Genomic DNA, 287,661 nt, shown 5'->3' on the forward strand with positions numbered 1-287,661 from the left:
GGGTGGGTCGGGGTTATTGTTATGGGGCAGGGGGGGACTGTTAGCCGGGGTGGGTCAGGGTTATTGTTATGGGGCGGGGGGGATTGTTAGCCAGGGGGGGTCAGGGTTATTGTTATGGGGCAGGGGGGATTGTTAGCCAGGGGGGGTCGGGGTTATTGTTATGGGGCAGGGGGGATTGTTGGTCGGGGTTATTGTTATGGGGCAGGGGGGACTGTTAGCCGGGGTGGGTCGGGGCTACTGTTATGGGGCAGGGGGGATTGCCTGAATCGCCTCTGCCCCATCAAGGCCGAGGGTCCTAGGGCCTAGCAGAGGCAGCACCCGAGGCCCTGGTGGAGATTCTGCTATCACCTCAAAGAGAAAGTTGGCATAATTTCCTTGCTTCTGAAGGGTCACTCATGCATCTAAGTCACAGCGGGACCTAGGGCAGCTGACTCAGGCTGCAGGGCTTTAAACTAGATTTATGGGGAAGAAACCAAAGCCCTGAGGGAAGTGGGGAAGTAGGATACAGGGAGGAAGCAGGAGAGCGCAAGAGAGGAATCCTGCCTCACACTGAGAAAGCAGGACGATCAGCGAGTTATCTTAAGTGCCTATACACAAATGCAAGAAGCCTGGGAAACAAGCAGGGAGAACTGGAAGTCCTGGCACAATCAAGGAATTATGATGTGATTGGAATAACAGAGACTTGATGCGATAACTCACATGATTGGAGTATGGTCATGGATGGATATAAACGGTTCAGGAAGGACAGGCAGGGCAGAAAAGGTTGGGGAGTTGCATTGTATGTAAGAGAGCAGTATCACTGCTCAGAGCTCCGGTAGAAAACTGCAGAAAAACCTGGGAGTCTCTGGATTAAGTTTAGAAGTGTGAGCAACAAGGGTGATGTCGTGGTGGGAATCTACTATAGACCACCAGACCAGGGGGATGAGGGGGACGAGGCTTTTTTCAGGCAACTAACAGAAGTTACTAGATCACAGGTCCTGGTTCTCATGGGGGACTTCAATCACCCCGATATCTGCTGGGAGAGCAATACAGCAGTGCACAGACAATCCAGGAAGTTTTTGGAAAGTGTAGGGGACAATTTCCTGGTGCAAGTGCTGGAGAAAACAACTAGGGGCAGAGCTCTTCCTGACCTGCTGCTCACAAACAGGGAAGAATTAGTAGGGGAAACAAGAGTGGATGGTAACCTGGGAGGCAGTGATCATGAGATGGTCGAGTTCAGGATCCTGACACGCGGAAGAAAGGAGAGCAGCAGAATACGGACCCTGGACTTCAGAAAAGCAGACTTTGACTCCCTTAGGGAACTGATGGGCAGGAGCCCCTGGGAGAATAACATGAGGGGGAAAGGAGTCCAGGAGAGCTGGCTGTATTTTAAAGAATCCTTATTGAGGTTACAGGAACAAACCATCCCGATGTGTAGAAAGAATAGTAAATATGGCAGGCGACCAGCTTGGCTTAACAGTGAAATCCTTGCTGATCTTAAACACAAAAAAGAAGATTAGTGGAAGATTGGATAAATGACTAGGGAGGAGTATAAAAATATTGCTCAGGCATGCAGGAGTGAAATCAGGAAGGCCAAATCGCACTCGGAGTTGCAGCTAGCAAGGGATGTTAAGAGTAACAAGAAGGGTTTCTTCAGGTATGATAGCAACAAGAAGATGGTCAGGGAAAGTGTGGGCCCCTTACTGAATGAGGGAGGCAACCTAGTGACAGAGGATGTGGAAAAAGCTAATGTACTCAATGCTTTTTTTGCCTCTGTCTTCACGAACAAGGTCAGCTCCCAGACTACTGCATTGGGCAGCACAGTATGGGGAGGAGGTGACCAGCCCTCTGTGGAGAAAGAAGTGGTTCAGGACTATTTAGAAAAGCTGGACGAGCACAAGTCCATGGGGCCGGATGCGCTGCATCCGAGGATGCTAAAGGAGTTGGCGGCTGTGATTGCAGAGCCATTGGCCATTATCTTTGAAAACTCATGGCGATCGGGCAAGCTTCTGGATGACTGGAAAAAGGCTAATGTAGTGCCCGTCTTTAAAAAAGGGAAGGAGGAGGATCCGGGGAACTACAGGCCAGTCAGCCTCACCTCAGTCCCTGGAAAATCATGGAGCAGGTCCTCAAGGAATCCATTTTGAAGCACTTAGAGGAGAGGAAAGAGATCAGGAACAGTCAGCATGGATTCACCAAGGGCAAGTCATGCCTGACTAACCTAATTGCCTTCTATGACGAGATAACTGGCTCTGTGGATGAGGGGAAAGCAGTGGATGTGTTATTCCTTGACTTTAGCAAAGCTTTTGATACGGTCTCCCACAGTATTCTTGCCAGCAAGTTAAAGAAGTATGGGCTGGATGAATGGACTATAAGGTGGATAGAAAGCTGGCTAGATCATCGGCCTTAACAGGTAGTGATCAAAAGCTCCAAGCGGAGTGCCCCAAGGGTCGGTCCTGGGGCCGATTTTGTTCAATATCTTCATTAATGATCTGGAGGATGGCGTGGATTGCACCCTCAGCAAGTTTGCAGATGACACTAAACTGGGAGGAGTGGTAGATACGCTGGAGGGTAGGGATAGGATACAGATGGACCTAGACAAATTAGAGGATTGGGCCAAAAGAAATCTGATGAGGTTCAACAAGGACAAGTGCAGAGTCCTGCACTTAGGACAGAAGAATCCCATGCACTGCTACAGACTAGGGACTGAGTGGCTAGGCAGCAGTTCCGCAGAAAAGGACCTAGGGGTTACGGTGGATGAGAAGCTGGATATGAGTCAACTGTGTGCCCTTGTTGCCAAGAAGGCTAACGGCATTTTGGGCTGTAGAAGTAGGGGCATTGCCAGCAGATCGAGGGACGTGATCATTCCCCTCTATTCGGCATTGGTGAGGCCTCATGTGGAGTACTGTGTCCAGTTTTGGGCCCCACACTACAAGAAGGATGTGGACAAATTGGAAAGAGTCCAGCGGAGGGCAACAAAAATGATCAGGGGGCTGGAGCACATGACTTATGAGGAGAGGCTGAAGGAACTGGGATTATTTAGTCTGCAGAAGAGAAGAATGAGGGGGGATTTGATAAACTGCTTTCAACTACCTGCAAGGGTTTCCAAAGAGGATGGATCTAGACTGTTCTCAGTGGTACCAGATGACAGAACAAGGAGCAATGGTCTCAAGTTGCAATGGGGGAGGTTTAGGTTGGATATTGGGGGGGGGGGGGGGAATCACTAGGAGGGTGGTGAGGCACTGGAATGGGTTACTTAGGGAGGTGGTGGAATCTCTTTCCTTAGAGGTTTTTAAGGTCAGGCTTGACAGAGCCCTGGCTGGGATGATTTAATTGGGGATTAGGTCTTGCTTTGAGCAGGGACCGCCTAAGGTCCCTTCCAACTCTAAGATTCTAAAACTCTATTGTGGACACTCAGGTGCAGGGTGGAGCCTGCGCTCTGGCACTCTCCCCACCCCCTGGGAACTGACAGCCCAAGCTTCAGTCCAAGCCCAAATGTCTACACTGCAATGTTATAGCCCTGCATTGCTGACCTGGGCCAGCCACAGGTCTTTTATTGCAGTGTAGACATACCTATAGGATTTGGCTGAACTAAAGAGAGTGGTCTCCGGGTTAGCCACCATGTTTTCTACCTTGACCTAACCCTGAGACAGTCTCTGCTGCAGCCCCATCTTAACACCTTTTGTCTTGATTTCGCTGGTCAAGGGATTAGCTAAATCAAGGTAAAAAGTGTTAATTTGCAGCTTCACTAAGAAAAAGGAAAGGCAACCTAACACGTGTGTTAGCCCCAACCTAACTTTGTCCTCTCTTCCTAATCTAGGCAAACCAAGCCACTGCTCTGAAACAAAAGCCTTTTGCCTGTGGTTGGGCATATTCCACTGCCTCTTCCAAATAGCACCTCCACAGCCCCTAACTCTGCTCTCTTCAGTTGCCAGCAGATGGAAAGCAAGCAGGGTGCGGAAACACTGAGTGGTAAGTTATTGTGCGAGCCTGGCTGCGTTGCTGGAGAATGAGGGGCAGATAAAGTTCAGAGCTATTTACAGTCACCTCTGCAGCTCCCTCTCCTCTCTGTCATTTGAGAACATTACTGTGGTAACTCCAGCAGGGGCCACAGTAGGAAAGCTGTGAATTTGCTGCTGGGCGGAAGTAGGACAGACAGATTGATGATCCCTGGGGAACAGGAGCAGGTGTGCTGTGGACCAAGAGAGATGCACCAAGGGGGCACAGGGTGAATCCTGTTGGAGAGCTCCGGAAGCCGCTTCAAGGACAAGCACTGTCGCAGCTCCTGTCTTCCTGTGGCAGGTGTGAGCCCCAGGGCTCTCCGCTGCCTGCTCTGTTTGGGGGCCAGGAAGGCACCAGGAGACTCCTGCTGCACTAGGAATGGAAGGAAACAGGGCTATTTTCTCAAAGAATAGCAAAGGGAGCAGGATGAGTGGCACTTAAACCATCTCTTCCTCTTGCTGTAATGGGCTGCCCCCTCCCAGTAAAACAGAAGCAGTGGATCCTCTGCCTTTAACAGCTTCCACCACTTTTAGATCCTTTCCAGTCACAAGCATAAACATTTATCACCCCCTCACACTAAAGCTTGGGTGCCTGGCCCTCACTAATACAAAACCTACTTTCAGACCCAAACAGGCCCCGTCTTCCTTGAACTGGGCTAGCAGGGAATGTGGTGGTCTCAGGTACATGCATTACTCCAATCTCTTTCCAACTGGGCAACTGCTATAGAGAACAGGGGAGGCAGCAATGGTGCAAGTCTTCACTTACTGCTTCTGGTTGGGTCAAGGATACCCGGGTAAGTGCTCTGCATTTTGACAGATCAGTCTAAGGAAGACACTGGGCCTGAAATTCATGACAACAGCCTGGCTTGGAGGGGTCGGATTTGCTCTTGGAGGAGGGGAAGCATTCTATTTAGATTGAGCGTTTCAGGGCCTGTGTTCAACAACAACTGTGCTGCAGTCTCGGGGTGAAGGATGGATAAAGAACCCCACACAAGTACTGTGGTGCAGATCAGTACAAATAAGGAGAAATGGTGAGGTGAAAGGTTAGTGGGGGACAGACTGCTTCACAAGTTGAGAGAGGTTTGAGCCTTTTTTAAAAGAAAAAAATGCTGCGGCGAATCATGTTACTTCAAACTTTCCCTTGGATAGGACCATTGCCAGAGACGCTGTATTTCACCCAAATACAGTATCTTTAGATGAAGGAGTGAAAAGCTTTCCTTGGGTCAAAGTCAAATAAATCCTTCACATGAGGTCAGTTTGGGGCTCCTGTCAGCCAACCAAAGCAGAGCACAGCTTAGTGCTTTCCCAAGTAAGCTCCCTCTCCCTGTCCATGATGGGACCAGACAGCACCCTTCATCCTAAAGTACGTTTATAGCCACACCCAAGGTTATAGCATTGCACTTTGGCTGCACTGTCACACCAAAGGCAGCCTCAATTCTAGTCACTCTTTTGGGACCAACTGGAGATTGGATAATGTGAGTCCGCGGCTGAACAATTGTCAAATGAGCACAGATTAACAGGACCCCCTCCCCAAATCATAAGACCCATCGCTGTTAAGGTGGCACGTGAAAGCTGGTAGATGTGAGAAATAATGGAACAGTGTCCTTTGGAGGAAGCTCACACAGACCATGCAGTCTGAAAGCAGCTACCGGTCGTTGCAAATAGGATTCGGGAGGAGAAGTCACATCTAACGCAGTTAGGGAGATCCAAGATCTTTGGTAACAAGAACTTCAGCCTGTACGATGTCATTGTGGTGAGGAGTCTAAACTTCCCTTAAGAGTGGGCTAAGCACCATAACCCAATAAACGCCGCTTGCCAGCACTGCACTGGTGTGAGCGGCGAGGAGGTCTGCATCCCCTCTAGCAGCTGAGTTGGTAGGTTGAGATATTTCACACCCAATGGCGGGAATGTTCCAGTAAAGCTGAGCTCTTCTCAACTCTTCCCCGGTCTAGTTTTCCCAGTGTTAGGACCCAGCCCTAATCTAGTCTCTGGTTTCTTGGCTTGAGCCCAAGCAAGCAACATTTGTTAAAGAAAACCTTTATTGATTAACACATTGGTCACAGGTACAATCATAACCCGCCATCATCATACAGTAGAGCGTATACTGAATGTATAGTCTTACTCCACACAACTCTTCACCCGACTTAAATTGACCCACAAGGCTATTGCTTTACATAGGCTGCACCCTACAATTTTCAAGACGTTTTCCTCTGTAAGCACATAGATTTCCGGCCATGAAGCATTTTGTAAGTTCTGTATCATTCAATGACTGGAGCAGGTTTTTTCCATTTTCTTCTGATAAGTCAGATAACTGCTGGTGGCACATTTTCATGTTTACATCTAGTGGACAGAAAACTCACGACCCAGAGGTATTCCAAGGAGGGTCACATTTGGAGCAATGTTAGAGCATCAAGAGATAAAGAGGTCACCCTATTTCTGTAGTGAGCAGCGCAATGGTCTTCCAGTCCATTCACAAGAGAGCAGCTCTGGCATAATAGCGAATACAGAGCTAGGTGGTCAAACATCCAACACTGCTTATTGCACACAACTGAAGATGTTTAAAGTCTGTGGTGCAGACTAGCTTAGAAATTCTTCCCCTCCAATTTGAGTTAGGGTTAGAACCCATTTTTTTCAGCCAAGACAATTCTAGATAGCCGTCCAAGGCAGCTACAACTGCAGTACATATGTGCCACCAAGGGGAAGGTTCTTAACTATAAAGTCAGTTATTCCAGGGTTGGAGGCAGATGTTCAAAACAAGTTATTCAGTGCGAACAGAAGCCAGTCATTCCCTTCTTAGGGACAAGGAAGATGCTTTTCCTTTTCCCACCTTCTAGTCAACATGTGATGTTCCATAAGGACAAGATGGGTTGTCTGTAAGAATCACATTTGGGGAATTTTCTTAAGGCATCTTTTTAATATGGCTATTAACACTGCTAATATTAAGGCCAACATGACATTCCAGCTAAGCATGGTACCATGAGAGGATCCCAAAAGTCTCATCCAGGGTGAGCAGGGCAAGACAGACTTTTTGGAATGAGAATCTTGGGTTTATAGAATGCATCCTTCTCCCCCCCTAGAGTAGTTAAGAGTGGCAGCAACATCCCCTCTCCTCCTCCCTCCAGGCAGTGCCCTACATTTGTACGGGGCTATTTCAGAATTCACTCCAACACTTGCAGTGAGATATGGGCAGCAGTGCAGGAGCTTCCATGCAACAGTTTACGATGGAATAAATGGCTTCTTTAAAGCAGTCCTTGAGCTGAAGTAGTAACTAAGAGACAGCAAGTGTCTTCCCCCTTATCCTGGGCACAGTGAATGAGCTGCAGCCTCTCAGAAGCATTTTATGTAGCATTGGCTTCTACGGGAAGTAGAACTGACACTTGTGTCTTCTCTAGATAGGAAGCCAGGGCTGAACGACCAAGGGGAAGAAACTTATAGGCAAGAAACCTCCTCGGGCAGCCGATTGCTCCCTTCTCTGAATGTCAGGTCTGTTAAGAGTAAGAGGGGAGTTTGTGAAATAATGGTCAGACTCAGATTGATAGGAAGCATCACTCCTTTAGCCTAGTAATTAAGTAGCTCGCTTGCAAGAGCAAGTTATAGAGTTGGATGCTGAGGGGTCTGTGGGTTTAGTGGGCAGGATCTTTCTACAGAACAGATTCGATTAGAGTCAACTCTATTAGAGCCAGCCTCCTTTCTCTTTCTAATTTGAGAATGGACTGGAAGAAGATGGGTCTAAGGTCTAATAGCAGAGGGGAGGGATTCCTATCCTGAGGTCAAAAAGCAATAGCTTTGCTTGATAGCAGTAGCCCCTGACCATGAAGAATGGCCCTTTTGTATACAAGGGTCTTTCTGCTAAGGACTAATCCTTCTATTACAGGATTAACAGAACATTGTGATGCTATTTCTAGAGCAGAGAAGCAGTAATAGGAAATTAACAGTCTGTTACTTCTATTCCTTGTTGCCCATTTAAAATTGAGGTGAACAGCAAGTTAGAGTGGAACAAAGACAGTGCGGTTAGCACGTCAATGAGAGAGCCCAAGGACTGTTTTCAGGAGAGCTCAACTCCCATTTAGGGACCAAAATACGTGACCAGATCTTCAAGAGAGCTGAGCACACTGGGTACTGAGCTCTCTTGGAAACCTGGCCATAAGTGTCACAATAGGAGCAGCTGAGTTCTGTGCACTTTTGAAAATCTGGACCCATCAGGTTAGTCAGCCGTAAGTGACGTGAATGATGCAATCTATTTAATGTGGCATCTTTTACTATGAAAAATCTAGAAATACTTGAATATAGGAATCCCTTCCCTAATGAAAAGCGGCCCCCTCTGGGGTGGCATGCGGCAGCTGACTGCATATCAACAAGAACACTACATACTGGTTTAGAACAGAGTTTGAATGCATACCCAATTCAAACCACAGGGGAAGTTTAGAGGCTGAATGTAGTTACTAGAGTGGGAATTTGGCTAGGACATTGGAATTAAATGCAATTTTGAGAAGAGGGGGACATGCAAAAAAACAAAGTTCTATAGGCAATTCAGAAAGCTGGAGGCTACATTTCCCAGAGCAGTAGAACACAGAGGAAATACAGTTGGCATATTTAGCTGGAAGGACTTAGCGATGACTGACACCATAGCAAGTGTTATGACAGACATGTAACTAATACATATTGCCATGATTGTCAACTTTGTGCATTACCTTCTGTCTGTTCTCCATAAAGTAAAGACTAAGAAAAAGCTTAAACAACTGAAGTCTGACTTTTTACAGAGCACATGAAAATATGAGCCACAAGCCTCCACCTTTGGCTGCTGAAGGGGGAGGGAGAGAGGAAGAGATCTATGGCCAAGGCATATTTGGACCGATGTTCAGCTGCAAGAGACGTGATGCGAGTGTACAGCTAAAACTAAAGGGTTAGGTGGGTTTTCAGGTTTGTAAGTGTTTGCTCAGCCAGGTAGACACAGGAAATCCAAAGAACTGACTAAGACTTTATGCTTATGCACTCAACATCCAAGTCATTAAAACAATTTAAACTGTTAAGAAAATCTCATGGTTTTATTATTGTATAATGTAGCATTGAGACATCTGAACAAATCAGTATCTGGGCTGTACAGGCTGCTGTTCTTTCCTTTTCGTTTCTTTGGGTTACTAGAGCAACTGGTCAGTACATAAAGACACAACCTTTTGCATTATGGATTCTTTCCAAGGCATGCTGGTACAACACACATTTCTCTTGTCAAATGCAGCTAAGTCTAACTTCCAAACATCATGCACAAGAAACTCATCTAGTGACACAACGTAAACTTGGCAGAAGGGCAGGTCATGGATCTTGCTCGCTCGCTCACTGCAGTGTTGCAGGTTTGTGTATGATATTTGGAATGTTCCGTGAGTGTGAATATATCAGTAAAGGAGAGGAGAAAGAGAAAGCACAGGTGCCTTGGGGGTACCAGCTCAGCCGTAGTTGTGCAGTGCTAGCCTGAACATGTCATTGGTGCAAACCCAGGCATCATTGATGTTCTTTAATATAAATATCTGGTGGAATCCTATGATAGGATCTTCGTCAGCCTATGGAGAGAGGGGGGAAAAAAAGATTTTAAAAAGATCTTCACTATGCCAAATATATTCAAACACACGTGGAAACAAGATTCACCAGCTGATGCCAACAGTGATGTCATGCTCTACAATGTACCTTACACCTCCCAAAAATACCATTCACCTTTAAGATAGCCAGGGATTTCTCCTCTTAGATGTTCACACCATATTTTCAATTCAGTGATGTAGGATTTCCTCAGTGCAGCTTACCTAAAGCCAGAGTTTCTCTAAAGCCACTGGAGATTTAGCACAGATTTATTATTGTTACAGAAGCACTTGCCTCCTACAGATAAAGATGCAACTGCACTCACACAAACTGGTGGTTTCAGCAGTTCTATTTATTCTGGCCCCAAAAGAATAGCCCAGCAACAAACTGAAAGTCATTTGGTTAAGTGTAAAAAAGCCATATGAAAGTCAATGAAGTAATGCATTATGTTAAAATAAACCACAATCTGGTAAGAAGTTAGTTTGTGATGTAACTGCTGTGCTGAGGGCTGGCCTCAGAAGGGAGTTTCCATGGAAGTCAGCAGCAGTAACATGGCCTAAAGATGTAGCACCATGGTGGTTTAGGGAGAAGGTTCCAGAGGGTGGACCACGCGGAGCTGACTGGTTACAAGTTACTAACTCTTCTCTTTGTTTCCAGTTGCTAGTCTACATTAAGAAAAGCTAAATACGTGAAGTACCATCATAATGTTACTTTTCCATGTAAGCAATTGCTGGAGTTGCCATGGGATGTCCTGGGATGACGAATGAGGTGTTAAGTATCCATGAGGATCTTTATAAGATGTGGTTTACATTAAAATGTTTCAAAAACCCAGATTTGGGGTATTTAATGCCAGGTTATAAATAATCAGTAACTGAAACTGTTAGTTTGGAAGGCACTACGCTCAGCCTACACACATAATACTCTGCCCACCACAACCTCAAGAACTTTGGCTAAGTCTTGCAGTCACGTATACCTGTCTTCAGCAGCACTGCTCCTGACCAGGTTGATGGGTCACTTCAAGGTGACCCAAGACCCAACCCAGGGCCAAGTGAAGAACCAAACTAGACTCTCCAACTCAAAGCCCATACCACATGCTTTAAGAACTATGTGTTTGTTAGTATGAGATATCTTTGGAACAGAAACATGCAAGTATTCTTCAGAAAGTGACTTAATACAGCTTTAACCAGACAGGCCAATGGTTCCCTAAGAATCTATTCCCATCTCACAAGAGATGGAACATTCTGTGGCCTCGTACGAGTGATTTTCATCTCTTCTCCAAAGGTTTATAGATATATTTTAGAGCTGCCACAAACAAAAGTTGACACCACTGCTCCATTCTTCAAGTTATAAGAGTCTGCATCTTCCCCAACCAATAGCCATGGATCGAGAGCATCAGATTAAATTGCTTTGGCAGGTCTGCAACTCAATATTAAAATCAAGTATTTTCTATTCTCTTCTTTTTGAGCATAAATAAGCAAGTAAATCTAAAGGGAATTCCACTGGGAATAGCACTGTAGTAGCTCTGAAGTTCTGAATAGAGACTTCATGGCATCAGCACAGTGTGAACACAGAAACTGCCAAACCAGATTAGACCAATGGTCCAGCTAGTCCCATTATTCTGCCTCTGACAATGGCCAGCACCCGATGTTGCAGAGGAAAATGCTAGAAGCCTACAATAATGGAATAATCCGCCCTTATGGGAAGCATCTCACCTCATTTAGAGATTGGTTTATGCCCTGAAACATGAGGATTTATATCACTCCTAGATTTAACCTATCAAATATAACTATGGATTTTCTCATAATTCATACAAATATCTAAACCTTTTATGAATCCTAAACTCTTGCTAGTGCTTGATATTTTGTGGCAAAGACTTCCACAGATCTGTTGTGTTCAGTACATAGAGGAGTATTTCTTTAACAGTTTAAAATGCATGCCTTCCAATGTCCTTTGACCATTCCCTATGTCTTTGGGAGAGAACCTCACAAAGGGCAATGAATGAAGCTAAGTGATTACACAATAAGCGGTAAATTCCATCACTGATAAGAGCTTGTTTATTGGCTTAATTTGGGCTGGGTTTCCATTTCCTGATGGATACTGTTTAGCTGGGATCACTTCTTACCACAGCCATCAACAGCCATTTAAGCACACTCTTTTGCTTGCCTTCCGGCTTCCCTTGTTTAGTCTGTTGTGCCTTTATTACTGGCTGCATGCTACGCCATGGATTTTAACTGCAGGGTTGGACTAGGTTCTCTTTTTGTGATTCCCCTTTCCAATGGGAAGTGTCACTACGCTGGATTTTGGTACCTTTTCTCTTTGAGGATATTGAGCATAGTTATACTGCAGTCACTATTATTTAATGATTCAACTAGAGCTCTGATCAACTCCTTCAGAACTAGCTGTTTCAAAAAAATGTAAATTGCTTCTTTAAACCTTTGCTGACCAGACTGACCATAGGAACGGCCATATGGGTCAGACCAATGGTCCATCTAGCCCAGTATCCCCTCTTCCAACAGTGGTGAATGTCACATGCTTCAAAGGGAATGAAAGAACAGGAAAATCATCAAGTGAGCCATCCCGTTGTCCAGTCCCGCAACTTATCTAATTCTTTTTTGAACCCAGTCATAGTTTTGGCCTTCACAATATTCCCAGGCTGACTGTGTGTTGTGTGAAATCTGCTGCCTATTAATTTCATTGGGAGACCCTGGTTCGTGTGTTATGTGAAGGGGTAAATAACACTTCTTTATTCACTTTCTCCACACCTTTCATGGTTTTAGTAATCTCTTTTCCAAACTGAATGGTCCCAGTCTTTAATCTCTCCTCATATGGAAGCTGTTCCCTTAATCATTTTTGTTGCCCTTCTCTGTACTTTTTCCATTTCTAATATATCTTTTTTGAGATGGGGCGACCAGAACTACATGCAGTATTCCAGGTGTCAGTGTACCACTGATTTATATAGTGACATTATGATATTTTCTGTCTTATTATCTATCCCTTTCCTAACGGTTCCTAACATTCTATTAGCTTTTTGACCAGTTTATAGAATGAAGTCACCCATTATTACTGCTTTATTTGATTTTTGTTGCCTCCACATTGTACACAGTATTTTTTCCTGACCCAGAGGCCATTAGTACACAACTCTACTAGCATATTTGTGTAACTTGTCATTTGCATCTCTGCAGACTTGACTGAATGGGCCTCTTCACTCAAATTCTGTCTCATGTTTTAGGGAGTCTCCTTAGGTACAGTGCTACTCCCACCACCTCTGCATATGTTCCAGGGACTCTCAAGGTACAGTACTACTCCCAGCAGCATTGCAGACTAATCTGCCCTTCCTTTTTAGCTGGTTACTAGGTATCACCGTGTCCCACTGATTTTTGGAGACCAACCATGTTTCAGTAATACCATTCAGGTCAGGCTCCTCTTCCACTGCCAGGCATTCCACTTCATCCCGTCTGCTTTTTACGCTTCTTGTACACAGACAGACATTTATCTTTGGTTTTGGCCCCCATGCCTATTTTACAGCTTAGCTCTGGCACCCAATTACTGTTCTGGAATGTCTCTCGGATCTCATGGCAAAGAATTAAGCTACGTCTACACTACTGACCTTACAGTGGCACAGCTGTACTGCTGTGTAGCTGCTCTATGTAAGGGGGAGGGAGCTCTGCCGCTGGCATAATTAAACCACCCCCAACAAGCGGCAGTAGCTTTGTTGGCAGGAGACACTCTCCCACCGACATAAAAGCACCGGTGTGGACAGCACCGTCAGTAAAACTTACATCGGTCAGGGGTGTGTTTTTTCACACCCCTGACTGACAAAAGTTCTACCGACAAAAATGCTAGTGTAGACATAGCCTTAATGTCACAGGTTCTTTCAGATTTTCATCATGTCTTATCTGGCAAGTTTCAAACAATGCTCTAAGTGTTTACCATGCATCACAAACATCCAAGTTTCCCAAGTGATACAAGCTGCATATTCCCTTTTTCAATTGGACACTTTACATACAGAATTAGTTATTCTAAATTCATTCTGTAGTAATCACTTCTAAAACCACACCCCATAAAGGAGCATTTGGAGAACCACAGGTTTGCCATATTGCTTTGAAAATGCACAAGCAACAGCCATGCTACTCAGACACTACAAGATCAATCAAGGTGTAAGAGCAAGCAGAGAGCATGCCTTACTCAGGAAGGAGGGTGAAGACCACCAGAGATGGAGAGAGGGCAGAGGTTAAACGTTGTGGAGGGCTAGCCTGAAGACTTCATTGGTGCACACCCAAGCACCTTGAAAACTTTTCAATAAAAAGGTTTGGTGGAAACCTAGAACTTGGTCATCGTCTGCCTGAGCAGGAGAAAAAAAAGACACGTAACTAGACAGAAACAAGCTCCAAGAACACAGGGTGCCATAGTCATTGCTGGATTTGGCTGAAGCAGGTAGAAACTATGGGCCTCAAACGCTGTCTCCTCTTCCTGTCTGAACAAACAAATGCTCATCAGGGAAGAGAGAAGCAGCAAGAAGTGATGGGAACAAAATTAGGATACATGGGAGAATTTAGTTTATCCTTCCACACTAATTCTAGATGTGTAAAGTAATGACAAAATACTAGCCCAGCTACAAAATCTGCTTGCTCATCCTGACCATCGTGATTATTAAAAACCACCCCTGCCCCCAAGATGAGTTTTGAGAGGCTAGTTTAATATCTGTTTAAGTTTTGCCAATGAAAGCGTGACTGATGTACTGTTTCTGCTCAGACACAGTAAGAATCTAGAGACCCATCACACAATCCTTCTCACACCAGCGCACTGTCCCTTGAGAATGGGAAGTAAAAAGCATTCTTACAGACCACTTTGCTGGTCCATCCTCTTCTGTCTCGTATTCAACGAGATCTAAGGATGTGAGCCTAGGTCCATTAAAGGACACAGCCTCAGAAGCACATGGACAGAAAGTGGAACATCTTATTACTTTTCTAAAGCACTCCGAGGATAACATGTATTCAACAAAATGGAGGTTTTGGGGCTGAAGGATGAGACTTTGAAGCATGCCTAAGGTAGTTAGGAGCACAAGTCCCACTGACATTACTTGGAACCTGTGTTCCTAGGTCATCTGGACACATCTGAAGAGTCCACCCAAAGCCCACAGCAAGCGTGTCTGCTTTTTTAGTCAGCATGTAGCAAACATCTTTCCTTTTGCCCTTCCTGACATTTCAAATGCTTTGTGCCTCACTCAGGTTACTTCAGTGCAGTCCGTGTTTTGGAATGTTTACTAGCAAATGTCTGCACAAAATCGAATTAAAATTGAGAGTTTAAAATCGAATAACAGGTTTGGAAATTTTTGCACTAGTCTCCATGGTGCTTGTAAGTATTTGGCATTATGGTCCTATGTACTAGATTAGGAGCCAGGAGAACTGGGTTCTTTTGCTGGCTCTGTCGCTGATCCGTTCTATGACTTTAGCAAAGTCACTTACGTTCTGTGCTTCAGCTTCTCCCTCTGTAAAGTGGAAAGCGTGATATTTTTCCTCGCTGTAGCATGCTTTGAGATCTACGGATCAGTGCTGTTTAGGAGCTGAATGTTTTTCAGAAGTTAAAGATTACATCTAAATAACTGGATGCTTGCAGCCCTCTGGCTTTGTTACTGCTGTTTTGGTAAGATCTGAGTATCAATAAGGCCACTATTAAATGCACAGACTGATTCCAGTCGACTGTGTCTATTTTTCAGGACTAACACAAGGATATTACAGTGCATCAGTTTCAAATGTGTGCGTATTCATAAGTCTTCTGTCCACATGTGACAGCTAACCTGACGGATGGACAGGACAATGGATATTTTATGCATCTGCTTTACTAGGAGAGTCAATTTGCTAAGCTTCAGTGTAACAAGCACTGAGGAGGATTTTCCTTCACGCTAAGCAGAGGCAAATGGAATTCCAGTGACACACAGCACATACAAGGAAGAAGCCAAGGCCAGCCGTCACTGTGTCCATTCAGATCGTGGGTCCAACTGTAACATCTGGTGCCAACATGAGCCCCAAAATGCTAAACCAGGCACGTTTAAACATAGGAGCCCAAGTCTCAAGACTAAGCTGTCTGCCTCCTGCTTCTGTAACCAACATGAACAGAAATGGAGGAAAGGTGCAGACCCTTTGCTACAAGCTACATTAATGGTTTGACTCACTTCACAGGTAAGGGAAAAAAAGACGATTCAGTGCTACACCACATGGTGACAGACAGCTGGCAAATGCTTTGTATACGTAAGCAGTGTATATCTGTTAAATATCCACATGCACTGTCCCGTGATCCCTGCAATACTTTGCCTTGACTTGCCAAGTTGTACTTTTCATAGAAGGATAAAGAAGTTAAAGATAAGTTGGATCTATGGCAGGGGTAGTTAACAGGCAGCCCATGGGCCAAATCTGGACAGCCAGATGCTTTTGAACTGACCGTGACATCTTTTTATTTACTTCTTATCATCATTATTGTTTTTGTATGATTTTCTCTGGAGTCTGCATTTTGAAAATACCTCGACCAAGAAATATGGACCTTGACAAACAATAATTGCTTACCCCAATCTATAGCATCAAAAAGTGGTGTACGGGATAGGTCCCTAGACTGCATTGTCCATGGTGAGGTCCATCCTACTGCAGAACTAGAAACCTAACAGTTTACAGAGCCTGTTCCTTAAGAAGATTAAGGGCAGGACCCTACAGCCACAGGATTTACCCACAAATACATCCCTGGCTGCAGAATTGTGTTCCACTCAAAAGACAATCCTACCCTTTATGGTGATGAAGATAAACTTGAAAACATGAGCGGTGTAACTACTGCAGCTTCATCTGCCCGAGATGGCAGAGAACCTGAAAGTGCCTCAGATATGAACGGCCCCCAGTCACCTCAACCAGGGCCCCATGCTAAGACTCAGATTGTCAAATTTAGTATTCCCCCTTCACCACCACCTCCCCCGCCCAAAAAGAGAGACATGGAATTCAGCATTTTTGCCATGGAATAGTTATTTGCTGCAGCCAGGTGCCTGACATCTCGCTCTGCAGTTTTCCTCACTGGGGTTAAGTTCATTATTTATACTGCATGTTCGCAGCTCTGTTCCATGGAAGCAAGCTGCAGAGGCTAGTGGACCAGAGCTGGAGTCCAGCTTGCAGCTAGGGACCCAGAAGTATAGGTTGGCCAGCTGGGCTGCCTGTAGAACAGTGCAGCAGCCAAGGCTTGGGAAGCCAGAGAGATGAACTTCTGAGGTCAGCTCCATGTTCACCTCCCACCCCTATTCCCAGCCCCACATGAGAGGGAAGCGGTTCCGAACAGGACTGCCTGGGCAGTTGCAGAAGCAAAGGCCTAGGCTACCTGGAGAACGCAGTGAAAAGCACACCCTTGAAAATAATCAATCAATGAGAATTTTCACTGATGAGCCACAGCTTGGGGGAGGGAGAAGAGGGGGCATGGTGGGAACAGGAGGGACAGGGGGACCCAAACGCAAAGGGTAATTTGTGATGGTACAATGTAGTTGTTGCTGCCATTTACTATCTGGGCTCCAATTATAGGGTAATTCTCGGTCTTCACTAAAAGAGGAAGACCTGTAGTTTTAGGTTTCAATAATGTCCAGAAGCAGGAGGTGTGAGGCCAAAAGCTGCCCTTCCCCACTACCCAACATGAGCAAGTGGGGCAGATCAGCTCCTTTGGGGGCTCCAGGGGATTTAAATAACTCCGATCCAGCCTGACGCTTTAGTCCATCCCAGATTCTGCTGGAGGTTTGATGACAAGAACACGCTGTTTCCAGAGCCAATTGGAGGAGTAAACGTTGACAGTATTCCGTGAAGGAAACTGGAGCATGCTAGCCAGAAGCTGGATGGGCTGGGGATTCTGTTGTGGCAGCATGCACTTTCACAGGACCCAACGTGCTTCTGGCACACCTCACTGAGTGTTAAGGCAAGTTTAAGATTTCCCAGTAAAGGGCAAGTCCTGGCTTTGGCTAGTTTCTTTAAGGAACTTTGTGGCCTCAAGGACAAGACAGCTCTTATTCTAAACAAGAAACCCAACAAATCCTCTCAATCTATGGTCTTCAGGCCTTTGGAAGCACAGCTGTTCCCCCAGAGAGGCGGAGGGCCAAAATGAGGTTGATTTAGTTCACCAGCACAGCAGAGGTGACAATGTATACATTGTGTGTTCAGGGCAAACTGAAGCCATGTGGGTAAAAATAATCTGGAGTAGCGTTCCCTCTAATTTTTCCCACTCATGTGCGGAATGAATTTTGTTATGTGCACCAATATGGAGGTGATGTGTGACAAATCACCTCCATATTGGTGCACAGAATAAAATTAATTGGGGGTGGGGCACGAGAGGACTCCCCCCCCCCCCCCCCAGCCCTTTCCCCGCCGGCAGCACACAGAGCTCCAGAGGAGGGGCCCCCCTCTCCCCGCCGGCAGCAATGAGCGAGCTCCCGGAGCCAGGGGAGAGGCCCGCGGCAGCCCTGCACTCCCCAACTTGCTCCCCTCCCCAGTCCCAGCCCACCCCCTACCTCTCTCCTCTCCAGGCCCCTGCTGCAAGGCCCTTTACAGCCTGCCGCGCAGCCACGCAGCTTAGAGGGAACTTAGATCTGGAGTAGCTTCAAGAGAAGGGACCTCTTCAATGCTAGATGGCATGAGCTCACTCAGACGATATTACCATTCCTGAATCAGTTTTGGCCAGAAAGAGGCAGAATAGGATTGCAGTAACTCAGATGCAATCCCTGGGGATTTGACCCAAGTGCCGTATCAGTCAGCCCTACTCTTCCCATACTGCGGCTGACTAACCTTAACCCAGCTGCCTGCACAGAAATGGAACAGCCAGGCTCCATTATAAGGACTGTCAACTAATATGAAGGACTACTGGACTGTCCTTGCACTTCCATGGACCAGCTGCACCAGAGGGCAGATGGAGGCATCACAGCCTGCATTGCTAAACTGTATGAACAAGGTAACCAAATTTACACCTTCCTGAAGAATTATGAACCAAGCTGCCATTAAACAGAAACTGCATCAGTTAAGACAGTGGTTCTCAACCCTCGGTATTGGATGCGGCCCACAGTGGTAACTAGGTTGAGAACCACTGAGTTAAGACCTTTACTGCAGCCATGACCTCAGTGTGAACAAGAACAGCAGTACATCTAAAAGGCCAAACCAAAGAAGTGATGCTTCACATGACATTGCTGAGGTGCAGTGGTTTTACGAAGGGCTTTTAATCTAGCACGGCAAGCAGTCTCTCTTGGAAATGTTCTACACCAGAAGCATGACACCCCAATGTAGGCATTAACAGGTGCCTCCAAGGTACATAAGCTGTTTTACAAACATCAGATGATTAAGTATCCTGAAGAAAACTTTAGGACATTAGCATTTGTTTCCCTGTAATGGAAAGGAGAGTTTACCTTAAGTTGTCCCACAACCATACTGAGTATACAACTGTCAGGCGTGGGCTGGTGGTCTTGTGACGTGATGCTGTGCTGTATTTTTTGAAAAGGAAGGCTCTACAATGAGAAGGAAAAGAAGAGGGTGAGCAGATAGGAATATATTATACAATACACATGTCATGTAGGAAATCAGTTAAGTGCAGTGGTATAAGAAGCTGAACTAGTTTGGAAATAGACACAAGTTTACATCCTCAGTGCCACAGAAAGATGCAGGTGGTCAGCAGAAAAACACAGGTACTCAGCTGAAGACTTTCTACTAAAGAACAAAATTAATTTTGCAGAGAAACAAATACTCCATAAGCCCCATCTCAAAGTGCAAGTCAGATTTAGCAGCTACCCTTTTAACGAAAAACACTGTCCCTCTGGCGTGACAACCTGGACTTGTTCCTTCCAGCCCTGTGAAATGCTGCAAGAAATCTTCACCAGAGAGGCCCTTATAATTATGTTGTTGTAGGTTCTCATCTCAGAGTCCCCATTCTCTTCTCCCTTTCTTTCCTTTCTGTATTCCACTTTCTAGCATCTTCACTCCTCTTATCTGTTCTCCTCAGTTATTTCAGACACACGGATATGATGGCAACTGAATACTGCCAAGCTAAATTCAGCTAGGTTGACCACAATCAGCTAACCCATTTTTAAAGGTGTTGAACCTGGTCTCCACCAGCTGCTAAGGAGTGCTTAAAAAGCACTCCCCTTTTTTCTTAATCTAACTAGACAGCGCTGTATGTTCGCTTTATAAATGAAGTGAAGCTCTGTTCAATATGAACTTTCATACTCGTAAGAGCTGTATTTGAAACAAAAGCTGTGCTAGTATCACTGAGGCAGGTGGCATGCAATTTGAGATCCAATACCCATAGCTCTCTGCCAGTAAAGACCACAAACTTTTGCTTTCTCATCAGTATAGTGGCTGCCAGCAGAGGGCTCAGAAATGTCAAGTTTAGTCAAATGTACCTGTAGGGAGAGCGTCTTGGTTTCTACATGGGAGGAAATGCTTCCCTTATACTTTGGAAACTGGTGCTTTCTTTTAATATAGTCTGGTTCAGTAAGCACCTCACATGTGAACAGCTGATGAGCACTGGATTTGAGAGAAAAGTTGGGCATGACAATTATATTGTTGGTCTGCAGAAGGGAATACTCTATCTATAGCTAATACAGCAGGTTTATTAAGTTCAGCATCATACACAGAACATCTTTGAGGGCACAACAAAAAGCAGCATTTAGTAGCAGGTCAACGAACGCCCATGTTGGTGGCAGTGAATTTGTGCACCCAACGCATGGCAGAGACTCTAGAGAGCAGATGTTTGCCGTATTGGTGATAATGTGGCTGCCTGACACCAAGTGCCATGGTTAGGTTAGACCAGGACATTCATTCAAATCCCCTTGCCCATTTTCCTCTGAGCCTCACTTTCTGATACATTTCCCCAGGCTGAATCGCTGAGATTTTAGCAGAACCCTGCTTGCTTTGCGATGTCCCATAGCTCCTCACCTGGCCCAACAGACCTAGTGGCTGCTAAGAACATTTGCAGGAGGTGGATTGAAGGGGTTTCACTGTAAGATGCCATCTGAGTTTATTTTGGTTGCTGGTCCCCTTATATGTGCTGCTGTCTTTTTAGCATAAGTGATCCTATGTATGGTTATGTGCTTTTCACTTACAAAAATAAAGATTTTAAATCCCAAAAAACCTTCTTCAGAAATGCAAGAGAAGAATCATATAAGATTATTCTGTTAGTTAAGGCAATAGACGAGGATTCAGGAGATCTGCATTCAGTTCTTAGCTCTGCCAGACTTCCTGTGACACCCTGGGCAAGTCCCTTAATCTCTGTGCCTGGGGCTATGGCTTCACGGTCTTATTTAGAGTTAGCCATCTCCATGTAAAAAAACACTCCTTTTTTGCAATGAAGATACAGCCTTCACTCCTGAGCTGTAAAATGGGGATAACACTACTTCTCTTCTACCACCTTGTTTTTATTTAAATTGCAAACTATTTGTAGCAGGCACGGTCTCTCACTGTGCGTCTGCCACTGGGGCCCTGATCCTGGGCGGCGCCTCTAGGAGCTACAGATAAAAGCATCACAATTAATAATAAAGGTTTTGCAGACCTAATGACATCTGTGCTACCCTGTTGCCTTTAGTGGATTTGCACCAGTGTAATGGATTGGAACTAAGTAAACAATTCAGTTGATGCACAAGAACTACAGGCCAGGTCCCTCTCAGCTGCGTTGGCTCTGCAGGGCTAACGGGAGCATTCACAAAAGAAATGGAGCATAGAGCGAAGATGCTCGGCACTATCTGCACTCCGCAGGCCCTTTCAGAACACAGGCGTTTAATTCCCAAAACTCAAAATGCTGGAAAACCAGGATAAGGAATTACAGTGACACTTGGCACAGAACACAGACAGTCTTCACCATCCCCTTCCCTAGTGAGTCCTTCTAGGGAAATTACAGGATCTGGTATGTCCCTCAGACTCTGCCAACCAGCAGCAAGTGCTCCCTGAAGTACAGTGAGAGTCTGCTGGCCTGTATGGATAGCAGGGCTGATTGGGAGCTGAGAAGGGCCAAGAGAAAGTGGCAGGGAGAAATAGGGTACTGGTCTGTTCCCAGGTCCTAGAGACATCTCCGCATGGGACAGAGTTAAGGCTGTTTGGGGATATGTTTCTACTCTATATAGAATCTTATCCTGCCCTCATCACCGGAGTATCTGAGTGCCTTCCAGCAGTGGGAGAGAACTGTATGTGCTTAGTTCCTGTGGGAGTTTGTTTCACATTCTTGCACTGGCCCTCAAGAAAACTCCATCTCCTGCACAAACAAGCTTTTCAGTTCTGTGTGGGACATGTCACCTTAATTCAACATTTCCTGACTCTCCCCCACTCGTGTTTTTCCCCATACTGCTAGCCTTCTCGTAAAGGGAACTTTAACTCCACATATCCTGGTGTGCCACCATTCCAGTGCTGGGAATTAAACTCTCCAGGGACACAGCCCAGTGATTGCTGGCAGACACTGCCTATATCGTTTTAGGCTGGGTCCAGGGGAATCAGCCAAGGAAGGATCTGCGCTCACAGCTGTTGAAATCTCAGTCAGCACCACTTTCCGTAACTCGCCTGCTAAATGGTGTGTTGAGGGGGGCGGGGGGAGAGGTTAAATCACTGAGCCTCTGATTCACTGAGCTCTTCCTTGAGAAGCCAAGCCCAACTTCCCCCTCTCCCTCACGGATCAGGCAGGGAAACTCCCCTGCAATGATGCTCACAAGAAACCTGAGGCAGGTGATGTCTCTACATTTTCATATGCAAGAAAGGTCAGTCAACGGGCCCAGGTTTTAAATGCCAATTGTTTGAGTGTCTGGTGATCACGGTCACTTGTCTGGCCTGAGGATGCCTCCTAGACTGGTCTTCCTGCTCCTACCTGGGGAGCCATCCTGCCTTTCCTTTCCAGTCAGGAACAAGGGAACACCAGGTAAACAGAGGCAGTTTTGTTCTGAATTGGAGAGTCCAAATAGTATAGGATAGAACTGACATGAATACTTCCCAGATTGAGATTTAGTGTTTGAACAACACTCATCAGCATGGTCAAGTTCAATTTAACACAAATCCAAGAGAGAACTCCAGAGCCACCCTTTGAAAAATGGCATGTCTATAAAAGCACTGCTGCGGGCCCACCAGGGTCTGTTGAGCTATCATACAGCAAAGCCATCTAAGGTGAGAGATTTGGGCTGGAGGTGGAATTGTCAGCTCCGATACCTGCTGAAGTTCACCTTGTTTTCCCAAGAGACGCTTTTCTAGAGCAACCCACAGCAATAAAACCCCACCCAAATCCCAGCCATTGGAAAACCTCCTCAAGCTTCTGCTGCTCAGAACAGAATCAGTCGACCAAGCCTGGATTCCCATGGATGCAGACAAATGCTAGGTCCTGTTCAGAGAAGCTCTTTGGGAGAAGGGATTTTTAATCCAGGAACTCCTAAAGCTTGAAACTGGGCTGCCTTCCCCATCTCTATTTCCTGTACATTCAAGTACAAATATCCTTCATGTGCGCTTCCAACTCCATCACAGGAGGTCAACAACCAAAGACTATGTCTTGAAGAAATGTCTTCCTTTCTAGAGGATCACTTTGCAGAGTCTTCTGGAGAGTTGTGGAGTAAAGAGAGTCCCACAATAGCAGGACTGTGCAGCACAATCTCTAGAGGAACAGGAGTTTGTGCACTTATAGGCCTTGTATGTGCTAAATTAACTGCATGAGCCACCTTGCAAAACAGAAATTAAGAGATTATGGGGAGTGTAGCAGGGTGGTCACCCACTCCTGCCTGGGAAGGGTTAAAGCCAGCCCTGCAGAGGGCTGGGGCTGTGGAAGGAAAGACCTGGGCTGATTGGGAGAAGCAGCTGCAGCTGGCCCTATAAAGGCTTGAGCCAGGAGCAAGGCGACACTCTCTCTCTGCATTCAGAGAGAGAAGGGCCTGGCTGCAGGAGCTAGAGACAGGGTACCTGAGGGGAGCAGGGCTGGGGAAAGGCAGAGGAGCTGGGGAGCTCCAGCCTGGAAAGCCCCAGGCTGTGGCCTAGCATTGGGCCAACAGGTTCTGGGGGTTGCAGAGGGCAGCCCAGGGGTAGGCAAAGGCAGCAGGTCCAAACCCAACCTGGCCTGCGATGAGTGGCGTATACTGCAGTCTGCCCCAGGGAGTGGGGCTAGATGGGGACTGGCAGTAGCCTTACACTGAGGTGAGGTGGGGTTAGTGGGTGGGGGTTCCCCTGGGAGGGGAGACCCAGAGTGGGTGGGTACTGCCAGAGGGCAGCACCCAGAGAAAGGGGCACCGGGGTCCAGGGAGGGACACGGGGGCCAAGCGGTAGTGGATCAGCAGCCTGCAGAGGGCGCTCCGGGCTGGAAATCTAGCTAATTCCCGGAAGAGACCAGCAGAAGGCACCGCAGGGGTGAGTCCGCACCCTTACAGGGAGAATTAACAGCCCACTCTCTGCAGTAAGAAACTGGGATTTTTAGGATTTCAAAGCACTATTTTCTGGAGTAAATGAAATCCAGAAACTGACAAAACTGGGAGACTGCAAACTTTAGAGATGTACTAGGGAACTTGGTTTTCACTTGACAAGAGAATTGCATGTTATCTGTTAGCAGCAGCAGGTACACCTCTACCCCGATATAACGCTGTCCTCGGGAGCCAAAAAATCTTACCACGTTATAGGTGAAACCACGTTATATCAAACTTGCTTTGATCCGCCGGAGTGCGCAGCCCCCCCCCCCCCCCCCCCCAGAGTACTGCTTTACTGCGTTATATCCAAATTCATGTTATAGTGGGTCACGTTATATCGGGGTAGAGGTGTACTTTCATGCCAAACATGGATGTTTAGCATTGATTCTGCATCCCTGCAGGCCCTTGATTCACTAGAAGCAAGCAGTGTCCCCAAGGGACAGCAGAGTGTCTCTAGAGTTGTGAGTTGCAAAGGACCCTGGAAATCTAAGTCCCATAAAAGCAATATTTGAACACTGAGTCATCACCTCTGAGTAAGCAACAGCTACAGAACTAGCAGAATCTTGTCCCATTAATAATGTCCCAGCCAGCCCAAGAAGCGAATATCTCAATGCTGCGAGTCTCAACTAGTGGACTGCACTGTGTTTTCTAACAACGTGCATCACAGGAAGAACCAAGGAAAGAATACATTCAGTGAGGTGAATACCCCATACAGCCCAATGAGAGAGAATCCTGTGACAGAAGAGAAATTTGAACCTGTCTTACGCAATAGCTCAGAAGTGGAAAGGTTTCCCTACACAGAGTGCTAGGGAATATGTTCTAAAGTTCCTAAGTGACTCAGGAGCCTAAGACCCATTTTCAAAGTTTAGGTTCTCAGTCACTTCTGAACATGTGATTTAGACACTTTTGAAAATGTTACCTTCCGTGTGAGAAGCAAAACAATTTAGATCTTTAGAGCAGTTTCCCAAAACATTTTGTTTAGAAAAAAAACATTGCATAGACTTACGGAGAGTTTTTCAACTATAGCTGTTTTGCCCTGGCATTGCTGTCCTTCCCAGGTAAGGCATGATGCATCAATCTGAAACAGTCAAAACAAATTTGGTCACAGCCTGCTTGGGAAAGTAAATAAACTAATTCTCTTCAATAACGCCAGCAAGGGAAGACTTACCAATGCTATGCATGCACACAGATTTATCAGAGCTCAAACTGGCTACACTCAGCTTCCCTAGGAAAAGTGAGGCATGTAACTGTTTGCATGGTTCTCTACAGAGCAATTAATTATGTTATGTCAATTACACACTTCACTGCCTCCTGTAGCTAACTCAATGGATTGCCAGTACTGTTAATAAGGGTAGGAGTCACTACTGGCTGCCAAGGGTACAAGGTAAGGAAATTAGTTACCTAAAGGGAGAGGGGGAAAAACAAATGCAGACGGAGCAATACAAGTAGTAATTGGTTTTTCCTGGTGGTCTGTGGGATTGGGTAATGACGACACTTCATAATCAGAATATATCGGTCAAAAAAGCTGCTTCAATTGTGTCAGAGCAGGTGGTGTTTTTTTCTGGAAACTAAAGGAGGACAGGAAGAGAAGTAAAGGACATCAGACACACCCAGAACAGATGAAGAGCATGAAGAATTTATGCTAACAAATCACAGAAATTTAGAGATTAGAAATAGACATGTCCTATCAGGGCCCCCAGATCATTTCAGGAAAGGCAGAAAACTTTCTAGAGAACCATTCTAAAACTTCATCCAGTGTGGTTTTCAAGTGATTCAGACAGCTTCCATTTCTGAGCCCTTTTAGGCTGTAAGAGGCAAGAAGCCTGCCCTCTCAGTGGTCCACTAAAGCTGCTTCTTATGAGCACCAGAACAAATGGCCACTAGAAGTTAGTTTCAGAGGTTGCAGTCAGATCAATCTCTTGTCAGACCAAGGCTATGGCTACACTAGGAGCTTACAGCGGCGCAGCTGAGCTGCTGTAAGCTCTCTAGTGTAGCCACTCTAAGCCAACAGGAGAGAGCTCTCCCGTCGACTTAATTAATCCACCCCCAATGAGCGACGATAGCTATGTCGGCGGGAGAAGCTCTTCCTCTGACATGGCACTGTCCACACCGGCACTTAGGTCAGTGTAATTTACATCGCTCAGAGGGTGGCTTATTCACACCCCTGAGTGACATAAGTTATACCAACATAAGTAGTAGTGTAGACATGGCCCAATAAGCTGGATTCTCTGAAGCATGAGCATTAAAAAAATCACACAATCTTCCTTTTTAAAATAAATAAATATATAAATCAATCAATCGTGATTTAACTGAGCTTTACGAAGCCAAAACCTAATTGAAAAATTTGCACTATTGCAATTTTTATTTTTATAATCAACTGAATTATAAGTGCAATTTTTTAAAGCAGTTTTCAGTGTCATTAATGGTAGGATTTCTTATCTGAAGCCCACAAGAAACTGGAACATTAAAACTATATTTATTCAAAACTTCTTATAAATCCATAATAGTACAATATCAGTGTGTCTACAAAAAGCTTGCAATTTCAACACAGAAAAATTGTTTAGCATTTCAAAACAAAGTTCAAATTTGTGAAAACTTTCTGTGAACACACACACACACACACAGTTTTATCATTATTAATTTCATAATGCAACATTTTAAAATTACAATCCAGGATCCAAAATTGTTATTTAGTTACCTTAGAGTCCCATTATTCAAACTGACTGAAGGTGCTTTTAAGGCTTTCAGAATTTAAATGCTCAATAAGGAAATAAGGAAAGTCAGCTTTGAAGACCTATCTGTTCTCCAGCAAATATCTGATTGCACTAAGCTGAGTGATGAAAACAGGTAATTCAACACCAGTAGAAGAAACTGGAGCTGTTAACAGTTGCAACTCTTCTTTCAATGTCGTCTTTCTTTGTTTTCAGCCAGGCTCTTTACTTGAGATTTCCATCTCTGAACAGCTGTTACATTTTTCAGTATTTCACTGGAGAAAGTAACTTTCTGAAATAAAGACAACAGTAGCCTGCTACAGCAGATACTGTCAGCAGAAACCCATTAAGTGCCAATTGCCCTGTTGTGAGTGGAAACTGGCACATGCAGGTATCAATCATATTTTACAAAGTGACATGGCATTAATGCACCATCATAATGCTTTCAGAACATGCACCACAATTGTAGTCAGTAAATTTATTCAGTCTTCAGGACTTCAACAGTTTCAGCAATTGAACATGAATTCCTCGCTACAGAACGGAGGGCTACTGTTATTGACATCCACAACCAAAGCCAGGCCTCAGCACCCCTCTTCACACCAGTATTTGTCACCTTCTGGCAAAAACTCAACATCCTGTCTATACTGTTAGCAGATTTTCATTAACTGTCCACTTTGAAGAAGTGCTCCACCTTACTTCAGGAGGCATGACAAAGAAAGTGCACAGTCAATATGATCTGATATTCTCTCCTTCAAAGTCTCTTGACAGTAAATTTAGCATATGTGCAGATCTTATATCCGTGCAGACCTTTTGACTATCACTAGCGGCTGAAGTCAAATACTCATGCAAATGTGAATGAGCTGAGATATCAATGCTTGTCATACAAGTAAACAACTTGTGCCTCATCAATAATCATAATACACAATCAGTTCCTTGTAAACATTATATCTGAAAAGGATCTGGGGATGATAGTGGAGAACAAATTGAATATAGTCAACAATGTGATGCAATTGCAAAAAAGGCTAATATTCTGGGGTGTATTACTAGGAATGTCATATGTAAGACATGGGAGGTAATTGCCCTACTCTACTCAGCACTGGTGGGGCCTTAACTGGAATAGTGTGTCCAATTCTGAGTACCACACTTTAGGAAAGATGTGGATAAACTGGACAGAGTCCAGAGGAGAGCAACAAAAATGATAAAAGGTGACGTGACCTATGAGGAAAGGTTAAAACAACTGGGCCTGTTTAGTCTTGAAAAAAGAAGACTGAGCGGGGACCTGATAACAGTCTTCACATATGTTAAGAGCTGTTATAAAGAGGACTGATCAATTGTTCTCCATCTTCACTGAAGGTAGGATAAGAAGTAATGGGTTTAGTTTGCAGCAAGGGAGATTTAGGTTAGATATGAGGAAAAAATTTCGACCTGAAAGGGTAGCTGAGCTCTGGAACAGGCTTCCAAGGAAGGTTTTGGAATCCCCATCCCCGGAGGTTTTTAAGAACAGGTTGGACAAACATCTGTTAGAGATGGCCTATGTTTACTCAGTCCTGCCTCCGTGCAGGGAGCTGGACTTTATGTTCTCTCAATGTCCCTTTCAGCATCACATTTCTATGATTCTATTTGGACACTCACATGCTCAGTTTCTAAAACCTCAGTCTTCTCTTCAAACACTTCATCCACAAGACATCCAGTCACTGCAAACCCTGGTGGAGCAGCATTTCAACCTTTCTGACTTGTGACTGTTCAGTACATCAGAAGATGGTACTGCTTACAAGCACAGCACCATCTATTACCTTGTCAATTTTGTGTTCTAGTTTGTGGTGTTCTCAAAACAAAAGATGAGAAAGATGACCTGGGGGTGGTCTTTTTTGGTGCTGATGAACATTAAGTGTGAAACCTAACAGAAAACTCTGTGTAAAGTCAAATTCTACAGAATTGAGTACAGAATAGCCACTTCAGTTGTTTAAGACTAAAATGAGAAGAAAGTAACTTAAGTAAATGTAAATAAAAAATGGATGTAATTTTTTTGAAGATAATGATTTTATCTGACCTGCTGTACTCTGCACAGTATACTACATCACCTTGTTGCTTCCAAGCTGTTTATTCTAGTGGTTCATATTTAAGTTGGTGAAACATTTGTCCTTTCCCTTCAGTGTCATAATCACTATAACAAACTGCTTTCATATAACTAAGATCGGCAATATCCATTGGTACTTAAAACATGTCCTGTACCTTGTTGAGCTGCCACTTAGGACTAATTCAGTCAGGACCAAGCAGCTCACACTGGCCTCAGAGGGCTTATGCTCAAACAAGACTATTTTTTATCATTCTTTCAAAATATGGCCAACACCACACTAGCCACCCAATTGTCCGGGTGATGAAGTGATCGCCTGTTAAGTGCTTCAGGGGATGACCTGTACATCCATTGTCCCATGCCCCCATCAAGTTACTATAGTTTAGGCTTGAAATTAGACAAAGGTTTCTAATAATCAAAGGAGTGAAGTTCTGGAACAGCCTGCCAAGGGAAACAGTGGGGGCAAAAAACTTAACTGGCTTAAAGACTGAGCTTGATAAGTTTATGGAGGGGATGGTATGATAAAACTGCCTACAATGGCATGTGGCCGATCTGTGACTGCTAGCAGCAAATATCTCCGATGGCTGGTAACGGGACACTAGATGGGGAGGGCTCTGAGTTACTACAGAGAATTCTTTCCCAGGTGTCTGGCTGCTGGGTCTTGTCCAAATGCTCAGGGTCTAACTGATCGCCATATTTAGGGTCAGGAAGGAATTTTCCCTTGGGTCAGATCGGCAGAGAGCCTGGGGGGGTTTCACCTTCCTCTGCAGCATGGGTCACAGGTCACTTGCAGGTTTAAACTAGTGTAAATGGCGGATTCTCTGTAACTTGGAAGTCCGTAAATCATAATGTGAGGACATCAGTAACTCGGGCAGAGGTTATGGATCTATTACAGGAGTGGGAGCGCGAGGTTCTGTGGCCTGCAATGTGCAGGAGGTCAGATTAGATGATCATAATGGTCCCTTCTGGCCTTAAAGTCTATAGCACACACTTTGTTCAAAAGTTCAGTGAAGAATTTTTTTTAAATGCGCACGCACACACACACACAAAAAATGAGCCGAGTGGCTCTGTTGTGTGTGAACCAGACTTCAAGCAGACTAGAAGCAAAATGAAATCCGTTTCTAGCCGCAGATTCCTGATGCCCTTTGAGAGTCAGCATAGAGCTCAGATGATTCAGAATACCATCTCCTTCATTTTGGTTCCTGTCTGACCAAAGCCTCAGTCTACTTTTTTTAAACGCCTGTTGCTTTAAGTGGTCACAGGGCAGACTGACTCAGATGCCTTTCTGGTCTTTGCTTCATTTCTGGAGAAAGGAAAGAGTCTGGTTTTTTTGGCATGGTCTGAGGGCTCTGGGTATTTCCTGAGAAATACGTATTTGGGCTTGGTTCTTCTTTTGTCAGAGGACACATGAGAAGGACTTGTCATAGCAGTGCGTGCCCTGGCTGTGCAGAGCTGGTGGAGGAGCTGTTGAGCAATCCTCTAAGTGCTGAGCCCAGTTCAGGAGATCTGAGGAAGACAAACTATTGGCTACTGAAGATTCTGGCTGTCCTTGCTTGTGGAAAAAGGACCAAGCGTAAATGTTCGGCGATTAAGGGCCCATGTTCTGTAGGGATCCATAAGGAAGATGTAACTGCTGAAAAAGCTCTGCCTAAAGGTCCCTTGTGGACACTGTCTGTGAACATATCACTACAGGAAAAGTTGTGGTAAGGGGGTCCCTGCAGACAGTGGATATGGTAGCTGAAGTAGGGGACAGAGGAGCAGAGCAAGAAGCAGTGGTAGCTGGGACAGACTGCTGAATTCTCGTGCATCCTCTGGAAAAATAGATGCATCTTCTGTGGAACTGCTATACAGAGGATGCAGGAGCTGGGGCATCCACCATGCCTGCTGATACCTGCATTGTGAAGGGCATGGGGCAGGCACTGCTCATGGTGGAAGTGGTGCCCTCAAAGCCCTACCAGTGCCACCTCCATTGGGCCTGCTCTGAAATAGCCACTCTGGCCTGCTTGCAGGAGGAAGTTGCAACCTGGGTCCTGTTGCTGGGTGAAGGGGCTTCCACCAATGCACAGTTGAAGGGGGAGCACCAGAGCGTACACGTCCTAGTCTCGCTGCCTTTGTTACTTCAGTAGTTTTCTCCACCCTGCTAACGCTTTGGCTGAGGAGTGGCTATGGTGGAGATGGGAGCTGGACAGCTCCAGAGGGGTTTAATCTGGGGACCCCCACAAAATAATTTGGAGCAAGTCAGGAGTAAAATTTTCAATTCTTGTGCTCGGAAGCGAAATACAGCATGGGATGATTTAGTTGGGAATTGGTCCTGCTTTGAGCAGGGGGTTGGACTAGATGACCTCCTGAGGTCCCTTCCAACCCTGATAGTCTATGATTCTATGAAGCCTGAGAACCACATGCTGCAGCTACCAGGCACAGCTGGGACTTACCAAACTCCATCTGATTGCGAGGTCTAAGCCTGCTTCCTATGCACCCAGCAAAAGGAAAGCCCACAGTGGGAATGGAAAGCCTGGATGTGAGGTACAACAATCTCCCTATGCCACTGTTCACCACCTGGTGTACAGGGAGCTTCCCTGGCACCAGCCTATACGCAAAGAGAGTCACAGAAGGCAAAACAGAGTAGAGAGTAGCTAGACCTCAGACATGGCTCCACTCTGTGCTTGAATGGAAAATGAACATGGATAGGCTGTTCAGGCATAATTAGGGCCCTACCAAATTCACGGCCATGAAAATTGAATCACGGACCGTGAAATCTGGTCTCGTGTGCTTTTATCTATACTATACAGATTTCAAAGGGGAGACCAGCGTTTCTCAAATTGGGGGTCCTGACCCAAAAGGGAGTTGCAGGGAGGTTGCAAGGTTATTTTAGGGGGGGATGCAGTACTGCCACCATTACTTCTGCGCTGCTGCCTTCAGAGCTGGGTGGCCGGAGAGTGGTGGCTGCTGACTCAGGGCCCAGCTCAGCAACGCCCCACCAGAATCAGTGCAGAAGTAAGGGTGGCAATACCATCCCATGCCATCCTTACTTCTGCGTTACTGCTGGAGACGGCTCTGCCTTCAGAGCTGGGCTCCCAGCTAGTAGCCACTGCTCTCCAGCTGCCCAGCTCTTAAGGTAGCGCTGCCACCAGCAGCAGCACAGAAGTAAGGGTAGCTGTACTTCAAACTCCACCCACACCATAACCTTGCAATCCCCCCACAATTCCTTTTTGGGTCCCCTACAATTACAACACCGTGAAATTTTAGATTTAAATAGCTGAAATCATGACATTTACAATTTTTAAAATCATATGACCATGAAATTGACCAAAATGGACTGTGAATTCGGTAGGGCCCTAGGCATAATGCTGGCTGTGGCACAGTCTTGAGATCATGGAGTGCACATTTACCTTTCCCATAACAAAAACAGCTGCTGTCCTGCTCCCAGCATATTCTCGGGTTTATAGATGCTGACCCTGATATCCCCAGTTCAGTTCCATCTTTGAGTTCCCAAATGTACCTAATTCAGTTTACCCCACTAACTAGCAAAACAAAACAAAACAAGCATGTGGCTTTTACACAGAGGTTTCATCATGGGACAACCTATGGTGCTGTCACAACCTACCACCAGTTGGTGCTATTCTGAGCGCAGCTGCACGAAGCAGGCAGGCAATGCTAAGCAGAAGAGCTAGACACGAGAGGGGCAGGGAATAAATCATCCAGGAAGTGTGACTGAGATGACTAACATTTTGGATTTGGGGGGAAAAAAACATCAGCTTTTCCAGTGCAAGAGTTTAAGATAAACATCAATGAAATCTGATAAGGGTTATGAGAACCCTCCTCCCACAGGAGAGAGGCAGAGTTCAGAAGTGGTAGAGGGCCCTCACCCCCCTTCATTAGGTACTTACATACAGGGATCCTAACTGGGTCCTGTCTGTATCAAATATATGGTAGTAATGTTGTACAAAACTGGATCCAATCTGCTCCCAAATAGGCTTGTCTCCCATTCTGAATCCTCCGCCAGAGCCAGTGACTGTAAAAGAAAGTCAGAAAGAACAGTTCATAGATTCCAAGGCCAGAATGGACCATTGTGATCATCTAGACTGACCTCCTGGAGAGCACAAGCCAGAGACCTGACCCAAAGTAATTCCTTCAGCAGATCTTTTAGAAAACATCCCATCTTGATTTAAAAGTGGTCAGTGCTGAAGAATCCACCACGACCCTTGGTAAACTGTGTCAATGGTTAATTCTTCGCACCATTAAAAAGGTACACCTTATTTCCAGTCTGCATTTGTCTAGCTTCAACTTCCAGCCATTGGGTCATGTATGTTTGCTATAGCTTTCTCTCCTACACTGAAGCACCCATTATTAAATATTTGTTACCCATGTAGATACTTAAAGACTGTAGTCAAGTCGCCCCTTCTGACACGAAAGAGCAGCCAAACGCTGTGTTAATATGTAAATAACAGAGTTAAATCAGTCTTAGACTACAGCCTTACAGTGAACAGCCAGCCAAGAACATAACTCTCACGGGGCTTTTAGACTACCAGATCTATGCTGCTGCAATATAGCAGCCGTCTACAGCATGACTGCAGATGTCACACACAGCTGCATTTAGGGAGCTTCTGCACTTCTCTGGCACAGTGGCAATCATAGAATCATAGAATATCAGGGTTGGAAGGGACCTCAGGAGGTCATCTAGTCCAACCCCCTGCTCAAAGCAGGACCAATTCCCAACTAAATCATCCCAGCCAGGGCTTTGTCAAGCCGGGCCTTAAAAAACCTCCAAGGAAGGAGATTCCACCACCTTCCTAGGTAAAGCATTCCAGTGCTTCACCACCCTCCTAGTGAAATAGTGTTTCCTAATATCCAACCTAGACCTCCCCTGTCATCTGCCACCACTGAGAACAGCCGAGCTCCATCCTCTTTGGAACCCCCCCTCAGGTAGTTGAAAGCAGCTATCAAATCCCCCCTCATTCTTCTCTTCTGGAGACTAAACAATCCCAGTTCCCTCAGCCTCTCCTCAGAAGTCATGTGCTCCAGACCCCTAATCTTTTTTGTTGCCCTCCGCTGGACTCTTTCCAATATTTCCACATCCTTCTTGTAGTGTGGGGCCCAAAACTGGACACAGTACTCCAGATGAGGTCTCACCAATGTTGAATAAAGGGGAACGATCACGTTCCTCGATCTGCTGGCAATGCCCCTACTTATACAGCCCAAAATGCCGTTAGCCTTCTTGGCAACAAGAGCACACTGTTGACTCATATCCAGCTTCTCGTCCACTGTGACCCCTAGGTCCTTTTCTGCAGAACTGCTACCTAGCCATTCGGTCCCTAGTCTGTAGCTGTGCATAGGATTCTTCCGTCCTAAGTGCAGGACTCTGCACTTGTCCTTGTTGAACCTCATCAGGTTTTTTTTTGGCCCAATCCTCTAATTTGTCTAGGTCCCTCTGTATCTGATCCCTACCCTCCAGCGTATCTACCACGCCTCCCAGTTTAGTGTCATCTGCAAACTTGCTGAGAGTGCAGTCCACACCAACATCCAGATCATTAATAAAGATATTAAACAAAACTGGCCCCAAATGGAGAATGGAGCCTTTGATTGTGCCACTCGGTGATGGCCACTGGGGAATAAATTGCTTCCTCTGGTGTCCCAAAGAGCAAAGCTACAGTCACCCTCTCTGTAGCTACACCTCTACCAATAACCACAAGGCGGTGATCCCCAGTATTTCAGGGCAGCTGTTTTCTACATTAAATATCTCCTTTGGGCCAGTCAGTACCCACCACTTCCCATTCAACTAGGCAAACTAGCCCTCAGTGGAGTCTGGTCTGCTCTTGCAGTACCAGATTTGGACCAATCTAAACTCTGTTAGAGCATGCACAACTGAATGAGAGGAAGGAGGGCAGCAATTATGCACTGGGGCCCAGCACCAAAGCTCACTATTAAAAAATAGGGAGGAGAAACCTGAAGTTACAGCCATGACCTAGAAGTACTGGTAAGGATACCAGCAGGTGGTAGTCACTGCTTTATAGTTCTTATAACAGGGGAACTCTATTTTCCCCAGAAATTACCCCATCAGATGCAGTCTCCCAGGATGGATTAGGGCTGGTATCCCCGGCATACAGTATGGAGACTTATTAGTCAAAGGTGGGAGCAGAAACTTTTTTTTTGTGCCAGTTACAGAATCAATGAGTCTGCCATCTTGTTTTGGCAAGTTACAAACTGAGTATTAAGCTCAAGTGTACCTTCCAGATCTGTGAATAGAATGACAAAGGCTAGCCCCTGGAGCAGCTTCTTGTGGTGCCCACATACCTAGCCTTGATCACCGATCCTGGGTTCTCCATCCGTTAGCAAGTATAAGAAAAACTAGAATCCACAAAAGCAGCACCACTATGTTTGAGATCTCAACAGGGAGAGGTAGGCTCAGATAATCGCCTGTGAAAGTATTGGCAGAATGTTCTTTGGCTGTTCTAATGGAGGTAAACTTAAGAAAACGTTGCAGGGCACTACGGGATAGATAACCCATCTGACCTTACATGAGAGAGTAGTCCCAGATCTAGAATGCTCAGGACGGATCTAGCTGACATTTTCTGGCAATGAGCTGATGGGGTAAAACATTCATGTTAATTATGAATTAAGGCAAATGTAGATACACCTCTACCTCGATATAACGCTGTCCTCGGAAGCCAAAAAAATCTTACCGCGTTATAGGTGAAACCGCGTTATATCGAACTTGCTTTGATCCACTGGAATGCGCAGCCTCCCCCCCCCCCCCCCCGAGCGCTGCTTTACCGCGTTATATCCAAATTCATGTTCTATCGGGTCGCGTTATATCGGGGTAGCGGTGTAGTTATATCAAACTTGCTTTGATCCACAGGAGTGCGCAGCCCCACCCCCCCAGAGCACTGCTTTACCGCATTCTATCGGGTCGCGTTATATTGGGGTAGCGGTGTACTTTCTGAGTCTAAAAGGATGAAAAGTTTGTGGGTCCCTGCATGGAGGATTATTCTTAAATATTGCAAGGGTGTAGTAGTAGGATTTTGTGTTTGTATGTATGTAAAAGACCAGATGAGTCTTCTATCCTTCCTACAAGTCTCATTCATCATTAGTCCCCAAAAGAAAAAAAATAAGACTTTCTGAAAAAGTATTAAGTTGCTTTATTAGGGCTTAGGAATAGGCACATGTTCCATACTCTATGAATGTGTTGTTCCAATAAGTCATCTGAAAAGAGGAGAATGCAACTTCCTCATCTGATATAATGACAAATCACTGCACACTAAAAGTGAAGAGTTCTCTCCGAGCTTCTCTTTTCTAGCACCTCCTTGTTCCTCACAGGGGATGTGTGGGGGGGTGTCCCTTGTTAATTTTGCCTACCTCAAAGGATCAACATAGATTACCTTGAAATGTTTATCTTCAGGACAGTAACTTTTATGGTACAAAAATCTCTGAAATAATACAACTCTTTTCCTACTTGCCAGTGGGTCTTTACTCTCTACTTGGACAGCACCAGATATAGGCAAGGAGGAGCTCGAATCACTGTACAACCTAACTGCCCAATATCAATACTTGAACAGTTCTATTGTGGTAGCACCTAGAAGCCGATCACACGGTGAGCTCCATTGTGGATGGTGCGTTACAAATATACACGGCACAGTCTGAACTCCAGGCCTGGGTTCAAACCTGAACTCAACTTCTGGGCCCAGATATAGAAATGGTGCCCAGCTGGAGTACCTAATGAACTCTTATGTCAACAAGCTACCAGGCTAAACTCACTCAAGCAAGAGTTCTGAATATTCCCCAGGTGTGAGTTTTAGTGGTCTCAGTGGCACAGCATGAGAACCTTCCACGTCTACAATCCTGTTCAAATCTGCACCCAGATGTCCAGTCTTGGGTTTTCCTAAATACTCGGTGACCATTCACCCACATCATGAGACTCCTACACAATTCAGTGTGGCTACCGAAGTCTGCCCAGAGGTCCAGACCTGGAAGAGCAGGAGTCACTGCAGGGCAGCATTAAGGTGAACTACGAACCCTATGCAGGAAGTTTGCTCAGTAGCTGTCTGCTTCCTCACATTAGTGCCAGCAAGAGCCAGATGTAACAGTACCTCTGTCAAACACAAAGAACTCATTCACATTAACAACCCTCATCTTCTTTAAAGCTTCTTCCCCCCACGGACAGCCAGAAATCCCCCACTAATGCTGCCGTTTAATTCTGAGCCAGCGCATCACTATTGATCATTAATACCCTGATGGACACTGCTGACAACTAGAGAGAGCCCCTAGTTTAGCAACTAAAGAGTTTAAGAGAAAACTGCAGGGTAGGGAGAATCCAATTGCAGAGATGTGTATGCCTCTAAAAATGGAGGTATTAGATACAATAAAACAGGAAGCAGACATCTTGACAGTGAAGGTAGCTCTGGGTGTATATTAAGGGCAGCAGGCTCAGCTGTAGTAGGCAAATTCCAGTATCTAGTTAGCCACTGTTCAGTGTTCACACCTTCCACCTAGTCTTCAGAAACAAATGCTGTTCTTCATTTGCCAAGTGAAGGCTGTTTTCAATATATATCCTTAGATCTAAACAGTGTTTCAAATCCAACTTTTTTTGTAGAGTGAACCACATCCTAGAGATGGTCTCAAAGCCAACTATCCTTCCATTTGCAATCATACCGCATCCTTGTGGGAACTACACCAATTGCTTGCATACAAGAGTCACATTAGGAAAATCTAGATGTATTTTTCATCTGTCTTTAGTCCAGTAAGGTCTTGTCTACACACAGTTGCATCAGTTTAACTAAAACAGGTTTAAAAACCAATTTAGCTAAGTTAGTGCAAGATTTCTGCATGGATATCTATACTAAACTAAACCTGGCACAGAATGATTTAAATTAAATTATTGTATGCAGTGTACTGTAGCTGTGTCTGTCCCAGGACATTAGAGAGACAAGGTGGGTGAGGTAATATCTTTTATTGGACCAACTTCTGTTGGTTGGAGACACAAGCTTCTGAACTACACAGAGCTCTTCCTTAGGTCTGGGAAAAGTACTCTGAGTAGTACAGCTAAATACAAGATCAAACAGATAGTTTAGCATACAAGTTTAGCATAAGTAGCTGTTTGGTGAAGGCAGTTTTAAAGTATGATAAGGTGTATATCCCAGGCTTCCTCCTCAGAGCACATACTGTGGTTTCAGAGTATCTGGCTGTAGATAACAGCCGTCTTGGTGTGTTGGGGTGGTTACTGGATCTAAGAAGGTAGGTGCGGTGATCTGTGGGTTTCTTGTATATAGTTGTCTGTAGAGTTCCATTGTCAAAGCTGATTGTGGCGCCCAGGAAGTTGATGCCAGTGTGGGAGTGTTCCAGAGAGAATTCTGTTATCTAGGGGCCAGGCACTCAGATGCCACAGAATGTGCTCCAAGGAGAAAGTCCAGGATATACACCTTAACACACTTAAAACCTCCTTCACCAAACAAGGACACTCCACCAGAGAAGTAGATTGCATCATGGAACGGGCCACCCAAATACCCTGAAAGCATCTGCTTCAGTACAGAAATAAAGCTCCCTCTGACCATATACCCCTAGTTGTCACCTACCACTCCACACTAGAACCCATCGGGGTATCAGCAAACTACAACCCATGCTTGATGGGGACCCCATCCGGAAAGAAGTGTTTCGTGAAACCCCTCTTCTGGCTTTCAAACAACCTCCCAATCTCTCCAAGATCATCATCAGAAGCAAGCTTCTCACAGACCTGGACAGACCAACTCAAAGCAGCACCAGACCCTGCCAGAACAACAGATGCAAAACCTGCAGACGTATCTCTACTGCTAAAATGATCAACACCCCAACACACCTTTCAAGATCCATGGGTCCTACAGGTGCCCATCACAACGTGGGGTATACCTTACCCAGTGCATTAAATGCCCCAACAACAACTATGCAGGTGAAACCAGATAGACAATCACTATGTTTTTCAATGAACTCACAAAGGAAAATGATAAAAGACAAACACACCCTATCATTCTTGGGTGTAAACTTTTCACAAAGTGATCACTCTATATCTGACCTAACAGTAAAGCCCTGCGGGGATACAAAATTTGTATCCGCATCCGAGCCACAAACATGGTCAACGGATATCTGCATCTGTGGATGCAGATAGCTGCAGATTTGCGGGGCTCGACTGCTCAGTCCTCAGCCTCAAAGGCAACCTCCACAACACTTTCAAAAGATGAGCCTGGGAGCTTAAATTCATAACTTCACTAAACACTAAAAATCATGGTCTTAGTAAAGACACTGGATTTATGGTTTATTACAACAATCTGTAATCCATTAACTCCCTCTTTTTGTCATATGACTGCAGGGGCATTGACAGGCCACTTCTCCTTGAATGTCCTTTACAACAGTATTTCTCAATGACTAGTCTGTGGACCAGCGCCGGTCCCGGAGATCTCTCTGATACGGATTAGGAAGGCAGCAAGCCGGTCTCTGATATCAAAAAGGTTGAGAAACACTGCCTTAGAATATGTGCTAACTGCTTATGCTAAAGTATCTGTTTGACTTTGTATTTAGCTGTAACACTCAGAGTACCTTTCCCAGACCCAATGAGCTCCGTGTAGCTCAAAAGCTTGTCTTCTCTCACCAACAGAAGTTGGTCCAATAAAAGATATTACCTCAACCACCCTGTCTCTCTTAAATTAAATTGATTCCTTACTGAGTGACACTACATCAATGCAAGCCATTTTAAAATGGATTTAAGGGTGTCCACACAAGGGTTAAACTAAATCAAGTTAGTGTGTTAGTCAGCATCAAAATAGCATTCAATGTAGAGGTGCACGCAGCACAAGTCTGAAGTGAAGCACATTCCCAGAACAGTTTGCAGTTTTGGTTTACAAGGAGCAGAAGAAGGGTCCATTGTTATCTTCTTACTCTATTTGATGCTTTAGATTTGTTTGCTCTACTTACAATTTCTGATGTTGCAAGAAGTTCTCTCTCGAAAGGCAATTACTTTGGAATGAGTTGATCTCCTTATCAATCGATTTCCAGGACTCTGCTCCACAAAGGAGGACAGGCAGGAGGCTAGTGTTAAGTGTGTGTGTGTGTGTGTGTGCGCACGCGCCAATCATGCTACTTTTCCAAATCTTTTCAAATTTATGAAAGTTGTTTGCTGCTTTTGATATTCATAACTTGACATCTAGCATAGCGTCACTATTGTATCTCTCTCTTCCCGGATAGGTAACATGATTTACTTATTTAGCATTAGTTCGTCCAGTCTCATGGTTACTTTTGGAACATTGATAGCCATATATTTTGTCTTCCCCTTGTTGATGAACAAACCAATTTATTTTGCTGTATCTGCCAAAAGCTGTGTCTTGTTCTTCCATTAAGCAATATGTTTAAGCAAGACAATGTCATTAGCAAAAACAAGGTCATCCAATTGTGCTTTATAATTTGTCCATAAAATTTGTCAGTTGCCTTCTGTGGTTACCTTCCTCATGACATAGTCAATAACCGGTGCAAACAATAGTGGGGACATAGTACATCCTTGCCTTACTCCAGCTGTCACTGAAAACCATTGGCTGATGTCACCATCTGAATGCACATATGGCATTATCATGTAGATCCTTGACTATTCTAATTATTTTGCTGGTATTCCATAGAATGCCATAATTCTCCAAAGACTGCATCTCTGTACGCTGTCAAACACCTTCTGGAAATCTATAAATTTTATTACAAGAGGTGCTTGTTTCTCCATACGTTGTTCCATATTGTTCTCCGACATATCAATATGATCTGCACATGACCCCAATAGTTTAAAACCTGCTTGTTCCTCTCTAGGTTGAAGGTAAATTTGTTTCTTGATACTTTTCAGGATGCGGCACGTGATTTTCACAGGCACTGAGAGTAATGTGATTCCTCTTCAGTTACTGCTGTTGGCAATTTTACTATAAGGCCTCTCTTCCACCGAGTTGGATTCTTTTTCTTCATTCCAAGCAAAACCAAAGAAAGTCTGGAGGGCTATTTCATCACTTGCTCTAAGCATCTTTCCAGTAATATTATCCTTTCCATCTGCTTTCTCATTTTTGAGTTTACTGATGGCTTTTCAAACTTCTTCCACTGTAACATCTCCTAAATCAACATCAAGCTCTAGTGGTAGGTCTTCATCATGTATGTCTAGTAGTACTAGCAGGATGTGCTAACAGGAGTGTTGTAAGTAAGATACGGGAGGTAACTGTTCCACTCATAGGCCTGGTCTACACTACGACTTTAATTCGGATTTAGCTGCTTTAAATCGAATTAACGCTGGACCCGTCCACACAACGAAGCCATTTAATTCTAATTAAAGAGCCCTTTAATTCGATTTCTGTACTCCTCCTCGACGAGAGGAGTAGCGTCTAAATCGATTTTGTCAATCCGAATTAAGGTTAGTGTGGCCGCAATTCGATGTTATTGGCCTCCAGGAGCTATCCCACAGTGCACCATTGTGACCGCTCTGGACAGCAATCTGAACTCTGATGCACTGGCCAGGTGGACAGGAAAAGCCCCGGGAACATTTGAATTTCATTTCCTGTTTGCACAGCGTGGAGAGCACAGGTGACCACAGAGAGCTCATCAGCACAGGTAACCATGCAGGCTGATAATCGAAAAAGAGCACCAGCATGGACCGTACAGGAGGTACTGTATTTGATCGCTATATGGGGAGAGGATTCAGTGCTAGCAGAACTTCGTTCGAAAAGACGAAATGCCAAAACTTTTGAAAAAATTTCCAAGGGCATGATGGAGAGAGGCCACAATAGGGACTCAGATCAGTGCCACGTGAAAGTCAAGGAGCTCAGACAAGCCTATCAAAAAGCAAAGGAGGCAAACGGTCGCTCCGGGTCAGAGCCGCGGACATGCCGCTTCTATGCTGAGCTAAATGCATTTCTAGGGGGGGCCGCCACCACTACCCCACCTCTGACTGTGGATTCCGAGATGGGGATAATCTCATCAGGTACACCTGATGATTCCGCGGAAGGGGAAGAGGAGGAGGAGGAGGACGAGCTGGCAGAGAGCACCCAGCTCTCCGTTCTCCCCAACAGCCAGGATCTGTTTCTCACCCTGACTGAAGTACCCTCCCAAGCCTCCCAAGCCAGTACCCAAGACCATGACCCCATGGAAGGGACCTCAGGTGAGTTTACCTTTTAAAATATAAAACATGGTTTAAAAGCAAGCATTTTTAATGATTAATTTGCCCTGAGCACTTGGGATGCATTCGCAGCCAGTACAGCTACTGGAAAAGTCTGTTAACATGTCCCTGGAGGATTTCCGCTCCATCCCCAGACATCTCCATGAAGCTCTCCTGGAGGTACTCCAAAAGCCTTGCCACAAGGTTTCTGGGCAGTGCAGCCTTATTCCGTCCTCCATGGTAGGACACTTGACCATGCCATGCTAGTAGCAAGTAATCTGGTATCATTGCCTGACAAAGCCTGGCAGCGTATGGTCCCGGTGTTTGCTGGCATTCAAGCAACATCCGTTCTTTATCTTGCTGTGTAATCCTCAGGAGAGTGATATCGCTTAGGGTAACCTGGTTGAAATACAGGAATTTAATTAAGGGGACAGAGGTGGCCGTTCCTACTGGGCTGTTTGCCTGTGGCTGAAAAGAAATCCTTCCCTGCATTTAGCCAAGTGCAAAGCGGGGGGGGAGAGGATTGGCCCAGAGCTTTTCGCGTTTTGCTAGCAGGGATCTTCCCTGATACCAGCCACGCGGTGGGGGGAGGGATAAAGCACTCATCCCAGAGAATTGGATGGTGGGGGGGTGTTAACCTTCAGCAGCAGAAAACAAGCTAACAGGAAAACTGCAGCACAACGGGCTTTGCTTGGTATGTGGGAAAGCAGGGCGCAGAAGCCTAAAGACAGTGGCTTACCATGGCCGCATGCAAGCTGAATTCTGTTGCCCGGACCTGCGTCTGTGATCTCTAGCAGCAAAGCCACAGGCACTCAATATTAAGAGGCAAAATGCGACCTTGCACAGAAATCACATGTGCTATGTAATGTGAATAGTATTCACCGTGAAAGAGTATAAGCATTGTTCTGAAAAATGTATCTTTTTAAAAAATTCTCTCCTTTTTTCACTCCCTCCAGCAGCTGCAAATGTTTCAAGCCTCCCTCCTCCTTCCCGAAGGCTATCCCAGATAAGGCGTCGGAAAAAGAAGACGCGAGACGAGATGTTTGCCGAAATCATGCAATCCACCAGGAGTGAAAGAGCTCATCTGAATGAGTGGAAGGACACGGTTTGCAAGTATAGGAAAGAAGCCAGTGAACGTGAGGACAGGAGGGACCAACGTGAGGACATGAGGGACCAACGTGAGAAGAGGAGAGACGCTCGAGATGAGAGGTGGCGTCAGGAAGATCAGAGGAGGCAGGATGCAACGCTGGGGCTGCTGCGTGAGCAAACAGACATGCTCCGGCGTCTGGTGGAGCTTCAGGAACGGCTGCTGGAGAACAGAGTGCCGCTACATCCCCTGTATAACCCCCCTACCTCCTCACCATGTTCCATAGCCTCCTCACCCAGACGTGTAAGAACACGGGGGGGGAGGCTCCGTACACCCTCCCATTCCACCCCAGTGGACAGCCCAAGCAAAAGGCTGCCATTTTTTTAACCTTTTTTTAGTGGGCTTTTCCTTCCCGCTGATCCTCCTCCCAAACCCCACTCAGGTTCTCTCCCTCTTTTTATAATCAATTAATAAAGAATAAATGATTTTTAAACAATAGTGACTTTATTTCCTTTGAAAGCAAGCTGGGGGAAGGGGGAGGGTGGGTTCCTTACAGAGAATGAGTCAATAAAGGGGGCGGGTTTTCATGAAGAAACAGAAATTTCACACTGTAGCCTGGCCAGTCATGAAACTGGTTTTCAAAGCTTCCCTAATGCGCAGCGCTTCCTGGTGTGCTCTTCTAATCGCCCTGGGTCTGGCTGTGTGTAATCAGCAGCCAGGCGATTTGCCTCAGCCTCCCACCCTGCCATAAAGGTCTCCCCCTTGCTCTCACAGAGATTGTGGAGCACACAGCAAGCAGTAATAACAATGGGGATATTGGTTTGGCTGAGGTCTGAGCGAGTCAGTAAGGATCGCCAGCGACCTTTTAAACGGCCAAATGCACATTCTACCACCATTCTGCACTTGCTCAGCCTGTAGTTGAACAACTCCTGACTCCTGTCCAGGCTGCCTGTGTATGGCTTCATGAGCCATGGCATTAAGGGGTAGGCTGGGTCCCCAAGAATAACAATTGGCATTTCAACATCCCCAACGGTTATTTTCTGGTCCGGAAAGTAAGTCCCTTGCTGCAGCCGTTTAAACAGATTGGTGTTCCTGAAGACGCGAGCGTCATGAACCCTTCCCGGCCAGCCCACATGGATGTTGGTGAAACATCCCTTGTGATCCACAAGTGCTTGCAGCACCATTGAAAAGTACCCCTTGCGGTTTATGTAGTGGGTACCCTGGTGCTCCGGTGCCAAGATAGGAGTATGGGTTCCATCTATCGCCCCACTACAGTTAGGGAATCCCATTGCAGCAAAGCCATCCACTATGACCTGCACATTTCCCAGAGTCACTACCTTTCGTAGCAGCACCTCCGTGATTGCTTTGGCTACTTGCATCACAGCAGCCCCCACAGTAGATTTGCCCACTCCAAATTGATTACCGACTGACCAGTAGCTGTCTGGCGTTGCAAGCTTCCACAGGGCTATCGCCACTCGCTTCTCAACTGTGAGGGCTGCTCTCATCTTGGTATTCTGGTGCTTCAGGGCAGGGGAAAGCAATTCACAAAGTTCCATGAAAGTGCCCTTACGCATGCAAAAGTTTCTCAGCCACTGGGAATCGTCCCACACCTGCAACACTATGCGGTCCCACCAGTCTGTGCTTGTTTCCCGGGCCCAGATTCGGCGTTCCAAGCCTATAACCTGGCCCATTAACATCATAATCTCCAAAGCACCGGGGCCCGCGGTCTGAGAGAATTCACGGTCCATGTCCATGTCCTCATCACGCTTGTCGCTGCGCTGCAGTCGCCGCCTCCTCCTCCTCGCCTCTTTTTTCTGGTCCTGGGTAAGCATAAACTCCACGAGAACACGCGAGATGTTTACAATGTTCATGACTGCGTTCTGGAGCTGAGCGGGATCCATGCTTGCTGCGGTATGGAGTCTGCAGAGTTCACTCAGGAAAAAAGGCGCGAAATGGTTGTCTGCCGTTGCTTTCAGGGAGGGAGGGGGAGGCTGTACCCAGAACCACCTGCGACAATGTTTTTTGCCCCATCATGCACTGGAGTCTCAACCCAGAATTCCAAGGGGGGTGGAGACTGCGGGAACTATGGGATAGCTATGGGAAAGCTACCCACAATGCAACGCTCTGGAAATCGATGCTAGTACGGTAGCTTGGACGCACACCACCGAATTAATGTGCGTAGTGTGGCCGAATACATTCGAATTTATAAAATCGGTTTCCTAAATTCGAATTATATAAATTCGGATTAATCCCGTAGTGTAGACATACCCTAATTAGCACCGGTGAAGCCTCAAATGGAGTACGGCATCCAGTTTCAGCCACCATTCCTTAAGAAAGATGTTGACAAACTGGAGAGAGTCCAGAGGAGAGCAACAAAAATGAGGTTTACAAAACATGACCTATGAGGAAAGGTTGAAAGAATTGGGCATTTTTACTCAAATGAGCAGGTGGGGGGGGGGCACTAACAGTTTTAAAGTATGTAAAACATGGTTATAAAGAGGATGTTGATCAATTGTTCACCATGTATTCAAGGCCTGCAGTAGAGCCAAACTCCAAGCAACCTAACGAGTGCAGCTGGCCTAACTGGCTACGCCGCTTGATTGGTTGTAAGAGTCAGCAGACTGGGTCTTAGCCTACTAGTAGCAGCAGTTCATCATTCACCCATGGCTGTGATATCTCCTGGCCCTGCTTATTTCCAGCCTTGCTCCAAAGCCCTGCTCCTGCCTTGCCTCACTCGAGGTACCCTGGTTCTGAATCTCAGCTCCGATTCCTGACTTCAGCTCTGGCCTCTGACGATGGTTCTGACATGTGCTCCAACCACTCAGAATGATCACCCACATCCCAGTCCCTGACACCAACAATGTGCTATCCACCTACTGCCACCGTGCGCGCACCCTTTTGGAGGAATACCTGTTCATTTTGTGGTTTGACTGGATGCACAGAGATTCATTGCTGGGGGTAACAAGTGCCCACGCTAAACAGCTCTATGATGGGGTCAAAGCTCCACTCTCCCTGGCCAAGGCTCAGCCCGCTTCGCCAGTTTGTTTCAATGAAGAGCTTCCCCTCAACAGAAAAGACAGAGCAAGAGGAAGTTCTTCTCTGCCCAAGATAGGAGTCATCTGGTTTCTCTATGCAGAGACAAGACCTGATGCTGCTCTGCTTGTTCAAACAAGCCACTGAGAAATGTTTGTCATAGTCTGCATATGTCTGTGGAAGAATCAATCGTGGCAAAGTTTCCAGGCACTTCTGGATGACCTTGAGCTCTCGCTAAGTCTATGCTGTGTTCCACTGCCCACATGAGCAGAACCTCTTGACTGTCTCCTTCTTGCACTGGGCTCCCCACACAGTGTTCACTATTACGATCAACTTTGCCTGGCTTTGCTATCTAATATCCATGCAAAAACCTCACCGTTCAGTCACTGGGCTAGGGATTTGGGGGACGGGAGGTGTTTAATGTTGTTGTGCTCAGAGCTGCACAGAAAACCTTTCTAAAAATCACTAGATGAACAGAACACGACAAAAACTGCTTAAAATAACTAAAGCTTAAAAATACATATTTAAGGCACACTGCTAGAAAACTCAATATTTAAAAAAAAAAAAAAAAAAAAAAAGTTAACAGTGTCTTGTTCAGCCTAGTTCTTTGGCAGCATCCACAACACAGCCCCAGTTCACATGGTTTAGGAAAAGTGAAGGAGCATTTTCAGAAACAGGCCCAGGAGGTTTGTGAGGTGCATAAAGCTTAACATGCATCCATCCATGGAGTTAGAATTGATACCATTAAAGTAGTCATAGATTCATAGATTCTAGGACTGGAAGGGACCTCGAGAGGTCATCGAGTCCAGTCCCCTGCCCTCATGGCAGGACCAAATACTGTCTAGACCATCCCTGATAGACATTTATCTAACCTACTCTTAAATATCTCCAGAGATGGAGATTCCACAACCTCCCTAGGCAATTTATTCCAGTGTTTAACCACCCTGACAGTTAGGAACTTTTTCCTAATGTCCAACCTAAACCTCCCTTGCTGCAGTTTAAGCCCATTGCTTCTTGTTCTATCCTTAGAGGATAAGGTGAACAAGTTTTCTCCCTCCTCCTTATGACACCCTTTTAGATACCTGAAAACTGCTATCATGTCCCCTCTCAGTCTTCTCTTTTCCAAACTAAACAAACCCAATTCTTTCAGCCTTCCTTCATAGGTCATGTTCTCAAGACCTTTAGTCATTCTTGTTGCTCTTCTCTGGACCCTCTCCAATTTCTCCACATCTTTCCTGAAATGCGGTGCCCAGAACTGGACACAATACTCCAGTTGAGGTCTAACCAGCGCAGAATAGAGCGGAAGAATGACTTCTCGTGTCTTGCTCACAACACACCTGTTAATACATCCCAGAATCATGTTTGCTTTTTTTGCAACAGCATCACACTGTTGACTCATATTTAGCTTGTGGTCCACTATAACCCCTAGATCCCTTTCTGCCGTACTCCTTCCTAGACAGTCTCTTCCCATTCTGTATGTGTGAAACTGATTTTTCCTTCCTAAGTGGAGCACTTTGCATTTGTCTTTGTTAAACTTCATCCTGTTTACCTGAGACCATTTCTCCAATTTGTCCAGATCATTTTGAATTATGACCCTGTCCTCCAAAGCAGTTGCAATCCCTCCCAGTTTGGTATCATCTGCAAACTTAATAAGCGTACTTTCTATGCCAATATCTAAGTTGTTAATGAAGATATTGAACAGAGCCGGTCCCAAAACGGACCCCTGCGGAACCCCACTCATTATGCCTTTCCAGCAGAATTGGGAACCATTAATAACAACTCTCTGAGTCAAAGCTATGATCAAACTTTAAGCCAACCTTTTTGATGCAAGCAGATTCTCATTTCTTATTCTAATGACAGTCTAAAATTACGCTAGAACTCTGTTATACTCTAGAGACAATTTGGCTCATTTACTGCAGCATCTGGAAAATTTATCTTCAGTGCTATTTAAGCTGGAGGCCAAAATGTACATCAGTAACTGGGTTTGAAAGAGGAGAACCAGAGTGACAAACAAAAGAAGTTAAATGCATGAATAGTAGAAAAATCTTCAAACTGAATAGTAATTCTAAAATTCAAGTGACCTACTTCTCTCTTAGAGAGAGCTGAGGAACAAAACCTCTGAGAATCCCTCCCAAGAAGGAAAAGCTACATTTTCTTTTTCCTAAATTGAGAATGAGCTTTAGGGAATATCTACACAGTAATGTAAGCCCAGGGTTAGTGGAATTTGAGTCAGCTGACCTGTGTCCAGGAACTCTGGGCTTGAATGTCTACACTGCATTTTAACCCTAGGTTAAGGATTTTCTGATCCATGCTCAAACCCAGGACTCTAGTATCTACACTGCAGTGCACAGACCCAAGTCAAAGTAACCCTATCCCAGAGTGCTTAGTGCCTGTCCGTCCGTCCCCGGTTGACACTCTAGCCCAGGGGTCAGCAACCTGTGGCACGCAGGCTGATTTTTAGTGGCACGCTGCTGCCAGCCGGGGTCCTGGCTGCCAGCCCTGCTCAGCCCGCTGCCGGCCTGGATTACGGAACCCCAGACCAGCAGCGGGATGAGCGAAACCTTAAATTAATGGCACACCACTTCCCAAAGCTTGTCGACCCCTGCTCTAGCCCTACAAATGTGTTGCACTTTGGGAAAACTCTACTGCCCCCATTTCCTAATTGTGACGGTGCTACTGATAGGACTCAGGTGCCCATAAAGAACAGATGAGTACATAAACTGCATAATTAGCTCCTTTGGTGGCTATCCCAGTAGAATGATTGCCATGTGAGAAGGCTTTATACCGAACTACCATCTGAGAATTGGGCTCTCCACTTTTAGACTGAGGCACATTGGCAGGAAAATGCCCATGTGCACCTGTTCCGAGGATAATTAGGACATCAGTCTCCAGGGCTGTCAAGCTATTCAAATGAAACTTTGCAAGTCTTAATATTTAGAATGGGATGTTCAGTGAAGGCGTTTTTGTTTGGTTGGTTTTTTATTTATTTTTGTCTGTTTGTTTTGATATTTGACATAAAATGTAGGTTTCAGAGGAAGAACAGACACACTTCTGCCTGGCTGCTGCTAAGTGGTGAAATGCATCCCCAGCACTCCCCGGGGATCGCAGATCCCGTCCCACACTGCACCCAGGAGGCAGGAATAAGGGATCCCCAGGAGGCTGTGGGGAAGTTTGGGGGCTGGTTCCCACTCACTGCCCTGACAGTGCAGGCTGCTGCCCAGGTGTGTCTGCGCACACAGCCCCAGGGAGGGGAGGGGGGCCCAGAAGCAAGGGACAGAGAGAGGAGTGGGACCTGCCACATGAACCATAACTAGAGATCTAAGCTTTCAGTTGGCATATGAATTTGTATGATTCCCAAATAAGCCGACAGCTGCCTGTTTAAAATCACTGCAGTGTAAAGCTAGTAGCAGGTATTAACATTAAGAGATGCATTGGCACCTGGCACACATCCACTAGCACATTCTGCTGCAGCTAAAAAGGTTAGCTAATCTGAACATTGGCTATTTCTAAATTAAATCTTCTCTCATACGTCACATGCATTTCGCTTCAAGAATCCATTGCACCAGCAGTATCGATTTAAGGGCAAGCTATTTACAAACACTGCTGTAACCTCTTTTTGCTCCTAGCTAAGAAACTTGCAATCCCCACTCTCCCTGTGCACACATAGCCTCTTCCAACAGCTCCAGATGGACGCCATTGCTCTGGAAGTTTTACAAATCTTGGCTGGAAAGTCCCACCCCAAAAAGAAATGAAATGGTTTGTTTTTAATCTAGACTTAAAATGGGACAGTCCCTGCAACCTTTACTATGGAGAAGCTACTGTGACTATGGTGGGGACTGGACTTTACGCCTATACGCACGATACATACCTGAAACGGAACAGTGTGGTATATTGTTTTGTTACATTCTTTTTTAAACTTAGTACTTGAGCAACTCAAATTGTCAAATATTTGACATTATTTGTACTAATATTTGACCAACTACAGATGCACAAAAATATACACACAAAAAAGGTGAAATTGGTGAATATGTCATAAAATCATAGGAATGTAACACTGAAAGGAATCTTAAGAGGTCATCAAATCCAGTCCCTGAGCTGAGGCAGGATCAAGTAAACCTAGTTCATCCCTGACAGGTGTTTATCCAACCGGTTCTTTAAAACCTCCAATGATGGTGATTCCATAATCTCCCTTGAAAGCCTATCCCAGAACTTAACTATGTAGTTAGAAAATGTTTTCCTAGTATCTAACCTAAATCTCCCTTGCTGAAGATTAAACCCATCCCTTCTTGTCCTACCTAGAATGGACATGGAGAACAATTGATCACAGTCCTCTTTCTCACAGCCTTTAACATATTTAAAGACTTATCAAGTCTCCCCTCAGACGCTTTTCTCAAGACTAAATATACCCTTAAAAAAAAAAAAAAAAAAAAAAAAACCACACAAACCTTTCCTCATAGGTCAGGTTTTCTAAACCTTTTAATACTTGTGTTGCTCTCCTCCAGACTCTCTCCAATCTGTCCACATCTCTCCTAACATGTGGTGCCTTAACTGGACACAGTACTCCTGCTGTAACCTCACCAGAGCAGAGCAGAGCACAATTTCCTCCTGTGTCTTACATACTACATTCCTGTTAGTATATCCCAGAACAACATTAGCCCTTTCCACAACTGCATCACATTGACACACATTCAATCTGCAATCCACTACAACACCTAGATTAGGGCTGTCAAGCAATTAAAAAAATTAATCGTGCGATTAATTGTGTAGTTAAACAATAATGGAATATCATTTATTTTAATATTTTCAATGTTTTCTACATCTTCAAATATATTGATTTCAATTACAACACAGAATACAAAGTGTATAGTGCCCACTTTATATTTATTTTTGATTACAAATATTTGCACTGTAAAAAACAAAAGAAATCGTATTTCAATTCACCTCATACAAGTACTGTAGTGCAATCGCTATCATGAAAGTGCAACTTACAAATGTAGAATTATGTACAAAAAATAACTGCATTGAAAAATAAAACAAAGTAAAACTTTAGAGCCTACAAGTCCACTCAGTCCTACTTTCAGCCAATCACTCAGACAGACAAACTTGTTTACAATTTGCAGGAGATAATCCTGCCCGCTTCTTGTTTACAATGTCACCTGAAAGTGAGAACAGGCGTTTGCATGGCACTTTTGTAGCCGGCGTCGCAAGATATTTACATGCCAGATGTGTTAAAGATTCATATGTCCCTTCATCTTCAACCACCATTCCATAGGATATGCGTCCATTCTGATGATGGGTTCTGCTTGTGTGACGCATGGCTAGAAAGGGTTAAACATTCTGCAAAATAAAAAACCCTCAAAAGACACATGGGAAGATAATGTTTGTGTTTTTGTGTATTTACATATGTATGAGTCGGGTCGACAAAGTAGTCAACAGTCCCTGTCTATGCTATATTCTGATAATTCAGACGTCAAAAGAACATCCTATCATTTAAATGAATTGTAAATATGGGATATCTCGTATTCATCTCTCTTTGAAATGTACTGTGAATGGTGGAGGAACAAGCAAATAGCCTTATGTTAATCCGTATAGCTAAGTACCGGTGATGGACCTCCTTCAAAGTCATCCTAATGACCTTTTGTTCCCAGAGGAACTCCCAACTTGTCAAAGAGAACATGAAATTGTATAAAAGATCCTTGGGTCCTGATTCTGTCATCTCAGATCTGCTTAGACTTCATCAGGGGAATTTTGAGTCGCAAGACTTCGTACACCCTGAATATGCTGGTACGCCCTGAATGTGAGATTTGGACATTGGACTATGACCTATGATCTGAACTCTACAGGAACTCTTTGCAACTGCAAAGCTCTGCTGTGAATCTGAACCTCAACTAATTGATTTCATGTCTGTATGTATATTGAACTTTTAACCATACTCTCTCTCTTTTGTTTTTTAATAAATGTTAGTTTAGTTAATAAGAATTGGCTGTAGCGTGTATTTGGGTAAGATCTGAAACATGCATTAACCTGGGAGGTAATGTGTCCGATCCTTCGGGATTGGTAGAACCTTTTCTTGTATAGGATGAAATAAGATTTACAGAAATTTTCATCATATCTGACATGGGTATCTGGATGGAGGCCTGAGGCTGGATCACTTTAAGGCAGGGGTTCTCAAACTGGGGATCAGGACACCTCAGGGGGTTGTGAGGTTATTACATGGGGGGTCACAAGCTGTCAGCCTCCACCCCAAATCCTGCTTTGTATTCAGCATTTATAATGGTGTTATAAATTAAAAACACTTTTTTATATATTTAAGGCGGGGGGATCGCACTCAGAGGCTTGCTATGTGAAAGGGGTCACCAGTACAAAAGTTTGAGAACTACTGCTTTAAGGGAACTGTGGTGTTTGGACTTCTGAGTAACCAGTAAGGTATGAAAGAAGCTATTTTATGCTGGCTTTGTAAATCTAAGTATTAGTCAGATGCCACCAGCAGAAGGTTGATTTTCTTTTTTGATGGTTTGGGTTCTGTAGTTTCCGCATCTGAGTGTTGCTCTTTTAAGACAGCTGAAAGCATGCTCCACACCTCCTCCCTCTCAAATTTTGGAAGGCACTTCTGATTCTTAAACCTTGAGTCGAGTGCTGTATCTATTTTTAGATACATTGGTATCTTCTTTGCATTTTGTCAAATCTGCTGTGAAAGTGTTCTTAAAACAAACATGTGCTAGGTCATCATCCGAGACTGCTATAACATGAAATATATGGCAGAATGCGGGTAAAACAGAGAGAAAGACATACAGTTCTCCCCCAAGGAGTTCAGTCACAAATTTAATTAACTCATTATTTTTTAACGAGCATCATCAGCATGGAAGCATGTCCTCTGGAATGGTGGCTGAAGCATGAAGGGGCATCCGAATGTTTAGCATATCTGGCACGTAAATACCTTGCAACGCCGGCTACAAAAGTGTCATGTGAACACCTGTTCTCACGTTCAGGTGACATTGTAAACAAGAAGCAGGCAGCATTATCTCCTGTAAATGTAAACAAACTCGTCTGTCTTAGCAATTGGCTGAACAAGATGTAGGACTGAGTGGACTTGTAGGCTCTAAAGTTTTACATTGTTTTGTTTTTGAGAGCAGTTACGTTTAAAAAAAAAATCTACATTTATAAGTTGCACTTTCATGATAAAGAGATTGCACTACAGTACTTGTATGAGGTGAACTGAAAAAAACTTTTTGTTCATCATTTTTACAGTGCAAATTTGTAATCGAAAATAATAATATAAAGTGAGCACTGTACACTTTGTGTTCTGTGTTATAATAGAAATCAATATATTTGAATAGGTAGAAAAATATCCGAAAATACTTAATAAATTTCAATTGGAATTCTATTGTTTAACAGTGCGATTAATCGCGATTAATTTTTTTAATCATGATTAATTTTTTTGCCTTAATCGCAGTTAACTCACGTGATTAATTGACCGCCCTAACCCAGATCCTTTTCAGCAGTTCTACTGCCTAGCCACTTATTCCCCATTTTGTAGCTGTGTCTACACTACGGATCTTACAGCTGTACCACTGTAGCTACACCGCTGTAAGGTCTCCTGTATAGCTCCTCTATGTCGGAGGGAGAGAGCTCTCCCGCCAGCATAAATAAACCACCCCAACAAGAAGCAGTAGCTATGTCGGCAGGAGAGCATCTCCCACCAAAATAGTGCTGTCCACACCGGCATTTTTGGTCGGTGAAACTTATGTCGGTCAGGAGCATGTTTTTTTCAAAACCCTGACTGACAAAAATTTTGCCAACAAAAGTGCTAATGTAAGAAAAGTCTCAGTGTAGTACTTTGCACTTGTCTTTAAATTTATTTTTGTTGATTTCAGACCAATTCTCCAATTTGTCAGGTCATTCTGAATTCTAATCCTGTCCTCCAAAGTGCTTGCAACCCCAACCCATTTGGTGTCAACTGCAAATTTTATAAGCATACTCTCCACTCCATTATCCAAATTATAATGAAAATATTGACTAGTATTGGACCCAGGACAGACCCCTGTGAAACCCTAACTAGATATACCCTCCCAGTCTGACAGCAAACCATCTTTTTTATTAGTCTTTCAACCAGTTGTGCACCCACCTTATAGTATTTTAATCTAGACCACATTTCCCTAATTTGCTTACGAAAATGTCATGCGGGACTGCATCAAAAGCCTTACTAAAATCAAAATATACCACATCTATTGCTTCCCCCCCATCCACTAGGCCAGTAAACCTGCCAAAGGAGGAAATTAGGTTGGTTTGGCATGACTACTTCTTGAAAAAAAATCTATGCTTGGGGTCTCACAGGACACGTGACCATGTCACCTGGTACTGGAATCCATCTTAAAATGATGCCTTTCCATTTAGAACAGGGATCTCAAACACGTGGCCCGCGGGCTGTGCCCCCCCCCAAGTTATTTCCTACAGCTGCCAAGCTCCCCTCCCCCCCAGTGCGCCGAATCCCTGCTCCTCTGCCTACCTCCAGGTGCTTCCCGCCGCCAAACAGCTGTTTCGCTGCGCTTTTTAGGAGGGATGGGGGAGGAGCGGGGAGACGCGCACTCAGGGGAGGAGGCGGAGAAGAGGCAGGGCGGGGATTTGGGGAAGGGGTTGGGACAGGGAGGGGGCGGAGCTAGGGTGGGGACTTGGGGGAAGGGGCTGGAATGGGGGCAGGGAAGGGGTGGGAAGAGGCGGGGCCTCATGGAAGGAGTGGAGTGGGGGCGGGGGCGTCAGTGATGCTGCCCTCGGGCCAATGTACTAGTCCTCATGTGGCCCTCGTGGTCATTTGCGTTTGAGATCCCTGATTTAGAAGGAGGGGACCCAAAGAGAGAAAAGATTCCTGCCTTGTACCAAAGGTATATAAAGAGGTGGAACAGTACAAAGGGAGCTACAGTCATGAGAAATCCCCTAGCTACCACCTGAGCTAACAAGAACTGTACCGGGGAAAGGATTGGGCCCAGACTGTGAAAGAAGCTCATTGGAACATCTCCGAGGGTAAGATTTTATCTGTAATCAGTTTTCTACTGTATTAGGCTTAGACTTGCGTGTTTTTGTTTTATTTTGCTTGGTAATTTACTTTGTTCTGTCTGTTTTTACTTGGAACCACTTAAATCCTACTTTTTATACTTAATAAAATCACTTTTTGCTTATTAATTGACCCAGAGTCAGTAATTAATTCCTGGGGGACCAAACAGCTGTGCATCTCTCTCTCAGTGTTATAAAGGGTGAACAATTTATGAGTTTACCTTGTATAAGCTTTATACAGAGTAAAATGGATTTATTTGGGGTTTGGATCCCATTGGGAGCTGAGTGTCTGGGTGCTAGATCCAGGAGCACTTTTTCTAAGCTGTCTTCAGTTAAGTCTGCAGCTTTTGGGGGATGTGGTTCAGACCTGGGTCTGTGTTTGTAGCAGGCTAGCATGTCTGGCTCAACAAGACAGGGTACTGAAGTCTCAAGCTGCCAGGGAAAATGGGCTCAGAGGTAGTCTCAGCACATCAGATGGCAGTCTCAAGGGGGACTCTGTGATCCAACCCGTCACACCCCCCATCCACTAGGCCAGTGGCTCAAACTTTTTTACTGGTGACCCCTTTCACATAGCAAGCCTTTGAGTGCAACCCCCCCCCCTTATAAATTATAAACACTTTTTAATATATTTAACACCATTATAAATGCTGGATGCAAAGCGGGGTTTGGGGTGGAGGTTGATGGCTCGCGACCCCCCCATGTAATAAGCTCACGACCCCCAGTTTGAGAACCCCTGCACTAGGCCACTAAACCTGCTAAAGAAGGAAATTAGGTTGGTTTGGCATGACTTCTTGAAAAATCGATACCAGCTATTCCTTATAACGAAGGCTGCGAGTCTGTCACGGAGGTCATGGATTCCGTGACTTTCCATGATCTCCGTGACTTTTGCAGCGGCTGGTGCTGGCTCAGCGGCTGCCCAAGCCAGGCAGCCCCTGGGTCAGCAGCAGCAGTTTGGGTGTGTGGGAGGAGGCTAGTGCAGGGGGTTGGGGAGTGCGGGGGGGGGCTACCCGGCTCCCATTGGCCAGAGCCTATGCTTTGGATGCATGTCTTTCTCGGGTGGTGAAGGCCAAATACAGTGAGAAAAGCATTCCCAGCTGGCAGGGATTTTCAAACACCCCAAGGCTGGTTTGGGCATTATTTGTTCTGACCTGAGGATTCTCTTCTGTGGTGCTCTGCAGGTTAACAAGCATATGGAAACACTGGAAGGGCTAGGGAAGAGGCATGAGCAGTAGTGTTTTCAAAATGTCAATGACACCCAGCTCCCTCTTTCCTGCTGTCAAACATATCACCTAACATTTAGTAGACTGGGGCATGGCTGAGGGGTAGGTGGCTAATACTCAGTCTGGAGAACAGAGAGGGAACAGCAGAAGGTTGGAAGAAAAACACAAGAAGCGGCAAGGATTATCTGTCCTTTTGAACGAGGAGTACTTGTGGCACCTTAGAGACTAACAAATTTATTTGGGCATAAGCTTTTGTGAGCTAAAACCCACTTCTTCGGATTCATGCAGTGGAAAATACAGTAGGAAGATATATATACACACACACAGAGAACATGAAAAAATGTATTTTCCACTGCATCCATTTTCTACTGTATTTTCCACTCCATGCATCCGATGAAGGTGCCACAAGTACTCCTCGTTCTTTTTGCTGATACAGACTAACACAGCTACTGCTCTGAAACCTGTCCTTTTGAGGGTCTCAGCCTTTAGTAACTGGAGTCTGCAATCTAGGAGTACTATTTGACCTATGGCTGCTGTTGGGTACAGCTCCCCACCCCCATTGCTGTTCAGCCCAGAGTTCATTTCTTTCAGATGTAGACCTTGCTAACGTAATCCAAACTTTTATACCCTCAAAACTATGTGATAGTGCAGGGGTCGGCAACCTTTCAGAAGTGATGTGCCGAGTCTTCATTTATTCACTCTGATTTAAGGTTTCACGTGCCAGTAATACATTTTAATGTTTTTAGAAGGTCTCCTTCTATAAGTCTATAATATATAACTAAACTATTGTTGTATGAAAAGTAAATAAGGTTTTTAAAATGTTTAAGAAACTTCATTTCAAATTAAATTAAAATGCAGAGCTCCCAGGACCGGTGGCCAGGGCCCGGGCAGTATGAGTGCCACTGAAAATCAGCTCGCGTGCCGCCTTCGGCACGCGTGCCATAGGTTGCCTACCCCTGCGATAGTGTAATCTGCACAGGGCTACCCCTTTACTCTAGCCAGAAACTGCAGGCAGTGAAAAATACAGCAGCCCATTTGTAAACCGTCTCTCTCTGGGAGCAAAGCAGCAGTGCCCTGGGACCAGTTATCCATTTAGCTTCTGAACGAAGTTGAAGGTTTTGGATTTAACCTATAGAACTCTACATGGCTTGGGGACTCCCTGCCTGAGACCCCGCCTTCTCCATTTCCAACTGCCACAAAGCAGTCTGCAGTGCTCCCGTTGGAGCCCCAGCCATGTAGGAAAGCAGCAGCTGTCAGCAGAGCATTCTTTGAGAAGGACATGGCAGCTCTACAAGACTTTGCTTACAACAGCACAGGCAGGCGGGGTGTTAGGATATCTTAACTGGTCTCCTGCTGGACAGAACCTATACATTACATTTCTAGGATGTCAGGCTAGCTGTGGTATGTTCTCTTCCTGAAGCTAAGTGGTAGCTTCCAGCAAAGAAAGGGTCAGCACGAATAAAGACATTACCCTGAGCTCTTAAGAGAGCAGTAGCTCCTATTCTAGAAGGTTTCAGATAGAGGGCCCGAGGAACAGCTTTTCAGTCACACTGCCTCTTGTAACAAACAAAAAATCATGCAGCAGTCTCTCCTCTGGTAAATCCCCCAAACTTGAGTGACACATCTAGTCTCATTTACCATACATTGGTCCTAGCAACCAGCATGTTACATTATATACACTGAGCCCTTCTTTCTGCTCATGCAGTGTGACTAACGTATTCAGACGTGTCACTTGGGAAAAAGACAAAGTGGGTGAGGTAATATCTTTTATTGGACTAAACTTCTGATGGTGGAAGGTACAAGCTTTCAAGCTACACAGAGCTCTTCTTCGGGTTTGGGGAAGAAACAGATAAACATTCTCTTACATATGGGTAATTCCAGAGCCTGCAAGAGTTTAAGAGTTAGCATAAGGAGGAATCTTTGGGGTTTGGGGAGAGACTAGTTTGTACATTCTGACCAGTAACACTGTTTTACCTGCATACTGAAGCACACCCAAAACCAGACTCTACGGTCTCTTTCCTGCAGGAAATGTAGAGAACCTCAGAATATTTAATGGTTATTTTTAGCTTTTTAGAGTATGCTAGAGTAGCTCTTCAGCAATAAAAATCCTACAGTATTGTCTGTTTATATTTCAATGCTAGCTTTGCTTAGCATTTCAATGTGGAAGTACTTAACTTCAATTGTTAATGAATACCAGACCCTGTAAGAGCTTTAGAGTTGACCATTCAGATGGAATCCAGGGATAGTCAACTGCAAAACTTGCCCAGTGCAGAATCATCAAATTCAGTCACCAAAGCCACATGAAGTCATACATGTCAGAGCAAAATTTTAGTCAACCCTTTGATTGAGGAGGCCAATGAAGAGGAAATAGACAGCCTAAAATGGGATACTCTGGCTACTGCATTCTAAGTCACTACTACAAACCTGCTTATTAGGAGTAGCAGCAAGTGAAGAATTGAGAGAGGTAATTCCTAGAAAATTAGGCAGCACCATTTCCTCAGCAAGCTACACAGAGTTCTATTCACTGAACTGATTTAAGACAAGCCAGAGTAACCGCAGATGAAAACACTGCAACTAGGAAAGGACTATTTTAGGTTTTCTATATCTTGCCCCAAAGCAAACATTCTTTAAGAACGGAGGAACTTTCCATTATGCACACATACTTAACAAAATTACTTAAATAAAAATAGTACTAACTTCAACCTTAGCAGCACAGCATTCCAACAAAAATAACGTCCTGGAAGTTCTAAGGGTTAGCTGCAGGTATACCCCCTCTGCCTATTCAGGCCTTTCTATGGGCCTGGGAAAACCCGTATTCTATAAGGAAACCCCCTTTGATTGGTTCCTTTTTCCCCATTCCCCTGCCTCCTCAAGAAGGGCAACCAATCACAGTTGCTGAACAGGATTGTTTAGGTGTGCTGTAGCTGGCAGGAATGCAGGGTGATCCTGCTCTGATTCCCAAGCCTGCAGTGGGGAGGAAAGAAAAAAGGCAGTTCCCACAGGTACCAACCTCAACCCTTGGCCTGAAGAGCAAGGTGCAGGAACAAAAACCCACCAATACACACCCCCTATCCTATATCTATATATATATATAGATATAGGATAGGGGGTGTGTATTGGTGGGTTTGTGTGTGTGTGTGTGTGTGTGTGTATATATATACACACACACTGCTGCAGGAGTAAGTGGGAAAAGCCTTCTGAAAGTTAAGATGTCGAAAATTAAATGCTGAGGTTTGTTGTATGGGGGCAGCTGAGAATGAAATGCTCAGTTGGGGGCAGGATGTAAAATGGCAGCATTAGGAGGAAAGAGAATTAAGCACTTGGTTAGGGGAAGCCAAAAAATGAATTGAATGAAAAATTAGAAAGGGTTCAGAAGAGAGGTACAAGAATTATCTGAGGTCCAGAAAACCTACCTTATAGCAAGAAACTTTAGATATGCCATCTATTTAGTTTGTCCAGGAGAAGGTTAAGAGACGATTTGATCATAGTCTAAAAGTACACAGGGAGAAGATTTCTGATACTTTAGGGTTCTTTACTCCAGCAAAGACAATGAAATGCAGTGGCTGAAAGCTGAAGCTAGACAAATACAGAATAAAAATTGGATGAATATTTTAATAGGGAGGGTAAGGAACCACTGAAATAACTGACCTATGGACATGGTGGATTCTCTCTCACTTGTAGTCTTTAAACAGAGACTTATGTCTCTTTCGAAAAAATACGCTCAAGGTCAACCACAAGTAGTGGGCTTGATACAGAAATCAGTAGGTGACATTTTTTGCTTATGGACTACTGGCAGATACGTGGCTGCCAGTAAGCCACATGCATTAGAAGACAATATAGATAGGAGCTGCTAGCTGCAGTCTTGACACCGGCATAGAGAAAGTCTTCCTAGATCAGGGGTGGGCAAACTACGGCCCGCGGGCCGCATCCAGCCCGCCGGCCCGCCAGCCATTTTAATCCGGCCCTCGAGCTCCTGCTGGGGAGCGGGGTCTGGGGCTTGCCCTGCTCCAGCACTCCAGCCGGGGAGCAGGTTTGGGGGCCGCTCCGCACGGCTCCCGGAAGCAGCAGCATGGCCCCCGCCCGGCTCTTACGCATAGGGGCAGCTAGGGGGCTCCGCTCCACACGCTGCCCCCGTCCAAGTGCCACCCCCACAGCTCCATTGGTTGGGAACTGCACGCCCAATAGGAGCTGTGGGGGTGACACCTGCGGACGGGGCACCGTGCAGAGCCGCCAGGCCGCGCCTCAGCATAGGAGCCGGAGGGGGGACCATGCCGCTGCTTCCAGCAGCTGCTTGAGGTAAGCACTGCCTGGAGCCTGCACCCCTGACCACCCCCCCGCGCCCCAGCCCTGATCCCCCCCGCCCTCCAAACCCCTCAGTCCCAGCCCAGAGCCCCCTCCTGAACTCCAAACCCCTCATCCTCAGCCCCACTCCAGAGCCTGCACCCCCAGCCAGAGCCCTCACCCCTCCCATGTCCCAATCCCCTGCCCCAGCCTGGAGGCCCCTCCCAGCACCCTGAACTCCTCATTTCTGGCCCCACCCCGGAGCCTACACCCCCTGCCATAGCCCTCACCCCCTATTTCATGAGCATTCATGGCCCGCCATACAATTTCTATATCCAGATATGGTCCTCAGGCCAAAAAGTTTGCCCACCCCGTCCTAGATGCTTTTCCAACATATGGTCATGAGCAGCTAAGTGGCTTAGAAATGTTACTGTCTGTGGAAAGAGTGTGGCTACTTGCTCATTTTCAATGAGCCTTAGGCTATGTCTCACTACCGCGGTAAGTCGACCTATGCTACACAACTCCAGCTACGTGAATAATGTAGCTGAAGTCGACGTACCTTAGGTTGACTTACCGCGGGGTCTACACCGCGGGGGGTCGACGGGAGAAACTCTCCCATCGACTTACTTTACTCTTCTCGTCAGGGGTAGAGTACAGGGGTTGACTGGAGAGCGATCTGCTGTCGACTTGGCAGGTCTTCACTAGACCCGCTAAATCGACTGCCGGTGGATCGATCTCAGAGCATCGATCCTGGCTGTAGTATAGATGTAGCCTGAGCCACAAGGCTATATAGCTACTGTTTGACTTAAAAGCAGTTTAAAAAAATATAAATCATTTTCAAGGACCTATGGAGTTAACATTTGACCAGGAGGACCTCAGACTTGTCATCTTCAGGAAATTATGGAAGTTCTTCCTTCACTTCACAGACAAACTAAGAGATAACACGTTTAGATCCCCAAAAGATACTTAATATGGTGTATGTAGGCTTGGAAGGATTAGATTTATATTGGTAAAGCAAGTAAATATCAATTTCACACACAAACCGACAAAAATATTTCCATCAATACTACTCAAAATTTTCAGATGGGCGGAATAAGAAAAATGTTGCTTGAGAACTTAAGAGTTTAATTTAAAGATATTTACCTGGGATGTTAGCAATTTGTGTTTTAACAATTATAAAGCTTTAACTTTTTGAACCTCAATGTTTGTCACATTATTATTGTCTGACATCCCCATAATTTCCCACAATGTGAAAATGTAAATCGATAAATACAAAAAACACTTAAAAATAAGCATTGATCTTAGCTGTCAAAATTCTAAAAATATAAAGATTGAATTCTGCAAAGCCTAGGTATTTGTAATCAGTCTGTGCAATTCACTCTTGCAGAAGGTTGTCAAGACAAGTAGTATGATAGTTAAAAAGATGATTGGAAAACTAGTTATTAACATCTGTAACTATGGAAGCTAAGATGGATATGTAATTAATTCTTATACTTCAAGGTATAAACTGAGTACATGTAGAGACTTTTCTTCAGTGGACATGGAGAACAGCCCTTAAAATATTTGAAGATCTATCAGGTCCCGCCCTCAGTCTTCATGTCCTTCTCCTAGCCTCCTCCCCTGCCCCCCAAAATCATTACTAAACAGCCAGCTAGGCTTATTATTGGGTGAGGATTACTTTTATCCTTTCGAGGCTCAGCAATGTGTGGATAAAATCAGTCACTATTCATTTAAATTTTACTAAAAACAAGTATTTTCTTCATAGTTGTACAGTCTTGATGGCTACTACAAAAGATGTTAAAAAGGAAATCTGCCTAAAACACCAAATTCTCTCTCGACACTGGGAACTGCAGCTCAAGTTTAGCATTATTTAAAAAAAAAAAAAAAAGTTACATGTAAACTTATCCTATTATCTACTATTTAACTGAGCACTGTTAAAGCTAGTAGGCGGAGAAATTGACTTAGTAACTTCATTTTGGTTTGCAGCCATTGAATCCTGTCTTCATATGTTTTTGTGCAATACCTAGTAAGACAGGACCCGGATAATTATTCAGACCTCTGGGTGTTACCATAATATACATATATTGTGTTATAAACCCATCACTTTCACACCAGCACCACAGTACTTTCTCCAGAGATCCCAAGCTTAACGGTATACATGCTTTGCCATCACTGAAGCCTTCCTCATCGCACCTAACTAACGCTCGCTCCTCCACTATCCTTTGCTTACAAAATTGCACAATTTTTATTTTACACACAACGGTCCCACATTTCAGAAATTTAAGTGCAGAAGTATTCAAAAAATTTTTGTTTGCACAATTTGCATGCAGTTACTTCAACTGCCTGTTCAACTGCAGTATTTGAGGGCTTAAAACTGCTGAAAACAAAAATCACACTCACAATGCTGTTAGCAAAGTCGTTTAGCAAACATGTCAATTGTGGTAATACACACTGCAAAGTCCTAGTAAAAGCCTGCACTACAAACCATTACACTACCAAAGGAACCTACTAGCAGTATCACAGAAACACAACACATTCCAGCAGAGAGGACTGCAAATGTTAACCTTATTTTTATCACTTGTGTTTTTCCAAGGAAGTGAACAGATTTAATAGAACATTCAAAGTGCTCATCCTTTTAGGAGTGTATATTAAGGAATATTAACTGGGAGTCAGGTGAGAAATGAATTCCACATCCCAAGACTAACCATCTTAACTGTACCAAGTTTACTTCCATCAATGATACAGAGAATCATCGCCTTTCCTCACCTCCACCCCCTTAACTCCAATACGTCAAATTCCTTTTATGCTCCTCATTTTTAAGACTAAGTAAGTAAGTCTTTACAAAAAGAACACAAGGAATTGCTGCTGGAGAGTAACTCGTCCCAGAACTGGAGGAATCCAAGGTACATACTATCCCAGAAGGAGCAGGTTGTTGTAGTGATATATTTAACTTTCAAGTAGCAGTTCTGCAACCACTCTCTCTATTTCTTACCACATATGTAATTGTTTTGTTCCAACGGGATATTCCAATCTAATATGATATATATCCCACAAATCCACATGTATATCGCATAGAATTCAGCCATACATTATGGATTTGATGCAGGAGTGACTGGGTAAAATACTACAGCCAAAGTTATGCAGGAGGTCAGACCAGATTATCAGAATAGGTTAAGAGAATTTCTGCTCCATTTGAGAACATGCAAATACATTGCTCTTACCCTACGTTTTTTTGCAATTGTTTACAAAAGATAGCAACAGATATTGAAGTTCGCTACTTGTATCAGGGCAAGCAGCTTCCTTCTCAGATCACACTAGAAACGAAGAAAACGCAAGTGTGTGCGCACTATCTCAGTCAGTCAGAAAATACACATTTGGCCCTAGTTCAAGAAGACCTGAACCTGTTATTTCTGTCCATGATACAGGCATTCATCCAGCCTCAGCTAAATTACTCCAATCTCCATGGGTACAGGACCTCTGGTAAAACAGTGTAGCAGTAACTGGACTACGCAAATATTGCAACAATACCTGAAGTCTAAAAATGCCAGATTTTGCCTTGCTCTGAACTCCCCAAATATGAGGCTCTTGCCATTTTTGTCCCCAATTCTCTTATTCTCCACTCCCCTGGCTCCCAATGCTCAGCTCCTTTTGCCTTTTTTCTGTGACACAAACCAGATAGCCAATATGAGGCACAGGGCTCCATGATGCACACACATAAACTAACAGGAACCTTAGGTCTTATCTACACTTAAGATTTGCCGCTTTAACTGGGCTAGTGTAGTCCCCAGGGTGGATATAGTTATACCAATATAGCTTATTCTAGTTTGGCAAAACAAAATAAGCTATACTGGTATAACTGCGTCTACACTAGGGCTTTTACTGGCATAACTATGTCAACAACAAAAAACACAACTCACAGCTTACTAAAAGTTATGCCAGTAAATTTTTTTTTAAGTTTAGACCAGACCTACCAGATCATAGGGAGGGAGTAGAAGGTAGCATTGCTGAGTAGCATAGAAGGAAAACAATGTCAAATTCATAAGTAACTGAAAAGAAAGTAGAACTGGGAGAGAAATTAAAGTGATAAGCAGTTAGACCAGTGGTGCCCAAACTTTTCCTGTTGTGCCCCCCTTACCAGTAATGGAATCTGTCCGCACCCCCCTCCATTACAGCAGTTGGTTCAGCAGAGGAGCTTGGGCTGAAGGCGGAGCTGAGGGCAGAACTGAGAATGCCGGAGAAGCTGGGACTAGAGCCAGAGCCAGGCTCCACCGTGCCCCCTCCGAACATTCCTCCGTGCCCCTGGGAGGGGAACGTCCCACACCTTGGGGACCACTGAGTTAGACTAAACGACAAATAAGCAGGGTTCACGTGTAACTGATAAAATTGTATGCAGTCTTGAAGTGAGAACAATACACTATAGAAAAAACAGTATAAAGTAAAATTTATCACACTTCAAATATCAAAATTAGTCTGATGAAGCATGGTTTGTCTCATTAGAAATAAACATCAAATAGGACCTACTGGATTTAGTCATTTAAAAAACAAACGCTAATTATATATTCATAGACAAGAGTTGTAAGTGCACTGAAATTGCTCCCACATGTGCCTGTATATTGTTTTCAGCATGTGTATTGGTTTGAGAAAGCATCCTGTATGTGGATGAAAGCCACAACCTTACGTACAGTTTATAACTTTACTTTCTTGTATTTTTCTGCAAGTAACCTGCAGATTTTTCTTCATGCTCTAGCTAGACTACATATTTTAATCTGCTCCAGTAATCCAACCATTATGGAAAATGGTAAGAAATCTTGATTTACTAAGAACAAAAGAACAGCCATACTGGCTCAGACCAATGGTTCATCTAGCCCCGTATCCTGTCTGCTGACAGTGGCCAATGCCAAGTGCTTCAGAGGGAACGAACAGAACAGGCAATCGAATGATCCATCCCGTCGTCTACTCCAAGCTTCTGGCAATGGATGACAGTTCTCTAGTTCTCTCAGACTACCAACGATCAAGAAATAGTTTAGACTTTTACCACTTATGGACCTTTATATGGGCTTTTTTCAGCAGTTTCTCTTTTTAAGAGGAGATAGTTATCTCTGTGTGATTAAAGTATCAGTTTCTGCTCTGAAACACAAACGTGTAGTGCAGGGTTTCTCAAACATGGGTCACCGCTTGTGTAGGGAAAGCCCCTGGCGGGCAGGACCGGTTTGTTTACCTGCCCCGTCCGCACGTCCGGCCGATCGCGGCTCCCACTGGCCGCGGATCGCTGCTCCGGGCCAATGGAGGCTACTGCAAGCGACAGCCAGTAAGTCCTTCGCACCGCTTGCAGCAGCTCCCGTTGGCCTGGAGCAGCGATCCGCGGCCAGTGGGAGCCGCGATCGGCCGGACCTGCGGACGGGAGAGGTAAACAAACCGGCCCGGCCCGCCAGGGGCTTTCCTTACACAAGCGGCGACCCCTGTTTGAGAAACCCTGGTGTAGTGCACTAACATGTGGTGGTCCAATTAATATTTTATTTCTATTGAATTTTATTACTATTGAATCTAGTAATCCATAAAGCAATCTGTATACAAATAGGGAAAACTGACTCAGTTAAATCTGGTTAGGTACAGTGGATCTGATACACTGATGCAATATTTGGATATTACCAATATGTTTTAAAATATTAAATAGCTTCTCACAATTCAGTTCTTACAATTGCATAAGACTCCAATCCAGATTAAACTTCCAAAAGAGTGCAAGGAAAAACTTGTTTTAAAAAAGGCAGTTCTACCAAGAGCTGGTAAGCTACTTCTGAAAATGTTTCTCCTGACAATTTATAAATAAACTCAGTCAACTCGAAAATTTGAAAGTTTTTTGGTCTTTGTATCATAACCTGTCAGACAGGAATGGTCCCAAATCAGGGATACAGTAAAGTAGAAAGCCCAACAACTCACTTTCTAGGCCATGGATGCTGGCTCTCATCTAATCCTAAAAAGACAAAAGGTTCTGTTGCTATGGGCAGCTGGGAGGTAGCCTTGCATTCATGAACGAGGTTACAGTTACAATCTCCTCCTAAAGTGTTTGTTTCATCTCCAGTCCAGAGACAGCTCTCAGCTTAATGCACACTTACATCGTAAGATATGAATAGCCATCTGCCATGATAACATTTGAATCATTCATCTGTGAAACAGAGGAGAATATGGCTATGAAAGAGAATAAAACAAGGAACCAGCATTTACCTCCTTGGTTTGGAGAGTTGGCATTCACATTGAGTACTGAGTGCTCTCCGAGCTAGAATCTGTAGAGTCCTCTTGTCCACCAGCACTTGCTCTTATACTAGTCTTGAAGTTGGCCCCTTTTATTAAGTGTTAGTGGCCTTCTGACAAGCTGTAGGTTAGGCGTTATGAATTTCAGGTTCTTATTTTGTTTTTCAACAGAACAAACAATAGATGGCTTCTGATCACATAATATGGGTAACTTGAGATAAGCATCCAAGTAGAGAATATGCAAAAAAGTGTGTAAATTCAATTTACAGATCTGATAGCACTTAGTACTTTACGTTTGCAAAACACTATACCCATATCCTCACAACATAGATGTAGTGCAGGAGTGGGCAAACTTTTTGGCCCGAGGGCCACATCTGGGTGGGGAAATTGTACGCAGGGCCATGAATGTAGGGCTGGGGCAGGGTGTTGGGGTGCAGGAGGGGTGCAGGGTGCAGCAGGGGGCTCAGGGCAAGGATTCGGGCTCTAGCCTGGTGCCGCTTACTTCGAGCAGCTCTGGGGTGGCAGCGGCACACAGCAGAGCTAAGGCAGGCTCCCTGCCTACCCTGGCCACGCGCCGCTCCCAGAAGTGGCCAGCTTGTCCAGCAGGGATGCCTGGGGGGCGGGATGGGGCAGGCGGCATTGCCGCACGCTGCCCTTGCCTGTGGGTACCACCCCTGAAGCTCCCATTGGCTGCGGTTCCCAGCCAATGGGAGCTGCGGGGGGCAATACCTGCAGGCAAGGGCAGGGCAGAGCCCACTGCTCTCCCTCCCCCCCCCCCCATGGCCAAAGGGACGTGGTGCCGGCCGCTTCCGGGAGCGGCGTAGGGCGAGGGCAGGCCTGCCTTAGCCCCGCTGGGCCACGGGGCTGGCAATCCCACGGGCCAGATTGAAAGCCCTGATGGGCCGGAGTCAGCCCACTGGCTGTAGTTTGCCCTCCCTGACGTAGTGCAAACATTGTTCCCATCTTACACATGGGGAAAAAAAGAAATACAGAAAGTTACTTGCCCAAGATCTTACAAGTCAGTGACACTGATGGAATTAGAACTCAAGATTTCCTCACTTCCAACACTATGCACCACCTTTCAGATACAGACAAAAATGGAATGCAATACACTGGGAATACTGGAGACAATTATTATAAAGGCAGTTCAATACGGATAATGAATTATTGTGGTTCCAAACAGCAGCTCTCTGAAGAACTATACGTACAGCTGAGTGATTACAAGGACAGGACAGACTACAGTTAAAGCAGCAAGCATCCCTACATGGAAAGGATTCCAGAAATCTCAATGTAATGCTTTCCAATAGGAAGACTGTACAAATAACAATAGCTGTAACAGAATTTGATTTATGTTTTGAAATAAGATTTTAAAGTCACGTAAAGTTTTTAAATTCTGAAATGGACCTGTTTCGTATGGTTATTTTTGAGATACATTTTCCTAGTTACCTGGAAGGCTAGTGGCTAGAGCTGAATTGTGTGGAAGAGCTAGTGAGAAAACTAGGTAAGGGACCTTAAGGTGACAGGTTTTTTAAAAGATTATGACAGCCTATCAGAACACACATTGCTTTTTAAAAAGCAGTCAGACAAATTTCACCAACAAGTCCTTCAGAGACAGACAGCGAAGGTCGGGATGTGGTACCTGTTCAGACACTAGCAAAAGGGGTTATTATTTTAAGAACATAAAAATAACCATGATGGGGCAAACCAATGGTCCATCTAGCCTAGTAGCCCATCTTCGGACAGTGACCAGTACCAGATGCTTCAGAGGGAATGAACAGAACAGGGCAGTTTATCAAGTGACACAACCCGTTACCCAGTCCCAGCTTCTAGCAGTCAGAGCTTTAGGGATACCCAGAGCATCTTGGCTAATAGCCATTGACAGACCTATCCCCCATGAGCTTAGTTAATTCTTTTCTGAACCCAGTTATTTTTGGTGTTCACAACATCCCCTGGAAACAAGTTTCACAGGTTGACTATGCATTGTGTGAAAAAGTACTTCCTTATGTTTGTTTTAAACATGCTGTCTATTCATTTCATTGGATGACCCCTGGATCTTGTATGATATGAAAAGGTAAATAATACTTCCATATTCACTTTCTCCACAGTAGTCATGATTGTATAGTCCTTTATCAAACCCGCTCAGTCATCTCTCTCCCAAGCTGAACAGACTCTCTTCATGTCGAAGCTGTTCCATACCCCTATTCATTTGCTCTTACTATTTCCAATTCTAATATATCTTTTTAAGATGGGGTGACCAGAACTGCACACAGTATTCAAGGTGTGGTCATATCATGGATTTAGCTAGTGGCATTATGATATTTTCTGTCTTATTATTGATCCCTAGCCTAATAGTCCTTAATATTGTTAGGTTTTTGTTTTTGTTTTTTTTTTACTGCTGCTGCACATTGAACAGATGTTTTCAGAAAACTATCCACTATGATTCCAGGATGTCTTTCTTGAGTGATAAAAGCTAACTTTATATCATTTTATATGTATAGTTGGGTTTATGTTTCCCAATGTGCATTACTTTGCATTTATCAACACTGAATTTCATCTCCTGTTTTCTTGCCCAGTGACCCAGTTTTGTGAGTTCCCTTTGTAACTCTTCACAGTCCGCTTTGGACCTAATTATCTTGAGTACTTTTGTACTGTCCACAAACTTTGCCACTTCACAATTTACTCCTTTTTCCAAAGCATTTATAAATATGTTGAACAGCACTGCTACCAGTAAAGAGCCTTGGGATACCCCGCTATTTACTTCTCTCCGCTGCGAAAAGTGACCATCTATTCCTAACTTTTTCCCCCCTGTCTTTTTAGGAGTTACTGATTCATGAGAGGACCTTCTCTCTTATCCCAGGACTGCTTACATTGCTGAAGAATCTTTGGTGAGGGACCTCATCAAAGGCTTTATAAAATTCCAACTACGCTATATCCACTGGATCCCCCTTGTCCACATTTGTTGACCCCGCAAAGAATTGTACTAGATGGAGAAGCACAATTTCCCTTCACAAAAGCCATCTTGACTCCTCCCAAACAAATCCTGTTCCTGTATGGAACTGATCATTCTGTTCTATAGTTTAACCCAGTTTGCCCGGTCCTGCAGCCTTACCGGCCTGTAATTGCCAGGATCGCCGATGGACCCTTTTTAAAAGTGGGCGTTACCTTAGCTGTCCTCCCGCCCCGGTACAGAGGCGGATTTCAGCCGCAGGTTACATACCCCACTTAGTAGCTCTGCAGCTCCATAGCCTGGGCTCGCCCCCCAAATGCCTGCGGGGCTGCTGGCAGCGCCCATGCAGACTCCCGCCGCTCTATGCAGGGGCCCGGCCCCGAGAAGGGCAGCACCGCGCTGCCCGGGAGCCCCCGCCCCTCCTGTCAGGGCGCAGCGGGCGGGAGGGCGGGCGGCAGAGAACCGCCGGCTCCCGCTCCCACCAGCGGGCCGCGCCAAGGCCCGCGGAGCAGCCCTCTCGCCGCATCGCGATGCTGCCCGGGCCGGCTCCAGCCCGCAGCTCCGCACCCCCTGCCCAGCCCGCCTACTCACCGCGCGGCTCCCACGATGGCGGCGGCACCGAGCGCGGCCTGAACCCACTGAGCCGCCTTCCCCCGCGCTCCCCGCCCCGCCCGGACACGCCCACCACCCCGCGGCACGCCGGGAAAGCGGGTCCTGCCACAGCCAATAAACAGCCCCGGCGGGGAGCGCGCGGACTACCATTCCCGGCGTGCCACGCGCCGCTGCCGCCCACTGACTCCCAGCTTGAATGAAAGGCAACGAAACAGCATTCTGCTGTCGGCGTCCTTTAGCCGCAGAGCATTGTGGGATAGTGGCGGAGCGCGGCGCTGTTGGTTTCCTTTCTCTCAAAGCTCCGCCCTCGGCGCTTGGCGGGACTTGGCTTAGCCCGGCAGCGGCGGTTTTCCCGCGTGTGGCGGGGCCCTGCCGTGGCAGCTGCCTGGGGACAGCCCCTGGGGCTGCTGCTCTGCGTAGCGAGGGGGCCCCGGGGGAGGGCCGGGCCGCCCCGCCCCGCCCCGCCCCGCTCCGCTCTCCTACGGGCTGGGGCCCCGTTCAGCCTCCTGCCCCGCCTGGCCGGCAAAGCCCTCGGCCCCAGGGCCGGCCGTAACGGGAGCAGCCCCCATGGCGGGGGCGGGGACTAAGAACAGCCTGTCCCGGGGCTGTCGGCGACAGCGTCTAGTCCCGGGGCTGTTCTCCGCACCGCAGCTCCAATCCCCGTCCCCTCAGCACCCGGTGCGTGTGCACGCCCCCGGCATCGGCATCAAGCTCATCCTCTGCTTCGAAACCCGTGTAAACTCCCCCTCCTCAGCGAGGTCTCCCTGCCCTGCCCGTGCCCCTGTTCGCCCGCGCTCTTGTGTCTCTTTATTCTTGGCTTCACCCCTTCCCTCGTGCTGCCTTTCATTGGGAACATGCAGCCTCGAATGGGTCCTTCAGCTCTCCCCTTAACCCCGTCTTCTTCCAGGGGGAACAGCAGAACTAAAATTCATTTGCAAATTTAACACCATTAATCTGAGCTTTAATAGGGACTGGGAGTGGCTGGCTTATTACAGAAGCATCTTTTCCTCTCCTGGAATTGACACCTCCTCATCTATTATTGGGAGTGGACTACATCCACCCTGATTGAATTGGCCCTGTCAACACTGGTTCTCCACTTGCGAAGTAACTCCCTGCTCTCCAGGTGTCAGTATATAATGCCTGCATCTGTAACTGTCACTCTATGCATCTGAAGACGTGAGGTTTTTACCCACGAAAGCTTATGCCCAAATAAATCTGTTAGTCTTTAAGGTGCCACCAGACTCCTTGTTGTTTTTCCAGGGGGAAGTGACATCAGCTACCACAGGGGGGCTGGTGACATAGGTGTTCTGTGCCTCCTAAAAGCTATGCACCCCAAAGAAACTAGTCCATTAGTTACCTAATGGCCACCCCTAAATGGAGGCAAAGACTGGATAGCTATTTTGCCAAGAAAATTCACCCCAGCCTGGAGGGGAAGACCTAATGGTGCCTAATCTTAGAAAGGCAGAAAAAGAAAAGGATATGCCAACCAATCCGTTAAACAAAGGGACTTTTTCAAGAAATCAAAGCAATGGAAACTGACTTTCTTACTAAATGCCTGGCTATTAAGAAAAAGAAGAGGTAGCTGATTTTGATGAGAAGGACTTCTGATGTGGGAGTCTTAAGAAAGTGGAGACAATGGTCCATCTGCAGTTGTGAGTGAAGCAAGAGGTTAGAAAAGTGGGAAACAGGGTGCAGATGAAGAATGTTAAAATCAAAGGGATCCTCAGAAAGTGTGGAAAGGAGAAAACTTGTTTTATTGCTCCAACGTATTCTTAAGGACTTGCTAAATTTAAACTTAGCAAAAGCTGCAGTGGCCTACTGCGCCCTTTTCTCCCCTCCTGCAGTGGGAAGCTGTCCTGGAGACATAATAGTGCAGTGATGCTATTTCAATAGAAAGGGGTAATCATGAAAAAGGTGAGAGAATACAAATTTCCATACAAGAACATAGTCTGATGTTTCTAGACCTCTCGGCCATGAGTGAGTCAAATGAAGGAACTGGGTAAAGTTATTAAATCAATCTGAAAAATGAACAGATGTGGCTTCCCCATAAACTCACCTAACTTTCAAAACAAGTTGAAAAATTGAAAAAGAAATCTGAAAAAGAAATACTCCCTGGGAATGGCAAGTGAAGAAACAATGAGACTGGAAGAGGCGAGGCAGACCTCTTGCAAATAATCAAGCCCCAAAGGAGAAGAATCCTAAAGGGGGGCAGGGGAAGTATGAACCTACACAACTCCACTGGAAGCATGTGCACAATTCAGTAAAATGTCAGACAACCACTAATGACAAAGAACAGAGAGGGTTTATAAGCAGGGTTTATAATGATCTGGAAATGCAGAAACGTATTTAGAGCTGTGAGGTTCAGGATTTTGAGAAATAATCCAGGCACTATCTTGGACAGTTGATCATCTCATGCAAGGAGTGGTCAGAGCTCTCCCAACCTCCAGGCAGCATTAGGGCTATGAAACCATGGTTTAAGCCCTGAAGATTCCCAGCTCTCCACAGGTAGTCCCAGGAGGCTTCTACCTGACTCCGGTCACAGTGGCAGCAACTGGGATGAGACTTTTTATTTTCTTTCTGGCTCATGAGTTCTGCCTCCCAAAGCAGTTGGCTGGGCAGAGGCAGGACTGCTGCTGAAAGCTGAGGAAGCTAGGCCGCTGCTGGGGTGGGAGAGAGGAAAGGAATGGAGCCACAGTGCAGTATTGAATGCAGCAGGGACCTTCCCTCAGTAAATTCTCTGGCTTATTAGTGGGGCTCTTTCCCCCTGAAAACATAATCGCATCCCCTGACAATCCCTTGGCTTCTCACAGCTTAGAGCTGGTGACTGCAGGTGGCTGATGCCATCCTTGGGCTTGGAGCCTAGATGAGTAGTGACTTGGGCAGCCAATTGTTTCTTGTTTCTCTCCCTCTGGCTGGGCCACAGGCCCATTCTTCGGATGAAAGGGCAATCTGTGCTCTCTCTCCCTGGGCTTTCCCCACAGATCTGCCAAGTCACTGGTTTTTAGATGGAGTCAATCTTTCTTCTTCACAGTCAACCTGTGGAACTTGTTTTCAAGGGATGTTGTGAAGACAAAACTATAACGGGGTTGAAAAAAATTAGATAAGTTCACGGAGTATAGGTCTATCAATGGCTGTTAGCCAAGATAGTCACAGACACAACCCCATGCTCTGGGTGTCCCTAAATCTCTGACTGCCAGATGCTGGGACTGGATGACAGGTGATGGATCACTTAATGATTGCCTGTTCTGTTCATTACCTCTGTAGCACCTGGCATTGGCCACTCTTGGAGTACAGAATCCTAGGCTAGATGGACCATTGATCTGGCCATTCTAATGTTCCCTCTCCAGCTCTCCTGCCACGTCCAGCTTTCTGGCTGCCCAACTGAGCTGTGTTCTGTGCCTTGCACCTACTGCTGCAGGGAAGGAAGGAAGCACAACTATCAACAGCAAACAAGAGAATCCTTTCTCTACCAGCTCTAACTGCAGAGGCTGTATATCAGGGCTAGGGCTCTCTCTCCCTAGGACTGACTGGTCAGAAGCCACAGCTGCCTTCCACTCCACGTAGGGCAGTGCTTTCAGGGGGAAAGACAAACCGGGCTGCTGTGGAGAGGAGAGGAGCGGAGCTCCAGGAGCTATTTTGTGGGGAGGGGAAGAGTAATGATTGTGTGAGGGGGTGGATGCTGTGTGGTTTGTGGAGGGAGGAGAGAGTTGCTTTGTGGGGATGTTTTGCTTCTGGTGAGACTGTTCAGACATTGTCTCCCAATGGTAGGGATAGACCAAAGAGTTTGGTTCAGCCCATTGAACGGGGATGAGATGGGGAAGGGTCACTGATAGGTAGGAGGGAGATGGCAATGAGCACTTACATAGAATAATAGAATATCAGGGTTGGAAGGGACCTCAGGAGGTCATCTAGTCCCACCCCCTGTTCAAAGCAGGACCAATCCCCAACTAAATCATCCCAGCCACGGCTTTGTCAAGCCTGACCTTAAAAACCTCTAAGGAAGGCGATTCCCTAGGTAACCCGTTCCAGTGCTTCACCACCCTCCTAGTGAAAAAGTTTTTCCTAATATCCAACCTAAACCTCCCCCACTGCAGCTTGAGACCATTACTCCTTGTTCTGTCATCTGGTACCACTGAGAACAGTCTAGATCCATCTTCTTTGGAACCCCCTTTCGGGTAGTTGAAAGCAGCTATCAAATCCCCCTTCATTCTTCTCTTCTGCAGACTAAACAATCCCAGTTCCCTCAGCCTCTCCTCAAAAGTCATGTGCTCCAGCCCCCTAATCATTTTTGTTGCCCTCTGCTGGATTCTCTCCAATTTTTCCACATCCTTCTTGTAGTGTGGGGCCCAAAACTGGACACATTACTCCAGATGAGGCCTCACCAATGTCGAATAGAGGGGAATGATCACATCCCTCGATCTGCTGGCAATTCTCTTACTTATACAGCCCAAAATGCCATTAGCCTTCTTGGCAACAAGGGCACACTGTCAACTCATATCCAGCTTCTCGTCCACTGTAACCCCAGGTCCTTTTCTGCAGAACTTCTGCCTAGCCACTCGGTCCCTATTCTGTAGCAGTTCATGGGATTCTTCCATCCTAAGTGAAGGACTCTGCACTTGTCCTTGTTGAAGCTCATCAGATTTCTTTTGGCCCAATTCCTCTAATCTGTCTAGGTCCCTTTATATCCTATCCCTACCCTCCAGCGTATCTACCACCCCTCCCAGTTTAGTGTCATCTGCAAACTTGCTGAGGGTGCAGTCCACGCCATCCTCCAGATCATTAATGAAGATATTGAACAAAACCGGCCCCAGGACCGACCCTTGGGGCACTCCGCTTGATACCAGCTGCCAACTAGACATGGAGCCATTGATCACTACCCGTTGAGCCCGACGATCTAGCCAGCTTATAGTCCATTCATCCAGCCCATACTTCTTTAACTTGCCGCAAGAATATAAAGGGAAGGGTAACAATCCTCCTGTGTACACTACTATAAAATCCCTCCTGGCCAGAGGCACCAAAATCCTTTTACCTGTAAAGGGTTAAGAAGCTCAGGTAACCTGGCTGACACCTGACCCAAAGGATCAATAAGGGGACAAGATACTTTCAAATCTTGGTGGGGGAGAAAGGCTTTTGTTTGTGCTCTTTGTTTTGGTGGTGTTTGCTCTTGGGACTAAGAGGGACCGGACATCAACCCATGTTCTCCAAATCTTTCTAAACAAGTCTCTTATATTTCAAACTTGTAAGTAACAGCCAGGCAAGGCGTATTAGTTTATCTTTGTTTTCTCAATTTGTGAATTTTACCTTTGCTAGAGGGAAGTTTATCCCTGTTTTGTTGTAACTTTGAAACTTAGGCTAGAGGGGTTCCTCTGGGCTCTTTGAATCTGATTACCCTGTAAAGTTATTTTCCATCCTGATTTTACAGAGATGATTTTTACATTTTCTTTTTAATAAAATCCTTCTTTTAAGAACCTGACTGATTTTTCCATTGTCCAAAGACCCAGGGGTTTGGGTCTTTGATCACTTTGTAACCAATTGGTTGGGATATTATTCTCAAGCCTCCCCAGGAAAGGGGGTGTAAGGGCGTGGGGGGATATTTTGGGGGAAGAGGAACTCCAAGTGGTCCTTTACCTGCTTCTTGTTAAATCACTTGGTGGTGGCAGCGTACCAGGTTTTAACCTAAGCTGCTAGAAATAAGCTTAGGGGGCTTTCATGCGGGTCCCCACATCTGTACCCTAGAGTACAGAGTGGGGAAGGAACCCTGACAGAGACCGTATCAAAAGCTTTGCTAAAGTCAAGGAATAACACGGCCTGTTAAGGCTGTATTCCTACTTTGAACTTTAGGGTACAAATGTAGGGGCCTGCATGAAAACTGCTAAGCTTATTTACCAGCTTAGCTTTGGTTCGCTGCCACCATTTTAAGAATTCCCTCCCTGGGAAGCCTTGAGAAACCTTTTACCAATTTTTTGGTGAATACAGATTCAAACTCCTTGGATTTTAAACAAGGAGAAATTGACCCTTCCCCCCTCCTTTCTTTCACCAACTCCTGGTGAATACAGATCCAAACCCCCTTTGGATCTTAAAACAAGGAGAAATTAATTAGGTTTTTAAAAAGAAGGCTTTTAATTAAAGCAAAAGGTAAAAATTATCTTTGCAAAATTAGTATGGAAAATAACTTTACAGGGTAATTAAACTTAAAGAGCTCAGAGGAATCCCCTTTGTTTTAGGTTTAAAGTATAGCAAACAAGATAAGCACTCTGGTAAAAGGTACATTTACAAGTTGAGAAAACAAAGTAAATCTAAGACGCCTTGCCTGGCTTTTACTTACAATTTTGAAATAAGAGAGACTTGTTTAGAAAGATGGGGAGAACCTGGATTGATGTCTGGTCCCTCTCAGTCCCAAGAGCGAACAACCCCTTAAACAAAGGACACACACAAAAGCCTTTCCCCCCCCAAGATTTGAAAGTATCTTGTCCCCTCATTGGTCCTCTGGGTCAGGTGTCAGCCAGGTTACCCGAGCTTCTTAACCCTTTACAGGTAAAAGGATTTTGGAGTCTCTGACCAGGAGGGATTTTAGTACTGTACACAGAGAGCTGTTACCCTTCCTTTTATAGTTATGACACGCCCCCCAAATCACAGATAGTGTTGGACGTTTGGTTCCACACTGGCTGTGATTTCTTTCCTGGAGCTCTAGGAGAAAACAGAGTTAATAAGACACACGTACCTTTAGACATACTACTGATTATATAAAAACTAATAATATGTTTTATTCCAAAAACAATTGTTAACCAGTTAACTCTGGGAAACTTTCCCGGGAGAGTGCATTAGCCACTTTGTTAGAAGCTTCCGAAATGTGTTGTATTTTAAAATTAAAATTTTGGAGAGCTAAACTCCACCGAAGAAGTTTTTTGTTATTTCCCTTGGCGGTATGAAGCCACTGTAGCGCAGCATGGTCTGTTTGTAGTTGGAAACGCCGTCCCCAAACATATGGGCGTAGCTTTTCTAGCGCGTACACAATGGCGTAGCATTCCTTTTTGCTGATTGACCAGTGGCTTTCCCTCTTAGACAGTTTTTTGCTGAGAAACACGACAGGATGGAATTTTTGATCTGGTCCTTTCTGCATTAAAACTGCTCCCACGCCTCGCTCGGAAGCATTTGTGGTTACTAGGAACGGTTTGTCAAAGTCTGGGGCCCTTAGCACAGGGTTAGACATGAGTGTTGCCTTAAGCTGGTTAAAGGCCTTTTGACACTTATCAGTTCACTGAACTGTATTTGGCTGTTTCTTTCTGGTTAGGTCTGTCAGCGGGGCGGCGATTTGGCTGTAGTGTGGTACAAATCGTCTATAATATCCGGCCAAGCCTAAGAAGGATTGGACCTGTTTCTTTGACTTTGGAACCGGCCACTTTTGGATAGCATTCACTTTGGCCTGTAGGGGATTTATAGTTTCTTGACCCACCTGGTGCCCCAGGTACGTCACTCTGTTTTGGCCTATTTGACACTTTTTAGCCTTAACAGTTAGTCCTGCCTGCCGGATGCGCTTGAAGACTTTTTTTAGGTGCTCCAGGTGTTCTGTCCATGAATTAGAAAAAATGGCCACATCATTGAGGTAGGCAACTGCAGATTTTTCCAATCCTGCTAGGAGACCATCTACAAGTCTTTGGAAGGTGGCGGGTGCATTTTGCAACCCGAAAGGGAGTACATTGAATTTATACACCCCTGCCTGGGTGACGAAGGCTGACCTTTCCTTAGCGGGTTTATCTAGTGGTACTTGCCAGTACCCTTTGGTTAAGTCTAAAGTAGAGATGAATTGGGCATGTCCCAATTTTTCCAATAGCTCATCTGTGCGTGGCATTGGATAGTTGTTAGGACGAGTTACAGCATTTAGCTTACGGTAGTCCACGCAAAAGCGTATTTCCCCATCTGGTTTGGGAACTAGAACCACTGGAGATGCCCATGCACTGGTAGAGGGGCGGATTATACCCATCTGTAGCATGTCCTGGATCTCCCTTTGTATAGCCGCTTGGGCATGAGGTGACTCCCGGTAGGGTGGGGTTCTAATTGGGTGAGCATTACCTGTGTCAATGGAGTGGTATGCCCGTTCGGTCCGCCCTGGAGTGGCTGAGAAAATCGGTGCAAAGCTTGTGCACAGCTCCTTTATTTGCTGTCGCTGCAGACGTTCCAGGGTCGTGGAGAGGTTTACCTTTTCCACGCCACCATTCCTTTTTTCTTCATAGTAGACACCTGCAGGCCACTCCGCGTCATCAGTTTTCTGGGCTGTAAACTGGCAAACGTTTAATTCTCTAGAATAAAAGGGCCTAAGAGAATTAACATGGTATACCTTAGGCTTTATGTTGGAGGTGGGGGAGGCTATGAGATAGTTAACAGCTCCTAGGCGCTCCTGGACCGTGAATGGTCCTTCCCACGACGCTTCCATTTTATGGGCCTGGAGCGCCTTTAAGACCATGACTTGGTCTCCTACTTTGAAGGACCGTTCTTTGGAATGTTTATTATACCAGGCCTTTTGCTCTTTTTGAGCATCCTTTAGGTTTTCTTTAGCAAGGGCTAAAGAGTGTCGGAGGGTGTTTTGTAGGTTGCTTACAAAGTCTAGAATGTTAGTTTCTGGAGAAGGCGTAAACCCCTCCCATTGCTGCTTCACCAACTGTAATGGCCCCTTAACCTCGCGGCCATACACAAGTTCAAATGGTGAAAACCCTAAACTGGGATGTGGTACAGCCCTGTAGGCAAAAAGCAACTGCTGCAACACTAGGTCCCAATCATTGGAGTGTTCATTTACGAATTTACGTATCATGGCCCCCAAAGTTTTATTAAACCTCTCCACCAGACCATTGGTTTGATGGTGATGAGGGGTGGCAACCAAGTGATTCACCCCATGAGCTTTTTACAGGTTTTTCATGTTCCCTGCCAGGAAATTAGTTCCCGAATCTGTAAGTATGTCGGAGGGCCACCCTACCCTGGCAAAAATGTTTGCTAATGCCTGGCACACACTTTTAGTCTTGGTGTTGCTTAAGGGTACAGCTTCCGGCCATCGGGTAGCAAAATCCATGAAAGTCAGTACGTACTGCTTTCCTCTGGGTGTCTTCTTTGGGAAAGGACCCAGAATATCCACAGCTACTTGCTGAAATGGGACCTCAATTATGGGTAGTGGCTGGAGAGGGGCTTTAACCTGGTCTTGGGGCTTTCCCACTCGTTGGCACACCTCACAAGACCGGACATAATTAGCAACGTCCTTGCCCATTCCCTCCCAGTGGAAGGACTTCCCCAACCGGTTTTTGGTTCTGTTCACCCCAGAATGGCCACTGGGATGATCATGGGCTAAGCTCAAGAGTTTTACCCGATACTTAGTGGGAACTACCAGCTGTCTTTGAGGATGCCAGTCTTCCTGGTGCCCACCAGAAAGAGTTTCCTTGTATAAAAGTCCTTTTTCTACAACAAACCGGGATCGGTTAGAAGAGCTGAGAGGCGGTGGGGTGCTCCGTGCCACTGCCCAAGCTTTTTGAAGGCTGTCATCTGCTTCCTGCTCGGCCTGGAACTGTTCCCTTGATGCTGGAGACATCAGTTCCTCCTTGGACTGTGGACTGGGGCTTGGTCCCTCTGGAAGCGATGCAGGTGCTGGGGCTTTTTCCATTGACTGTGAACCGCTGTCCGCTGGTGCACTATGTGGTATTTCAGGCTCTGGCTGAGCCTCTTGGGTAGGGTTATCTGCTGCTTTCGCCAGTTTAGGCTCGCTGGTGCCCTCTGGCATTGGAGTTGTAGACGGGGTTGCAAGCGCTGGACTTAGTGCTGGCAATGGTTCTGGTGCTGGTTGCGTTGCCAGTTCCGGTTCTGGGACTGGCTTTGGCTGGGTCTCTGGGATTGGATCCACTACGGCTGTTGCAGTCGTTGGCAGGGGATCCGGTTCCACCACCTGGTTTTGGGTTTCCGGTAACACAGACGGGGCCCTGGTGAACGGCTCAGGAACAGGGATGGGGATGAAAGCTTGCTTAGCCTGGCTGCGGGTGACTATTTCCACCCTCTTGGCTAGCTTCACATGGTTGGCCAAGTCTTTCCCCAGCAGCATGGGAATGGGATAATTGTTATAGACTGCAAAAGTCCACATTCCTGACGAGCCCTTGTACTGGACATGCAACTGGGCTGTAGGCAAGGTTACAGACTGTGACACGAAGGGTTGAATTGTCACTGTAGCCTCAGGGTTGATGAGTTTGGGGTCCACTAGGGATTGGTGGATAGTTGACACTTGTGCCCCAGTGTCCCTCCAAGCGATAACCTTCTTTCCGCCCACTCTCAAGGTTTCCCTTCGCTCCGAGGGTATGAGAGAGGCATCTGGGTCTGGGGTTCTTTGGTGTGATTGGGGTGTAATGAACTGTAATCGGTTGGGGTTCTTGGGGCAGTGAGCCTTTATGTGCCCCAGTTCATTACATTTAAAACATCGCCCTGCTAAGGTATCACCGGGGCGATGTTGGTTGCTGGAGACTGGTGTGGTGGGGTGAGAAGGCGTCTGGGGTTTCCCTTGGGATGTGGGTGGGGTCTTGGGTTGTCCCCGGTGATAAGGTTTTGTTTCGGCTTGCCCCTTCTGATATTCGCTCCAACTGCTACTAGCTTTTTTCTTTTCTGTCACCTCCACCCATTTGGCTTCAATCTCCCCCGCCTTGGTTACAGTTTTGGGCTTCCCATCTAGGATGTACCTTTCTATTTCCTCAGGAACACCCTCTAAAAACTGCTCCATTTTTACTAGGGAAAGCAGATCTTCCAAAGATTTAACATTTGCTCCTGATACCCAGGCATCACAATTTTTGTCAATGTGATAGGCATGCCGGGTAAATGACACATCTGGTTTCCACCTTAGGGCTCGGAACCGCCGACGGGCATGCTCGGGTGTTAGCCCCATTCTGAGTCTGGCCTTGTTTTTAAAAAGTTCATAACTGTTCATGTGTTCCTTAGGCATTTCAGCCGCCACTTCTGCTAAGGGTCCACTGAGCTGCGGCCTCAGCTCTACCATGTACTGGGTTGGAGGGATGTCGTATCCAAGGCAGGCCCTTTCAAAATTTTCTAAGAAGGCCTCAGTATCATCGCCTGCCTTGTAGGTGGGGAATTTCCTGGGATGGGAAGTGGTACTTGGAGAGGAATTGTTAGGATGGTCTGATGCATCCTGCTTAGCACTTGCTGCTTCCAGTTCATGCTTCCTTTCTTTTTCTCTCGCCTCCTCTTTGGCTTTTTCCAGCTCCATCTCTCTCTTGTGGGCCTCCTCTTTGGCTTTCTTCTCTCTTTCATGGGCCTCCTGTTTGGCTTTTTCTTCTCTTTCATGGGCCTCCTGTTTGGCTTTTTCCTCGAGTTTTTTAATTTGAAGTAGTCTCTGATGTTTTTTCTCATTTTCTTCTGCTTCTAATCTGGCCAGTTCTAGTTTGCTAGCTGCTTCACTGGTAGTCATTTTCCTGGTTTTCTTGTGCTGGGTCTCACCCTCTGCAGTTGTCTGAAACTGGGATGTATTTAGCTCAGGCTCCTGCTGAGTGCTGCTGAGTTAACAGAGAGTTTCTAACTAGCTACTTCCGAGGATGTAAAAAAGAAAAAAAACACAATTCAGCTTGTAAATTATCTTTACCAGTTGTTTGCTCATTAATTGAACCCTTCTCTTAACAAAGGACCTTGTTAAAAAAACTTAACACCTCTGCCTTCAGGCAAGGAGAGATAAGATATGCATCTACCTTCAGCTCTGCTCTCCAAGCAGCTAGAAGGAAAAAAAAATCTCTTACTGGCTTTTGGGTTTAAAACGATCCCACCGCTGTGCCACCATGTCAAGGCTGTATCCCTACTTTGAACTTTAGGGTACAAATGTAGGGGCCTGCATGAAAACTGCTAAGCTTATTTACCAGCTTAGCTCTGGTCCGCTGCCACCATCTTAAGAATTCCCTCCCTGGGAAGCCTTGAGAAACCTTTCACCAATTCCCTGGTGAATACAGATCCAAACTCCTTGGATTTTAAACAAGGAGAAATTGACCCTTCCCCCCTCCTTCCTTTCACCAACTCCTGGTGAATACAGATCCAAACCCCCTTTGGATCTTAAAACAAGGAGAAATCAATCAGGTTTTTAAAAAGAAGGCTTTTAATTAAAGCAAAAGGTAAAAATCATCTCTGCAAAATCAGTATGGAAAATAACTTTACAGGGTAATCAAACTTAAAGAGCTCAGAGGAATCCCCTCTGTCTTAGGTTTAAAGTATAGCAAACAAGATAAGCACTCTGGTAAAAGGTACATTTACAAGTTGAGAAAACAAAGTAAATCTAAGACGCCTTGCCTGGCTTTTACTTACAATTTTGAAATAAGAGAGACTTGTTTAGAAAGATGGGGAGAACCTGGATTGATGTCTGGTCCCTCTCAGTCCCAAGAGCGAACAACCCCTTAAACAAAGGACACACACAAAAGCCTTTCCCCCCCCAAGATTTGAAAGTATCTTGTCCCCTCATTGGTCCTCTGGGTCAGGTGTCAGCCAGGTTACCCGAGCTTCTTAACCCTTTACAGGTAAAAGGATTTTGGAGTCTCTGACCAGGAGGGATTTTAGTACTGTACACAGAGAGCTGTTACCCTTCCTTTTATAGTTATGACACGGCCACTGCTTTCCCCTCATCCACAGAGCCAGTTATCTCATCATAGAAGGCAATTAGGTTAGTCAGGCATGACTTGCCCTTGGTGAATCCATGCTGACTGTTCCTGATCACTTTCCTCTCCTCTAAGTGCTTCAGAATTGATTCCTTGAGGACCTGCTCCATGATTTTTCCAGGGACTGAGGTGAGGCTGACTGGCCTGTAGTTCCCCGGATCCTCCTCCTTCCCTTTTTTAAAGATGGGCACTACATTAGCCTTTTTCCAGTCATCCAGGAGCTTGCCCGATCGCCATGAGTTTTCAAAGATAATGGCCAATGGCTCTGCAATCACATCCGCCAACTCCTTTAGCACCCTTGGATGCAGCGCATCCGGCCCCATGGACTTGTGCTCGTCCAGCTTTTCTAAATAGTCCTGAACCACTTCTTTCTCCACAGAGAGCTGGTCACCTCCTCCCCATACTGTGCTGCCCAATGCCGTAGTCTGGGAGCTGACCTTGTTCGTGAAGACAGAGGCAAAAAAAGCATTGAGTACATTAGCTTTTTCCACATCCTCTGTCACTAGGTTGCCTCCCTCATTCAGTAAGGGGCCCACACTTTCCCTGACCATCTTCTTGTTGCTAACATACCTGAAGAAACCCTTCTTGTTACTCTTAACATCCCTTGCTAGTTGCAACTCCAAGTGTGATTTGGCCTTCCTGATTTCACTCCTGCATGCCTGAGCAATATTTTTATACTCCTCCCTGGTCATTTGTCCAATCATCCACTTGTAAGCTTCTTTTTTGTGTTTAAGATCAGCAAGGATTTCACTGTTAAGCCAAGCTGGTCGTCTGCCATATTTATTATTCTTTCTACACATCAGGATGGTTTGTTCCTGCAACCTCAATAAAGATTATTTAAAATACAGCCAGCTCTCCTGGACTCCTTTCCCCCTCGTATTATTTTCCCAGGGGATCCTGCCCATCAGTTCTCCAAGGGAGTCAAAGTCCGCTTTTCTGAAGTTCAGGATCTGTAATCTGCTGCTCTCCTTTCTTCCTTGTGTCAGGATCCTGAACTCTACCATCTCATGGTCACTGCCTCCCAGGTTCCCATCCACTTTTGCTTTCCCTACTAATTCTTCCCTGTTTGTGAGCAGCAAGTCAAGAAGAGCTCTGCCCCTAGTTGGTTTCTCCAGCACTTGCACCAGGAAATTGTCCCCTACACTTTCCAAAAACGTTTCATGCCTGCTGTTTGCATGTTTATGCCTAATGGTTTCCAGGCCAGTTGGTAGGCCAGCACAGGCAGGTCTCGTTGCCCTGCAATTTCCAGTCCAATCTGTGGGCTGGGAGTTGCTGCTGCAGCTGGCTGGGCTGGGCTCCAGCCCTTTGATGTGAGGGCTAACAGGGGCAGCAGCTGCTGCCTCATGGTTCTGTATTAGCAGTGGTAGTAGCAGAGGTATTCCCCAAAATCTGAGATCCCAATGGGAGCCCCATTGTGTTGGGTGCTGTATAAACACACACACGAGACAATGACTACCCTGGTGAGTTTACATAAGAACAGCCATACTGGGTTAGACAACTGGTCCATTTAGCCCAGTATCCTGTATTCCAACAGTGGCTGGTGCCAGTTGCTTCAAAGGGAATGAACAAAACAGGGTAGTTATCAAGTGATCCACTCCCTGTAGTTCAGTCAGAGCTTTAGGAACACCCAGAGCATGATGTTGCATCCCTGAAAATCTTGGCTAATAGTCATTGATGGACCTATCCTACAGGAACTTATCTACCGGTAATTCGTTTTTTAATTCAGTTATATTTTTTGCATTCACAACATCCCCTGGCAACAAGTTGACTGTGCATTGTGTGAAAAAGTACTTCCTTATGTTTGTTTTAAACCTGATGCCTATTCATTTCATTGGATGACCCCTGGTTCTTGTGTTATGAGAAAAGGTAAATAACACTTCTGTATTCACTTTCTCCACACCAGTCATTGTATAGTCCTTTATCATATCCCCCCTCAGTCATCTCTCTTCCAAACTGAGGTCATGTGGAAGCTGTTCCATGCCCCTAATCATTTTTGTTGCCCTTACTATTTCCAATTCTAATATATCTTTTCTGAGATGGGGTGACCAGAACCGCACACAGTATTAAAGGTGTGGGCATATCATGGGTTTATATAGTGGCATTATGATATTTTCTGTCTTAGTTATCTATCCCTTTCCTAATCATTCCTAATATTGTTTGCTTTTTTGGACTGCTGCTGCACATTGACCGGATGAGTTCAGAGAACTATCTAGAATGGCTCCAAGATCTTTTTCTTGAGTGGTAAAAGCTAACGTAGACCCCATCATTTTGTATGTATAGTTGGGATTATGTTTCCCAATGTGCATTACTTTGCATTTATCAACACTGTATTTCATCTCCCATTTTCTTGCCCAGTCACCCAGTTTTGTGAGATCCCTTTGTAACTCTTCCCAGTCTGCTGTAGATTTAACTGTCTCGTCAACTCTCAATTGTGCAGAATTCTCATGAGTAAAGGCCATCTCCCTTGTGGAAACTCCTGCATCTGTCTGATGCAGCAAAACCCAGAGACATCTCCCCTGCAGGAGAGCCTCAATGGTGAGACTTTGGATTAATGCGAGTTAGTCTGTCTGGTGCACATGGCCTGGATGGAAGTGAGGTGGGGGCAGGGGAAAGCCAAGGCAATGGCGATCACAGCCTGGATGCTGTCTAGACAGGGCCACCATAGAACTGACCTTGCTGGGGCCTTGCTGGGAAGGAGGATTGAGGATTTGGAAGGAAGGTTCTCAGGGACAGCAGAGGAGCGGAGGCACTCGCTGGCCAAAAGCAATGCACTGGGGCTGATGGTCCAGTACATCACAGTGGTCAGCAGAGGGAGTCTGGAGCCAAAGGGAAACAGAAGTTGGCAGCAGAGCTAAACAGATGGAGTTACCCTGCAGTGCAGGACATGGCGGCAGCTAGCCGGCCTCTGGGAAGGCCTGGAGCCATCCTATCATTCCCTACTTATGCAGCAATTGAGTGGCCTGTGGGAGTCTAATTCTTCCTCTGCCCAGGGTAGAATGGGTCACACAGGTTCAACAATGCCACTTCCAGCCCCACTACCCCAGATCCATGCTGTTCCATAACACTGATTCCAAAAGGGTGGAAGGAAAGGACCTCCTCAGAAGCCCCCATTTGTTTGTATATCTCATTGCAGGTGCAGGAGCAGCTCAGCCTTCAGCAAACACTCCTCTGGCTCCTGCAGAAACATGGGAACCATCCCTGCTCTGGGCAGAGGCAGTTGGGAGAACTTCATGGGGCAGGGAAGACCAACAACAAGGTTGGTTTGGGGACTTGCCCCAGTGCATGTGTTGCGGCCATGGAGGAAGCTCTCTAGGCATGGCCCCAGGCCACACCTGCCTGAGGAGCAGGATGCAGAGCTGGAGGGCACCCCAGCACACACGGCAGTGCGAGGAAGACTCACTAGCATAGGCACTGACTTCCCCTCTTTCCTGTGAGTGCTCGACCCCCCCTTCTGTCCCCAGCCCTGCCCCCACTCCACCCCTTCCATGAGTCCCCACCTCTTCCCCACCCCCACTCCACCCTTTCCATGAGGCCCCATCCCCATTCCAACCCCTTCCCCAAAGTCCCTGCCCCAACTCTGCCCCCTCCCTGCCAATATTCTGACTCCTTCCCCAAATCCTTGCCCTGGCCCCACCTCCTCCCCTGAGCATGCCACATTCCCGCTCCTCACCCCCCACCCCCAGCATGCTAACGCTGCCGAACAGCTGTTTGGCAGCGGCCGGGCAGGAAACGCTGGGAGGTAGGCAGAGGAGCGGGAACGCCGCGCACTCGCGGGGGGGAGAGGAGGAGGGGGGGGAAGCTGAGCTTGACTGCTCCCCGTGGGTGCTCCAGCCCCGGAGCACTCACGGAGTTGGCACCTATGCTCGCTAGTAACCCTTTAAGAGGAACGAGATTCTAGAAAACAAACAATAGGTAATGCAGCCAACCCAGGCACTAGCCCCATCACAGCCCTTCACAGGATGACACCAGCCCTGCTACCCCCCTCCGCCCCAGTCACAGTCTAGTGTCCTGTGCCTGCTATAACATTAGCTCTCATGGGAGTCTCCAGCACCTGCTCAACAACCCTACTTGGTCCCATGGATTCTGCTATGGTTCCAGTGCCCAGCCCTATCAGGAGTTCTTGTCACTGAGCTGAGGCAGGTGCTCTTGAAGGAGGAACCAGAGGTTCATAAAGTGCCAGGGGGTGGGGGGTGGGGTGGAAGACTGGGGTGCAAACCTGGAACAGAAGGATTTCCAGCAGAGGAAATTTGAGAAACCCACTGAAAACTAGTTTGGGCAGAGCTCTGAGAAATATCCTGCAGGGAACAATGCTGTAGTGGCTGGGAGGTTGCTGGTTAGAGGTGAGGTGTTGTAATCTCTCTCCCCTCTCTAGCTAATAGCTGCATGGGGCAATACTTGTTTTTAAATCCAAAATGGGATTAATTACGGTTTGACAACAAGCTCCCAAGTGGCTTTAGACAAAATCAAAAGCAGAGATCAGCATAGAAGAGATGACATTTGTGCACTGGCATTGTAAATGTGATGGATTAAAGCAATACTTTCTCCTGGCTGTGGTTGGTGATTTACCCCTTTGCTTTCTGGCCCTTATAGGTGAATTCACAGATGCAGGCTCCTAGGTGCCTATTCACTTCCCTTGCTTACAGCAGACTGATTGCAGCTATTATGCTTGGGACTCCTCAAAACTGAGGAATTGTTCCTTCAATATGCATCACCTTGCACTTGTCTTCATGGAGGGGTCTGGGCAATTGCCCTTTAATAAGTGCTCCCCTAAGAGATGTCTGATTGAACTCTGTGCTCCTCCACACCGGTTAGCTTTTCCCCAGCCCTTAGTGTAAAAACTTCTCTACAACCCTTTTAGGTTTACATGCTGGCAATCTGGTTCTGTTCTGGTTTAGGTGGAGCCCATCCTTCTGTATATGCTCCTGCTCTTCCAAAAGATTCCCGTTCCTAATTAACCTAAATCCCACCCTCCCAATACTATTGTCTCATCCACACAGTGAGACTCTGCAGTTCTGCCTAACTGTGCAAGAAACTGGAAGCATTTCAGACTACTGCCATGGAGGTCCAGGACTCTAATGCCTTTTTTAGCAGCCTAATTTTAGCCTCCAGGACCTCTCTCACTGCTAGCATAATTGTAGGTGTACAAGTGGTACTTGGGCTTATGCCAGCAGCGCTTGCCTCTTTTATTTTCAAAAGGAAAACTGCTACTAGCACTGAACTGAGACAGGAATATAGTGAGCCATGCCTAAGGTGCTGTTTTATAGAGCTACTGCATTACCCTTGCCCGCTTACCTTCATTTTGGAGAAGTTATAGGGAAAGTAAATGCAATAAGATAAAATCTAAAAGCAACAACCAGCTTTGCATCTTTCACTCTTCTAGGGGACTAGTTTAGGAATTTGTGGGGGGGGGAAATCCTCTACAAAAATTGAGCATTGGGTTTTAATTGCAGATTTTAAGAGACCAAAGGGTAATGTGCACAGGTAAGTGAACATAACTTCTCTCAGTGCAGTGGCATTTGCAAGACTCTTCCCCATGCTCCCTGTACTGAAAACAAGACCACTCCCAATTTCAATCTGACAGGCAGTGCTGTGTGATCAACAACCTCAGCCCCTGACACAGAATCCAGATGAGTAAAAGAGGCAGCTATTGAGTACATTAGGAAGTGGCAGTGAAGCCGTATTTGAACTCTCAGCAGAAGAGTAAGTGCAACCAAAGGGTATGAAGGCAGATGTGCATGCAGGGGAAACCTAATTTGAACTGGAAAACATGGGCTATATCCATATTTGCAACAGTGGGAATCAATAACAAAAGGTCCTCCAGGCACTAGAATTATTTGAGAAGAATGTGTCAAGATACAATAGATAAACTTTGAGAAAACTAGTACAGGACTGAGGCTGCAGGTGTCCAACTCCATTCCCAGCTTTCCTTACAGCCTCTCTGGAGGTAATGCCTACCTTCTCCCACAACAGTATGATGAGGCTACAGTCAGTCTGTAAGGCAGTGAGACACCTCACCTATGACACGCTGTGAAAGTACTAATTGTGGTGAGACTGCATTACATAGGATTAGATCAGATTCAGCAAGTCAGTTGTTATACTCATGATGTTTGGAAGGTCACCTCGGTCTGTATTAAAGTGCACAGTGCCACGTTCTGGTTTAGACTAGGACACTTTGCAAATACAAACTAGACCTCTGGTATTGTAAAGACAGGCCCTCTGGGCACCATTCATACATTACACCGCACTGAAATAGGAAACATAACAAAACAAAATAGACTTTATTAAAATTAGGCATGTTAGCACCTCAGTGTAACCTGGAGAAATGGAACAGTCCAGCAGTTAACCAGTCCAGCACTCCAAATAGCTGAACGTCCTGAAGTGCATTACAATGGTAGAAAAGTACCATGACTATTACAACACGCACATTCTAAACACTCTCAGGCAGCCAGGAGGCACAAATAGTCTCATTTACAATATGTGAGAAAGAGACATTGTGCTGCCTATTGTCTTGATGGAAGTATAGCTATCAAAGTGAGATCGATTGACCATGTTACATGCGTTAAATCCAACACAGTGTTGCAAACATGTTTGCCAGTCCTTCCCCCATGAAAACTTGACGCAGTTGTGACTTGCACTGAAGTCTGCACATTAGGTAGCTACAGTCTGAGCCAGGTATCAGATTGGAAAAATAATTTCATTTTAATTTATACATTTTTTAGTACATGAATAGATCTCTATCACCTTCCTGATCAACCAGGTGAGTCAATACGCAAGTTAAGAGAACTGACCCACTCATCATAGTATCAGCTGCACCTACTGAAGTCTAGCTTAGCTGTCTGGATACTGAATGGCAGCTGGGCATATTACACTCCTGTAAATCCCCCGTGCACCCTTCAGACTTAGTAATGCCAGCTATGGGGACAGAATGAACTGGACAGTTGGCCAGCTAAAAGTTAGCCAGTGTTAGAGATTTCAGTATTTCCCAACTAAAGATGATTTTTACATTTAGAAAAGGTGTATAAAATCTAGTAAAATCTGCAGCCCAATCCACTCTGGAGTGTAATATACTCTAATTACAAGAGAACGATCTTAAAATCTCAAACCTGTAGTTAGTCCATTTAACTCCCTCCCCCCCCCAACTTGGCTGAAACACAGAGTCTGGGCATTTTCTGATGTAATTATAGGGCACGCTTTTGGTGAATTGTACTTTCCTAAAGCGTATCACTGTTCAAATGCAAAGCATTAAATATAAGCATCAAGGTGGAGCCATTCAGATGTATCAGACAACCAGGAGCACTGAGTTACCAGTTTCACTGGCTTTCTAATAATAATTTGAAAGTTACTGGAAGCAGATGCTCAGTCCAAACTGTGGTAGTGTCACCTCTCTCTCCCCCCACAATTTTTCTGGAGAGGTTTGTTTTATTATCCATGAAAAGTGGGGGACTAACACTGGCTAGTTCCAGAGACAGTGCAAGCATCCCATACTGATGGGTTATAATGCTCCTCAATCCTGGAGCAATGCCAGGATATTCCAGTTGGAGGTCTCTCCTAATCCAAAACTAGTCATGCCAAGTAGATTACAAGCAAGCAACAAGGATTTGCAGAGTCACGGGAGATTAAACTCATTTCACTTGTGATTTAAGCCAAAATTTCAACCCAGGTCTTTGTGAAAAATCTAGGGTTTTAAAGACCAATATGCCTGTTAGTTACATTTGAGGAGTCAAATGTTTAAGCCAATGAGACAAGCTGTAGCCACTGAATGTGAACAAGGTATGAAGCCATTATACCAGATCAGAATAATCCTTGTCAGTGTCGAGAGCTTCAAGGCATCTGTAACAACTACATGTGTAATGCAAAGAGAGCAATGACTACACCATACAGTAGCACTCTTTAATTTGAAGGGATTCTTTCACAGGTGAAATGGCAGTCTCTAATGGCATCAGTAATTTACTGAAGAAGCATCACGCTGACAGGGCTTCTAAAGTTCTCATGTCTTTGCTTAAGGAGGCCAAACAGAACACTGTTTTTCACTTCTACGGAGGACACTGCACCAGTCATGGTTTTAAACATGCTTTGGCAGGGAGTAGCATGACTGCTACCCAAGTTAACCTTGTACCAAGTTTTGTTCAGTTGCTGATGCTCATCACCCTACATCCACTTAGTGGTAACATGGGTCCCTTCTAGAAACGTTTTGCAAATGCTGTCACAACACAGGGACAGCTCCTCCTGAACCAGCAGCACTGGGAGCCCTCGCACCACGTGGGCAATGGCTGCCACCTATATTCGAAGCACAGTGTCACTGACACCCACCAGGACATGGGGCTGGACATGCAGTGGGCAGCCAGCGTCCCCTCCCCACTCAGGCACCCAGCAGTGCTCAGGTGGGTGGGGCTGGCACAGCCAGGAGGGAGAGGACAGCGCCCTGGTAACGGCTCCCATTAAGAGGTTGGCAGTCAATGAGTTTATCCCTATGTGACCCTGCACAGGCTGTGGGGGCTTGTCCCTGGGTGGGCGCCGGGGCTGTGAGCAGCAGGCTGGGCTGCCAGGACCCCACAGGCCGGGGATCAAGGGCTCTCAGAGGCCGGGCCGCTTGCGGGCCCCGGCGCTGGCGGCGTGCAGCAGCCGGTCCTTCTCGCGGATCTCCTCGCGGAGCTGGGCCTCGGCCAGGCGCAGGCGGCGGATGCTGCCCTTCATCTCCTTCATCTTCACCTGCAGCAGGGCGATGATGTCCCGCTGCTCATTCAGCTTGCGCAGCAGCTCCTCGGCCGTGGTGCCCGACGACAGCGAGTACGAGTGGTCCGCGGAGCCGCCCTCGGCCGCGCCCTCCTCGCCCGCCAGCCGCGCCGGCGCCCCGGGCCCCCCGAGCTCCACCTGCACCGTCAGGTCGATGGGCTTCACGTCCTCGGGGCCGGGCGGGGCGGGGCCGGGCTGCGGCTCGGCGCCGGCGGGCAGGGCCAGCAGCAGCGCGGGCGCGGCGGGCGCCGGGGCGGGGCGGGCGCGGCGAGCGCGGGCCCCCTTGCGCTCGTTGACGCCGCGCAGCGGGAAGATGGTGGGCACGCGCACCAGGTAGGACTTGCGGCCGCCCGGGAAGTGCTCGCTGCACACGCGGTGGCCCGTGGTGGGCTGGAAGGTGCTGAAGCAGCCGCTGACGCCGGCGCGCGAGACGTTCTTCAGCCAGAGGCGCCGCAGCTCGGCGTCCTTGGGGAAGGTGTAGAAGTGCAGCGCCTTGTCGCGGTGCGAGTTGTTGTAGCAGCCCGGCACGCAGCACGTGAAGCCCGGCATGGCCCCGCCGGCCGGCCGCGGCCGAGAGCGCCCCGGGAGGAACTACAGCTCCCACAAGGCCGCCGCGCCCGCCGCCCCAGCGCCGCCCGCCGCCGCGGAACCGGAACTACCCGCCCCACAGTGCAGCGCGCCGGGACCGCGCCGGACTGCCCGCCCCACAATGCAGCGCGCCGAGCCTGCGCCGGACTGCCCGCCCCACAATGCACCGCGCCGAGCCTGCTCGCTCCACAGTGCACCGCGCCGAGCCTACCCACCCCACAGTTCAGGACTGCCCGCCCCACAGTGCACCGCGCTGAGCCTGCGCCGGACTGCCCGCCCCACAATGCAGTGCGCCGGGACTGCGCCGGATTGCCCGCCCCACAATGCACCGCGCCGAGCCTGCTCGCTCCACAGTGCACCGCGCCGAGCCTACCCACCCCACAATTCAGGACTGCCCGCCCCACAATGCAGCGCGCCTGGATTGCGCCGAACTGCCCGCCCCACGGTCCAGCGTGAGGGGTCCGGCCGGGACTGCCCGATCCACAATGCCCCGGGCCCCCACAGACCAGAAACTCCCTGCCCCACAGTGCACTGCGGCCATCCCGTGTCGCGCCCGCTGAGGTGAGACCTGTGGAAGTACAGGAGATAAATGCTGGTGTCGCGGGGGCATATGTGCTGGAGAGAAAGGCAGGCCCAGTGGTTGGGGCACCAGCCTGGAATTTAGGAGCCCTGAGTTCAGGTCCCTGCTTTGCTGAGAGTCCCTGTGTGACGCCATGCCAGCCAAGCTCTCTGTGCCTCAGTTTCCCATTGGTAAAACGGAGATGATGTTGCACCCGCTGTGAATGCTAAATAAACGTTGTGAGCCACTCAGATACTGCAGTGATAGGATAGATGATTCCTGGGACGTAAACATTCCAGAACAAATTGGACGTACGGCACTCACAACACACCAGACTTCTATGCAACTTGTACCTGCTGTACTGCATCGAAGGACTTCTGTTCATAACCCACAATGCACTCAAGTATCAGGGGGTAGCCGTGTTAGTCTGTATGTACAAAAACCCACAATGCACTGCAGCTCTGACCCTTCCTGGGCGGGAGCTAGGCAGACAGCTGAACTACACAACCCACAATGCACCTGTTCTTCATGCCCCAGACAATCTAGCTCACGGTAGCACTATAAACCCCCTCACCTTCCGCCAAGCATCCTGCTCCCAGGGATGGGGCAGCATTCCCCAGAGCTCAACAGGGATAAAGACAGTGGGCAACCCAGTCCCACAATATACCTTGTCCGTTCAGATCTATTAGGGTTACCATACGTCCGGTTTTTCCCGGACATGTCTGGCTTTTCGGCAATCAAACCCCCGTCCGGGGGGGATTGCTAAAAAGCCGAACATGTCCGGGAAAATGCCGGCCGGGCACTTCCCCTCCCGCGGCTGCTCTGCTCCTCCCCTGACTCTTCGGCTCTGTTTAAGAGCCGAGCTGCCCGAGCGCTATGGGCTTCAGGCAGCCCCCGTGCCTCCGGACCCCAGCCGCCGGCCAGGCACTTCCCCTCCCGGGCTCCGGCGGCGCAGGGTCCGGAGGCATGGGGGCTGCCCGAAGCCCGTAGCGCTCGGCTCTTAAACAGAGCCGAAGAGTCAGGGGAGGAGCAGAGCCTCCGGCCGCGGCGGCTCTGCTCCTCCCCTGACTCTTTGGCTCTGTTTAAGAGCCGAGCGCTACGGGCTTCGGGCAGCCCCCATGCCTCCGGACCCTGCGCCGCCGGAGCCCGGGAGGGGAAGTGCCCGGCCGGGGGCGCAGGGTCCGGAGGCATGGGGACTGCCTGAAGCCCGAGCGCTACCAGCTTCACGGTTTGCCGGGCAGCCTCCAGACCCTGCGCCCCCGGCTGGGCGCTTCCCCTCCCGGGCTCCAGCTGCGCTGGGGAAGCGCCGGCCGGGGGCGCAGGGTCTGGGGGCTGCCCGGCAAACCGTGAAGCCAGTAACGCTCGGGCAGCCCTTTTCGCGTGGCTGGGAGTGGGAGGGAGGAGGGGGCGGAGTTAGGGCGGGGAAGGGGCGGAGTTGGGGCGGGGCTGGGGGTGGGAAATGGGTGGCGCCAGGGCCCCGTGGAGGGTCCTCTTTTTTTATTTGTTAAATATGGTAACCCTAGATCTATGCCTCCCACCACACCCATGTATAAGATTCAGAGGGGTAGCTGTGTTAGGGTACGTCTTCACTACCCGCCGTATCGGCGGGTAGCAATCGATTTATCCGGGATCGATATATCGCATCTCGTTAAGACGCGATATATCGATCCCCGAACGCGCTCACCGTCGACTCCGGAACTCCACCAGAGCGAGCGGCGGTAGCGCAGTCGACGGGGGAGCCGCGGCCATCGATCCCGCGCCGTCTGGACCCTAGGTAATTCGATCCAAGATACTTCGCATAGCTGAAGTTGCGTATCTTGGATCGATTCCCCCCCCCCTCCAGTGTAAAAGCAGCAAAGAATCCTGTGGCACCTTATAGACTAACAGACGTATTGGAGCATGAGCTTTCATGGGTGAATACCCACTTCGTTGGATGCATGTCGAAGTGGGTATTCACCCACGAAAGCTCATGCTCCAATACGTCTGTTAGTCTATAAGGTGCCACAGGACTCTTTGCTGCATGTATAAAATTGTTTCCCAGAAAGTGCACCTTGCCCAAACAGAACTACGTTTCTCTGGAAGTACCATGCTTCTTGGATCTGTTGGCAAGTGGAATATATCTCTGACAAAGCAACACAGAAGTTATACAAACAAACTACTAAGTGTTTCATAGTCTCAGCATAAAGCATAGGAAAATGCAGACAAGCCTGTGCTCTTCAAAATAGTTCTTTATCATTTGCACCCATTATTCCCGTTCTGTCGTTTCTAAACAGACCTGTGCTCTGTTTGCTGAGTTACATCTGCTTACTTTAGTAACGTAAGTGAACCTTGCAGAGCTTGCACAACTATGGAAAAGAGTTGCACTCTTTTGTGGCTCACACTTTGTGAACAAGAATATTAAATAACATCATTGCAAGACAACCTGTGCCCAGTTTGCAAGCATAGTAGTATAAGGTATAACTGCAGGCAGAATTTTAATACCGTGGGATTAGATAGCTGTCATTAATGCAGAATTTGGCCAGCAGAATATTTACTGTGCAATGATGATGCACAAGCCACAAATAAACTTCCTTGACTTCATGACCTCAGAGTAAGTTTGTCTGGGTGGCCGTTAGAAAAAAAAATCTATTTTCTTATAAATTGAATATGTTTTATCCCGGAGAGAGAATAAATCTCATGCCATTTTTACAAGTAAACTTTGAAAAGTAGAGCCAAAAAGTATGGGAAAATCAATGGGAACAGAGGGAGGGATATTAGTCTACACATGAGAAATTGCAAAAAAAGCTGAAGAACATCCATTGTTATACTATGTAAAAGGAAGGAGAGGAGAATGGTGCTGGACTGAGGAGGACAAAGACAGACACATTCCATAAGGCTGGCAGGGGCAAGTCCATAAGACATTGTAATAAACAAAATGGCCAATTGTGTAATGAATATTGAAGTGAGTGAGGAAGCAGTGAAGGTGTCTGAGGGGTTGATTCAGTTCAAAGAGTTCTAACTCAGATGCCAAGGAATGTGCTTTAAATGTCTCTTTTTTAAACAATTGCACTGCTTTATTTCACTGTTATATAAAGCATGTTACAAAAGACAGGAAATGTCATATTATGAAGATTCACACTGGCATTATCTAAAGTGGAGCAAATGAAGGACTAGGTGGGGAAGATATATACCTTAAACTGTGTAGACCTTTAACAACACACGGTGGAGTTCCAGAGGAGGAGTACAAAGGAGTCGGTTTAATTTTTTTAAATAAGGCTCAGCTTCCAAAAACTTTGAGAAACTCTGGACCTAGGATGATCCCCATGTCCTAACATAAAATGCCTGGACTGGGATGTATGGTGACCCCTGTGGATTAACTTCCCTCCCTCTTCCTCAATGATTTCCCATACCTTTTGTTTCTATTCTTCAAAGTGAACTTGTAAAAATGGCATGAGTGTGATTGTCTCTCCCAGATCAAATATATTCTATTTACAAGAAAACAAATTTGTTTTCTAAGTGCCACCCATGCAAACTTACTGACATAGGAGATCCATGTGGGGACAGTCTGAAAGTCAGTGTAGACAGGTGTAAAGTGCAGAAGTAGGGCTCAGAGCCCCTGAGATGTCAGCACTTTCAGTAGTGGTGCCAGGGACGGCTTTAGGAAGTGCGGGGCCCGATTCGAATACCTGGCGGTGGTCCGGGTCTTCAGCGGCACTTCGGCAGCAGGTCCTTCACTCGCTCCGGGTCTTCCACGGCACTGAAGGACCCGCTGCCGAAGTGCCGCCGAAGACCTGGACCGCTGCCGGATGAGTACAAATTAAAAAGGCGCCTAAATTAGGCGCTCTTCTGTAGGGCGTGGGGCCCTCTTAGGTGCGGGCGCGGGGCCGGATTCGGGGGAATCGGCCTAAAGCTGGCCCTGAGTGGTGCTATTGTGGGTCCCCCAAACACAAATGGAGAGATCCAAACTACGGACGCGAACAGCAGGAGAGGCTAGGCCAAAGAAGGCTGGGTTCCCCCAAAGCAGGTGGGTGATTCCACTGCTCTGCCTAATCACTCAGCTTGGAGGTGGCAGGTGTCCATGCTGGAAGCAGCTTGCACCCATCTCCCCAGTGACATTGTGGCGGGAGGGCAGGCTAAAAGCTAGAGAGAGCCTGCCCTACTGCAGGGCTAGAACTACCACTCCCAGCATGCACCGCGTGGCGGCAGGAACTACCACGCCCAGCAGGCACCGCGCGGTGGGCCTGGTCGGGAGTTCTCGCGAGGTTTCCCTTGAATCGGTAGGCGGGAGGGAGAGCTGTCCGGTGCCGTTGGGCAGGGCTGGGCTCGCGCGGACGGAACCGAACTTAGAGCTTTGCACCTCCCCTTGGGGTGTGAGGAACCCGGCAAGTAGGTATCGGGGCCGCCATCCCCAGGGAGGTGGGGCCAACCATGCGGGGTGTCCGGAGGGGACCACCAGTGGCCCCGGGGGGGGGGGTGTTCGGAGGGGACCACCAGTGGCCCCGGGGGGGGGGGGTGTGTTCGGAGGGGACCACCAGTGGCCCCGGGGGGGGGGGTGTTCGGAGGGGACCACCAGTGGCCCCGGGGGGGGGGGTGTTCGGAGGGGACCACCAGTGGCCCCGGGGGGGGGGGGTGTTCGGAGGGGACCACCAGTGGCCCCGGGGGGGGGTGTGGGTGTGTTCGGAGGGGACCACCAGTGGCCCCGGGGGGGGGGTGTGGGTGTGTTCGGAGGGGACCACCAGTGGCCCCGGGGGGGGGGTGTGGGTGTGTTCGGAGGGGACCACCAGTGGCCCCGGGGGGGGTGTGTGGGTGTGTTCGGAGGGGACCACCAGTGGCCCCGGGGGGGGGGTGTGGGTGTGTTCGGAGGGGACCACCAGTGGCCCCGGGGGGGGGGGGTGTGTTCGGAGGGGACCACCAGTGGCCCCGGGGGGGGGGGGGGGTGTGTTCGGAGGGGACCACCAGTGGCCCCGGGGGGGTGTGGGTGTTCGGAGGGGACCACCAGTGGCCCCGGGGGGAGGGCGGCTGGAGGGGACCACCAGTGGCCCCGGGGGGGGGTGGTCGGAGGGGACTACTTGCCCCGACGTGGGGGCTCTGAGGGAATCACTAGTGCCCACGAGGGGGGCTCTGTCCCCAGGCTCAGCTGGGTGGGAGGGCGGAGGGGACCACTAGTGCTTACGAGGGGAGCTCCGCCTCCAAACCCAGCCATGGGGGTGGGAGGAGGCGTTCTGAGGGGGCACCTGGGCCCGGTGACAAAGACCCCCCTGCTGTGTAAGGCTCTGTCCAGCTTTTTACTCCCCTTGTCTATTGCAGCTTGTAGAGCCAGCATCAGTCTCCCCCCGAGCCCCTTTGGGGCAGCGCTTCCATGATACCCCGTTGTGGGTCTGTCCCCACCCTGTAACTGAACAGAGTGTGCTTGGCTTTGTGTTTTTGCAGCATGCCTGACACCAGGGCTTCCCCCAGGACCAGGAGCTCTACCAGAGTCAGTCAGGACTCCAGGGCAGCATCTCCCTCCATGGCCCTGCGCCATAAAATGAAAGAGAGGGTCTGGCACTCCGTGGGGAGAAAGGTACCATTTGCGCCTCTGATGTTTTGATATCACCTTGGATTGTCTGGACTCTGAACCTATAAGTACCTACATAGAAATCAAAAATGTGGTGATAAAGTAATCTTCAGTTTCCCAGACAAAGATATAACAAGAGACAATGTCTGGAAGAAGTTAGACAAATTCAGACTTGAAATAAAGTGCAGATTTTTAACTGTGAGGGTAATTAATTATTGGAACAACTTACCAAGGATAGTGGTGGATTCTCCACTATTGGAAACTTTTTAAATTAAGATTTGATCTCTTTCTACGGGATCTGCTCTAGTTCAAGCAGGAATTAATTCTGGGAAGTTCTATGCCTGTGTTAAACAGGAGGTCAGACTAGGTGATCATAATGCTCCCTTGTAGCCTTAGAAGCTGTGCAATGGAGCTGAGTTCACACACTGGAGCTGTAAGACATCAGTCTGTTTGCCTGCCTGAGGCAGCATCCAGGTGGTGGACTGTCTGGTTTTTAATACAAGCTGTTAAATGGTTTAAATGAGTACAGGTGATTTGAAACAGGGTTTTCAGCTCTCTTCTGTTTTTTTCAGTAGGAGACTGATCAGTCACACCAGCTAAGCAGTTTTTCTCTTTCCAAGATACATTATCTGATAGAAGCACAGTTCTGATTGTGCAATACTCTTTTTCCAGCAATAAAAACTCAACTACTTGATAATGCTGCTGCTGCTGCATCACTTTCTTTGGTTAGAGCAGAGTTCTTCAGTCTCTGCTCTGCAGATCTGCTCTCAAATATTCTGCCCTTCTTATTAATAATGTGATTTCCACTGTGCTAGCACATTGAAATCAGGGTCCCACTGTGGTAGGCCCTGTACAAACGTAAAGAGATGATCCCTGCCCTGAACAGTTTACAGTGTCAAAGGCAAGAGACAACAGCTGAGTACTGCATACAAATGGGAGAGCAGAAGGAAACAATGGTTTTTGTAAATTATTAACTAGTAAATGCTGGAGAGGCAGGAACTCAACAAAAAAAAGTAAGTTCTACGTGCCTGGATCTTCCCAATTTCACACAGCTAAGGAGAACAAAATACTTGAATCCATCATGTGGATCGGAGAGCAACATTTTTGGTCTCATTTAGCTGTTCAGCTTGGTTGTGCTTTTTTATTTTTCAGATATGGCTTTTTGGGGGATGGGGATGGGGGGGGAGGTGGCTCATGAAACGGGGACGCCCATTCATAATTAGAGCCGTGCATAATGTCTGTTTATGTCTCTTAAGTGATTTACCATGATGATGGACTGTCTTCAGTCCTAAAGTGAAATGCAAATGCTGCTAAAGAGCAAATGGAGGACAGTATTTTTTGGGAACCAAAGAGATAGATTCTAGGATCTCTGATCTGAGGAAAATACTCCATACAACTGTGGTTGGAGGCTTTACCTAGATCAGTGGTCTCCAAACTTTTTTGATCGCGCACCCTATCAGTAAAAAATTTTTGAGCATGCAGCCCCGGCTGCGCCGGGCCTACCATTTTTCCCGAAGCAAAGCAAAAAAAATAAATAAAAAAAGCCGCTCGGACTCCCGCCCGAACTGACGAAGCAAAAAAAAAAAAAAAATGCTCCTCCTGCTGTGCACCCCCAAGGATCCTCTTGTGCGCACCCCACTTTGGAGACCACTGACCTAGATTAACTTTCACCAGAAGATATGTCCTTAACACTTTTGCTTCTAAGGTTCAGGTTTGTTGGTGAAAATGAGAGCTTGAATTGGCCGTCTTTGATTTCTCCTCTAGCACTTATCTGATCCAAGGAGGCAAAGCATTTCTGACAAAACCTCCCTGCCAAAGAAGACACCAACTATTCTCCCTGATCTTGATAATGATACGCCAAGGGTGGTGCTCAGAAGAATCATCCAGACCCGTAAGTGGAAAATCCTTCTCCAGGAAGGCAGACAGCAGTGAAACAATTCTTTAAAGGATCTGGGGAGTGGGAGTTGGTTTGTAATCTTTGATTACTCTGTTGTGCAGAGGAGGAATTCAGACCATTTTGTGATTCCCTTATACAAAAAGGTAGGTATCAGTGTATTGCAGCTGAAAGTGTCATGCAAGAAGTGTTCACTTTCAAGATAGTGTATGTTTCGCCTTTGCAAACATGGCAGAGAATTTCTGCCACTCTATCTTCTAGTATTAGAACCGCTGGACACGCATAGAAGTGTTGCCTTAGCCTTTACGGCTACACTAGAATTTTCTAAAAAAAATTAAGGCTGTCAAGCAATTAACATAATTAATCGTGATGAATCACCCAATTAAACAATAATAGTATACCATTTATTTAAATATTTTGGGATGTTTTCTACATTTTCAAATATATTGATTTCAATTACAACACAAAATACAAAGTGTACAGTACTCACTTTGTATTTTTATTACAAAAATTTGCACTGTAAAAAAGAAACAAAAGAAACAGTATTTTTCAATTCACCTAATACAAGTACTGTAGTGCAATCTCTTTATTATGAAAGTTGAACTTACAAACGTAGAATTATGTACACAAAAAAACTGCACTCAAAAATAAAACAATGTAAAACTTTGGAGCCTACAAGTTAACTCAATCTTTCTTCTTGTTCAGCCAATCACTCAGACAAACAAGTTTGTTTTCATTTACAGGAGATAATGCTGCCTGCTTCTTGTTTACGTCACCTGAAAGTGAGAACAGGTGTTTGCATGGCACTCTTGTAGCCGGTGTTGCAAAGTATTTACGGGTCTGATGTGCTAAAGATTCATATGTCCCTTCATGCTTTGCCCACCATTCCAGAGAACATGGTTCCATGCTGATGATGGGTTCTGCGTGATAACTATCCAAAGCAGTGCGGACTGATGCATGTTCATTTTCATCATCTGAGTCAGATGCCACCAGCAGATGGTTGATTTTCTTTTTTGGTGGTTCGGGTTCTGTAGTTTTCTCATCGGACTGTGCTCTTTTAAGACTTCTGAAAACATGCTCCACACCTCGTCCCTCTCAGATTTTGGAAGGCACTTCAGATTCTTAAACCTTGGATTGAGTGCTGTATCTATCAGAAATCTTACATTGGTACCTTCTTTGCATTTTGTCAAATCTGCAGTGAAAGTGTTCTTAAATCGAACAACGTGTGCTGTGTCGTCATCTGAGACTGCCATAATACGAAATATATGGCGGAATGCAGGTAAAACTGAGCAGGAGACATACAATTCTCCCCCAAGGAGTTCAGTCCAAATTTAATTAACGCATTATTTTTTTAACGAGCGTCATCAGCACGCAAGCATGTCCTCTGGAATGGTGGCTGATGCATGAAGGGGCATACGAATGTTTAACATACCTGGCATGTAAATACCTAGCAATGTCGGCTACAAGTGTGCCATGTGAACACCTGTTCTCATTTTCAGGTGACGGTGTAAATAAGAAGCGGGCAGCATTATCTCCTGTAAATGTAAACAAACTTGTTTGTCTTAGCGATTGGCTGAACAAGAAGCAGGACTGAGTGGACTTGTAGGCTCTAAAGTTTTACATTGTTTTGTTTTTGAGTGCAGTTATGTAACACAAAAAAATCTACATTTGTAAGTTGCACTTCACTTCAGTACTTGTATTAGGTGAATTGAAAAATACTATTTGTTTATCATTTTTACAGTGGAAATATTAGTAATAAAAATAATAGTATAAAGTGAGCACTGTACACTTTGTATTCTGTGTTGGAAATTGAAATCAAATATTTGAAAATGTAGAAAAACATCCAAAATATGTAATAAATTTCAATTGGTATTCTATTGTTTAACTGTGATTAATTTTTTAATCGCATGAGTTAACTGCAATTAATCGACAGCCCTACAAATTTTCCACTACTGTCAACTTTGGATCAGGTGCACTAGAATATGGGTTGTCAGCTGCTGCCTGCATGTTTTTGTTTTTTTAACACTGCTAATCCTAATGAAACCTAGCCAGTAGAAAGCCTTGCTGCAAAATTAATTGTGAGCTTGCCATGGAGTATGCAGGTCTCACTTGGGGAGAACCGATTGGCATCTACTATCTTGCCTCCACTGTGGCATCCTAGGCAGTGAATAAATATTTCATCCTAGTTTAGAAATAGGAAGAAGTTAACCTGACGAAGCATTGGGGTACCCGTCATTGCACTGCCATATTAACTTCCTTACTAGTTTAATTTGTGGAAACGAAGTACTCTCTGTTGACAGAGCCACAAGTTTCCCCTCTGGTTCCTAAAATGAGTGAGACCAAAGAACCTGAAGAGCCTGGATCACAGCCTCCATCTGAGAGAATTTCCAGTGGGTAAGTAGTTTCCTGTCAACTTGTTAAGTATGGACAGAGTTCCTGCTTCTGTTAGTGGTGGTGGTGGTGGTGGGGGAACTGGGGTTTCTTGACCTGATCTGATTTAAATGGCCAGAGTTTCAATGTACTGCACAAACGCTTCAAAAATATTGGTGTAAATGTCTTTAATACATTAGCCTTAAATCCCTGGAGATGTGATTCTTTAGAATAAAGGTAGAAAAGATATGGGAGAAAAGGGGCTGTCCCATCCCAGTACAGTATAACTTATTGACATGCTTTATTTTTTCATTTCCTTATTACTTAGTTGGTTTGTGTCTGGGAATTTGCCTAGAACATGTCAGTAGTGATCATGAAGGTTTCACATAGACTGGCCAAAAAAAAAAAAAAAAAAATCTCCTTGCAAGTTGCATTTTCACTTTGGGCCAGATTGGCTCAGGAGGTGCTCATCCTGCAAAGGGCAGGGAGTTCTAAAAGACCACCTCGTGCCCGGCAATGGCATGTGGTAGATGAAGGTTTTAAATGCAGATGACTACTTGAAAGAGAATCAGGAGACCTAAACCACCTCTTTTTATTGTTTTGTTTGTGTTTTCTCCTTGGTTAGCTGGTATGAGGCCAAAACATGTTCAGACTATTAGCTGTCTGCTTATCCAGATGCCTCATCTTAACATTAGGTGTAATTTTATACTTCTAACTTAGACATTAATTTATTCACCAAAAAAAATTATTTACATATAAATAAAAATGCCTTTTTCAGCTCTAGATACTCCTCTTAACAAATAAAAAATACCCAACCATCATACAAACTGTTAAAACTGTTCCTGTTGAGAATGAAAAGGATACAATCATCTTACAAATTTCACTTCTGTCTGAAAACTTTTTACATACTATTGTTACAGGAAACAGCTAAGATCACTGCAACTGGTTGATAAGGGAGAAAATTCATTTGTCAGCATTTTGTGTTTAATCACTTTCATTGTTTCCCTTGTATATTCATTTCCCCCCGTTTGTGTGGGTTATTCACAAAACAGGGAAAGAAACTGTTTAAAAAATGAAAATGTGATTGCAAAACCACAAAAATTGGCAGGGGAGTTGGGCAGGTGCAGTTCTAGGAACTACTAACTATTCTCCTAAAATAAACATATTTAGGCTTGTGATTGCAGGATGCAGGCTGAAATGAACTCTTCAATAAGTAACTGCTAGACACTGCATTGCTTCTGACATTGTAACTATATAGTAACAAGACCATTGTATCTGGGCACTGATGCTAAATGCAATCTGAGAAGATTACTTACTATGCTGATTAAGCAAATTGTGACTTCTAGGGTGTTTTCCCCCCACAATCAGTCATGGTCTTGAACCTACTTAGCAAAGTTCCTCCATCTACTTTTGTAAACTTGACTGTATGCCCAGTGTAGTGGAAAATGGAGGAGTGACTTAAGGTTTTTAAAGAGACATGGTGGGGGAGGTAATTTTTTTTTTTTTTTTTTTTATTGGACCAACTTCTGTTGGTGAGACAGACCAGCTTTTGAGCTTACACAGAGCTGTCATTAATTGTTACTGCAAAGTAAAGAATATTTTGCTCAAAATAATGACCCAGTGACTGTTTCCATTTTTTCTATAAATCTGAATTTTCTTGCAATGACAAATACCTTAAAGGTGACCTGCAGAGTATTTTTGAGCAAGTGGGTCTGTGCACCTTTTTCTTTCTTTATGATGGAGAAAGAAACCATGAGAAGGCTTTTCTTTCCCTGGTTTTGATGGTGGAGTTCTTGGAAGTCTCAGACAATGTCTGTTGTCAGCTCTTGTATCTTAACCAAAGGGAAGGAGTTGTTGGATCTTTAAGAGACTTCCTTTGTCAAAATATTAACTAGTCATTGAGATTAAATAGTTGTAAACAAAGTTTTAAGTTGTCTGGCTAAAAAATCCCTTCTGTCCACTGCTCAGCTTTCGTTTTCTTGGCACTTGTTACTGTTTTTCCAGTTGCCCTACAGCCTTCCAGAGCAGTTGTGAAAAACAAGCAGACACTTCTTTTCTAACCAGTCTTTCAGGTTTTTTCCTGTCATAAAGAAGCAAAAAAGGACATCAGCCCATTTTTTTCTCCTTTGCAGGTGTCCTTTAATAATAATAATAATTAATGCTTGCCTTAAACTTGTAACAAAAGCAGTGAAAAACAGATTCACTTCTGACCTTCCCCAGCAGATGTCACTGCGGGGGGGGACAACACATGGAAATGTTAATAAATTACAACTGAATGGTGCAGGCACTTTTCTTCCCTCAGGGGATGCCAAACTACACATGTCCGGCAAGCCTGCTGTTCCCACTGAGGAGTAACCTACTGACTGATCTGCTCCAGTCCCACTGGCCTAGGTGCAAAGGGCTGAGAAGGGGGTGCAGCAGGGCCGAAAGGAGCATTCTATTGTCCTGTAGCTATGGAGCTCTGCGGATCCAACACGCTGTAACATAGTGGGGATGGGCAATGTACTGGAATAAGATTGCTGAAGATCTTGCTGCCTCAGCAGTGTTGGGATTTGAAGTGTTTCCATCCCCTGAGATCCTCTCCACCATCACCGCATTGCCCCTCCCCCAGCTCAGCTTCACCTTGCTCCCTTTCCCACTCTAACATCTCCCTTCAAGCTTCTGTGCCCCTTTGCAGGTTCGAGTCAAGCTTTGCTCTCACATGAGAAGGCTCTTGCCAACATGGAGGGGTAAAATAGGGCAATTTTTTTACATCTTCTTTCCTGCTAGCTTTCTGCTCCTGGCCCAAGTCCCTGACTAGAGAAGCATCTTTCTCCTGTTCTCCTATATTCAAGCATCTTTTATGACGTTTCTTGATGACGCCTTCCTATTTACCAAGCCGTACAGCGATAAATGTTCATTGCTGTCTCTTGTTCTTATGGGGGGAGAATTGTGAAACTGGGTTGAGTCTGATCTGATCCTTAATTGAAAACGTGTTTGGATCTCTTTTGCTCTCCTCCTTGAAATCTGCTATGAGTGGCACCTTCTTGTGTTTGCTGAGCCCATCTTTGCTTAGTTCCTCATTTCTGCTGCTCCAAAAGGTAGGAAACAGAAATGAATGTTACTGCTGCTACAGCCCAGGGGCAAGTCTTGGGGAGCTGAGCGTACCTGGATGATAACACTAGAATGTTGGCCTGCACTAAAACCTTGGCTTGTTTGTTTTGGTAGCCTGGAAATGCATCTGCCGGACTTTGTTCCTGAGGGCACAGTTATCACTGCATTACACATGAGTAGGAAGAAAAAGAAGTTCAGCATTTCTGACTTTGAGAGAGGAGCAGATGAGCGACTTCCTCAAAACCTTGGTAAGGCAGAATTGGGGAACTCCTTGCTTGACTCTGTACTCCAAGGTTTTCAGGGAGCTTCAAAAGAGCTTTCTTGAACTCCACAGCTGCAGTAGGTCAGCTCTGAGCAGCTTCTCTGTTCAGCAGTTCTGCACCAGGAAGCGGTGTGTGTTGCAAATACAAAAGGGGCGCTCTGGAGGTGGGCCAAAGGCCATCTCTTTAGATTAAAAATAAACATTGTTGAGCTACTAAAACCACCCAAGTTAAAAGTAACTAGCTCCTCCATTTGTGACTCTCAGGATGGCTTTCCAAGTTGGTATTCTTCCACTTTGAATTCTAAATTTTAGCTTAACAAAGAGAAGGTTAAGAGGCAACTTGATTACAGTCTATAAGTACCTACGTGGGGAACAGCAGTTTGATAATAGAGGGCTCTTCACTCTACTAGACAATGGCTGGAAGTTGAAGTTAGACAAATTCACACTTGAAATAAGATGTACATTTTTAACAGTGGGGGTAATTAATCATTGGAACAACTTACCAAAGGTTGTGGTGGATTCTCCATCACTGGAAATCTTTAAATCAAGATTTGATGTCTTTCTATAAAATACGCTTTAGTTCAAACAGGAATCCAGTCAGGGAAGTCCTATGGTCTGTGTTCTACAGGAGGTCAGACTAGATGATCACAGTGATGTCTTGTGGCCTTAGAATCTATAAAAGTTCACAGTTTGCAGCTCTACCAAAAGCCAAATTGGCCTTCTTTCTCCTGGGGCCGCATGGACAAGGGGCAGCGTTTAGTCACTACTTTACCTGGGACTGTGGTGTATTTAGATTTCAAATATGCTCCCAAAGTCTCCAGACGCCTCTTTATTACCTGGAAGAGACAGGATCACAGAAGGGCGGTTGTGATGAGCCTAAAATTCCAATCTAGTGTGACTAATAACATAAATGGGGTTAATATTACTGAATGAGGTAGCTTCTCTTGCATTAAGCTGTCTTTTGTATCAACAGTCTATTGCCCTTTCAGAGAACTAGCCACTAACATGTTAATAAGTAGCATTGCAATTCAGAATAGGAATCGTGAAGCTATCATTTTATTTTCCTAAAACAACTGAAAATTAGTGAAATACAGGAAAACCACTGAATATTTTTCTGTGTTATTTCTGCCCAACTCATAGTGCCTTAAATATGAGGCAGTGGATGTAACATACTAGCTTTGCTCTTGGGGAATCGTAGTGTAACCAGCCCTGGAAGGTGGAGAATGGATAAGATTGTTCCCTCAAACTAGTAATATCTGTACAGGTTGTGCCATACTCAGCTAATATGTGCCTCAAACTTTTTTCAGCCCAGCCAGCGTTGGACAACTCTTCTCTGACAAGGTGAGTTAAACCACAAAGGCTTTGCTTTTGACTAGCATGACTACAACTGCTCTGATTCATCAGACCTTCTCTAGCTGGGAGGAGCAGGCAGGATGGGCCAGTACATGGTCTTCAGAAGAACTCCACAGCTGCAGTAAGTCAGCTCTGAGCAGTCTCTCTGTTGGGCAGTTCTGCACCAGGAAGCAGAACTACCTATATCCACCACCCCCTGCCCACTTTTTTCCCTGTCACAGCAACATACAATAGGACCCTGTAGGTTGAACAGTAATGATAAAGCAGTTCCCTAGTTTGATACCGGGTGTTGGTGATAGTTGATTGCATACCCTCTGATATCCTGGGGTTGTGGATGCAAGGCGGTCTTTTAAATCAGTTCTGGTTTGAGTCCTCCCTCTTCATTGCCCCACACATTCAGGCTGGATCCAAATCCTGTTGGTCTTGCATTACATTTCTATGATGTGGCCTCCTCTGTCCCTACAGCTAAGCCTCATCTAGGATCCTCATCAGTTCCCATATTGATGTGATGTCTTCTTCCCTGGCCCCTCTTGCCTTCTGCTCCAATGTTGTCCCCCTCAAATCTGTGCACAATGTAGCTGTGGTCATCTTTGTCCATTACTTGGCGCACATCAGATCTCTCAATCAGTTCCCTCTTTTCCACTGCATGTAGTTCAAGCTGCTTGTCCTCACCTTCGAGACTCTCCACAATGCTGCTGCCCCTACCTAGCCACTCTTATCGCATTGCCCGGTGCTCCACCAGGGATGCCATCCATGACTGCCCTTTTCTTTGCTTCTCCCACAACCTCTGCATTTTCTTCCATGCTGCTCATGCCTTTGCTCCCTCCCCTTTGAGCCGAGCCTGTCCTTCCTGCCTTCAGATCTCTCCTTAAGACACGCTTTAGCTGTGATACCTGATGGAAAGGTTGAGCGACAGTCGGGTATATCTGGCCTTTATTTGTATTTTAGCATTCATAATGTGTACCTCTCCTCTGCTTTGTATGTTGCTTGTCTTAGCCATTTCCCTGAAGCGTTTACAACCTGTTTCCTTGTGTGTGGAAACAAGGTTTACAACCTGTTTCCTTGTGTGTGGACAGCCCACAGCACTATGGACACTAACAGAACGTCAATATTAAATGCTTTCCCAGATGTGTTCTGAAGCCTTTTTCTTCCTGTATCTTGCAGGAGGGAATCTATAAGTTTCTTTACTTTTTAAGGCTTCCCTCCTAGGTTTAAGGCTTCTTAAGTGTTAGTCTTTTTTCAGGTACATAACAATACAGCTCTCTGTAGACTGGAAGCCGTAAAACATGTCACAATCATGCTGATTCACCTGAAATATGTAGCTTAATGTTAGATAATCTATTGTATGTTAAACTATTTTGCTAAAGCAAACTGGTGTCAGATTATTTAAATTGCCCAAATGTGTTTCCACTATTTTTATGCGGTTAAGGGGAAGAGGTGAGTTGTGTGCTGGAGATCACAGTTAAAATGGTTCTTAATTCTTGTTCTGCACCAGCTGTGGAAGGCACAAATAATTTAAAATATGAAACCTCAGGGAATTTCCTACACTCCCCCCTCTGTCCGCTAAGGGCTCATGTCAACTTTGGTTTTAGAATGCATCCCATATCTTTCTGGTGGAGCCCTTTCCTGAAGGTGCTTGCTGCTGGCTAACCCTTTTGACGTTGGACAGTATGGCACATACTAGCTGGAGGCATAGAGAGAGACCTCAAACCACTGAATCCCCTCTTGAGGGATCTCCAGTACCAAAAGGAATTAGGAGGAGAGGAGTAGGGAACTCGGTTGCTCAGCAAGCAAAGTCACAACTGTGACAGAAATGGAGCTGATACATAATGTTGTGAACACTGCAGGAGCTGCCAGATGAGACGCTAGGAATATTGATGTGTAACCTAGTTATCGAGAGAGACTGTCCAACTTACATTGCGATTATAAGACTTTCCTGCATGACTGTGTTGATCTAATTGAATAAAGCTGTGAGAAGAACAAGCAGGGAAACAAAACATTGGCTTCCCAGATGAGTATCTAGATAGTGCTAGAAAGATGATTTGGGGGGGGGGGGGGGTTGCAGCTGTTGGCTTATAAGAGCCTCTGTCTTGTCTCCTGTTTACCAATCTTGTTCTGCAGTGCTGAGAACTAGAGAGCAAATGACTAAAGAGTTAAACAGCCTTTTGGGGGTGGGGGAGGGGTTCACTTGCATGCAGCTGTCTAAGCTGACAAGCTGGTATGGACAGGCTCTGTGGAGGAGTCTGAAGGAACTGAGCCCCACAGATCCAGGGAACTCCGCCTTAGGGAAGAACTAGATATACATGCAATATGCTTTATTGCTTTCAAGATGCATCTTCTCTGAACTATTCTTCTAAAACGATACTTGAGTCCAAGAAGGTAGTCAGGTTACTCAATACCATTGTCATTGCTCTGCGGGGACTAGAACTGCAGGGTATGAGCCTACAAAATTATGTTGACCTAACTTGTGTTGGCATACAGCCACCGCACTTATTATATCACACGTGTGTGTGTGTACACATATGTACGTACATGTACACTTGGCTCCTTGGATCAGCAGTGTGTGTCCTCACTAGTAGCACTTTATCGATTGTATTGCCGTTATAGGGCATTGTGGGACAGTTCCTGAAAGCCAATAACAGTCAACATAAGCAACGCAGTGTCTACACTCATGCTGGGTTGATCTAATTACATCGACTGTGACTCTACCCTGCTCAGGGAGGTGGTGTTATTAAATCGGCACAGAGGCACTTACATTGGTGGGAACCAAATTTAAGTGAAGACACTTGCACGTCGAGGTCAACGCAAGGCCGCTTATGTTGACCTAACCTTGTAGAGAATCTCCTCAAGTTAACACAATGTTTAAAGTCCCATTCTTTGGCTAGTGGCAAAAGTGATCTGGGATGGGAGTGGGAAACGGTAGGTCTGGAGCGGTGTTACACTCTTTCTCCCTTTTCAGGTCTCTTCAGATCTCTCTTGCTACCCCGGTACCACCAGAGTCTGTTGAAAAAAGAGGCTTAATCCGCAGGCCAAAGAATCGCAAAACTGTCAATGTGGAGGCTTTCGAAGGAGGCGTGGAACAGAATTTGTTGCAGATAAAAGGCAGTGGGTGTTGTGACTGTTATTTCTCCTGATTTGGGTGGGGAGGGTGTTGTGTGGAGAAGCAGATTGCTAGGATTTCTAGGATTTACAGTGACATGGAAGTGATCCTAAACATGAAGTTGAGAGGGGCACAAACCTCCTTCTAGCTATTCTGGTGACTCAACCTGTCCTTGGTGCCTGAGCCTCCTTCTCTCCGTATCACTGGTCTGAGTCTACTTACATCCTGCTAATTAGCAGCCGTCACTGCCTAAACAGGAGTCAGGAGCCTGAGGTGGTTCTGAATCCATGCTTCCTGTTTGGCATCTCCTTAGTGAGACTGGGCCTTAGGAGACCTGGGACTGAGGGAGGAGGTGGTGAGAACTAAAGTGTAGTGACTGACTGATTTCAGTCACATCTAGCCATAGCCACAGAGCAGCTCTGTACTGAGCCTGCTGTCATCGTGTCTCCATGGTGTTCCCTCGCTGCTGGGAAGTGTTACGTACCACCTATCGTTTCACCTCCTTTCTGCTCACAATGAAACTATACAGGTGAAATGCAGCTGCTGGAACTGAGGTCTCTGGGAGCACAGGCCCTTGTAGTCCTCTACCCCAGCAGCTGGGATCTTCCGGAGTAATGGGGTAGGGTGGGAAGTGCGCAGGAGGACCCACATGGCAATTTGAAGATCTTGTAGCCAATTGGAGACAATAATTTCGCTGTGTTTCAAATTAAAGATCTCTGTTAGTGTGTGTTAAACCCTTTAGTCAACTTAACTGTCACCTGCACAGGGTTTTAAGAAATAAACAGGGCTCGTGCTCCCTCTCTGCTGCTTCATGCTGGAGAAAGAAGGCCTGGAAGGGTTTTCAGTAAACATTTTCCTGCTTGTTTTTTACTTTTAGAAATTTCAGGACTGTCAGCTCACCCCCTCCCCAGCTTTGTCAGAGGGACTTTTAGGGCTCTCAAAGCTCTGGTACTGGAGCTGCCCACCTTTTAGGATGTCAAATCTTTAGCAAAGATGTTGTTTTCCGTAATGTGTACTAGTCATTGAAGTTCAATAGGTGTTGACAAAGCCAGAGTTTTAAACAGTCTTGAGTAAAAATCTTTCTCTCTTGGGACATCGTTGTTCCATTAGTTCTCCGTCTTCCCTCAAAAAGAAACAGAAAAAGGGCACAAGGCTAATGTTCCTTTTCTATAAAAGTATAAAAAATAAAGATCTCACTAGGTGGATATACATCATTTGAAAAAGCCCAAGTAAAGAAAAGGACACTCTGTAAGTAGGCTCATCACTAAACTCGCTCCCCACAATCAGGCAGTCGTCATTATACGTGAGTCTGGTGCAGCACTCATGAGGTAATACGTGCATATGTTAGAGTATTTTAATGTCAGTGTGCATTTTGTATGAGCTGCCTGGAACGCCCAAGTTATTTCCCTGTACCGACTGGGGCTCTGTTAAAGAGGTCAGAGCCGGGTGTGCTCTAGACCGACTCAGCAGCACTGCGGCTTGTGAAAGCGATGTGTGTTGGGGATCCTAAGTTTAATCAACTCCAGTTTTAAAACCATCCCTGCTCTGGGAGTGTAACACTTGCGTTGTGCTCCAGGTGCTCTGGCTCTGTCAGACCAGTGGAGGAAGGAAATCCCATAATTTGGGGGCTCTCCACTGCGCAGGACCTGTCTCCAGCCCAGGAATGTTCAAATCTAGGGATTGTTGGGAAGGGTGCCCCAGCTGCCTTCATGATCTATCGGATAAAATGCTAGTGGCCACAGGCTGTCTACATTTGAAGCTAGGGCTGTGATTTGCAGCTTGAGTAGATGTTACTCGCATTAGGTCTTCTTGAGCTCGCACACTAGAAATACCAGTATAGCTGTGGTAGCACAGGCAGTGGCATAGGTTAGCCACCCTATGTAGGTACCCATGGGGTCCAGGTGGGTTTGTAGTTGGGGTGGCTAGTCCATGCTGTCGCAGCCCAAACTATTGTGGCTATACTAGTAGTTTTAGCTGAGCTAGCGCAAGTATGTCTACTTGAGCGGGAAATCACACCTCCAACTCCAAGGGTAGACATAGCCTTAGTGTGCTTTTGTGGAACGAAAGAGGTGGCCAGAATCCAAAGTATTTCAGAGCTTTATAAATAGCCACACCTTGAATGGCACCCAGAAGCTAGCACAGTCCTTGGCAAAGTGGTGTTACGTGCTCTTGATGGCTGGCACTACCAAATGGGTGGGCAGCTCCACTGTTCCACAGCAGACAGTTAGCCAGGGCTTGGGACAGACTGAGGAATGCAGACCTGGCAAAGAGCCCAGAATGCAGAGACTGCCTGACTTTTATTGACAACAGAACTCAGCAGATCTCTACACTTGTAACATTCTGCAGAAGATGCCTTGTTGAGCTACTATTGAATTCTCTTGTCCTTCCAAACATCTCTCTCTCACTGGGCTTTTTTACCTCCTGGCCCTCCCTGGGGATTTCTGCTTTAATGGATGTCTTCCTGGTCAGAGTTCCCAATAGGAACCACTACTGCACTGAAGTCTCTGGCAATGCCACAACAGCTCTGCACATCCATTGTGTTGTCCTCAAAGCCCCCATGAGGGTGGAACCAACAATTCTCCCCTCTCTAGGCTAGAGATTGTTATAACTCTGATCTGATTTGTTCTACTTGCAGATTGGTTTTGCAAGTCTCCTTTCTGTCCTCTAATTGCTCTTGGCCCTAAGCAATCCCAGTGCATGAAGGACCTGTTCATATGGGCCCGTGGCAGGTGGGGAACTCCATGAGAACTGTTCAGTAGCTACTGGCAGAATGAAGTCTCCCAGTAATTCTTTGGGTGCCCTGGGGTTTGGAGAGCGATGTCTGCATTGTTCTGCTGTTCTTATCCAGAATGCTATGGGTTGGTGTAGAAAGCACATGTCCTTGTGACTGGCATTAAATTGCTATAAAGGCTTATGGATTGACATCAAGGGCAGGGCAAGAGTTTTGAGTTAATGACTCTGTATGCATGTCCTGCTAATGTCTTTGCTTTCCTAGGGCCCTGAATGATTCCACAGATTAAACTTATTTTAAAAATTTCTAACCAGCACAAAATTATCTGGCGGAGTCGCAAGCAACATCCATGATTGGAATGACCATGGGGACGAGTGATACTGAAATCATCCTCAGCAACACGGAGCTCTTTGCTCAGCCGCAGCTCGGTGAACAAAGCCAAGCAGGGTTTTCTGCTCCTGAACAAAAGCTCTTGAAAGGAAAAATTCCAGTGCAAGGGAGAAAGGCTTCTAATGCAGCTACTGAGGAGGGCATGCTGTCTGATGTGGATGCCGAGGAGGGCATGACAGAGAGACTTCAGAAGAAGGACTTGGCCCGGGATCCTGAACACACTGACCAGATGGCCACTGAGTCTCGGGGACGGGCCGTGAGCCTGAGCTCAGAGCAGCGAGAACATACCCGAGGGAGCAGTTATGCAGAGCAACTTCCTGGAGCAGAAGAGCGGGTGGCTGGCGTTGAATACCGTAGGAGCCAAAGAGAGTTGAGCTGGGACCTGCTGTGTAAGCTGCTTCCCCTATAATCAAAGAATGGCCATTGTAAACTAGCTTGCTGGATACATTAATCACACCTGAGCCTGGCACTTTGCCAGGCCCACCCTGTGCCCTAAAGCCCTCCAGGGGAAGAGAGTCCCCTGTCCTCCCCATTGTTATGTCTACACAACAACTAGATGGCCGGGGCCGGCCTGTTCCAGCCAACTTGGGCTCGTGGGACTTGGGCTGCGGGGCTGTTTCATTGCTGTGTAGACGTTTTGGCTTGGGCTGTAACCTGGGCTCTAGGACCCTGCGAGATGGGACAGTCACACAGCAATCATAGAATCATAGAATATCAGGGTTGGAAGGGACCTCAGGAGGTCATCTAGTCCAACCCCCTGCTCAAAGCAGGACCAATTCCCAACTAAATCATCCCAGCCAGGGCTTTGTCAAGCCGGGCCTTAAAAACCTCCAAGGAAGGAGACTCCACCACCTCCCTAGGTAACGCATTCCAGTGCTTCACCACCCTCCTAGTGAAATAGTGTTTCCTAATATCCAACCTAGACCTCCCCCACTGCAACTTGAGACCATTGCTCCTTGTTCTGTCATCTGCCACCATTGAGAACAGCCGAGTTCCATCCTCTTTGGAACCCGCCTTCAGATAGTTGAAGGCTGCTATCAAATCCCCCCTCATTCTTCTCTTCTGGAGACTAAACAATCCCAGTTCCCTCAGCCTCTCCTCATAAGTCATGCGCTCCAGACCCCTAATCATTTTTGTTGCCCTCCGCTGGACTCTTTCCAATTTTTCCACATCCTTCTTGTAGTGTGGGGCCCAAAACTGGACACAGTACTCCAGATGAGGCCTCACCAATGTCGAATAAAGGGGAACGATCACGTCCCTCAATCTGCTGGCAATGCCCCTACTTATAGAGCCCAAAATGCCGTTAGTCTTCTTGGCAACAAGAGCACACTGTTGACTCATATCCAGCTTCTCGTCCACTGTAACCCCTAGGTCCTTTTCTGCAGAACTGCTGCCTAGCCACTCGGTCCCTAGTCTGTAGCAGTGCATGGGATTCTTCCGTCCTAAGTGCAGGACTTTGCACTTGTCCTTGTTGAACCTCATCAGATTTCTTTTGGCCCAATCCTCTAATTTGTCTAGGTCCCTCTGTATCCGATCCCTACCCTCTAGTGTATCTACCACGCCTCCTAGTTTAGTGTCATCAGCAAACTTGCTGAGAGTGCAGTCCACACCATCCTCCAGATCATTAATAAAGATATTAAATAAAACCGGCCCCAGGACCGACCTTTGGGGCACTCCGCTTGAAACTGGCTGCCAACTAGACATGGAGCCATTGATCACTACCCGTTGAGCCCGACGATCTAGCCAGCTTTCTATCCACCTTACAGTCCATTCATCCAGCCCATACTTCTTTAACTTGGCGGCAAGAATACTGTGGGAGACCGTATCAAAAGCTTTGCTAAAGTCAAGGAATAACACATCCACTGCTTTCCCCTCTGGAGCCCAAGCCCTGCAAGTCTGAGTCAGATGGCCCAGGCCAGCTGCAGGTTTTTCTTAGTTGTCACCATCTCCCCTCCCCTTCCCTGCCTAGCCCAAGTTCTCCCACCATTGGGAGACCACTGCTGGCATGGGCTTTTCTCCCACTTTCTTGTGCAGGCACTGCCAGGGGATCCCTGCCCCCACTGAGCAGAAGCTTCTTTAGGACCAACCCTGGTTGGTGAGTTTTGTTTCTGCCGTGGGGTCCCCCCCATCACAGTGGGAGGAAGACCTCCTCCCTTGTCATTTGGCGATAAAGCAATGCCCTGCTTGACCCTATCTTTATCCCTGGCCAGTCTCCAGAAGAGTGCAGGAATTGGGGTCTCCCTGGCAAGTGGGTCTCCCCATCAAAATGCAGCAAAGGAGAATTATGGAGGCAGGCTGGAGTTGGAGGGGTGTCTGGGGATACAGGCTGGGCCTGGGACAGGAGAACAAACAAGATTGGATGTTTTTCTAAAAGATCTGCTCTAGGAATTATTTTGGGGGATGTTCTATGGTCTCTTCTATACAGAAGGTCAGAGTAGATGATCACAATGATCCCTTCTGGCCTTGGAATTGATGAATGTATGAAAAAAGTCTTCTCTCCTCTCCTCACCTGGAAGTTAGGGGTCTTCCCCTGTCCAGGATTTTATCTACTGCTTTTGTTTCTAGTTCATGGTAGGAAAACCCTGTTCTAGACCAGCTCTGTACCGAGGGTCTAGTTTGAAATTGGTCTGAGCATAGACCATTGTTCAAGTCCACGCTTAGATTTGGGACATTCATTGTGCTGGTCTGATCTCTTCCATTTTCATCCCAGTTACACGTTCTATGAATTGTTTATTTAAACCTGGCCCTGACCCTGGGATATTTACAGGTGGGCACAGTTTCATTCATAGAATCATAGAATATCAGGGCTGGAAGGGACCTCAGGAAGTCATCTAGTCCCCCCCCTTGCTCAAAGCAGGACCAATCCCCAACTAAATCATCCCAGCTGTCAAGGACCTAGAGAGCTGCCAGCTTAACACCTGGGCTTTATGGGAGGCTGAGAGTAGGAACTCCATTATGGGCAGGAACAAACACTGATGGCTGACACGTCTGTGAGTGCACCTGCTGCCTTTACAGAGATTGAGGCAGTGCTAAGGAGGGGCCAGCAGCATCCTTTTCCTGCTTACCTTCCTGCCTTGCTGCATCAGGGTCACCATCTGAAATGGTCAATAGCTTTGCACAGCTCTTCCTGCCAACCACCCAGGATTGTGATTAAAATACAGAGCCCTGGGACTATCCTGGCATTTTTTACACTCAGTTCCTAGCTTCCGACTTTTGCCAGGAGGCCAGATGTGACGTTTCCTCGAGGTGCGATCAGTAGTTAAGCACCGCCAGGACACGGTGCTGTACCGAACAGCTGTGGAGGGAGACGTTCCCTGTCCCGTGAAGCTTCCAATTTTCCTGTAGCACAGCGTCCTGGAGAAACAGGCCAATCCTGTTCCAACTCTGGAGGGTTCTCACTCGTGAGCGTGGGGGAAGAAATTAGTCTGGGGGGCGGATATGAATGAAGAGAGGGAGGGAACTTTGGGCCAAACTGGCAGCCTAGAGGAAGATGTGAGAGAATCTAAGGGAAAGGTGTGTGAGGATTGGGTTGAGCAAAGGGAATGAGAGGAGGAGAAGAAAGGGAGCACGTCCTAAGGGCACTGGTGTTTGTGTTCCATTAATATCAAAGGCTGATGATGCAGTCTAGTTCTGCTGCTGCTAGAATATAGCTAATGCTGCTAATGCACCAGGTGGCTCTCTGAAGCAGGGGCTGAGAAGAGCCAGCTGTGAAGGTCTCTTTCAAACCCACTTCCTCATGCACAGTGCGAACTCTGAACTGTCCTGAGTCAAGTGAGGGCAACTCATGCAAACTCTTCCCTTGGGGTCTGGATATGTTTCATACTTGCCACAATAAATGTTATAAAGATACATTTGGGACAGAGCTTCTGTGTTAACCTAACTCTATGAATGTCTAGCTTCTGACAGACCAAGCTCCTCACCGCCAGCTGCCTCCAGGAGTCTGAGCGGACGTTTGGATGCCCTGCCTGCTCTACAGCCTGTGAACTCCAGCAGGCCATCAGTGAGAGAAACTGTCGCCAATATAATTGAGAAGCTGGATGATGCAGAGGTGGCTGATGTGGAGCAGGAAATGGAGGATGACCGTGCTGAGCAGGAAGGGGCCGCCAGTGAGGGTAAGAAGCGCTTTCAGGGCAGTGACAGAAGGCAACTGAGGGCACTGCTCTGGTGCAAACCAGTGGGCAGCAGGAGTCTTGGTTGGCAAAACATGACTTTGTCCCCCAGCAGGTTCTGGAGATAATCTCTTCCAAGTAACCTCCAAGGCATGGCTGGTCAGGCTCTCTAAAGGGAGGGTCAGGCTGGCTGCCGTGCTCATTTGCCTGTTCTTGTTTCACACACAGTGACTGACAGTGGAATACGTTTTCTGTTCACATGCTCTTGGCAGGTCTGTACAACTACTGTATGTATATGAACAGACAGCCCCGGAGAGACGTGGATAACTTCCTTCCTGGGCAAGCCATGTTCCAGCCAAGCCCATTTCCTTTGTTTGGGTGTCCCAGATATCTAACTTCGCTTCACCTTGTTAGAGAGGACCAGCTGGCCAGGATTTTGTGTTGGGCACTCCTTTTACAACAGTTCAGCAGAATTGCAGTTAGCCCATGGAATGGGGGCATCCTGTGGGGTCTCTTCTCTTGTTTTCATCTCGCTCCATTTTCACGCAGGGTGCCTCTGGCAAGCACATACCTGGAAACCCTCTAACCTTGGCCAAGTAACTTAAACTCTGTGCCTCAGTTTACCTAGCAACTAAATTATTAAAAACCAGCACTATAGGCTTACACAGCGCTTTCCATACTAAAGACAGATATGTTCCTGGGGACTATTTGTCTGTCTCAAATGGGGGCTGAGGCTTAATGCGTGTGAGGACAAGCCTTGGCTGAAAGGCCTGTTAGAGTAAAGCTTGTTTATTATCCCTTACCTAGTTGTCGAGAGCCCCAGAAGTGCTAGAACCCGCAGCTTGAGCAGGCATTCTAGCGCCATGGCTGCTCAGTATCCGGAGCAATCTGGAAGGAAATTGATGAAGGAAGCTGTCGAACGAGAAGCTGAGCTGGATGGTGGAGCTGTAGTAGGAGAGGTGCGTGACTCCGAGGAAGAGGAGATGACTGAGGAGGAAGCTGAAACTGAGGAGCCCGAGAGCGAAGGTAAGAACGCACTCATGTTGGTGGTAGAAGTCAGTTGGAGGGGCTGCCCCTGGGGCCTGTCGATAGACTGTGGAAGGGTTTTGGTAACAATATTACCACCCATGTTGTCCACTAGATTCCACAGTAGAATAATGTCCAGCTAGATCTCGCTGCTGAAGAATATTCTTACTGTGATTTCTCTTGAATGAAAAGGGAATATTTCAGTGCTATTGCTATCTCCAATAGTCTAAACCTAAGGACTTGTTAAAGGCTCAGTCCTGATCATTGGCCTGTCTCCTCCTAGTAACATCACTTATTCTTTAGGGTAGAGTTATTTGGTGTCAGATTAACCAGTGCTTTGAGTTGCCAAATCCCTGGGTTCTTGTCTAAGGCCTAAAAAATCTATCCCTGATAGTCTTAGCTGTAGGTTGCTCAGGACATATACTTTTGGTCCAGCTCCATCCAGTTACATGTGCTAGTCAAAAATGAAATGCTTCTAACATCCAACACCCTGGGTGAGCCAGGGAGCAGGAATTTGGGGCAGTAGCCAACTTGCACAAAGCTATGAAAATTCTCCTGCGTACAGAGACTGAAACTCGCATATAGGTAGACTGGTGCTGTGGGCAGGCTCCACAGAGATCAAAGTGGTTGGGGTTCTTGAAAGGGCTGAGCCAGTCCAAGAGTATATGGGCAGAGATGGTGACCTGACGTTATCACTCTTGATTCTGCATTACACACAGCAAGAGGGGCATCTGCTTCAGGACTCTCCTCTTCAGACAGCACGGACGGTTCCTCAGTCTCTCAGGAGCACTCCTGGCTGCTTTCTTGTTGAAGACGTAGTTCAGAGTGCTGGGTTCTCCACCCAACAAGTCTCTGCCTGAGACAAGCTTCAGTGTCCTGCTTGACTGGTACAAAAATCTCCCAGAATGGGGTGCACCATGGAGTGGGGGATTTGTGGGAAGGCATCCTAAAAAAAAACCCCTCCCCGATCTCGGCTCTCGTCACTGGCAGCTGAAGCAGTGTAGAGACGTCAGTCTGGCTGCACCAGAATGCCCACGCTAGCGCATGTTGTGCAGAGGGGCCAATGGGTTGCCACTAGTGTCAAAAGAAATGTTGTGGATGTACTTCACCATGCTACCAAGTGCACTGGCCCTTTAGGTGGCTCTGTCTGTAGTGTTGATTGGGCCTGCTCTCTAGAATGCTGTTCGCAAGGGGAGGGGTGTAACATTGGATAAAGGCGGGGAGAGAAGAGATCTCGGACAAAGAGATCAAAGCCAAGCATCACCCTCCTAATCACCTGAAGACACTCTGAAGAGCCTAGCGTAGTGCTGCAGGTTTGCCACCCCAGGTACGGCACCCCACCCCCCAAATGCAGGATTGCCTGCTCAGAAAGGGCTGACCCGAGGGACCCATGCCAGTCTGTGGCACTGCTCCATTCTCAGAGGGACTCTTAGCATTGCATTCAGTGTGTGGGGCGCTCAGTAGCTTTTCCCCTTCAGTAGATGACTACTGCTCAAGGCCTGTGGCAGTAGCACCCATTTTCTGCAACAGACTGTATATTCTAGCTGTTTGTAACCATCACTAGGTTAAACTAATACCACGTTGATCCTACAACTTCAGGCTTTCCCCAGACTGCAGAGGAAACCAGGAAGCAAGGAGTCCCACCCACTCCCCCATTCCCTCCTCAGACAGGAAGTCATGGAGTCATTGCCTCATTTCTCCACTTAACTTGCTTTTTCCTTCCTGCTCCCACTTGTGGGGGAGAAGCAGATGGAAGGTTCAAAAATGAAGCTGAAGAGGGTAGATGAGAGGGTCTGCCCCAGATGAAACTCACCTGGTGGCTGCTGCCCCTTCTGATAGAGGCAGGCTCGCAGCCCTCCAGAATCCTGGTTTGGTGTCTCACTCTCCCCTCTATCGCCCTTCTATGACCTGGGCTTCAACTGGACGGCCCTTTCTGTGGACGTGGGTGATGCTGCTAGACTCTGCCCCTTCCAGTGGAAGGGAAGGAACTTATTCCTAGGCGTGTCCCTGGTGCAGGGAGAAGGGCGGGGTTTAACACCGAGGAACTGGAATAGTTCTGGGCTGTTGGGCGCCTCCTTGGGAACTGAGTGTAGCAGAGCCAGCTCCATATCCTGTGGAATCGCCTCTCTCCATGGCCATGGAATACAAGCCTAGGTGTGCAGAGTTGGCCAGGCACACAGGGAGAGAGAAAGCAAGAGGAGACTGATTCATATCTCTCAGGAAGGAGAGAAGCCTTATCGCCCTAAAAGCAGCTGCAATCCAGGAGACTCGGCGTGGAACCACGGCTGTAGTTGCTGAGGACTCTTCTCATCCCTACTGAGAGGAAAAGAGGCTACAAGACACTTACAATGTGGTCTGTACTGTGGAAAATGTGGCATCCCCACCCCCTTATGGGAGCATTTGCAGCAGAAACTCCAAACCTCTCAAATCCAGGGCTTAAGTATCTCGTGCTCTCTCTCCTCAGAGCTGTCCATGAAGACGCCTGCATTCGTCCGTGCTAAAGCGTATAGACCATCTCCCTTGCTGTCAACCCCACGCACCCTGAAAACTGCTGCTTCCAAGTAAGTGTGAACCCACACTCCACAGTAGTCAGGCTGCCCCTGTTTGCCCCCCCGCCTCTTGGAGACAGTGGCCACATGTCCATGCAATGTGCTTGGTCCCCCTCCCTGGCATCTGGGTGACTGCCTCTTCCCGGGGTGGGAGGGGGGGAAGGGAAGAGGCAGTGGGGAAGGGGGAAGGGATAGGGCAGCGGGAGGGGAGAGGGAAGCTCAAGCTATCAGGGGAAACCTTCCTAGCAGTGCAATCTCTGCCTTGGGATGTGGCTGGAATCGTCTCCCAAGGGAAGGGCTAGTGTGTGACCCCTGGGGTACAACCTGGGCTGGAACGATCTCCTGTTTAGTCCATGTGCTCTGGAAAACACAAGTCCAAGCATCATGTTGGGGGGAGGGGGGCATTGCTGAGTCCCAGGGTTGAGTAATTCTCTGGTGATGGGCATTGAATTGCTAATTGTCATTCACTTGCTGCACAATGGCTGGTGATGGTTGTGTAACATCCACCCAGCCATTTGGTCAAGTGCCTTGTTGTTTCTGGGGAGTTGCCTTCTGGGCTACTCCCAAATTTGCAGCATATTTCAGTAATACCATACAGCACAATCTCATAATTTCATACACTTTAATGATATACATATTTCGACAGAACAGTGGGTTTCAGCAAATCAGAACCTTTCCCATGATACCTTACCTGGCATGCTTTATATGAACTATAAAGAATATATACAAATGATGAATATGGGGCTTACAGAGCACAGCACGCTACTCCCCCGTGGTATAGAGCAGTGTCTCTCAAACTTTCGTACTGGTGACCCCTTTCACATAGCAAGCCTCTGAGTGCGACCCCCCACCCTTATAAATTAAAAACACTTGTTATATATTTAACACCATTATAAATGCTGGAGGCAAAGCGGGGTTTGGGGTGGAGGTTAACGGCTCGCGACCCCCCATGTAATGACCTCACGACCCCCTGAGGGGTCCCAACCCCCAGTTTGAGAACCCGTGGTATAGAGTGTCACAGCTAGAAACTCCAAGGCTTGGGACTTTTAAAAGGAGACTGGACAGACAAAACATGCAGTAAGGATCAGCCCTGCATTGGCAGGGAGATGGACTGAGCCAGGATGATCACAGAGGGATTTTTCCCCTGTAACTTCGATCATTCCATCCCACTCTCCCGGGAGTACAAATTCTGGTACTAAAGACCTGGTGCCTGGATCCCATATTGCCTTGCACTGGGGTTGGGAATTAGTGCCCTGACGTGCAACTCCTCCTATTGGGCCAGTGTCTATTCTGCTGTTAGTACAGCTGTTTGCAGGTGCCCTTGTGTTTAGCTGAACCCTTGGACTCAGTCCCTGAGTGTATCCCCACTAAACTGACACTACTCTCCCAGTGGGCTTGTACTGTGAATTTTTGGCGTGCACACGTGGCTGTATTTATCTCATTGTGCTGGTAGTGCTACTTCCTTGGTGTGATGATGACGTTATGCTAAAATGAATCCTGAAAATAGTGCCCTGGTGTGATGGTCACTCTGTGCTGTTCATGTGAATCCTGCATTTTTGTACGCTGTGTTGGTGTAGCCCTGTTGTTCCCAGGAAATTAGAGAGACAAGGTGAGTGAGGTAATATCTTTTATTGGAGCAACTTTTGTTGGTGAGAGAAAGAGACAAGCTTTGGAGCTTTCACAGAGTTCTTCCTGCAGAAGAATTCTGTGAAAGCTCAAAAGCTTGTCTCTCTCTCACCAACAGAAGCTGGTCCAATAAAAGATATGACCTCACCCACCCTTTTTCTCTAATGTGAATAGTCTCACTCCAAAACTGGCAGAGGTGCTTGGAGGAGGGGGTGGAGAGGAGCGAGCGGTGGGCAGGCGGGGGAAGGGGCGGAGTGGGAGGAGGGCGGAGTGGGGTGCGGTCTCGGGAGGGCACCCACCAGCAAAACCAAAAGTCAGCACCTATGCTCGTGTTGGACGCTGCTCTGAACTGGGAGGGCCATGATCTGCAGGATTGGGGGCAAAGTGCCTTTCACAGAATCATAGGCCTGGTACCCACTAAGCCCCCACTTCGGACTAAGGTACGCAAATTCAGCTACGTTAATAATGTAGCTGAATTCGAAGTACCTTAGTCCGAACTTACCGCGGGTCCAGACGCGGCAGGCAGGCTCCCCCGTCGATGCCGCGTACTCCTCTCGCCGAGCTGGAGTACCGGTGTCGACAGCGAGCACTTCCGGGATCGATCCGGGATCGATTTATCGCGTCTAAACCAGACGCGATAAATCGATCCCAGGACATCGATTGCCTGCCGCCGGACCCTCCGGTAAGTGTAGACGTACCCATAGAAATGTAGGATTGGAAGGGACCTCGAGAGGTCATCATGTCCAGCCCCTTGCACTGAGGCAGGACCAAGTAAACCTAGACCGTCCCTAACAGTTTTGTCCAATCTGTTCTTAAAAACCTCCAGTGTTGGGATTCCACAATCTCCCTGGGAAGCCTATTGCAGAGTTTAACTCCCCTGAGAGTTAAAGCTTTTCCCAAATCTCCCTTGCTACAGATTACTTTTTGTCCTACCTTCCGTGGATCAATTGATCACTGTCCTCTTTATAACAGTCCTTAATATCATTGAAGACTGTTATTGGGTCCCCCTCAGTGTTCTTTTCTCAAGACTAAACATGCCCGCCAAGAAGAGGACCTATGCTTTCCTTTGTCTTTCTTTTGCTCCTAATGTATTTAAATAACCATTTCTTACTGCCTTTCATGTCTCTTGCTAGGTGTAACTCATTTTGTGCCTTGGCCTTTCTGATTTTGTCCCCACATGCTTGTGCTATTCTTTGTACTCCATCTTAGCAACTTGTCCATGCTACCACTTATTGTGGGATTCATTTTTGATTTTCAGGTCATTAAAGAGCTCCTGATGGAGCCATATTGGCCTCTTACTATTCTTCTTCTTTCCTTCACATCAGGATAGTTCAGGGGTAGGCAACCTATGGCACGTGTGCCAAAGACGGCACGCGAGCTGATTTTTCAGTGGCACTCACACTGCCCGGGTCCTGGCCACCGGTCCAGGGGCTCTGCATTTTAATTTAATTTTAAATGAAGCTTCTTAAACATTTAAAAAACCTTATTTACTTTACATACAACAATAGTTTAGTTCTATATTATAGACTTATAGAAAGAGACCTTCTAAAAACGTTAAAAGTATTACTGGCACACGAAACCTTAAATTAGAGTGACTAAATGAAGACTTGGCACATCACTTCTGAGAGGTTGCTGACCCCTGGGATAGTTTGTTGTGCCTTTAATATTGTCTCTTTGAGAAACTGCCAGCTCCCCTGGTCTTTCCCCTTAGATTTTGTTCCCATGGGACCTTACCTACCAGATCTCCGAGTTTGCTGAAATCTGCTTTTTTGAAGTCCATTGTCCTTACCCTGCTGCTCTCACTCCTTCCTTTCTTTAGAATCATGAAATTGATCATTTTGATCATAAGCCTAGCCCTGCACAGTCATTTTCACTCAAACTGCCTTCCACCTTCAGATTTGCAACCAATTCCTCCCTTGGTCAGAATCGCGTCTAAAAGGGCTGTCCCCTGGTTACTTCCTCCACCTTCTGAAACCAGTTGTCCCCAATACATTCCAAGAACTTGTGTTTTGTTATATTACTTTTCTAGCAGATGTCTGGGAAGTTAAAGTCCCCCATTACTACCAGGTCTTATGTTTTGCATATTTCTGTTTGTTTTAGAAATACTTCATCCATTTCTTCCTCCTGATTTGGTGGTCTGTAGTAGACCCCTATCTATTATTTCTCCCCCCTCCCCCCCCTTTATTGCCACCAGAGGCTTTCAGCTGGTCTGCTTCTCACCTCCTTCTGGACCTCAGAACAAGTGTCTATATTCTTGATGTATAATGCAACACCTCTGCCCTTTTTTCCCTGCCTCTCGTACCTGAACAAGCTTTACCCCTCTAGACCAATATTCCAGTCATGAGATTTATCCCAAGTTAGTGATGCCAATTAAGTCATAACTTAGTTTGTGTACAGACCTCTAAGATGTTAGGCAGATTCCCTCAATGTTTCCCCTCTGACACCATTGTAATTTTCCATTCCCTCCCCTACATCTAGCCCTCTGTTAAGACTGCCTTTTTTTTATACGTACCTGCCCCTTGGATCCTAGTTTAAAGCCCTCCCCACTAGGCTGGCAGTTGGTTTCCAAAGATGCTCTTCTCCTTCTTGGTCAGGTGGACCCCAACTCTTCCCAGCAGTCCTTCCCGAAACAGCATTCCATGGTCAAGGTAGCCAAAGCCCTCCCATCTACACCATCTGTGCAGCCATGCATTCATCTCCAGGATGCACGTGTCCCTACCTGGGTCCTTACCCTCAACTGAGGGGATGGACAAAAATATTGCCTGTGCCCCTGACTCCATCAACTTCACTTCCAGAGCCCAGTAGTCACTGCTGATCTGCCCAGGGTCAGACCTGGCAAGTATCATTAGTGCCCACATAGATGAGCGCATGTGGTAGTGGTCAAAGGGAATCCCAAAGCATTTCAACCCGTGACCTCCCCCACGAGTCAGGCATCCATATCCCCATTTGACAGATGGGTATACTGAGGCACAGGGGGGCAGTAACTTGCCAAGATCACATACGATAGAACCAAGGCATCCCTTTTCCATCTTCCTACTCCAGCAGCTGCACATACTTCATTCATCTCGGGGCTGATCTGTTTCCAGCTGCCTATACCCTCCTTTCGCACAGTCCTGCCAGAGCTCTGACCAAAGAACATGCAGATGGGGTGAAGGGCGAGTCAGATGGAGACATTGTGTGCAGGGTCTCTGGGAGGACTGGACTGAGACTCCAGAGTCCTGGATTCTACCTTCTGCTCTGACGCTGCTGGGTGACCCTGGCCACTCACTTCCCCTCTCGATGTCTCCGTTTCCCCTCTGTAAAACGGGAACAATGATACCGGCTAACTCTGTAACGTGCTTTGGGCTCTGCAGGTGAGAAGTGCAGTAAAAGAGCTCGGTGGTAGTTTTAATAACACACACTTGGATTGGGGCTTCTGTTCCACGGTGGAAGGTTACCGTTGAGGCTCCTTCTGCAGAGCGGTACAGGACAATGTCTCAGTGTAAGAGCATCACGATACTTAAAATAAGCCTCTTATGAACTGTGTTGGGGGTGGAATAGCTAGGAGAAAAATGCCCCGTTTGTCATTACTGAAGAGGGTCAAACTACTCCAAAGGCAATCGTGTAAGATCTAGGATTCCCTTTGGGGCTTGGTCTTCCTGCTTCCTCCATCCACTCCCCACCTGTTAACTTTTGTCAATTGGCAGAAATGTGGCTGAGTGAACCCGGAGAGGCTCTCATCTGAGTCTGCAGAGCTGGCCTACGGAGCTCCCAGCTTCACACGCTGCGGTGGAATTGGAGGCACAAATGGTGACTTGGCCCCAGAACAGTTTCTCCACATTTGTAGTCCCCCCCCCCCCCCCATTGCATAGTTCTGCTGACTCTGCCTGCAAACCAGCCCCACAGATGTACCTACCCAGCCCTGAAAGCCTGGCCCTAGCAGTGACTCTCCCAAAGGTGCTGTAATACTGCAGGAGAGTCTCGCAAAGGGGGCGAGTTCTCTGGCTCTTCCAGCGTGCCGAGGGAGCAGAGAGAACTGTGCCTAGACCTGCCCTTCTTTGTGTTCAGGTGTGTCCTCTGCCAGAACTCGATTTGTGCTCTCACTGCTCCTCTACCCACTATGCCTGCATGTTTGGTTTGCTTAGTGCTTTCTGTTTCCCTGGCAGGTTTCCCCCAAAGCCTCCCCGGGCTCAACAGGCTGCAAAGAGCACAGCGATGGCTCCCAGGAGAAAGCGAGAGCCTGCACTACCCAGCAGCTTGGTGAAGAAGATCTTTAGCCATTATGTGAAAGTGCCAGTGGCCAGAGATGCATTTAAGGTTGTTGAGAAGTGGTGAGTAGCAGCAAACTCCTCTCCTCCCAGCCCCCGTTACCTGCCCACAGACCTGCTGTCCTGTAGCCCTTTCCAACTAAGTAGAGGCAGGCGTGGCAGGAAACAGGCCCGCGGAAGGGGCTGCCATGCAGTGAGAGAGAGGGGGGGCAAACTACATTCTCCACACAGACCTGGCCTGTCCATAAGCGCTCTTGGGGCTGGCGCACTGCTCAGCACCCCATGCTGCTGGGCAGGAGCCTTTGGTTTAGGGCCTGAGGTCTCCCTGCAAAGCAGCCATGTTTGTGTTACTTGGGTGTCTGTCTTGCTAGTAGTGGTGCAGAGGGGCTCCCCAGTCCTCTTCACTGGCAGGAACATGTCCGTGAGTGTGGTGAAGGGCAGGGCAGGGCTTGGTGTGGTGCAGAACACCCAGGAGAGCTGTTCCAGCTCAGTGCAGCGGTATAGTCTACCATCTACCAATCCCCACAGCCCTGGAGCTTTCTGACTGTCCTTGGGGTGGGCCCCTCACACCTCTCTGTGCCTGGAAGGCAGTGACCTGTGCTGGGATTAGTTGCAGCGTAGATAGCCCTGCTTTGCCGACTGACTTCTTCTCTCCTCTCCTCTCCTCTCCTCTCCTCTCCTCTCTAGCGTGGAGGTGTACTTCAGGCAGCTCAGTAACGACTTGGAGTCTTACACCATGCATGCTAGGAGGAAGACTGTGGAGGAAGCTGACCTGGAGCTCCTCATGAGAAGGTAGGGTGGAGTTTGTTCTATTATGTTGGTCACATGAAAGAGAAGTGCAAATAAGTTTGCTTGTGGGAGCATTTCAAAAGCTCCCAAGGGGTGAAGCGTCTCTCACGGACAAGTGGTTAGGGAGAGAGGGTGGGTGAAGAGGATACAACCACAACTGGCATCTTGGAGCCCCAGGCTGGGGTGGGAGCCCGTTGTCAGACTAGAAACTAGTTCCCAACAGGCTTTAACACTGATTTAACCCTTTGACCAGCAAGGTGCTGATCCCCTCTCCTGCTTTTAGTCCCCTGTGGCATCCCTTGGTATATGCTCTTGGCTGTAACACCTTCTGGAGCTGGAGGACAGTTTCCAGTGTTCCCTGCATCTGACACTGTCTGGGATCCTCAGAGTTAAGTCCGAATTTAGGGCAGTTCACTTGTAATATCTGTGTTCTCTGTAAATATTGGTATCCAAGGAGTGTCCAGATTCTGCCCCTGCAAGCCCAGGCCCTGCAGGAAAGGAAAAAGCTAGTTCATCCATTGTATCTAGCCAAGGATTCCAACACTCAGCCTTGTTGTGTCTCTGTTCCTAACACAGCGCTTCGTTGGTGGCTCATGTTAAAATAACAGTTACATACAGTCTATTGCTCCGCTCAGAAGCTGCCTGAGTAGAATTTGTGAAGCGCTTAGTTTGTTCTTCAGGTTTGCACAGTTCTGTAGCTTCTTGACAAGGGTGTTTGACATCTCTTTGGGAAATGACTAAAATCTGCCCTGGGAGTAATGCTGCTTACCTGCGGCTCAGACAGCCCCCCGCCAATGACTGCTGCTTGGCGATTCAGTTTAATCCTCGCAGCCTGTGAATACTGGGCCAAGGAGCACGCTTGCTGGCTGTTGACAGTTTGAGCATTCACTGGCTGCTGAAGCTGTTGGCAATGTCCTTGCCATGCCCAAAGCCTAGGAGAACCTTGACAAACCCTTCCTATGTTCTGAGGCTGTTGTCTAGCTAAAAAGCTGGGGTAGCTCTGAAGCCACCCAAATCATTATCCCTTTGTCTCTTTGAAAAGCCCCATGCTCACTCCATTCCAGTTCATTCACGGCTACAATTGCATTTGTGTCTAAAATGGGACTAACATTGGTTCTTCCAAGCTTATCGGTCAGACTCCTAGATTGGACATTCCTGTCCCCCTGGCTGAGAAGCGTGCTAGAATTAGTGTGAACTGGCTGAGGGCCCATCAGGTGTCCCTGGCCAGTGGTGGGAACTCTGCATGTGGAGTCCTGTATTTGCATTTCAGAATAGTTTGATGTCTGATGTACACCGCCTCAGCTCCAGTTCAGGAATTGTTCTGGGCTCATAACTGAGAGAACAAAAGTTCATCCCCCTCCCCTGGACTGGGGGAATTGACAGCCACTTGCTGCCCTCTACAAGTAGGACACTGTGCCCAGGCCAGTTCTGTAAACAGCCTTCCTCGTAGAAAAGTGCATAGCCTGTTGGTCACACTAGCTAGTAGATCTGATACCCCCAAGTATTTCTGAGCATGTACAGAACAGGTTGGGTAAGAACTCTGCTCGCTGGGGCACACCCATGCTGGGTGTAAGTGTGACAGTGTCTGGCCTTCCCACAGCGCCTGTGCGGTGCTAACTGTATTTCCAATAGTAACAGTGTAAAATGTCCTCTTTGAGCAAAGCCCCAAGGGGTTTTGGGTACAAATCTTGTCAGGGTAGAAACAGTCTTATTAAATGGACCACACTGTTTTTCCTCTTTCCCCTCTCCTCTTCAATTGAAGACAAGGGCTGGTGACAGACAAGATGCCTCTACATGTGCTGATAGAGCGCCACCTTCCTCTGGAGCATAGGAAGCTACTGATTCCAGTTGCCATGAGTGGAAATAAAGTGATCCCTCACAAATAGATGTGTGCTGCCTGCGACGTGCCTCAGGTGCATGGGAACGTCACACCGCAGCAGAGACTGGCTTTAAGCTGCTTCGTGGGACCTGTCTGATTCCCAGTGGCGGTTGTACACTAGAAACCTGAGTCAGGCCTAAGGGTGTTGAATAGCCAGCGGAGGTTATTCTCTTGAATTGACCCTCTGAGTTCTGCCTCCTGTCACTGATGCTCACTGGATCTCCTCAATGAACAGTGGAGCGCTCCGGCTCCCTGTGCTGTGTCCACATCACACGCCCGTGCAGATGAGCTGCTTTGTCGCCGAATGTGTAAATGTCAATAAAAGGTGGGTGTTTTGCAGCTGTGTGTTACAAGGAACTGCTAGTCCCTTACATGGTCACCCCTTCGCTGTGCTCGTGCTCTTCATAGGAACTGGCTGGCTGCTATAAGAAGGTGTTTTAGGTGGAATCTTCATTTGATCTTTAACCCTTGCTGTACTGACAAGCAGATCTCTTGGCAGATACAGTGGGGCATCCATCTAGAGCAGTGGTTTTCAAACTTTTTTCCTGGGGACCAGGAAAGGGGCTCAGGGCTGGGGCAGGGGGTTGGGGTGCAGGGAGGGGATCAGGGCTCTTGGCTGGGGCCAGGGGTTTGGGGTGCAAGAGGGGCTCTGGGTTTGAGGGGGCTCAGGGCTGGGGCAGGGAGTTGGGATGCGGGAGGGGGTCAGGGCTCTGGGCTGGGGCCAGGGATGATGGGTTTGGGGTGCAGGAGGGGGCTCAGGGCTGGGGCAGGGCGTTGGGGTGCAGAAGGAGGTCAGGGCTTTTCTGGGGGTGCAGGCTCTGGGCTGGGCCAGGGATGAGGTGTTTGGGGTGCAGGAGGGGACTCTGGGTTTGGGGAGGGATGGGTTGGGGTGCGGGAAGGGGTCAGGGCTTGCCTGGGGGTGCAGGCTCTGGGGTGGGGCTCGGGATGAGGGGTTTGGGTGCAGGAAGGGGTTCTGGGTTTGGGGGGGGCTCAGGGCTGGTGCAGGGGATTGGAGTGTGGACTTACCTCTGACAGCTCCTGGTCGGTGGCACAGCGGGGGTGCTAAGGCAGGCTTCCCGCCCGGCCTGGCACCACGGACTGTGCTGCGCCTGAAGCAGCCAGCAGCAGGTCCAGCTCCTAAGCAGAGGCGCGCAAGTGGCTCCACATGGCTTTCACCTGCAGGCTCCGCACCCCCACCACAGGCCAATGGGAGTGCAGAGCCGGTGCTTGGGGCGGGGGCAGCGCGCAGAGCCCCGTGGCTCCCCTGCATAGAAGCCTGACCCGCTGCTGGCTGCTTCTGGGGCGCAAGGTGGTGTCGGAACAGGTAGCTGGGCAGCACTGCGACAGGACTTTTAACGTCCCAGTCGGCGGTGCTGACTAGAGCGACCCAGTACTGGGTCACGACCCCCACTTTGAAAAACGCTGATCTAGAGCAGCTGAGTAATTGGTGTTTCCAGCTTCTCCTAAACACAAGCAGAACCTTCATTTCCCAAGACCATTAGTAGATAGAGATGGTTGCACCTTAGTAGTCACCAGGCCTTAGGACTGCTGCCCCTGGCTCCTCACTCAGCTGTGCTGCCAGCTAATGTGTGGGCTCTTCCGCAGCCAGACCAACTCTTGCAGGTTCCTGGACAAGCAGGGCCAACAACTTTCAGCCGAGGGCAGGGGCTTATGGCACTGGCATGCGGGATGAGGAACGGGTCTCGTACCATGGGGAGAGGGTAAGCCAGGGCTAAGTCCCAGCCAAGAATCTGTGTTGCTCTGTCAATGTCCTGAAGGTTAAATAAACTCCAGATTTTAGGCACAGAATGACCTTTAAAGTTGTCCGATTGTAATTGGAGAGAAGAGGAGAGAGGAAATCTACATTCGGAATATCCAGAAGCTATTTTAAACCTAGAATTATTAACGTTACAAATGAATATGGACAGATCTTGTCCATTGCACTGCATGGGGTGTTAATGTAGGACTGCTCTCGACCAAGTGTGCCCCCATGTCTTCCCTAGCCCAGTACAAGGAGCTCACACCACAGCTGGGAGAGACTGGTTACAATTCAGTGAAATGCTCCTGGATAGTCACTGAATTCCACCCGCTCACACCACACTCCCCATTATTCTCCTGTCAGGGGGTTTCCGGACTTCTGTGCACCCACGTCAGTAGTTTGGTTTCGAGCTACACTATGCTGTATTGTTGCTTTCCCTGCTCGGTGCAGACTTTTCCTGGTGTGGAGGTGCACAGACACAATGCAGTATTCCAGGTGTAAGAGCTTGGCAGACGCATACAGCAGACCCACTACCCTAGTCCAGCTGGGCTATGGTGCCTCTGCACCCCAAATGTTTTGGGGCTGTTCTTGCTGACATTCTGCTTCATGCTTGCACCCAATTGGTGTTTGTTACCTCAGCTAGAGCTCTCCTGCCCGTTCAGCTTTCCCCATCCCTCCCATCCAATCTGGGGTAGGGGGAAGGGAGCAGGCCAGATGTTTACATTCTGGCAGGGTGACTCTGAGCTTGTTTACGCCGCCACCACCTAGCAACTTAGAGCTGCTTCCTGACCCTCATCCCTGACATTTGGCCCATCGCAGCAGAGGGCTAAGGGAATTCTGAGAGGAACAGCCCTGAGTGGGCAAACACTGGTAAGAATTAGTGAGTGGCTGTGCAAAGTTACCAATACCACCGTGGCCCTTTCCCCTGGGGCAGGAGTCTTAGGGCTTGTCCACAGGGCCACTTCTCCAGTTAGAGTTAGACTGGTGTAAGTCCCTGGGGGACACTTAATTTGGGACGAGAGGGACTTTTTTGGGTTTAGCTTAAACCACTGCCAAACTGCCAGAACCTAATTGAAAAAGGCACTCTCCCACTGGAATAAGTGTCCCCATAGAGTTACAGCAGTATTACTGGAGCATTTACATTCACACCCTACCTTATAGCAGCATCACCTCCCCATGTAGCCAAGCCCTTCTTTAGCAATCTTGCTCTTTAGTTTTCCAGCCTGTTGAGTACCTGCACCCCACCATGGCCTTTAAGGAGGGCTTGCAGGTCTCGGCAGCTGTGCCGAAGCGAGTAGTGGAGTGTGTGTGAAAACTGACATTGCTATCTCTAGAGACCAGCAGTCCCCGGCCTCCAGCTTGCTTTGGAGGGATGAGCTGCCTCTGCTGTGACTGTACCCCCTGCTCCTGGAGAGCGCTGAAATTAAACTCTTTACATGGGGCACTGAGCTGCAGGAACTCTTATCTGCTTGAGCTGGCTGCACTGCTGCGATACAAATCAACCAAGCCTCTCTGGTGTTAAGGATCAGTCAGCCTGTAAAAAACTCAGTGCAGTACCCCTATGAGTAGCCTTTTGTAAAGCTAGACACAAGTATTTAGCTGAGTACATAAGGGGTGAGAGGAGCCATTTAACTAAGCATAGGCCCCTGCCTCTCCCCGTTCTGAGAAGGAGTGGCTTGTGTAGATCTCTTCAGGAAGGGCGCCTATTCGTTTTGTGTCTCCAGCCAGCAGCCTCTCAACCACTGTGTCCACAGGCAGAGAGCCAGTCTGATCCCACTGTTCTTTTGAGGCCTGGAATGCCAGGCAAACGTAGGCGTCCAGCGTGAGGTCATCAATAGCAGGATCAATGGCACAGAAGGCTGTCTTCAGATCATCCACTTTCACCTCCCTGTGTACAAAAGCAAGCCAAACAATACTGTGATGTCTGACCCAGGAAATCCTTGTAGATTAATGCAGCATTGGGCATCTATGCCCATGTCCTGGGGACCAAGGATTCCCCCTCTGCCCACTCCAGCAGCCTATGTTCTGTATTAGTGTTGCAAAGTCAAGCTCTCAAACATTAGGAATTGCCAGAATTATGGCTGACTGCATAACCTTAATCCAGCCGCCTTGTGTGGCTACAGCGTGACATCTAACTACTCATAGCTCATGGTATGTCCTGTCTCCATTTTGTGCACAGGACGGCCGGTGCTCAGGGGATGAGCAGCTATTCAATATTTTGTTTTCTCTCCATTGTTCAGTGTGTGTGGCCCCGGGACTTTACTGACTGCCACTCTTCAACCCTGCTCCGACGACAGAGCCGTTACTTTTCTCATGGGATTTCTGTGGTGCTCATTTCTACAGTGGCAGAGCCTCAGACTTACTGATTTTCAGAACGAGCTGAGGGGTGAGAGGGTGGCATTCGCCCCCTTGTCAGAGGGGGAGCTGGGGCACAGAGATTTAAATTTAGATGAAGGTCAAATGTCCACTAATTTTAGGTGCCCAATTTGAGACACTTAGGACCTACTTTTTCAAAGTACTTGGCCTTCTATGGCACTTGCTATGTTCAGCACACAGCTCCCACCGATGTCAGTCGCATCGGAGTGCTCAGCTCTTCTGGAAATCAGACCCAGCAGCACACAGGAACTCCTCTGTGGCAGAGACAGGGCTGGACTTCAGTTCTCCAGGGCAACATTCAACTGCCTTCACCAGGAGACCATCCTGTCTCTTCCTGCAGTCCCCTGCCTCATTGACTGCACACCTGCCAGCTTCTGCAACAAACGAACCTGGGGTCCCATAGCCAACAGCCTCTTTTACTACACAGCCCTGATTCGTCCCCAGAGCAGGTCCATCCTCTGCACTGAATCAAGCAAGGTCACGGGGAGAAAACAGCATGTGATCATGTAATTAGTCTGTATCATCACGTAGATGCAGAAGGGGGGATTGAACGAAGGTTGCACAGTACTTTTATTTCTGACATTGCCTAACTCTTGAGTGCTTGCTTGACTTTGCAACCTTAATAATGGTCTTTCAATGGCGTTTGTGTAATTTCTAGGTACTACAAAAAGCAAAGAAATCCCACCATGTGTCGACATATTGACACCATGTGGGTCATCAGCAGGGTTGGAACCTTTAGAGCCATGGCCCAGATGTCTGCCACTTCAGCTGCGTAACTGACAGCAGTAGTCGATTGTTAACCTCTACGGCGAGCAGCACTAGAGAGGGATGGGATGGGATGGGATGCTTTGCCTGCTGATTTCACAGCTACTTGCTGACAGCAGAGGAATGGTGAGACTCAGGCATCTTGGGTCCCGTTCCAGGCTCGAGGGGAGTGCTCTCTAGTGGGCACAGACTATTCTGCCCACTCTCGCCCCTAGCTTGACCTTTCTGCTCTGTCCCCTCCACCTGGTCTCTTCCCCACCCCTTGCTCATTGTCCCACTGCATTCTCCTCACCAAGCCAGTCCCGCTCTCCACTTCTCACTCTTTTCTCATCCCAGTTCCTCTCCAGCCTCCTAGTCCCAGTACCCCCTCTACCCTCCAGCTCCTTCTCTGCCAGCTCCTTGCTCAGACAGGCCAAGGTCTGCCCCTCTGGCTCCTCATCCAATCTCTGTCTCCTGCACCCTAGCCTCCAGTCACTCCCCACCCCTGCTTTCATGGCCCCACTGGCTCCCCGTTTTCTCCTTCAGGCTCTTCTAGTCTTTCCTCCCTCCCGCAGGTTCCTTGACCCAGTCTCCTTGCTCAGCCTCTCCCAGTTCTCCCCCTGCACCTCAGCTTCTCATCAAATCAGTCTCACCTCTGCCCCACAAGTTATCAGGTGGGGTGGAAACCTGAGACCGACTCCTCATCCGATCTCTGTCTTCCCCCCACCCAAGTTTCCATCCCAGTCTCCTCTGACTCAACTCTCAGTCCCAGTTTCCCTTTCCCCATCCCCCAGTCTCCCCTGCCCTTCCTGCTGGTTCCTTGTCCTGATCAACTCACCCTGCCCCCTCCACACGTCCAGCTCCTCTCCCCTCTACATTCAAATCGTGCAGCTTCCTCCTTTCTACTGCCTTGGTGCTGGCGGAGGAGTCCGGCTCCCTGCTCTCAGTTCAGGTACCTGGACTCAATCTGGGCCCCTGCAGGGAAAGTCCTGCCCAGCCCTGGGCTGGAGGATGCTCAGCGTGGACAGACTCTTCAGGGAATTTAGCTGCTAGAATCTAAGGCTGTACTGAGCATGTGCACACTGCAATTGGCCAAGATATAAGCCTCTGTACAAATCTCAGCAGGTTTTCACGAGGCTGGTAAAAGGCCTCGCCCTGACTCAAGTCACCCACCTGCCACGTTTCAAGTCCCTGTTCCAAAGCACTCGAGCATCTCAAGGAGGAGGTGGATGGAATTTTTTAACACGAGCGAAACAATGTCTTGTCCTCTAGCCTCGTTCTCGGCAATGGCTGAAACTTTCCAAAACAATTCAGCCCGAGGCAGACGCTCAGCAAGGAAAATTTCAACCCACCTGGTTGAAGTTACAAGCAATTGACAACAGGGTCTTCTACTGGGATGTGTCAGGGAGCCTTAATAACAGGTGGTGCTACCAGCCCTGCCTGGAATAATCCATCTGGGGACTGAGTAAAATGTGTGTGTATTGTGGTAGTAGCCAGCAGCCCCCAGCAGGATCAGGCCCCTGGTGCTGAGCGCTGGACTAGCCCTCAGAAGCCCTGCTCCCTGGGCTGAGGCACTGGCCGTCTATAAGGGCAGTGCTGCGGGGGGCAGGTGAAGTGCATCTGGCCATAAGCTGAAACCCACCCAGCTTTCAGTGCTATGTGGGTTACCTCCCCTCTGCTATTTGCTCCTCTCAGAGGTAATTACAGGGGGAAAGGCTGCCTTTAGGAGGCGCTCTCCCGAAAGGTGGCCCATTCCCTTTGGCAGCACTAAGCTGAGGGTTGCTCTGAGCACTGGCTGAACAGCTGCTAGGTGAGGAAGAGGGTTGAATTTTTAACGATCCCGCGGCTCGGCAGGTGGCATGATGATTGCTGCTGCTGGCCAGCTAGAAATTGCACACGCCCTCTTCGATCTGTGGCCCGCCCCAGTACACTGGTTTGCCTTGTCCACCTGTCCACCTTGTCTGTTAGGCTGCGTACGCCCTTTGGAGCAGGGGCTGCCCGTTCTGTCTGTACAGTGGGGTCTGCCCCAGTGGTGACCACATGCTACACATCCAATGCCTTTGGAGAGCTCCCAAAAGCATTTGGCCGTGTTCCGGCTGGCTTGCCCCTGTTACTGTACTGTCCACACTGGCTCATTCTCCACCCCTGCCCGCTGTGCCCCATTCACCTGCCTGTCTCAGCACCCTGAGCTCACTGCCAGGCAGCTGCACCTGGATTGGATTTCTTGGCAATCCAAGAGGGGAACAGAAAACAGGGGATCTGAACAGCCAACTACTCACGGCGCATGGCCTAGCTCGTTCCTCAGTTCTCTCAGATACTCCTGCTTCTCGCTAGCATATTGGCTCCTGATCTTCGCAATGAAGGGCTCAGCGTTGCCCTCCTCGTCCTGAAAGAGACAGCAGGGCCCCTAGCAGCAGAGCCTGGCTCTTGTGCACTGCCCCACCACAAGCCAGAGGCAGCCACCCCCTGGGTGTGTATTAAAGACTTGGATCTGGGGGCTCTTAATGCAGGAAGCAGCATCCTTTGTGCCAGCAGGACTGGGGTGTAACCAGTGCTCCGGCGGCTGACAGCTGCTGCATCCACTGATCCCCATCTCTGCCAGCCGCCTGGAGCGGCTTTCGGAGAGAGCGAAGATTTTGGGTGCAGTGCCCAGAATCCCATTCCCTGCTGGTTTCCTACGCAAGGCCAGCCAGAGCGCTGGTGTGCTCCTCTGGCCAGCTAGCAGCACGCTGGGATGGCAACCTCTAGCGCTCCGGGACTGAGTGGAGCTGAGCACTGGGGACATGGAGCAGGGCATGTGGAATGGAGGGGTAAATGCTGACCAAGCGTAAGGAGACTGACAGGGGACTCCCAGTGCATAGGCAGTGAGTGAGAAATGAGCAGAAAATACAGGCTTTAGGGACTGTGGGACAGCATTGGAGGACCATCAAAACCTGAGCTCTTCTACCTGGGCTTCAGCTGCATCCTCACTGCAAAGTAGGCAGGTCAGAGCCCACCTGGATTGTAGTCTCTACCCCCAGCCAGGAACGCAAGCCCAGGCCAGGAGGGTTCTACATGGGAACGGTGGGGTTGGGGTAAGCCTGCAGTGAGCACATACTGTCGGCGTGCTTTGCACCTCACTACATTGGCACCAAGCACTTAATACACACAGCTGTTGGCAGCCGAGGCTCCTCCAGCACTTTACACATGCTAATGAGTGGAGCCTCCCCACCCCCTGGAGAAGCAGAGGTTAGCCCCACTGCCCAGAGACTGGGGTAGAGAGAGGGGAGACTGGCACAGGCAGGAGCTGACCTCCTGCTGCTCAGTCACCCTAACTTCATCACTCTCACAGAGGTGGAGTTGTTATGTTGGTGTTACAGCGCTGGGAGCTGTTTTTGTCTAGCCGCTTTCAGAGTTAGGGCGACATTAGCTGCCTTATGTCACCCTAACTCCAGTGTAGACCAGGCCTAAGTCAAGTCACGAAGGGCTGGGATTTAAGAGCTGTGTCTGTTAGAGGCTGTGGCTTCAGCCTTGGCTTTTGTTAGACATGGTGCACGATACCTGCAAACGATGTTCCTGAACACTGGGCTCATGCCCATTTTTGCTTCCTTCTGATGTCATGTGACAGGGTGGCCAGAGACCTGGGATCAGTCCATCCTGGTCAGTTGTCAGAGCCGGCCGGGAAGGGAGGAAGTGATTATCAAAGCCAGCAAGCGGCTCCATTGACGGGGGACTGCAGGAAGGGGCTGTTTCCCTGGGGAAGGGAGATGCCAGCTGGGAAACCCCAGGAGGGGTGGCTGGTGAAGCCCCAGCTGGAAGTTTTGGTTTGCTTTTGTGGGTTTGTCGTGACTGGGACAAAAAATGGAGCCCAGAACCAAGGGCTGAAGAGTAATTGGTTGTGGCTGGCTGATAATCCCCCCGGCAGGTGAGGAAACCAGCAGCTTACATGGAGACAGAAGAGCTGTGAGGGGTTTGTTACAACAAATACTTTTCTAACCTCAGAAACATAAGGAAGGTTAAGTCTGCTCCTCACTGGGTTTTGCATATTGCAGTGAAGCCTAAAACCAGGACTTAGGCACCTAAGTCTGGGGTTAAGGCATCTAAGTCCCTTTGTGGATCCCACCCCCAGTCACCAGAGTCCTACAGAGCAGACAAGACCTATCTTTCTAATGGAAAAAACAAAGGTGAAGAAGCTCTGAGGCCTTGGGATGGGGCTTAACCCCCATCACCTGCCAGGCTAGCAAATGCACCCAATTAGTCCTGCTGGGCACTGGGGGGGTAAATAGCTAATTGGCTCCTGGCTGGAGGGGGCAGAACTAAGCCATAATAAGTAGACTGAAGGAGCTCAGATGAGCAAGAGATGGCAGAGGAGACAGGTCCCTCTGGCTGAGAGAAGCCCAGGGTTAGGGTGCATATTCAGAGACAACAGGGGCAGTGTAGGCTCCCGCCAGGGAAGTAGAGAGGAAAAGACTTCAGTAGCCCAAGAGGACAGGAGAACTGTTCAGTTTGGGTTGGATTTGTTTATGAGCTCCTGGAAGGAGTCTGAACTTCAGTGACTTGGCGGAGGGCAGAGCCACAGACAACCTGGGGCTAGAGACAAGTGGCCAGCAGGAGGTGCTGGAGCTGGAGGCAATGCCCCACACCAGTGCAAGGGGGAGTGAGCCGTGCTGCAGGCCTCCTTTACTCATCATGAGGTGCATTTTCATCCTCTGCAGGCTGCTTTCAGGCTGTAGATTCTACAGTGGGGACTGCAGTTCCATTAGCATGTGGATTCAAACCTAAACCGGAGGAAAGAGTAAGGAAGCTGCAGCCTACCTCCATGAATATGGATCTGTAGTCAATGAGGTCCTCTGTGCTTTCTGCCTTGTACCTGCTCGCATCGATTAGTTCTTGGATCTGATCACTACTTTTCAAGGGAAAAGCTGCCCTCAGTGCCAGGCTGTAGGGAGAAAGAGAGGAACACACAAACACAGGGCTGTGTGGCACAATCGGGTGTGCGTGGACCCACACTCGGAGTGTGACCAGGCCCTCCAATCAAGGGGTGCATGGCTGTGCATCACGCTGTTAGCTGTGTAGCACCCCAGAGGCCAGCACTCCAGGAGCAGGTTTTCAGGAGCTCAGCATTTGCAACCAGGGCAGGGTCTTCAGACGAGTTCAGCTCCTGTGCAGGCATCAAAACACGGGCCACGTTTACACTAGAGCTCAGCGTGTGTGTGTGCTGGGTGCTGAGCTCTTGGGAAAAGGTGGCCCCAACTTGAATGGCATCTCCCAGGGAGCCACTGTAATCTGGCACTTGCCAGTTGCTACAACGGTTGCTTAACTGGGCAAGAATCAGCAAAAATGATCCCTAGAGCAGAATGTTCAGGTGTGCTTTGTCCTTGTAGGCAGTGCCAGATTTCCCAAAGCACCTAGGCTCCCCTCTGGGCACCAAAATACATGGCCAGACTCCAGCAGAGCTTTGCAGGGTGGGTGCCAAATGCTTTTGGAAATCTGCTCCAGACTGTGGGTGCTGAGCACCTGGTAACCTGGCCCTGAGCACTTCAGCAAATCTGACCCCAAACCGGGACCCATTTTGCCAGTGCCCGAGTGTTATAGGGTGTCTCAGCCCGAGTCTTGTAATACAGCTGTTAGCAGAGTGGCGACATTCTGCCCTCTGATGGACTCATAACTTCTGCTGAGGCCTCTGGCATGTGCAGGGTTATCTGAGGGCAGAATGTAGCCCAGGACGGAGATGCAGATGGTGCCCATGGAACTGGTGTTCTCTGCTGGTATGTGCACAGCTCTGGCAGATCACTCTGCAGGGGAGAGAACCAGTGAAACCTGCTGATGAAACTGGCACTGCAACGCAACTCTGCTTCTGACTAGTCCGTTCCCTGCTATCACAGGGGCGTGGGGCACCGGGGCACCTGTCTCTCCTGTTCTCTGCCTGTGGCACACAACAGTGAGTCTCCTGGGGACTACAATACTACGGCATAACTGAGTCAGTGGGCTCAATGTAGGGGTAACTGGGTGAAATGTAATGGCGGGTGATATACAGGAGGTCACAGTGGGTGATCGAATGGAGCTGGCTGGCCTTAAACACCATGAAGCTCTAAGCTCTTCTCCCCTGGATGGCAGGGCTCGGACAGCCGCAGCACCTCTTACTTGAACTGTTCCGTCATGAGCGTTCCGCTGTTTGAGCTGTCGCTGGCCATCAGCTCCTTCAGCAGGTTGGCGATTAGCTGGTTCTGGCCATGGTATAGTCCTTCATCCACCTGTGAAACAGGAAGGGTCCACAGGTCACTGACAGCACCTCTGAGGGGCTAGGCTCCCGGAGTAGAAGGAAAGTCAGGGCAGTAATGGGGAAGATGGCATCACCCAGAGGCAGCACCTCATTTCCGGTGATTTACAAATGATTAAGCAAGCCAAAAGCCCCCCCTCCCCAAGGCTGGTATTCTAATCGCTTGTTATAGAACACCCATCCTTCCAAAGCAGTTCCTGTGAAATGACATACTGGACCAGTGAAGAGCAGCCCTCTCTGGGGTGGAGCGCAGCAGCCAGAAAACCAGCATGTTGTACGACACAGCGAGGCAGGGTGCTGAGGCAATCCCTCACCTTATTGGGCAGCAGACAGGATCTCTGCTGTGAAAGCCCCACGCGCAATGAACAGCTGCATGCAAGTCAGCTTCTTAGCCGGAGGATGGAGACTTTCATTGCCCTCATGGTTGACGGTATCCATGCCTCTCACCCACTCTTGAGCAGGACAGATGCAACTCCTGAGCTACCGTTTCTATGCAGTATCCAGAGCAGGGGGTGTGCAGGGTAACTCTATAATGTTGTGGGGCACTGGCGGCGTAGGAGGAGTACAGGCAGAGGCACGAGGAAATACAGGAGACTTTTCCATCTCCGTAGACCAGGGAGGGTGGGAATGAGCCCTGTTTGGCTGCCCAGCCCATGGGAGCACTGCAGCTGGGAGCCATGCCGTTTTGTGCATTGTACAGGGAGTGTAAAGGACTAGATGTCAGGGGAGCGAAGCGGGTTGTAAGTATGTAACTGAGCAAACTGTGGCCCTCTGACATCAGTGGGAGGGTGTGATGTGATCAGTGCTCCTGAAAGAACAGGGGCCTTCCAATAGGTACCTGAGAGTGTCCACAAGGTGCTGAGTACCCTCACTCCCATGGTGAGCAGTGGGGTGTGCGGGTGCTCAGCTCCCCACAGGGCTGTCCCCCATTTCCCTCGCTCTCACACTCATGGAAGCAGGGGTAGGACGCCAGGTTCCTGGGCCACTCACCTTCCCACTCAGTATGTCATAGAACAAGCTCATGGCTTCGTTTGATCGGTACAGCTTGATGTTTTCATAGATGGTGTACGCCCATTCGAAGGCAGAGGAGTCTCCGTATCTCTTCTGGAGGTAGCTAAGGAAGAACTCTGGAAGGCTGGATTGCTTCCCTTTCTGCAAAAAACAAGACAGCTGCTCCAGAAAACAGGCTGAGGCTGGAGAGGGCTGATCCCTTCAGAGCTGCTCCTGAGCTCCAAACACCAGAGAAGACCCAGGCCACCTTCCTTCTCCTGAGGGTGTTCACAGCTGGATGAAGCACAGTAACTGGATCTGAGCAGTGGATATCACTCCCTGTCCTAAACAGGAGATGTTCCCAACTGAAGAGTGGCCACTGTGCTGAGCACTACATCTCCTCCTCCCACCCCATATTTGTAGGGCCCTCCATGCCCTGGGTTGGAACCACACATTTGCACATCCTGCCCTCTGCCAGCACATCTGGACAATGCCATTCTGGCCAGGGAGGGGTGGGCAGGTTTTCCCCAAGCCCACCAGTGTCACACTGGGAGCGGAGCACCCCCCGCCCTGCTGGCTAAGGAAGGGGCCTGATCTCTGCTCTGTAGAACCCTGCAGAGCACTGTTATCACTGTCATGCTAGACGCTTCCCTGACTTCCTGCTGACCACAGTGACACTCGTAGCTGCCTTAAGGTCCCCTGGTGCTCAGCTTAGTTAGTAGGCTGCACGGTACTTTGGGTGTGTGGTTTATGTCTGCTAGGACCTTGTGCCAGGATGGCTGGCATAACAGCAAGGCACTGCCTAGCCATGCTGGAGTCCTGGTCACAGGAGCACCATCACTCATCAGGATAGCAGCAGGCAGGTACATCCCAGAAGTGACACTGGGGAAGGGGGTCTGGAAGACCGCAAAATGACTTGCTCCTACAGCATCCTCTGTTGACAGGGTGAGAGAGTGACATGAACTGGGGCTTGGGTGCAGCCCTGGCTTCCAACCCCTTCCAGCCAGCAGGACGGTCCCAGTAGCTGACCGCAAGGAATCAAGTGGGTTTTAGTTATGGGGAAAAATCGGCTAAAGAGAACCTGCAGATCTGCTGAAACTTTCTCTTTCCAGATCTCCTTCAGGATGTTCACCACATCCTTTTTGTTCAGCTTCTTGTTCTTCACCTGGCCTTCGTACCTCAGGTACACAGGGACCTTGTCCCCTTTGCCCTAGAAAGATAATACAGGAGACAACGGAATTCACCTCAGGTAGCAAAGAAGCTATTTCCATAGAATATGGAGCCATGGAAAAGGTTCGTGTCTCTGGGTAAGCTCACAAGGTGGGAGCCATCTGGGGCAGGTTCTTTCGTCCCCAGTGTTTCATAGGTAGATCTGGTGCCACAATGAAGCCACAAGCGTGGACATGAGACAGTTGGAGTCTGCACTAGGCGCGTCTCCTCTTCCCCCTTGCAGTGGGCTAGATCAAACCCTTGCTACACGCGTGACTCCCACTGCACCCACGCAGCTGTGAACACAACTTCTGTGCACGCCTCACAGTACAGAGCGATGTTCCCCAGACACAGATGGTGAGTGTGTCATACAGGTGACACACACAGGCTGGGTAACCCTCCAGCCCATATTAGTGAATGGCTATTTCCCAGGGAGGAGTAACATTTCCCTGATCTCTGACATGCAGTTTGATGGGAGCGCCTGGCATCACTGGTCCATGTTCTGGGGGCAGTTTAGCAAGTGCACTGAGTAGCTGCTAAAGAAAGAGTCCCTTCTGATCTACCTTAGCCACAACGAGGGGGAGGGACAAGGGCTTCAACGTAACAAAAATGGGGGAACATCCTCCAGCAGTGATGCAGAGAACTCCCTAGGAGAGGATAAAACCATTCAAGCTCCTGGAGAAAACTAAGGAGGAAGAGACATGTTGTGAGCAGGAGTCACCAACTCATGAGGGCAGGCGAAAGGAAATCTGAATCCACATGTGACAGATCAACTGCTTGTAAACAGTCACAACACCTGGGGTTTACTGAGCTGCCTGTTAGGGAGGCATCAGCAAGAAGATCTTTATATAATGCAGCATTTGTCACCTGTATGTTTGGGGGCTAGGGAAGACACAGAGGCAAAGTGTGGCTATGACAGGTCACAAGCAATAGGCAATGTTTGGCAAGGAAGGGAACACCCCTCGCCCAGTAACTCCTGGGCAACAATTCCTTAGCTAATACTTCGCACTTTCAGTAGCTGCTGGTAAATCTCAACTTGGAGATTTGTTCTCCTCTAGCAAGAGGGCAACTGGTTGTCCTTGGCCTAAGGTTTCCAGCAAACGATTAACAATCTCATCTTTATGTATCAATACTGCAGCCATGAAAACAGCTGTGTAATTCCGAATGGGAAAGGCTCTTCCCTACTTTGCCAACAGTCAGATATGTATTACCAAGTCCTCTCACCAGAGCAAAGCAACCAAGAATGAAACACAAATACCAGCCCGGGGAAGGAGTCCTTCTCCTTCAGCACTCCTGTTCCTATTTCCTCCAGAAGGACATCCACCAGCTGGTCACTGGTCTTCCCCTCTTCCAGATAGCTCCACCGCTCAGGCCCACCAGAAATCACCTCTGTAAGAGCAGAAACAAACTGAGCTGTTGAAGGAGGGAGAGCACTCCCAGGAGGTCCTCCAGCTGGGTGCGATGTTGGTGGGAGTTTTAGATTTGTACAGATCTCTATCGGTGCTCAGCCCGTACGTTAAACACACAATACAAAACAAGAGTCACTGAGCCCCTCCAGCTGCCAGCCCCACCTCCTCCATAAAAGCCTGCATGGAGGAAATGGGGTTTTGCACTGTGCCCAAAGGTTAACAAACTCACAGCACTTTGAGATGGGACATCCAAAGCAAATCATCATCAATGAGAGCCTGGTACCTGCACATTTTGCCCAGTCAGGCCGGGGGGTGGAGCTGCGCTGAACTTGCTGGAGTTCGTTGTAGAACCGGTCTCGCTCTTCCACGGTCTCTTGGTGGATTTCCAGCAGAGTGTCGTACTCCTTTTGGAGGGCATCAAAATCCTTCTGCAGAATTTCCAGCTAACATAAGGGAAAGTGGGGCAGAGATAAACCAGTGCTGATGGCTCTGGACTTCTCGCAGTTATTCAATCCCTTTTCAGACTGAATTTTAGACCAGAGGTGGCCAAAGAGCAGCATAGGTGAGCTTGGGGCAGTCCACAGCTTTCTAGAGTATGGCTGCTCATCTTTAGAATGGAGGTGGAGCCCCAGGATGCAATATTCCACTTGGCCACCCAGCTCAAGCAGAGCATCTTTTGCTGGGACTTGTAGCCCCTGAAAGCTGCCACGCTGATGGGAAATTGCTGCTTTTTAAAGGTGAACTGCAAAGAATTTTTGTAAAGGTTTTTTTTTGTCTTATGGTGTAAAAAGTACTTGAATCGTACTTTTGTTGTTGTTGTTGTTCTTTAAGAAAAAGGTCTTGGGGGCACTGTGCTGCAGGCAGACCAGATGCCAGCTCATGCCAAAGTCCCCATGCCTCAGTTGAACACTGACAAATATCTAACTGGGATCAGTCTGGCTCCCCTGTGTTAAAATAGGTATTAGAATTATAAAAGTGAGTTTAGTGTTTACCCATTACTGAATGCTTGTGAGTTGCTGCCTGTGTTCATCTCACCTTATAACATCTGAATCACATATGATAAGGGAATGGTTGAGTGTTTGTGTTGTAAGCCTGTGTAAATCACCAGACAGAGAGACATTAACTACTAGAGAGGAACATTAAAGAAGGTATAAGACTTTGTTGTTTGCTCTCCTCCCACTGCATGGAGAGGAGTCTTGCAAGTGAATTCCTCCCATCAGTTGAGTTTGCATCTCAAAGCTGAAATGGGGAAGGGAATAAAAAGCCCTAAGAACAAGGAACTGTATCTTTATGCTACTTGGACTCCGGGGAACCAGGATTACTAGGCATAAGCAAAAGTTCCCCAGCTGCTTAGCCTGGGTTAGCCCTAAAGAACTTGCTTATCACAGAAGCTTCTGTTACTTTGGAAGCTTAAGATTGTAACTCATTTGTATGTATCTATGTTTAGGTGCTGTAACCATGTAAATAAATCTTATTTCCTTTTCCTGTTAATAAATCGGTAGATAGTTTATTATAGAATAGGCTACCAGTCTTGTCTTTGGTGTGAGATCTCAGGTGCAACTGACCTGGGGCAAGACAGATTGGAGCACCTCAGGGGGACTGTCTGTGACTCCATGGTAAGGCTGTTACAGTGCCTGAGGAGTTCACACTTCATAATTGGTTGGTGAAATCTAAGTCTAGAACTCACAGCCAGGGTGGGGTTTGTGTCCTGATTCTTACCAGTCTGCTCTGAGGTTGGTACCCGTGCTCTGAGGTTGGTACCCGTGCTCTGAGGTTGGTACCCGTGCTCTTGAGCCAATGCAGGACAGCTTGACATGCATCTGTTTGTTGCTTGAGAAATACCTGGTCTGAAGTGACCTGTTTTTGCTGCCAGTCCTTCTGCAGGATGAAGCACTAGCAAGATTATGACTGAAACCCAACCTCTGAGAGGGAGGGAAAGGGAGTTTTATTCACACCTTCATTGTGTATGACTCTGTTTCTGTTATCTAGAACTCAAACTCCGGGGATTCAAAGATTCAACACCTGCTTCCCTGTAACTGAAGGCTGAGAGCCTTTGCTCCAGCAAAAACAGATACATAAGGCCTAGTATTTCTAACGTAACAACCAGGCAGAAAAGATCAGAAACCTGCCAGGCCCCCTTAACCCATCAGAGGGAAGCAAAAAAGGTGCACACACTATATATATGCTTTTTGCAGTTCACCTTTAATGCAAATTTGGGCAGCGCTCAAAAAGCAAATTTGGGCACCCCCAAACTAGACCCCTTGATAATACATCAACTTTTTCCCAGTCTATCAGGCAGCAGCACCACCAGGCAGACACAGAAACTACCAGCTGAGTGCTTCTTTCAGTAAGCAGAGCTATGGAGAGGGCTATGGTGTAAGATATCCCTAACTTCATTACCTGATTTATACCGTGTTCTACAGCACTACATGCAGCTAACATTGACTCTCTTATTACCAGTAAGAGAGCAGGCTACACAGTAGGATATTTATGCTAACCAACACCTCTCCACCTCTGTATATTACTGTTAATACACCACAGCAAAACCAGCAGTGCTTTGAATCCAGAGGTTACAGCTGTCCAGATGTGGCTCTTTAATTGTTCTATGGGAAGCCCCAATCAAGGGGATGTGACATTTATTTGCGGGGAGGAATTAAACAATGTATTGAAATATTGCTAAGGCTGAGATCCAAACTGTCAACTGGCAGGCACTTCTGCGTTACATTTCCTCCCTACCGTATCTCCTTGGGCCTACAGACAAGAGCCAGGTGCAATGGGACAAGTTAGGGTTGGAGTGAGCACCTCCTGGATTTGCTGAGTCCATACTTCAGCCTGCACCCCAAGATACAGGGTGGTATTTGTGTAGTAGACACAGCCTTATGATCACCTTCTCAAACAGATCAGAATATTTTTTCTCCTGCGATTCGAAGTCTCTCCTGGGTACGACGTCTCCGTAATCTGCTTTCATCGTGTTCAGCTCCACCTGGGCTTTTGTGAGGTCCTGCCGAGCTATCTTCAACGCCAGTGTTACCTTGACCAAGTCTTCACCCTTGACCTCTTTAAACAACAATCGTCAATGCACAGTCAGATGGAGGGCTGTGACTGCGAGCCCGGCTCTCTGGAGGCACGTCCTCAGGTGAGTGTTATTAAAGCCCCCAGAGGTTCTGATGTGCTGTCGCCACTGAGGCAGTGCAGCAGTCCTGGTGTTCCCAGCTTTTGACAGTTTAAGAGTCACATGAGTCTGGCTGGGGCTGGAGCCCATCTGCTCACGGCATGAAAATCTCCAGTCCTCTTGTGAATGTCAGCCCTGCCTCGGGGGGGAAACCCCATCTGACTGGCTGCCTTCCCCACTGCCCCACCTCCTGGGGAAGAGCAGCCAATCAGGGCTTCTGCAGGGGGCAGACAGAACTCTCTCCCCAGGAGCTGACACTCCACTCACGGGATGGGGGTGGGGGGGGAAGAGGGAACTAAAGAGCACAGCAGCTCAGGGTGGCTCCATCCCTTCTTCCCCCCTCCCCTCCTGTGAGCAACAGGGGCAGGACGGTGCCTCTGCCCCTCCTGGAACACCCTGCCTGGGAGCGGGAAGGTGGGTAGAAGAACCCAGGAGCTATCGGAGAAGCAAACGTGGGACTGGGAGGACAGATCTGCAGTGGGGCTGAGGAGGTGCACAGTTAATTGCTGGGCTGAAGGAGGAGCAGATGTGGAGCTGCTCCTCCAGAATTAAGGAGGAGGAGGAAGGGGATTGGAGAGTAGCTGGAAGCTTTGCACAGCAGGGCCAGAATTTGGGAGACTCGGCAGTGCTGTAATGACCATATACACAAGGGTAGGGGTGGGACCCCACTCGATCTGCCCTTCCAGCTTGACTTGTGAAGCCCTGATAACTACTCTCTGGGAATGGTTTTCCAACCAGTTATGCACCCACTTTATAGTAGCTCCACCTAGGTTATATTTCCCTAGTTTGTTTATGAGAAGGTCGTATGTATATATTTATGCAAATATTTATTTGCATAGCGCTTCAATCCCCATTGGTGACTCTGGCTGCTATTGTAATGCAAACATTCAATACTAAAATCAGTACTAATAAAGAACAAGAAGAAAGGCTACTTACCAGGAACTGTAGTTCTTGGAGTAAATTATCTTTGCGGACCCACATTCCCTGCCCTCCTTACCAATGTTCAAAGTCCCAGGCTGGATTTTGGGTTGGCAGGAAGGGACAGAGCAGAAGCAGGGATGTGCTCTCTTTGGGTCTGAACATTCAAATCCAGATATGGGGCGCTCATGTGGACACCAAGCTACTACTTTCTAGCAAGTTCCCAACCAGCAGCTCTGGGGGTGCAAGCGTCCCAGAGCGTGACTCTGCAGGGGCCACCTACTCAAAGAATCACTATCACTGGCAAGTAACCTGACGGGCACAAACTCAGAGCAGTTTTGTAAACACAAATGCTAAAGATCCTGAACTTCCAGAAGGTTCGCTGGTTCCGAGGGCTCGACCTTGCAGCCTGCCTGTCACAAGATCCTTGAGCACCAGCAACTTCCACTGAAGTGAAAAGGCACTAAGGGCTCTCAGCACCTTGCAGGATCTGGCCCCGGAATACCTGTTACGCTAAGTAGCGGGTGAGTGCTGAGACTTCCATGCAATGCTGGTTATGTGGCTCTGGGTTTGGGGCTTGCTGCAGGATAAGCTCTTACAAAAAATTGCTTTCTCTACCTTGGACTTGGCGAAGCGACATTTCCAACTGCTGGTTGCGCATTTCATTCAGGTCTGCTAGCAGCAGCTTGCGTGCGTCACACTCGTTAATGTAGCGCATGTATTCCTTGGCCACATTCTTCCGCAGCTTGTTCACCTGCAGGGGACAGGATGCTGGGCTGAACTCAAGTTCTCAGATACTGTAGAGATGAGCATCGTTGAAAAGCCCAAAAGAAAACTAATCGTTCTGTCTTTGCAACCTTAATAGCATTCTTTTACATTGTTTTGGTTGTAATATTGTACATATACAATAAACCACCTTTGTCCCGTGCCCCCCCGCACCATCCCCCCATAATCTGAACCTCTGAGAGGCTTGCAGAGAATCTGGCCCCAGCTTCCATTCCCAGATCTGCCAGAAGTGACGTTAGCCCACCTGTACAATGGAGGGGCATGAGGCTCTGCTCATCAAGGAGGGCTGTGAAGTGCACAAAACCATTAGCACCAGTCAGTGAGGAGCTGAGACTGGAACTCATGGTCTGCCCCTGCCTGGTGCCCAGAACTCCTTCCCCCAGTGGTTAAAATAGACTGAAATAGGAGCGAGTTTTCACTGCACAAGCCAAGGAGCGGTGGATGGGGTGGCAAGCTGCACCTTCAATAGGGTTACCACACGTCCGGATTTTCCCGGACATGTCCGGCTTTTTGGGCCTCAAATCCCCATCCGGGAGGAAATCCCAAAAAGCCAGACATGTCCGGGAAAATAGGGAGGGAGGGGTCGTGGGGCTTGGGTCCGGGCTGGAGCCTGGGGCCGGCGGTGCTCGGCCGGGGGCCGGAGCCGCTGGGGCCGGCGGTGCTCGGCCGGGGGCCGGGGCCGCTGGGGCCGGTGGTGCTCGGCCGGGGGCCGGGGCCGGCTGTGCTCGGCCGGGGCCGCCGGGGTCAGGGCGGGCCGGAGCCGCTCGGCCGGAACCAGGGCCGGCGCCCCAGGGCCCGAGCCGAGCCGGGCGGGAGACGCCGGGGCCAGAGCCTCTTGGCCTGGGCCGGCTGGCCGCCGGAGGGAGCCGCTTGGCCGGGGGGGCCGGACTGGCCCGCGCCGCGCTGCACCGCGCCCCGCCCCAGCCCCAGCTTACCTGCTGCCTCCCTGTTTCAGGCTTCCCGCGAACATTTGATTCGCGGGAAGCAGGGGAGGGGGAGGATCAGGGGGGCGGAGTGGTCAGGGGAGGGGGCAGAGTTGGGGCGGGGACTTTGGGGATGGGGCGGGGAAGGGGCGGGGTTGGGGGCGGGAAGGGGGCAGAGTTGGGACGGGGCCGGAGTGTCCTCCTTTTTTTAAATTAAAATATGGTAACCCTACCTTCAAGCCAAGAAGAGGAGGGGGAGCTTAACCTTTGCATTTAGAGGGAACTGTGCTTCCCACACTTACCTTTACTTGCCTAACCCCTGCCTTCCCCTAGGCCGATGCGGTGACAGCAGCTGCTGCTGCTGCGCTATCCCCCAGTCAGGAGTTCTAGCTCTGTGGCTGCAAGAAGCATGCTTGGTGTGGACGGACAGCATGTTAGGAAGCACTGTGTAGCTGGAGCATGCTCAGTGTGGATGGAATGGTTGGAGATTTTAGCTAAGTAGGTGCAAATGGTGATGCTCAGTAGTCATAGGTCAGCTAAATCTGCGTGGATTTTCATGAGGCCAGCAAAAGGTACTTCCTCAACCCCTGCCCCATTTCAAGTTCCCGCTTCAAACCCTGGAAGTGCCAGAGCTCCTTAAAGAAACAACTGAATACATCTTTTGACAGTGTCAAAACTATATCCATTTTCTCCTAACTTCTTTTTTAGAAACAGCTGTCACGGAGTCCCCGGGTGATGCTCTGGAACTACTCCATACGAAGCCAGCCAGGACTCTGGGGGAGCCTCCTCTCTCTGAGCAGACTGTCTCCAGGGCAAGAAGCTTCCACAGCTTCGACCTTCCTGGGTCTGACCTCAGAGCATTCAGCCTCCCCTTCCACACCGTACGCTTCCCGCAGCGAGTCCGCCCGGGCAGGGCTCCTGGGGAAGCCAGAGAGCCCTGCACCCCAACTCTGCAGTCAGACGTGACTCTCAGCCAGTCGGTAAAACAGAAGGTTTATAAGTCGACAGGAACACAGCATAGAACAGAACTTGTTAGCACAGAAATCAGTGGCTTTCAGCCAAGTCCATCTTGGGGGGAGGGGAGCCCAGAGCCAGGGCTCTGATCCTTCCCCTGCGTCACAAGCCAGCCGAGACTGATTCGCTTCCAGCCGCCTGGCCCCTGCCCTGCCCGTTGCTCCTCCTCTGGCCTTTGTCTCACTTCCCGGGCCAAGAGTCACCTGGTCGCATCCCCCTCCTGGGTCTCCGGTTCCGAAGGGGCGGCCAGAGCATCCATGCAGGCAGCTGGAGCAGCCGCCGCAAAAGTCACACCCCCGTATTCCCACCACCTAGACATTGGTGCAATGCGCAGGGAAACTGAGGCACCCACAGCATTCAAGCAAAACAGTAAGACTCACATAGGCTCACATACAACATAACAAGGGAAAATCCGCACTTTGTCACAACAGCTTCACTCAGTTCTTGCTGAAACTTAAAACCAAATCCACATGAGGCAGTGCGATGGGGCATGGGGTGTCCACCCCACAGAAGGCTGAAGGGGTTAAGGTAGCTACATGGGCCAATTCACCTCCTTGGCTGCACCTGGAGGAGGAGCCCGGGAGCAGTATAGTAACACCCGTTGTTTCATGTTCTCTGTATATATATATATCTTCCTACTGTATTTTCCACTACATGCATCCGATGAAGTAGGCTGTAGCCCAGGAAAGCTTATGCTCAATTAAATTTGTTAGTCTCTAAGGTGCCACAAGTACTCCTGTTCTTTTTGTTGATACAGACTAACACGGCTGCCACTCTGAAATCAGACTAATTAGAGACAAGACTCTGCTGGACCGGGACAGGAACAGGAGGGGCCTGTATAAAGTTCAGTAGCTGAGAACAGCTGGGGATGGCAGAGTGAGAACGCTGCAGTCACTCTTGAGGTGAGAGAAGGCAAGGTAGGAAACAGCCCAGGGATAAGACTGTGCTGACTTTCACTGCTTGTTGTAAGGTCCCTGGGCTGGAATCCCGTGTAGAGGGCATGCCTGGATCCCCCTACCAGCCCCTGGAGAAGTGGCATCATTAAGGGCGAAGTGAAAGGGAAGACTGCCTAGGACAGTGGATCCTGAGAGATGTTGATACAGTGGGAGGGGAGGACTACAGGGACTTGGTCAGAGGACCAAGCCACAAAGTGGGCGCAGATGAATCCTGAGGGATAAGAGTGCTGGAGTACAACTGCAGGAAGTGGCATTGACCTTGCAGAGCAAATCCCCAGCTGTGGCCAGAAGGAGGTGCTCTAGCAGTGAGTAGAGCACCCCTGTGACAGACAGACACCTCAGATTCTAGCCCGAGCAGTTTGTTTGACAAAGTTATAAGCAACTGAAAACTTATCAATGGAAAATGTTCGGCAGACTTCGCTGTAAGTGTCACTACCAGCATCACTTACAATAAAATGAATGATAGATACAATATGGACAGGTAGATACAGGTACACCCACACACACAAATGGAAATGGGAGTCGTGACACACTTTGGAGCCATGAGCTCAATTGCATTTCCCATGCACTGCTGACTGGCTCTCTGCCCACTAACTCGCCTCCCCTGGGACTCATCTAGTATTCCACGGTTCTTAGGAACTTCAGCCATTTTAAATATTTCCTCCTTCTCCCCTAAATGGGGATTTCCCACAGAAAATCCATCTGCCCAAAATCCAGGCCAGGGACATCCTTTCTATACATAAAAATGTCATGGCTTTATATCTGATGTCTTGTGGTCTGATCTTCATCTCACTGGAAGAGGGAGAATTAGAGCCGGACTCAGTAGTCACGCAGCTCTGCAGGGCCATGAGACATTGGTGTTTATCATCAAGACATCTTTTAGAGCTCTTTTAGATTACTCTAATAGGTTTTTTTATGTGGCTGGTATAAATATTTTTCTCAACACTCATGAGGGAGGATCTAAATAACTCATGTGTGGCTTTGTCACGTGTCCGTAATGTGCCCATCCCATGTATTGTGTCCACAGACCCAGTGAAAAGCATTGACATGATGGCTGGGGAAGACACTGCACCTCTATGCTTGGCAGTTCATAGCCCTGGCACCCCTGGACTTGCTACGTTAGTTATGAAAGTAAAAAAATTGCTTGAGCCCTGACCCCTTTCATTACAAATTAAGCACCAGGGAAGACAAACCTACATCCACAACGCAGAAGAGTTTTGACAGCCTAGCACAGTGGAACGTGCCATCTGCAGGGAACGTTGGGCTGGAGACCTCTGCATTAGCACGGAATCAGGCTGAGCACGCCAAATCATCAGCACCTTACGAAGCCTGGGGCTGCTCCCATTGATTCAGTGGGAGCAGGATCGGGCTGTCTGGAACTAGATGCATAAGGCTGGGGTGGGAAACATCTGGTTGATCATTATCCCACTTTACCTGAGTCTGCAGGGAGCCCTTCTCCTCCTTCATCTTGTCAATAAGCTTTAACAAATACAGTTTCTCTTTCTTCAGCATCGTTATTTCAGCTTTCTCCTCCTCCTGGAGTGCCACGATCTGCCGGGTGCACTCATCTGACACAGACACCAGCATTGCCTTCAAGGGCTCTAGGGAGCGGATCTTCTCCCTCAGGTGAGCTAGAGGAAGAAAGGGTGGGCTCTCATAATTAAGGATTCAATAGGCAGACGAGTCAAATTCCATAGCCCTATCTAAGACCTACTGTTCAAGACTGGAACCTGGGACAAAACCAGCAAGTTTTTCCTCCACCTGCTATGGTGAGCAGCTGAGGGCTGGCTTTCTTTGGAATTCTAGCTTTTGGGACTGTATTCTGCTGATCTCTCTTCCTATAGGTATAAGCTCCATGTGGGCTGCTGATCTTAATTCACTGCTGTTTATATTGGTTCCAAACACTAAATGCAAAAAGGATCTCTGGCTTTTTTTGAGCACCCATGATTTTCTTCAGATGTGGCCAGCTCCCCCCAGGTTTCACTTTAATAGATCTCCCAGAGTGGAATGGCAGATGGGTGGGGTAGAGTCAGCTGGTAGCTCATTACCCATCCACTACCAGAAAGAGACAGCTTGAATCCTCCATTCTTCTCCTGGTGGAGATATCTGCCTCTAGATCCACAGCCGCATGCGTGCTGCTCCCCTAGGAGTGATTGTCAGGAACACCTGGTCACTCCCAACCATGATTTCTCTTCCCTTTTGAGGATGCTCCTCCCTCTTACCAGGCTCTCTTCCCTTTGGCTCCTCCAGGAGATTGCCCATGATGACTCACGTGCCTTTCCCACCCTGCTCTCTGACTCCTCTGACAGAACCCAAGGGCTCTGCTCTAATTTGGACCTTCCACTGAAATAATTTTTTTCTTAAACTCACCTATGGGGTAGACCTAGTGACAGCACTTATTCTATTGCTGATACTCCAGCTACAAATACACAATAAGATGCCGTGGGTTTTGATTGCTTGTCTTTCCTATTTTTATGAGACCAAATGCTGCCAGGATTAAAGGAGTTGCTCAAAGATGCCGTGTGTACTGAGCTCAAATGATAGCACAGCAAGGGCTCTGCCATAGTAACTGCTATGCTGAGCCAGCAAGCACCCATTTTGGAGAGAGGAGTGAATGGAAGGAAAGAATTGCTGGTGAGGTCCAGATAGCCCGACTTGCTCTCTTCCACCAAAAGCCGTCCTGTCATTGTATTTATGCACAGACGTTGTAGGATGTTCTGCATTTTACAATTTAAAGTGCATGCAGTCCTAGAATAGGAGGCATTATTTCTCATCCCACTTTTCTATCACTAAAAACGATGCACAGGCGATTTCACTCCAGGGCTGTGACTACTCTGAGGTGTCTTTCTTTTTGGTCAAGTTTTCCCAGTGTTGCACGTACACTGGGGCAGCTCCCCTCATAGTAGCACTGTGGGGAGCACCAGAGTGTACCAGCCACCAGGACTTTCACCACCTGCTCAGGGCAGGTCTAGAGAAGGTGCTGTTAAAATCGCCCACAGCAAGTCTACACTGCTGTTCTCACCATTGCTGCCACTTGTGGAGCTGTGCTAGTGCAAGCGAGGCAGACTGTGGTGAAAAGCCCTGTGTAGGGAGGGTCCTAGGATATGCTGAGTCCAGCCATTGCCAGTTCTCATCAGATGAGCTCAAATAACAGACTGTTGGAAAGGAAAAGTGAAAGGTCCAGTTTCTGTAGTAATCCAAAGGAATACATTTACTCCTGTTACCGGCACACTAGAGATACAACACAACATCCCTCACAACATCCTAAGTCATGACATTATGGTGACACGTGCTATTTTACTCACATTTTCCAACGCAGGTAGTGGAAGTCACCCAGCTACGTTCTGGCTTTGAAAAAATCTCTGTAACCAGGGAGCTTACTAGGAGATTGAACCTGCTGTTTCTAACCTTCATAATTCCCTGTGGACTCTAGACACTTCAGCACAGTCACTTTCCAGAGACAAGTAGTCGCTCTTGGGAAAGTGTTGCCCTTTCAAAAGATTGTGAGCTTGTCTTCACTGCAAAATTAACTCAATTTATAACTTGAGTGTTGCCCTTCACTTGTGTCTTGTCCACACACAAAACCCTGAGTAGGGTGGTGATGGTTTTAAATCGAGTGAGCTGGCCCACCAGGAGTATAAGCTAAAACTCAAGTGAGCCCAACTTGTCAGCTGCTAAGATGATCACTCTGCTGTGTGGCTGCAGGATAAAGCCACTCAAGTGCTCCTCCTTTCTCCAACTCTCCCCATGTGTCCAGAAAGAACAGACAATTCACTGTGAAAGGATCCACAGAGCGGCTCAGCTTAAACCAATGGTCACCAACCGGTCGATCGCGATCGACTGGTCGATCCTAGAGGATCTCCCAGTCAATCGTGATCTCCAGTGGCACAGCGGGGCTGCCGCTAAGACAGGCTCCCTGCCTGCCATGTCCCCACACTGATCCCGGAAGCAGCTAGCGTGGCCCCGTGGGCAGGGGTCTCCCTCCATGCACTGCTCCAGCCTGCAAGAACCGCCCCCGCAGCTCCCATTGGCTGGGAATGGGAAGCTGTGGCCAATGGGAGCTTGCGGGGGTGGTTCTTGCAGAGAGGGGCAGCGCGCGAAGCCATGTGCCACCCACCCCCTCCAGGGGCCACAAGAGTGTGTTGGCCCCTTCCAGGAGCGGCGTGGGGCCAGGGTAGGGAGGGAGCCTGCCTTAGCGGTAAGTGCTGCCCGGCGGGAGGCCGCAGCCCAAACCCCAGCACTGAGCCCCTTCCTGGAGCCAGCACTCTGTACCCCCTCCTGCACCCCAACCCTGTGCCCTGACCCCCCTCCCAGAACCAGCACCCTGTACCCCTTCCTGCACCCCAACACTCTGCCCCAGCCCAGAGTCCCCTCCTGCCACCCAGCCCAGAGCCCCCTCCCACACTGTGAACCCCTCAGCTCCAGCCCAGAGCCCGCACCCCCTCCCGAACCCCAACCCCCTACCCCAACCCGGTGAAAGTAAGTGAGGGTGGGGGAGAGCGAGTGATGGGGGGGGGAGGATGGAATGAGTGGGGTGGGGCTTTGGGGAAGGGGCAGGGCCTCGTGGAAGGGGCGGGGTAGATCCTGGGTTGCCCTTAAATTCAAAAGTGATCTTGGGTGTAAAAAGGTTGGCGAGCACTGGCTTAAACCATGGTATGTGGCCCCAGAAAGCCCAGTGCTACACACCGGTGAGTGCGGCACCAATGTCGGGACACAACAGCTCGAGTGCTGTTTTACAGTGTGGCCACTTTCAATTGAGCGAGGCTACTTGAGAGTAGTAACTGGAGTGTAGATAACTCAAGTTTACTCTGCAGTGAAGACAGACCCTCTCATTGAGCTCTTGTCTTTATGGAGTTTCCAGCAACGCTAAATGTTTCTAAGAATTGTACAAATAGCTGTGGGGGTCTGTGAAGCCTCGTTCCCACAGCTTTATTTTCTGGCTTGTGCTTAATGTCTTCATGTTCACAAGGAGATTTTATTTCAGAAAGTTGTTTTCTAGGAGACAGAGCACCAACTAGCACAAGCCCAGTGTGCTCTGGTTACTCACAAGAGCTAATAGGGAATGAGACAGCTGCCGAGTCACTCACACTAGCAAGATAAGGCCCAACTGGCTATGATGTAAAATGTGGCACACGTGGTCAAAGTACGTTGCCATACTGGAGGCTTGGTTTCAGTTTCAATAGGAGATGAAGTGCTATAGAGATAGCATGCTCATCCCTAGGGATAGGGAGGTGTCTCTTTTTGTTCAGTCCATACAAACCATCAAGCAATTGAAGAGTGATTTTGACTTGCTGCAGCCAAATTCCTGTGATCAAGAGTCAGACTTCAGGTACAGAGCTATTCTACTGACTCACTCTGACAGCAGACTGGTGCTGACTCATTAGCTCCGATTCAGGAGCATAAGACTGCAAGTCCTTCTGCAGCAAGAGAGAATGTGGAGGAGGGACAGGAAGTTCTGCAGGGAGAAACCCAGCTCAGACGGGCTCACGCTAAGGTTTATATGTATACGTGCAGTATTGCATAAATGAAGAATAAAGACAAATCCTAGGAATGGAATGAGTCATAACCCATTGTGTGTGCTGCACAGAGTGAGGTGGAGAACTCACTTGATTATAGTCCCCTCCAGCCCTCTCTAGTTGAAAGGATGGTGGCTCTGTGAGGCTCACAGATAGGGGGAAAACTTTAATAGGGAAAAATGGGTAGCTCCTCACAACAGAGAGAGATGGCAGGATCCCCACCCTAAACTTAAAAAACAACATATCCCTGCTTCATTTTTGTTTTTATTCTTAAAGCTTCCAAATCCATTTGTTACCATGGCAGCTAGATTCTCCAGGCAGGCCAGTGTATTCACTTGGCTTCCAAAAATAGTTGTATTATAAACACATGTTGTTGGGTTCCCCTAGACTCTATGAGGAACATTGCACCCTAACTTACATGGAAGGGTAAAATAAACATCTAAATTTAGATGTTTAAGAAGCAACACAGTTTGGCCTGAGTGGGGAATGGAAACCAGACCATGGAGGGAACTCATGGAGACAAATCACCACTAGATTGAGGTGGTCAAACTGCTCAAGGGGAAATTGTCTTAATGTTTTAAATTCATAGTTAAAACTGACTTCTTTCCCCAGTTAAGAGCCTGCTGCCACCATCCAGGATACTGCTGCACAAAGAAAGGTTTGGGGACTAGCTGGTTCAGGGGAATGGTAATGGGACATAGAATATTTCACCTCCAGGACACTGCGTCAATGGAGATGGAACGTCTACCAGCTGACAGCTGGTCAGTGGCCTGTGTGAGATGAGTGGATGGTTAGTCTATTTCTACCCAGCTGTAGTGTTTATAAAGCGTCCATTGCTGTGACTTCTGAGCTCTGGGCAAGTTTGAGGGACACTAGGAGCTACCTGGAAGCAGTCCGTTCAGTCCTTGCCTGCCCTGCTAGAAGTGTTATCCCAGCCCTAGTTCCCAATGCAATTGGAGTCACATCGTTAAAAACATCGGCCCACTCCACCATGGGAGTGGTCCTTCCGGGGCAGAGTTGAGGCACTGCTGCTGCCTGGCTTGTGTCCATTCTGGAGATTGATGGGCGGAAATTCTCTATCAGTGAGGCAGAACCAACAGCTCATTAGACAGACAGACTCTCCGGTTCTCAATAAGTACAAGAGGTAGTTAACAAGAGCCCATTTATTATTATTTTGGCATTGAAGCCTGCCTCTACTGCTCATCCTGTAACTATCCGATACAGCTAATCTACTGTGTAAAGCCACCTGTGTAGAACGACTGTTACTCCCAGCAGAACAGAATCCAAGATCTTACCCAATGTAACTTCATACTCATTCTTTATGGCAGACAGCAGGGGCTTGTAGGTTTTGAAGTCCTCTATGAAGAACTCAAAGATCTCTCTATAAGGCTAACAGAAGACAGAGAGAGAGAGGGAGCACTATCAAGGATTCTGTTCATTTTCCTTATCCAGAACTTTGGGCTAGCTGTTGAGGCAATCACTGTTGCTGTCTTAATGACTGCACAGATTATGATGTAATTGTCAACATCCTTTTAAAAATACTGTAAAGTCTTAATAAATAAACACTATTACATTAGCTGCATATTGAGAATTGGATCCCAAAGTAAGTCACAAAAAATATACTTTCAGCTTTGCCATTGAAATGCAACGACTTCTGAGGGGGAGGATGACAGACAGGAATGGGAAATATTGACAGTGGGGCAATGGGAAAGTTTGGCCAAGTATCCCAGGGCAAATCCCCAATCATATGAAAAATGCCATGGGATCTTTAGTGTCTGAGCAGAGCTGATAGGACCTCAGGTTTTGGGGTGAGCAAGTTTTGTTCTGTGTGGTAGCTAAGTTATTTGCAGAATATGAGCCAGTTGTGACTGATCAGGGTTTGCCCTTAGAGTTCAAGATAATTATAACATGATGTTTATTGCCAATATCTCCAAAATCCCTTACATTTGGTGCCAGTGCTTGATATTCATTGAAAGCCTGGAACAGGAGCCATCTAGTGACACCAAATTCCATCTAAAATTCCAAGCCACTATAGAGCTAGACCTGGACATGAAACTAAGTAATCTGGTCTTTTCTATAACTTTTCCCTTGTTTAATACAGACATTTACTACCAAGCAGAACAGCCTACAGCAGTAACAGGTAAAGGGACTATATTCCTGTAGACATATCTGTAATGAACCACTTCTATTTTCTTCTATTCATTTCATTTTAACTACGAAAGGCATTCCTGGCAGTGCCTCAGAATTCCTCACATCCCCACTGCATGCTGAACTCTCTAATCACCATGGGGTGTGCCTCCGTACTAAAGATAAGTGAAAAGAGACATTGCTTTGCCCCTTTGTCAGTGTTGTCTATTTAGATACTAAGGGAGCCTGGTCAGGGATTGTCTCTCCCTACCTCTATGGTCAGTGCTCAGCACAAGAGGGTCAAACTCGTTTGGGAGGGAGTGGAAATTAGTACCTTTCAGTCGGTGTCCCTGGGCTTGAGTACCAGTCACCAGGAAGGGCTTCCCAGTCTCACTGACTGCAGAGTGGACCCCTTTACTGAAGCAGTTGGGGGGTTCACTTAAAGAAATTTCTCATTTATGAAACCTCCTTCCCTCTGTCCAGTTACCTCTCTTTATTCCCCTCCACCCAACCCTTTCCCCTCACCCCCACTGGGGGTCTTTCCCCTCTTTTTGTGGCCCCTTAGGGGATTTGACTCTGTCTCCACACCCCCAAACTGTGTGAGTGGGGAGAGTAGAGCAAGAGCTGCTTCCCTGAACCTGGGTGATCTGATCTGCAGAAGGGGAGGCAGGGAGAAGCAGCCACTCCTCTGAGGCCAGGGCTCAGCAGGGGCAGGGAAGAGAGAAGGAAGAAGCCTCTCCACTGTGCGCAAGGCTCTACAAAGGGGCTCAGCAGGAGGAGGGGGACTCAGTGTCCCATGCCCAATCTCGCATGAGGCTGGAGAAATGGGTCTTGGGGTCAGATCTGGCCCGTGAGCTGTATGCTTGGAATCCTGGCCTGGGAGAATGGGGTCCTGGTCAAGTGTGGGACCTGTTTATTTGTATCATAGTAGTGCAAGGCAATGCGTGAAGGCCATAGTCTGGAACTTCAGCAATTGCATTTGGGCCACGAGTTGCATTCTGGGGCCCATTCACATTTCCAAAAAACAATGGAGAAATAAGGTAGTGGCTGCTCAAGAAAATCTGAAGTGTTCTAGGAGGTGCTAAGTGTTATCATCAGAGCGCAGTTACACCGCTTTGTGCACATTGCTTCAAAGTGCCAAGCAAAGCCAGTTCTCATTCAGCACTGGCCAAAGGGTCTTCTCTTTCCATCTGCTTTTCTTTTAAGGAACCTATGAATGGCCAGTTTAAAAAAAAAAAAAAATCCATCCCACTCTGCACTGATGTTTGAATTCACCAGTGTCTCCCTTCCATCAGACCTGGAGCTTAAGTTCCTGAGCGTTCTCTTTAGTCAGGTCCAGAGACTGCAGCTCTTTCCTTAGGTAGCATTCCAGCTCTTCCAGGTATCGTGGTTTTGCAATGGTAAGAGAAGCCTGTTTCTTGCTGCAGACAGACAGAAAATGACAGGCAAAATTCTACCACATCTATGGTTCACAATCAATGAGCTCTAGGGTTCTCTCCTTCCACCCCCCATAGCTTTAGAGTGGATCGCTTTACTGTAGCGGTACATCTTTCCAATATGAGAGAGACTCTGTGTCCTGAGTGGCTGAAAGGAACAGAGGCAGATTCGATTGCCACCCAGCCAGACTTGCCTGCACAACTCAGGTTCAACAGGGCTGTGCCTCATATATAGGTTGCACTACAAAGAGACTCACATTTTTCCCTGCTGAATATCTGTGAAAAGAAGTATTGAAGTCCATCTCTATTTGGGTCAGTCTGGAGTACAGTGTGTATTTGAGGCAGAGAGCAGGTCTTCCCCCCATTACATTTTCTGTCCTCCCATCTAGGCCCAAAACTAGAGGAGATCTGGCAATCTGGCATTGGAGTTCTCATCAAGGTGTGTGTGAGAGGGAGAGAGAGAGAGTGTGTGTGCATGTGTGAGAGAGTTTGTCTGTCTGCTCCTCTGTGTGTATGCGGCGCCTCTCCTTGCACCAACCCACTTCCCATTACTAACCTCGCAACCAGGGCTGGCTAGCCTCCAGTGTCCTGGCTGGCTGGCCAAGCTGCTGGCCTGCAGGGAGGTGACAACTCCCAGTCACCATCAATACAGGGTTCAGATGCAGCCAAATTTACTTGAATGCTTATTTACATCAATCAAATTTGTTCTAGTTGGAGCCTGCCCTGTTGGCTGACAGGAGTTGTAGTCAACTCTGTCCTGGAATGCGCCTGACTGCCTAGGCGGGATACCCAGGGAAAGGCCTGAAAGGTCTGGAAATGGGGGGTGGGGTAAAGGCATTCCCCTTGGGGGTAGGGCTATTCCTGGCATGCTGACATTAGGATTCTTCAGCCACCTACAGTATGTCTCCCCCACTGGGATACCTTTTTGGTATAGAAAGCCAGGCTGGGGGTGCTGTATCAGGAGATAATAAATGCCAACTGATTAGTTTCAGATGACTCAGAGAAAATCCAAGTTCTTTGCACAGGAAACCGAGAGTTCTCTAGGACAAGGGTGCCTTTTTCCTATCCCCTCATCCATACTTGCTACATTGTGCTAATTAACAACAGTTACATTTAAAATCCCCCAGACCTCTTAATTATCATACCATCAAAGCTTCTTAGTGTCTGCAAAAACAACGAGGAGTCCTTGTGGCACCTTAGAGACTAACAAATTTATTTGGGTATAAGCTTTCGTGGGCTAAAACCCACTTCATCAGATGCATGGAGTGGAAAATCCAGTAGGCAGGTATAAATATACAGCACATGAAAAGATGGGAGTTGCCTTACCAAGTGGGGGGTCAGTGCTAATGAGGCCAATTCAATTAGGATGGATGTGGCCCATTCCCAACAGTTGACAAGAAGGGGTGAATATCAACAGAGGGAAAATTACTTTTTGTAGTGCTAACGAGGCCAATTCAATCATAGTGGAGGTGGCCCATTCCCAATGGTTGACAAGAAGGTGTGAGTATCAACAGAAGGAAAATTATTTTTTGTAGAGATCCAGCCAGTCCCAGTCTTTATTCAGGCCTAATTTGATGGTGTCAAGTTTGCAAATTAATTCCAGTTCTGCAGTTTCTCGTTTAAGTCTGGTTTTGAATTTTTGTTGTTGAAGAATGGCCACTTTTAAGTCTGTTATTGAGTGTCCAGGGAGACTGAAGTGCTCTCCTACACAAGATCCATTGTCTACAGCCAAGCCCTAGGATACAATTGCATGTGCTCCAATCCCTCAGACAGAGACAAACACCTACAAGATCTCTATCAAGCGTTCTTAAAACTACAATACCCACCTGGGGAAGTGAAGAAACAGACTGACAGAGCCAGAAGAGTACCCAGAAGGACAGGCCCAACAAAGAAAGTAACAGAATGCCTCTAGCCGTCACCTACAGCCCCCAACTAAAACCTCTCCAGCGCATCATCAAGGATCTACAACCTATCCTGAAAGATGATCCCTCACTCTCGCAGACCTTGGGAGGCAGGCCAGTCCTCGCTTACAGACAGCCCCCCAACCTGAAGCAAATACTCACCAGCAACTACACACCACACCACAGAAATACTAACCCAGGAACCAATCCCTGCAACAAACCCCGCTGCCAACTTTGTCTGCATATCTATTCAAGGGACACCATCATAGGACCTAACCACATCAACCACACCATCAGGGGCTCGTTCACCTGCACATCTACCAATGTGATATATGCCATCATGTGCCAGCAATGCCCCTCTGCCATGTACATTGGCCAAACTGGACAGTCCCTACGCAAAAGAATAAATGGACACAAATCAGACCTCAAGAATTGTAACATTCAAAAACCAATAGAAGAACACTTCAACCTTCCTGAACACTCAATAACAGACTTAAAAGTAGCCATTCTTCAACAAAAAAACTTCAAAAACAGACTTCAACGAGAAACTGCAGAACTGGAATTAATTTGCAAACTTCACACCATCAAATTAGGCCTGAATAAAGACTGGGTCACTATAAAAAATAAAGTGGCTGGGTCACTACAAAAAGTAATTTTCCCTCTGTTGATATTCACCCCTTCTTGTCAACTGTTGGGAATGGGCCACATCCACCCTAATTGAATTGGCCTCGTTAGCACTGACCCCCCACTTGGTAAGGCAACTCCCATCTTTTCATGTGCTGTATATTTATACCTGCCTACTGAATTTTTCACTCCAGGCATCTGATGAAGTGGGTTATAGCCCACGAAAGCTTATGCCCAAATAAATTTGTTAGTCTCTAAGGGCATGGCTACACTTGCGAGTTAGAGTGCATTAAAGCAGCCCCATGTGCTCTAACTCACGACGCATCCACACTGGCAAGGCACGTAGAGTGCCCGGACTCCACGGTTAGAGCGCTCCTGGTACTTCACCTCAGCGAGTGGAATAATGTTTGATGCGCCCCCGCTGGAGCGCCGCAGCGCCAGTGTGGATGCCCTGGTCTGTTAATGTGCTCTGATCGGCCTCCAGAAGTGTCCCACAATGCCTGTTCTAGCCACTCTGGTCATCACTTTGAACTCTACTGCCCTGCCCTCAGGTGACCAACCGTCAGACCTGCCCTTTAAATTCTCTGGGAATTTTGAAACCCCCCTTCCGGTTTGCTCAGCCAGGCGTGGAGTGCTCTCAGCACACCTTTCCAGGTGACCATGCCTCCCCGCGCCAGGTGATCCCCAGTATGGAGCAATGGCGAGGTGCTGGACCTCATCAGTGTTTGGGGGGAGGAAGCTGTCCAGTCCCAGTTGCGCTCCAGCCGTAGGAATTACGATACCTTGGCGCAGATATCAAGAGCTATGATGGAAAGGGGCCATGACCGGGACACACTGCAGTGCAGGGTTAAAGTGAAGGAGCTGCGGAGCGCCTACTGCAAAACCCGTGAGGCAAACAGCTGCTCCGGTGGTGCCCCCGCGACCTGCCGTTTCTACAAAGAGCTGGACGCGATACTTGAGGGCGACCCCCCCACCTCCACTCCGAGGACCACCATGGACACTTCAGAGCCCAGTTCAACAAGGGAAGAGGAGGAGAAGGAGGAAAGTGGGAGCGAGGGTGCTGAGGAGGAGGAGGAAGACACCCCGGCATCCCTAGATGCATGCAGCCAGGAGCTGTCCTCAAGACAGGAGGAAGGTAGCCAGTCGCGGCGGCCGGTGCTTGGGGAAGGACAAACACCAGAGGAGGTTCCCGGTAAGCGGCTTTTATTTTGGGAAGGAAGTTATTCAGTGCGGGCTCTTGGGGCGAGGAGGGTTAGGGCAGCATGCATGCCTACATGTGGAATAAGGTGTTGATGTGCTCTCTCACATCACGGTAATCAGCCTCAGTGATCTCTTCAAAGGTCTCATGCAGAAGCTGGGCAATGCGCTTGCGTGGGTTTCTTGGGAGAGCCACTGTGGTTCTTGTCCCAGTCAGGCTAACATGTCCACACCACTGTGCTGTGAGGGGCGGGGGATCATTGCTGCACACAGGCAAGCTGCATATGGGCCAGGGCGGAAGCCGCATTGCAGTAGAAGACCCTCCATTGCTTCCCAGGTCACCCTCAGCAGCGAGATATCTTCCAGGATGAACTCCTGTGGAAAACGTGGGGACAGTGTTCAGTATAGGGGCCCCCTGCAGCTGTTGGCTCTCCCCAAGGCACAGAAACCCAGAGCACAGTACAGCCATGAAACAATCAGTCCCCCTTGACCCTGTGCTTACTCACCATTTTGGGGTTCCTGTGGGTTATGTGCGCTCGCTTTGGGACGGGCAAATTATGCTATTGTGTAAACTGTGCTTGCCCTTAAGTAAGGGAGAATCATTACTCTGTCTGGTGTGAACAATGCTGCCTCTGTTAAGTGTTGCATTTTGCCTTTACAGATGCAACCTTGAGATCTCAGCCATCTGTGTTACCACCGGCTGAAAGACTCCAAAGAATTAGGAAGAGGCCATGTAGAAGCAAAGAGGACATGCTGCATGAAGTAATGCAGCAGTCCCTTAACGAGAATCTAAAAGCGCAGGAGTGGAGGGAGAGTGAAAGAAGGATCCGCCAGCAGAATGAGGAGCGCTGGCACCAGGGCCGGCTCCAGGGTTTTTGCCGCCCCAAGTGGCAGGGGAAAAAAAAAAAAAAGCCGCGATCGGCGGCATTTCGGCGGTAGCTCCACCACGCCGCTTTCTTCTTCGGCGGCAGGTCCTTCCCTCCGAGAGGGACCCGCCGCTGAATTGCCGCTGAAGAGCCCGACGTGCCACCCCTTCCCCTTGGCCGCCCCAAGCACCTGCTTGCTGAGCTGGTGCCTGGAGCCGGGTCTGGCTGGCACAAAAGCGCAGCGCTCTGGCAGCAAAGCATGGATCAGCTGATAAGCATCATGGAGCGCCAAGCAGACTCGATCTAGGCGCTCGTAGCCATGCAGGCAGAGCACTACCGCGCCCGCCCCCCCCTGCAGCCCTTGTCCCAAAACTCTTTCCCTTGTGCCCCCATGTCACCTCCAACCCACTTTCCCCAACATCCGGGTTCTTATCCCCACCAGCTGCCTCCAACACCTGTAGCTTCACCACCCAGCCCTGCAAACTACGACCCTTACCCACTGCACTCAACCCCCATCACCATGCAGTATAGCCATCCTGAAGTGCAGCACTCACTGCACAGCACTCCAGACAGGAAGGCTGAGTATGATAACAGGACATACGCAAATCTGTGATTGTACCGTTCCCCACCCCACCCCCTTGCCCTTTCTGTTTCCCAAGCAGTTGTGTTTCTTTTTAATAAATGGATTTTTTGGCTTTGAAAACATTCTTTATTATTGCATAAAGTAAAAGATACCTTAGCCCAGGCACTGCAAGTCAGCGTAGCAAACAGATTCCTGCTAGCATTGGAACCACTGCACTTCACTCCCGTGCAGGACACCAGACATTACTGGTTGCATTCAGCCTCAAATTGCTCCCTCAAGGCATCCTTAACCCTTGCAGCCCCGCGCTGGGCCCCTCTAATAGCCCTGGTCTCTGGTTGTTCAAATTCAGCCTCTAGGTGTTGAACCTCCGAGTTCCATGCCTGAGTGAATCTTTCACCCTTCCCTTCACAAATGTTATGGAGGGTACAGCACGCGGATATAACCGCGGGGATGTTGTCGTCGGCCAGGTCCAGCTTCCCACACAGAGAGCACCAGCGGCCCTTTAAACGGCCCAAAGCACACTCCACAGTCATTCTGCACCGGCTCAGCCTGCTGTTGAACTGCTCCTTGCTGCTGTCAAGGCTCCCTGTGTAGGGTTTCATGAGCCACGGCATTAAAGGGTAAGCGGGGTCTCCAAGGATCACAATGGGCATTTCGACTTCCCCTACGGTGATCTTCTCATCTGGGAAAAAAGTCCCGGCTTGCAGCTTCCTGAACAGGCCAGTGTTCCGAAAGATGCGTGTGTCATGCACCTTTCCGGACCAGCCTGCGTTAATGTCAATGGAACGCCCACGGTGATCCACAAGCGCCTGGAGAACCATAGAGAAATACCCCTTCCGATTAACGTACTCAGAGGCTAGGTGGTCTGGTGCCAGAATAGGAATGTGCGTCCCATCTATCGCCCCTCCGCAGTTAGGGAAACCCATTTGTGCAAAGCCAGCCACAATGTCCTGCACGTTACCCAGAGTCACAGTTCTTCTGAGCAGGATGTGATTAATGGCCCTGCAAACTTGCATCAACACGATTCCAACGGTCGGCTTTCCCACTCCAAACTGGTTAGCGACCGATTGGTAGCTGTCTGGAGTTGCCAGCTTCCAGATTGCAATACCCACCCACTTCTCCACTGGCAGGGCAGCTCTCAATCTCGTGTCCTTGCCCTGCAGGATGGGAATGAGCTCCTCACACAGTCCCATGAAAGTGGCTTTGCTCATCCGAAAGTTCTGCAGCCACTGCTCGTCATCCCAGACTTGCAGGATGATGTGATCCCACTACTCAGTGCTTGTTTCCCGAGCCCAAAAGCGGCGTTCCACGGTGGTGTCCATGAATGCCACAAGCAATCTCGTGTTGTATGCGTTACTTGAGTAAATAGCATCGTCGGAGTCCTCACTGTCAGTTTGGATCTTAAGGAGTAACTCCTTAACGTGACGTGCTGGAAAGACTCATCAGCATATTTCTCAGTAGTTCGGGCTCCATTCCCGCAGACCGAAAGGGAAGACAGAGCGCGCAGTACAAAAAATGTTGAAAGATGGCGCCAAATGTGGACAGAAGCACAGGGATTGCTGGGATGCGAACTGCTGCATCACGGGGCGTTGGAACAGGACCCAGAATGCCCCGCACCCCGCACCCCCTTCCTACAAGCCACAGCGCCAGAATGGGAAGAGGCGCTCTGTGGGATAGCTGCCCATAATGCACCGCTCCCAATGCCGCTGCAAGTGCCGCAAATGTGTCCACGCCAGTGCGCTTGCAGCTGTCAGTGTGGACAGACTGCAGCGCTTTCCCTACTGCGCTCTACGAAGGCTGGTTTAACTCAAAACTACATTTGCAAGTGTAGCCATGCCCTAAGGTGCCACAAGGACTCCTCGTTGTTTTTGCTGATACAGACTAACCTGTCTTAATTTCTGGTAGACCCAATGTAATGCGAAACAATGCATCGACACTGAAGGACATTTTCAGCTTAAGAACCAGTTTTAGTTTTTGATTAAGCACAGCCCACAATGACTATTAAACAAACCCTTGGAGTTTCCCACACAGCTGCAGCTCAGAACTGGCCCTGCTTTGTCTGTTACCTAAAGTCCCTAGGGATGCTGCCAGCATCACACACTAGAGTTCCCACTGATGCAGCTGAGTAGCACGGTGGTGATTTTGTTCTATAATTCCTGGGGTAGACAAGCCCACTTTCTGCTACCCTGGAACATCCTGGGCCTATTTCCCAGACTCAGTGCTGTACGCTGCAGTTTTTCCTAGCACTTTTAATAATAAAGTGCTAGTCTTACCTTCTCCCCTCTGGACTACAACAGGGTTTCCGACTCTGTAGGATAGCCTGCCCGGATGCATATGCAGGCCATGTGGACAAACGACCTCCAACAGAAAACCGATAGGCCTGAAAGAAAAGCAGAAATCACACCTGTGAATCCGTCTGTGCCCAGTGTTTCTAATTGGGGTTAGAATAATCAGGTGCCTTTCTAGAACAAGCACAGATGGACCAGTGAAGGATCTTAAGGGACAGTTAAACTCAGGAAAGAGAAGGTGCCAGAAAACCCCTTTCTCTCAGCTGGGGTTAGCCACATCCGAAGACTAGTTGAACTATTGTCTCTCTCTCTCTCTCTCTTTTTTTTTTTTTTTTTAAAGAAAATGACCTGCACTGAGTGGTTTAGTTAATTAAACTAGTGCAAGTTGGTGTGTAAAGAAGCCCCTGGTGGCTGTGGGCCATGCGTCTTAGACTGCATGTTCCTCATGGCAAGGGCCATGTGTTTCCAGGGATGTCTGGAGGCGCCAGCACAGACTAACACAATGGTCCCCTGATCCTGACTGCGGACTCTGTGTGCTATTGCAAAATAAATATCATGTCAACAAAGCAGCATTCTGGTCTAACTTCCAAATCTGTATGGAAACCAGAATTTGATGCTTCACTTGGGCCTTGTCTCCATTAGGGATTTATGCACTGGGGGAGCTGCCCCATGCAACCCCTCAGTGGAGCTGTATTGTGCTGATGGAAAGCCAAGCGCGTATTGGGGTTGCTTACCCATTTGGAACCAGAGCATGTCACATCCATGCAAGCCCCAGTTGACATTATGCAGCACATCATCACTGGGGATTTGCAGGGATGTAGCACCATGGATGCAAATCTGCCTAATGGAGGCGAGCCCTAAAGAAAAGAATCAATTGCCAATAAAATTGAATTTCCTTTAAAAAAACTGAATTGCCTCTGAAAAAAGAAGCAGACCCCTGTGGTGAATTCTGAAAGCCTCCCAGCCATTTCAGAACTTTCCCACTGCTGCATCTTGCAGGGTTTCTCAGTGACACACTGACTTCCATAAATCATTATTTCCTTGGAGAAAAGTGTTGAAGGAGTTGACTTGCCACTCTTTATGTTCACTGTTATCACGGGATAGTTGGGGTTCTGATTGTCTAAGACAAATTCCTTGTATCTGGAAACTTTATAAAGAGTTAACCCTGGGGGAAGTTTTAATCTCAGGATGCCAAACATGATCCTGTGATGGTTTAAATGCCCCTCTGACCTCAGTAAAAGTGGGGAAATTGTACTGGTGGAGCATTGTGACTCCAATTTACTGAGACTTAAAAAATATATTGTATTGTGAGAAAAGTGCTAAAATGACTTCCCAATTCTAGGAACAAAGCAGTACAGTTTGCACTGAGAGTTACTGTGCTATGAGTAGGATATACAGCTCACTCCAGGAGCTGATGCATTCCCAGAGTGCCACTAAACTCTCACAATGGTATTGGGTTTTTTAAGAAACAATTTGTGACTTGTCCATCTCCTCCTGCCCTCCCAAGTTATCTACAATAATACGGTGTTTCTGGAGTTTGCTCTCTGTTAATGGGACACACTTCTATAAGCAGGTTAAGGTTTTATTTTACTCAGTATGATTGCCACTTTTGAAGGAATTGATGTTCTTTTAAGTAGCTTTTAGCTCATGATTACATAGCATGTGATGTCAGGTCTAATTTTGTTTACTGCATCAGCCAAATTCTGGCTTTGGTTGTCTGCCATATCGTGGTTATACTCAAAAAAACTGCAGCCAAGAGGAGAAGAGAATTGAAGCACAAAAATCTGCCATTGATTATTCGAAGACTCCAGCCTGCAATACTGTTTCTTGATCTGAAAAGCCAGGGATTGCAGCATTGCATGCTGAGACTTGTAGCCTCTATGGCTTGCACAGAGATGAGCGCAGCTGCAATTTGCTTCATTTTATAAGTGTCTGGCATGGCCCTTGGGCTTCTGGCATGTTGCCAAAGCATCCCCAGGTTGACAAAGATTAGGTGCTCCGTGGGTATATTTCCACTCACCAGAGTCTTTCGTTTCTTCGGAAGGATGCGTTTCAGACTACCAATCTGTATTTGGTAATTTGGAGTCTCAGGTGAAGGTAGACTAGGTGCCCTGTGTAATGGCAGGAAAGAAACATACATTTCAAAAAATGTGCAACAACATCCAAAATACTATTCTGAATGCCACTGGGCAACAAAAGATACGTAATTCCATCACCACCAGCTGGAACCCAATATGCTACAGAAACCAGTGGTTTAGTGAGCTCTCCTAATAGGATGGGGTGATAACAATGGAAATGGGCAGAATCCAGGGGCAAGGTTACTTACTCATTATGCCTGTGAAAGTCTGCATCTTTTTCACATCACATCTCCCCATTTGTTGCTACCAATGATACTCAGCACTTATAATTTCAGAGCTCCATGTGGCTGGAGTAGGTTAGTATTGTTGTCCCCATCTTCTAGACACAGTAAATTAGAAATACAATCCTGTTGACCATCTCTGCTTCACTTGACAGGAAGTTTTTGGAAAGTGTAGGGGACAATTTCCTGGTGCAAGTGCTGGAGGAACCAACTAGGGGCAGAGCTCTTCTTGACCTGCTGCTGACAAACATGGAAGAATTAGTAGGGAAAGCAAAAGTGGATAGGAACCTGGGAGGCAGTACCCATGAGATGGTCAAGTTCAGGATCCTGACACAAGGAAGAAAGGCGAGCAGCAGAATACAGACCCTGGAATTCAGAAAAGCAGACTTTGACTCCTTCAGGGAACTGATGGGCAGGATCCCCTGGGAGAATAACATGAAGGGGAAAGGAGTCCAGGAGAGCTGGCTGTATTTTAAAGAATCCTTATTGAGGTTGCAGGAACAAACCATCCCGACATGTAGAAAGAATAGTAAATATGCCAGGCGACCAGCTTGGCTTAACAGTGAAATCCTTGCTGATCTTAAACACAAAAAAGAAGCTTACAAGAAATGGAAGATTGGACAAATGACCAGGGAGGAGTATAAAAATATTGCTCAGGCATGCAGGAGTGAAATCAGGAAGGCCAAATCACACTTGGAGTTGCAGATAGCAAGGGATGTTAAGAGTAACAAGAAGGGTTTCTTCAGGTATGTTGTTAGCAACAAGACGAAGCTCAAGGAAAGTGTGGGTCCCTTACTGAATGGGGGAGGCAACCTAGTGACAGAGAATGTGGAAAAAGTTAATGTACTCAATGCTTTTTTTGCCTCTGTCTTCACGAACAAGGTCCCAGACTACTGCACTGGGCAGCACAGTATGGGGAGGAGGTGACCAGCCCTCTGTGGAGAAAGAAGTGGTTCAGGACTATTTAGAAAAGCTGGACAAGCACAAGTCCGTGGGGCTGGGTGCACTGCATCTAAGGGTGCTAAAGGAATTGGAGGATGTGATTGCAGAGCCATTGGCCATTATCTTTGAAAACTCATGGTGATTGGGGGAGGTCCCGGATGACTGGAAAAAGGCTAACGTAGTGCCCATCTTTAAAAAAGGGAAGAAGGAGGATCCGGAGAACTACAGGCCAGTCAGCCTCACCTCAGTCCCTGGAAAAATCATGGAGCAGGTCCTCAAGGAATCCATTTTGAAGCACTTAGAGGAGAGGAAAGTGATCAGGAACAGTCAGCATGGATTCACCAAGGGCTAGTCATGCCTGACTAACCTAATTGCCTTCTATGATGAGATAACTGGCTCTGTGGATGAGGGGGAAAGCAGTGGATGTGTTATTCCTTGACTTTAGCAAAGCTTTTGATACGGTCTCCCACAGTATTCTTGCCAGCAAGTTACAGAAGTATGGGCTGGATGAATGGACTATAAGGTGGATAGAAAGCTGGCTAGATCGTCGGGCTCAACGGGTAGTGATCAATGGCTCCATGTCTAGTTGGCAGCCGATATCAAGCGGAGTGCCCCAAGGGTCGGTCCTGGGGCCGTTTTTGTTCAATATCTTCATTAATGATGTGAAGGATGGCGTGAATTGCACCCTCAGCAAGTTTGCAGATGACACTAAACTGGGAGGAGTGGTAGATACGCTGGAGGGTAGGGATAGGATACAGAGGGACCTAGACAAATTAGAGGATTGGGCCAAAAGAAATCTGATGAGGTTCAACAAGGACAAGTGCAAAGTCCTGCACTTAGGACGGAAGAATCCCATGCACTGCTACAGACTAGGGACCGAGTGGCTAGGCAGCAGTTCTGCAGAAAAGGACCTAGGGGTTACAGTGGACGAGAAGCTGGATATGAGTCAACAGTGTGCCCTTGTTGCCCAGAAGGCTAATGGCATTTTGGGCTGTATAAGTAGGAGCATTGCCAGCAGATTGAGGGATGTGATCATTTCCCTCTATTCGGCATTGATGAGGCTCATCTGGAGTACTGTGTCCAGTTTTGGGCCCCACACTACAAGAAGGATGTGGAAAAATTGGAAAGAGTGCAGTGGAGGGCAACAAAAATGATTAGGAGGCTGGAGCACATGATTTATAAGGAGAGGCTGAGGGTACTGGGATTATTTAGTCTGCAGAAGAGAAGAATGAGGGGTAGCGGCGGCAGGGCTCCAGCGGCGATTTAAAGGGCCTGGAGCTCCGCTGCGGTAGTGGCGGCCGGAGCCCCGGTCCCTTTAAATCGCCCCTGAGCCCCGGGGCTCCCAGCCGCCTCTGCAGCTGATAGCTCTGGGGGTGATTTAAAGGCCCCGGGGCGCCCAGTCACAGGCGGAGCCCCGGGGCCTTTAAATCTTGATTTAAAAGGCCTGGGTATTTAAAGGCCCTGCCTCTTCTGGTTGAGGCCACGCCCCCTGCTCAGGACTCCTGCGTACTGGTAAATCCTTTAAGTTACTTTCACCCCTGGGTACCAGATGACAGAACAAGGAGTAATGGTCTCAAGTTGCAATGGGGGAGGTTTAGGTTGGATATTAGGGGGAAAAAATTCACTAGGAGGGTGGTGAGGCACTGGAATGGGTTACCTAGGGAGGTGGTGGAATCTCCTTCCTTAGAGGTTTTTAAGGTCAGGCTTGACAAACCCCTGGCTGGGATGATTTAGTTGGGGTTGGTCCTGCTTTGAGCAGGGGATTGGACTAGATGACCTCCTGAGGTCCCTTCCAACCCTGGTATTCTATGATTCTATGACAGAGAAGATTCAATGAATTCAAGCCCACTGCTGACCAAATACCCACTCATCTCTCAGAGTTGGTGTCCTGCTACCTTTGGTTGTAATGTGTAATTTTCTTTGGCAGCTTTCATTTTATGCCCCCTTAATCACTTTTTGGATTCACTAGTAAAGATTTCTGGGTTGGATATGCAGAGGGTGTAACCAGGAGCACTCCTTCCAAGACCAGCTGCTTACAGATGCAGAGTTTATGAGGGGTAAAAATATGGCTGCATTCACATCTTTTGGGGAAATAGGGTTGCCGCCTATTTGACTCCATGATACAGCAAAACTATGGTTATTTCTGGATGTTTCAATGAAGTTGCATTGTCACTTTGTCACACACTGGCACAACACTGATCTGTCACTCAGGTCTGCAACCTGGGAGTCATCTTGAACTCATCTCTCTCTAGGTCCTTACATCCAGATTATGCCGAAATCATACAGATTCTTTCTGCATAACATCTCTAAGATACGGTCTTTCCTATCTATCCATACAGCTAAAACTTTCATCATTACTGCAGCCGCCTTTTCTCTGGCGTTGACAAATGCAACTATGCAATCCTTCAGAATGCTGTTGCAAAGGTCACTTTCCTAGCCTGTCACTATGTGTCACCCCTCTCTTTGAATCCCTCCACTGGCTCCCCCTTCTCAACTGCATCAAAAGTAAGCTACTTATCTTAACTTTCAATGCCCTTCGTGACCTACCCCCATTCTACCTATCATCTTTCACTACCTAGATGTCGACTCCCATTGATCAGGATGCCAGCCTCCATCCTCTCACTCTTTACATTTTCAAACAAGAACTCTTGTGCTTTCTCTCATGCTACCCTTCACACTTGGGAGGAGCGCCGATGTACATCTGCAAAGCTACCTCATTATCCTCCTTCTAAACCCCCTTTCAAACTCTCCTTTGCCACAATGCCAACAAAAAACTTGAAAATGGCCAGGCTGCTGGCTTGCTAAGGGCTGGTCTACACTGGGGGGGGGGATCGATCTAAGATACGCAACTTCAGCTACGTGAATAGCGTAGCTGAAGTCGAAGTATCTTAGATCGATTTACCTTGGGTCCTCACGGTGCGGGATCGACGGCCGCGGCTCCCCCGTCGACTCCGCTACCGCCGCTCGCTCCGGTGGAGTTCCGGAGTCGACGGGGAGCACATTCGGGGATCGATATATCGTGTCTTAACGAGACATGATATATTGATCCCCGATAAATCGATCGCTACCCGCCGATACGGCGTGTAGTCTGGACGTACCCTAAGATAACTGCCCATCATGCTAGTGTGTGTTGTTCATAAATGTACAAGCAGCCTAAGACTTTTAACTGGGAACACTTTAGAAACCTAAAAGTCTAGTAAATAAATTGCTTCAGAAAATCTGTTCTCAACACTTTTGTAGGTGCCAAGAAGAAAAGAGGTCTCCAATATTTTGAAATCCTACGTTATTGTTAAAGTGGTGAGATACTGTTGGCAGATAGACACAGGCTGCAGCTATGTGCTACTGGAAACATTTCTGAATATCTCCAGTACATCACAGGCCGTAAAACATGAAATAACTTGCATCTTTAAGGATCTGTAGCAATCAGATAATGGAACTGCAATTTTAATGCATCTACTGCTTCATTTAATCAAAATGGATCCTAACTATCCAGAGATGTAAAATCATATAATCACACCTGTAGCTAACCATGAGCCTGAACCATGCACTGAGCGCCCTCAATCCCCAGTGACTTCAATAGAAGTTAAGTGAATTTAGCATTCTGGAGAACATGCTCAGATTTTTGCAGGGTTGGGCCTTCAGATTGGATTGCTGCTATCACCTAGCTGCCACAAGTGTCAGGAAGGCATTTTTCTCTCAGATGCACCACTGGACTATTGGCCAGGTGCATGCTGGGTTGTCTTCTTCTTACTGACAGAAGCAGGATCTCACACTAGATTGCCCATGGTTTGGTATGGAAAATCCCATGCTCCATACCCTGTGAAATGTAAATATATTTAAAGAAACCCACAAGTGAAAAAGCTGTGTCTAGATCCTCTCCACACGTGATAACAATTGTATCCTGGACGACAGTGCAGAAGGTTAGGTCCAAAAGGTAGAATCTGCTCGTTATAATGTCAGCACAGCAATGTTTAGCAAAATGGGAGCTACAAGAAAGGCTAGTTGATTTGAGACAGGGCTTTTCAGCCACTGTCCGATAGACAGAGCGATCCTGTCGAGGCAAGAGGTCAATACCCACAATTTTCACTTAATGAAGGCTGCTTTTACTACATGTAAAAGTCCAGTTTTCTCATATCATCCACTACGGCTGAAGTTCTGTAAATTGACGCTAGTAAACAACCACACATTGATTTGGGATGTAAATAAAACTAAAAACCAAAGAAAATGCAAGTGAACAGAAAGAGCAGGTCAGCATAAGAGTTACATAAATCAATACAGGGCATTTGCAAACTTGGCCACACATCTAGCATTTCTTACTGCGAGCAAAAATAACAAGTCACTTCTAGGGAGCATGTAAGATACTCCACATGTAACTTAATATAAATATTTTGTAAATACAAATAGATAAGAATATATGGTGGAAGAGAGAAGCAAATATATGAACTCAAAAATTTCTGTAATATAGGTTTCAAGTTATAAACTGTTATGAGTTCTATAATTTGGAACTTACTGTCTTGTGTGCATTTAAAACTTACTTCCTAATACACCTCTACCTCGATATAACGCTACCCAATATAACACGAATTTGGATATAACGCAGTAAAGCAGCACTGCAGGGGGACGGGGCTGCGCACTCTGGCGGATCAAAGCAAGTTCGATATAACGCGGTTTCACCTATAACGCGGTAAGATTTTTTGGCTCCCGAGGACAGCGTTATATCGGGGTAGTAGTGTATTGCATTAAATATTTTTTTACATTTAATTTATACTTCATCTTTCTTAGGCATCACTTGGAAGTCTTTGATATTGATCCCCAGGATACCTTGACAGGTAGATAATGGACAACTGCTAGAATCCCTTGTGGCCTTTTGCTTCAGGTCAGGTTTCATCTTGCTTTTGTAATCTGGTTGGGTTTTGCCTTCTTTTGATTGGGGTGGTCTGGATTCAGGATTGCGTCTTAAATCTACCATGCTAAGCAAGATTGGCTTCTGAGGTCACTCTACAAATCCAATACATCTGTTAGTCTTAAAGGTGCCACAGGACTCTCTGTTGCTTTCTACAAATCCTGTCATCTCCACTGGGTGCCATTATAATCTCCCTTAATTCAGCAGAACTCTGTCCCTGAAATATCTGATAACTAACTTTTCAATGAACTATTAGAATAAGATATTTAGTTAATTGTAGGGAAGCCATAAAGACTGTTGTTGAAGAATGTATGATGCATTGATTCATGGGTCAGGAGCTCTTTGTATTCTAGCCCTCCACCCTGATTTCCTAATCTTAGGCCTGGTCTACACTACGAGTTTAGGTCGACTTTAGCCGCGTTAAATCGAATTAAGCCTGGACACGTTCACACGACGAAGCCCTTTCTTTCGACTTAAAGGGCCCTTTAAACCGGTTTCTTTACTCCACCTCCGACGAGGGGATTAGCGATAAAATCGGCCTTAGGGGGTCGGAACTGGGGTAGTGTGGACGGAATTCGACGTTATTGGCCTCCGGGAGCTATCCCACAGTGCTTCATTGTGACCGCTCTGGACAGCACTCTCAACTCAGATGCACTGGCCAGGTAGACAGGAAAAGCCCCGCGAACGTTTGAATTTCATTTCCTGTTTGCTCAGCGTGGAGAGCACAGGTGACCACGCAGAGCTCATCAGCACAGGTAACCGTGATGGAGTCCCAGGATCGCAAAAGAGCTCCAGCATGGACAGAACGGGAGGTACGGGATCTGCTCGCCATATGGGGAGATGAATCAGTGCTGGCTGAACTCCGAAGCAGTAAACGAAATGGCAAAATATTAGAAAAGGTCTCCAAGGCCATGAAGGACAGAGGCCATAACAGGGACGCACAGCAGTGCCGCGTGAAAATTAAGGAGCTAAGGCAAGCCTACCACAAAGCCAGAGAAGCAAATGGAAGGTCCGGGGCAGAACCGCAAACATGCCGCTTCTACGCGGAGCTGCATGCCATTCTAGGGGGTGCAGCCACCACTACCCCAACCGTGTGCTATGACTCCCTCACTGAAGAAACACACAGGGAAGAGGGTTCGGAAGAGGAGGATGGAGAAAATGTAGATAGCTCACAGCCGCAAGGAAGCGGAGAAACCGGTTTCCCCAACAGCCAGGATATGTTTGTCACCCTGGACCTGGAACCAGTAACCCCCGAACTCACCGAAGACCCTGAGGGCACACAGGGGACCTCTGGTGAGTGTACCTTTGTAAATATTACACATGGTTTAAAAGCAAGCGTGTTTAATGATTAATGATTAATTTGCCCTGGCAATCGCAGCCAGTACAGCTACTGGAAAAGTCTGTTAACGTGTATGGGGATGGAGCGGAAATCCTCCAGGGACATCTCCAGAAAGCTCTCCTTCATGTACTCCCAAAGCCTTTGCAAAAGGTTTCTGGGGAGGGCTGCCTTATCCCGTCCGCCATGGTAGGACACTTTACCACGCCAGGCCAGTAGCACGTAGTCTGGAATCATTGCATAACAAAGCATGGCAGCGTATGGTCCCGGTGTTTGCTGGCATGCAGACAACATCCATTCCTTATCGCTCTTTGTTATCCTCAGGAGAGTGATATCATTCACGGTCACCTGGTTGAAATGGGGCAATTTTATTAAGGGGACATTCAGAGGTGCCCGTTCCTGCTCTGCTGAACAGAAATATTCCCCGCTGTTAGCCACGCGGTGGGGGGGAGGGGTGAAGTGATCATCCCAGAGAATTGGGTGTGTGGGGGAGGGGAGTTAGTTGGGTTTGTGCTGCATGTTAACCCTGAAACCGCAGCCCCTCCTTTTACATTGCAAACCCATTTTAAATGGCCAACCCAACGGGTGCTTGGTATGGGAAATGAGAGCACTACTGTTTGAAACCATTCCCACCTGTTAAGAAGGTTAAAAAAGCCAAAAGACTGTGTCTTACCATGGCTGCCTGCAAGCTGAAATCTGTGGCCTGGCACTGCGTGAGTGATCTCTCACACCAAACCGGCAGGCCCTCAATATAAGAGGGAAAATGCGACCTTGTAACGAAAGCACATGTGCTGTGTAATGTGAACAGCAAAATTTAACGTGAAAGAGTGTACCCATTGTTCTCTAAAATGTGTCTTTTTTAACCACCTCTCCCTTCTCCTCCACCAGCTGCAAATGTTTCTCCTTCACAGAGGCTAGTGAAGATTAGAAAGAGAAAATGTAGGACGCGTGATGACATGTTTACAGAGCTACAGATGTCCTCCCACGCTGACAGAGCACAGCAGAATGCGTGGAGGCAGTCAATGACTGATTACAGAAAAGCACAATATGAACGAGAGGAGAGGTGGCGTGCTGAATCGCGGGATGAACAGAGCAAGTTGCGGGCTGAAGATGATAGGTGGCGTCAGCTTGCACACAGAAGGCAAGAGTCGATGCTCCGGCTGCTGGAGCATCAAACTGATATGCTCCAGCGTATGGTTGAGCTGCAGGAAAGGCAGCAGGAGCAGAGACCGCCGCTACAGCCCCTGTGTAACCAACAGCCCTCCTCCCCAAGTTCCATAGCCTCCTCACCCAGACGCCCAAGAACACGGTGGGGGGGCCTCCGGCCACCCAGTCACTCCACCCCAGATGATTGCCCTAGCATCAGAAGGCTGGCCTTCAATAAGAGTTAAAGTTTTAAACTGCAGTGTGTCCTTTTCCTTCCCTCCTCCCCCACCCATCCCGGGCTACCTTTGCAATTATCCCCCTAGTTGTGTGATGAATTAATAAAGAATGCATGAATGTGAAGTAACAATGACTTTATTGCCTCTGCAAGCGGTGCTCGAAGGGGGAAGGGGAGGGTGTGGTGGTTGGCTAACAGGGAAGTAGAGTGAACCGGGTGGGGGGGGGGCGGAGGGTTCATCAAGGAGGAACAAACAGAAGTTTCACACCGTAGCCTGGCCAGTCACAAAACTCGTTTTCAAAGCTTCTCTGATGCGCACCGCGCCATGGTGTGCTCCTCTAACCGCCCTGGTGTCTGGCTGCGCGTAATCAGCGGCCAGGCGATTTGCCTCAACCTCCCACCCCGCCATAAATGTCTCCCCCTTACTCTCACAGATATTGTGGAGCGCACAGCAAGCAGCAATAACAATGGGGATATTCTTTTTGCTAAGGTCTGAGCGAGTCAGTAAGCTGCGCCAGCGCGCTTTTAAACGTCCAAATGCACATTCCACCACCATTCGGCACTTGCTCAGCCTGTAGTTGAACAGGTCCTGACTCCTGTCCAGGGTGCCTGTGTACGGCTTCATGAGCCATGGCATTAAGGGGTAGGCTGGGTCCCCAAGGATCACAATAGGCATTTCAACATCCCCAACGGTTATTTTCTGGTGCGGGAAGAAAGTCCCTTCCTCCAGCTTTCGAAACAGAGCAGAGTGCCTGAAGACGCAAGCATCATGTACCCTTCCCAGCCAGCCCACGTTGATGTTGGTGAAACGTCCCTTGTGATCCACCAGGGCTTGCAGCAGCATTGAAAAGTACCCCTTGCGGTTTATGTACTCGGTGGCTTGGTGCTCCGGTGACAAGATAGGGATATGGGTTCCGTCTATGGCCCCACCACAGTTTGGGAATCCCATTGCAGCAAAGCCATCCACTATGGCCTGCACGTTTCCCAGAGTCACTACCCTTGATATCACCAGGTCTTTCATTGCCCTGGCAACTTGGATCACAGCAGCCCCCACAGTAGATTTGCCCACTCCAAATTGATTCCTGACTGACCGGTAGCTGTCTGGCGTTGCAAGCTTCCACAGGGCTATCGCCACTCGCTTCTCAACTGTGAGGGCTGCTCTCATCCTGGTATTCTGGCGCTTCAGGGCAGGGGAAAGCAAGTCACAAAGTTCCATGAAAGTGCCCTTACGCATGTGAAAGTTTCGCAGCCACTGGGAATCGTCCCACACCTGCAGCACGATGCGGTCCCACCAGTCTGTACTTGTTTCCCGGGCCCAGAATCGGCGTTCCACGGCATGAACCTGCCCCAGTAACACCATGATTTCCACATTGCTGGGGCCTGTGCCTTGTGAGAGGTCTATGTCCATGTCAATTTCCTCATCACTCTCATCGCCGCGCTGCAATCGCCTCCTCGGCTGGTCCTGGTTTTGCTTTGGCATGTTCTGGCTCTGCATATACTCCAGGACAATGCGCGTGGTGTTCATAGTGCTCATAATTGCCGCGGTGATCTGAGCGGGCTCCATGATCCCAGTGCTAGCTATGGCGTCTGGTCTGAAAAAAGGCGCGAAACTAGTATCTGACGGACCAGGGGAAGGAGGGAGGGAGGGAGGGGCGAGTGACAACATGGCGTACAGGTACAGGGAATTAAAATCAACAAAGGTGGCTGTGCATCAGGGAGAAATACAAACAACTGTCACACAGAATGGCCCCCCCCAAAGATTGAACTCAAAAGCCTGGGTTTAGCAGGCCGTTGATTTCACGGAGGGAGGGGGAAGCAAATGAATACAGAACAAATCTATTTTTTACATCTTAAGACGACGGTGCAGCATGACTGATAGCCCTCGGCATCTTCTGGGTGCTTGGCAGCAAATACTGGGCGCTTGGCAGTTATGATGACGATGGCCTTCAGGCCTATTGCACGATCTGCTGCTCAGGGAAGACTCTGCTAATGTGCGATGATCCAACAGGGCGCTTGGCAGAAAATGGCATACTACGACTGATAGCCATCATCGTCATTGTGAAGGCAGCAGAATATGACTGGGGGGATGGGGGACTGGGGGACATACAGAGTTCCAGCCACTGCTGTACGATGACGACAGTTACCAGTCGTAATACACCATCTACTGCCAAAAGGCAAAAGGTAAGGGGCTGGTGCAATGCAGCCCTACGGCTGCCAGCCCCACAGCTGCCAGCACCCAGATCGCCGATGAAGGCTACCAGTCATGCTGCACCGTCTACCGCCAAAAGGCAGTTAGCTGCTGCTGCTGTGTAGCAATGCAGTCCCATGTCTGCCGGCACCCAGATGACATATGGTGACGGTGAGCTGAGCTGAGCGGGCTCCATGCTTGCCGTGGTATGTTGTCTGCACAGGTAACCCAGGTAAAAAGGCGCGAATCTATTGTCTGCCGTTGCTCTGATGGAGGGGGAGGGGCCTGACGACATGTACCCAGAACCCCCCGCGACACTGTTTTGCATCATTCGGGCATTGGGATCTCAACCCAGAATTCCAATGGGCGGCGGAGACTGCGGGAACTGTGGGATAGCTACCCATAGTGCAATGCGCCGGAAGTCGACGCTAGCCTCGGTACTGTGGACGTGGTCCGCCGACTTAATGCACTTAGAGCATTTTATGTGGGGACACACACAATCGGTTGTATACAACCGATTTCTATAAAACCGGCTTCTATTAATTCGACTTAATTTCGTAGTGTAGACATACCCTTAAAGACTGTTTCTGTTTATAGCTGTTATCTAAGGCTATTTATAACAAGTCTTCTCACTCTCAGTGATAGTGGTGTTACCAGATGATAATTGCAGTTACTTGCATCCTGGGTCTCTCAACCACTCTTGACAGATTTTTCATGAGTTTACTAATAAGAAGTATCTGCAAAATCCTGGTATAATTAGAGTTGGTTGATATCCCTCTAATTATCTTGTTGCAATGAAGAATGAAAATAGGGAGGTAAATGGCCTTGGTTCTCATACTCAGGGGATTTTTTATGAGGTTTTTTTCTAGGATCATTTACCAAAATACTGATTAAAACTTGCAGCTGTTTCCTATCTGTTTCACTCTCAATTGTGTTTTTCAGGAAATTTAGAAAATATTAATACTCATGTTTTTTCAAGCCCAGGGTAATGATTCCTACAATAGCTTTATAAACACACTTGCAGCTATAAATGTACAGTAAATTAAAGCAATCAAATAGTGCATAAATAGCTCATGAATCAATCAACTCCTTCTCCTGTGACCCTGGAGCTTAATTCAAAGCTTATTACCTTGTTTGTGTAGTATAATCCCTGGAATAAAAAGTGGAAAATCAGGTCATGTTATGACTGCAAAATCTTTGCTGTAACGTAAGTAGAAGTAGTTCGCCAGGGTTGCAAGTTTTATGGAACCATAAGGTGGATCATGGAAGCCATTTAAAAACCCATGAAACCTAAGATAGCCTGTTCAGTCTAATTCTTTTCCTAATTATAGTTAAATATGAAAAACTATTTTAAAGCAACATTAAGGATGGTGATGACTACACTCATAAGAACATAAGAATGGCCCTACTGGGTCAGACCAAGGGTCCATCTAGCCCAGTATCCTGTCTTCTGACAGTGCCCAGTGCCCGGTGTCCCAGAGGGAATGAACAGAACAGGTAATCATCAAGTGATCCATCCCCTGTTGCTCATTCCCAGCTTCTGGCAAACAGAGGTTAGGGACACCATTCCTGCCCATCCTGGCTAATAGCCATTGATGGACCTATCCTCCATGAATTTATCTAGTTCTTTTTTGAACCTTGTTATGGTCTTGGCCTTCACAACATCCTTCTCACTCAGCCTTAGGAAACTGCACTGAGAATGTGCATATCTGTGGGATTTAGGGGAGTTTCCAGCAATGAGGAGGTTAAATGAGTCGAAACTCATTCCACTCCTGACCCAACCACCTTCAAGAAACCCTTTTCATTCCCAGAACATCTCACCCCATTAGTCCACGTCCCAAACTGCACAGATTAGGTAGCATCCACTCTTTATTATATTATTATTTATTTGCATTGTGGTGATGTCTAGAATAGTGGTTCTCAGCACACAGCTGCAGCCCATGTGACATCCTCAGGGCCATACAGGTAGTATATATACTGTGTGGCTGCAGCCCACATAACACACAGAGAGCTGCACATGCAGCCCACAATGGTAAAGAGATTGAGAACCACTGGTCTAGAGGCTCCAATCAGTGGTCAAAGCCCCTTTGTACTAGACATCATCAAGGGATGAACCCTGCCCTGAAAGGTTTTTAATCTAAGTATAAAGAAGCCAGGTGGCCAAATGACCAAAGTCATCTACTCAGAACTGGCCAATTTTCCAAGGGTTATCACATCCTGTTTTTCCTATGTATTGAAGCACACCTGATGCAAGCATTAAGCACTGCTCTGAAACCCTGCCAACACCTACAACCAGAAGGGAGAGTTAAGTCCCAAGTGGCATTCTTAACCATTCCACTAAAAATGGGGCTACAACATTATTTATTAAAGGAAAAATCTAGCAGCAGCAGCAGCACAGCACAGACTGAGGGCTTGTCTACACTACCACGTAAGTCAATGTAAGTTATGTTGCTCAGGGGTGTAAAAAAAACACCCCTCTGAGATATGTAACTAACATCGACTTAAAGTGGCATCTACACTGTGCTATGTCAGCGGAAGAGGCGGAGTAATTACGTTGACAGGAGAGCGCTCTCCCGTCAACGTAATGCATCTTCACCAGACACGCTACATCAGTGCCGCAGCACCGATTTAGTGCAGTAATGAAGACAAGTCCTGAGATCCTACACTAACAAATCAGAGCAAAGCCTTGGTCATAGATAGTATGTAAAAGGTCACACCCACATTGCAGAATAAAGAACAGAAAGGGTCTCTTTGATAGTGTCTCTAAAGTGAACCCTTATCTTAAACATAGAACTTGTGTCTTGAAATGGTAATATTCAAAAACATTCACCATCAAAGCACTCAGCATGCCATCATCATATTGGACATTGGGGTACTCTAGATTAGATGGATTATAGGTTTATTCCAAAATAGCATTTCCTACCTCCATTGATTCATGTGAAATAAACGAAATTTCAGGGTGAAGGAACAACCCTATAGGAACTTTAAAACATTTAAAAATATTTTGTTTATGCAGGCAAGTGCAATAACCTCCTAGGACTGTCCCCCATAGGCATTCAACAGAGCATAGAGGGTGCCCACCCAAATGTTTCCCAAAGCAAACAAAGTACTATACAGAATGGAGAAGAATAACGCACACTATGCCATTACTGAACTGAGGCCTGGTCTATACTGGGGAGGGGAGGGCGAGCTAAGTCGGTCTAAGTTACGCAACTTCAGCTACGAAAATAGCATAGCTGAAGTCAATGTACTTAGAGCTACTTACCGCGGTGTCTTCACTGCGGTAGGTCGACTGCTGCCGCTCCTCCGTTGACTCCACCTACGCTTCTTGCTCTGGTGGAGTACCGGAGTTGACAGGAGAGCGCTTGGCAGTTGATTGATCACATCTTCACTAGACGTGATAAATCGACCCCCAGTGGATCAATCGCTCCGCCGTAAGTGTAGACATGCCCTAAGAGTGGTAGGTCCCTGTGACACCTGTTATGGACATGATGGGCACATCCATGGATAGATCTAAAGAGGCTAAGTGAAGCAGTAAAAGGGGAAAGGTATATTCTCTCCACTGTAGGGACTATAATCTCCAAATTAGCTTGTGCAACAAGATGTTCACTAAAGTTGATGTCTGGGTAGTGGAACAGAATCCAAGCTGAAAACTTTTATAATGCAGTTCAAAAGGTATCATTTTTGTAACTTCTTGTTTGGCATCACAAGCATCCCGGCAATTTTCCAGAGGAAAATGAATGAGATTCTCCAAGGCTGGGAGGGAATGGAAGTTCATATGGATGACATTTTAGTTGATGGGGGAGTCAGAGAAAGAGCATCATAAACCAATAGCAGAATATGCACCAGGGATGTCCCTAGTAGTAGATGACAGTGGGGTAAGTCCAGATCATCTGCTTATGGGTGAAGAGATCAGAACAAAACTGCCAACCTTCATCCCAAGTGGCTCTGCTTGAAGGATCTGAGGTAGAGATGCCAAATGTAAAATCTCAGGCTTTATCCTTTAAACATTAGAATGCACCTAACACTTACCCAATCTTAAACAAGGAGACCCAGTCCAAATAAAACGGAATTAGGAAAGATATTGGACAACTCCAGTCGTCAATGGACGAAACTGCACCCCAAGATCCTGCATGGTTCAGGCTAACAGAGGTACAAAGAAGCTTGAAGAACCACCGGCCAATAACCAACACAGCTGATTCCAAATACAGATGAATGTTTCCCTTATAGCAACAGCACTCTCAGCACAGCTGGAGCCTGGAGTGAATGGGTAGGATTCTACTCAGAAGAATCCTAAATCTACTGAACCAGAGTCTACATCTTTGGGATTTGATAATCCAGATCAATCAACTGGACAAAACTGTTCTCAGTCATGAAGCTGGTGACGCATCTGGGTAATTTGTTGTTAAAGATTATTTCTTGTTACAGGTTGTTTATACAAAAAAACACAAACAAACAAAAAACAAAACCCAACAAAACCTATTTTCTTAATTTTAATAAAGTTCCTTGTTCAGTATTAGAAGAAAGCAACTCTTTCTGAGGTCCTTTACTAATGTCATATAATAGTACATGCCCAAAATGTGAATAGAATCTGGTAGGGCAATGTCCTCGGGATTCTAAGTACCTATATTGTTTTAAACTGACCACTTTGTTTCAAAATGAAATTAAGAGAGCAGAGATTACTGTTCATGCAAGGCTGAAACAAAATCAAAATGCTTCCTCTATTTACAGCCACATTTAACTATTAAAACGATTGCAAGAACTAGGCTGACAATAAGGCTTATTCTAAACTAGGAAGCAAACAAAAAAAGCCAGGCTCAGAGAAAGCAAAAGCAATGCTTACCACATGGAAAAGATTGGTAGAGAGAAAAATGTTATCTTCAGACTTTGTAAAGGTAATTAATTATAAACAATGGAAATGTTAAATAAAAATATTAAAGAATGTACTTTTTTATTGTAAAAGTGTATAATTGTGGCTAACATAATGTTATACATTGAAAGGACAAAACCTATCACCTATTGCATAAGACTGAGATATTCTGAAGTATTGCAATAGGAATATGTCTGCAGACCAACTGTCCTTCATTAGGAGCCTACGGCCAGCATGATCTGTGATAGTATCAGATCTCACAAACTAAACAGGGCCAGGCGTGGTCAGTATATGGGATGAAAGACCTCCCAAGGTGGTGTTAATATTAAATTTACTCCTGGGGGAATTCTGCACCACTGTGCACGTGCAGAATTCATGTCCCCCTGCAGATTTTTTTTCTCCACAGATATATAGATTCTGCTGGAGAGGTGCTGCAGTTACACCTTTCGCCCACCAAGGGCTGCTGTGGCACCAGAAGAGAGGGCAGCCAGCCAGCAGCTGTGTTCCTCACAGCTGGGCCAAGTGAGGAGGCATGGGAGAGACAGAGTGGGGCACATAGGGCTGCTGGGGAGTATGTCACAGACTGGGGTTCAGAACCGCTAGTGGGGGGGACAGACAGGGGTGCAGGCTCAGGAGCTAATGATATGACAGCATTGAGCCAGGGGCTGAAGGGGGCAGGGGTTGCAGGGCCACATGGAGTTGGGGGAGGGGGGTGCAGGGCAAATGTGCCTGACTGAATAGGAGAGGCTAGGGGTCAGCCAGAGTCTGCATGGGGGAGGCTCCCCAACTCCCAAACAATCCCTCCCCCCACTGAAAAAAAACCCATTCCATATTTCTCCCACCCACACCCAACAACCCTCCAGGTCCACCTCCAGGCTCCTTCCCTCTCCCTCAGCTCCTCTGTTACCCCTTACCCCCCAAGCCTTTGCACTGTCTCTGGGAGGTTTGGGAAATACGTTTCTGTACTGTAGTTTGAATGAATTATTACTCAAAGTTCTGGACTAATATGCCTAATAAGGAATCTGTTTGTCAAAAAACATGTCCTGAGTCTTGTTTTGTGTGTCTCTGTATTGTTACAGACATTCTTGCTGCCAGGTATTTTGAAATACATTATGCAAATAACTGAAACTGATGTGATTATATTGTGTTACGTTGACAACTAAAATATGCAGAATTTTGCAGAATTTTAAAATATGGTGCACACAATTTTTATTTTTTGGGCACAGCCTTCCCCTAGGAGGGACCATCCAACGGTGCCCATCGTGCTGTGGGGCTGGAATGGCTCTCCGGTGGAGGAGGCGCAGAGCCAGCTCCTTCAAGTGCCAGCAGCAATTCCTGCAGGCCTGGCCTTACTCCCGTCCCGTCCTGCCCGGCTCACGGGCCGCTCCGCGCTGCGCCTCCTCGGCCGCGGCTGGCGCGCGCCCTACTTGAACCAAGCCCGCGGAAGGCGCTGCGCAAATAACCCCCCGAGTAACTGTGGCTCCCTAACCCCCGCGGCCCTGCTCCAGCCCCGGGGCTCCGTCCCGCCGGCCCGGCGCGGGAGCTGCCCTCCAGTCTCCCCTCAGGCCGAGAGCGGCCGGCCCACAGCACGGCTCCCCGCCCCCGCGGCGCAGGCTCGGGCCCTCCCCGGGCACCCGGCGCTGACCCCGGCTCCCACCGCCCCACGACCTTACCCAAGCGAAGGGGCCAGGGCCATGGCCGGGCGCAGACACGGCGCGGGGGTTGTTGACACGGTCACCATGGAGACAAGCGCCGCCCGCCTCCCAGGACCCCGCCTCTGCCATAGCTGGCCTGCGGCCGCCTGACTAAGGGCTGCGCGCCCGTCCGAGCGAGTGGGGCCGGGGCCCGTGCCGTGACAGAGCCCAGCTTGGGGGGCGGGGTGTCGGTAGGGACGAGTGGGCCCGCTTGAGGTGCCCCCGCCGAGCTGACCTAGCCCGCCAGCGTGCGCCCCGGGCAAGGCGACGAGTAGCGCTGAGCCGGATACCTGTAGGGGGATACCCTGGTGAAGGCAGAGGGCAGGCTGTAGGGGAGTACTTGGGGAAAGCGGGGGTGGAGAGGCCGCAGGGGATTCCCTGGGAGAGGCTGGGGGCAGTGTAGGGGAGTACTTGGGGGGAGGGGTTCAGCCCGCAGGGGGTACCTGGGGGAAGGCGGGGGTAGGATACAGGGCGGGTACGTTAGGCAAGGCGGAGGAGGATGCGGGGGGTACCCTAAGGAAGGCGGAGGGCAGGCTGTAGGGGAGTACTTGGGGGGAGGGGTTCAGCCCGCAGGGGGTACCTGGGGGAAGGCGGGGGTAGGGGGGTAGGATGCAGGGCGGGTACCTTAGGCAAGGTGGGGGGGGTAGGATGCAGGGCGGGTACGTTAGGCAAGGCGGAGGAGGATGCGGGGGGTACCCTAAGGAAGGCGGAGGGCAGGCTGTAGGGGAGTACTTGGGGGGAGGGGTTCAGCCCGCAGGGGGTACCTGGGGGAAGGCGGGGGTAGGGGGGTAGGATGCAGGGCGGGTACCTTAGGCAAGGTGGAGGGGGTAGGATGCAGGGCGGGTACGTTAGGCAAGGCGGAGGAGGATGCGGGGGGTACCCTAAGGAAGGCGGAGGGCAGGCTGTAGGGGAGTACTTGGGGGGAGGGGTTCAGCCCGCAGGGGGTACCTGGGGGAAGGCGGGGGTAGGAGGGTAGGATGCAGGGCGGGTACCTTAGGCAAGGTGTGTGTGGGGGAGGATGCAGGGCGGGTACGTTAGGCAAGGCGGGGAGGAGGATGCGGGGGGCACCCTAAGGAAGGCGGAGGGCAGGCTATAGGGGAGAACGCAGGGGGTAGTTACCCTGCGGGACCAGGGTTGGTGTGTGCGGCGGGGTTTAGCCCTGGGGGAGGGTGTTTCCCGGGACGGAGGTTATGGGGGTCCCTACACCGGTACGTCCGGGGCACAGTTCTGAACACGGCGCCGTGCCTGGCTCTCCAGCGGTGTTCTGGGGCTTGTAGTGCCTTGCGCCGCCTTGCCAATGTGGACAGCAGCTATAGCGCACTCTCTTTCCCAGCGTGCAATGCGCCACAGCGCAGGGGCGGGGCCCTTGGCGCGGTGCCTCTCGGGAGCTGTAGTCCAGGCGTGCGGGAAACGGCTTGTCAGGGGTGGGGAGCGGACTCGGATTCCCGTCGGGGCCGCGGCCCCATTGTGGCCGGGCCCGCAGCCCATTGGCTGGCGGAGGGAGCTGGGCCTCGCTCCCCGTCCGGTGACACAATAGCGAATCCAAGATGGCGGATCTGGGCGCAGGGAGCTTGCACGGGGGGGACGCGGGGCTGCCGTGCCCGCCCGAGGAGCAGGAGCTGAGCCAGCGCCTCCGCCGCCTCTACCCGGCCGTGAACCAGGCCGAGACGCCGCTGCCCCGCTCCTGGAGCCCCAAGGACAAGTACAACTACATCGGCCTCTCGCAGGGCAACCTGCGCGTCCACTACAAAGGTGCCGGCAGCCGCGCCGGGAGCCCCGGGCCGGGAGTCCGGCCGCCCTCGGGGCAGCCAGAGGGGCTGGGGCCGGGGGGAGCCGGCACCGGGCTGGTCCAGGGCAGCCGGGGCGCTGCGAGGGGCGGGGGCTTGGGCGCAGCCCGCGCCTCCCTGGGAAGAGGGGCCGGGGGGGCAGACCTGGAGTCGGGCTTTTCCCTGCCCGGGCGGCCCCCCGCTGAGGGGGAGCGGGACCGGGCCGGGCGGAGGGGCGGTAGTTTGGGGATCGTGTGTCCACCCCCCCTTCCAATCTCAGTCGCTACCACAAACCCCGCCGAACTGCCCCTCTGACTTTTTTTTTTGGGGGGGGGGGAGGTTTGGGGTTTGAGCCGTCCCTCGGGTTTCCCCGGGCGAGGGAGAGCTAAAGTGGCGCTGAGCCCAACCCCCCTGTTCCTGCCTTATATAACACTTTGCGGTGTCATTTCGCTGGGGGCCTGGCTTCTCCTCTGTAAGGCTCTGCCTCCGTAGGGTCTCCTGTTGTCTCTGCCAGCCCCTCACAATGCTGGCTAAAGGGGCTCCCGCCTGGATACCTCCACCACTTGAGTTCATAGGAAACCAGTCAAGTTCAGAGCTCTAAGACCCACGATTTCATGTTTCTTCCCTCCCCACTGTGATGGAGGCTGCCTTTCCAGAATAGCTAGAGAGAGTTGAGCATACCATCGCCCCTCAGCCTAATAAACACTGATGTCATCTTCATCTTGCACAATTGGTTTGTTTTGGGTGCTGAGATTTCAAAACCGGGGGTAGCATTATGCTTTTTTCTCAGCACCTTAAGAGGGTAGGCAAAGGGAAAGCTGCAGGAGCACATATTGTAGGTTATTTACGTGGTGGCAGTGTAGGCTTGTGTCTCTTTTAACTGACTGAGGAGTCATCTTCTAATTTCTCAGATGCAGAATGAATTTTGCTGTTGCAAGTCCTTTGCTCTGTTCATGTGGTGTTATTTTGAAATGAAGGGTCTAGGACCTTGCACCCATTAAGTACTCATTATTCAACTCTTTCCTAGGTCATGGGAAAAATCACAAAGATGCTGCATCAGTCAGGGCTACACACCCCATCCCTGCAGCTTGTGGCATTTATTACTTTGAAGTGAAGATTGTCAGTAAAGGTAGAGATGGGTAAGTGCACTGCTCTAATTTGATTCCAGTGTTTTATATGTGTTTACTAGCTCTGTTTTGCTCAGTCTCCCTTGTTGGAAGGGTTAGAGGTCACTCAGATGACATTTATAATAGGCAGATATGTGGTGAGTTGTTATGTTTGTGTAGTCAACAGGTGGGAAGCCAATAATACATATAGGAATGTAGCTGCTCCCTATGCTGTTTTGTATGGGTAATTATGACAACTTGAGAAGTACTAAGACTCTAATGCAGTTTGAAATTCAGTAGTGTTCCCTTTGTGTCTGAATAACTAATAGACTGCTGGAACTGAATAAACAGGTATTGCAACATCCTTGATAGCTGGACTGGTTTCCTGTATCACTTAACTTCAGGGGAAATGGAAAATTGTCTCTGTTTCTCAAGTCTGGGAGGGGACAGCCCATAAACTGAAGTATTTCCCTTCAAGGATTCACTCATGTCAAAATATGTGGAAGCTTTGCTAAGCAATTAGGGGAATGTGAGTGAATGAGGGAGTGACATGGGTCATTAATCACTGAGAATTGCTACTTTGTAGAGCCTGGTCTACACTAGAGTGCGGTTGACCCAGCTACATTGCTCATAGGTGTGAAAAATCCACACCCCTGAGCAACGTAGTTAAACCGACTTAATCCCTGCACTAGGTCGACGGAACAATTCTCCTGTTGACCTGTGTGATAAACGAGAGGGAGGGGAGCTCCCTTTTGTGGACACCCAGCCAGCCAGTTAGCTATAAAATCCCTCTTGGAAGCTGTTCTCTACTTGCTTTACCTGTAAAGGGTTAAAAAAGCCCATAGGTAAAAAGAAGGGAGTGGGCACCTGACTAAAAGAGCCAATGGGAGGGCTAGAACTTTTTAAAATTGGGGGAAAAAACTTTCCCTTTGTCGGTCTGTTGTTCTCCGGAGAGAGGAGAGGAGATGCAGAGCAGGAACAGGGCTGAACTATGATGTAGGAAGCTTTAAGCCAGGTATGAAAAACCATCAGTTCATACCTAGAGATTGCTTATCTGAAACCCCAGATATGTAAGTAAGTCAGGGAAGGTCTAGGAAGACATGATTAGGGTTATTTCTTTTATTTCTTATTGGCTTGTGGACTCCTCTGTGCTAACCCCAGTTGCTTTTGTTTTGCTTGTAACCTTTAAGCTGAACCTCAAGAGAGCTATTTTGATGCTTAATTTTTGTAATAGTTTTTTTTGATCTAGCAAAAAGCCTAAGTTCCAGATGTATTTTCTTTCTTTTTGTTTTTAATAAAATTTACCTTGAGGATACCCCACAGGAAGGAATTCCCAAGTGTCCCTTTCTGGGTTCTCAGAAGGTGGTGGTGTTTTGTTTTTTGTTTTTTTGCATTTGGGTGGTGGCAGCATCTACCCATCCAAGGTCAGAGAGAAGCTGTAACCTTGGGAGTTTACAAGCCTGGAGTGGCCAGTATTAATTTTTAGAATCCTTGCGGGCCCCCACCTTCTACACTTGAAGTGCCAGAGTGGGGAATCAGCCTTGACAACCTGTCTACCGCCTTTCTGGATAGTGGGAGAACTCCTCTCATCACTGTAGGGATGTTTACACCGAAGTGCTAAAGTAGTGCAGGTGCAGGACTGCTTCTGTGCCGCTGTTCTGTTTCAAGTGTAGACGCTCCCTAGCTTTATTCACACAAGCCAGCCAGCTTCCTGAAAGGCCCAACTGAGAAATCAGGACACTTCAGGGCTGGCTTAGTGACTAATATTCTGATACAAATCCTACTTCTAATGCTGGCTTTAGCCCTCAATGTTTGGAAGTGTAGCAAAGGGCGGTGCTGTCCAAATCCGAGCTCTGGAAGAGCTTGAACCTTATGTTTCAACTATTACGTTTGCTGGATGAAAAGGAGTAGCAGTAATTGAGCTCTGGGAGGAGGTCAGTCATCTTGTCCAGAAGCTATCCGTGTGCAGTGAGAAGAATAGCTATCTAAAGGGAAGAAAACAAGGCCTTTGTGAATGTAGGTTGGATCTGTGCATCTTCTACCATCAGTCCGGGCCCTGGATTTCCACTTGATTAGGTTGTTTTCTGAAGGCTGATTACACCATCGGGGTTAGTGACAGGCAACAGCTGTGGGATTGGGAAATCCTAGTGCTGGAGGCAGAATGCCAAAATCAGACTATTCTTCCCATTAAATCTAGCCATTGAAATAACATAGGTTCCTATGGGCTGACTTTGGATTGATTTTTCCAATCCAACGTCATGCTCCATAGGGCAGGAACGGCTGGAAGAACAGCAGAGGTGGTACATTGTGTCCATGGTACTAGAAGCAGAATGTGAATGTTGTCACTTTACAATGTTCTCCAAGAGGAAGTTCAGTGAGTAGTGTTGAGTACTTAGTTTGAATCCCATCCAGCCCTCTGTTGTAAGTTTATCACTACATTAAGCATTTTTCTGGGAGCAAAATTAAAGGGTGTATTGGGGGACATGGGATTCTGCTAGGGATGTTAGGAGGAGACGGGAAAAACTAATGTAGTGTTGTATGGTTAGCAAGCATGGTGCCTGTTACATCTGGTTCTTATCACCTGGCTTGTGTAGATGAGCTAGCCAGGAGGAAATTGATGCCCACCTGCTGTACAAGTATTTTCTGTTGGCTGAAGTGTGAACACAAGTGTAGCTATCCAGAGGGGAGAACGATATAGGGTGAAATTGGTATAATACAGGACCCCTGTGCAGGTGTGAGGACACATTGGATACAAGGCAGTGTAGGGGATTGTGGGAAGGAGAGTGAGGAACCTAATCAAAATCAAATCATGGGCATGGTTTCTCATTTAGGAAGGGTGCTGCTTTCACCAGTGAGGACTGAAATCAGGAGATGAGACTGTTTATCAAAAGAGCTTCATAGGGGCCTTCTGCCAGCTTGGATCGTAGGGGCTAGGGATGGCATGGTATTTACCAGAGGTGTTTTTTATCACCCAGTGAAAAGTTAGTTAATCCCAGTTCAAGGCATTTTCTATTTTAAAAACTGTTCCATTAATGCACACCATGTTACACTTAGTTTTAGTTACATATTCAAATTGTGGTTGCATAAGATAGTAGATTTGTAGATTAATTTATGATTGTACAAACAAAAAGTAAAATGCATTAGGATTAATACTAATATGTACTGAATATTGAAATGTCTATATATTTTGATTTGGCATTTTCTCAAAGAAGTTATGCATGTTATGACTCATATTTCAGTTTTCAATATTGTGTATACAGGAGTCGAAAACATTTGATTACATGAAAACACCATTAATGCAGAATTGTAGGCTTGATGCATTAAGCAATCAGAAGCATGTAGAGTTGCAAACTTCCAGTCCAGTTCCATTTGGCCATGCAGCATTCTGTAGTGGATAGACCAAGCCTAGTCCTCAGTTTTGACTGGGTGTATCCAAAGTTTGAAAAGATTCATTCTATGCTTGCTGAATTTGCTGGACACTTATGCAGTTATTTTTCCAAGTTTCCCAGTTTAACCCACCCTGTCCTAAACTGTTTTTTCCCCCCAGGAAATTGTCAACCATGGTAGGGATTCCAATTTGGACTGCATTAGTAGTAGGAGGAGGAGTAAATATTTATATTATGATAGCACCCTAAGGCACAGTTAGTTTGTCCTTAAGGTGGACTAGGTCCATCTCATGTGGAGATGGTAGAATCACGTAAACTTGCTGGTTGACTCCCGAGAGCAGAGCTCTTGATCTTGACAAGCCATTTCTCTGCTGCACACCATAATGGTCATTATTTCCCATCATAATGTTATGAAGTACGCAGCCATGTCTACCAACACCGTAGTGTGTAAAAATCAAATGTCACAGTAAGCCTATGGTGATGACATGACCACACCATACCAAAACAATGTGCTGGAGAATTTGCCAAGGCCTCATTTTGATGTCGAAGGCATGTCTGTGCTTGTTTCCCTGTTGCTGGAGGAGGGAGAAATTAGATGCACAGCTGCATTGAGAGTGCTCAGGCTGAGACCTAAAGCCACAAAAGCATGTAGGTTCTGTGTTGTGGCTGCCACAGCACCCATAAAGATTGCTTGTCCTAGGCATTGCAGTACTGGATCCTGTATCGGAGGCTGTGCAGCACTATGCATACTGTGCTAACTTTTCAAAGACCTCCCAGGGTATGTAACGTCTCTCCGGTCTGGGACCCTTTGCTAAATTGTGCTGTGGTATCTGGAAACAATAGGGCTGCTACAGCCCCACTAACTCAGAACATCCTTTTGTGGGCTTTGTCTCATCCTTAATGTTTTACTTTTCAGACTATTGGTTTGGGGCCTAGAGTATCGGTCAGGTGTATGTGTCTATACTGCTACTGAGTTTGTCAGTGCTTGGTACATTTGTGATGCTAATGACTTCAGTTTAACAAAGTGGAATACCGCAATTGAATAAGGAGGAGAGAAGAAGAGTGTTCCAACAGTATCTGAAATCCCTTAGAAAGCAGGTCAAGAGGACTCTTGAAGCTTGTTTCCAAGCTCCCTACTTCAAATCCATAATTTCAGCTTTGTAGCTTGTAGGTCTTTAAACATACTGTTTCTTGCTGTATTGACAACCATTTAGTTTGATGACGGGATGAGGGATATGTAGTGCTGCTCACTGGATTAGGGTGCTGGGAGAACCAGTTTCAGTAAGTGTGGTTGTGGTTTCGGATGGGGATGTCTGAATATGATTTTGCTTAGCATGAACGAGGTTACTTTGTTTTATTAACTGCATTGGAGACGTGACTTTTCTGATCTGTAGGCTGTAGTGCAGGGGTCCCCAACGTGGTGCCCGCGGGCACCATGGCGTCTAAATGCGCCCGTGTACTGGCCGGTGGACAAGCATCCGCCGAAATGCCGCCAACAAGCAGCGTCATCCAGAGGCGTCGCTGCCGAAATGCCGCCAATTTTCGGCGGCATTTCAGCGGCGATGCCTATTGACGTTGCCGCTTGTCGGCGGCATTTCGGCTGATGCTCGTCCGCTGCCACGGTCCTCCGTGTCTTGTCGTCTGGCACCCGCCCGACGAAAAAGGTTGGGGACCACTGCTGTAGTGAGTGGTATTATGGCAAGACTCCATGGCCAGGCCTAAGTAAAGTGGTGGCACTTGCCAACATATGTGGCTAGGCAATGGGGTAGAGGCCACTCTGGAGCATTCCACTGTATAAAAGGAGCATTCTGAGGGAGTCAGATTACTAGCTTTTATTTTACCACATGGCACCAAATTTTGCTTTTCTACAATACCTTTTAGATAAAGGGGAGTTTATGAACTGGCGCCAGAGACTGATGTGCCCTGGGCTAGTGCTGCCATCATGCTAGGGTTATCTGATGGTGATAAGGTGGTACTGATGGGAGGCAGGGCTAACAAACTTTCACAACACTTGTTCTCATTCAGTAAGCTCTTTGGACCCTAGACAGAGCTGAATTCTTGGCGACTCTGGAGGTGGCAAGAACTGAAAACTTGTTGGTAGCTCTTGACCAAGATGCAGAACAGCACTGTTCTCCGTCCACTAACAGAGCAGCTCCATGTTAGTCTTTCCGTACTGTTTAATACAGCTGTCTTTTAAAGGTGCTCTGCTGGGGGACTGCATGTGCACAGAGAAGCCACATAGACGTGTTTCCTTGCCCTTCCCCATCCCTAGGCTGCTCTGTTGTCTAAACATTGGTAAACATTGGCTTGGGTCCCAGGTGGATGTTACAAAACAAAGTGCAATATTCAAAGAGCACTGCCTGGTGCCCCCTAAGGAACCCTTGCCCATTTTAGAGCCTGTCGGGTTCACCCACTCTCCTCAGCTTTACTCCCTCCACATTCCAGGCTGTGAGTTGTGACCGCCACCCTTCTGGCTAAGGAAGACTGACTGACTGCGGCTCACTCTGGAGCCTGGCTGTACTGTTCCTCAGTTTGTCAAATAGATGTGATGTCCGGGGAGGGCTGTGCTGCAACCCCTGCTGGCCTAGGGGCAAGAGCTCAGGACTTGAAGGCACACCTGGATGCCTCTTTGTGGCAATTCAGAGCTACCATAGAGCTATTTTACATATTCATCATGGCTGGAACACAAGCTCTCTCCCAGGGACTTTGTCCCATTTGTATATTACTGCAGTATGTCGTTTCACTCTCCTATGGGTTGGAGCTGATTTAGGGCACCAGGAAACTTATAAAACCTCAATCTCAGATCTAGGAGGAGTGGACAGGACATGTTGTTTGCTGACACTGCTGCCCCTTTAGGGAGGTACCATGCTCCTCATCTCTTGGAGACTGGAGAGGAGGAACTGAATAAGCTGGCCTGGTACACTGGAGATCCCAGCAGTCTGCTGCAATTGGTTCCAAGCTCCCCTAAGACTTGCTGGCCTTTGAACTTCCTGTGTCGTCCTAGCGTGCTCTTGAGCATCAGCAGTTAGCATGGCTTGATTCCTGATGTGTCCGGTGGCTTACCTTATTTAGCAGAGCTGGCAGAACTGTTTGTGGTGACTCTTCTGTTCATGACCTGTCCACAAACAGATCACGATTTTATCAGTGTCACATTCATAACTGTTTAGCCTGTAGGCTTTGCAAACAACTTTGAGGTTTTTGTGAACTATTTGTGTCTTTGCTCCTGTGTGTATCTATTTGAGCAGTTTGATTGGTCACAGAGTCTCAATGCATTTGCTCCCTGGATTGGCTGAACTACACCTGTAAACAGGAACCTTGTCTGAAGAGCTCCTTGGAGTGTGGAATTTTTCAGGGACAGGGTGGGGAACAGTTTACAGGGAAGCTTAGGAGCTAAGCTGGTTTAGTCAATTTTGGGACATTTAAGATCTTTTCCTGTCCTCCGTTGCACAGAATAATTATCATATTTGGCTAAGTATGTTATACCCCAGATTTAAAAATAGCTGGGTTTCTTCATGACTAAAGGAGAGAGAAATATAAAGGCCAGATTTATTGGCTGTCTGGCAGACTTATACCAAGTCATCCCTGCTTCCTTCCCCCTTCCCCTCACTCGCAGTGCTGCTTTGCCAACTTTGTTTCTTTTTAGCTTGCGGTGGGTCTGATGGCTCCCAGATGCCAGCAGATCCATCTCTCTGGCCTCTGCTTTCAGTAGTGGGGGTTTTACAGCATGGTTGTCCCTAGGTGTCGATCCATTGCCTGGCCATACTAGTTCCGTGTTTTTGCAGATGGACATGTTCACGATTCTTTGTCCGGTGCCTAATCATTCCCCGCAGCTGCTTGTGCTGAATGATCCCTCGCTTTTATTTAATGTTTCCATGTTTTCAAATTACTGGCTTTCCCCCTCTTTTTAGTCTTGTCTCTGACATCCTTATTCCCAAGCAGCCAGCACATACAGGGGTGGCTGTGGGAGCATTTTGAGAGGGAATGTTCATTTGCATGCTAATACTGACGTTTGCCTGAATAGAAGCTGCTCCCCAGACATTTAAGCAAATCGAAAAAAACCTGAATGTTCATGGCAAAACGACCAAAAAGGAATGAATGTGGCTAGAATTGAGTCACAGTTCAGATTGTGAATATGTTCGCAAACAATCTTGCCTAGCTCTGCTGCTGACTGTGGCTGAATTCACTACTCTATGCTAATCCTTCGCTGCTCTGAAGTGCGCACAGGCTTTAGGTTTCTTTGTAACCCTCACTTCAACTGATAATACGTGGCATTGAACGCTCTTTTGTGCCCTGCAGTATTGCTTTGCTAAGATTTTATCAACTGGAGCACTACTGAAAGCAGAGCTTGAATTTAATAGTGGTCTGGTGTTCTGAGGGCTGGGATCTCTGGAATGTGTTTGGGAAGAAAAGCTTGTGGTGAGCACTGACAATGCAAGTTTTGAGGGTGATAGTTCAAACCCCGTTGGAAGCGGAGAAAGCAAGGGTGTCTTATCTTTACCCTTTCTCAATTGCAAGACCTTTCTAACCTCAGCCTTGTACCTGGCTTCCTCCTGTTACCTCACTGTAGAGCACTTGGCTTTGGTGCAGTTGTGATTAATGCCCTACGGTGCACGTGGAGTGAGGGATGTCTTTCAGGTTTTGTGCTGGACTGGTTTCTCTTGTCCTACTGAAGATTGGTTTACCTGGTCAGGTGCTTATTTATTTGGCATATGCAATCTGGTCAAGCAAAGCCACAGCGTTCTTATCAACGATGTTCAAGGCACAAAGACCTTCAGGAAGTTGCCATTTTGAAGTCCTCAACAATACGTGTCATGGTTTGTGGCTGGCCACATTGACAGTGGACGGTCTCTAAAACACCACCGAAATTCTGCTGCAGCACAAATTCCATGTCTGGTATGAAACCAGTTCAGAAGGCTCCATTGCCTTTGCGGTAAATAGCATTGAGTGGGTCCAAGACAAGATAATTATTTGTCACTTTCTCTGCGGACCATGAAACTCGCCATGCATCCTCTACTGTAAATCCCTCTCCTGGTAAACTTATCCACAACAGGTGACTGGGAGGGCAGATGACCATGCGGTGGATTAAACATGTCTTTAATTAACAGTAGATGTGGCATATCACGCAATTTCATCACTAGCTTGGCTATGCTTTCCTCTCTGTGAACACTGAACGGAGCAATATTGTAGAGAACCGGTAACCATGGTAGAGAGGAGTAGTTGAAATAATATGCATGGTGGATTAAGTTGTACGTGGATCATCTTTGTGTGAGATGAGCGAGCCTATACTGGAGCGCTATATCCGCTGCTGAATAAAAGTGCCAAGGCTGAAATGCATAATGTTTGGGCGTTGGTGCCCCATTTCATTCCGGCCAGTTTTCTGAGCAGGTCGTTGTGTGTTTTGACCTTAGTCGCTGTATTTGTAAGATGGTCACAATATGTTAGAGTTCTACCCAACGTGAAGCCTAGATAGTCCTGTTGTGAATCATGCTTTAGTCTCTCACCATTGAGAACTGCCTTATAGAGACAGAAGCAAAGGTTTCCTTCCTCTTCAGAGCACCAGCTCTCCAAATAAGCCATGATGACAGTAGCACAATGTACTCCTTTGAACTTGAGATCATTTTTTCGGTGTTAATCATCCAATCTCAGGGTTTGAATTCACATTGTCTCTGCTAGGCTGTGCTGAAACATCAAGAGGGTAATGCTGTCAGTTTCACGAGCAGGCTGTTCAGCTATTAGTCGCCAGTATGGAACATGTCTCCTTTTCATTTGCAAGCCCTCTCCTGTGCACTGGTTTTGGCCTTGCATCCTTGATAGAATGGTTTGTTTTTATTTAGCAGCCTTCAGACTCCCATCTGCACTAGAAAAATGGCCTGTTGCTGAGCATCCCAGCTTCTCGTTAGCCGATGAAACCGGTTGAAACACTGATGCACACAGGATAAACATTTTTTAGCAACGTTAGTGTGATTGGGACCATGCTTTGTTAGTCTACAGGACAAATAGGATAACAATTGCACTCATCTAGTCTACAATCAAAATGAATAAGCAGTGAATGAATGTGGTTTGCGGTCACCAATTGCTGGGGTACTTAATCATAGAAATGTAGGACTGGAAAGGTACCTCAATAGATCTAGTCCAGTCCCCTACGTTGAGGCAGGACTAAGTATTATCTAGACCATGTCTGACAAGTGTTTTTAAAGAAAGGGTTAGACAACCTTTGAAGACGGAGATTTCACCAGCTCCCTAGGTAACTTGTTTCAGTGCTTAACTACCCTACAGTGGGGTCCCTCCCCTCTCCAAACCTTGGTTCACTTGCAGTCATTCTTGATGGGATATTGTGAATTCCCACCATTTCCCTACCTATCATCTTCTCCTCACCCCGGGACCTGGCATTATGGCAGTGTTTAATTGTTATCTGTGGTGAACTAAATTGGGATTCTCCTTCGAGCCAGGCAACGGTGAGTCTAAAGTACTGGTTATAGAACAGTGCAGTTTTTATTCCGCGGTGTCGTGTTGCTCTGAGACTCGCTATAGACGAGTGCCGAGTGTTTTCAAGGCCATTATCTCATGAGCCATTGGTGCCCAAAACATTTTATACAGCTGGGAAGCTGAAGTTCCCTATTTTTTAACGGGATAAGGCATGCCTCAAGCATGGAAAGGATGATTGGGTTCAGGTCTTAAAATAATGCCATTCTGATTGCCATCTTTTTCCTTACTTAAGTCTGACCTGATTTTAGCATCTAACTCAAACACCAAGAACTAGAACCCAAAGCCTTATGCCCTACGAACAGCATGAGGTCCCATCATTCTAGTGATATGAAACATTAATCTCTGATTCTAGCTATTTGTGATCTGGAGCTAAAATCATGTTAGGACTCAGTTGGTGTTGAGAAAGCAAGTTAATTGGAAGGACAGGATTTTAGGGTCTAGTAATTTATTTGTGAAGGAGTATAAATGCTTTCAGAACCCAGTAAGCTTTCCATACACTAGTCTAGTTCAGACTTGGAACAATTTACCAAAGTTTGTGGTGGATTCTTTCAAGATTGGATGTTTTTTGAAAAGATCTGCTCTAGTTCAAACAGGAATTATTATGGAGAAGTTCTCTGGCCTGCATTATAGAGGCGGTCAGACTAAATGGTCCCAGTGGTCCCTTCTGGCCTAGGAATCTATGAATAAGAAAAGGAACCCTTGTGTAACTTAATTTTTATTGCTCGGGGGCCAGTTCTATGCATTCACCTACTTCTCTGGTTTTCACTGGTCTATATAATAAAATGTGAAACCAAGGAATTATTGTTGCATGACAGCGCTACCATTAGTCCACCACACAATCAGAGCACGCCATTGCCTTACTGCAGGTGGTGGCCTGCAAAACTAGCTAACCCATGGCGAATGCAGTCTGTTCTGATTCCTCTTTACTTGTGTGTAAGTGTTCTCATTCTAGGAATACAGCCTGATGTTCAGGCCTGTAACTTTGCCTCTTGAAATTGATGTGATTTGTAATAAATGTCCAGTGTGTTGGTGTGACACTCTCAAAAAGAAATGGGTGCCCCATTGCCTGCAGCAAGTAGACAATTGACATGTGCTCGCAACATGCACTTTCTGCCTCCATTTCCCTCTTTAAAATGGGGCTGAGCCTTGTCTACCTCATGGGGGTTGAGGCTTTTTTAGTATTTGTAAAGCACCTTGGGGAGGAAGGTGCTAAATTATCATTTATCAAGGTGCAAATCTCATTTTCAAGTTTCTCAGAGAATTTCAAACACAAAGGGGCAGAGATTATTTGTAACTTGTAGTATCTGGAGTTGTCTGAGAACCAGGGGGAAAGCACATGTTCCTTTGTGACTGAATTAATCTGCGCTCCCCTATTGTTTTATTTACTAATGGTAGCACCCAGTGTGTGCTGAGCGCTTTCCAATCACACAAGGTACATGGTCTCTTCTCCAAGGAGCTCAGAATCTAAGAATACCAGAAGTCATGCCTTTTGCCAGTGAGGGTGTAATACATTCCCGCCAGCCTGGGTGTACTTCCTGTGTGTGTTCAACTGTGACAGCAGACTGAAATTAGTGGAACTTCAGGATGTACTAGGTACACTTAGCATTACAGGGCAGGTTTGTTTTTCCCAGCTGCCTTCCTGTGCTCACACAAAGCTCTCTGAGTAGCTTACCCTGAATGAATGCTATGGCTAGTCTGTGAAAGTCATTAGGCTGTAGGTGGTGTGGGAGCTATTAATACAATAATACACAACATGGACTGGGATTTGTGTAGCTTTCACAGTAACTTAATATTCATATATATAGCATGTGTTGTTTGTAATGCACTTAGAAGCCTGCAAATGAAAATGACTGAATCTTGTAACATCCCCAGCAGTGTCACTTCTAAAAGGATCTGAATCGTCAGTCTTTCCTCTCCTGTACCTGTGAGGGGGTCTCTGCCAACTGACAGATGAGGGCCTCTCTGATGTCGTGACGGAGAAGCTGTTTGTACTGGAATCTTGGTCTTTGGCAGGTTCCCCAGGGCCTCATGCTGGCACTACAGGAAAGCCTTTCAGCTGCTGGGGTTGCCTGTCCCATGGATAGACTTCTCCCTTCTCCTGGGGACCATTTTGCTTTGACTCACCTAGAAGACCTAAAAATTGGTTGCTTGTGCGGGTTGGAGACTGAAATCTATAAGGCAGGTTTTAGAGGTTTAAATAGTGCTTTGGGTGTTGGGATTCCAGAATCCTATTCTGGCTCTACCCCGGACTCATTAGTTTTGGATGAGCACTTCAGAGGACAGGTCTGAGTGGGGGAACGGTATCCTCTCCAAAGGGCATGTAACTTTACCTTTTAGGGGTTTGTTAGGCTTAATAAATGTAGAACACCTGGAATCCTGGCGGAAAGGTGCTATAGAAGAGCAAGTTATCTTCTATGAAGTCTTCAAGCCTTTCATAAGGCACATTTGCATCTAGTTAGCAGGAACAGATAGGCTACATGACCCACTATGGAGCTCTTCCCACGCAAATGGTTCTACGCTATTAAAATGTGCAGTGGTATTGAGGTGGGAGGGTCATTGAGGAGATGTTCGAATGCTATGGTGATAGCACCTGTATGTTAAATTGAGTTAATGTGTTGTCTTAAGCTACAACTGAGAATATATCTTTAGTCTCTGTCTGTTCCCTTAGTGAGCATTTATTCGTATCAGGAAGATGTCACGTTCAATCTGACTGACAGACTGAGAGGCTGAGGACTATGCTGCAGGTCAGGATTGAAGTCCAGCAGCAGAATTGTAGGGTTGGCGGTGGCTGTGCCAGTCCTCGAAGAAGAGGAGGTGCTGTGGGCCTGTATGTGGGTGCATTGACAGAGCTGTGTGCACATTCCCTTCTGACACTTTACAGTGACTGAAGCACTGAGTAACTTAGTCTAATACTTTTCATAAACTCAGTCACAATTTCCTTCCTTAAAAAGCATTGATTGGGAGCTCCTTGGGGTTAGAAGCCTGATCTGCTAGTATAGGCACCTGCATGATGGTGTCTCGGTCCTAGTTGGTGTCCTTTGGGCGCTTCTGTAAAACAAATCAAAATTCTTAGGCAGAGGTGTGGTGAGGAGTGAGGGGTCGCTGTGGTATCTGCTAGGTTATAGATAACGGAGGCCACAGTCACGTCTTCATCTGTTCTTTTGGTTAAATCATTGGCTTATTCCTTTGTGTGTGTTTCTGGGTCCTCTTCTTTAGAGGATGGCTTATCGATGAGGTGAGTGGCAGGATGAGCTGAAGCCTGTGAGGGTAGGACTCTTCCTAATCTCTCTTGTGCCTCTTGTTGAGATGGGCCTTGAGTCCTAAGCCTGGCCTCTTAGGGCATGCCTTCGCTGCAGTTAGGCACTCGTGGCTGTCACATGCCAGCTGGCTCGGGCTAAGGGGCTGTTTAATTGTGGTGTAGACATTTGGGCTTGGGCTATAGCCTGGGTTCTAGGACCCTACAAGGTGGGAGGGTCCCAGAGCTCAGGCTACAGTCCAAGCCTGAATGTCTGCACTGCAATTAAACAGTCCCTTAGCCCGAGTCAGCTGGCAGCCCTTGGTATCTAATTGCAGTGTAGACATACCCTTAGTCATAATTAAGGTGCATGTCTTCTGTGGCTGGGATGGTAGCTTTAAACAGTGCAGACCTCCCCTTGCTATCCAGCCCACGGCCAGTTTAAGCATCTAAAGACTTCCTTGTTGAGCTCTGAAAGTGTGATTCACTGTATCCCTCCCAACCCTCCTGCTAGCCACAGGTCCCCCTCTGATGGTCTTCCAAGGACCCCCAGGAGGGGAGGCCAGTCCATGAGCGGAGTGCCCTGTGTGCTCTGGCTAGCTGGACCAGAAATCTGCAACATGCCCCCTCGTTTTGGAGCTCTCAGCTATGGTGAACTAAAAGTTCGGTGGCAGATACAAGTACTCCAGCAGTAGTGTTTTTAGTGAATTACATATGACATTTAATACAAGCTGTACAGTATCCCCGTTCTAATGGAATATCTGGACAACAAAGTTTTCTTTGTTTCAGATTTTTGGATGGCTGGAGGTTTGGGATTTTTGGCACTCAGGAAGTCAAGCAGTTCTGTTTTTTTGGCACTGGGAGACAGATTGAGGCTTGGAGTTGGCATTTTCTTTACCTCTTCATTTTGAGTATGGCACAGGCAACATTAAATTTTAGAGTAGATAGGTCTTTAAGTTGGTTTTCCCCGCCTGGTATCTGTCATCTTACCCAGCAGTGATAGATCAGCAGGTTAGCTGTCTTCTGCTGAAATGATCAGCAGTGAAATAGGTGACAGGGTTAACATTTTGAGTGTAACTCTTAGGCTGCAGTGTTAATATCCATAGAGATGAAAAGAGGCAGTTTGCACCTCTTAGACCTGTTGTTTCAGGTTGTGTGCAAACTCAAGCAGCTTTGTATTGGTTATATTTAGTTTCTTATTTTGTCTATTATGTTTGCAACTATAAGGTCTAGAACAGGGGTAGGCAACCTATGGCATGTGTGCGGAAGGTGGCACGTGAGCTGATTTTCGATGGCACTCACACTGCCCGGGTCCTGGCCACCGGTCCGGGGGGCTCTGCATTTTAATTTAATTTAAATGAAGCTTCTTACACATTTTAAAAACCTTATATACTTTACACACAACAATAGTTTAGTGTTATATTATAGACTTATAGAAAGAAACCTTCTAAAAACGTTAAAATGTATTACTGGCACACGAAACCTTAAATTAAAGTGAATAAATGAAGACTCGGCACGCCACGTCTGAAAGGTTGCCAACCCCTGGGATAGAAGCTTAAACTTTTATTAGAATTTAGATTCTGGAACACAGTTATGTAAAGAAAATGATACCAGAACGTCTTCCTTGTTCAAGCCATTTATGTGAGTGCAAAGTCAATAGGTGAAGTGTATCAGGGATCAGCATTGAGTCCTTTCTTGTTTGTTCTTGTCCTGCAACCCCACAAGGAACATACAGAAGGAGACATCTTGGTGTGTATTGTCTGCAGATGATATCATTCTATGCAGTGAGGAGAAAGATCACCTAGAAATGGATATTGATAAACGGAGAGATGTGTTGGAAAAACCTAGGCAGAGGAAAAAGAATAGATGGTATGTAATTTCAATAATGTGAACACTAAAGAAATATCCTTGGAACTAGATGAGTAGAGAGTACTGAAAACAAAGGTTGAAGTATCCGGGTTCCAGAATCTGGGGAAACGGAGGATGAAATTAGAGCTAGGATAATAAACGCCTGGCTCAAATGGAAGGAGGTGAGTCATGTAGTATGTGATAGGAAGATACCAGTAAGATTAAAAAGGAAGTCTATGAAATGATGGTTCATCTACTTTTAATATATGGTACTGAGTGTTGGGCAATAAAGAAGAAACTTGAACAAACAATCTGTTCCACAGAAATGCGAACGTTCAGACGGAGGAGTGGCTTAAACAAGAAAGACCAGATGAGGAATATGTGTGTTAGAAACGTGCTCAACATACATAAATGAAAAAATAAGGGAGCACGGGCTCAGATGGTTTGGCCATGTAAAGCGCAGTCTTGGCAACGATGTGGTTAAGAGTCCAAGAGATCTAGACTGAAGGAAAAAGACTGAGGCCAACCCAAGAAGAAGTGGCCGGATGTCGTAAAGGAAGACATGTTAGCATGTGAAGTGATAGAGACTATGGCATTGAATAGAGAACTTTAGTAGGAGAGGACTCATAGAGTGGACCCCATTTGATGGAATTAATGTGTGGAGGAGGAGGAATCAGCATTCAGTTATGTGACAGTTTAAACAAAAAGGATAATTAAGTGGCCATTTACCCTAGGGGTTCTCAACCTTTTTCTTTGCGGCCCCCCAACATAAAAACTCCACCGCCCTGCATGTGCATGGTTTTCTGCATATAAAAGCCAGGGCTGGCGTTGGGGGATAGCAAGCAGGGCAGTTGCCTGGGGCCCCCGCAATGGTAAATTGCTCAAGCTCTGGCTTCAGCCCCTGGTGGCGGGGCTCAGGGCCCCAGGCTTCAGCCCCATGCGGTGGGACTTTGGCTTTCTGCCCTGGGCCCAAGCAAGTCTAACACTGGCCCTGCTTGGAGGACCCCCTGAAACCTGCTCGTGGCCCCACAGGGGGCCACAGGCCTCTGGTTGAGAACCACTGATTTACGCTGTCCATGTTGTGATAAGTGTTTCCATACTGTCAAACATCTAGACTTAATCTTAACTTCAAATGTCTTGGCCTCCTAATACTTGGTTTTTGTAAAACTACAAGTTTGCAACCTTAACTCAGCTTTTGTCTAGGAATAGATGTGTTATGTATTTTCTTGATCTTGCATATATCAATATGATTTTAATATCTTTTAAATAGTCAGATAAGTTTTTCAAGCCACTTCATTCACTTAAACTAGAAATGAAGAGTCACGATTGTTTGGGGCAGAAAAGGGGGAGGTGGGCTCTTCAGTAGCAAGCGAAGGGGCTGCAGGAATCATCCAGGGACAGTCCCTAGTGTTGAGGGAGAGGCCACAACAGGGGGCTGCACTACAGGGGGTCTCTGCCCTGCCATCACATCTTGGGCCCTGTAAATCCTGGCAATGGCCTTGCACTGGCTATTGGCTTTGTTGTAATCAAACGCTACCCTACCAGATACTTTGGCATAAATGAGACGTTATGGCAGAAAGCATAACTATGCATTCAGTAGCCTTTACTTGGAGATGTTATCGACAGCTCTGCTTGTGGCAGAGTGAAGCATTGAAGTTTTAATATATTGTACTAGAATAACTGCTCCCTTCTCCCCCCCCCCCCCAGTAATGTAAAAGCTGGGAACATATTAAAACTGGAATGATTTTAAAAGGTTTCTGACTAAGTTTTTACAGAAAGTTAAATCTGGATCCCTTCTGTAAGTGTTTTCTGGGAAGGCAATAGCTGGATTTTCTTATAAATGAAATAAGTCCCCAGTTAAGGCTACAGTTTAAAAATAAAGTTAAACTGTGATGATGTGACCAGTGCCTGGATTTTTATATAAGTGATTAAAATCTCTAGGGCTTCTATAGCACAGTAGTGATGTGTTCTTACGCCACACTTGCCTGCCCTTCAGTGTTGCAATGAAAAGAGTTTGACGAAAGATGAGTGAATAGTAGGAAAGGCAACAAAGGAGTGGCTGCTTAAGATCTTCCCCTAATGTAATTGGGGCACTGACTTAATTAGCCCCAATTGAGCTGCTTCTATTTTGTCTGAAACCTTTCCAGGTTTCTTAATGCTCCTGTAAAAATTTATAGTTTAGCCACTGTATTGCACTAGTTCAACATACGATGCCACTTCCCCTATGCATAGACACCCGCCCTTAGCTGTGGGTGGGTTTGGAGTCTGCCGTCTGCCTGCTGAAGCAAGACAGTGTTTTTGAATTTGACAGACTTTTACAAAATCCTTAGTAGGCAACGATTAGTTGCATTTAATCCACTATTTGGGATGCTACAGAATTGGGCATTCAGGAATTCAATAACCTTTGTAAATGATCAGACTCCTTTTGGTGCTCACGGTTCTCTCCCCACCCAGGCCACTGCAGGACAAATGTCTGCTTAACTCAACTTTCATTTTGGTTTCCTCTGTAAAATAAACTCTCGGTTCTAGGTGCACTTCCCTTTTGCTGTCCATTCCATCTCAGACTGCGTTCCATCCTCATAGTCTAAACGGGCATCGACAATGGAATGTACTCATTCTTACCAAAAATATACTCCATAGGAAATATACCCAGTTAGGGCTCTGATTAATAATAAACAAAACACTACCCAGTGTATTGGGTGAATAATCTTATGTAGTCACAGTACTAGTATGGAAATGTTTAGACTGGCGGTGGCTTAGGAGCAGATACTATTTCAGCCTATATCCTACCAGACTTTGTAGCCATAATATGCACTGGTACAGCTCCAACAGATAGCAGTGGCGGTACATGTAGTGTAGATGGGGCTTAGGCATAGCTACTGTTGTCACCTAACCCTGATCAGTAATACTTAAAATACTGCTGCTGATGTTGAAGTATGTTGTTGCTGTTAATCTGTGATAGCGCTCGCTATGTGCTAGGAGCTTTCCAAGCACTTGAGGACTGTCCCTTCTCCAAGGAGCTCTCGCAGTCGGAGCTCTCGCTCTTCAACTTGCTCAGAGCAGGGGAGGATGTTGAAATGTGCACATCTCTTCTGTATAATACACCTAACTTCTGCCCCTTCCTTAAATGAGTTCCGTTTGGAAGAACTGTCTCTCTTCCTTGGTTAATATTTGCCCAATCCGTGTAGTAACCCCATGGCATTTAAGCCAAATGTATCTGTTCTGCAATACAGCGTTATTATGTGGCTTTGAGGACTTTGTAATTGATGTCAACATTTGGAATTCATGAGCCAGCCCTGTGTCCTTTCCTCTCTATTATTCTTTGTTGTCATTCGTGCCAAGCCAGGCACTAGGTAATATTTAGTGAAATAAAGGAACCGTAATCATCCAGCATTGTGAGGTGCCTGTTATGCTAGTGCTGATCTTGGCTTTTTACCATCCCACGGGAATGATTGCATGATGTTGGTTCTCTCGGAGGCAGTGAATAAACACTGAATTCATAATTAATATATGGCACAGCTACAGTTTAATTTGTGTGTTGCCCCACAGGACTGCAATTTGCTCCCTGTAACTAGGTTAAATTAAATTTTGGCTATTAGTGGATATATGTTAATCTGACTTGCAAGTCTCTGTTAAGCAGGATACCCAAGTATTTCATCTTATAGAAGCCAATGCAAAGCCTTGTTCTTTGGATGCCCTTTCCAGTGAATGATCTGGTAGGAGGACATGGGTATGTCCAACCGAGGTAGGGAAATGCATTAGGTGGCAGGCTGTCTTTGGGTACTGTGGTCAGCAGTGAAATAGGTATGACTGCAGGAATGTCAGTAGTATTTAGGAAGGAACAATCAGTTTCACACATACAAAATGGGAAATGACTCCCTAGGAAGGAGTACTGCAGAAAGGAATCTGGGGGTCATAGTGGACCACAAGCTAAATATGAGTCAACAGTGTAACGCTGTTGCAAAAAAAGCAAACATCATTCTGGAATGTATTAGCATGAGTGTTGTTAGCAAGACACGAGAAGTAATTCTTTTGCTCTACTATGCACTGATTAAGCCTCAACTGGAGTAATGTGTCCAGTTCTGGGCACCACATTTCAGGAAGGATGTGGACAAATAAAGTCCAGAGAAGAGCAACAAAAATGATTAAAGGTCTAAAAAACAAGACCTGTGAGGGAAGATGAAAAAAATTGGGTTTGTTTAGTCTAGAAAAGAGAAGACTGAGAGGGGACATAACAGTTTTCAAGTATGTAAAAGGTTGTTACAAGGAGGAGGGAGGAAACATCGTTTTTCTTAACCTCTGAGGATAGGACAAGAAGCAATGGGCTTAAATTGCAGCAAGGGAGGTTTAGGTTGGACATTAGGAAAAACTTCCTAACTGTCAGGGTGGTTAAGCATTGTAATAAATTGCCCAGGGAGGTTGTGGAATCTCCATCATTGGAGATTTTTAAGAGCAGGTTAGACAAACACCTGTCAGGAATGGTCTAGATAATACTTAGTCCTGCCATGAGTGCAGGGAACTGGACTAGATGACCTCTAGAGGTCCCTTCCAGTTCTGTGATTCTATGTTTTGGAGTAGCAAACACCTTCCCCTGAATTAAAGCTGGCAGGGGAAGTTGAGGTGGCCCTTGGTACTATTGTTTTTCACTGCAGACTCACCAGGATAAGTCACTACATTGTTGAATCTGTTTGAAGCCAGAAGGGCTAGAAACTCCACCATTTAAAATGAAAGCTTATGTTCTGCAGGCTTCTGTAAAAACGTGTGGGAGACACTTGAACCCCTGTATTTCTGATGTCCTGTGCCAGGGGATGCCCATGAGTTATGAACAGCGGAAACTTAATAAAATCTTATTGCCCTTTCTCTCACCCCAGGGGCCCATAAAGTGCTTAGAGTATGTCAGTGTGGGCCCCACTGTGGATGCACATGCACGCAAGGTGGGACTTTGTTTGAATAACAGCGTGTGTTGGGGGCATGCACTCTGTGCTGTCTCATGCTCCCTAGAGAGGACGTGGTTGCGGCCATCCATCAGTTCCCTCGTACTGTCTGAGATAGACGCCAGCAAGCGTCCAATCCGTGTCTCTTTTCAGGGACCCTAAATTGAGCCTTTTTCAACTAGCGCAGTGAAGAAATCTTATCTTTACACTTCAATATAAAGGGCATTCCTGAAAAGAAAAATCAGTTGACTTCCCCCTGTACACTTTGTGCCAACCTCCAGCCCTCATGGCAGAATTTATACCCCAGAGTGTAAACCCTTCCTGTCCTGTGACAGGCTTATCCTCAGCAAGGATAGACACGGCTAATGCCTCTCTCGCTAAGGGAGAGCCATATCCCAATACATGTTCTGAGGCAAGTCCTTTCTCTCCAGCACCTGCAGGTCCAGGAACGCTTGGCTCAAGCTAACTCTGCGTGAGCAATCTCTGTGTCGCTTGTAACAGTCACCTCTGATTTCTAACCAGTGTGAGGTCGCATATAAACCAACATCTTCCCTCACTCCCTTGAGTACACATCACACTCCAGGATCAGGCAGTGGAAAGAAGGTGAAGAGGATGCCCACAGAGTTGGCACAGACAGCATTGACACTGACCTCCTCACCGTTAGTGAAGTCCCTGGTGCCCAAGACCTCGCTATTGACCACCCCAGTACCTGTTTCAGCTGCCTCGATGATGGCACCTCAGTCTGTGTCACTTCCCAAATGAAAGAGGTTCTTTATGGACAGCCCAGCATGGGTGAACCCACTCTGAAGATCCTCAACTACTTATTACACTTAAAGCAGACCAGCCTCTTGTTCAGCTCTATTTTAAGGCCCATCTCACAGTGATCCCAGCTTGCCATCCACCTGAACTGTTATGCTCAGACTCTTCTTACCCCATGGTATCAGAGTTTCTCAAAGGGTTATTACAGGTTATCCACTACTCAGAGAATCAACTCCTGCCTGAGACCTCAATACAGTCCTCTTGAGGCTCAAGGAGCCTCCATTCAAACCTCTGTCAGTCTGCTCCTTACACCACCTCACTCTGCAGTTTGGCCTTCCTAGTGGCTATCACTTCAGCCATCAGAGCGTGAGCTTCAGGCACTTGCGGCCAAACTCCCTATACAATATTCCATAGGGACAAGATGGTGCAACCAAAGCTCATTCCTAAGGTAGTTTCAGAACTTCATCTGAACCACCCAATCAATCTGCCTGTCTGCTTCCAGAGGCCACATTCAGCACTGAGAGAAACACTGCACCCCCTAGGTATATCCAGGACTTTATTATATTGACGGGATCAAACCATTCAGACTGTTGCCCTATCTATTTCTCGCCACAGCCGTGCGTCTAAAGGTTATCTCATCACAAAGGATATGGAAATAGATAACAGTGTGTGTCTCATGGTTACCAGCTGGCTGGTGGACAGTCCCACCAACATCCCTGCTCACTCCCCCAGAACGCAAGCAACATTTTCCTCCTGCTTCAGGAGCGTGCCAGTATCAGATCTGTAAGGTGGCAACCTGGTGTGTCAAACTTTTGTCAAACACGTGCCTGGATTTAGCTGCGAAGGCAGATGTCAAGTTGAAGAGAGCAGTACTACAATGACTGTTCAGCTCCTGTAGCTGAAACTCCTCATTCCCATCGTCCAGGGATACTGCTTGCCAGCCCTCTACAGTGGGGTCCACACTAATGTGTACTCCGAGAAGAGAGAATGGTTACTTACCCTATGGTAACTGTGGTTCAAGATGTAGTGAATGTGGATCCTACAACCTGCCCTCCATTCCTGCTTTTCAGAGTCCCCAGCTACCTTGGGCTTTGAATTGCAGCTCCTCTGCTCTTGAAGCCCTCACATAGGAGCATGAGGGGGCACAGGCTTGTGCTGCCCTCACAGACACATCTATTAAATCCAATCTCCCATACATGAGGCATATGTGGACCTAGAGTGGGATCCACACTGACAACACCTCAGAGAATCACAGTGAGGCCAGGTCTACGCTAAAATGTTAGGTCAACTCAGCCGCATCACTCAAGGTTGTGAAAAGCCCCACCCCTTGGCATGTAGTTAAATCCACCTATCCCCAGTGTAGACAGTGCTAGGTCAACAGAAGAATTCTTCCATCAATATAGCTACCACCTCTTAAGGAGGTGGATTAACTATACCAAAAGGAGAACCCCTCATGTCAGTATTGGTAGGGTCTACACTGAAGCTCTATGGTGGTGCAGCTGTGCTGCTGTTGCGTTTCAAGTGTAGACAAGCCCTAACTGTAGGGCAAGTAACTGTTCTTTTCTGGACCCCAGCTTAGAGCTGGGAATTAACTGGAGTTCGCAGGGCTCATTGAGCTGCAGCTTAAACAACTTTTACTATGGAGTCCAGACAAGGGTGAAGGCTGTCAGCACGCCTTCAGTTTGGAGAGCCATAAAGGGCAGAGGCCTAATTCTGGTAATCACTGACATTTTATTAGAAGGGAAGCGTATTTGTACTGCTCTGTTTTCTTGGGGGGGGAAGTGTGTTAACCCATTGGGAAGCCTGCCAACTCCTCTGAGCAGCCAGGCTGAGCCTGCCAGTGGGATAAAAGAATTGGCATGGACCGTTCCATTAGCTGCTTCGACCACACGCTCAGTCACTTGGTAGTGTGTGCAAGTTCACTCTCCAGAAATGGTCGTCAGCTTTGTGACAGGGTGATAAAAATGTGCCGCTACCCTACCAGAAGCAGTTGAGACTGGAAGTTCTTTGGGGCTGGGGCTCTTTCATTCACATATTGTGCGGCACTGACCACGTCATCGGTGCTAAACTAATCAGTTTCCTTGAAGGTTCAAACCTCTCTGCATGTAAATAGGCCTGAGCCCTCAACTTTCCCTGCAGAATGAACTGTCTGTCTGATATTTATTTACGTAACACAGGCAGTTATTTCCTTAATACCTTTAGTGGTCAACTGCTGTTTGGGCTAAGCATGGTTAAATTGTGACTAAAATCCAAATGCATCACTCAGATAAAATCCTCTTTCTCTGAGTTGCAGTGCCACTATTCTGTAGCACCTTTGTTGAATTTGGAAGCACCTGAAGCCAGTGGCCCTGGGGATGGGGGCTAGCAAAAGTGGGGTGGGCAGCATCTTGTTTCCTTTGCCTGAAGTTCTTAGAGGGGGCTGAGTACCTCTGTTCTATGGCCACGCTAGCAACTTGCCAGGAGCCTGTAGGCAACCTTTGCTTTTGAGCAGTTTTATTTCTGTAAAAGGATCTGATTTTTATTTTTCTCTGACCTTTTGACTCTTACCCTTAAGTTGGTATGTTTCATTGTTTTGCTGTAACTTCCTAGGAGTCGCTTTCATTTCCTAAACATTGACACTTTCCCAGGGCTTGTCTATACAGGAAGTTAAGCTGAATCAACTAAGGCCTGATCTGCATTGCCACTTTACAGCACTGCAACTGTCTCGCCCCCCTGAGCACGGCAAGTTTCAGTGCTGTAAAGTGGCAGTGTAGACAGGGCACCGGCACTGGGAGCTACTCCCCTCTTGACGCCGTGACTACACAGTCGCGTTAAACCCCTGCCACGGCAGCACTTGAATGCTGCTAGTGAAAACATACCCTACGTGTGAATTTAAAAGTGTACTTTATTTTGGAATTGAATTAAGCTAAAGCCACTTCACTTCTCAATGAAAGTGTCCACACAGGGGTTTAATGTGTGTTTAACAAATGCACTTTGAATTCAGACCTCTAGTTAATTCAGCTTAACTTCCCTTGTATACAAGACCCCAGTGTTTCTATTGAAGTGGAAACCTACAAGGCTTTTTAAAACTTGAATTTCAGGGAAGGAGAGAGTGAACAAATATATAGCTCATGTGCTGAGGCTGAAGTAGCTCAGTACAATGAAGGACTATTCTAGGCACCTTCTAACATGCAAGAGGATAGGAAGGGAGAGTGAATCTAAAACATGGAACCAGACTCTTAGAAATCCACATGCAATTTCATATGTAAAAATGTGTATGCACAACTATTGTCTACATGGAATCATATACTCTGTGGTTTTTTTTAAAAAAAGCTAGCTTACACTGCAAGCAGTTTTAACTTCTAAAAAAGAGTTGTACATAATGTGTATTTGCAACAGCTTCATGGATGATGTAATCATGGACATAAGTATGCATGTTGATCTGGGAAAAGAATATAACTGCTTGCCGTGGACATGTTAGGGAGCTTATATTTCTGGGGCGACACTGAGTTCTTCAAAAATGATCTTAAATTTTTGAGTTTTTCCTACTTGAAGGTCTGGGTGTCTAACTGAAAAAACTGAGTCCATTTGGGTTACTTAATACATATACGTTTCACTTCTAATAAACACCATTATAAACCAGTGACTTTAAAAATGGAAACAACTCTTCCATCCTTATGTGGAAGGATGCCACTCATGCACTTTGGGATACATTGATGGAAAACGTTCCAAAGCCCGAGGTCCTCAAGACCTACTTTAGGTATTAGCTCCTCCTGATTTCTCATACTCTAGTGCAGTGTTTCCCAAACTGGGGACGCCGCTTGTGTAGGGAAAGCACCTGGCGGGCTGGGCTGGTTTGTTTACCTGCCACGTCCGCAGGGTTCGGCCGATCGCAGCTCCCACTGGCCGCAGTTCGCTGCTCCAAGCCAACGGGAGCTGCTGGAAGCGGCGTGGTCCGAGGGACGTACTGGCCGCCACTTCCAGCAGCTCCCATTGGCCTGGAGCAGCGAACTGCGGCCAGAGGGAGCCACGAGCAGCCGAACCTGCAGACGAGGCAGGTAAACAAACCGGCCTGGCCGCCAGGGGCTTTCCCTACACAAGCGGCGACCCCAGTTTGGGAAACACTGCTCTAGTGGGAAGGAGGGTAGTGGATGGTCCTTTAGGTATGCTAGGCCTAGACTGAGGCCTCACTAAAAGTAACCTCTTGAAGCACAGTTGTAGCGTAATATGCAGCCAGTGCAGTTTTTGGCGTGCAGGCTTTTCCAGTGGTTGCAGACAGCCTTCCAGTGGCCATGCTGCCGTGTGATAAAAGACTAGAAAGTGTTGTGTCATGTTTATGTGCCTATCCAGGACTCTAGAGGCTGTACAGTCATTAAACTCAGTAAGTTAAAATGACCAATGACCTCCTGAGCTACCACGCTAGACTGTAGGGAACAACTCTGCAGTTGCAGGGGGACAGACTAGAAAGATTGCTTAATGAATCTTTTCCACCTCAGTATTGCAGAATGCAGCCATAGCTCCAATTAAGGGCTTTTCACAGGTAGTCTCAAGGAGCCTATTGCGGCTGTCACCTAGCTCTAGATAAGGAGTACTTGTGGCACCTTAGAGACTAACAAATTTATTAGAGCATAAGCTTTCGTGGGCTACAGCCCACTTCTTCGGATGCATAGAATGGAACATATATTGAGGAGATATATATACACACACATACAGAGAGCATGAACAGGTGGGAGTTGTCTTACCAACTCTGAGAGGCCAATTAAGTACTCCTGTTCTTTTTGCGGATACAGACTAACACGGCTGCTACTCTGAAACCTAGCTCTAGATGTCAAACAACAAAGGGATGTTCAAATTGAGAGGAGTCCCATATATTTTCCAAAGGAGAGTCATTGCCCAGGCATTGCGCTTCCACATTCAGCTTATGGCGAGGGATGAACGAACAAAATAATTGCAGTTTAGAAATCCCTCCGATAAAACTTAAGGTGCATGAGGGAGTTCCCACCTCAGTCTTTTCCAGGTTAAAGTCAGATAGCTCTGCTGCAGTCTTAGCTAGCCACTGTGATAGCACCAATACAGTAATAGACATCTGAGTGTCTTCAATGCACTCACGGGCTTTACGCAGTGCCACTGTTTCAGCTCATAAGAACATAAGAACGGCCATACTGGGTCAGCCCAATGGTCCATCCACCCTAGTATCCTGTCTTCCAACAGTGGCCAATGCCAGATGCGTCAGAGGGAATGAACAGAACAGGGCAATTATCAAGTGATCCATCCCCTGTCGTCCAGTCCCAGCATCTGGCAGTTTGAGGCTTAGCGGCACCCAGAGCATGGGCTTGCATCCCTGACCATCTTGGCTAATAGCCAATGATGGACCTGTCCTCCATGAACTTAGCATAAAATCTAAATTGTGAGAGAGATTTGGAGTTGGATGTTTCGTTGTCTTAGCTACAACTGATTAATTACACTTGTACTCTGAGATCCTGATTTAGATTTAGCAGTTTTTCTCCCTTCCTCTTCAAATTCCAGTTCTGTAGTGAAGTTCTGTAACTACTCTTCTTCAAGGCAGTCTATTAAGTGGTGCATGCTAGATAAAGGTGGAAAGACTTAAGTGATAAGTACTCAGTTACCAGCCTTATGTATGTGTGATTACACTGCTCTCAAGTGATATTTGGTCCCTCCAACCTACATGGGGTAGGAGAATAGCTGAGGTCATGTCTATATTAGGAAACTTGTACTAGTGCAATCAAACAGATTTAAAATGGCTCTAATTGAATTGGTGCATACCTTCAAGGTACACTCATTTGAACTGAGTAAAACTTCCTTTAAATCAGTTTAGCTTAACTTGGTAAGTTTCCAAAGCAAACAAGGTTTAAACTGATTTGAGTGAGTCTACATTAGTAGTTTGCACTGGTATAACTAGATACAGTAGTGCAACTTTTCTAATATAGACCAGACCTAAGACTTTAGGAGGACACTGTTAGCTCTGCTTCCCATTGTGGGGGGATTGGAGCAGGCAGCTCCAGAAGTGGAGCCCCTTGTAGGAATCCCTTTTGACTGTGATGTGGATTTACATTGGGTAAAGATCAGTAGCCAGTGTGTTGAGTTGCTTAGAATGATCTGATGCTTAAACCTTGTTCACTCTGTTAGAATAGAATATCAGGGTTGGAAGGGACCTCAGGAGGTCATCTAGTCCAACCCCCTGCTCAAAGCAGGACCAATCCCCAGATCGATTTTTGCCCCAGATCCCTAAATGGCCCCCTCAAGGATTGAACTCAGAACCCTGGGTTTAGCAGGCCAGTGCTCAAACCACTGAACTATCCCTCCCCCTTTTGTCAGCTGCTTGTAAGTCGTCACTTTATCTTGATGCATGAAAACCAAGAGGCTTGCAGCTGTGATTACTGTGAGGTTCTAGTTTTCATACCAATTAGGAGCTGCAGGAATGTAGCTGCAGCTGGAGAGCAGAGAGGCATCAGTTCCCATGGCTGATTAAGGCATTTTCTCTTTGATTCCAGAAACTAATCAAAATGCTAAGGGAAGTCTCCAGTGAAACACTGCGGTCTAATTTAAAATGGTTTCCTGTATTTCTGGAGGGGAGACGCTCATGTGACTTGACCATTCTGTGTTTAACTAACAGAATTTTGTTTGTTTGAAGGTACATGGGAATAGGACTCTCAGCCCAAGGAGTCAACATGAACAGACTTCCCGGTGAGTCATGTTAAGAATTGTTTGTACGCAGTGTATTAATCTTTGCAGTAAAATCATATGATTCTCAGAAAAACATGGTCTGTTTCCTCTTCAAGAGGTTGGAAGCAAGGATGCTGTTTGGAGAATGGTACATGTGAGCCATGGATGTGTTTGCATTTTTTAGGGCTGGTCTTCCCAGTCCATGACTGTAAAGCTCCTACTCATTGGTGTGGAACTCCTGGCTGTATGTGGGATACCTGCCTTAAAATGAGTTGGCACTGAATGTGCACATCAAGTTTGAACTCTTTTCTGCTGTTGTAAGACTACTTCACAGAAAGCTTGTGTATTTCGCACGCGCGCACACGCCTTTGCTACTGAGCTGCTGCCTGTTATTATATCGCCTGGTTACTCTTCAGTATTACTTTTTAATGTAAGATCTTTGAGTTAGTGAGTTTTCTTTCTTTAGAAGATGTCAAAGTAACACAATATTGTAAATGATTCTTAATAAACAGGAGGGCATTCACTTTTAGACCTTGGGTCCTGGTGACCCGGTTCTTTCAGCTGATTGTTGACATTAGAATGTTTCTGTGTTTAGCAGAAAAAATGGGTCGGGGAGAAGGGAAGTGGAAGAATAGAAGGGAAGAGAATAGGTGATCAGAGGTGGAGGGAGAAGGATTTTTTTTTTTAAATGTTTGTTTTCATTAGTGGGACAAATGGATTAGGATAACCAATTGGTTGATATGGCGATCTATAGTGTTGAAGCACACATAGAAAAGGAGAGGCAAGAGATGCAGGTAAATTCCAGATTATCTGAATAGTTCAGGCGGGCAGTGGCTCTCAACCTTTCCCGACGACTGTACCCCTTTCAGGAGTCTGATTTGTCTTGCGTACCCCCAAGTTTCACCTCACTTAAAAACTACTTGCTCACAAAATCAGACCTGAAAATGCAAGTGTCACAGCTACTAGTACTGAATGATTGCTGACTTTCTCATTTTTACCATATAATTATAAAATAAATCAATTTGGAATATAAATATTGCACTTACATTTCAGTGTATCGTATATAGAGCAGTATAAACAAGTCATTGTATGAAATTTTAGTTTGTACTGACTTTGCTTTTTATGTAGCCTGTTCTAAAATGAGGCAAATATCTAGAAGATTTGATGTACCCCCTGGAAGATCTCTCTGTACCCCCAGGGGTACGTGTATCCCATAATGAGAACAGGGGCAAAACTCTGACAAATCTCTGGAAAGTGCAATTTTCAATGATCTGAACTGTGGGCAGCTGCATTTGCCTGGACACTTACTGTCTATGAGGCCGGCTTCTTTTTTGTTACTTGTTTGTGGTATTTTTTTTAGTTTGGTAGGATCTTTATCGGAGGTTAGAAATAGCCAATTTTCTCCCAGAAAAGGAAGTGGGAAATAAAGCAGTATAAAATTAAGTCCCAGCATAACAGCCAAAAAGCCTTTCAAGGGAAGGAAATCTTAATGTGTTCAAAGTCTAGGGGGGAAAGTCTGTTGCAGTAATTGGAATGCACAAACTGAAACAAGTGTATCCAAAGCATACAAGAGAAGTCAGAATGATCAGTGCTGGTAAAATAAACCTTAACAAACTGTCTCATTCCCAGGTGGATAATGCCTGTGAATTGACTGCTTATGAAGGACTTTTCCCATCTTCTAGGAGAGCTACTGTGAGAAATCTGTGAAAATCTCCTGCAGCAGGGGGTGGGACATGTAAGGACTCTGGGCTGGAATGTGTCCTGACCCTTGACTCCTCTTCCTGCTGTCACAAGGTCATACTGATCTGTAGCATAGTGGTCAATCATCTCTCAACCAAACCCTCTGGATGGATGGGGTGCACATCTGAGGCCTTGGGATGGGAAATCTATATGCAGCCAAAGGCTGCTAATTTGTGAAAGGTATAGGCTGGTGGCAGAATAGAGCTGGGGAGAATCTGAATGGAGCATTGTGCAAGGTGTTGGGGAGAAGGAAGAATCAGCAGTTGGGACTGAGGGGAAAACTTGACTTTCTCCAGCATTGTAAGGGTTAAGAGTGAAGTCAAAAGCAAGAGAACATTTGTGTCTAATCTCAAGCTTAATATTTGCTCTGAGTATCATGTTTATCTTAGAAGTATCACAGGCCACTAGAACATACCGTTTCTATGTTTTACAGCCATACAAGTTAAGTTAGAAAAGCAGCTACTGAGGCTTGCCCTGCAGACCAGCGTTGCTGTGATCTGTATGTGCCAGCACTGGCAGAGTCAGCTGGGCCTTGGAGTGTGTGTGCGTACGCGTGCCTTCCAGTGACTCCTTTCAGCTAAGCAAAGAGTGGCATTGAGGGGCTACAGAGGTCTGAACCCTTCCTACGCCACATGGTCATTACGATGAGCAAAAGTTCAGAGTCACACATTGCCAAAAAGAAGCAGCTACTGGGTTTCTCTAGTAGCAATCCGTCTCCCAGAACTATCAAATCATACCTGTGTATTGGAAGGGCCTGGTGTTTGACGCATTGTAATGGTTCCTTTTTGGATTATATGTGGGACCCTATGTAGTCTGGGGTTCTGGAATTTCCCGTAGATTCCCACCCCTTTCTCAGAACTGTTTCAGGCTTTCAATGAATTATTTTTCTCACCTGTTTGGTTGCAAAGAGAACCTAACAAACATGAACCAAGTGCAAAGTGATGCAGTAACATCTTGCTGAAACAAAGCTCTGTGTTGTGAACTAGCCCATTCTCTCAGAGGATTAATGCTGAACCCTAATGATAATTGAAAAGTCAACAATTAACTCTTTCACTTCTGATATCTTCAGCAGAATCATCAAACTAATGTGTTTATCCCACAATCTGAAACTGCTTCCCATGACTTCCCAGGTGCAAAAAGGCCCAAGCACCCCCTTACCCTAATGCCAAAACCTCCAGGTTCTCCTTTTTAATTTCTACAAGGCAGTTGTATATTCAGTACAAAATTCTGCAGTGCACTTACAATTAAAAATGATGTAGCCTTGTAAAATTAAAATGTAATATCTTAATAATCCAAGGATAACCATGCTGCTGGAATTCACTTTCATGTTTAATTGAATACAAACTTTTTTTTAACTTCTGCAACTGCTGCAGAATTTCTAATTTGCTGCATGGGCGTGCTGCAGGATCCAGGTGCCATGCTGAAAAATTTAGGTCAAGCTTACATGCAGTACACAGGCTCTAAACCAGTTCATTAGTTGCAATTTAGGACAGCGTTGTGGTAGAAGGGTTGCTCTTAAAGCTCCCAGGTCACCATGCTATTGGTAGGTAGACTGGGGATAGGCCATGAAGGGCCTTGTAAGCGAAGACAATTAGTTTGTTTATTTGTGCTAGAGAAGGGGGAGCCAGTGGAAGGATGACATGGTTAAAGCGACGGGGTAGGAAAATGATCTTTGCTGCAGCATTGTGAATGGAGGTGAGTGAGGACAATATTGCATTTGTCAACACCAGAGAAAGGGATGTTGTGGTAATTAGGATGTGAGATGAGAGCCTGGATGAGGGTTTTAGCTCTGTGGCTGAAGAGGAAAAGCCATCTCTTAGAAATGACACACAGAAAGAACCTGCAAGAGGACCTAGAGAGAGATCTGAGTCAAAGATGACACCCAGGTTATGGTCCTTAGTGACTGGCAGGATGGTGGCGATGTCTGCAGTGATGGAGGAAAGATGCAGTGGGAAGAGTAGGAGCTCTGTTTGGCCATGTTGAGCTTGAGCTGCTGCCTAGAATTCCATAAGGAGATGTCAGAGAGAGAGAGGCCAAGATTTTAGCTTGGACAGCAGATGGATCTGGAGTAGAAGTAGAGCTATGACTCCTATGCATACAGGGCTGCCTGGGGGGGGGCAAGTGGGGCAATTTGCCCCGGGCCCTGCAGGGGCCCCGCGAGCCCTCGCCCGGCGGCGGTCCGGGTCTTCGGTGGCGGGGGGCCCTTCAGTCGCTCCGGGTCTTCGGCAGCATTTTGGCTGTGGGTCCTTCAGTGCTGCCAAAGACGCGGAGCGACTGAAGGGCCCCCCGCTGCCGAAGACCCGGACCGCCGCCGGGTGAGTACAAGCGCCGCAGCTTCCCCGCTTTGCCCCAGGCCCCCTGAATCCTCTGGGTGGCCCTGTATGCATAGAGAGGGTGGTTGAATTTGTGTTTGTGGATGAGATCACCCGGGGATAAGGTGTAGAGGGAGAAGAGAAGGGGACCAAGGACAGAGCCCTGTGGAACCCCCATAGAAAATTGGATGGGATGAGGAGGATCTCTGAAAGATACGCTGAAGGAGCAGTTAGAGAGGTTGAAGGATCAGGGATATGGCTACATAGCAGTTGAGAGTGTGCTTCCCAGCGTGGGTAGGGAGATGCACTTGCTCTGCTCGAGCTACTGTGCTAAAAATAGCAGCATGGCTCCAGCAGCCCAGGCTAGCCATCTGTATATGTACCCAGGGTTTTTTTGGGTGGGTATGTACTCGGGTGGCTAGCTTGGGCCACGGCGGCCTCATGGCTATTTTTAGCATGCTAGCTTGACCAGAGCATGCACGTGTCTGTTTGCCCACGTTGGGAAGCACGTTCCCAGCTGCTTTGTAGACATATACCCCAGAAGAAGACAGTCATGGACGCTGAGAGAGGACAAAATTTCAAAACAAGAGCATGGTCAATGGTGTCAAAGGTGGCTGAGAATGAGGATGGAGTAGTGGTTCTGAGCTTTGGCTAGGAAGAGGCCATTAGACTTTGAGAGCTGTTTCAGTGGAGTGCCAGGGGTGGATGCTGGATTGGAGAGGGTCTAGGATGGAACTGGAGGAGAGGAACTCCAGACAGTAGTTTGTAGACAGCACATTCCTCCACTGGGTGGATCTGGGTTGGGGGAGACACGTGGGGAAGAAGAGGCACCCCATATTTGCAGCAATTCCCACTGCCAGGCAGGTCTAATTTTAAGTTAGAATTGCCTGGTTTCACCTCTTAACAGCCAATCTGAAGCCTTTGAGTGGACCTGCCTGTTCAGGTTTAAGGTGGACTCTTAACATTTGAAATGTAGTTCTTTGTAGGTAAGTTGTTCACCAGTAAAGGACCAGTTGGCAGCAGTCTGCACTAATCCCTATGACAAAGAGCTCAGACGCACACAGTGGACTTTGCTGAGGGTTCCCTGCTGTGTATTTGTGTAGGCTGTCTTTGCAAGAGGATTCATTTGTATAGCTGGTGTCTTCAAAGCCCCATGCATGTAATTTGTAGAGTTAATTTTCTGGAAATTTTTAATTAGTTCTTGGTCTTTATCTGTTTTAATTGTGTAGCATGCTCCTTTCCATGCATCTCAGTTCAACTGGTCTGCCCAGTTGGTTGTAGGAGAAATGTAATTTTGAAGGAAAAGGGAATAAACAGCTGGAACTGCAAAAGAAACTATCCACATCAACTTGCCATATTAAACTGAAACGATGAATGCAAATCATTATAGTTCTCCACAACTTCTTGGCACAATATTAATTCAGCTTGTCCATTCACCCATCAGGGCTTTCAGTGTATGTGACTCCTCCCTGTTAGAGGATGTCAATGATGACGTTGTCTTTTGAACCACTACATTCCAGTGATTATAGTGAGAGTTATCTGTTCTCAGGTTAACTGAGCTTCACACTGACTGACCACCTTGTTAAGAGCTCAGAAATGTGTATTGTAGCATAATGTAAGTACTTCCATGAATTTCTAGGAGACTCCTGCTTCTCCTAATGAAGTGTTTAAAAGCCATATCCTCCAGTCAATATTCAGACAGTATTCCATATACCTCAGTAATGGTAAGTCTGGAATAGGCTGAGGCAGTAGAATTTCTTTCTTTTGCTGGGGTAGTTGCACTGCAACCAGATTCTTTCCCTTAAACTTGCTTATTAAAAATTGGTCAATTTTCTCTTCACCTGACAGCCATCTATCAGGGCAAGCTGTGACCGGAAATCACATCTAAATACCACAACCAGCTTTCCTTGCTGGCCAGACAAAACAAAATAAGCCCCTCAAACCAAAATAAGAGTGCTGTCTACATGGGTTGCACTGTTCTAATTAAATCAGTTTTAAAATCGAATTTAAATTTAAGTGGTGCAACATTTGCATGTAGACTAGGCTTTAGGTTTGAGCTATACAGATTTTGAACTAGTATAGCTAATTCAGTTAGGGATGATCTTTTTTTTAACCAAAAGAGTTGATTCTGGTACAAGTCCCCTGTGTGACTGCAGTTATGCTGGTATAAAGGCGCTTTATACTGGTATAGTTTATTCCCCCTTCCCATACAGGAATAGCTGTACTGCGTATAAACACCTTTATAACTGTATAACTGTGTCCACACTGAGGGATGTACCTCTTTAATTATACTTAAAGCAGTACAGCCTTTTGTACAGACAAGGCCTTAGTTTTTCATTTCCTTCTGTAGTTTCTTAACCTATGACACTTATTTAGTTTTTTTAAAACCCTGTAAGTTCTGCTGAAAAGCACACTTTCATATAAGTGAGAGAATACGTACAACCTGCTTTCATTCCTTTAACAGTGGGCACCGTGAAATTTCATTCTTTAGAGTATGTCTAGGGAATACTGTACTGGTTTCTGAACAGATTTCTCTGTATCTCTTTAAATTTTATTTTATCCTTCTGGCTGCTATGTCATTATACTTCAAATCAGTTTCCAGCTACATGGGAAACTTTCATCCAAACTGAAAACTTTAAAAAAAGCTTTTATTGAAAAAGTTGTTCTATTAGGATCTTATCAAATATGCAAATGTCTTGTTAGCTTTTTAGATAATTGTTCTCAGTGAAGATACTTTTCAGGGTGTTTAAATCGTAACTAGTGATATTTTGCACTTACATAGCCTTTCATCTGAGGATACAAAATAACTACACAAACACTAAGCGTCACAACTGCCCTGTGAAGTAAGTAGTAATTATCTGTTTTATGGATGTATAAACTGAGTTTATGAATGTTTAGTAACTTGATTAAGATGACATCAGTAAGTCGCTCTAAAACTTTTGTTATCCCTAGCCCATTACCCAGACTAATGACCTATTTAAATACTTTCCTCAGATGAGATGCACTGGCTGGCTGTGGGGAGGGAGGTAGAACCCAGTCTTGAAGGTCATTTACCTAGTACAGAACAGCTTTTTCTTTCTGGGGTTGAGAGTTAACTGATTGCAAATGGAACTAGAACCCACAGACTGCATGGAAACTGTCTGATGAGCTTTAGGCACAAAATGTGGCCGTCTGCTGTTTGAATGTCTTTGTACTGTTTATATGCAGTGTTGTTATAGCTGTGTCAGTCCCAGGATATTCGAGAGACAAGGTGGGTGAGGTGAGGTAATATTTGTACTGTTACGTTAATTCTGGAATCTGCTTGCTGAATGACTGTGGGTCCTTTTTCTGAGGGTGATACGTGCAGTGAGGATGTTCGAGGATGTAGTGAATGTTCAAGACCTTCGGTTAGCATTTAACTGCTGGGTTTGAGCCCGTGAACCTGTTTATGAAGTCATGTGCAGATCAGCCTTTCAGGAGAGATCTGTGGACATTATTAGAGTGAGCTCATGTGATCTATGCTATACTCATTGAATAGCAATGCATTAGAGCTCAGTTTGTTGTTTAACCTTTTCAGGGCTGATAAGAAATGTATCTGAGAGACAAGGTGGGTGAGGTAATATTTTTTTATTGGACTAACTTCTGTTGGCGAGAGAAACAAGCTTTCAAGCTTACACAGCTCGAAAGCTTGTCTCTCTCACCAACAGTTGGTCCGATAAAAGATATTAATTACCTCACCCACCTTGTGTTTCTAGTATTCTAGGACAGGGGAGGGCAAACTACAGCCTGTGGGCCGGATCTGGCCTGTCAGGGCTTTCAATCCGGCATGTAGGACTGCCAGCCCCATGGCGCAGTGGGGCTAAGGCAGGCTCCCTGCCTGCCCTGGCCCCACGCCACTCCTGGAAGTGGCCGGCACCACGTTCCTGTGGCCCTTGGGGCAGCGGGGGCAGAGGGCTCCGTGCGCTGCCCTTGCCTGCAGGCACCGCCCCCCGCAGCTCCCATTGGCCAGGAACCGTGGCAATGGGAGCTTCGGGGGTGGTACCCACAGGTTAGGGCAGTGCATGGCAAAACCGCCTGCCCCACCCCACCCCCAGGAGCCACTGCCAGGTATGCTGGCCACTTCCGGGAGCGGCGCGGGGCCAGGGCAGGCAGGGAGCCTGCCTTAGCCCCGCTGTGCGCCGCTGCCACCCCAGAGCTGCTCGTGGTAAGCCGCACTGGGCTGGAGTCTGCACCCCGAGTCCCTCCTGCCCCCTAACCCCCTGCCTTGAGCCCCCTGCTGCACCCCAACCCCTTGCCCTGAGCCCCTTCCCACACCCCAACCACCTGCCCCAGCCCTACATTCATGGCCCTGCATATAATTTCCTCACCCAGATGTGTCCTCAGGCCAAAAAGTTTGCCCACCCCTGTCCTAGGACCAACATGCTTACAACAGCCCTGCATACAGCAAATATATCTGGTAGTAATTTTCAAAAGAATGTTGAGTCAAGTGACTTGAGTATCAGGAAATGTGCCAGGTTTAGTCCACAACCAGGTCTTTCCCAGCAAAGACACTGACAGGGCTCACTGAGAAATGCCAGGTTCAGTGCCAAAGGCTTCAGGCCTCTGATGCTGCTTCTTTCCAAGATGGGCTTTTTGGCCTCTAGTGGGTGACAATGGCTGCCAAGTTTGGCTTGTCCAGACCCTTCCTATGTTGCTTGTGCTGTCCTAGTGTTACTTTAGAAGACCAGTCTTCTTCGCTAAGCGCTCTGACAAGACAGCTCTCTAGCCATGGCAACGATAGGCCGGCCACACCAGTGCCAGAACTTTCTCACTGGCGGTAGCAGGGAGCATCTCTGCAGAGCGTCCCTCCCGCATTAAGCCAAGAGGCACTTTGCCTTCAGGATTCCATGTCAACGTCTGCTTTCCCTGTGGAGGAACACTTTGGCACTCATGGTTCCAGGGCAGGACATCTGCTTCATCCTGAATTTGCTTTGGCTGAATGAGGGCAGGGTGGAGTACTTGGGAAATGGATCTGAGCCGATGGATATATGGTTTGGAAGCAAGCTGAGCACTTTCCAGAACAACCGAACATAAGAATGGCCTTAATGGTCTATCGAGCCCGGTGTCCTGTCTTCTGTCAGTGGCCACTGCGAGGTGCTTCAGAGGGAATGAACAGAACAGGGCAATTATCAAGTGATAAATCTTCTGTCATCCAGTCCCAGCATCTGGCAGTCAGACTTGGGAACACCCAGAGCATGGGGTTGTATCCCTGACCATCTTGGCTAATAGCCATTAACGGACCTATCCTCCATGAATTTAGCTAATTCTTTTTCAATCCAGTTACAATTTTGGCTTTCAACATCCCCTGGCAATGAGTTGCATAGGTTGACTGTGTGTTGTGTGAAGAAGTACTTCCTTTTGTTTGCTTTCAACATGTTGCCTTTTAATTTCATTGGATGAATCCCTAGTTTGTATGTTATGTGAAGGCATAAATAACACTTCCTTATTCACTTTCTCCTCCCCATTCATGATTTTATAGACCTCTATCATATCCCCCTTTAGTCATCTCTTCCAACCTGAACAGTCCCAGTCTTTTTAATCTCTCCTCATATGGAAGCTGTTCCATATCCATAATCATTTCTGTTGCTCTTCTCTGTACCTTTACTATTTCTAATATATCTTTTTGGTGATGGGGTGACTAGAACTGCACACAATGTTCAAGGTGTCTGTATACTCTGGGTTGATACATGATGATATTTACTGTCTTATTGTCTATCCCTTTCCTAATGGTTCCCAACATTCTGTTTGCTTTTTTTGACTGCTGCTTCACATTGCGTGGATGTTTTCCGGGAGCTATCCACAATGACTCCAAGATGACTTTGAGTGATAACAGCTAATTTAGATCCCATCATTTTGTATGTTGGGATTACGTTTTCCAATGTGCATTACTTTGCATTTATCAACATTGAATTTCATCTGCCGTTTTGTTGCCCAGTCACCCAGTTTTGTGAGCTCCCTTTGTAACTCTTTGCAGTCTGCTTTGGACTTAACTATCCTGAGTAATTTTATATCATCTGCAAACTTTGCCACCTCACTGTTTACCCCTTTTTCTAGAACATTTATGAATATGTTGAATAGGACTGGTCCCTGTACAGATCCTTGGGGGATACCACTATTTCTCCCTCTCCATTCTGAAAAATGGCCATTTATTTCTACCCTTTGTTTCCTGTCTTTTAACCAGTTTCTGATCCATGAGAGGACCTTCCCTCTGATCCCATGACTGCTTGGTTTACTTAAGGGCCTTTGGGTGAGGGACCTTATCAAAGGCTTTCTGAAAGTCCAAGTACATAATATCCACTGGATCACCCTTGTCCACATGTTTGTTGGCCTCCACAAATAATTCTAATACACCTCTACCTCGATATAACGCTGTCCTCAGGAGCCAAAAAATCTTACCGTGTTATAGGTGAAACCGTGTTATATTGAACTTGCTTTGATCCACCGGAGTGCGCAGCGCCCCCCCCCGAGCACTGCTTTACCGCGTTATATCTGAATTCATGTTACATTGGGTCACGTTATATCGAGGTGTATATTGGTGAGGCATGATTTTCCTTTACAAAAGCTGTGTTGACTGTTCCTCAACAAATCGTGTTCATATATGTGTCTGGTAGTTCTGTTTTTTACTATAGTTTCGACCAATTTGCTTGGTACTGAAGTTAGACTTACCAGCATGTAATTGCCAGGATTGCCTCTGGAGTCTTTTTTAAAAATTAGTGTCATAGTATCTACCCTCCAGTCACCTGGTGCATACCACAGTTAGTAGTTCTGCAATTTCATATTTGAGTTTTTTCAGAACTCTTGGGTGAATACCATCTGGTCCTGGTGATTTATTCCTGTTTAATTTATCAGTTTGTTCCAAAACCTCTTCAATCTGGGACAGTTCCTCAGATTTGTCACCAAGAAAGAATGGCTGAGGTGTGGGAATCTCCCTCACATCCTCTGCAGTGAAGACCAATGAAAAGAATTCATTAGCTTCTCTGCAACGGCCTTGTCTTCCTTGAGTGCTCCTTTAGCACCTCGGTCGTCCAGTGGCCCTGCTGAGTGTTTGCCCTTCTTCCTGCTTCTGATGTACTTCAAAAAAAATTTGCTGTTAGTTTTTGTGTCTTTCTCTAGTTGCTCTTCAAATTCTTTTTTGGCCTGTCTAATTATACTTGATTTGCCACAGTTTATGCTCCTTTCTATTCCGTAGTCTAGTGAGAGGCTTGCATTGAAGACTGGGTGTGGTGTGCAATGCAGTTGGCAAACCTGGAAATAGTTTGGGTTCCTCGAGCCACACTGTCATCTCTGGGTGATTGTTAAAGCAGACCTTGCATGGCATTTGGTAGACGTTTGCCTAGAGCTGGCCCGAGCGTTCGCAGCTCTTACCTCTAAGTTTTGACAGCTATGCTGACTCATCTAATTTTTGTCTCCTTTTCTGTTCTACAGTAGAACACTTAGGTTAGCATCCAGGATCATAACTAACACATGAGAGATGCTTGGAAATTGTATAACACTTTTCCCCATTTTGGAGTGGATCAGGATTTGAACCTGGATCTGCACATGGAAACTGACTGCCACTTTCGCATCCTGATCATGAGATTCCTTGAGGTTGGATAAGTGATCCTATTCCAGAGTGGGATCTTAACACAGCCTACTGAAAACAGCCTGTAACAGATCTGTATTGGTCAAACGGAGATGTAGGTGTTTCCTTGCCCTTTACTGGATTGTGTCAAATTCTCTTAAGGGAGACGAGGTACATGAGGGAATATCTTTTATTGGACAAACTTTTGTTGATGAAAGACGCAAGCTTTCCAGCTTACATAAAATCAGTTGAAACGTAAAGATCAATGGGGACGTGTGTTGTAGAACAGTTCATGGTGCACGAACCTGCAAGCACAATTGCTGGGATGCACAGTGCCGAGTACCTGTGTCTATTTGAGGAAGGTACAAACTTTCATCACATGGTTTGATTACTGGTTACTGTTTCTCATCAACACGTTATGTTGATTTTTTATTTTGAAACCTGTTATTCCTATGTCTAATTTCTCTATGGTAAAGCTAAACCCTTTTAGTACTTCCTTCCTGTATCCTGTTAAAACACCAACCAGTGTGTCTGTTTTCTGGGGAAACATTTTTAAAAAGTGAGTACTGTAATGACCAGAAGGAGGTGAGAAGAGTAGCTGCCCAATTCTGCACTCGGTTAATACTGAAGCCAAGCTGTGAGCTACGCTGTGTTACACAAATCCTTTTAGAACCGTTTAGTGTTGGGGTGCATCGTGCAAAACAATTTTTTGAAGCTTGAAGTGCTAGTTTAACTCTTCTGCACAAGGACTTCATCTCCTCTGCAGCTGGACTGTGCTTGGAATGATGAATGAATAAGATGGGCTTTAATCCAGCTGGAAGAGCTGTTTAAGGTTACCTGCTGTAACTTTACCCCATTGAGAAGATTTGGAAATTACAGGCTACCTTAATAGGCTTTTAAAAAAAACAAAAAAACAAAAAAACCTTTAAGATTACATAGAAAAATGATTCAGTTCTTTGGTCCCTATGTATGCAGTAAGGAACTGCAGTCTTCCCGGCCACTCTGATGCTGCATTAACAAGTAAACATCAGTAGGATTCTTCTGTAGGCTGCCTTGTTTATTTACTCACCCTGTTTCTCTGTCAGCATCCCTTATAGCCCTAACTAGCACAACCAAACTAAGCCCAATGAGACTGTTGGCAGCTTGCCAGAAACTAAAGGGTTGTACCTAAGCTGCATAAAATGGAGGAGATTTGAATCATCCCCATCATTAATATGGAAATGAGATTCACAGATTCCAAGGCCAGAAGAGACCATTGTGATCATCTAGTCTGACCTGTAGAGCACAGGCCAGAGACCTTCTCCACAATGGTTCCTAGAGCAGATACTTTAGAAAAACCTCCAGTCTTGTTTTAAAAATTGTCAGTGATGGAGACTCCACCACGGCCCTTGGTAAATTGTCCCAATGATTCATTACTCTCACCGTTTAAAATTTCTGCCTTATTCCCAGTCTCAATTTACCTAGCTTCAACTTCCAGCGATTGGATCATGTTAGACCTTTCTCTGCTAGATTGTAGTACCGTTATTAACTATTCCCCATGATATGGGCCATGGAGACAACAGGTTGCCACATGCAATGCTCAGTCTTTAGCCAAGTGTCCTTACTACTCCCTTCGAGAGAGGATTTTCACAGCATTTCATCTGCAGTCCCCTGCAGCTCTGTGAACGTAGCGATGGGCTTCACTGTTGGTGTTCGTGGGTGATGTTTGGTAACTGGCTCCTGCTGAAGATCTTGACCTCCTTCCTCGGATGCATTTACTCGTGTCCCGTACCGTATTCTTGGTATCGCAGTGCCCCTTTCACAAGTCATCAGTGCAGCCCCAACCGTGTCCCGGGCTCTTCAGACACAGGAAAGCGCTCCTTGCACCAAAGAGCTTAAAATCTAAATCAGGCAGCGCAGGAAGAGAAATACTAATGTAAAACTAAATACCCCGATATAACGCGACCTGATAGAACACGAATTCGGATATAACGCGGTAAAGCAGTGCTCTGGCGGATCAAAGCAAGTTCAATATAACGCGGTTTCACCTATAACACGGTAAGATTTTTTGGCTCCCGAGGACAGCGTTATATCGGGGTAGAGGTGTACCACCAATTAAACCTTTTGGCAATCCCAAGCACTGGTAAACAAACCCTAGATTGACATGGCTCTGACTGTGTAGATCAGGGGTTCTCAAACTGGGGGTTGCAAAGGTATTATATGGGGGTCGCGAGTACATGCATAAAACAGAGCATCTGCTATAAAATATGTAGTTTAATCTAGTGTTTTAGAAAATTACACACACCTTTCCCTCACAATATAGTGTATTTACTTCAAAAAGTATTGTAAACTTATAAAGCAGTAATTGTTGTTCCTAAACAAAATATATGTTTGTAGCATCACCACTTTAAGGAAATTGGCCTCTTGGGCCTGGTCCACACTAACCCCCCACTTCGAACTAAGGTACGCAAATTCAGCTACGTTAATAACGTAGCTGAATTGGAAGTACCTTAGTTCGAACTTACTGCGGGTCCAGACGCTGCAGGCAGGCTCCCCCGTCGATGCCGCGTACTCCTCTCGCCGAGCTGGAGTACCGGCGTCGACGGCAAGCACTTCCGGGATTGATCCCAGAAGATCGATCGCTTACATCCGGACCAGGAAGTAAGTATAGACGTACCCTTGGGATTGTGGTATTGTGCACTCAGGTTTGTTGTCTTGAGACTAAAAGGGTGGGACTGAGACAGCATTAGAGGGCTTGATTGTTCAAAAGCTGAAGAGCTGCACTAAACTACAGACCAATCAGAACACTGATATCAGCAAAAAAAAAATAATTTTTAATGTAACAGTCAGACACCCAGGCAGGGTGGTGCTGGGGGAATGTGTGCTTGCGGGGGTTATAGCCACCTCAAAATTTGTCTTAGCCCCCTGTAAACCCCCCTCCTAGTGCAAAGGTCAAACATTACACAGAAGTAATGGGGGGAGGGATAGCTCAGTGGTTCGAGCATTGGCCTGCTAAACCCAGGGTTGTGAGTTCAATCCTTGAGGGGGCCATTTAGGGAACTGGGGTAAAAATCTGTCTGGGGATTGGTCCTGCTTTGAGCAGGGGGTTGGACTAAATGACCTCCTGAGGTCCCTTCCAACCCTGGTATTCTATGAAGGTATGGCATTGCCACCTGCAATTCTGCGCTGCTGCTGGTGGCGGTGCTGCCTCCAGAGCTGGGCGTCTGGCCAGCAGCTACCACTCTCTGGCTGCCCAGCTTTGAAGGCGGCGCTGCTGCCAGCAGCGGCACAGAAGTAAGGGTGTCAATGGAGAGCTAAGTCTACTTTGAAAAGTGATATTGACAACATTTCTTTGCGCCCCTCCCCCAGTATTAAACAGTAACTGTTTAAAAAAATTTTTTCCCTGCTTATAACTAATTTGAAAGTGGTGAGAAGGTAAATTCATTTTAAAAAATAGGGTTATACATTTAGGATTTAAATAGTGTTAAATATAAAAAATGTGCTTTTAATTTATTGGGGGGGGTCTCATTCAGAGGCTTGCTGTGTGAAAGGGGTCGCCAGTACAAAACGTTTGAGAACCCCTGGTATAGGTGCTCTAAAGACATAGCAGGTGTGCCAGTACAGTAGGCAAACAGTAGTTCTGACAGCAGATGGAGGGTGTAAAATGACTTCCCTGTCCCTTTTGCAGTTGAACCCTGGGAGTTGGCTTAATTTTTCTATGGATCCTTGCTGCTCATCCTTCACCTGCTCTGCTCCTGTGAAACCCTAGCAGGCGTGTTTTTCCAGCCCTTTCCCATTGATAGACCTGTTCCAGGCGCAGTGTGTGAAAATGTGCCAGCTCTTGTTCTAGTGGGAAGTCAGAAATGGTTCCTCAGGAATACATTGTAGTTAGGGATTCCCACATTTACCTGTCTGAAACAGTGGATATGGTGCCTAGTTTGTATTTATGAATCCCTCGCTCTTTAGCATGCAAGCAGCAGTCAGTCAGTTGTAGAGGAAGGTGGGAAACCCTCTCAACAAGTCACTTGGCCTATTGTGCCATGCTCTAAGATGCGGAGTGCCTTTCTGAGCCCACAAGCCATCAACTTGGTCCCTGAAGCATGAACTTTGAGTCTTTTCTCCTTGGGTTTTTACACCAGAAATGTGTTGTTTGATTCTGCCAATCCTGTGGCAGTGAGTTCCATGGAGTGACTGTACACGCTGCATGAAGTGGCATGGCATTCCTGTCTCTGTTCTGAACTCGCATGTCAGTACCTTGTTCTCCGTTCATGGAACTGATTATAATTATAAAGACCAGTGAGAATGAAACAGTCCCCTTCAAGCTCTTCCTTCTTGGCTTAAAAAATCCTAGTTTTTGTGATATGACGCCTTGTTTTTTAAGTTGGTGAACAAGGCTGTTCTGTGCATGAACCCGCATATTTAATTGGTGCAAAGGCTTTTCTGTCCCTCGGCCTGAGTTATACTGGACAAAGGAATAGAAGCCACCACAAAAATGCAGCTGATGTCTGACCTTACCCTGTCCTATTTTACCTTGCAAGCAGGTAAAACCCCAGCTGAATTGTGCTGAAGGGAATGGTACGTTAATGTACCTGGAGTAAAGCTTTAGGAAAGGAAAATCACTTAACTCCCCTGCCCTCTCCCCCCAAATGCTTCCATGTGTTGCTGCTTCTTGTGGAAAACCCTACCCGAAAGAACAGAATTGCTCCCAAAAGGCCTGTTGATCGCTGCATGGCTCATGATGGCAGCGAGTTCAGCCTATGTATAGTCCTTCCTGGGGGTGCTACGCTGAGGGAGTACATGAGATGTATATTTTTAAATGGTGAGTACATCCATTCCCTCTCCCCCACACATTCCAAATGCTGTAACATACCAGATAAGCAAGTTATTCTAACCATTACAGCAACAGCATTCAGGAAGTCCTTACCCAGGGATCCAAAATGAATTCCTCACCAGTGATCACTATCTGATGCGGGGGGCAAGTGGACTCAGCACAGCAGCACTTGGGCAAATCAGTTAGTGTGCCTGTGCTCAGCATGTGGATCTGTGCGCTTCAGTCAGCAAGTAGTAGCCTGCTAGGTACTGGAGATTCACCGTCATCTCCGTGCCAGGGGTCAAAGTGATCGCTGGCACACTGTGGGAGGGAAGGTCTCCCTTCCCCCGACCCCAGTCAGCCTCATCAGAGGTGTCCTGGGTATCCCATTTTGGCCTAGCTTGGCAGGACCTCTGTTTTTGGTCTTCACCTCTTCCTAGAAAGTTCTGCTAACGTGATTTGGTTTAAGGAGTCCTTCCTTCCTGCCAGACCTGCATGGTCTCTAAACATCCAGAAGAGTGAGGATCCTACTCACAAAGGGCCCTGTCCACAGTGAGCATCAAAATGTCTCTTGTTTTCTCCCCCCACTTTGTCCAAGCTCCCAGGGGATTCCCCTCTCCTTCCAAAATGTTGCTTTTCTTGTATATTGAAAAACAGACAGACGGCAGCCTCCTACCTGCCCCTCCCCCAATCAGCCCTACAATAACAAAGCAATGTGTTCAAATTTAAATAAAAATATTCATCAAGGAAAACATATTTTTGTGTCATGCTCCTAGACTGTAGGTTATAAAACAGCATGGGAAGGAGTCCTTGTGAAAATGAATGGATGCCTATTTAATGGCTGGTTCCAGTGTTGCATAGACTTCTCCTGATGGTGCAATGAAACGGTGCGTGTTACTGCAGAACTGCATCCCACCTCTCTGTGCTCTCTCCCCTTCCATGCGACTGCGCAGACTGTACGGGTGGGGTGGGAAAGAGAGCTATTGATAAAGCAGCTGCTGTCCCGTGACATCTGCACCAGAGAACGGGCTCATTGCCCGAGTGTCATTTTTTCCCCTTTCTTGACAGTTTTGCTAGTGCATTAATAGCCACCTTGATGCACGTGCCTCTTCTGTCCCTGATAAACGACATCCTTCCAGGGGATGCAGTAGGGAATGAGAGGCAGAGAAACTCATTTAGAATCCGCTTGCGTGCTTCACACTCGCCACTGCTAATTGCTTCCTTACAGACAGCTCACTATATACTTTCAGCATTCGAGCTACAGAACTCATCTACCCAGGAAGGAAATGTCAGATTTCAGGCCCGAGGTGCTTTGAATAATAATACAGCGGCAATCTGCACTTACTGTCCAGCTATGACATCAGCAGGAGGAACCTCAGCTCTGGAGCCAAGCAGACCGGGTTTGGGGTAGTGAAGATGTCAGTTCAATAGTGCGCTAGCTGGCCCTGCTGTCTGTTGTAGAAATACCTGTCTGCATTGCCCCGAGAACTACGGCTCTTGCTTTTCTGTGAATGCTGGCAGAGCTGCAAACAGGTGCCAGCTATCCTACAACCCAGTAGATTCCCAGTTTTCCCTCAGATTATTTTTCCTTAAATAAAATCTCCTCAGTAAATAAGTGTTGCTTTGGCTTGTTCAATGGCTGTTCTCATGGTACTTGCAGTATTTCTCTGTCTGGATGGTCTGGTGCCTGGATTGCCCAAGTGCAGCATAGCCCGACTCTATCTTCGGAAATCACTTGCTGCAGAGTGATTTTTGGGCACCCCTCTGAGCTGGCCTGAAGCTGCAGCATGGGTGGTGTACCGTCAGCAGTGACAGGTAACCTAGCCGATGACTAGAGGCTGCTAGCAGACTGCAGTGTAGTACGCTGCTGAACACAGCAGTCCAGCCAGACCTTGCCAGCTGTTTTAAAAGGAATTGTGAGCAGCCAGTGAAATAGTCTAGAGCTAGTCAACTCACCTGACTGAAATACAAGTTTGTATTTGAGTAGGAAAAGTTAAATAAAAAATGGAACCGTTTTGTGCTCTCGCACTTAACACAGCAAGAGGCTTAGTAACTCTAACAACTCTGGTGACCACGTGGAAGTAATTGAGACCCATGTAATGGGCCACACACAGCAACCATTGCCATGAGGGATTGTGACTTCTCAGCAGGAGGGGGCGGGCAAAAGTCACATTTGCAAGCCCAGTGTTCTGTAAAATGATACACAAATGATGGCTGTTCAGTATGTCTTATTCAGTTTGCTTGAAACGTTCGGCAGTACTTTGAGATCGTTAGTATTGTGGCAGTGCCTGGAGGCCTCCCGTCAGCGTCAGTCCTGCAACCTGACCTGAACCTGATGGGACCCGACTACAAGTGTCAGGTCTGGGTCAGGTGGGAAAACCTCCGGACCCTCTCTGTTGGGTTGGGTCAGATCTCCTCCTATTGCCCATGGGGTAGGCGTGGCAGCAGTTGTGTGCCCTGCCTCTGCCGAACGCCATCACCCCACTGCTGTGCATGTTGCGGAGTGAGTGTGCTGAGGAGTTGCAGTGGCTTTCACTGCACAGAGAGGGCTGTTGGATGGCAGGAGCAGGGCATCCAACCTGCTGCCATGCCAACCGCGGTGGCTGCTGCGGGATGTCCCAGTACTTCAGGAATGGCATGTGCCCACCCCCAGTGTCGTGACCTCGCACACAGCATGCATGCAGTGCGTGACATGTTCTTCAAAGTGGTGTCTCTGCTTGATGTTACCTCACACGCATAGTGTGTATGACGTTGCGCCCGCAGGTATGGAGCAACGTGCTCTTCAAAATGGCACCCCTGTTAATATCGGGCAAAACCACATCCAGCTTTGGCTCCGTACCAGACAGAGACAAGCCACCCAAAACAGGACTGTCCGGTTAAAAAACGGACGAATGGCCTGTCTAGTGCCAACCCCATGGTGGCAATAATCCAGGTTCGGGCGGAAGGGTCGGATTGGAAAATGACTCAATCCTCTCGGGCTCAGGCTGGGCCTAAAAATTAGGCCCAAGAACACCTCTACAGAGCCCATTATGCTAGCGGCTGTATAAATACATACAGAGAAATGGTCCCTCCCCAAGAGCTCACAATCTGAAGCAGCGAAGGCAGGGGAGGTGGCTACGGCATACAAGCACAATGGTCAGGGTGATGGAACCAACCTGCAACAAGCACCCATGTCTCTTATTGGCATTTCTTATTGCTGTTACATAAACTCTAGATTTTAGGCTTCTTTGGGTCAGCGCAGAGGGCTGGAGATGGGGAAGAGGAGGAGGTGGTTGAAGTAAGAAGGGTAGTGGGTAATGAGAGGAGTCTGAAGGGGGAGGTACTGAGGTTGAGAAGTCCACCAGGCACAGGGGAGAGTTGAGGTGGGCAGCGGTGGGGGAAGGGGTGGGATGAAAACAGTGGTGATACTACAGCAATGAGACGGCAGAGCCCAGGTGCCACAGTTGAGTGAGCATCAGACTGTGAAGGCTCCTCCTGGCTGCCATTATTTTCCTTGTGGAGGAGGAAGGATGCTTCCAGTGGGTGCTTCTGGGGTCTCTTGTAGGGGCACAAGGGGACTGGAAGGCCCTGATTTTTACCCTCTATATTCTGTGCCATCGTTGGTATTTGTTGCATTTGGGAAGGAGGTCTGCAGACCTACATAGCCTATAACTCCTCCTGTAGGTTCCTTCTAATTGTGACTTCTGGTCCCCATGGAGAAGCAGGCTTAGGGCCTCCCCTTCTCCAGATGAGCCCCTCTAGTCTGGAGGTGGGATGTGACAGAAGGAGGGCTGGGAATTGCCTGCTGTAGCTAGCTAGTACCGACTGCTTTGGAGAGGAAGGACCCAGGGGCCTGCCTTCACCTTGACGGCTCCTTTCTCCAGGTCTTCATCTATGTTTGGTCTCTTGAGATTGTAAGCTGCTTGGGACAGGCAGCGCCCAGCACAGTGGAGCTCCAGCCCAAGCCGTTCAGCGCTCCTGCGACACAAGTAAAGATTTAAGTCACTGTGGTCGATCTCAAGCAAATTAAACCAAGCCTAGCAAAATCTCTAATTTGTTCAGTCCTGTTTGATAGAACCCTGTGCGTGCGATATTTGAACTTTAAAATCTGCTCTTGGTTACCACATTCATTAATTGTTGGGTAAATGTGAGATGACAATACCTTCTACACTGGGTAATATCCTAGTGGAATTTCCCAAATGTAATTTGATTCTGATATGGCCCAGCTGTATTAAATCCCCTTCCCTTGCCAACTGGGAGGAGATTTGACTTTACTGGATTGTTTTATTTGTACAACCTTCAGTCTAAGTCCCAGGTTCCACATCATCCAACCCTGCGCTCTCCCCATGCTGTTGATAGTGAGGTAGAAATAGTAAACATGGGTAGTTTATAAAAACATGCTTCACTTAGGGGCTGTGGAGATAAAAGAGAGTGGAAATATTTTTTTTCCCATCCTGGTGCATCTTTACAGACATGTAAAAGCAGCAAAGAGTCCTGTGGCACCTTATAGACTAACAGACGTATAGGAGCATGAGCTTTCGTGGGTGAATACCCACTTCTTCGCATGCAGACATGGAGTGTCACTGTTCTTTCCTATCCACGGCTTGTTCCTCCTTTAAGCCCTATGTATCATGTCCTGCCATCTAGTCAGTGGTCAGCCTCTAAGTTGATCTGTCCCTTGGCTGGAAATGTCTGGTTAGGTAGAAATATGGAGAGAAGTAACGGGGAATGTTGGCACTGATATATGTAAATATACTTGAATTGTCCCTCTGGATACATCTGGAAATTCCTAGGGAGTGTTGGAAAATGTTAATTGGAAACAAGCTGGGTCATGTTTAATTAGGGATTTAGTTCAGAATGGGCTGCCTAAGTCTTTGAACAACGTAAACAAGAATCTGGGATTTCAATACATGCAAGTAAGATGCTTTTATAAAAGAAATTTGATGTGATAAAAACGAAATGTGCTTCATGAGACTGCTCTGCAGGAAAATGTGTTGACCTAAATCTTCATTGAATATTTATGCTATAATTGAGAGGAAGGTGGGGGGAGGAAAAAATAACTTAAATTTGTCATATGAGCTTGGAGAGAGGGCAGAAGACTGGTTCTCTGACAAAGGTTGTTGTAAGATTGACCCCATGTATGCTATTCTAGGCCTGTATTGGGCACGAAGGTTAACAATGCTCAGCAAAAAAAAAAAAGTTGTCTTGCAGCGTAAAAAGGTGGAATTTCATGTCCATGGTATTGTATCCATGGCCTGGTCTACACTATGAGTTTAGGTCGACTTTAGCCGCGTTAAATTGAATTAAGCCTGGACACGTTCACACGACGAAGCCCTTTCTTTTGACTTAAAGGGCCCTTTAAACCGGTTTCTTTACTCCACCTCCAACGAGGGGATTAGCGATAAAATCGGCCTTAGGGGGTCGGAATTGGGTAGTGTGGACGGAATTCGACGTTATTGGCCTCCGGGAGCTATCCCACAGTGCTTCATTGTGACCACTCTGGACAGAACTCTCAACTCAGATGCACTGGCCAGGTAGACAGGAAAAGCCCCGCGAACGTTTGAATTTCATTTCCTGTTTGCTCAGCGTGGAGAGCACAGGTGACCACGCAGAGCTCATCAGCACAGGTAACCGTGATGGAGTCCCAGGATCGCAAAAGAGCTCCAGCATGGACAGAACGGGAGTTACGGGATCTGCTCGCCATATGGGGAGATGAATCAGTGCTGGCCGAACTCCGAAGCAGTAAACGAAATGGCAAAATATTAGAAAAGGTCTCCAAGGCCGTGAAGGAAAGAGGCCATAACAGGGACGCACAGCAGTGCCTCGTGAAAATTAAGGAGCTAAGGCAAGCCTACCACAAAGCCAGAGAAGCAAACGGAAGGTCCGGGGCAGAGCCGCAAACATGCCGCTTCTACACGGAGCTGCATGCCATTCTAGGGGGTGCAGCCACCACTACCCCAACCGTGTGCTATGACTCCCTCACTGGAGAAACACACAGGGAAGAGGGTTCGGAAGAGGAGCATGGAGGAAATGTAGATAGCTCACAGCCGCAAGGAAGCGGAGAAACCGGTTTCCCCAACAGCCAGGATATGTTTGTCACCCTGGACCTGGAACCAGTAACCCCCGAACTCACCGAAGACCCTGAGGGCACACAGGGGACCTCTGGTGAGTGTACCTTTGTAAATATTACACATGGTTTAAAAGCAAGCGTGTTTAATGATTAATGATTAATTTGCCCTGGCAATCGCGGCCAGTACAGCTACTGGAAAAGTCTGTTAACGTGTATGGGGATGGAGCGGAAATCCTCCAGGGACATCTCCAGAAAGCTCTCCTGGATGTACTCCCAAAGCCTTTGCAAAAGGTTTCTGGGGAGGGCTGCCTTATCCCGTCCGCCATGGTAGGACACTTTACCACTCCAGGCCAGTAGCACGTAGTCTGGAATCATTGCATAACAAAGCATGGCAGCGTATGGTCCCGGTGTTTGCTGGCATGCAGACAACGTCCATTCCTGATCGCTCTTTGTTATCCTCAGGAGAGTGATATCATTCATGTTCACCTGGTTGAAATGGGGCAATTTTATTAAGGGGACATTCAGAGGTGCCCGTTCCTGCTCTGCTGAACAGAAATATTCCCCGCTGTTAGCCACGCGGTGAGGGGAGGGGTGAAGTGATCATCCCAGAGAATTGGGTGTGGGGGAGGGGAATTAGTTGGGTTTGTGCTGCATGTTAACCCTGAAACCGCAGCCCCTCCTTTTACATTGCAAACCCATTTTAAATGGCCAACCCAACGGGTGCTTGGTATGGGAAATGAGAGCACTACTGTTTGAAACCATTCCCACCTGTTAAGAAGGTTAAAAAAGCCAAAAGACTGTGTCTTACCATGGCTGCCTGCAAGCTGAAATCTGTGGCCTGGCACTGCGTGAGTGATCTCTCACACCAAACCGGCAGGCCCTCAATATAAGAGGAAAAATGCGACCTTGTAACGAAAGCACATGTGCTGTGTAATGTGAACAGCAAAATTTAACGTGAAAGAATGTACCCATTGTTCTCTAAAATGTGTCTTTTTTAACCACCTCTCCCTTCTCCTCCACCAGCTGCAAATGTTTCTCCTTCACAGAGGCTAGTGAAGATTAGAAAGAGAAAGCGAAGGACACGTGATGACATGTTTACAGAACTACAGACTGCCTCCCACGCTGACAGAGCACAGCAGAATGCGTGGAGGCAGTCAATGACTGATTATAGAAAAGCTCAATATGAACGAGAGGAGAGGTGGCGTGCTGAATCGCGGGATGAACAGAGCAAGTTGCGGGCTGAAGATGATAGGTGGCTTCAGCCTGCAGACAGAAGGCAAGAGTCGATGCTCCGGCTGCTGGAGCATCAAACTGATATGCTCCGGCTGCTGGAGCATCAAACTGATATGCTTCAGCGTATGGTTGAGCTGCAGGAAAGGCAGCAGGAGCAGAGACCGCCGCTACAGCCCCTGTGTAACCAACAGCCCTCCTCCCCAAGTTCCATAGCCTCCTCACCCAGACGCCCAAGAACACGGTGGGGGGGCCTCCGGCCCCCCAGTCACTCCACCCCAGATGATTGCCCTAGCATCAGAAGGCTGGCCTTCAATAAGAGTTAAAGTTTTAAACTGCAGTGTGTCCTTTTCCTTCCCTCCTCCCCCACCCATCCCGGGCTACCTTTGCAATTATCCCCCTAGTTGTGTGATGAATTAATAAAGAATGCATGAATGTGAAGTAACAATGACTTTATTGCCTCTGCAAGTGGTGCTCGAAGGGGGGAGGGTAGGGGAGGGGAGGGTGGTTGGTTTACAGGGAAGTAGAGTTAACCGGGTGTGGGGGGAGGGGCGGAGGGTTCATCAAGGAGAAACAAACAGAAGTTTCACACCGTAGCCTGGCCAGTCACAAAACTCGTTTTCAAAGCTTCTCTGATGCGCACCGCGCCATGCTGTGCTCCTCTAACCGCCCTGGTGTCTGGCTGCGCGTAATCAGCGGCCAGGCGATTTGCCTCAACCTCCCACCCCGTCATAAATGTCTCCCCCTTACTCTCACAGATATTGTGGAGCGCACAGCAAGCAGCAATAACAATGGGGATATTCTTTTCGCTAAGGTCTGAGCGAGTCAGTAAGCTGCGCCAGCGCGCTTTTAAACGCCCAAATGCACATTCCACCACCATTCGGCACTTGCTCAGCCTGTAGTTGAACAGGTCCTGACTCCTGTCCAGGCTGCCCTTGTACGGCTTCATGAGCCATGGCATTAAGGGGTAGGCTGGGTCCCCAAGGATCACGATAGGCATTTCAACATCCCCAACGGTTATTTTCTGGTCCGGGAAGAAAGTCCCTTCCTCCAGCTTTCGAAACAGAGCAGAGTGCCTGAAGACGCGAGCATCATGTACCCTTCCCGGCCAGCCCACGTTGATGTTGGTGAAACGTCCCTTGTGATCCACCAGGGCTTGCAGCAGCATTGAAAAGTACCCCTTGCGGTTTATGTACTCGGTGGCTTGGTGCTCCAGTGCCAAGATAGGGATATGGGTTCCGTCTATGGCCCCACCACAGTTTGGGAATCCCATTGCAGCAAAGCCATCCACTATGGCCTGCACGTTTCCCAGAATCACTACCCTTGATATCACCAGGTCTTTCATTGCCCTGGCAACTTGGATCACAGCAGCCCCCACAGTAGATTTGCCCACTCCAAATTGATTCCCGACTGACCGGTAGCTGTCTGGCGTTGCAAGCTTCCACAGGGCTATCGCCACTCGCTTCTCAACTGTGAGGGCTGCTCTCATCCTGGTATTCTGGCGCTTCAGGGCAGGGGAAAGCAAGTCACAAAGTTCCATGAAAGTGCCCTTACGCATGCGAAAGTTTCGCAGCCACTGGGAATCGTCCCACACCTGCAGCACGATGCGGTCCCACCAGTTTGTGCTTGTTTCCCGGGCCCAGAATCGGTGTTCCACGGCATGAACCTGCCCCAGTAACACCATGATTTCCACATTGCTGGGGCCTGTGCCTTGTGAGAGGTCTATGTCCATGTCAATTTCCTCATCACTCTCCTCGCCTCCTCGGCTGGTCCTGGTTTTGCTTTGGCATGTCCTGGCTCTGCATATACTTCAGGACAATGCGCGTGGTGTTCATAGTGCTCATAATTGCCGCGGTGATCTGAGCGGGCTCCATGATCCCACTGCTAGCTATGGCGTCTGATCTGAAAAAAGGCGCGAAACTAGTATCTGACGGACATGGGGAGGGAGGGAGGGAGGGGCGAGTGACGACATGGCGTACAGGTACAGGGAATTAAAATCAACAAAGGTGGCTGTTCATCAGGGAGAAACACAAACAACTGTCACACAGAATGGCCCCCCCCAAAGATTGAACTCAAAAGCCTGGGTTTAGCAGGCCGTTGATTTGACGGAGGGAGGGGGGAAGCAAATGAATACAGAACAAATCTATTTTTTACATCTTAAGACGACGGTGCAGCATGACTGATAGCCCTCGGCATCTTCTGGGTGCTTGGCAGCAAATACTGGGCGCTTGGCAGTAGCCTTCAGGCCTATTGCACGATCTGCTGCTCAGGGAAGACTCTGCTAATGTGCGATGATCCAACAGGGCGCTTGGCAGAAAATGGCATACTACGACTGATAGCCATCATCATCATTGTGAAGGCAGCAGAATATGACTGGGGGGATGGGGGACTGGGGGACATACGGAGTTCCAGCCACTGCTGGACTGAACATGTCTGCCCAGGTGCCCATGATCAACAGCCACTGCTGTACAACAAGGACGGTTACCAGTCGTAATAAACCATCTACTGCCAAAAGGCAAAAGGCAAGGGCTGGTGCAATGCAGCCCTACGGCTGCCAGCCCCACGGCTGCCAGCACCCAGATCACCGATGAAGGCTACCAGTCATGCTGCACCGTCTACCACCAAAAGGCAGTTAGCTGCTGCTGCTGTGTAGCAATGCAGTCCCATGTCTGCCGGCACCCAGATGACATATGGTGACGGTGAGCTGAGCTGAGCGGGCTCCATGCTTGCCGTGGTATGTTGTCTGCACAGGTAACCCAGGTAAAAAGGCGCGAATCTATTGTCTGTCGTTGCTCTGATGGAGGGGGAGGGGCCTGATGACATGTACCCAGAACCCCCCGCGACACTGTTTTGCATCATTCGGGCATTGGGATCTCAACCCAGAATTCCAATGGGCGGCGGAGACTGCGGGAACTGTGGGATAGCTACCCATAGTGCAATGCTCCGGAAGCCGACGCTAGCCTCGGTACTGTGGATGCGGTCCGCCGACTAGAGCACTTAGAGCATTTTATGTGGGGACACACACAATCGGCTGTATACAACCGATTTCTATAAAACCGGCTTCTATTAATTCGACCTAATTTCATAGTGTAGACGTACCCCATGTCTCATTTTATCCATTTTAAAATTAGAATAGTACCCAACATACAGGGGTGCTAGGAGGCTTAACTGGTGATTGTGAAGGGCTGTAAGCCTGATGAAAGCTGTGCATTATACCTAGCTTTGGCACTATCCAAAATGTAGCTGCTCTCAGTGTCAAGCTGCAAAAAATGAACCACAGATGTGCTGTGTTAGAGTCTTCCTGACCCAAACTGTGCCCCTCAGCCTGAGGCTACTTTTGCCAGATGTAAAGGCATTGTTTTACTTATTACCCTATTTGGTCAAGGACTTGATTGAAGGTTAGAAATTTCCTCCTTTATTCAAAAGTGTCCAACTGATCCAAAAGATTATGTGCTCCCGGCAGAGCCTCTCTCTGGCCTGACTCAGTTCTGTCCCCTAGCCACTGGCCTGCTTTCAGTCACGCTCCCGACCACAGTGCTGTTCCCAGCCCTTTCACTGACTTGGCTGCGTCTGGGCAAGTTACTTCCTTTGCCACCTCTGTCTTCCCATCTGTAAATTGAGGATAATCATATTTGCCCATCTCACTTTAGCTTTTTGAAACCTATGGATGAAAAGCCTGTTTAAGGGATTGTTAGTAAAATAATCAACAAAATAACATTATTGACTTGATTAGAATTACTTCTTGATTTCGTTTCAAATTGTGTCATGAATGCATGACTTAGAGGAAAGCAAATGACAACTACAATATATTTATTTGCTGTTGTTGCCTCTTGTACTTTTACATCTTATAATTAAAGTTAATGCTTATGAAACAGAGGGATGGGTTGATTATAAAGGTTGAAACAAACCAGTGTTTTGTACCCTTTACCACTCCCAGCCAGATCTTGGCCAGTGAGCCGTCTTCTCCCACCCTTGTGCCTCACACGTTGCCAGTTGTGTATGATGTGGGCAGATTTTCACTTTGGACCTAGAAACTAGGATGTGACTGTGATGCTCTGTACCTCAGGGGAATACCCAGCACCCCCATGTTCATCCTTATAATATGATTGTGTGGTATCCAATGCAAAGTTTGTCATGTCGGTGTCTTCGGAAGGCTCATGATGCACTGAGCATTGTTTTTACAGTGATGTCATAGTAATGTTACAGGTTGTAATTTCATGTATATAGTTGAGGCTGAGAATGTGTCCTCATGGCTTAAAACAAACCCAGGCAAAAGCTCTCCAGGAGCAGAGGGGCAGTTCACACTTCATCAGGGCATGGATGGGACAAACCCAGCCCAGCCTCACAGGAACAAAGGACACTGGCCTAGGTAGCAACAAAGGATCTGTTGGACTCTCGAGTGAGTCACCCCCCCCCTTCCCTTGGTCAGTTTGGGACTGCGATGAGATAATGCTCACCTGACCCGGGGGGTCGGGGGGGGCGTAAAGCCAAGAGGGAAGAAAGAACATGATAAAAGGGCGAGACGTTTGCCATGCTCTTCCTCTCTCTTCCACCTCCATCTACAGACATCACCACCAAGCGACTGAAGCGCTGATCAAAGGGGAGAGCCTGGCTGAAGGGCAACCAGCCAGCCTGTGGTGAGAAGCATCTAAGTTTGTAAGGGCTCTGAAAGTGTTAAGATCAGCTTAGAATGCATTTTGCTTTTATTTCATTTGAGCAAATCTGACTTGTTGTGCTTTGACTTATAATCACTTAAAATCTATCTTTGTAGTTAATAAGTTAGTTTGTTTATTCTACCTGAAGCAGTGTGTTTGGTTTGAAGCGTGTCAGAAACTCCCCTTGGGATAACAAGCCTGGTACATATCAATTTCTTTGTTAAATTGATGAACTCATATAAGCTTGAAGCATCCAGTGGGCATAACTGGACACTGCAAGATGGAGGTTCCTAGAGTTGTGTCTGGGACCGGAGATATTGGCAAGTGTCATTTGGTTGCACAATCCAAGCATCTTACGTGCTAGAAGCTGTGCGTGAACAGCCCAGGAGTGGGGGTCTCGCAGCAGAGCAGGGTAAGGCTGGCTCCCAGAGTCAAGGATTGGAGTGACTTAGCAGATCACTGGTCCAGATAACACCTGGGCAATGTTACAGTGACCTCACTATTAATTTCTGCCAGTGCCCAAGTACAGTTTGCACACCAAGATGAGCACAGTGCTATTAAACTGTGTGCCCAAGCTTCCAAATACGGGAGCGAATGCTGCCTGGTCACATGGAAGCTCATTTGGTTGGTCCTGTTCTAGATTTTGGTTTCATTGCTACACGCTAATTTGGCAGGCACCCAATGAAAGCTTTAAATGGGTATTTTCTGCTGCATGCTATCTCTAACCCCTTGCGTAAAGATGGAGAGCCTGTAAGGTGAGAGAGTCAGGAACACTTGAGGGAGGGTGTGGTGGTGAGGACTCCTACAATGTTGGTCATTCCACTGCTCAATTAACTGTGGGCGATGGCTTTGAAAATTGGTTTGTAGCAAAAGTTGCTTTCGTCATCTTTCAATGAGATGTTTACAAGCTGGCGGTGTATTTGGAAATTATAATGAGCTGTCTCCTGTAATGGGGGCAAGAGAGAAGTGGGTCGCTCTGTTCCTTAGGGCTTGTCTACACCAGGGGGGTTAATCTGCAGTTTTCCAAGTTAATCTGCTTTGAAAATGCTTGCGTACACATGGTGCAGTTCCTTGCAGTGCTTTGACTCCACGTTTATTGCAAACTCTGGAGCCCTCTTTGAAAATGAACTAACTTTGCTGTGAAGAATTTCATGCCTTGAGCACTGTAGTTAGGTTGACTTAACCCTGGTGTAGATGCAGCTAGGTAGATGGAAGGATTCTTCCGCTGACATAGCTACCGCCTCTGAGGTGGATTACCTACGTTAACGGGGAAAAACCCCACCTGTCAATGTAGGAAGCGTCATAGTGTAGACATACCCTTATTCTGCAGCATCCAAAGTAGTCTGGTAATGTCCAGAACCTGGACACACTTTAAATACAGCTGTGGGAAGTGCTAGCACTTCATGCTGCCTCCACCCTGTGAATCTCCAAATGCTGTGCAGTATCGACACTCCCCTTTGACAAGCCATGGAGGCTTGGAATTGGAGAAGGCCTGAAGAAGTTTTTAGTGCTTCCTCCTTCATGTTGAGCTTGTCCTCAACTTGCTGTCTTTGCCTGACTTCCTCTGCTCCATGCAACTCTGTGTCCCCTCTCAAAAGACTGCTCCCTTGCCAAGCTCTGCTCCCCCTCTGGCCTTTGCAAACCTTATGCTGCTCCAGTATCCCCAGGAAGCCTGTTGTTCCTGACTCTGCTTTGCCCTACCTTGCCATACCCCTTTGCCCAGCAAGCCCTGCTTGCCCACCGTTCTCCTCCTCCCCAACCCCACCCCCATCACCCTCACTTCCCATACATGTGTCTCACACTAGCCCACTACTTCCAAAACTCCAGGAAATTCCCACCCAAACTTCAGCCCAAGTGTAAGTGTAGCTTAGCTGCCTTACTTGGGAAAACACTCTCTGAAAGCACCCCTAGCATCCACTGCATCCTCAGCCCTGATACTGCACTACCCAAATCCTCCTCTGCTTCCTGTCACTTCAGCTCCAAGTCGCACTCTCACATCTGGAAGCAGGGCCGTGGATTTTTAACATGGTAATAAGAGACTTCTGAAGAAAAGGGGGGGGGGGGGTGTATTGATAAATCTGAATCTTGCTGATGTCTTAGTTAAGGTGCCCTTGAATGCAATTAGGATCAGCTGACGGGGTGTTGTCGGTGGCTGTGTGATGTGAAAAGGCAGTGTGGTGTGGAGTGAGGACCCATGGGTGTATGAATTGAGGTTGGTCTGTGTATTGATGTTTCCTTAGCAGGCGGGACTGACCGTGGACAAGTGTGTTGATGTAGGATTGTCTAACTTGTGAAAGCAGCAGTGGCAGGGTACGCGCCTCAGTCCTGAGGGTCGCAATAGGAATGAGCTTTCCTGCCAGACAGCCCATGGGATGGGGGATGGTACGTGTGACTCTTCCCTCTTGACAGGGGATTCCAGCCCCCGTTACTGTCCTGGTGGCCGTGGGAGGAGAGTTTGACAGGTGCAGCACTCAGGATAAGGGTTGTAGGGACAACGAGGAGGAGCTCTGGTTTAATTGAGTCAGGCCCTCCTGAGTCTCCCCCCTGCCAAAGACCGCATGGATGTGGTTCCTGTTAGTTTCTCGGTGCTGCTCTGTATCATTCTGCGGGGGTCACTCAGGATCTGAAGAACTTATTCTCCCACAGCTCAAATGTGATGTCTCCACCGCACCGCCAGTCTCCAGTGGCTTGGGGAGCTTGTACTGGAGAGGGGCAAACTGCCTGGCCCACTCTGTGTACCTTCCCCAGAAAATGCAAAGAACTATCTGGATTGTATTTTGATGTGTCTAAAGTCCCCCCTTTCCTTAATAGTGTCTCGTGTTCCCCAGCATGTGAAGTTGAAATGGGGCCCTTCCCCATGCAATATGGTTTCTTGTATGGTTACCCAGCTTATTGCCAAACAAAAAAAAGGGGAGGGGGGTATCGTGTCTTGCTTCTATCCTGAACGTAAACCAGGCCCAGACTCTAATCACTTCTCTTGTTGTTAAGATCCAGGCCCTACTTGCGCAGTTTTTTGGATTTTTTTGAAGGTGCAGTTTTAAAATGTTTGGGCTTTTTGCAGAACTGGCAAAGTCGCACTTGAGTTCACATCTGTGACGTGCTACTTACCCTGCTCCTCTAGGAAGCTGAAGTTCCCAGGAACCAGAACTTCCTCTCCCTGTGTGCTCCTGCGCTCCAGTGATCACATGCTCTTCCCCATATCCGATCATTTTGTGCACAGCAGGGTTTAGCTTTGCTTAGGTGGGGCAGTTATTTGGAAGTGAGCCTTCTGCTGACAGCTGATATTGCACAAGTCTGCAGGGCATGGAAGGGACACACTGATATCTTAGATCAGCACGCGGCACTCCACTCGGTGCCGATCATCACTGACGTGTGGAGTCAGCTGCGGTCACTGCACTTTGCTTGACCTGGGCTCAAATACGTTGGGGTTTGAGGGGAACAGAAGTAATGTGCAAACCCCAGAAAATAGGTTGTTTGAATTCAGTTAAATGCTATCTCATGGTTAATATAGAGATATTTATTTCAAAATTACACTTGCACAGGGCTGCCCTTCCCCCTTCCAAACCTACCTCAGTGCAGTGTGGATGGAAAATTGGAGGGTGTCCCAGATGGGCCTCGGATATATTTGGCAGCTCTGTGGCATTCTGGGTTTTGTTCAGCCCTGTATTCTGTGCTACCATTTCTCTGTTGAGCCAAATCATTTTATGTGTTTTTTGATTTTGCATGCATAGCACCTATACCTACCCAATTTAAAATGCACAAAATAATTAAAACAGTGAGCCCTGCCTAAGAACCCCAGCAACCAACCAACAGATCACCCAATAACTATCTACCCCTTTTTTCTTTGAGTCCCCTCCCCCCAACATGCTATAAAAACACCACGGCCCACCTGTGCCACTGCTGTTTTTCTCCATGTAAAAGCCAGGGCCAGCGTTATGGGTTAGCAAGAAGGGCAGTTTCCCAGGGCCCCACACCACAGGGGGCCCCACGAAACTAAGTTGTTCAGGCTTTGGCTTCAGCCCCAGGTGGCAGGGCCCCAGGCTTTGGCTTTCTGCCCTGGGCCCCAGTGAGTCTAATACTGGCCCTGCTTGGGGGCCCCCTAAAACCTGCTCGCGGCCCCCCAGGGGGCCCCGGACCCCTGGTTGGGAACTACTGATCTAGCCTACAGATCCCAGATCCCTACATCACCCAATTTCCCCCACTTTCTGGGAAAATAGACGGGTCTTAGAGCATGCCCTGAAAATCAATTAATTTAGCCTATTTTGGAGTAAATTCCAAAACCAAGATCCTTTCACAGAAAATATCTTGCCACCATCACTCTTCTTTCAGTGGCTGATGGCTCAGATGCCTCTGCTGATTGAAGCTTTAGTGGTATCCTAGAGACACTGCCTCAGGTAGGCAGGTACCGCTGTATAGAGAGAGAAATCTAGTTTTAATGTTAGGTCCATGTAGACTGTATTGCATCAGTCTTGTCTTTAACTGACAAAGGTATGGGTAACTGTAGTGAGGCCTGAATCCAAAACAGAGGTGAATGGGAAAAGTACTCTTGGCTACTACTTTTAGCTCCTCTAAAACCAGCTGATGGTCTAGAATGGTTCTCCCAAATTGCAAACTCAAAAAATAATCTGCAGGGTGCCCCTCTGTTAAGGGGTTAATATAATCTCCCTCCCTGCCTGTTGCTTTCCCAATCTACCCGCCTCACTTCAGGCTTGGCTTGATCTTCGTCCAGCTAGCTCTCGTTCATGCCCTAATCTCAGCCAGATATTTGATGAGGACCTCAACTGCACCATCTGTGTCGAACAAGACGGATGACTCAGTGGTTAGGGCACTAGTCTAGGACTTAGCAGACCTGGGTTCAAGTCCCTGCTCTGCCACAAATTCTCTGAGGGACCTCAGGCAAGTCACTTAGTCTCTCTGCCTCAGTTCCCCACCTGTACAATGGAGACAGCAGTACTTCCCTGCATCACAGGGTGTTGTGAGGATAAATATGTTAAAGATGCCCTGTTGAGGGGGGCCATAAGTACTTTAGATAGATGCATAACATGGAGACAGAGAATTGGGTGCATGTCAGCATACCAAAAGCACCATAACAGAGCACTCCTAACAGCCTTCTCTACAAGTTGAATGAGAGAGACTGGCAAGGCGAACCCCTGTCCAACCTGTTTGAGAGCCCATGGGACACAGGAGTTGTCTGGGACTCTGGGGCCTAGAGGAATGGTGCTGCTTGAGTGACTTTGTTCAAGCCAGGTGAGGTTTGCGGGCAGGCCACCAGCACATCATGGTGTGAAGGGCAATCTGACGATCAGCCTACACGCCTGGTTTTCATCCATTGTCCTGAGGAGAAGTGCAGTTTCCATACCATACGCTGGTCTGATCTCAGATTAACAAGGGTCAAGGGAATCTAACACAGCCAGATAAGTTCTCACTACAGTCTTCTGAACAATCTTACTCAGTGGTAAGATATCAGGAAGGGTGATAACTGACCAGAGATATAGCAATGGTGGTGTAGCAGGGTTGGTCCCAGGATATGAGACAAGGTGGGGGAGGTAATATCTTTTATTGGACCAACTTCTATTGGTGAGAGTGACAGGCTTTCCAGTGACTCAAAACTGAAGAAGAGCTCTGTGTAGCTCAGAAGCATCTCTCTCACCAACAGAAGTTGGTCCAGTAAAAGATATTGCCTCCCCCACCTTGTCTTCTCTGATACCATCAAGTAGAGGCCCTGTTCAGGGCCTGCCTGCACTACAGCTTTTAACTGGGTCAGGGACAGCTGAGTTGTGACTGGGTCACCAGACCTGGTTTAGCAACCCCATAATTAATAGCCATGCTAGTGCTTAAAGTAACTCATGGTTCAGAGCAAGGGGTCAGACTCAACTCAGTTCTGTGGTTTTGGGCAATATCCTCCCCGATAACTAGAAACTGAAGCTATTGGATATTTTATGTGATGTGATTAGTCAATGCAATATGCAGTTAATCCTGTATGACTACTTCTGTAATCCTGGCCAGACATTGGATACCATTTGAATATTTTGGTAACAAGCTGAACAAACTTGTTTGCTAGCAACTGAATGTACCAAGCTTTCTTACCTGAATCTAGCTCCCAGCCGCAGGAGCTGGCCCAACAATCACATACATTAGCCTTCTGGGTGAAGAAAGGCGAGTCAGGTCTCGCTGCAGTAGAAACATAGGGCAAGTTCAACTATTGGTAGAGAGGTTTCCTGCCCTCCTTTGCCCTTAGAAGATTAGGACACTCCCTCCTTCACTGGCATCCTTCCCTTTGTCAAAGGAAGGATTTTCCTCATTGTTTCAAATGCAGCCAAAGCTAGTTTACTTCCTTGTTTTCTGCACCAGCAGCACTGATGAGGTCAGCTCTTGGAATAGGGTGTAACCACTATTGCAGACCCAGCAGGGGGAGCCCTTCCGTTGTTTTATAGTGGGCCACATTTAACTCCTGCTCAATGAGAAGTGGGGATTTCGGATTTTAATTTGCAGTATAAAAGATGCCAGGCCCTCCCCATCAGATAAACCTTAAAAATTAATCAAATTCCCTCTAGCTCTGATGATACTACATTCCATGCATGCCACCCTTGTATGTACTACACACAGCTTCTACAGTTTTAACTTTCACTATAATTGACTTAATCCTTCTCTCTCTCTCTCTCTCACACACACACTCACACACACACACACACACACACACACTGAAAGTTACATAGGCACAAAGCATTAACTTCACTACACCCCTGCAAACTAATGGGTAATGCCCATCGTAAAGATGGGTAAATTGAGGCCACTCAAAACCAAACAAAACCCCATGATTTTACTTCAGGTCATGTAGCAAATCATTGGCAGTGCAGGGTGTAGAATTTAGGTAGTTTGGTACCAGTCCTCTGGTCATATCACTAGACATGCTCCTTCTGGAATGCTTTGCTCCCAATAATGGCTTTATATTTGCATATACATTGTGTTTGTCAGCTGTTACCAACACACATTTCCTGAAGAGGATATAACAGAAGCTGGGAGCCAGGACTCCAGGGTTCTGTACTGAGCTTTGCCACTGACTTGTTGTGTGACCAAGGGCAAGATGCTGTGTCTCAGTTTATCCTTCTGTAAACTGGGTGTTGTCTATTACTGTGCGGGCTTGGTGTGAAGCTCGCTTAATATTTGATAAAGTACTTTAAGATCTTCAGCTAAAAGACACCATGCAAATGCAGAGTGTAATTATTTATTTTGACAAGACTAGTACATGGTGTAGAATCAAAACTCTCTGTCGTTAGAAAAATGGCAGAACTCCTGCCCTCTGTTTTTTAAAGGATGCGATTATAGCTTAGGTTATCTTTCCTACATTGTTTTAAACCTGCTGTGTCAGAGGACTGTTCTAACACAACCGTGACCTGACCAGGCTAGAATGCAATTTGGCCTTGTGTATGCAGATGAAACTAACCTGTTTTGTAACCACTTTTTGAATCATGTTACCATCTTGACAGGATTGTAACATTGCTTGTTAAGAAGCTTATAATGTGGCTTGGTAGTATCTACATAGAGAAGACTGGATCATGTTCTAATACTGTTGGGGCATTATTAAATCATAATGGTTTCCTGACACATTCAACTTGTAGTTTAGAAAGGCACTCTGCATCCAGTGACTTAGAGGTAGGGGGACCTTAGTTGTAGTTGCTGATATAAATCACTTTCAGGGGTGGGCTGCATACTAAGCTATTGAGAAAGAGGGCTCAATGTCAAATGTCTGGGGCGAGCAGAACAGATTGTTCTTACTTGTGAGGCTTTTTCTGTGAACGGCATACGGAGTCTGCCCTGGGTGCTGCATGTTGTCAGTGGGTAGGGTACCTTTGTATGAAGAAACGTAGAAGCTGCCATAGTCAATTTCTTTGCTACATGCTGGCTCACTGCATTGTGTTCAAATGTTCAAATAACGTTCCCTCTGGCGTATGACTTGGAATCCAGAGATTCTTGTAGCCTGTCAAGGCAAGGGAGTTTGTGTATCATTCTGTGAAACACTTCCACCTACTCCTTGCTGACATTTCCAGGAGAAAGAGAACTTCATTTTGGCTCCTAAGTTGTAAAAATGTTCTTGTAAGTGCCAGGGACTCTGTCCCCCTCCTCCGCCTCCCTCCTCTTTGTCTGCCAGCTGATTGCATAGTCTGATCAACTTTCTGTCCTCTTTGCCTGGCAGCATTGATGAAGTCATGCATCTCCGTGGGCTACTGTCCCCATTCTAGCACCAAAAGACACTTGATTGGTTTGATTCTGTTCCAGTGGTAGCTGTTTGGCATCTTTGTGCTGGCTGACTGCTGAGGTCTTTGTGTTGCTTGTCTGAAAATGGGCCCAGTCAACATATGTAAACCCTCTGGGTGTCACCTCTGTTCTCAAAATGGCACCTGGGTAAGACACAGGCCTCAGGAGAGAGGAGCCCTGGGTTCTGCTCCCAGAACTGTCACAGGCTAGGTGGGGCCTTGGGGAAGTCTCTTCACCTCTCTGCCTGTGGCCTCATCTGTAAAACAGGGTAATGCTTATACCTCCCAGGAGGTTGTGAGGTTAAATTACATTTGTTAACTGCAGTGAGCACTCTAGGAAAGCTACCAGAGAAGGACAAAGTGGTTATTTAAAAACGCACACCAACTGTAGAGTTAATTACAAGTCAGAGACTGCTCATGCCATGCTGAAGTACTCCGGAGTTCTCTTTAAAGGTTGACCTAGAGCAATGGCTTGTATCATACGGGGTAAGAACAGACTCTGCTCCAGCTGCACGTAGTCACCGGGAATGCTCTGCCAGGATAGAGAGTTACATAAGCAGCCTCCTCGGTCTCGTGTCGGCAAAGGATGCGGCATGATACTGAGATGATAGTAATGCCTCTGCCTCCGCACAGAGCGCAGTGGCAGCTGTTTGTTCTCGGGAAGGTGTTTTGTGCCTGCCTGACGGATGTTGAGTCCAGGAGAGCTACCTGTTACACGAATGTAAATAATCCCTCCTTGATCCAAAAAGGCTGCAGCAGAAGCTGTGATTTAAAAATCTGATGTGCATGGTGGTGGGCTTTGTGTGCAGGGTAGCGCATGCAGGCAGATGTTATGCTTTCCAGGATTTTATCTGAGGTACTACTTACTGAGCGGCAGCCTGCTCTCCTCGATGTCCAATATGAACCTGGATGCTGCTGCATTTTGATATTTCTTGGCACGTGAAATTAAGAACACAAGAATGGCCATACTGGGTCAGACCAATTATCCCTCGTCTGACAGTGGCCAGTGCCAGATGCTTCAGAGGGAATGAACAGAACGAGGCAATTTATCGAGTGACACGTCTCCTGTCATCCAGTCCTGGCATCTGGCAGTCAGATTTTGGGACACCCAGAGTATGTGGTTGCGTCCCTGACAATCTTGATAGATCTATCCTCCCTGAATTTAGGTAATTCTTTTTTGAACCCTGTTATATTTTGGCCTTCAAACATCCCCTGGAAACGAGTTCCACAGGCTGACTATGCAGTTGTGTGAAGAAGTACTTCCTTATGTTTGTTTTAAGCTTGATGCCTGTTAATTTCATTGGATGCCCCCTGGAGACTGTTTATTAGTAACTTGTTAAATACTTTTTCTTGGAGGTTAGGCTGGAAGGAGCTTGTGCAGAGAAAGGCAGACACTATTTACTAATCTCTTTTTGAGCTAAGATGACACTTGCTCTGTAGCTTGGAGATGAAAGCATGGGTTTGGATGAAAAGATTTGAGAAGAATACACTGGCGATGGGCAAAAAGTGAACGCTCTTGCTGGTGAGGGGACCCCCCTCACGCACACTTTGCCGTGGGTGAATTCACAGAAATAAGCTGTACTGATATAAGCATCTTTATGCTAATATAATTCCATCCACAGTAGGGGTTGCACTCATTTAACTATATAATAAAGGTCTAAAAGAGATGTCAATGGGGAATCAGCCGATAGAGATGTTTCTAGTGGGGTTCCGCAGGGATCAGTACTAGGCCCAATGCTAATTAATATTTTTATCAATCACCTGGAAGTACATATAAAATTACTGCTGATAAAATTTGCAGAGGACACAAAGCTTGGTCCTGTGATTAAATAATGATGAGGACAGGTCAGTCATACAGAGCAATCTGGATCGCTTGGTAAGCTGAGCCCACTAAAACAACTTTTTTTTTTAAAATACAGCCAAAGGCAAAATTATACCTCTGGTGCGGGCCAGACCCAGCATGGAGGACTGTGTCCTGGAAAGCAGTGACTCTGAAAAGGATTTGGGGGTCTTAGTGGACAAGCAGCTGAACGCGAGCTCCTAGCGCAGTGGCAAAAAGGGCTAGTATGATTCTTGGCAGTATAAACAGGGAAGTAGTAAGCAGGAGCAGGAAGGTGACTTTACCTCTGTATAGGGCAGGGATGGCCAAATTTACTGACCCTCCAAGCCGCATATGACAATCTTCAGAAGTTCGAGAGCCAGAGCGTGCCTGCTGGGGGTTGGGGCTTCAGCCCGGTGGTGGGGCTAAGGGCTTCTGCCCTTTGGGGTTGAGGGGCTTCAGCCCCATAGGGCGTGACTGCCGGGTCTCGGGGCTTCAGTGGGAGTGGGGCTGAAGCCCAAGACCCCCCTCCCTTCTGGGCGGAAGCCCCTAGCCACACCGCAGGGCAGAAGCCCTGAGCTCCCCCAAACAGTCTGGTAGGCGGAGAATGGGGGAGGGGGCTCCAAGAGCTGCACTTTAACTGGAAACGAGCTGTGGTTTGGCCATCCTGACACAGGGCATTGGTGAGACCGGGACTGGAATACTGCCTCCAGTTCTGGTGTCCACATATTCAAAAGGGTGTGAAAAAATTGGAGGGAGAGTGCAGGAAAGAGGCACAAAGATAATTCAGGGGCTGGAGAAGAGGCCTCATGTTGAGAGACTACAAGAGCTCAATGTGTTTAGTTGACCAGAAAAAGATTGAGATGTGAATTGATGACAGTGTATAAATACCTCACTGGGAGAACATACTGGGTACTCAAGGACTCTCTAATCTAGTGGAGAAAAACGTAACAAGAACCAGTGGCTGGAAGCTGAAGCCAAACAAATCTAAATTAGAAATGAGGCACAGATTTTGACAGTGATTAACCCCTGGAACAGACTGTCAAGGGAAGTTGTGGATTCTCTACTTCTTGATGTTTTCAAATCCAGACCAGATGCCTTTCAGGAGGATTATCTGCTTTAGACAAAAAGTTAGTGGGCTCCATACAGTGCCAACTGAATGAAATTTCATGGCCTGTGTTATACAGGAAGTCGGACTAGATGATCCAGTGGTCCCTTCTGGCCTTAAACTCTGAGTCTATGAACATGCCCTGCATTTCTCAGGTCTGATCCCCCTCCTTTCCACCCCACTCTTCCCTGCTCTGCTCCAAAACCCTCCACATTTCCTCTTGCTTCTCAGACTCCCCAGGTTTTCCCAACTGCTCCCTCCGCCCTGATCCGAAATGACTCCACCAGTCCATCCATCACACCCATGCTGCTCTCAGCTCCATCTTCCTCCATGCTTCTAGTAATCTGGGACAGGTGGGAGGGGCTGTAAAGAATGCATGCACCAGCTGGAGGCAGGAGAGTGGAGACGCAGAGTCCCTGCCCCAAATTCAGGTCTAGTGTATGGGGAAGGGGCTTTTCACATCCACTTGCACCATAGAAGCCGCAGATGTGAAGTGGCCCATTCATCTCAATTAGAGTTTCTTAGCTGAATGAGAACACCCCATGGAGATAATACAACCTGAAACAATGGCGCTGTGAACTGCGTCATTCATCTCAGTGCAGGTTCTCATTCCCCCCTTCTGCAGCTTCAGCCCTTGTGGGCCTGTGCCATGCACCAAGCAGGCATGTTCCCAGCTCCCTGCCTCCTCTTAGCACTGGCTGCACTATGCACTGAACATGCACATTCCCAGCTCTCCATCTTGGACTCAGCACTGGGGGGCATGTATTGAAGGGGGCACAGAAATGGGGGGTATGGATATGGAGAGGTTTGGGAGGCAGAGCTGAAGCGCCCTACATTTCCCACTGCACAGCTTTGACCCCTTCCTTCCTGCCCCACACTCTCCTGCACTGCTCTGACCTCTCCTTTCCCCCTAGAAGCATTGGGGTGAGTGTACAGGGGAGAGCGTGGTTGTCCCTTCCCCACTGCTTGGAGGCAACATGGAGGGGAAGGTCTGGGTTCCTTCCCCTGCTGGGTCAGGGAGCGGTGAAGGGAAGGGGAGCCCTTGAGCTGGGCTGATGGAGCAGCCCGGGGGAGGAATTAGGAGTAGATGGCTCCATTTCCCCTCCAGTGACATACTTAGGGGAAGGTGTGAGTGTCACCCATATTGTTCTGCTAGTAGCACTTCTGAGCTCCCAGAGAGCAAAGGTCCCTTGGAAAATGATCCTTCATTCATTGAGGGATCGTAGAAAAATGCACTTCTGGAAACATAGTTCTTTATCAAAGCTCTAGTCATTGAACTTTGTCCAAAAACACATTGTTTGGATGATAAAGGGTTGTCATCTTTTGGGGTGTACTGGAACCTCAATAGCTGAGCCAGAGCCCAGCCCCAAAGGGTGAAGATTGGCAAAAGGGCAGAGCCCTCACCCCCTGTCCTGCTCCAGCTCCCTCTCCCCCATATTCCCTCACTCTATACTGAAAAGGTTAGGAGAGTCTGAAAACGTTTTGAGCTGCTCACATTAGGGCAGCTGTGTATCAGGAACCCCTTGGCCAGATGACTCAGTGGCTTGCATTCCTTTGATCAAACTCAGTCCTGTTGTTTTACGCCAAGGGGCATTCTGTGTGTAAAAAAAAAAAAAAAAAAAAAAAAAAAAATTATGCGCACAATATTTTAAAATTCTGCAAATATTGTCAAAATAGCACTAGTTTCAATTATTTTGGTAATTTATTTCAAAATACCTGTCGGCAGGTATGTCTGCAACAATACAGACACACAAAAATTCCCCCAGGAGTAGAGAGTTAAAGAAACCCCTATGACAACCCAGTTCCTGTTTCTCTGCCCCATTCACACCCCCCCCCCGAGCCCAGCCGTGGGGCCAGACACTCTCACCCCCTCCCCTGCCAGAGCCCAGGGATCCAAAGGGAGAAACAGCCTGATGCTCAGTCCCAGGCTTGCACAGTTTCCTGTGTGCCACCCTCACCTTCTCTCAGGGCATGCTGAGAACTGCAGCTGCCAGGAACCCTCTAGCTCCCTCTCCCTCCCCCAGCAGTGTCTTCTATGTGCGAGCTGGGCTCCGCTGGGTCCAGCAGCCACTAGTGGTGGCTAGCAGCACTGCAGCTTATTTCTGTGAGGGAAAGGAAATTCTGCGTGCACGTTAATTTCTGCAAAATTCTGCATTGGGCAGTGGCGCAGAATTCCCCCAGGAGTATTGTTCAGGGAACAGTTGAGGAACATGGTTCCATTATCCTAACTGCTCTTTGTAGAGTCTTCCTTATTTCCTCTGTTTCATCAATGCTGATTTCCTTGACAGTACTTACAAAATCCGAGTCTGGATTTTAGAGCACTTTAAAACAGCGCTCTTAAACCAGAAATTTTGGTCTCAGACTACAGTATGTCACTTTGGCCACCCAATGACTGTGACAGCAGCATGCCTGCAAACTCTCTGGCTTTAATAGAGCCCTGGTTTTGTGGCACCTGTGCCTTTCACTCTTTGTCATCAGTTAGGCTCAATCTGACCTGGAGTAATAAACTCTACCCTCAATCAATAACATTCACTTCCCCATAGGGGCAGCAGATGCCGTGCGCCAGCTGAGTTAAATCCCCAGGGGTGATATCAGTTTGAGGAGAATCAGAACTGGGACATCATAACTTAAATATCAGTATTAACTATTTTGCTCCTGTTCATTTGGCAGAAACAGCTCGCTAATGTGCTTAGCCCTCAACCCCCAACTACCTTCACCAGTGTCAAAAGTACCAGCTGCCCCCTACTAAGTTGCTGTAACCTCCTGCTTCCCTCCTGATCTGGTCTGTTCATCCTTACTTCGGCACACAGGTGTTTCCTTTCCTCTGCTACAGCATGCTCAGAATGCTCTTCCTCGCCCAAGGCTCTTCAAGCGCTTTGTGGAGGCAGCTGCCCTCCTGTTCTGAGAGCAGGAGTGATGGACTAACCTAGAATCAGCTAGGCTCGTGGGAGCAGCAGCTGCTTTCCCAGGCAGCTCTTCACATCTGTGGTATGCCCTGTCATGTTTCTGCTGCAGCACACAGCTTGCCAGTGTTCAGGGGTCCACAGTTGGAGACCTGCTAGCTTAGATTAACCTTAAAATTCCTCTAAGCATCTTGACTCCAGCTCCGCTCAGATTTGCCTGGGAATGAGGTGTACATTAGGGTATTCACTCTAACCCTGGGTGAGTGGGTTGTAACTTAAATCAAAACCCCGCTCCTTCCTAAATAGTGATTTAAAACCCATCTCATATCGGTTCTTCATTTTTCCAGTCCTGCAAGTGAGCTATGATTGCCCTTAGAAATGAAGTGGCCATTCTGGAAATTTACTAGCCACCCCTGCCTGGCACATATAATATTGAACAGATGGCGTTATGGGGTATGCTACCGGTGAAGGAGGGCCTGGTCGTCTTTACGCTCTTAACCATTATCCTGCATTGCATTGGAGCAGTTACTGCTGAAAACCTGCAGCCCCTGCTGTAAATAGAAACCTCTGCACGTACGGAGTGCTACCCTGTACAGATGATTCTGGCAGCAGTGAAGGACTATTAAATATGGTGATGAGACCTAGCAAACAAGGAGGACAAAGTCCAGGACAGTCTTTTTTTTTTTTTATGGAGTTCAGCTGCTTTCAGTGGAACTGTTAATGCTGGTTTTGTGAACTACAGGCCCTGTTGGAACAGCAGGAGTTTGTCCTTCAATCGGATGGAGATAATGTTATATAGATGGGAGGGTCTTCATGATCCATTCTGTTGCACCTGTGAGACTGCAGTGTCTGTCTGAGCTGACACTTCAAGGCTTCCTGGGGATTGTCCTCATGGACTGAGGTAGAGTGGGGTGCTCTAGAGCTTTCCTCAAGTTAGCCCATTGTAGTAAGTTCCCTTGATTTGTAATCATTTGGAATATCTAAACATAATTTATACAGAGTTGTCAGAATAGAACCTTGTAAAGACAAGAATCTCCTGTGTTCTGGGGAGGTAGGAACTTGTGCTCTGTATTAGTAAATAGCTTAGGCTAGATCCTACTCAGTTTCCTTGTTTTAAATCTCAAGGTAACGCCACTGCAATCAGTAGTTCCTTAGGTTAACATAAATCCAATCTGAGATCAGAATCTCTTTGTGTGAAGGGAGGCTTTCAAAAAACATTAGAACATGTTTCAGTGGATGAACAAATAAAATGCCACTGCCTAACAGACTAGAGATTGAGCAATACAAACTATGGAAGCTCAAAGTGAAGCTATAGTCTAGATATTTGCAGGGTTCTTTCTTCTGGGCAGTCATGAGACCAGCTCTTATCCTACGGAAGGGGTAACTAGGCAGAGGCAGAACCATGACTGGTCTACAACAGGTTCTGTGATAGTCTACCATATGGCGAGTGAATTCAAACAATTTCCATATGCCAATTCTTGCTGAGGTGTCCTGATTGCATGGTACCTAGACTCACAGCCAGCATGAATGAGATCAGGAAGGCTGCAGTCAGGTTGTCTAAGTGATGGATGTTCATACTGCCAACACATGCTAACTGTAATTTTTAGAATGGCCCTTTAGAAGCTTGAAAAAGTCTGTCTAGTTTTCTTTTTTTCACATTCTAAATCATTGATCATCAAGCGTGCTTAATGAAACGGAAACAGGCTGTTTTGTTTCCCAGTTATCTATTAAACTTTAATGCCAACACAAGAAAACATCACTGGGTAAGCAGCATTGCTGGTGTCAGCAAAAGCTGCCTTTTATGTTAACTTGTGTGGTGATTTTGTTTTGTGGACCACTGTCCACTAGGGACTGTGCCATCCCCAGAATCAATTCAGTTGGAGTCCAAACAGGGCTTTGAATGCAGGTCCTTGAAAGTAAAATGTGAGTACACCTCTTAGCCCTGCCTTGTTACCATTTTGATTGCACAGAGATATGTTAATGTATTGAAATTCATGCTAAGCTGCAGACCCTATCCTACTCTGTCCTTTATGTTCCAAGGAAACCTCTACAGCCTGAATTAATCAGGACAGAAGAATGAAATTTAATACTTTTAATGTAAATTAAAACATTTTGCATTTTTTCAGAGGGAGGATTTTATGAATTTTAAAAGTTTTACTTATTTCACCTTAACCACAAGCTGCCCCAAGTTTGGCTTGTGCTGTTCTGAGCCAGGTAGGGCATGTTTAGAAAACAAGTTAAGTTGCAGTGAATGTACTCAGGAAATATAGACACACTGAGATACTTGGTATGAGCCCTGGTAAGATGGCTAAAGCCTTTAGGGTGGGATTTTCAAAGGTCTTAAGGGAATTACCCAATTCCTATTAATTTTTTAGACTGTTTAAAAATGTCACCCTGAATGACTCTCTTTCATGTAGCTGCCTTCCTCTAAACCGATCCCAGAATGCTGCCCATGCATGTGGTGGTGGTGGTGAGGTATAAGAGTTTAATTGGCATTAGATTAGAGCTACCCCATCCTAGGCATGAGTGAGTTACCATACGGAGGTCAAGGGCTGAATATTCCCAATGTGTACCGTAGATTAGTCTAACTTTGCACTGGAGGGGTTGGTGAAGAAGAAAACATGGGAAGTATTGAAAGTTTGCTCAGTGCTTTGGAATGTGAGATGGATTAATGGATGGCACAGGTAGTCAATCAAGGATGCAAGATGATTGCTCTTTATTTCAGGAATATTCCCGCTATGTGTACAAGAATTACTCTTGCCACATCCAAGGTGAATTATATCAGCAGTTTAACAGCTCACACCACTACTATAGAACTATAGAAATGTAGGGCTGGAAGGGACCTTGAGAAGTCTGCTAGTCCAACCTCCTGTGCTGAGACAGGACCAGGTATACCTGTCCTAGACCATCCCTGACAGGTGTTTGTCTAACCTGTTCTTAAACAATGTGACATTGTAGAACAGAAAGTGAGGGAAAATACGTCATATTTATTCAAAACTGGATGATGAAGTTAAGCAGACAAGATATAATTACATAAATTGGATTTTCCCTAGGCTGCTGATTTGCATTCCTACCTCTCTCAAAAAGCTCCATGAGATCTTTGAAAACCAGAGATGGCCAGGACCTGGTTTTGGGGTCTTATCGAAAAGTCTTCACCTTTGGTGACCCAGTGCCCTGAAACCACTGGATCAATAGTGATTTTGGGGAAGGGATGCCACTTTCTGTAGATGCCACTTTCTGTAGAACTTAGATGTTCTGTGGAGATGTGCCGTCAAAGTACTGATCCAACTCAAGCCTCCTCGGATTGAAAGCACAAGGACAGGATGCCAGCACAAAGGTGATGACTTGAAGTATTCAAGGAAAGTCCCCAACATAGCTACAGTGCTGTAGCAGCAGTAGCGTAGACGCTTCCTACATCGACTGAAGGGGCTTTCCATTGATGTAGGTAGTAATCCACCTCTGAGTGGCGGTGGCTATGTCGATGGAAGAATTCTTCTGTCAGCCTAACCACATCTACACCAGGGCTTAGGTCTGCATAGCTATGGTGCTCAGGGGTGTGAGTGATGCAGCCAGGTGAATCTAAATATTAAGTATGGACCAGGGCTAGCTCTTCCCTATGTCCTGGTAGCAAACCAGTGGAGTGTTGAACCCAGTGCCCAAATGTCACTGACCTCTAGGAAGCATAACCAGAAGCTAATTATACTTCATAGCTGTTGATAGAAACATTTGATCTCTTGGTTATCATCTAGTGAGGAATCAGTTGACGATGTTTGGGGAATCCTCAACCTGTCCTGCTTAAAGATGCTCATACGGTGCTCTGACGACATATACAGGGCTCAGTTAACTTCAGTCATTAAGCAAGATAAACTGAAATTGCTTCTAAAACACTTTGTCTCTGGACTAAAAACACAACCTCCCCAAACATCACTTGTACTGAGAGCTGTATACAAAAGGCTTCACGTTCTCAGTAGCGAGGCACAGTCTTGTCCCATCCTCTGAGCTAGAGGATTTAATCCAAATAGCACCAGCATTGTCCAACTCAGCACAAAACTAGGCACTTGTTAGATTAAAACGTGACAAAAGGCTGGGCCCTATGAATGGGGAATGAGTGGCTATAGCACAGAAGAAATGTAAACTTAATTTCTAACCTAGGGCAAACAAAACAGCTAAAATGTCTCGGTGTATTCCATGGGTCACTGACTAGGTTTGAAGTCTTCAGTTGACAGTACACTAGGATTTGATTTTCAGACAGGTCTGCAGTTTCTCTGACCCACCTTTGCAGTTTTGGCCCCTCAAATAACCACCTAGTTGCCATAATTAGCGGTGTGTGGGCACAGATAGCTGAGTTACATATAGCCATGGAAACTCTGGCAGCAGATTAAACATACACTTGACTGCACCACTTTCTGAATATCAAGACACACACACACATATTTTTTATATTTTTAGGCTGTTCCATAACTGTGCAATGTTCCTCTGCCTTGCCACTCAGACACTTCCATTAAAACGTTTCTTTGGTGCATCCTAGAACTGTGCCCAACCCCTGAAATATGAACACGTGCATCCCAAACTTTGGGAAAGTTCAGATTGGAGTCAGAACTTTGCAGCAGAAGTTGGGGAATTTAGAATGAACTCCTCCTCTCCCCCCCCCCCAAAAAAACCCACAACAACACACTGTCTCACACACACACACACACACACACACACACACACACACACACACACACACACACACACTCTTTGTACTATGCCTTTGCACTGAAGAATAACTGTGCCCGTGTGCCTTGGTGCATTGCCAATGGGTGACAGTGCCATTTTAAATTTTCCTTTGAATTTTCAGCCCACATCAGTTTAAGCCAATCCCTTAATGCTATTGTAACCTAGTTTTTTATTGTAGGAAGAGAAGGATTTAGCATTGCAAGGCACATGGTAACTTTCCATGTGTTTCACTACATTTGTTCTGAGGATGCATTAGCTAGCTCACCAGATAGTCCAGTTAAACAGCATTCTTGAAGAGTAGCCCATAATAGTACTGACAATTGAGACAATTTGCCTTTCGCATGATCCTTGTATTCATCTCGGAGCTGCACAGTTCTGCAAGAAGTCAGGCATTTTTTTTACAGCCAGGGAAACTCTGCTGTCCTGGTGCTGGGCTGCCTTCTCTCAGGGCTGATGGTATGCTCCTCCTGTCGTTGATCTTTCTAAAATCACAAATCTCTCTCGTATAACCAGCTGTTTCAAGCTGGTTACAGCTGTATTTTCAGTGTAAAAGGCTGTGACATACATAGTGCAGTTCTGACGTCTCTAACATCATATAGAACTAAATTTGGAGTATGGGACTTAGGATTGCATCCTCTAGGACAGTGGTTCTCAACCCGCGGCCTGCTTGCGGCCCAATCAGCACACAGCTGTGGCCCATGTGACATCCTCAGAGCCATTCGGTTAGTGTATATTGTATGGATGTGGCCCACCTAACACACACAGCTGCACATGCGGCCCATGATGGTAAATAGGTTGAGAATCACTGCTCTAGGGTATTCTTGTGTAGTGTTTTTCCTGGCCATTGCGTGCAACAGGCATGGTCTGAGCTCAGGACTGGGAGCCCCAAATGCTGAAGTTCTTATTCTAGCTTTGACACTAACTCCCTCTGTTTCTTTGGGCAAGTCCACTGAACTGCCCTGCCTCAGTTTCCTCCTCTCTAGAATGGTGGTGGGGGTACTTAGTTGAGATTTATTAGCTAAAATTTGGCATGCCTTACTTTCTAGCAAAGTGTGTGTACATAAAGTACATATCTGCCCATTTCACTTTTGTCTTGTTTTCTATTTGGTAAATATTGCTTTTCTTACATCTTTTGGATACTATTGAAATTCACATGTATTCTCTTCTGTCCTGCACATCTGGATACATCAGTACATACACACAATATCAAGCGCCCTGGGAACTGTCGCCTGATGGACTAAATGCATTACGAGACCTTGACACGTATTGTGGGGCCTATAGAAATAACGGCTTTTATTTACTTCAGCGTCTCATGACTGAAATGGTGAATTTTAAAATCTAGAATGCTCCTCAGACGGTTGTAGCTATTTTAAAGGAAGTCAATTTTGGGCCTTAGCTTTTGAACCATCACTCTGAAATATGTAGGTCTCAGAAGTTTGTCATCAATGGACAGTACTGCTTTTGCCAGTAGGTCTAAAAGGATCAAAAATAAGTGGGGGGAGAATTAAAGGGCTAAGTCAGTGATACTCAGACTGAGGCTCTTGAGCGGCAAGTGGCTCTTTAATGCATCTCCTGCGGCTCTTTGCAGCACATGATATGAAAACACTCTGTGTTTGAATCTATAGCACTATAGTAAATTAAACAGTGAATTTACACTGCTGTGGCTCTTTTTGGTAAACCTGATCCCTAATTTGGCTCCAAAACCACTGAGGTCGGAGTATCAGTGGGCTAAGTGATACAGCAGTGCCTAGGACCTTCCAGACTCTCTCTACTCACTCTTCACTTGCTAGAAATGTGCCAACAGGTCCATTTCCTTTTTTCCATTTTCTACACCACTGATTGCTACATTACCTGCTATGGAATTGCAAACAGCTATTAACCCTTCTAGGCAAGGGTAGCTATATAGAGTCACTGTATTACTAAGCTAAGTGAATTTAATTTTACACTCTCCCTGATTACAGCTCCTTATTATTTTGGCCCCCACTTCTCTTTAGACGTTTGAATTTCTAAGTAGACCATGTATTTATGTTGAACTGATGAATGAGATGTAGTGTAGCTTGGGTGTTTGGTGCCTGTGAGCTCTTTCTCCCCCTTCCTCCTCCCCTTGTGCTAATCTCACTTACCTTTTTATTATCCCTGCCTTCTGGTTTGTGACCGAGCAAAGGGAGGAGGGAGCAGCATGCATTCATTGAGGTTTGGTGCATGCACTAATAACTCATCTGTCAGACTGGATCAGATAACTGAAAGTCATCCTCTTGCCAGCAGGCTGTTGGAATTGCTCTGTGACTGGACAGAATGAGCCGTTAAAATAGTCCTATGCTGGAGAACGCCAGCCTTTAGAGGGGAAACACAACAGTTGAGAGCAGATTCTGCAAATGGGGAAATTCCTCTGTCTGAATAACTGAATTGGCATGTTGGCTGGCGCTCAGCCTCGTTACGGGATGGCTTTGTAGGGGAATGTTTGAAGCCAGCCAGCCTCCCTCTAAAACACACCCAGCTCTCACTCTCCATCCCTGCAAACACTGCGATGGCTCCATCTTGTAGATAGGGAAATGAAGGCCCGGAGAGTTGATGACATTTCCCAAGGTCACATAGTGAGTCAGTGGCAGAGCCAAGCAAGGAACCTAGCAGTTGTGATTCCGTGTCCCCTAACCACTAGATCACGTTCTGGGATGTCCATGTAGCTTTGGGGTTGTGGGGAGTTTTACAGCATAGGCACTAATGAGAAGCCACCTCATTTGGGACTGGGACTTGCATCAGGGAAGTTTGACTCCTTTCTTGAGTCCGTTCTGTGGTTGAATGAGCACAGCCAAAGCTGTCCTGGAAATCAGTGACCTCTTCTCCTTGGCCATAATGCAGATGAAATTATGCATCATGGTTATTATTGGACACGTTGAACGGGGCCTTTGAGAATGTTCATGGGCAGGATCATTTTTGGGGTAACTTGAGGTGCATATACAATGTGATTTTCCTCTCCTTCCCTGAGGGACAGCGTAGGGCTCATGGACTTCATTCTTCAGGTCTAGGGGTCTCAAATTCCTTGTAGTGACATTCCTCCTAATTCATGATTGTGCTCCCTGCCTCCCCTCTGCTGACTGAAGAAATGTGGCAATTACAGCAATTGCTGCCATGGAAAAGTAACCCTAGGAAATACTTAATGTATTTTTAGCTGCTTTTCATGCAGTTTGGTAGCTAGAAATAGGAAAAGCCAGCCATCATCATGTGACTGGGAGCCATGCTTTGGGAACCACAGCTCTAGGCATTAGTTCTTTTCAGAAGGGGAGCTGAAGAATAGACTCTACCCTTTTTCTGGACTAGAACATACTGTTGTAGGCCTTACTGACCTCAGTGCCCCTGGAATCCTCCTCTTTGCTATGGTCCATGAACAGCTTCCAGAATTCTTCCTTGTTTATAGCATCAAACGCTTAAGTGTGTCCATATGTTCGTATTATCCTGCAGACCAAGCCTCTGTTGGTCTTGCTGATGCAGGCCGTTCCCCTCTGCCAAGCAGAACTAGTCTGTGAGACATCTACTGAGCATAGTTTTAATACCCTGAATAAGCCTGTACTTCCAGCTTTAAATCCCTATCAGGGAGAAAACACCTGCTGGTGGTTTGGGCAGTCCCTGTGTTAATTGTAGCTGTTACACCGAGTGCCTGGGGGAACTGGGCAGAGCCTGGACATTCCTGCGGATCTATTGAGTTGCGCTGTTTTGGTTGAGCTTGTTTGAACAAGGTGGAGAGTTCATTCCGTCACCTGTTCTCAAAAGCCAAGTGACTCAGGCAGGTGGAAAACCAAATCATCTGGTAAACATGTAAATTGCCAGGGCTTTGAAATTCAATTGTGTAGCAAGGTGGGTGTTATGGATGCTGATTAAAATGTTAGCAGGATATTTACAAGCCAAGTAACCCTGCTAGCTCTCACTTCTCTGAAGTAGGAGTTGAAATTAGAGCTGCACATGGAAAGTGGTTGGAAGAACAGCCACTTACAGTTTTGTTTCTTAAAGCACTTTAACTGTTTGAGCATTTGTATTTAATTTCCTTGATTCGTGATTCCTGGGTGGCTTGAATTTGGAACAGACTCCAAGTCAGCCCTAGTGCTGGTGTACCTTATTTGGAGAAGGAGCTGCACAAATAATTTTTTTGGAAGAGGAAGGGATCTAAGGGTCTGGGCCCAGAGATGGTGGATTTGATGCTGTGGTTGAAAGTTGCTCTCATTTCAGTTGTCAGTCTTCTCTTGATGGCTGAAGACCAAATATCCATGTTGTTTCTGTAGATCTGATAGCTGCCTTTGATACCGATACCCCTGAAATGTCGACATGTCTGCAGACTCTAGAAGAGCTAGAGACCCAGCGGTTATCAAACTGTGGGTTGGGACCCCATTTTAATGGGGTTACCAGGGCCAGCATTAGACTTGCTGGGACCCAGGGCTGAAGCTGAAGCCCGAGCTCCACCCCCACGTGGGGCAGTGAGGCTTGGGCTGTGGCCCCCTCTCCCCTCCACCCAGGGAAGTGGGGCTCAGGCTCTCTCCCTGCTCCCCTGGGGTCATGTAGTAACTTTGTTGTCAGATGGGGTCACGGTGCAATGAAGTTTGAGAACCCTGTAGACAGAGGCTAGCACTAAAATATCTACATGATTGAGGGGCTCTCTGCTTTTCTGTTGGAGAGAAGCTGGAAGTAGTATTGGACAATTGCTTATCTCCCTAGAGACGATGCTAATGGGGAGCTGCAGGTTCACTCCTCCTGTTCAATGTGCAGGCAAGGCTGCTGAGAGTTAGTGTGAGGGTTTGGGTTGCACCATTACTATTTTAAATGTCAGGCACTGGAGTTATTTTTGTCCAGATGGGCTAAAGGGGGCAAATTCAATTCCAGTACTTGGTGGAGCCCATGTTGTTCAGGGAAGGAGAGAGATTGGGGGAGAAGGGAAGTGTCCTTCCACCTGCCCTCTCTAGTTTAAACAATCTCTTTTGTGAGGTGTATCTATTTTTGTATGATCACTGTAACCCATTAAACACCCAGCTGCTAAAAACCGAAGGGAGGAAACTAAACTTGGCGAAATTGACTCTTTCATTAATGCCCTGCACACCCAAGAGCCCTGATGCATCCCTGGGCCCAGTGGGAAATAGAGGTCTACTTTCCCCCACTTGCTATTCTCAGTCCTGGCCCAGTGTCAGAAAAGCACAGTAGACTGAAGCAATTTTTAATTTACAGTTCCTTGTTCAGTGTTTGTGTACCCCATTAGTTCATATCCGTGATGCAAAGCATTGCTCTCCAGCCCAGTCAGGTTACAAGATAGCCATCTGTGAAGTCCTGTGAGGCTGATATTGTTTTTTAACTTGATTTTGACACAACTTTATCAATCACATGCTGGCGATTAGCATGATGTGGCTCAAGGCTGGGGAGTCTCATCAGTTGCCAGGACTAGAGGTGTTTTGGGACCAGTACAAAAGCTTTCAGGGCTTGTAACATCTTCCAGTCACTGGCCCCAGAAGAGAAACTTTCAGTCATTGGTGCGACTGCTGGAGGCATGCCTCTAAAAACATTGCGACCGATTCTCCAAAGTGCCTTAGATACCAAAGTGGAAGAGACGCATTGCAGGTGTAACAAAGAGCAGGCATGTACTGGAGACAACCCCAAAGGAAGTTAAATATAAAGGGACATACAGCAGAGGTGATCAAGGAATACCCAGCATATCCACCAGCTAGAAACAGCCCACAGGGGTGTACCATAGGGCAGGTGATCAATCAGCTTCAACATGGAGGAGACCCCCGTGAAATCTCCAGGTCCCAGCGTGCACTGCTCCCCATTGGTGCAAGCAGTCTCCCTGGGCAGCAGCTATGCATTAAAGATGAGGGATGTTCTGGGGCTGGTGACCTCTGTCATATTTCTTGACAGCGGACTAGTGATTTTTATATGCACATGGGAGTCAGGGCCTAAACAACTCAAGGGTCCCTGTTTAATGGGAAGTAAAAATTGGAAGTCGAGGAGCAGAACCAAGCAGAGAGCTCCCAGTACGTGGGGTTCATTTTCCAGGCTCTAAGTGGCTGGGACGTTTTGTTCTGAACAAGCTGCGAGTTATTTCTGTAGCTTTCCTAGCAGGGTGGAGGATCCTGCTGCTCTGCCAGCCCAAGTGATCCACTGGAGCAGCATGCTCACAGGGTATATTTAGCCCTTGATGGCTTGTATGGGGCTTGTGTAACATGACTCTGCAATACAGCCTTGCTTGGAATCTCTGTGGTTTATATAAAAAAGGAAAAACGTGTCTCCAATGTTCAGCTGAGCATAAATCTGCCTAATGCGGGACAGGAGCCTGTTCCGTGAATACAAGACTCCTCTATTCATATGAGGAGGCCTTCTCTGCAGCTGCTGAAATGGGGACTTTCACATGTGCCCTGTGGTTTTCCTGTCCAATGCACAGGTGCTTTTCTTGGCTCTGGCTGGCAGGAATCTGGAATCTGATTGTGCAGAAGTCAGGGCTGTACTCGGGTTGGGTCCCTCTCCCAGTCTCCCTACGCCTTGAGACTTTAGCTATCCATTTCTAGATGTGGATTCAGGAGTGTTCAGACCCTCCAGGGTTTAGTTTTCCTGTGCATGCTGGCATAGGCTCTGTACCCAGAGTCATAGAATCATAGAATATTAGGGTGGAAAGAGACCTCGGGAGGTCATTTAGTCCAACCCCTGCTCAAAGCAGGACCAACACCAATTAAATCATCCCAGCCAAGGCTTTGTCAAGCCGGGCCTTAAAAACCTCTAAGGATGGAGATTCCACAACCTCCCTACGTAATGCATTCCGGTGCTTCACCACCCTCCTAATGAAATAGTGTTTCCTAATAGCCAACCTAGACCTCCTCCACTGCAACTTGAGACCATTGCTCCGTGATCTGTCATCTGCCACCACTGAGAACAGCCAAGTTCCATCCTCTTTGGAACCCCCCTTCAGGTAGTTGAAGGCTGCTATCAAATCCCCCCCACTCTTCTCTTTTGCAGACTAAATAACCCCAGTTCCCTCAGCCTCTCTTCGTAAGTCATGTGCCCCAGCCCCCTAATCATTTTTGTTTCCCTCCACTGGACTCTCTCCAATTTGTCCACATCCCTTCTGTAATGGGGGGACCAAAACTGAACACGATACTCCAGGTGTGACCTCACCAGTGACTAATAGAGGGGAATAATCACTTCCCTCGATCTGCTGGCAATGCTCCTACTAATACAGCCCAATATGCCATTGGCCTTCTTGGCAACGAGGGCACACTGCTGACTCATATCCAGCTTCTCGTCCACTGTAATCCCCAGGTCCTTTTCTGCAGAACTGCTGTTTAGCCAGTTGGTCCCCAGCCTGTAGCGGTGCATGGGATTCTTTTTTCCTAAGTGCAAGACTCTGCACTTGTCCTTGTTGAACCTCATCAGATTTCTTTTGGCCCAATCCTCCAATTTGTCTAGGTCACTCTGGACCCTATCCCTACCCTCCAGCGTATCTACCTCTCCCCCCAGCTTAGTGTCATCTGCGAACTTGCTGAGGGTGCAGTCAATCCCAACAAAACCGGCCCCAGGACCGACCCCGGGGCACTCTGCTTGATACCGGCTGCCAACTAGACATCGAGTCGTTGATCACTACCCGTTGAGCCCGACAGTCTAGCCAGCTTTCTATCTACCTTATAGTCCATTCATCCAATCCATGCTTTTTGAACTTGCTGGCAAGAATACCGTGGGAGACCGTATCAGAAGCTTTGCTAAAGTCAAGATATATCACATCCACTGCTTTCCCCATATCCACAGATCCAGTTATCCCGTCATAGAAGGCAATCAGGTTGGTCAGGCATGACTTGCCCTTGGTGAATCCATGTTGACTGTTCCTGATCACCTTCCTCTCCTCCAAGTGCTTCAAAATGGATTCCTTGAGGACCTGCTCCATGATTTTTTTGGCGACTGAGGTGAGGCTGACCGGTCTGTAGTTCCCCAGGTTCTCTTTCTTTCCTTTTTTAAATATGGGCACTATATTTGCCTTTTCCCAATCATCCGGGACCTCCCCCGATCGCCATGAATTTTCATAGATCATGGCCAATGACTCTGCAATCACATCAGCCAACTCCCTCAGCACCCTTGGATACATTAGATTTGGACCCATGGACTTGCGCACGTCCAGCTTATCTAAATAGTCCTTAACCTGTTCTTTCACCAGTGAGGGCTGCTCACCTACTCCCCATACTGTGTTGCCTAATACAGCAGTCTGGGAGCTGCTCTTGTCTGTGAAGACCGAGCCAAAAAAAGCATTGAGTACTTCAGTTTTTTCCACATTATCTGTCACTAGGTTGCCTCCCCCATTCAGTAAGGGTCCCACACTTTCCCTGACAACCTTCTTGTTGCTAACATAGCTGTAGAAACCCTTCTTGTTACCTTTCACATCCCTTGCTAGCTGCAACTCCAATTGTGCCTTGGCCTTCCTGATTACACGCCTGCATGCTCAAGCAATATTTTTATACTCCTCCCTAGTCATCTGTCCAAATTTCCACTTCGTGTAAGCTTCCTTTTTGAGTTTAAGCTCACCGAAGATTTCACTGTTAAGCCAAGCTGGTCGCCTGCCATATTTGCTGTTCTTTCTACATATCGGGATGGTTTGTTCCTGCGCCCTCAATAAGGCTTCTTTAAAATATAGCCAGATCTCCTGGACTCCTTGCCCCCTCATATTAGCTTCCTAGGGGATCCATTCCCTCCTTTGACCCCTAAGGGAGTCAAAGTCTGCTTTTCTGAAGTCCAGGGTCCGTATTTTGCTACTCTCCTTTCTTTCTTTTGTGAGGATCCTGAACTCAACCATCTCATGGTCACTGCTGCCTAGGTTGCCACCCACTTCTACTTCCCCTATCAATTTTTCCCTGTTTGTAAGCAGCACGTCAAGAGGAGCATGGCCCCTAGTCGGTTGCTCCAGCACTTGTACCAGGAAGTTGTCCCCAACACTCTCCAAAAACTTCCTGGATTGTCTGTGCATTGCTGTATTGCTCTCCTAGCAGATGTCAGGGTGATTGAAGTCCCCCATTAGAACCAGGGCCTGTGATCTGGAAACTTCAGTTAGTTGTCTGAAAAAAGCCTCATCTACCTCATCCTTCTGATCCGGTGGTCTATAGCACACGCCTACCACGACATCACCTTTGTTGCTCTCGCCTCTAAACTTAACCCAAAGACTCTGAACAGGCTTTTCTCCAGTTTCATACTGGAGCTCTGAGCAATCATGCCACTCTCTTACATACAGTGCAACTCCTCCACCTTTCCTCCCGTACCAGTCCTTTCTGAGCAGTTTATACCATCCATGACAGTGCTCCAGTCATGTGAACTGCCCCACCAAGTTTCTGTTATTCCAATCACATCATAGTTCCTTGATTGTGCCAGGACTTCCAATTCTTCCTGCTTGTTTCCCAGGCTTCTTGCGTTCGTGTACATGCACCTAAGATAACTAGCCGATTGCCCTACTTTCTCAGTATGAATCAGGAGGCTTTCCATCTTGTACCCTCCTCCTTGTGTTTCCTCCCAGTATCCCACTCCCCCACTTACCTCTGGGTTTAGGTCACCATCCCCCAGTGAACCTAGTTTAAAGCCCTCCTCACTAGGTTAGCCAGCCTGCCTGCGAAGATGCTCTTCCCTCTCTTCGTTAGGTGGATCCCATCTCTTCCTAGCAATCCTTCTTCCTGGAACAACATCCCATGGTCGAAGAATCAAAAGTCCTCTCTCCGACACCACCTGCATAACCATGCATTCACCTCCACAATTCGATGGTCCCTACCTGGGCCTTTTCCTTCAACAGGGAGGATGGATGAGAACACGACCTGCATCTCAAACTCCTTTATCGTTCTTCCCAGAGCCACGTAGTATGCAGTGATCTGCTCAAGGTGCCCACATGGAGAAGTAGGAAGGGGTAGTGGTCCGAGGTCTTGATCAGTCTCGGCAAACACTCCGTCACATCCTGGATTCTAGCTCCAGGCAAGCAGCACGCTTCTCGAGTCTCCCGGTCTGGTCGACAGATGGATGACTCTGTACCCCTTAAGAGGGAGTCCCTGACCACCCCCACCCGTCTCCTCCTCTTGGGAGTGGTGGTCATGGAACCTCCATCCCTAGGACAATGCATCCCATGCCTTCTGGCCGACGGAGTCTCCTCCTAACTCCTTCCCTCAAAGGGCTCTTCCAAATCCTTCTCCGCAGTAGTACCTGTGCAGAGAGCCTGAAAACGGTTGTGCACCTCTATCTGCATTGGGGGTATGTGGGTTCTCCTCTTTCTTCCTCTGGAGGTCACATGCTGCCAATATTCTTCCCCGCTCTGCTCTGCACTCTCTGATTCTTCAGCACATTTTGCGTCCAGAACCAAACACCGACTTCTATCCAGAAAATCTTCATTTTCTCTGAGGCAACGCAGGGTTGATACTTGGTTCTCTAGTCCTCTAACCTTCTCTTCCAATATGCAGACCAGCTTGCACTTCGTACAGACAAAGTCGCTTCTGTCCTCTGGGAGAGAGACAAATATGGCACATTCTGAGCAGGTCACAACAGCTGAGCGCTCACTATCCATGTCTTCCTTCTAAAAGGCTCCTCAGATGTTGTATGTACTGCTCCCAGGAGCCTGAAAGGCAGAAACACTCTGTGCGAACTCCCCACAGGCGAACTCCCAGTAAACCTCCCTCTGTTTGCCTGTCCTCTGTTCGCTGTCCTAGGCTGTCAAATTGTTGTGCCCCTTCTGTTTAATGTTTGGCTGTTCATTGATCACAGTTGGGATGGCCGAGGGGAGAGCTAATGTTTGTCCTTACCTGGCAGTCCAGCTGTACAGATTGTATTACATGGGTATTCTTCTCTTTGCTTTCCTCTGTGCTGTGTCCTGTTGGCACTGCTTCCCTGTGTTCTGTACATTCTAGTAAGTAAACACATCTCTGGATTTGCACCAAAAACATCTGGGCTCTGCGTCAGTGACCATCAGAGACCTTGTGCCACTTTATCTACAGAAACAGCCTGATAATGAGACTCCTTTCTCAATGTCCCCAAACTTGGAAGGGGCGGGGGAGAAGAGATTTATGCTTTGCATTCAAGTTGGCGTTTCTGAAGTGCCTGCTGGCAGCAGCTCTGAGCATCTGACTAGAGTTGGTCATGCCACTTTAAACAGCGTAATTCATTTCTCTTGAATAATATCCTCCTCCTTTGATTGTTAAACCAGCAGAATAACTGATTGGAAACTGGTTTTTCCTGCATTGGGCTCTTTTTTTGCCATGCTACTTGTAACTTACAAACTTTGTCACCAGTTCATAAGCCAGACAGAATCTTTTCCTCCGTAGGACTGTTCAGACCCTTCTCTGAGGGAGTCACAGTAAGGGCCTGGCCTTTGTTTCACCTGCCACTGTGAATCTTTCTCATTTCCTCCTTCTCCGTGCAGCCCAAGCCTCTCCCTCCCTTTGCAGAGGCAGAAGGTGCATTTCCCAGCTGAGTGTCATGTATGGCCCTTGTGAATTACTGCTGTATCGTTTATCTGCCACGTGTCGATGCTTACTTAAATCCCAAGAGTATGTTAAGATATGAGGCTACAGATAAAGGAATGATGAGGCAGAAAATCAGGGCAGGGAAACTGCCTATGTGTGTTTTTAAATGAGACACAAAATTCCCACTTCCTGGCAGGGCCAGCTCCAGGCACCAGCCTGGCAAGCAGGTGCTTGGGGCGGCCACTCCAGAGAGGGGCGGCACATCCAGCTATTCGGCGGCAATTCGGCGGACGGTCCCTCACTCCCGCTCGGAGCGAAGGACCTCCCGCCGAATTGCCGCCGCAGATCGCGGCTTTTTTTTTTTTTTTTGGCTGCTTGGGGCGGCCAAAACCCTGGAGCTGGCCCTGCTTCCTGGCTTGTAAAACAAATGATTCAAGCAGGAAAATCCTGCAGCCTGATCACCCCTGCACTCCTGTGCTGTGTCAGTTCCCCAGGCAGGATCAGATATGTTCATGTGGGGTTGGGTCACTTCAGTTCATTCTCATGCTGCTTATCTTGTCGAGGATGCTGTAACGTGGCTAGTGTGCAGGTGCAGAGGTGGTGGTGGTGTCCTGTGCTACAGGGAGTGGGGTAGAAAGGAAGAGAGGGAGATGCATGAAATCCAGGGACAAGTAAGAATCTGAGGGGAGATAAGGGAAAGTGGGGTGGGGGGATGGCTAGAGAGGAGAAAGGAGGTGAAGGTCTCTTAGCCCATCGTTGTCTGAAAGCAGGGCCGGTGCTACCATTTAGGCCAACTAGGCGGTTGCCTAGGGCGCCAAGATTTAGGGGCGCCAAAAAGCGGCGCCCCCAATTTTTATTTTTTTATTATTATTTTTTTTTACAGCGCCCGCTGCACTGGGAGGGAGAGGGAGTCTGAGCCGCCGGCAGGCAGCCCAGGGGTTCCCCTGGGTCAGAGCTGCCTCACGGATCCTGGGGTCAGGGGGTGGGGCGCTGCTGCGGAGGGGTGCCTCAGGGCAGGGGGGGGAACTGCCACGGGGGGGCACCTCACGGTGGAGGGGGGGCGGGGAGCTGCCGCAGGGCTGGGGTGGGGCGCAAGGTGGAAGTTTCGCCTAGGGCGCGAAACTTCCTTGCACCGGCCCTGTCTGAAAGTGTCTGGGAGGAGAGAAGAGATCCTGCAAGAATGAAACAGAGTTATAGGGGGAGGTGTAGCAATTCTTATACTGAGGTTGTGTGACACTTCTCATTATAATTGATTAATGCCTTTGTGGAGAAGCTCCAACACCCCAATGCTGGAAGCAGTCCTTTGAAATTTGGCGGGGAAGAAATCCTGGGACTACAGGAAGTGCCTTTTTCTTTGTCCCATTAAGTTTTGTTCTGGGGTGGCTGAGAGATCAATAAGTGAAATAATAATTTTCCCTTGTCTCACTTGCATTTGTCCGGGAACTTTTGGTAGTCTGCTAAAATAACGGAACGCACAGACGTTCCAGAGCACCCACCCTGCTGCAGGAACTACCACGCGGGGAACACCTGGGAGCTGCCAGAGATGCTGTAGCAGCAAGAGTTGAAGGGGGAGCTGAGCAGAGCTCCCTGTTATGCTTTTGGACTCAGGACATGGCAGTAACAGTCAATCCCCATCTCTGGGGCCCCCACATGGGGTGGTAGCTCCCAGAGGGGTGGGAGGAGCGGCCTGGGCCAGGCTCCCCAGCATATGGCGCCAGCAGCTCATCCTCGATCTGGGATAACAGCCCTTCTCTCACTGCCAGCTAATGCAATTAGTCCTGTAGCTCAGGTACTTAGAGGTCAGTGCTGAAGGTTCAAGCGTCAAACCCTGATGCATGATGTCAGGAGATTGCTACATACAGACTAACACGGCTGCTACTCTGAAACCTGACATTTTACCTGGTGCAACTCGTTTTCAAAAACTGCATTAAAAACATCATTTAGGTTGGAAAGTCAAGCACTAGAAAGTGCCAGATTTAAATTTTCCCATGTAACCTTCATTCTGCCCCCGGTGTGTATGCATTATGATCTGGTTATTCGGTCTTTCCACAGGACCCATGTCATTCACTGCACAGGCTGGATGCGTAAGCTGACCAAATTAAAGTTGCACAGACAACCATAAACCGAGTGTTTCCTAACTTTTGACTGCTTGGCATTGCAACCCAAATAACTTTCTTTTAACAGTATTTCTGTGAGTATTTACATTATACACACACGGCATGCCCTGTGCTCTCGCATTTATCTTCCTGTGCCAGAAGGCGTGAGAGAACTCAGAGCAAGTCATCTCCCAGCCCTCTCCCTAGTGTTTATCTCTGTTTGGGGTGAACACCTACCACATAGAATGGGGGGGGCAAACTTTTTGGCCCGAGGACCACATCGGGGTTGTGAAATGGTATGGAGGGCCAGGTAGGGAAGGCTGTGCCTCCCCAAACAGCCTGGCCTCCGACCCCTCCCACTTCCCGCCCCCTGACTGCCCCCTCAGGACTCCCAACCCATCCAACCCCCCCCCCTGCTCCTTGTCCCCTAACCGACCCCTCCCAGGACCCCCGCCCCTGACTGCCCTCCGGGACCCCACCCCCTATCCAACCCCTCCTGCTCCCTGTCCCCTGACTGCCCCAACCCCTATCCACACCCCTGACAGGCCCCCCGGGACTCCCACACTTATCCAACACACCGTTCCCTGTCCCCTGACTGCCCCCACCCCCTAGAACCTCCGCCCCATCCAACTGTCCCCTGCTCCCCGTCCCCCGGGACACCCTGCCCCTTATCCAACCCCCCGGCCCCCTTACCATGCGGTTCAGAGCAGCATGACTGGCCACCGCGCTGCCCAGATGGAACCAGACACGCTGCCGCGCTGCCCTGCAGGAGCGTGCTGCCCTACTGCCCAGAGCGCTGCCCGCGCGGCGGCATGACAGCGGGGGAGGGGGGACAGCAATGGAGGGACTAGGGACTAGCCTCCCTGGCCGGGAGCTCAAGGGCCGGGCAGGACGGTCCTGCGGGCCGTAGTTTGCCCACCTCTGACATAGAACAATTCTGTGTTCGGACATAAGAACAGCCACACCGGGTCAGACCAATGGTCCATCTAGCCCAGTATCCTGTCTTTCAACAGTGGCTAATGCCAGGTGCTTCAGAGGGAATGAACAGAACGGACAATTATTGAGTGATCTGTCCCCTGTTGTCTAGTCCCAGCATCTGGCAGTCAGAGGCTTAACCATCTTGTCTAATAGGTCCATCAGTGGCTGTCTTCCGTGAACTTTGTTAATTCTTTTTTGAACCCAGTTGTACTTCTGGCCTTCACAACATCCCCTGGCAATGAGTTCCACAGGTTGACTGTGTGTTGTGTGAAGAAATACTTCCTTTTGTTTGTTTTAAACCTGCTGCCTGTTAATTTCATTGGGTGATCCCTCTCTTGTATTAAGTGAAGGCGTAAGTAACACTTTCCTGTTCGCTTTCTTCACACCATTTATGATTTTATAGATCTCTGTCATATCCTCACCCCCACACACATACTTAGGGTTTGTCTGCACTTAAAAGGGTGCAACTGGCTTCTTCTGTTGGAGTAGGTTGTCCATATCCCCAAGAGGCGGCAGCTGTGTCGACAGGGGAAGCCCTCCCATTGGCATAGCGCTGTCTACACCAGGAGTTAGGTCGTTATAACTGCATTGCACAGGAGTGTGGATTTTCCACATCCCTGAGTGACATCATTATGCTGACGGAAACTGCTAGTGTAGACCAAGCCTCAGTCCTTTCTTTTCCAATCTGAATAGTCCCAGTCTTTTTAATCTCTCCTCATAGGGAAGCTGTTCCATACCCCTATTCATTTTTGTTGCCCTTTGCTGAACCTTTTCTAATAGCTTTTTTGAGATGGGGCAACCAGAACTGCACACAGTATTCAAGGTGTGGGATTACCATGGATTTATATAGAGGCATTATGATATTTTCTGTCTTATTATCTATCCTTTCCCTAAGTTTTTTGATGGCTGCTGCACATTGAGTGGATGTTTTCAGAGAACTATCCACAATGACTCCAAGATCTCTTCCTTGAGTGGTAGCAGCCAACTCAGACCCTGTTATTTTGTGTGTGTAGTTGGGATTGTTTTCCAATGTGCATTACTTCGCATTTATCAACATTTAATTTCATCCTCCATTTTGCTGCCCAGTCACCCAGTTTTGTGAGATCCCTTTGTAACTCTTTGCAGTCAGCTTTGGACTTAACTGTCTTAAGTCATTTTGTAGCATCTGCAAACTTTGCCATCTCACTGTTCACCCCTTTTTCCAGATCTTTTATGAATATTTTGAACAGCTCTGCTTCCAGAACAGATCTTTGGGGGCCCTGCTATTTACCTCTCTCCTCTGTGAAAACTATTTATTCCTACTCTTCATTTCCTATCTTTTAACCAGTTACTGATAAGTGAGAGGACCTTCCCTCTTATCCCATGCTGTATCCTTCTTCATCTGCTCTAACTTACTGGCATTTCCAGTTTGGCCTATGTCTTAAAAAATACAAAACAAAAAACCCACCACAAGATCTGCCTTTTAGTTTATATTTTAAAAGAATTTTTGTGTGTGAACAAGTCAAAGTTGTATGCAGCATAGTTGTAGCCATGGCAAGCTTTCAAGCTACACAGAGCTCTTCTTCACCTTCCTCTTCCTTAGGTGAGGAAGAGCTCTGTGTAGCTTGAAAGCCTCTCTCTCACCAAGAGAAGTTGGTGCAATAAAAGGTATTACCTCACCCACCTTGTTTCTCTAATATCCTGGGACCGACACAGCTACAACAATACTGCATTGTTCACACATTGAAATTCTTTCAAAACATGTGTCGCTGTAATGTAAACACTTCCTACACTGATGGAAGAGGTAGGTACCCTCAGTGTAGGTAATCTACCTCCTCCGACAGGTGGTACCTAGGTCGATGGAAGAATTCTTCTGACGACCTACCTGTGTCTACAGTGGGGGTTAGGTCTACCTGATTACATCACACAGGGTGTGAAGTTTTTCACAGGCCCTGAGCAATATAGCTAGGTCAACCTAAATTTTAGGTGTAGACCAGGCCTTAGTCAGGTGGGTTAAGTAATGGAAAGATTGCACAGCTTCTCTCAATCTCTTCTCGGTTTTTCCGTAGTGTGGCTCCAGTTCTTTATTGTTAATTAGATGGCGCCAGATTTCTGCGGCAACTGTAACAGCTGCATCAGCAGCTTGTGATCTGCCTTGTCCCTCCGAAACCTCTTTCAGACGCTGTTGTGACTCTAGTGCCTCTCTGTCTAGCCCAGGTTGTGGTGTTTGGCTCAGCATCACCCTCCTGCTCAATGCAACCTGCTGATGGAGGGGGCTGGATGCAGATGGAGAGACCGACTTCCTGAGAGGACCACCAAGTATCGCTGGGAAACTGTGGCATCCATCACCCTCCTCTTCTTCAGTCAACCAGCTGTAAGGCCGATGGGTGCTGGAGAAGAACTCTTGATCTCCCACGGTGCGTGTTAGGCCTGCTTGCTGGTGCTGCTTTCTCAGCAAGGTTTAAGCAGGATGCTGACCCCGCGGATGTCTGTCTGAGGGGTTTGCTCATTTCTCGCTGTATTTTTATTGCCTGAGCACATGGCAGAGGCCTCTTCAGCATGTTTTCAGTTATAGAATCAACAGCATTGAGTAGGAATGTGGTTTTTCCCCCCCCTCTATAGGATGCCAGTCGCCATTATTGAGTCACTTCCCAGCTTCAGCCAGCCATCGTGCATGGATGTCAGCGTTGGTTCTTTTAGTTGTTTTCCTCAAGTTCTTCACCTGCAGCATTGTAGTGAGTTCGGAGCTGCCCCGAGCCGAGTATCTGGGGCAGAGTGCTTGAGTGGTTTCTTTAAATTGATGCTTGTGTGCTACATTGAAAGTCGTCGTTCAGAAAGTTGGAGCCTTTTATTTTATCAAGTTCAAGTCTTTTCTTTTCATAGGCCACTTACATAACACAGGCCAGATCATTTCACCCAGTGTTTCCCGGAGTGCAGGGAATTACTGCTTCCCTAGTAACGTGGACACTGTCATGCCTGATAACTTGTCGTTGAGCTAGAGACATCCAGTCTAATTCGAGACTGCATGTGGGGATGAACCCACCACTTCCCTCAATAACCTTGTTCCAAGTGGCTTCTGATCCTCCCTGTTTGAGTTGTCCCTTATTTCCCGGTTGAATTTCTCTAACCTTTCCAGGGCCCAGCCTCAGATTGCTCTTAGATACGATTTGGGTGAGGAGGACAAAGACAGAGGGTCCCTGAAAGAAGCTGGTGCTGAAGAGCCGCTGGGAGGCCTGGAACAGAGGCTGAATTTACCACTGCAGATATGTTTTGATGACTGCATTGAAAATCTCACTTGCCGGGTCATCAAACTAATCCATATTCTGCTTTCACTTCAGCAGAAAAATTCAGTCCAAGGTGCATTAGAGCTTGAAGGAGCCAAAGAAACCATTTTTTAAATTTTTTGGAGATGAGCATGAATCCTTTCTATCTTGCTACTGAATGGCTCCTAGCAGTGGTTAAAGCTTCATTCCTCTGAAGCACCTATTTTCATTGTTGCAGTCAATTATTCCATTGCTTGTTTTAGACCACTTCCTTCAACCGTAGGCCTGGCCAAGATTTTAAAAAATGGGAGACTAAAGCTAGGCTTCAAACTCCATGTTTAGACACCTAGATAAGTGACCATGGGACCTGATGGATTTTCATGGCTTTTGGAAACCAGGCTATTTCCTTAGTTTCTTAAATATGAATTTAGGAGCCTAATCCTGGGCATCCAGTTTTCTTAAATCTTTGCTATTGAAGCAGATAAATTTGTGCATTGATTGGTAATCAGTAGACACTAATGGCCTGGTTTCAGTTGTGGTCACAGCATTCACCTTGACTGGAATTAGGGTGAAATCGCTCCCTAGTGACCTCAATGCTGAAGGCTAAAGCGTAAGACTATCTAGCCAGTTTTGTGTAGGATCACGTTATCGGATGCCCTGCCCACTTTCCAGAACCTTCCGTATTCTACAAACTAAAATCCCTCTAGTGGTTCACAACTCCACTTGCTCCCCTCTTCAGCATCCTATAGTTATTTAACATTTATTATGATTAATAATTCATGTTACTGTACCATCTAGAGTCACCCCTTTGTGCTAGGTGCTGTATGGACACAGAACAATGTCCCCACTGGCCACACCCCTCTCCAGTGACTCCACCCATCCCCTCCTTTCTCTAGGCTTGGGGTAGCTGTAAAACTCACTTCTTGCTTCCGAGTAGATATGCCAAAAACCTTGCTATTCTCATCACTGCCCTGTTAACTCCTCAGAAGTTAGTTTTCATTCTCACCTTTCTATCCTCTAGTGTTTTGCTGTCCATCTCAGGCAGACAGGAATCCAATGAGGACTTTTTCCCGCTTTCTTTGTGGCGGGTTCCAGCCAGGATGCACATAGCAGAGCTGGGTGCCCTGATGTAGTAGTTCTTGTTAGGGCTAATTGCCCTGAAACCCTGCAGGGGGAATGGTGAGCTTTCTCACATGTCCGCTCATTTTTAGCGTGAACACTGTGTGTTGGAAGGATTTAAATCAGTGTTTGTGTAGGAGTATTCCAAGGGGGCTGACAGCCAGCAGGCCTCAGTTCTGATGCAGGGGACTAGGGTTTGACAGAGGAAACTATTCATCTTTTGTAGACCTTGCTGTGTTGCAGAGTCCTTTGTGCCTTTAAGCCTCAGACCTAGCTCGAAGCACAGGCACGATTGACTGGGGTATGTTCTAGAGCTGGCCCAGCACTTGACCTTCCCATTATAATTCTTGCTTCGCCATGCATTCATCAAATGGGAGGCAGTTGAGAGCTGAGGATCACCTTGAATGCCTCTGGCCAGCCTGAGAGCCTTATTCAGGGGCACTGGAAGGAGCCATGCCAATCCCTTCTGAATCAGAAGGTGTGTGTGTGGCGGGGGGAGGCTGACATGGAGCAGGGGTCTGTAAAATGGAGGGTGAGGCTTAATGTGTTAAAAGAACTTTGAGAGAGGAGTGTTTCTGGGTCCGTTTGGCAGTGCACAAAGCCCGCTTCCACAGAAAATCACTTGCAGTGCTCTCCCCCATCACTATCGAGGTTGTGCGATTACTGGGATAGCGTGTGGGACCGTGGTTGCTAGAGGGGCATGCTGAGGTCGCTCAATCAGGGCAAACCCCAAAGAATGGGGCAGATGATCCCCAAAACTGGTGGTTTATTTTTATAAATTGGATTCACCAAGCCAGTCACAAAACAACTTCTATAATACCGTGCTGGTTATCAAGACGCTAAAATACAGTCCCTTTAAGCAATCCAGCCTTTGGCTCCCACCCAGACAGCCAAGTCAAATATGGTGAGGATTACTTAAAAACTTATTCACCCTATATAAAGTTCTGCCAATCCCAAGAGATCGGGCTCATAACATGACCCACCCATTAATCGATATTTCAGGTTTTACCCAAATACATGCTTACACCCAATTCTTATTAACTAAGCTAAGATTTATTAAAAAGAAAAGAACGGAGTTATTATGGTTATAAGATCACTTTACATACAGATATGAATAAAGTAGGGCTGTCAAGCAATTAAAAATTGCGATTAATCCCGCGATTAACTATTTATCATGAAAGTTGAATTTAAGTGTAGAATTATGTACAAAAAACTGCATTCAAAAACAAAACAATGTAAAACTTTAGCGCCTACAAGTCCACTCAGTCCTACTTCTTGTTCAGCCAATCGCTCAGACAAACAAGTTTGTTTATATTTGCAGGAGATAATGCTGCCTGCTTCTTGTTTACAATATCACCTGGACGTGAGAACAGGTATTCGCATGGCATTGCAAGATATTTGTGCCAGATGCACTAAAGATTCATATGTCCCTTCATGCTTCAACCACCATTCCAGAGGACATGTGTCCATGCTGATAACAGGTTCTGCTCGATAACCATCCAAAGCAGTGCGGATGGACACATGTTAATTTTCATCGCCCGAGTCAGATGCCACCAGCAGAAAGGTTGATTTTCTTTTTTGGTGGTTTGGGTTCTGTAGTTTCCACATCGGAGAGTTACTCTTTTAAGACTTCTAAAAGTATGCTCCACACCTCGTCCCTCTCAGATTTTGGAAGGCACTTCAGATTCTAAAACCTTGGGTCGAGTGCTGTAGCTATCTTTAGAAATCTCACATTGGTACCTTTCGTGTTTTGTCAAATCTGCTGTGAAAGTGTTCTTAAAATGAACGTGTGCTGGGTCATCATCTGAGACTGCCATAACATGAAATATGTGGCAGAATGCAGGTAAAACAGAGTAGGAGACATAAAGTTCTCCCCTAAGGAGTTCAGTCACAAATTTAATTCATTATTTTTTTAACGAGCATCATCAGTATGGAAGCATGAAGGGGCATATGAATGTTTAGCATAACTGTCACGTAAATACTTTGCAATGCTGGCTACAAAAGTGCCATATGAACGCCTGTTCTCACTTTCAGGTGACATTGTAAATAAGAAGCGGGCAGCATTATCTCCCGTAAATGTAAACAAACTTGTTTGTCTGAGCAACTGGCTGAACAAGAAGTAGGACTGAGTGGACTTGTAGGCTCTAAAGTTTTACATTATTTTGTTTTTGAGTGCAGTTATGTAACAAAAAAATCTACATTTCTAAGTTGCACTTTCATAATAAAGCAGGGATGGGCAAACTACGGCCCAGGGGCCACATCCCACCCTTCAGACATTTTAATCTGGCCCTCAAGCTCCAGCTGGGGAGCAGGGTCTGGGGCTTTCCCCACTCCAGCTGGGGAGTGGGGTTGGGGGCTTGCCCCGCTCCGCGTGTACCATGACTCCGCGCGGCTCCCAGAAGCAGCAGCATGCCCCCCCTCCAGCTCCTACATGGAGGGGCAGCCAAGGGGCTCCGCACACTGCCCCTGCAGCTCCCATTGGCCAGGAACCACAGCCCATGGGAGCTGCAGGGGCGGCACCTGTGGACGGGGCAGCGTGTGGAGCTGCCTGGCTGTGCCTCCGTGTAGGAGGTGGAAGGGGGACATGCTGCTGCTTCTGGGAGCTGCTTGAGGTAAGCACCACCCGGAGACTGCACCCCCCAACTTCCTGCCCCAGCCCTGATTTAGCCCCTCCTTCCCTCCAAACCCCTTGGTCCCAGCCTGGAGCACCCTCCTGCACTCCAAACCCTCATCCCCAGCCCCACCCCAGAGCCCACAGTCCCAGCTGGAGCTCTCACCCCCCTGCACCCCAACCCCCTGCCCAGCCCGGACCCCCATCCCACACACTCAACTCTTCATTTCTGGCCTCACCACAGAGCCCT

The 287,661-nt window shown here is 47.4% G+C and overlaps 5 protein-coding genes across 9 annotated transcripts in view; 2 read left to right on the forward strand and 3 right to left on the reverse strand.

The window, feature by feature from the left end:
- Window positions 1-9,006: 9,006 nt before the first annotated feature.
- On the reverse strand, window positions 9,007-70,505 carry NUTF2 (nuclear transport factor 2). 4 transcript variants are annotated; one of them, XM_065416504.1, is made up of 5 exons: window positions 70,335-70,394; window positions 32,631-32,755; window positions 24,965-25,036; window positions 18,955-19,053; window positions 9,007-9,535 (listed from the first exon to the last, which is right to left on the reverse strand). In XM_065416504.1, the coding sequence occupies exons 2-5, from the start codon at window positions 32,727-32,729 to the stop codon at window positions 9,422-9,424; spliced, it is 384 nt and encodes a 127-aa protein (XP_065272576.1). In that variant the 5' UTR covers window positions 32,730-32,755; window positions 70,335-70,394; the 3' UTR covers window positions 9,007-9,421. The 4 variants fall into 4 exon arrangements, with proteins under 4 accessions (XP_065272576.1, XP_065272579.1, XP_065272577.1 ...); XM_065416507.1 differs by lacking the exon at window positions 70,335-70,394 and adding an exon at window positions 70,014-70,032; XM_065416505.1 differs by lacking the exon at window positions 70,335-70,394 and adding an exon at window positions 59,680-59,698.
- Window positions 70,506-91,597: 21,092 nt separating this feature from the next.
- Window positions 91,598-92,305, reverse strand: THAP11 (THAP domain containing 11). Its single transcript, XM_065416825.1, has one exon. The coding sequence runs from the start codon at window positions 92,303-92,305 to the stop codon at window positions 91,598-91,600; it is 708 nt and encodes a 235-aa protein (XP_065272897.1).
- Window positions 92,306-97,159: 4,854 nt separating this feature from the next.
- CENPT (centromere protein T) lies at window positions 97,160-130,195 on the forward strand. The gene is made up of 14 exons (XM_065416673.1): window positions 97,160-97,268; window positions 98,313-98,445; window positions 100,204-100,330; window positions 102,634-102,727; window positions 105,911-106,044; window positions 107,366-107,399; window positions 110,371-110,516; window positions 113,557-114,021; window positions 117,529-117,744; window positions 118,549-118,767; window positions 121,232-121,328; window positions 127,088-127,252; window positions 127,877-127,981; window positions 129,741-130,195. The coding sequence occupies exons 2-14, from the start codon at window positions 98,314-98,316 to the stop codon at window positions 129,862-129,864; spliced, it is 2,058 nt and encodes a 685-aa protein (XP_065272745.1). The 5' UTR covers window positions 97,160-97,268; window position 98,313; the 3' UTR covers window positions 129,865-130,195.
- A 3,053-nt stretch (window positions 130,196-133,248) lies between these two features.
- Window positions 133,249-188,630, reverse strand: TSNAXIP1 (translin associated factor X interacting protein 1). Its single transcript, XM_065416737.1, has 16 exons — window positions 188,563-188,630; window positions 170,931-171,021; window positions 168,896-169,002; window positions 161,313-161,436; window positions 159,184-159,277; window positions 153,807-154,003; window positions 149,312-149,447; window positions 147,491-147,660; window positions 144,887-145,046; window positions 144,453-144,583; window positions 143,067-143,195; window positions 141,986-142,147; window positions 140,860-140,969; window positions 139,531-139,654; window positions 137,016-137,122; window positions 133,249-133,504 (listed from the first exon to the last, which is right to left on the reverse strand). The coding sequence occupies exons 1-16, from the start codon at window positions 188,628-188,630 to the stop codon at window positions 133,249-133,251; spliced, it is 2,166 nt and encodes a 721-aa protein (XP_065272809.1).
- Window positions 188,631-190,130: 1,500 nt separating this feature from the next.
- Window positions 190,131-287,661, forward strand: part of RANBP10 (RAN binding protein 10) — a 146,879-nt gene continuing 49,348 nt past the window's right edge. Inside the window, exons 1-3 of one of the 2 annotated variants that reach the window (XM_065416330.1) lie at window positions 190,131-190,335; window positions 191,377-191,488; window positions 218,735-218,787. In XM_065416330.1, the coding sequence (XP_065272402.1) occupies window positions 190,131-190,335; window positions 191,377-191,488; window positions 218,735-218,787 (370 nt within the window). Of the gene's footprint in view, window positions 190,336-191,376; window positions 191,489-218,734; window positions 218,788-287,661 lie in introns of those variants that run through there. The other variant, XM_065416331.1, reaches the window with a different exon arrangement.

This window comes from Emys orbicularis, chromosome 14 (assembly GCF_028017835.1).
Source record: "Emys orbicularis isolate rEmyOrb1 chromosome 14, rEmyOrb1.hap1, whole genome shotgun sequence".
NCBI classification, from domain to species: domain Eukaryota; kingdom Metazoa; phylum Chordata; order Testudines; family Emydidae; genus Emys; species Emys orbicularis.

What these genes read in the sequence shown, in the direction of transcription:
- NUTF2 (XM_065416503.1), bottom strand. Translation starts at nt 70,505, where the DNA reads ATGGTAGTCCGCGCGCTCCCCGCCGGGGCTGTTTATTGGCTGTGGCAG. An exon ending in CTATAGTTGAAAAACTCTCC is followed by an intron (nt 19,054 to 24,964) that starts GTAAGTCTATGC and finishes TTCTCATTGTAG; the next exon opens with AGCCTTCCTTTTCAAAAAAT. An exon ending in TGGTTGTGGGACAACTTAAG is followed by an intron (nt 9,536 to 18,954) that starts GTAAACTCTCCT and finishes CTCTCTCCATAG; the next exon opens with GCTGACGAAGATCCTATCAT.
- CENPT (XM_065416673.1), top strand. Translation starts at nt 98,314, where the DNA reads ATGCCTGACACCAGGGCTTCCCCCAGGACCAGGAGCTCTACCAGAGTC. An exon ending in GACAACTCTTCTCTGACAAG is followed by an intron (nt 107,400 to 110,370) that starts GTGAGTTAAACC and finishes CTCCCTTTTCAG; the next exon opens with GTCTCTTCAGATCTCTCTTG. An exon ending in TGAGGAGCCCGAGAGCGAAG is followed by an intron (nt 118,768 to 121,231) that starts GTAAGAACGCAC and finishes CTCTCTCCTCAG; the next exon opens with AGCTGTCCATGAAGACGCCT.
- THAP11 (XM_065416825.1), bottom strand. Translation starts at nt 92,305, where the DNA reads ATGCCGGGCTTCACGTGCTGCGTGCCGGGCTGCTACAACAACTCGCAC.
- TSNAXIP1 (XM_065416737.1), bottom strand. Translation starts at nt 188,630, where the DNA reads ATGGTGACCGTGTCAACAACCCCCGCGCCGTGTCTGCGCCCGGCCATG. An exon ending in TGTAGTCCAGAGGGGAGAAG is followed by an intron (nt 161,437 to 168,895) that starts GTAAGACTAGCA and finishes GTCTGTCTGCAG; the next exon opens with CAAGAAACAGGCTTCTCTTA. An exon ending in ATGACATACTGAGTGGGAAG is followed by an intron (nt 140,970 to 141,985) that starts GTGAGTGGCCCA and finishes CCTGTTTCACAG; the next exon opens with GTGGATGAAGGACTATACCA.